The sequence below is a fragment of the Malus sylvestris genome, chromosome 17, assembly GCF_916048215.2.
Source record: "Malus sylvestris chromosome 17, drMalSylv7.2, whole genome shotgun sequence".
NCBI classification, from domain to species: Eukaryota; Viridiplantae; Streptophyta; class Magnoliopsida; order Rosales; family Rosaceae; genus Malus; species Malus sylvestris.
In genome coordinates this window covers 2,160,277-2,367,106 of record NC_062276.1, presented here as the reverse complement: position 1 = coordinate 2,367,106, position 206,830 = coordinate 2,160,277, and the positions used below count along the sequence as shown (strand labels likewise).

Here is a 206,830-nt window from a genome sequence, read left to right as displayed (position 1 = left end):
CATTAGTTTATTTTACTGTCGTTCCTCACACAAATCAATGATTATCTCTCTTTCTCTCTCTTCGAACATGGTGATCAGTTTGGATACAACGATTCGGAGAGGATCTTGGATCCAATTGAAAATTAGAAAAAGATCCAGTAATGTGGGAAAATAAACCAACACTTATTGTCATTGGGAGATCGACTAGGGAAAAAAATTATGATCTCTACGAGAAAAACTTCGATGGGATTGCTTGACTAGTAGAGTCCTTATCCTGGTGAGATTAGCGTGGGGTGGGGTGAAGTAAAATACAAGGGCAACAAACTCTCTTCTTGAGAAACTTCAGTAGGGTTGCTTTATTAATGAAGTTTGAATAGTGAATATTGATGAGAATTTGCGTGGGGTCGAGCGAAGTAAAAACACAAGGGCTCTCATAGTTTTGTTTTTGTTAGAGATGCCTTCAAATAACTTGGTCGGACATCCTTATTCAAGTTTTTTCCCCCTCTTTATGGTGTGACCAGAGTTCTTATATTTCACATTTTGTTTACTTTTTATCTTATATATAAATATTAGCTTCCCCGTCTCTTACAAAGGTAAAGTATTTTCAAGTCCAATCAAATCGTAACTAAAATGTTTGTTAAATTTGAGTGAGGATCCTCGCCGGATCTTCTTTGTGAGGATTCCGAGGATCCTCAAATCACATATGTTCATCGTACATCGTGCGGTCAGAAATTATTGTAAATATTTTTATTTAAAATTAAATATAAATAGTACTTGACGAAAACTAACTGCATTATGTACGATGAACAAATGTGATTAGAGGATTCTTAGAATCCTCTCTCGTTAAATTTCAGGTGGATTGTAAATTGGGTTATCTATTTCAGCGGATAAAGAGACAAAAGGTACTGAATTTAGGGCATGTTTGTCATGACGAACACAGCCAAAAATAAAGCTAATATAATTGACTATTTAAATTTATTTATTAAGCCATTTTATTGAAAGTAAATCACATTAAAACTCAAACTAATTATTGCTAAAACACAGCCCTCATGATAACAAGTGTAATAAGAGACCACTTATTTTTAGAGCTAATAAAATTCCCCAAATTAATTCCTCATAGTCAATGGAAATTTTTTTCAATGTGTCAGAAATACAGTTTGAAAAACCAAGTGTTAAAATACAATTTGTTAGAATTTTTTTTTCAAGCTTCCAATCAATTATATTATTACGCTTGATGTACCGCACCTATCCCTGCACACTGAAAAACGTCTCCTCCCAATGAAGTGTGGAGTGGAAGTTGAAAATAAATTAAGCAAAAAACTAAATAACTAAAATAGTCAAATAGTTTTATGCTAGGGAGTAATGGCTTTTAACAATGTGGCCATTGTTGTGTAACTGTAGAAAATTTTCCAAAGCAAAATTATGTTAATACCTTAATTATTATGAAAATAATTAAATATATATATCCAATAAATTAGATACCAATTTAGGAGGATGCTTTCAAAACTTCAGTTACAAATATATTGTTACAAAACCAGCTGAAAATTACTTCATTGCCCAAATCCTTATCTATAAGTTATTTTCCTTATTATTTTATGTGTCAAATTATTAAAAAATTATTTTAATTACTTTTAAATGGTAAGTTTAGGATATGGATGTTTGTAATTATGAGATTCAAATACTTGAGCCTTGCAAAATCCATGTATGGTCTATATATTAAGCCAAATTTAAGATTATGCCAAAGCAAATGGTTAACATTTTCCATATATTTGTTTTGAACACCTTCCAAATATGTATTTACAATTAATAAGTATGACTTCGATAAAACTAGACGAGGTGGAAAGAAAAGATAAGACTGAAAAGAAAATCATTTTGGTAGCCTTAAATTTCCTCTATGAAATTGAGAGGAGGAGCTAATTCCTAGGCTCCTATTGACTCTTTTTGGTAAGAGTAATGCTAGGTCAACCAAAATTTTAAATTAAAATTTCAATTTATATGATGTGTTAGTAATAAAAAATAAGCACGTTAGTCAATATTTAAGTAATAATTCAATTATCAACAACCATGTTGTATGATTTACAAAATTTAATTTAAAAAGGAGTTGGAAATATTATTTGTAATTAAAATGTAGTTTTTAAACTAGAATGAATTTAAAAGGAGTTGACAATATGTTTTTTCTTAGTTAGAAAATGCAAAGAAACATGTCTTTTATGCAAAAGTAATCTAATATGAAGGGCTCGTCTCTTAGTATACAATTAGATTTTCGTTGTTATTATGAGTATATTTCTAGTTGATATTCACCATCGGATCTGCCATCAACGGTTGTGGTTTTATAAAAAATAAATACACCGTGAAACGCATTGCTTTCATATATGATATGCCACATCATAAAACAGAGCTATGGGCAATACATGTCCGCCATGTGTCACAATCTGTCTTAGAATTTCCCTAAAATACAAGACTAGTATAACAACCTAATAATTATTGGAAACTTTAACGAAAAACTCATAGTACTGTTCATTTTAACGAAAAATCACATTTTTACACTAAAAAGTCAATCATGGTACTATTCATTTTACCCTTTATTTTGTCATTTGTGTTAACACTCAAAGTTTTCCAACAATTTTCATTAATTTTCCCATAATTATTCCCTATGTTTTATGCTTTATGTTTTATTTTATTTTATTTTATTTTTTTCAATTTTTTGTTTCAAAAAATAAGGAAAAAAAACATGGGAAAGGAAGTTCAATGGACACAAACTGGACGAAATATGAGCCCTTGGATTGTAGATATGGCCCTGCCTGCAATGCTAGAGAGGCAGTGGGGTCCACATTTGCCTTGCTCTCCCTCAAACCTCACTTATAAAAAACCCAAATTTACATCAGCTAGCACACATTAAACCAGCCTTCCTTCTTAAGCTTTTGTTTCTCTCTCTAGAGCCCTGAGACTCTCTCTGCTTGCATGGAGTACTTGGAAACCAACTTGAGAGAATTAGATAATTTTCCTTTGATTTCCACCCTTCTCTATGGTTCTTCAAACCCTCTGAAATTGATGAAACCAGAAAACCCTCCTCCCACCACCATCAAAACCACTACCAGCGATGGGAATCTTTATTCTCTCTCTAGATCCTCCCCATCACCACCCAGTTCTCCTAAGGCTTTGTTTCATCACCCCAATTCCATAAATCATGGGTTTAATCGCATTTCTCATTCCCATGAGTACAATCTCACTCCAAAGACTGATCACTTCACCACCACTGAGGCCGGTTCTTCATCCAACCCCTTCAGCAAGATTTCAACCACATGCAACACTCTTAATAACCCCTTTGAATCTTCACCTTATACCCCAAATTATCACCGCCATCATTTCGTGACATCCGATTGTGGCGAAAGAGAATTGGTTGCGATGCATGGATTTCATGGTGGTGTTAGAGGCTGTTTGGGTTATCCTCCCGACCATCAAGAGATTCCTCATGACCAGCAGATGGGGGCAGAAAGCTGTGTGCAGCTCCCACCATTGGTAATTTATGGTGAATTCGGGTCCTCATCAGCTCCAGCGATGCGTCTGCATTCAGATGATATTCCAAGGCTCTCAGCTGATGAAAAGAAGAACAAAAGGTTGTGTGAGGGAGGAGCCATCAAACTCCTGCACAAGAAACCTGATATAATAAAAGGCCAATGGAGTCCTGAGGAAGACAGGTATTTGCTTTTCCTGATTTTAGTCGATTATTTGGTTAATCACAGTGTTGATTTATATTTTCTTCATGTATTTTTCTGAATTTGGAGGATATACGATGCTTAAATCTTTTTTCTAAGAAGTCGAATTAGTTTTTTGATGTTCGGTAAGAATTGGTAATTAACTCAGTTAAATCTCTCTTTGCAGACACTTGGTACAACTGGTTGGCAGGTTTGGAATTAAGAAGTGGTCTCATATTGCTAACCAGCTGACGGGGAGAGTGGGAAAGCAATGTAGAGAAAGATGGCACAACCATCTGCGGCCTGACATTAGGGTTTCATCCTTTGTCCCCTTAATTCTTCACTATTTCACAACCTTCATTAACATATAAATTACATACAAGCATCTATATAGCTCATGTTCATTCACTAAAGTTTACTTATCTTTTAAATAAAAACAAAAGATTTATGCAAATACATACAATTACTCATAATTTTATTAATGTATATACACACAAAGATAAATGGCTACATATATGGCATATGCATATATTTGGTTATATTTTTATTAAAAAACACTGTAATTCTAATTTTTTGACGTCAGTCGTAAAATATATAATTACTTTATTTGTCCGTTTATACGTTTTGTGAAGTTTTTATAGACATTGTATTGTCCAGTATTTGTCAATATCTGCTTGACAGCGCAGAAACATGCGTTTCGACCAGCAGTTAAGGTGGATTGCAGAATTTGGATTAGACTGTAATAATTAACCATGACAAGTCATGAATTTCCGAAACAACCCATGCCAGGGTTAGCTTATGCGTATATATCAGAATTCGAATTTATTTCAATTTGAATTATTAAATTATGGGTAATACTAGAGACACTATCTATTTAGACCATATTTTGTAAGTTATATATGTGGTTATTGATGATTAGGTTGAGCATTTTTTAGATCATATTTATAAACTATGTGATGTTTCATCAATAAGAAAAAAACATGTTAATCATCAATAACTGCGTTATATTGTTTACAAAATATAGTCTAAATAGGGGTCTTCGATATGGACCAAAATTAGGCTAAAGTCCAACCCATTCCGAGACATAAAATTTATTCACTTTTTAATTATAAGTTTGAATTATTGTATGTTATTGATCTAAATTACTCTTCAATCCTTACTCTTTTGTAAATATGTAGTGAATTTTGATTGTATAATTTATAATGAAGTTTTTCACTCAAAAACAATTTATGATGAAATTCAAATTTATTTAATTTGCTTTTTCACATATATAAATTGCATAGGATCAAGTAGGACTTTTTCCTTCTCTGATTTGATGTTATTGGACTAAGGTGACGATGCATGCATCTTCAGTTTTCCTAGTTAAAACCCTAGGACTATAAATTAGCATATACGTAGTACGTACTACATGCATTGTTTTCTACTTGGACATGCTAACAGAAAGTTGACAGTTACAGATCAAATCTAGTTAGCTGGTGCATAACGTTGGTTTTAATTAAACGAGTTGTTGTTTACCAGATCAATCAGCTTTTGAATTTTATATATTATCTCAGAAGCATATGTATTCAGATACGTAAATATGTGCGTGAATATATTTCTCTCTCTGCACTTCATCTTCTTCCTCTGATCTTCATTCTCTGCCTCTGTTCATCTGTGCTTGGTTAACATACTCAGACAGTTAAATACATGGTGCGTTCAAGCAACTAATTAAATCTGTGTTGAAACTTGCAGAAAGAAATGTGGAGCGAGGAAGAGGACAAGATACTGATCGAAGCCCACAAGAAAATGGGGAACAGATGGGCAGAAATGGCAAAGATATTGCCTGGGAGAACAGAAAACACCATCAAGAATCACTGGAACGCAACAAAGAGGAAGCAAAACTCAAAAAGGAAGAGCAACAAGCAGGACTCCTCCAATAACAATTACAATGAGAGCTCTATGTTGCAGGACTACATCAGGAGCGTGGTCAGTAGCACTGCTACTGGTACTCCTAGTACTGCTTCCGCCAACTCTACCGGAACTATGGAGAACAAAGCCGTGCTGTCGTCTGTGGTCTCACCGGATCATCAGTCTGGGATGCACATTAATCAGAACAGCATTGTCGAGAGCCCAGACGCAACCAACTCCGCGAATTGGGATCTCACGGGTTATCGTCCAGAACCTTTTGACAGTGAGGCCTCCAACATGAACAATCACATGGGTGATGGTGTTACAACTCTTTCTGATTTCGACAAGAGTAACATGTTCAATATTTTTGAAAGCTATGGACTTGGTGGGTACCTGCAGCAGAGAATGGCAAGCAGCAGCACTTCTAGGGTTAAGGATCCAAGCTGCAGCATGGAGTATGAACTGCCATTTTTCCCATTGGAGATGAACAACTTTATGCAGGGACATGATGACCATGTCAAGAAAGAGCTGGATATTATGGAGATGCTCCATTTCAAGGGAAATATGTGAGCTTTCGTGCAGCTGCAGGAAGTGCTTTGTCGGCAGCCTGCCCCTAGCTATTTCGTATGTTGTCATTCTGTTGTTGTTTTTGTGCGTCATCAGGGTTTCATGTTTAGAAGCGTTCAGACTTGTATTTCCTTTTAGCATTTTCATTTGGATAGTTTCTAATTGGACCACAGTGTTGATGTTGTTTCAACTTTAGTTTTGTTTTGTTTATGCATGTTTGTCCAAATTTGCTATCTATTTATTTATATAGAGATGTTTTGTAATATGCCATCTATATATGTTGTCGTTATTATTGATATTGTCTATATTGTGAAGTTATAAATATCAAAATGTGGTCGATATGGTCATCAACATTCTGTTATTATTGTGCTCACAAGTACAGTTAACTGCACCATATAACGACTGTACTTTGATGACTATATATAATATATATGAGGTTTTGTATTTAGCTAGAAATTCGAAATCCACATAAAGTGCTTAAAAAGTAAGCAATATGCATAATTGGAAATTGATTAAGCTTGATGCAGATTTGTGATAGCTCTTTGTTTCCAAATTGGCATCAATATTGTTAATAAAGTGTGTAGGTTAACACTAGAGATCTTGTTTATGCCATGTTGGCCGTACCCGCGTCGCTAATAGAGCAATTAAGCCATTGTGGAAACCATAATGTATAACGCTTCTATTTTTTAATTCTGGATAGAGCCAATTATGCAAACTTTGGTAAAAGGATCAAAAATAAATGGGAGAGATTTATGCACTCTTTTTCACCTTCTACTACCTCCTTTTATTTATAGCATTTGATTTGTCTAATTTGATGACTAGAAATAGGGTTGCTTATGTAAAAGTTATCGTGCTTATAAGCGTTTTTGCTAGAAGAGCATCTATTAAGGCGAGTTGAAATTATAATTAATAGAAAATACAGCATTTTGATAAGTAGGCGCAAACACACACATATGTATGTGTGTGTGTGTGTGTGTATTATTGAGCAATTTTTTTTTTTTAACAAATGATAGTATTTATACTGAGGGAATAAGAGAGTAGACTAAGGGCTGGTTTGGTATTGCTGTGCTTTGAAAAAAAGCTGCTGTGAGAATAAGCGGCTGTACTGTGAGAATAAGCGGCTGTGAAATAAAGCCAGTAGAGTGTTTGGTAAACTTTTTTGTGAAAGTGCTTTTGGAAAAAAAAGCAGGATGATAGTGTGTCTTTTCATTGAAGGAGCACTGTAGCTCCGTGTGCTTTGAAAAAACTGGTTTTTTTTCAAAGCAGCAAATAGCAGCTTCAGCTTTTCCTTTGATTTTCAGCTTATTCTCACAGCAGCTTCCAAAATAAGCCATTTTTTTTCAGTTTACCAAACACAAAAATGACCCTCAGCTTTTTTTCACAGTGGCTTTTTTTAAAATCACCTCAATCCCAAACGAGGCCTAAGTTTTACAATGGATTTGCCATAATAATGTGGTTCAACATCGTATTTGGCGAGAATCGAATCTAAGACCTCTCACTTATAAGTGAAGATGAATACCACTAGACCGTAGTACTAAGTGGCATTGAACTAATCTTTACAAATGATGATGATTTTCTTTTTTGCTTTCATATAGGGTTTTTATGGTCGCTTATGTTTTTGTTAACTCATCAATTTGATTATTTGTGTTTCAAACTCATTAATTTCGTTCCTTATCTCCTAATTTAGTCATCAATGGGTCACTGCCGTTTATCTCCCCTAAAAGATCAGTTAGTATGTTGATGTAGCACCTATGTGAGGCCACACAACATTCTCATGATGAACCGTCCATTTTTTCTATGCATATGAATGATTAAAAGATCTCCAAATTGAATAAATTTTTGCATCTATGATCTTTAGGTGATCATAAAGAGAATGAATGGTTCCGTTTATGATGTTCAGATGGTAAAGATTCGTTAATTATACTTCATAAGTAAGTCCCCTAGATACACAAGCATTGTCCTTACACATTTACAATTCATGCATCACTAATTGGGCTTTGGCTTGAGTCTCTTGGCTCTTGAATACAAGAACACTCCTGCGAGAGCAAAAGCTGTCCCTGCAATTTAACCCAGTCATTGTTAAACGAGAAACCTAAACACTACAAGTGTGCCATATGTAAGAATGTGTCATACATGTAAATATAAAGGAACTTACCGAGTGCGTTCATCGGTGAGACGGGGGTTTGGAAGAAGATGACTGAGGAGACTATCACCACCAGACGCTTCACACAGTTTCCGACTGCGTGAGTCACTGGTGATACCATCTGCAGTATCATATAAGAAACCTGCATTACCACGCAAATTTGCAAAAATAACCAAGCCATTACAACCATTACTCATCACTTCTAAGCCAAAACGGTTTGTACACAGTAACTACTGAGATTTCTTACTACAAGAAGTACGTAAATTCATTTTTCGGTTTAATTTAGAGAGAGTAGGAAACTATGGTGTCACCCGCTGGTAAATGTGGAAGCAGAAGCCAGCCAGAAGTGATCTTACGCATAACTCTTTGATATTCAAACCTTCGTTTGCCTGGTATACATGTAATATTATCAATTATACAACAATGTGTACAGAAAAGCTAGCTACTTGATGAAGCACTTCTAACTGCTTTTTCGTGAAGCACTTAACGGTACGTACAGCAGAGTGCAGGTAAGGAGTAAATTTAACGCCTTCCGATAGAATCGCTGAAGGAACCAACAGGATGAAGGAAATGATAGTGATCACTGAGAAGAGATTGATATTGTCCAAAGATTCCTAATCACAAAACAAAATTGTTGAGCCTCATGAAGAAATTCTGAAAATAAGAAAATTGCATCTGCAGGTTAATTAGTTTTACCTCTTTTTTTAACCATGAACTTCTTGCTGAGTACATTACGCGATTGGTTTGTAACATTAGAGGCCATTGCACTACCGAAACCGATCCTGTTGCAGAACATACAATAGTTAAACCGATCCTGTTAGAACTTGTTCCTTTTAGCAGACTCTAATCCAAGAACCTGCCCATGAATTCAACTCGTGCATAAATTTGTGTTCCCGGATGTCTTACCATTTAAAAGAGGCCTCGGTGAAGGATGCCAATGCCACTCCACCTACAATCGGTACAAGAGAAGAAACCACCCAAATACTCGGCCTCTGTGTGGACAGCAATCAGCAGTCAGCCTGATCAGAAAGCTGAAAGCCAAATTGCTTCATCATCAATGACATAGATTACCCAACAATCATACCGCAAGTTTGCAACCGCCTTCATAATGATTGATTCAAGTAGGAAGCAAGAACAAGAAGAAAAGTTGTTACCTCAGCAAGCAAAAGAGCAGAGAATACAACTGTGAAGAAGGGCTCCATGGCCTTGATTGTGTGAGTGAAGGAAACAGCAATTTCCCCAAGACTAATGTTAGTCAATAAGTTTCCGACTGTGTGCCACAGCCAGCGGTAGAATTGCTGCAAGCTGCCACCCAAGTCGAAAGATTTCAAAGCGACAGAGAAATGGCATACTACTAATCAACTAGTACTATCCCAACTTGTATTTAACCACCTACTGTTTTGGGTTTATACAAAAGGTCTCGGTGCTATTAGTAATGAAACTACATATTATATGTTGTATTCTACTCCATTCGACATGGGATCAGTAGCTACCTGTGAGCGAGTGAGATTTGGTCTAGGGTAGAGGTTAAGAGCCCACATCAGGATAATCATCACAGTCCCGCAGCCAAACTGAAACGCTGTGACCGTTGCTGGAAATGGATAGACTTTCAGAACCTATGAACAAGCTCTGGCCTTCAAATTCTAGCTTCTTTTAGACCAAAATCGATGAAAACAAGAAGCGAAAACATGCATTTCAAAACAAGAAAAGACAATGAAAAACCGTAGGGAGAACAGATGGATAAAGACATAGCATGTACCTGTTTGTTGTAGATGTTGAAGTAAATATTCAAAAGGTACATAGAACCAAGCTGCAAGGTCTTAACCAATCCGCTCTGCTTCGAGGCCTAGTCCGCACTCTCGGGCACAGAAGCAGCCCTGGCCTTCAAATGATCGTATCTACGATTTGAGAAAATCAAGGAAGCATTGGAAGAAGAAAAAGTGTAACGAGCTGTTTGCTATGAAAGCCTGTGAACTTTAGTCAGATTGTCAACATGTATCAAGGACGTCGAGGGTAAAAGCTGAAAGGCTTTAGGAATGGAGTTTCGACGTGGAGGTTTGAGAAACGAGGTGGAAGGAGACAGAGCAAGCGCAGTGCTCTGCATCTTGATCTGAAGGTTTGGATTTTGGAAAGCAAAGCAAGTGGAGAAAGAAGCGCAGGTCTTTAACGCTTTCAAGTCTCTGCTGAATACAAAACTGAAGGACAAATGGCGTTCCTTACAATTTTAGCATTAAACTAAGTTCTGCTCTGAAGAGTAGCCTAACTCCTTATAAGCACATGCAAGGCTTCTTAACTTTCTGATGTGGAGCCCACATTCTCGCAAAGCATCAGAAATCCAAAGGGTGGACGAGTGGGATTGGTCATTTCGAGGTTTCGTAAGCTAGCAGTGGAATGAATGGATTGCAATCCTGTGAACTAAATTAGCTGAGGCAAACATGTAGGCTTGAGCGCTTCAATTTTTCGGAATCATAAGAAATTGGTCTAGAAAGGTCCATGATTGGAGTTGAGAAAGGGACTCAATACAAAATGGACATGCATTTTCGCTGTCAAAATTTGCTAACTTTCCGAATCATCGGAAGAATTCACGATACAGAAACAGCAAAAACGAAACCTCATCCCAACTATTTGGGGTATTCACCTTACATAGACCTGAACACAAAATGGACATGCATTTCGGGTTTAATCGGGGTAACGCCATAACACAAGGTGCGAAGTTCACCACATTCAAGAATCAAGCTGTATGTCTATAACTAGATTAAAGTTGCATACTTCACAGGCATTTGAGTCTTGCAAATGTCAAATAGCCAGTGTGGCCTCTGGCCTCGCTGCACGGCCTGGCCATGACAATGGGAGAACCTGTCGTTTCCTGCGCATTGCTTCCTTCATTTGATCGATGTTGCCTTTTACGTGGATGAGATCCAACAGAACCAGCTTCGTCGCCTTGGAAGTCATCCAATTTCCATTCTCGAACTTCATATGTGCGAAGGAGTATCTCAAACGTCCTTATATCTGTACAAATGCAGAAGATCCAGATCTTAGCGTGAGAAATACATTTGTGAGAGGAAACACTTGAAAGAAACAAAGTAAGTCCAAAAAACAACACATCACAAAGCACAAAACGAGATAACTGCATCAAAAAGCCTACCCGTAAAGCTTGATCTCATAGTCTCTGACGCTCGTTGCACCTGCTCAATACACGGGGAGAAGGAGCATAGTACCCCATCTTGTTTCAACATTTTCGCAGCTGAAGGGATAGCCAGCCAAGGTTGGGGTAAGTCCAGGAAGACAGAATCTGCCCTTCCAGAAAACTCATCCGGAAATCCTTCTCCCTGAATATCTCTAACTCCTACAGTGACCAAGTTGCTTAATCCCGTCTTCTCAAAATCCTCCCTACAAAAGTAAAAATCTTGTCAGCCTTTCAGTAACGTTAACCTACTTGAAACACAAGAAATGGCTTAATGTAAGTACAGAAACCGCTGGATTCACGCGAAAATTACACCGCTTAATTTTCTTCAGTTTCTGTTTAAGTCGAACAAAGTTTTTGTGACGAAAAGTAATCATGAACTTATTTCACAATTCATATATGGAACTCAAAGTTCACATCTTCTGAAAGGCGGACCGTACGTAAATCTAGGACACCAAAACAAACAGAAACCAATTTACACCAAAGCCATAACAAAACAACAAAAACAGCAGAGATTTCGATTTCCTACCTAGCAGAGACCGCGCGTTGTTCATGGAAATCAAACGTATAGACATGTCCTGTAGGAGCAACAGCCCTTGCAAGCGAAGTAGTCAAAGATCCACTCCCGGTCCCCGACTCGAGAACCAAACATCCCGGAACCAATTCCAAGAACATGATCACAAAGCTAATGTCTGCAATGTACAGAATCTGAGTCCTGTGGCTTAAAACCAAAGTCCAAAGCTCGGGAGTCGGAGCTAACAAGTAAACAAATCCTCCCTTGCTGCTGAAAACCTTGGAACCAAACTGCTTCCCTATCCAGTCTGAATGCTTAAACACGCCGAACCGGTTTCCGAGCACAGAACCGGCACACACTTCGACAGCTTTCATGGTATCATACTTCTCGTAGACAATGACCAAATCTCCATCACTAATGCAACGAGTAAAAGACAGCTTCTTTGTCGGATCAACAGGCAACATCCTTAAACCTGAATCTTTTTATGTAAATTCACATACATAAGTATAAACAAATTTAATATAAAAATTCAGCATTACAATAAAAAGGGCAATCCTTTATCATACAACAAAAATTTTAGAAACCAAGCTCGAATCCCTCTCCCCACTCCGTTGTAAATTAAAATAGTTTAGAATATCGTAGCTTTACAAAATATTAACAAAAGAAAGATAATAATATAAAAAAGCTGCAGTAAAACTAAAATATGCTTACTTTTTTCAATCAAGCAGGTGATACCGAACCCCTCAAACAGTAGCTGCAGAAGAAGAACCAGAGTAGGATGACTGGGTTCACTGGAAGGACAGAGGAGGAAGAAGAAGAAGAAGAGGATGGAAGGGAAACTGCGTTTCTGCTTCACAGATTCAGTGAAGAGAGAAGGATGGACTCTTAGGTTGAGGATTCGAAGGGCTTTTTTTGTTAAAGAGGAAGAGAGAGACGAGAGGGATGGAAAGGGTGAGAAAGACGAGATGGGGTGCGGGTGCGGCAGTTAGGGGTTTGAATATGAAAAAATTTGCACTATTTTTTACCGCATACTTATTAATTTTTGTTTATTAATTTTTTTTAATTCATTTAATTTAACGTCAAAGGTTATATGGCTAAAGGGAGTCATTTGACACTCATTCGATTGGAGATGGCCTAAGGAGAGGGGTGGGCTTAACCTCATAATGGGCTAGCAATAATGTGGTTCAAATTCGCCTTTAACGATAATCAAACTTATGACCTCTTATTTGCAAGTGAAATGAGTGTGTTATAGCACCATTCAAAATTAAGAAGAGCGTAAAATGAGTGTGTTATAGCACTATCCAAAATTTAAAGGGAAATTTGGTTAAATGCGCCCAAAAAGGTTTTTACCTCCTTTTAAAAACTTTTATTTTTCTAAAAAAGGGGATAGCTTGCTAATATTACGATGTAATAATATTCTTCTTCATTTGTAATTGAGAGGTTTTATATTTTATTCTCACTAAAAGAGAATTTGAACCAACGTTATTGCTAGCCCATTGTAAGACTTACTCCCCTACCATCTTATTGTAGATAATATCATTTGTTCAAAAAAAAGAAAGGAAACTAATGGCGAACCACGGTTATCCACCCATTCCGTGCCGAGATGAAGCTAATTTGAAATTACATCCGACACGTGGCCACGATGAAACAGGTTCACAGCTTACAAACTTTTAGATATCTACCTTTTTTCCCTACTACGGTATGTTTTGCACTAATGGTGAGGTTAAAACATTACCTCCTGTCAAAATTGTTTCCCACTTTATTTTTTTAAAACTAATGTATTCGAGTCTTTAACCAACTAATCATTAGAAACCCCCCGCGCCTGACCCCGTAATATTTGGAAAACGAGAAACTCTTAACAATTGCTAGGTGGGTCGAAACCCAGACCACTTGAGAGCAAACCAAGAGCCTAACCGCTAGAGCAACAACTCTTAGGTTCCACCCCCCGCTCCTCTTATCAATGTCAAGGACGAGATATGGTGTAACCAGCAAGACAGATGAAACTCACATCAAAACTCAACCAATTATATAGAACATTCAGGCACAGTACTGAAACACATCCGAATCGAAACATAAAAATACTGAGATTATACACATACAAGTTGTGCGTTGTGTTCTGAAAAGTTGTAACATATCAACAGAAGCACATTACTGAAATTATTCTACTTTACTACAATTTATCCAACTATCATCTAACTCCTTTAAGCAGAAGTTTTGGCAACAGCTCCGGCTTGAGTCAGCAGAGGGACCAATTTTCCTTCCTTGTGCAACGCCGTTGTTTCTGCACAACGACATCAAATAATATTATTCGATAAGATAACAAACTAATGTCAAAGACATACAATTCCAATAGCCATGGTTAAGGCGGGATTTGGCTCTGTTATTGGGGTATATCCTCGGTTGTATCTAAGAATCTATTGTGGTTAAGGGATTCGAAATCTTACTGTCACATCCACCGATGTGGTTTCCACCAATGAAAACATTGGGCACAGTCCGCAGGCCAGTCCACTCTCCCAAAGCTGATTGTATCTGAGCTCCGTCACCTTCAAAATGCAAGAACAAAGCCGGCATCAATAAAACTCGGATAAAATTTGTACTTCAAAAATAACACATGCTGCATTAGATTGAGAAGGGACATGTCCATCTCATTTCACAAAATATAACGTGAGCAATCGGTACGTAAAAAAAGTCATCTCGCACCCCATAATAAGACTTAAGGTTTAACGACACGAGACCTAACCTCAAAACTAGTTGAAATAATCACAGCATTGCTAGTTTCACCCACTGTTTTAAAAATCCCCGGCTAGCGCTGCCTAAGCCCCGCTTAGACGCTAGGCGGCTGGCCACCTTCCCGATTAATGCCTAGACGTTTAAAAATTAAGAAATGATGCCTAGACCTGCTGAGGCGCCTGCCTAGACCGCCTCCTAGGCACCCGTCTAGCCCGTCCAGACCCGCTTAGACACCTACCTAGATTGCGACTCACTTAGATAGAAAATAGATAATTTTCCTTTTGCATTTTATTATTTCCAATAAATTGTAAGAGACTTATTAAACATTTAAATAAACACACATTATATGTTTGCTCTCCATATTTTCATTATGTTCCAATACTTCATAATATATATGTCATTCTATTTTCTAGTTCATGATGAAATTATACATATTTTAAGTATAAACAGACACTTATTTACACAAAATACAATAGATTTACTTAAATCCGCCAAGTTTGCCTAGGTGCCCACCTAGGCTCCATCTAGCTGTCTAGGCGTTAGGCCCCAACCCGCCGTTCGATTAGCGCTTAGCGCCTTTTAGAACCTTGGTTTCACCATGTCCAAGCATCAAAAGTGACATAATCAAGAGTTAGTCCCAACTTTCTTCAGTTGAGCTATTTTCTAATCTAGTCTAAACTACGTGAGGGGAAATATGAACTTGGGTGCGGAGGGTGCGAAATAGTCCCATTAAACACAAGGAAAATGGAACTCGTAAAACCACCAATTTCCAGTTAACAATTTGACTTCTTCCAACAACACATACATTTGTGAGGTAGCTCAAAAACAAACTTTACATCCAATACAGATTGCGCAACTGCGAGTATCAAGTTTTGACCGGCTATCATATGTAATTAGCAAACAAAAGAAAAATTCACCCCGTAATCCAATACCGAATGATACAAAGGGACAAGTTTATAATTCTTCAAATGACAAATCCAAAACAACCAAACAAGGAGGACTTTTATATGTATGTATGTAAACCAAATATATGATATGCATACAGGGCCGGCACTAAGGGTAGCCGGGGCAGGTGGCTCCCAATGTATAAAGGGTCAGCCCCACTTCGAAGTCTCGCCAAGGGCCCCAAACTCTCAGAGCCGGCCTGTATGCATACATACATACATGCACAGATATGCATATAAACATACGCATACGAACAATATGTTATTACAGCTAAAATTAGTTAGAGAGAAAAAGAAACTGACTTTCTTTGTCCAACTCAATGGCCTTGTAGGTGACTCCCAATTGAGTCAAGAGCTGCTTCACGTTCACGCAGAACGGGCAATTCGTCTTGCTGCAATTACAGATCCATATATATATAACAATTAGCATTTCTTAAATGCGAGATTTACTAATCAATAATCGTGATTAAATTCCAAAGAGAAAAAATAAGAACCTGAAGACGACGACCGAATTGGAGGACACGAGCTCCTGCGCCTTTGTCAATGCCATAACGCTATCTCAAAATCCCAATTCGCGAACCCTAAATTCTGGATTCCTAACAATCTTCTTCTCTCAACTCTCTCTCCGAAAAATGCAGAGAGCGAATGTATATATGCATATGTAGTGGGTGGCGCCACGCGTACTTCGATTTTTCTATTGGTTCTCGTTGGACACCTAATGGGCTTTTGTCTTTTTTCTAAACCACAAGATTCGTTAACAACGGCTGACGTTCTTTGCTGTCCAAGATCGTCAAGTTATACCACCACTCTACCCACGTCATGGGGTCCGTCAATGTCCGTTTTACGTGAGAAAATCGCAATTGAAATTTTAAAGGGGGTATTTTATTTAAACCCATCTAATCTCTTTCTATACTCAATTTACTTTCTACACCTATATTACTTTTAATTAAATTATCTATATCTCTTTAACCTCAAATTTATTACCTAAATTACCCTCACAAATCCAGTTCAATTTATAAATTTATCTTTACACCCATTTAGAAATAAAAACTCAAAAACCAGTGTTCTGCATCTCATTCAAGAATTATTTGATGAGATGAATGAACAGGATGAGGTCACTTATGGCTCATTAGTTTCGGGGTACATGTTTCATAGGTTTGTTAACAAAGCCGTAGTTGTTTTTCGAGATAGTAAGAAGCCAAAGTTAAGTAATTGGAATGCTATGATTTCTGGTTTAGTTTAGAACAATCAGCATGAAGAGGCATTAAATTTAATTCGCGTAATGCAGGCATGCAGTTGCAGACCAAATACCGTGACATTGTCAAGTATGCTTCCCCCAGTATCGTATTTATCAAATCTGAAAGTCAAAGAGGAAGTACATGCTTATGTTGTTAGAAACAATTTAATTTGTCTGTGCACAAAGGGATTTAGATCAAGCAAAAATCAGTGTGCTGCAAGTGCTATTATACATCGACAGTGGCGAAGCCAGGATTTATCGGGGGGAGGGGCGAACTTCCGGCAATTTGTAAACCCAATCTCAGTGAAGACATCACTTCCGGCAGTTCCCTCTTTATCAAAATCACACTTGAATAGATAGCAATAACGGCAAAATGCGGTATCTTTTACTATACTATACTCCAACCACTTAAAATTATCAAACCAACGGGTGACAAAACATCGATTATTGCTAACTTTTCTGGGCATGATGTGATCTTTAGGTTGACAAGGATTGTTTTAGGGATAATGTCGGCGAATTGCTTCACGATAATTAGGTGGATAATCAAGCATTCGACGTCTATGTCCAGGGTCTACATGAAGATTAGCCAGTATTTCATCCAACTCAGTGACCTCACTTTGTTGGGAACTACTCGGAATACTCGAAGAAGAAATATTTAGAATATTCGAAGGAGGACTACTCGGAATATTCGAAGAAGGACTAGCCGGAATATTTGAAGGAGGATTTAAACATTATTTCTTATAGTATCGTTCCATTGTTAACTGTATATGAAAAAGAAAAAAAAGTCTTAGACTCTTAATTCTAGAGTAAGCTATACTATAGTCAATATGAGTACTAACTAATTAAACCAACAATTCAATTAATCAATACCAATATTCATATAAATTATTTAATACACAAAAAATCAATTAATAAATTAATATCAATAATCAAGAATTAAATTTTTACTCTAGACAATAATTTCATTCATCAATAAATATTTATATGCAAAAATCAATAATCAATAACTATATTAGTGTATTACTCTATGATTCTATATTAATTAACTAAAATTTTGTATTTATTAATCAATTAGGGTTAGGGATAATATAAATTAGAAAGTTAAAAAATTTACCTAAAATTGAGAGAGAAGTGGAAAACCAACCCATCAGGTTGGCTGCTGTGCTGGAGGATTTCAAAAATTGGGGTGGTTTTCAAAAAGTGAAGGTCTACTTTGAAAATGGAAGGCACGGGACAGTGGTCCCCTTTAAAAATTCATTTATTTTTTTAACCTATCAAACGAAAAGGTGCGTTTTAGTAAGGAGTTTGTTTTTTTAAAATGAAACGATGTCGTTTCATTTAAAGGATTTGAAAACAAAAACATAAGCTGCTGCATAGCAGCAGAAACTCAAACAGAAACCCAGATAGGAACCGATATGCAGTGTAGGTGTAGCCATTAATTCCGACAAGACCAGAGGGGCGGAACCACCCTCCTGGGCTTAATTTCCGGCGAGGGGAGGGGCGGACGCCCCTCCCAGTCCCTATGTAGCTTCGCCACTGTACATCGATACTCATGCAAAGTCGAGTTTTCTTTACTAGGCACATAGGGATTTTGATCAAGCAAAATGTAAGAGCTTAATCATTTGGACATCAATAATCTCAGCTAATGCATCCCACAAAGATCCTGATACGTCTCTTGGCTTCTTTTATGAGATGCTGAATAGCGTGGTTCAACTAGAACAAGTGACATTTACAGCATTATTAACAACTTGTGCAAATCAGTGTTCTTCAAAATCATCATCCATCAGGTAGGGTTTAAAGCGACATTTAGCTAAAATGAACATAGGATAAAAATTGCATAGTGGTAGGGTTTGATTATTGAATGTGGGTTTATTGATAAATTTTAATTTTATTGTTAGTTTTATCTTGTACTTGATGGTAATTATGCAATAAAGTAAAAAAAACAATTCACATTTAAAATTTAAGTTGGGTGTAGAAAGAAGTTACATGAGTTTAAATAGAATTTCTCATTCCAAAATCCAATAAAAATGGGATAGGAATTGAAATGTATTTAAGATTTTGATTTTGATTTGAAATTCTGAAACTTGCATAACTCGATAAAACACACTTAATTATGTACTTAGTAACTTCCGATTTGTAATACAATGAACTCAAATATGTAACTGCTTTTTCAACTACAACTCCCTTGAATGTGTTGCTTTCAAATATTTGAGAACTATAAACTTTTATATTACGTAGAGAAAGTCATGAAGATGACATATTTTTTTATCTTGGTATACAACTGGTATGACATTAGTACGCTAGCAATCTCTTTCTGTCACGGAAAAATTAAAATAGTGGTCACACAAAATTAATCCTCATCGAGCAATGAAAAGGCACCCATCATTGTAATCCGTCTTGTTGATTAATGAAATATCGCCATCGTTTCTTGAAAGAAAAGGTCAATTAAGTTCAAATAAATGAAATATCTCTATCGTTTCTTTGAAAAAAAATAGTTCAAATAAATGCATCACATATACGAAAAATAAAAAAGAACTGCAAAAAAATTGATATATATATATATTCAGTTTAATTTAAGTATATGTTCTGCTGACTAACCCAAAGATTGAAGGAAGAATTCTTTGTCAAACAGGTTCTCTTATTTCCATGTACCGTGTTCATAACCATAAAACTGCACCAATTCTCGCCAAAGAACTTTTCCGACATGGTCATCTTGTAGATTAGCATCGATCTAGTTAAACTGCTACAGGTTCCAGAAGCTTTTTCTCAACATTCTTTGCGACGGCGTCAATGAATTCTTCGGTGTTCAAGTAATACTCCCTCGATACCCTGCAGGTAACACAAGCATCTTAGTTTAGTCCCCGGAGAACAATCCCGTCTGGCTAATTTCGTCACCACCATCAGATGAACTGATACAGTCCCAAAAAGGAAACTAAGGAAAAACAGTGGTATTTCATTTTCCCTTTTTATTGCACAATCCAACTGAATGTAAGTAACCTTGTCAAACAGAGCGCCAAGAATCGACTTACTTGGGGCCATGGATCAAAAGGGCGAGATCCTTGGTCATCTTTCCACCCTCCACGGTCTCAATGCACGCAGCCTCCAACTTGCGAACAAAATCCAGCAACCTATCATTTTTATCTAATTTTGCCCTGGAAACAGTAAATATAGTCGGGTTATCTGGCGCTAAGAAAAAATGCAGGCCAAAATGATTCATCTGATAGTTAAATAACGAAATGTCATTCTTACAAAAGGCAGATTGCCACTGTAAAGCACGTTGTCACAGTTCATTATTCCGAAACGTAACCATAGTACACTAAGATACAGTGAACTTTGGCTTGCAAAGAGTACCTGTGTTCTAGGCCTCGTGTCCATGCAAATATTGAAGCAATACTATTTGTACTTGTTTCTTGTCCTTTCTGATGTAACCGAAAATGACGAGTTACTGTCCCATGAGCTGCTTCAGCTTCTATTGTCTTGCCATCTGAGGACAACTGCACACACTGTGGTTAGTTTTTGTACCATACAAATGAGGAAAGTTAATGGTGATACGTACCAACACAGAAGTCATGAGGCCCAAAGACCCAAATCCTGCAAAAACCAAAACAAACTATTTAACTTCAGAATAAAAAAAGGGAGAGAGAGAGAGAGAGAGCAATTCAACCGCACCTTGAGCAAGCAAATCACTCATAACATCTCCATCATAATTTTTGCAAGCCCAAACATATCCACCCTCACTTTTGAGTGCATAAGCCACCATGTCATCTATTAGCCGGTGTTCATACCTAAATGGCAATAGAATCTTCAATAAACAATTTCAAAATATGCCACACAACATTGGATGAATCAGTATTTACGATAAACAATACAAACCATATGGAATTTTCTTCAAACTTCTGCTTCCATTTCTCAACATAAACCTCCTCAAATATGTCCTTAAACCTGTGGCAGTCCAAGAACTCAACATTTTGTATAATTTCTACAAAATAATAAATTAATATAGAATTGATAGTTGGATGTTGACAGATTCTTCCAACAAATGTGAATTTACCTGCCATCGTATTTTTTAAGAATAGTGTTTTTAGTGCTCAAGTATAGCGGCCACTTCTTGGAAAGAGCCAACGACATTGAAGAGTCAGCAAAAGCTCGAATAGACTACCAAATAAAACAAGGTTTTGTTAGCAGAGTTTATCAGCCTAAATGCACAAAAAGGTATGTTATGCCCAACGTGGTAACACAAACCTCATCAACATTATACATAGAAAGGGCCACACCAGGCCCTTTGAAATTATAAACATCAAGTTCCATGGGGGCATCTCCTCCTTCTGGGACTGATCATTAGAAACAGATAGATGTCAAGCAAAAACCATATCCAATGGAAAATTACTTCACCAGCACAATCATATGAGCTAGAATGTTGAAATCAACTTACCAAAAACCATTTTAAGTTTTCCTGGCCCTTTAATAACCGTATCAGTGGCTCGATACTGATCGCCAAAGGCATGCCTACCAATACATATGGGTTTCTTCCAACCTGTAAATCAGACACGTATTCAGCACTTCCCGCAACTTTTACTTATAGTCAAGTTTAGAAATGAATTCAAGCCATTACCAGGAACTATTCTAGGGATGTTTTTACATAGGATAGGTTCACGGAAAACAGTACCTACAAATAAAGCATTGCATTTCAATTAGAAACCGTTCAAACAGTAAGGTAGCCTTTCAGATGCTAACTCAAATATTTGCAAGTTGTAACTCATAACAAAATGAATGAATAACAAACTAAGAGCATTATAAATTCCGTTTCGTTTTCAAATGAGACAACTTTATTAATTCGATACAAACCGTCTAGAATGTTTCTAATTGTGCCATTGGGACTCCTCCACATTGATTTCAGCCCAAATTCCTTCACTCTGGTCTCATCTACAAGGTATATGAGAAATTGAAATTAGATGAAATACAACTATTCTTTCCGTAAGACAACAGTTAAACGTCCAGGCAGAGCAGCTAGATGATCCGATCGCTAAGGAAAGTATCCGTGCAGCCAGAATATCTGTTATAAAGGGTTCAAGGTCCTCGTGATTGTACATACAAAACCAGCATTGTATAAAAGTAAAAACAACTAACCAGGAGTAATTGTAGCGCATTTCACGGCAACATTATACCTGCAAGGCATTAAATGTTAAAATTAAACAAATAGAAGAAGCAAATACTAATGATTCAGGGTTCGTTTGGAAGTGCTTTTAAAATAACTGGTGCTTCCTGCAGGAAGAACTTTCAAGTGTTTTTCTAGGATTCACTTGCATTTTTACTAAGGATTGGTTCCAAAAATATGTTTACCAAAAAGCGCTTTCAGTCATTTAAAAGCACTTCCAAACGAGCCCTCTCAAGTGTAAGAAATAAAAATGCACTAAATAAATTCTGAATTAAACTACTTACTTAAGAGCGGCTTCAGCACTCTCTACTGTAACTCTGTCATCGGTAGCATCACGGTTCAAAATCCCCAAATCGTAATACTTTATATCCAAGTCCAGATAGGGAAAAATAAGCTGCAAGAGCATACAACCGAAAAAACTCCGATTAAATCAAATCAAATTCGACATAAAATAGCATCAGTAAACTGAAATTCACACCGAAATGAATCTTCACACTTTGTCTTTAATCGTTTTCCATATGATCCTCGTCATTTCATCACCTGATTGACAAAATAATACCATAATTAATACACTACGCAATCACAACATCAACAATTAAGCTCAAGAATTAGCTTCATCCTACTCCTACAAGTTATGATCCGTTTGGTTGCTGCTAAAATTCATGAAAATATGAAAGAACAATACGGATATTTACACAAGTTTCCATCATCTTATGATTTTAACTCTGTTCATTTTCTCAGTGCTTTCTCACTAGCCAAACAGAGCATCGGTTAGGAAACTGACCGTCCATTTCGACAATCGGATTCTGCACCCGAACTTTATCGAAGCCGGCGGAAGAAGCGAAGCACCGCAGCGAAGTGCGGCTGAAGCGGGCGGCGAAGGAGACGCGGTTCCCGATAGGAACTCCATTGAAGAGCCTCGGGGACGAAGAAGAGGACAATCTGGGGCTTCTCATGGCCGCGGACGACGTAGCCGACGATGACGACATCATTGCAGTGCACGACACGGCGCTCGGTCGCGGCCGCGCTCTTAGCATTCAGGTTTTGTGGGGCGGGCGTAGCGAGTTTATTTTAGTTCGCGTAACGAGCTGCGACTGCGACGAAGATTGTTCGATGCAGTTCTGGAATTTTGATCTTTGGGCTGCGTTTGTGTGAAACGAGCTCACAGCTTTCAGAGCTCGACTTTTTTGTTACCGTTTTCGGTCCACGGGCCGGGGGTTTGAGTGTTTTGAGAACTCTCATCGGACGGATGATATTGGACGCGTTGGATCAATTAGAACGGTAGGATCATCAAGTTAGCCTGGGAGAAGTGATTGCCCAACTTTAAAGCACAAAGTTGTGAGCTCATTTCGTACAAACCTTTGGAGTTTAGACTCTCCAATGTCTTGTAGACTTTTGGTTATCTTATGTTTTTGACATATATATTATAGGGTGATATTATTTATACACTCATTTTTACTTCTTATGTATCCTTCTTAATTTTCAATTATTGTATTGAATGAACGTAGTTGATGAATAACAGGTGAATATTCATGTACTAGCCCTTATTGGTCTTGAGGGACGGAGGAGGCTAGGTTAGCCAAAATATGGTTATCGGTTCAAGGATTCGGGGACCATGGTTTTTAAAGATAAGAATAAATTAATAATGGTGTGTGGGAGGTAAAATGCGATGTATGAATAACATTAGTCTGTTTTATAATGTTCGTACAAGGATTGTCGTTAAATTGTGAGGTGACAGAAAATTCATAAAAGTTTCACTTTTGAAAGCCTCATCTTACCATTCCTCAAGTGAGAATGTTCAAATGCCAAATTAGTGAAGGCTTTTTAACCAAAATGTCTTTGAGATGGCATAACTCTTCAATTTTGGTCATTGGCACTGAAATTTGATATAAGTGGTCCATGATTTTGTCCACCATGAATCATTTTGGTCACTCTGTGAAAAATCTCCGCTAAATGGACAAACAAGTGGAGGGGTTTACCGGACAAAACTACCTAAATTTAATGGAGATTTTTCACGATGACCCAAAATGATGGACGGTGGATAAACTCAAAAAACACTTCTATCGATTTTCATTTTCAAAAACAAAATACAGAATTATACTAATCTTAAAGAACATTTTGACTAAAATGCTAATTAGTGAAAAATTTGTTGGAGCAATATTAGAAAATATGAAAATAATAAAAGAATTTCAATGAAAGTATTCATAAAAATTTTCACAACATCAATTATATATGAGATTAATATAAACAACTAGAGTGAAAGTTAGAATAACTGACAAACTTGGAGATTGAGGCTTGCATAAATGCAATGTCCTAAAGATAGAATTTCGCCCCTACTCTTGTGCTTGTAGTTCAGTAGGCGTCCATCTCCTAGGATTCAACAATCTATAATCCGAAGTCAAAGCACTTCAATCTTCAGACTCTGGCGAACTATATATATTCCGTACTCTCAAGACACGACTCGGAATTTGACACACGAAGCATTTGAGAAACAAAGTGGGGAAACCATATTTCTCAAGAGTAAAATTTAACTCTAATTTTCTATATATTACACCAATGGTTTCATAGGTTTATATAGAATCCAATTTCTACTTATTAAAGAGATGTAACTTTTCATCTATAAGTATACATCACTTATCAAGGGAATACACCTAAACAACATAACCTTTCTAAGAAATTGGTTAACACTATTTTTCATTCAATTATTAAAATTATATATTACAATATTTCATATTATAATATATAATTTCCAACAATCCCCCACATGAATTAAAAATCAGGAAGACTTTGAGAGTACAGGCGGACAAGAGATGCATCGGGAGAGGTGTCTTTTGGACTTGAACCTACCCTAGTGAATACTTATCGGATTTACTTGGTGACGCAGTGAATATAAAATCTTGAACTGTTCACTGCAGTAGTAAACCGAGACAATAAGCAACACACATCACTAATCCTAATATATTATGGTTCATACGGTTGTGTTCATTTTGGTCCTGAACAAATCCCGGATTCATGAGAGCTTTAGAGAATTTAGTCATCTCATACTCATAGAAGCGACCCACTTCTACTCTCATATAGGGGACCACTGATTAAGAATAGTCTGCTCTATTCCTCTTATTTATAAGATATCACTGTCATTAAGTATAAATATACAACCTAAAACGTCTGCAGACAACACACTTCTTCCATTATAGGAATGAGGTATATATAGTGTGTTAACTTCTTTGAATCATGCCCAACCAGTTTGCCTATTGAACTTAGACCATGGGATCTCCAATCAACTAAGTTAGGTTTCCGCTCAATGATGCCCAACCAATTCATTAGTTATGTTGGCTTTAGCCTCATTCCCCTCAATGATCAACTTACTCTCTAGTCTAACCTTTAATAATGGGATCCACTATTAGGTTGACTACCTTTGATGGTGTACACAATCCATCTTATGAAATTATATTTCATACGAGAGTAGTTGTTTGACATTATTTGAAATGTCAAGTCCTCAAAATTAGGACTTAATTACTAAGTAATTTGCTAACACTGAGCACTTGGGTAAACTCCCCCACATTTAAGGTATTTGAAAGAAGATCTCTAACTTTGCCATACCTTAAACAATTACTCATTACAAGAGATGACATATTGAATGTCGTGCAATTAGCAAATTACTTTTAACCAACCCCCACAATTCTTTCATAATTGTAGTTTCTTTTAATGCTATCATTAAATCGATCACATCTTTCACTTTAAGAAATAAGGGACAACTAAGATAGACTCTATCTATCTTTTTAGGCCTTCATGCCTCACTAAATTATGAGAAAAATCACTTCTTGGCTTTGATTCTTTCCTTACTATGATTAACATGCATGACCCAATGGCCATGTCCATTCATATGCTTACTTAATAAGCATCATTATGTCGAATTCAAATATATATTTTTTTTTCTCCAATATCCCACGTTTTAATGTCTAGTCTTTTCCTTTCCAAAGACCAAATGTTTTAACCTTTGGATAGTCATGTCTGTTCATTTGTTTAAAACAAGAAAAGTTGTGTTCTTAAATCACAATAATTTGTAAAGCAACGAAAACCCGAAGGGTCACATCCTCATCGCCACACTATCTTTATACCGGTTCATGAGGAAATGACAACATTCAGTGATTACCCACTGGGTTGGCAGCCAACCTTTCATTGCAATGCAACCGATGTACTAGCACAACCATTCAAACAGCCAAATATAATAACATCATATGTATAAATCTCTAAGCAATATCCGAGATCGAACAACAGACATGAATAAAAGGCCTTTACTATAAATGCAATCATTCCAATGGTAGCACATAACGTTTAACATAATATTCAGTGCCAAAGATAAGTATCTTATGCGAAATGCAAGGTAAATCTACCCAGACTAAAAAACGCATCCTTTCAGAAGATAGGTTTTTCCTACATACCAATCTTAAAACCGTTGCACACTTGAGACTACTAGAACCAACGTTGTGAAACAAAACCTTTATCCTTTTGCATGCATATTTCAGATAATTGAAATTAATAAACTCATTGTCAACAAATACATGAATTTAATTAGTGTAATGTCAGGAAATAAAATGCATATATGCAGATTATATATATTAGTATAACATTTCTGTGCCATCATTACTCGCACAACAGGAGAAAATCACAATCGATTTCAAAGAAGTGCATGACCAATGTTGTCGAGAAAATTAAAACCCACAAGCCAAATCAAGTTCTGTTTGCTTGGAAAAATGATCAGACTAAATTGAGAAAACTGTTTCCCATGAAAATTAAGAAAAAATGCATGCAATTGTAACTACCAAATTCACAAGACTTATTCTAATTCAAGTATTGCAGTATGATATTTATCATCAATAATTCCCAGAACGATCTTTTGTTGTTTTGTATACTATATATACAATCTACAACCCATCATCTAGCCCAATGATCAAATTAAATCTTTCTATTGAAATTGGATTCATGCCTCAATTTCATCATTAGATGTAGCGATCTTCCTTCTCAAAGAGGGCTAGGGTTTGCGTCAAACACAACATATTCTATTTCCAATATCTAGCCACTGCTTTATGAGAATTTTTCATATTTTTCTAATTATTGCAAAGAGATATAAAATTCTATCTTTAGATTGTTGGAGCAATATTAGAAAATATGAAAATAATAAAAGAATTTCAATGAAAGTATTCATAAAAAAATTCACAACATCAATTATATATAAGATTAATATAAACAACTAGAGTGAAAGTTAGAATAACTGACAAACTTGGAGATTGAGGCTTGCATAAATGCAATGTCCTAAAGATAGAATTTCGCCCCTACTCTTGTGCTTGTAGTTCAGTAGGCGTCCATCTCCCAGGATTCAACAATCTATAATCCGAAGTCAAAGCACTTCAATCTTCAGACTCTGGCGAACTTTATATATTCCGTACTCTCAATACACAACTCGGAATTTGACACACGAAGCATTTGAGAAACAAAGTGGGGAAACCATATTTCTCAAGAGTAAAATTTAACTCTAATTTTCTATATATTACACCAATGGTTTCATGGGTTTATATAGAATCCAATTTCTACTTATTAAAGAGATGTAACTTTTCATCTATAAGTATACATCACTTATCAAGGGAATACACCTAAACAACATAACCTTTATAAGAAATTGGTTAACACTATTTTTCATTCAATTATTAAAATTATATATTACAATATTTCATATTATAATATATAATTTCCAACAAAATTTGCTATAGCATTTCTCAATAATCTAGAAGATTGAGCCGATGATACGGTGTGAGCTAGCACATGTAGTGATGGTCCCCAAGTCTAGTAGTGGTCACTGGTCCATAGTCCGGAGTCCAGGCCAACTTTACTGGGCTGAAAGGCCTCCCTGTAAGCCTCGGCATAAACAATTTCACCTATTATTTTTTTGTGGCGGGGCCTACAATTTTTTCAAGTTTTATCTTTATATTTTTATTTTTTAAACAAACGATATTAACTACATTAAAAAATAAAGGGTTAGTTTAGTTTTACAAAGAATTAACAATAATATGGTTCAAATTCGTTTTTTGTGAGAATTGAATTTAAGACCTTTTAATACCACTAAACCGTAGTACAAAGTGACTTTGTCTTTTTATAGATGTTCTTTCAAGAAGAGTTTGATTTCGGATAATTAAATAGAATTGTGGTATTGTTAGTAAGGAAAGTGTTGGAATTGGTCAAGCTATTGGGTTAGGTGGCGAGGGACTGGTGGGATGATAAACGAAGATTATGACAGGTTTAGAGTTCGATTTTCTCTAATATAATTGAACAAAGCAATTGCTTATATACCAATCACGCATAAGTCCATAAGAGCAAACGGCTTGTTGGAGTTAAACTCCTAGCTTGTATTACAATTATTGTAGGGTTGCTTAGAACTCAGTTAATTAAAATTACGATTTTAATTGGAAGGGTTAGAGTATCTAAATTATTAGTTTATCTAAATCTTTGTTGGGTTCAATTGTAATACGAACACATACTTGAGTACGAACATTCACAAATGACTTATCTGATAGTATAGCAGACCAATCTTGTAGTGGTATCGCGCCACACTACTCATTAAGTCAAATACGTCACTCAATGGACCATATTTTTAAGTGTTTGTATTGAGTACGTGTTTGTAGTTCGAGACTAGTTAAATTTATCTCAACTAGATTTGACAATCTTTTAGCCCCACCTATAAATACACTTGAACATGCTTGTATATGCGTGTGTCTAGTGTGTGTGTGTGAGAGAGAGAGAGAGAGAGAGAGAGAGAGAGTTATGAGGTACACTAAATCAAAAATTGCAGTTCTCATTGTGTTTATGCTATTGGAAGGAACTTTGCTGCATTTTAGAACCAACGTGAAGGAGTATTCTGTAAGGTCGTCAGGCTCACCAGAAGGAAGGGTTTCCTTCAAAGTACGGAACTTCAACTACAACAACACTAGTTCTCGGATTAATGGCAGAAACTACGAGTTCTTCAAGCACAGAAGATTTAGCAACCATGGCTTCCGACGACCAGCTGCTCCTAATCATGTTCCCGACGAAGAACAGAAGAGAATCACACCGTATGGTGCAAACCCGCTTCACAACAGGTGATCGAACATTCATTTTTTGACGATTCAAGCAGTTCATGTGCAGGGCTCCAGCTGGGTCCTTCAAGCAGTTCAAGTTCGCAGCAGTGGTGTAGATCACTATATGTGGCACGACTTTATTTACATATTGGTGTGGAGCGCTGTTGGTTTGAAGAACCTCCGGGCTTTATGATGTGCTCTATGCTGATATGCAATGTGGGAGGCTCTCTTTTTCCTCAACTAGGGTTTTTTTCCACCGGGTTTTCTCCGAGAAAGATTTTTTTTCAGATGCCATTTCAACTCCCAACCTTGTAATTCTTTCTATACAGTAATGGAGTTACAACTTATATGTGTTCCTCAAAAAAGTTATACTCTTTTTGTTTAAATTAGATTAGATGTCGATTAAGACATACACTACAAAAATCCCTTTTTTTTGACAAATTAATTTCGTCGCGCAAAACTCGTCGCTCAAATTTTTGTCCACTGAAATTGAATTCATCGATTAAAGTCCATCAACCAATTATCCCGTCGTATAAAACTTGCCCGACAACAACTTTTCGTCCGGCAAATAGTATATTACTGTAGTGATAGCTATTTTACTTCCAAGTTCATTTCTTTTTTCATATCATACGTAATTTTGATTGAGAAAGAAAAATACACTGTGCATGGAGTCTGAAACGGAATATTTGAACCAAGGATGTCCTGTGAACCATCTTTCAAAAGCCCTGTTGACAACCAATCTTCATTCTTCCCGACTTTGACATATGATCAGAAAGGACCAAACCAAAGACAAACTAAATGAAAATTTTATAAAGAAAAGGTAACGGCCTGTTTGGTATCTTATTTGAAAATTTTATCATTTCTCAAAACATTACTTAAGAACATTTCTTGAAAACAATTTTCTTTAAGATTCAAAAAAGCGATTGATTTGCGATTTAAAAATTTTAAACCTTACGACTTAAACTATACAAAGAGATCTAAAAAGAGAAGGTCGTAAGAGAGGGAGAAAGAGGAGAGAGAAAGAGGAGAGAGGAGAAAATAAAGTAAGAGAAGATTGAAAGAAAGAGAAAGAAGGGAGAGGATCGGACGAGATAAAGAGGAAGATGAGTGAGAGAAAGAACCAAGAGAATGAAGATAACGGATTGGAAGAGAGACGAAAAAAGGTAAAAAAAAGGAAAAAGAAAGAAGAAAAGAGAGAGATAGATTTGGAGTGGGGGAGGGGAGAAGGGAGAGAAAAGAAATGAATGAGTGTAAGTTTAAAAACTCTAAAAACTCATTTTTTTTATGTTTTTAGAGAATATACTATATTTTTAAGTTAGTCTTGAGTTTGGTTTTTGAAAATAGTCTTGCCAAACAAGTTTTTAATGCCTAAAACTTGAAAATTGTTTTTGAGTTTAAAAAGTTGGATTTAAGTAGAGTACCAAACATGCCCTAAATTTTCTAGTACGTAAGTTTCCTTCGAGTGAAAACTGAAATATATATCGTGTTCTAGTCTCATAAGGTAAAAATCCGGCACGATAAAAACTTGGGTGTAACATTAATTAATATAACCTCATCATCTAGGTAGGGTTAGTGAGAGGGATATGGTGATATATGACATAAAAAAAAAAGGAACTTTAACGAAAAGCACCCAGTACTGTTCACTTTAACGAAAAACCACATTTTTACACTAAAAAATCAATGCTGGTACTATTCACTTTACCCTTTATTTTGTCCTTATCATTAAAACTTAAAGTTTTCAAGCCATTTTCATTAGTTTTCCTAAAAAAAAACTTCGGATGTAACCGAGAATATATATAACTCCATGGTCTCTATTTCTCTAGCTAGGGTTAGTAAGATAGAAATGCGATATATCTCTGGTTACATGTAAAAATCTCTACGACTCGAACAGAAAAATCTGAAAAGTTGGGAAATAGGCAGCTGCCAAAAAAAGAGTGATCTGTCACACCCAGCTGGAGATTTCAACTTGATTAGAGAAGCCTTATAGGAATCGAAAAAGGACATTAAACAACAAGATGCCAAGAAAAAAAGCTTCCTCTTTTGTCTGTTTCACAAGCAAAACGACAAATCCAAACCTCTCTTTTGTTCATCTGATTGTATGAGATATCACAGCAGAGGAAATCTCCTTTTTTTTATCTGATTTTCCCAACCGTGGCCCGTTGATATAATTTATGCGTACTGCAAGGGGCCGGCTTCTTACGCTTATAAAGCTTGGTTGATGAAAAACAGTATTCTTCTTTGCACCCGAGGTTTCGAGTTTGAATCGTCCTTCCCATAATATCGCTGGTATAAAAAACTATGGATATATCATATATTTACTCTCTGTAACCGCCAGCTGAGAGGACAGCGACTCATTATATATACCCCACGAAATCCCAGCAAATCAGTAAACCCAGCTGAAGAGTCAGTGTTATGGAATGTAATGGGACAAAGTGAATTCAGCAACAAAATGGGCTTTTAGGGTTTTGCTTTTTAGGGTTTTTTGGTGTTTAGCATGGTACGCTGAGAACCTAAGATTCCTTTTTTCATCCCTTTGTTACTTGTTTGAACCTTGAATGTGCATGGTGTGGACCATAGTCTAACTCCCAGTTATAGCTTCTCACATTGTCTGGCTTTCAGCACGTGAAAGAATGATTTATATGAAAGGAATCGTCACAATGTCTCAAATCAATCATATTACGGATCTAAGAACGTAAATATATATGTGACTTGTGTTAATATTGGTGCGGAATGTTACAGTAGCGTTTTGAAGTGCGTAGGGCAAGTCCTTATCCACAATGTGAGCATATCCCTCGTTTGTATTTTTATTTTAGTAATATTATGAAAACTACATATTTATCATATATTAGTGTATTATCTTATGTAGCAAGTGATTCATATGACCAACATCCAATGAGATGAATTCACTACTTGACGTGACATGTACACATCACTTGTCACATCAGATGATACACAAATATGGTACAAATTAAAGTATGGTCTACCTATATATGTTTTATTTGAATTCTGGCTTCTAACATAACCCAATCAAATAGCATTGTTAATGTAGCAAATAGTCTAGTTATATCGATATCTCGAGACTCGAATAGTAAGCAAATGGTCGTTTACAATTTTGATATGACGTAATTTGAATGTATGTGGAATTGTTCCTTGCGTTTAAGTAATATGTAGCTACAAAAGTAACATTTTATTAATTTAACTAACGAATACAATTTAAGCTATGGGATGAGAATTCGAACTTAAATGCAAATAATATTCCGTAACCAACATTAATAATTATTTAAAACAACAAAGTTCTTTTGCCAAAATCAGCGGGCTCATTCAATTGTCTCAGATCCATATTACTTTTGGGCCTTTCTCATAAAATACAGGCCCGTTTTCAGTAGAAATCACTTCCATTTCGACAGCCCGATCCGAAACATATCCAAACACAAAACCCTCTTCCCCTTTTTGGGTAAAGAATTTTCCACTCTCCACTTCTCACTCCCTCCGCCTTCGATCCCGCGCTAAAAACTCTTAAACCCTAAACCCTCGACACCTCCTCTCTCTCTCTCCTCATTTCCTGAACAGCCATGGCGTCCATGGCCAACCGAGCCAATCCGCTGCTCAACAACCTCCCTCACTTCCTCACATGGCGAGCCTTAGGGTTCCGCACCATCTGCAGCGGCCGCATGGGCTTCTCGTCTCAGTCCGAGCGGCAGCCTGATCCCGAAACCCCCGTCGCCGGCACCAAGGTGCTCGAGACTTTCAGAGAAGAATTTGAAGTCGGAGATCGATTAATTACGCTCGAAACGGGAAAGATCGCTCGCTTCGCTAACGGTGCCGTTGTTTTGGGCATGGAGGAGACCAAAGTATTATCCACCGTGGCCGCCGCCAAAGGCGACGCCGTTCGCGATTTTCTGCCCCTAACTGTATGTTTCTAATTCAACTTACATCTGGGTTTTTATTTCTTTCCGTTGATTGCACAAATTATTCGGTTGTTTGAATTTCCACTGATCGTATGAACTGAGCCATGTAAAGCAGTTAGTTGTTTGATAATTTAACCATTTAATGTGATCATAATTTTTAAAATAAGTAATTAATTGATTAATTATAAAATTTGTAGCTGGTTCGAAATGAAATGTCGGAACTCTGGCAGAAAAAGATCTGCTTGCTAATTGTTATGGGACACAAATGATAGCATTGTATGCATGTTTGTTGATCATTTTGTGTGTTCTTATTGGATTTTGGTATTTTAAATGTAAGGTTGATTATCAAGAGAAGCAATTTGCCCAAGGAGTAATTCCGAACACATTCATGCGAAGGGAGGGTGCGCCGAAGGAGCGTGAACTCTTATGTGGTCGTATCATTGATCGACCAATACGTCCGCTATTTCCTGCTGGGTTTTTCCATGAAGTTCAGGTATGATGTTAATCTTTGGGTTGCCTTTTTCAGTTTCTGATGGATACCCATTTGTAGCAATCGTGCGCTTATAGTCTTATGGCCCTGAATATTTATTTCCTGATATTCATATATAGGTAACAGCAAGTGTTCTTTCCTCTGATGGAAAGCAAGATCCAGATGTACTGGTAGCTAATGCTACATCTGCTGCGCTTATGTTATCAGATATTCCTTGGGGTGGCCCCATTGGCATGATTCGTATAGGCAGGATTGCTGGGAAGTTTATTGTTAATCCAACTATGGATGAGGTAATGCTTAATATCAATTCTTATTTGTCTTTCGTTTGCCCTTATTGTTTTTATGTTTCTAAATCCTTTTGTTTCCTCACAGATTGTGGACATCTAATTGTTACTTATTATGTGTAAATGCAGCTTAGCTTGAGTGATCTCAACTTAGTGTATGCCTGTACGAGAGACAAAACGTTAATGATTGATGTGCAGGCTCGTGAGATCTCAGAAAAAGATCTAGAAGCAGGGTTAAGATTAGCTCATCCCGAGGTAAGTTGTGAAACCAGCAACTATTTTGTGAAGTATCTTTATTTGTGGAATTCTACTAAGCAACTGAACTGTGATATCAGGCAGTTAAATATATTGAACCTCAAATCAAACTGGCTGCTAAAGCTGGTAAGCATAAGAAGGAATATAAATTGTCAATGATGCCAGATAGAACATTGGAGAAAGTCAGTCAATTGGCAGAAGCTCCAATAGAAGCCGTTTTCACTGATCCATCATATGGAAAGGTGCGTGCCATTTATATGTGGATATTGATATATTCTTTTTTCTTTTTTCGGATTTCTGTCTCCTCTCTGTGTCTGTACGGTAATTCTGTATGGTGTCTTCTTTCGGGTCTTAAATTGTGGACTACTTCAACATCCAGTTTGAACGTGGAGAGGCCTTAGAGAATATTACACAAGACGTGAGAAAAGTACTTGAAGAAGAGTGTGATGAAGAAAGCTTGAAACTTCTACCAAAGGCAGTAGATACTGTGAGGAAAAAGGTAAGTCATGCCAAAATGAAGCTAGACAGAATCAAGTATTTTAGCAATTTTTTATTTATTTTTATGTTTGATAGGATACTGACTAGGAGATATGTTTTTATTTTTTTTACAATTCTTAGTTTTCATTGGTGGCTGCATCTTGTTTTCTCCTCTTGGTTTACTTTCATAGTTATACATCTGTGTGCATCCATCACCTTAGTCAAAACTTTATCTTCAAGAACCAATATATTTTCCAATGTAGTCGGTTACTACCTATACATGATAAAAGGAATATGGGCACTTGGAAAATTGATTTTGGGGGTCACATTATTCTGAATTGGGTAGTTTGGTTTTCTGTTAGGAGCTGCTGGCTTCCTCTCTTTATTTCTCAGCAGTATACTTCTGGCACAAAACACATTATTTTATTTTGGTTCTCACTTATTTCAAAATGTTTCATAAAAAAATTAGGTTGTTCGTAAAAGAATTATTGCGGAAGGAGTCAGACTTGATGGGAGGCGTCTTGATGAAGTTAGGCCTTTGTATTGTGAAGCTGGTCATTTGCCTATGCTGCATGGATCATCACTTTTTTCTCGTGGAGACACACAGGTCAGTATGAAATATGGATTTAGAACACTGGAGTTGGCAGTATTTAAAACTTTTGCTTCAACTCATGGTACATATCTGGTGTTATAAACAGGTTCTTTGTACTGTAACACTTGGGGCGCCTGGTGATGCTCAACGATTGGATTCTCTGGTTGGGCCTCCAACAAAACGTTTCATGCTTCACTACAGCTTTCCCCCTTTCTGTATTAATGAAGTTGGTAAACGAGGCGGCTTGAATAGGCGTGAAGTTGGTCATGGTAATCATTGCCCACTTTTTAAATAGGACACATTAAAATTAGTGAAATATGATTTTATATGTTCACATAGATAAGTGGCTATGGTTTGTCTGGGATCATGAATGTGAGATCACATTCTCAAAATTTAAACTTGATTTATATTTTATATATCTAGTCACAGTATCTAAAGCTCAAAAGTTTAAGCTTGATATGCTAACACGTTAATAATTATAACGATTTGTAGTGGGTTTTCAATGAATTGTAGGGACTCTGGCGGAAAAAGCTCTTCTTGCTGTATTACCTCCAGAAGATGATTTTCCATATACTGTTCGTATCAATTCTGAAGTAATGGCCTCTGACGGTTCAACATCAATGGCAACTGTCTGTGGAGGTATGCTTTTGAGTTTACTTTTCTATCAGCTATTATCAAACTAGTTTTCAGTTATAGTTATATCCTTGCAAACTAGTTTTTTTGTACATTTTCTGGTGCTAAATAATTGACGTGATAGAAAAAGATACTCTCGTCAAGTTTCAGGTTCATTTTGTGTATATGAACACCATAAGTCTCTTTCTTTAACCTTCAAAATTATGCATGATCCTGAATATAGTATCTGCATAGCTCTTAAGTTATCATTTGTTCTGTAGGCAGTATGGCTCTGATGGATGCTGGCATTCCATTGCGTGAACATGTAGCTGGTGTCTCGGTGGGTCTTGTTAGTGAAGTTGATCAATCAACTGGCTCAATAAAGGAGTACCGTATACTGACTGATATTCTGGTGAGAGTTTTACTTGGCTTTATGTTGAGTTTACCTGTTGCATGGTGATCTTATGAAAATGCTCAATGGTTTCCTTTATTCTCGAAATTAATACATCTTTAAACCCCTAACGCAAACCTTCACTTTGTCATCTTCTTTCTAAATTATGCATGTATTTTTATTTTTTATTTTTTGCTTATTTTCTTCATTGTCCTTTAATTTGAACATTTTATAGCTACTACTTGTGGTTATGTGATTCCAGATTTTAAGAAATGTACCAATATATTTATAATTTATTTATATTATTAGTCGCCTTAGAAAGATAATTTTTTCAGGGCCTGGAAGATCATTTGGGGGACATGGACTTTAAAATTGCTGGCACACTAAATGGAGTTACAGCTATTCAGTTGGATATAAAACCCGCTGGAATTCCTTTAGATATTGTCTGTGAAAGCTTAGAACCTGCACGCAAAGGTCGCATTCAAATTCTTGACCACATGGAGAGAGAGATCAGTACACCACGCACTCAGGATGATAGAAATTCTCCACGATTAGGTTGAGTTTTCAATTTATTTATTTTTGTCTTCTGTTTTTACTGAGTTGACATCACTTGGGCAATAATATATATGTGTATATTGAGCTTCCAATTCTAAAATTGATGGTGCAGTTACCTTGAAGTACAGTAATGATGCACTTCGTCGCTTGCTTGGGCCTCTCGGTGCTCTAAAAAGAAAAATTGAAGATGAAACTGGTCCGTTTCTTTTTTCTTTCCTTTTCAACAAACAACAACAATGATGTTCTGCACTTCTTTTGTACAAAATGTTGTTTATTTAGAACTATATTTATGCTGTGTCTCTGATAGATACTTCTGTCAATCTCACCGCAGGTGCACGGATGTCTGTAAGTGATGGAACACTGACCATAGTTGCTAAGAATCAATCTGTAATGGAGAAAGTACTAGAAAAGGTATTTCTGCCTCTCAATTTGCTATTATATTTCTTGAGCTGATTATAATGTTGTTTTTCTATGCCTGGAGTTCTATGGAAGCCTTATATATCTGATGGATCTTTGTTTATTCTGTTCTTCAGGTTGATTTTATACTTGGGCGTGAGATCGAAATTGGTGGGATCTATAAGGGAAGGGTAACTTCAGTCAAGGAATATGGTGCATTTGTGGAGTTTAATGGTGGTCAGCAAGGCCTTCTGCACATTTCTGAGTTGTCGCAAACACCAGTATGTACAACAAATGCATTTTCCTTTAGAATACCGATTCCTCCCTGCGCCCGCTCTATATAAAATGTTTATGGAACAACTTTATACGTATCACTGGAGATATCTAACCTCTCTTCTGTGATCGATATCTTTCTGACATCTATAGCATTCCCTATATCAGGTATCTCGGGTTTCAGATGTGGTAGCTGTTGGAGAACAGCTTTCCTTGATGTGCATAGGTCAGGATGTTCGCGGTAACATTAAACTATCCCTTAAAGCTACTTTACCTCGATCTGGATCCAAGACAAATAATGCGGTTGAGGAATCCGTTTCATCAACCCAAGAACCTAGTATTTGGGCAGCAGCTGGAGACCTTTTGTCTAATGGACAAGAAAAGCAGAGCTCGTCATCTGAGGAATTGCCAGCAAACAATTGTGAAGTTGGCGGGATAAATTCATCTACTTCCTCTACTCCGATTCTAATTCGAAGTGCTGCAGAGTGTGACGAGGTGGAAAAAGCTGCTGGTTTGGTTCAAAACTCTGATACTACTAAGTCAAAAACTAGTAATGTGAAGACATCAAAGTCGTCCTCACAGAAGGGAGGAGATAAGGAAGCTGAAGTTGGAGGCTCTGTAACCGAAAAAAGTCTGAAGATAGGAACAAAAGTTACTGCCAAGGTTTATCAGATCCGCACAGGAGGGTTGGTGCTTGACCTCGGTGGGGGACTTCGTGGAATGTATCGGTTTGAGGTACTTCTCATCTTGTTTTTTATACATAACCATGAACTCAACCAAAAGAATGGCTCCTTTTAATTTGTAAGCCCTGTGTTCCCTAACACTGTTCTGTCATGCAGACAAATGGTAGGACGGACTTTGAAGTCAATGACGAGCTGCGAGTTGAGTGTGTTAGTTTCTCTGGCAAGGGGATTCCAGTAATGTCTCTGGTGGATGATGAAGAGTAGCATTGTACAGGCCGTTAATTTATGACAATTTTGTCACATAGATGACTGTCGTGGTAGAGGTAGGTAATTCTGGTCTCAGCAGCGGGAGCTCACGCAGGTTTCATATAATCCGGTTGGAAGATTTTGTTACTTTCGAGTAACATTTCGCAACCCCTGTTCGAATCTGGAAACGCCGGTAGCGGTAGCTGGGTTTCCGATCAGTCTTCGCAAAGCTCTTTGAACTTATTGCCACATTTTTTGTTGCTTATACCTTCCTGCTCTAGGTTTATTTTTTCACTTATGGTACCTCTACGGTTAGATGTTGTGGGATGAAATTTGGGCCAGAACATGTAACTGTAGATTTGGGCCAAGCCCTGTATTCCGAAGCTTCAAGCCAAAATGGATGGGCCGGCATGGTCCAACAAGGCTTCTCTCATCTATCAAGACTTTGGATCTGCTCATCGCACCAATTGGGTCCCAATAAAATTAAGGAAAATTAATGAAAATAATTTGAAAACTTTGAGTTTTAACCAAAAGAACAAAAATGTGTTGTAAGTGAATAGTACCAGGAGTTACTTTTTAAAGTAAAAATGTCCTTAACGTTAAAAATGAACAGTACCATGAGTGTTTCTTTAAAACTTCCTAAAATTTAAGTGTAACTTCTCAACTCTAACAATCAACTTCTAGGGTATGTTGCGGTGATGGATTTTCAAGACTTAAGAGACTGATGTTGTTTAACATTATAAGGATGTACGTAAACACTGAGGGATTTTTTAGTGTGCTTGCAAGATGGGGTGGTACGTCATATGTAATACAAGTGGAGGGATTTCTTATAAAGTGTTTTTTCACTAGTATAATGACATAAAATGTATATGTCTGTGTTTTGAGCACACTGAAAAATCTGTCGTAAACACTGGCCTTCGAATTTAATGAAATTTTCTACCGTTTGACGTAACGTGGTAGATGGTATTTTATTGACAGCGACGTGAGAGACGATGTTTTACCAACAACATAAATCTTTGAAAATCGGTGTTTTAGTAACAGCGACGTGAGAGGCGGTGTTTTACTAACGGCATAAAATCTTTGAAGGGCTGTTGGAATCCCACCAAATTAAGAGACGTTTCTTGCCACTGAAATAAACCTGATCCTGATCTGATTTGATTTTTTGAATCAGAAAGCCTGAAAACGATGTGGTAGAGAAAAACAATTTATAAATGTTTTTTTTTTTTGGAGGGTACCAATGTCATTTGACAAAGCTATGGCCTATTGTAAATTTGTAATGATGAAAGGAAGTCTCTTTTTTTTGGGTCCCTTCTTCGGGTGTATTTTATTGTAATTATGCAAAACGAGGGTGCTAAATGTCAAATGGTTCAAGACTTTTGTATGCCAACTTTTTAAGTCATACATATAATTAGTAACAATTCCTTTTCCTAAAAAGGCTGGATAGCACATGATCATACAGTCCAATATCTTAGGCCATCTCCACTTGGGCAGGGCAAAATGTCCAAAAGTTGAAAAATAGCCAAATTTGTCAAGTGTAGCCTCCTGTTTTAACTTTTTTTTAGACTCATCTTCTCGATTGTAATAATTGATTTAAATTCAACGGTTAAAGTTGAAAACAAGTAATTGTAGTTTAACCTATTACCCAATGGATTTAAAATATAAACTTAAAACTAATAAATTGTTAAGAGGGCTATGTTTAGCCCCTTCGGTTATAGATAATATATGAGTCGCCTGACACTATTAATTTAAAAATAATTTTTTGCAAGGCTATAATTTTGGCGGGACTATGTTTAGTCTTTTCGGTTGGATGTGACCTTAGTGGATAGGGTATTGGGTTTCTGCTCATGCATCACGGATTCAAAACTCCATCTCTTCTATATTATTGTAATAATTTCGAACCCTTCCCCACTCCCTTACTAATAAATTTGATGTAATCGTCACTTTATTTTTATTTTGTTCAAAGAGGTATTGAGTTTAAATCTCGTGGATTGTAGTTTCTAACTAAAAACAAAATGATTTCCACATATGGTCGAGGTTTTCTCAAATAAAAACTCACTAATGTTAAAATTTAAATCAGTGGATGACAGGTTCAATACTATTTTTTTCCACTCATATAAATATACTATTTTTAAAACCCACTTTTGACCGTTTATTTTTATTATTATTTTTTTTAAAAACAGGTAATATATAGGTTGGCATCCAAAAAATTGTCTTGTAAAGGAAATAAATATTCAAGCTTTTGATGATTCTGCCGTTATCTGCGGTTATCAATCCACATGCATAGAGTAAACAACATAATTAAATTTCAAAAACAAAATATATAATAATAACACGAGTAAATTGATAACAATGATATCGTTGAAAAACTATATAGTAGTAGCATAATTCCAACAATACCTTTACGTGAAAAGAAAATTCAAATCAAATCTCAAAAAGTTAAAAAGGAGGTAGGTACAATTCCAAAAGCAATCACAGTCTCTATTACCAAATTCCACAATTGGATCATTACATTTTTTTTATACACGTTTCTCTAAAGTTGTGGAATTCTCATGTCCAGACCCTTCTGCGTTCATATATGACTGTATGCTTCAAGGTCCAACTTTGTCCATCTACCAAAAGGATCATGACCATCCTTTCTGATATGGAATGTAAATTACAAGTTAAGGACAACGTGCTCGTCTTTTTACATGTAAATGTTTTTATTTTTAACATTTTTTTTGTTCTTTTTGCGATTTTCTAATTGTTTATTTTCATTTGTTTGTTTAATTCAAACCTGTTACAAAAGAGGGCGTAGGGAGTGAAAATTACTACGCTATTTATATTTGAGCCAAATCTTCATCTGTGTATTGGAATAACTTTCTTTAGGGTGAATTTGTAACACTATTTTTTTATACAACTTTTGACATAAGTTTTTTTGAGGTTCACTTCATAATATATTTCAATGATCTAAACTGTCTATCTTTTAGGTATTCTCTCAAAGATTATGCTTACCAATAAAATCATTCAAATCTGAAATCATTTAACTGTTGGATTAAGGGTTTAGGGTTTTTTTGGAGAATCGTATTCATTTATTTTCTTCATTACAAATGAATGTCTTAATAATTTTGGATTTATCTATTTAAAAAAAATTATCTATGATGATGTTTTAAAAGGTAAAGGATTCAGATCGTTGAAATACATTACTACTGAGAATCAAAAAAACGTGTAAAAAATTATGTAAAAAAAAAAAATTTGTGCCACAAATTCACCCTTATTTTCTTTATGTAACAAACACGTCTGTGTAAATTGAAATATACAATCTAGTACCTAAAATATTAAACATAATTTACGTTTTAAATAAGTAAACAAGCATTTTAAATACAATTTTACCCCATCAAAAAAAACAAGACGTACCTTTTGTACCTTTTGACTTTAACTCAAGAAAGAATTTAAGCACCCAACAAACCGGGAGTACACGTGGCATAATTATGCCGACCTCTAAAATAAGGAAAGAGATCATAATCGAATCTCTTCAATCAAAACCCATTAATCAAGTGATCTGAGCTCTTAAAATTTGATCAAACGATTAAAAGAGAAGTCATTTATAAAAGTTATAATAATTTAATCGTTGTATCAAATTTTAAAAGATCGAATAATTTTATTTGTAAATTTTGATGAAAAGGATCCGGAAAGAAGTAAAATAATACAGGTGCAAGTCCAACAAATGGCCCCACCAAAGACGGTGCCTCCTCCGCAAAAGCTTTCGGTCTTTCAGACGAACACATCAAAATAAATTTGGTTTATTTATTTTATTAATATTTCTGAGCCAAAAGCTGCAGCACACGTGGCACTGGTGGGTGGAAGCGGCAGCCTCCATACCTGCAACCACCGCCCTGGCCCAGCATTGAAAAGGAGAAGAAGAAAAGGATGATCTCATCCGCTCACACTCACTTTCTTCCACTAATTATACCCCTTTATTTATTTATTCTACCCAATAATTTTCTCTTGTGCTCTGCATATTCCGATTCCGCATTGTTCTTCGGAGTTGGTCTTGTGAAATTCGACATATTTATCGTTAAATAAGTTTTGTTGCTGATAATTTGGCTCGTTTGAGTTCGTCTACCAAGCTCCTCCGTCTGGTCGGCGGTGTTTGGTGGCTGATATAGCTGTTGCGTCGTGAGATTTTCGGTTGTGATTTTTGGCAGCAAAGCGAGTCATGTGTACCAAAATCTTGACATGGGTGTTCTTCCTCCTCTCCATTTTCTCCTCCGCCGTCTCCGATCCCAGAACGACCCAAGCTAGCCTCTACTGCGGCAGCCGGAAACCGGGGCAGAACCAGAGCTTTATCCCGACTTTCGTCAAAGAAATGGAGGGCCTTTCTCAGCAGATATCGACCCACCATTGGGGTACCCAGTTTGTTAATTCCACGACACCCATGTACGGCCTAGCCCAATGCTTCAATGACCTCTCCCACACCGACTGCCTCCTCTGCTACGCCGCCAGCCGTACGAAAATACCCAGCTGCCTCCCCTCCCTCGCCGCCACCATTTTTCTCGACGGGTGCTTCCTCCGTTACGATTCCTACAGATTTTACCGCCAATCCACCGACCCTTCTCGCGACACCGTGGTCTGCGGCCAGTCGAAACAGGAAAAAATCGAAAAGGAGGAGTTTGGGAGGAATGTTGGGTTTGCGATCGGGAATGCAACCGCGGCGGCGGCGAGAAATGGCGGGTTTGGAGTGGCGGAGGTGAAGGGGTCGGTGTTTGCTCTGGCGCAGTGCTGGAAGACTGTGGGGAGTGCTGGGTGTCAAAGTTGCTTGGAGAAGGGAAGGAAGGCGGCGATGGGGTGTGCACCCAGCAAGGAAGGGAGGGCTTTGAATGCTGGGTGTTACCTGAGATATTCGACTGAGAAATTTTATAACGATGCCGGAGGAGCAGAGCAGGTTGCAGATCATGGCCATGGTAATTATAGTTAAACTTTTTTTATTTTTTTAATTTATATATATTTTAGTTTAAAGGGGTTTTTTTTTTTTCATGGGTTTATGAATTAATTAAATATGCTTGAGCTTTTGGATTGGAATTTTTTATTTTCATATGTAGGACTAAATAATTCCGCAATCCATAAGAACTTTTAACTTTTTCTGTCAACGTAAATGCTTTTGGTACGGTTGTGTGAAAGCATTTTTTGACCCTCATAAGCAATTTTAAAGGAAGTGTTATTTTCACACTTTTTCAGAATTTGAACCTCACTTTCAATTTTCTCACATTTTCTGGGTGACCAAACAGAAATTAAAAGATTAGACATTTACAACTGAACAGTTATTTTATTATTTTAATTTTATAACCCAATTGTCTTAAATTCCAATTTTCCATTTTTGTATTTGCAGGGCTGTCAGTAAGCAGAGGAATCATCATAGCAGTAATTCTGGCAGCAGCTGCCTTCCTACTGCTCTCTCTCTCTGGTGCTTATGCAGGCTACGCAAAATTGGCAAGGATTAAACAAGGTACAATTTGGCATTCTTTAGCTTTCCCAATACAAACGATATTCTATTCGAACTAATTTTTAAGACGGGAGTTGAAAATTCAAACTCGGGTGCATAAAGGAACCGGATCTGCACTAGTCAATGCGGCTACGGCCACGTCTGCATATATAGATTTAGATTTTAAGTTATAAGAATTACATACCAGATGTCTTAACATATGCCATTATTTGTCCAGAGCGCAGCAATGTAGGCCTGGCTGCAACAAGCATCAACAAGTACTCTAGCTTGAAGTTCAGGTACGAAACGCTCGAAAAGGCCACTGATTATTTCAACTCCTCGAGAAAAATCGGGCAAGGGGGAGGCGGTTCCGTGTTCAAGGGGACGCTTCCGAGTGGTGAAACAGTAGCTGTTAAGAGATTGATCTACAATACGAGGCAATGGGTCGATGAGTTCTTCAACGAGGTGAATTTGATCAGCGGAATCCAGCACAAACACCTCGTGAAGCTTTTGGGTTGCAGCATCGAAGGCCCCGAGAGCCTGCTGGTTTATGAGTACGTGCCTAACAGGAGCCTCGATCACTTCCTTTTCGGTAATTGTCATCTCTCTAGCTACATGATTTTTCTTTAATAGAACAAAGGCAGTCGAAAAATGTAATTTGTGTAGCGTTACTTGCGAGTCAAGTCAGAAAATGTGATTCGTCTAATTTATGCAGATAAGAACAAGGTGCAGATTCTGAACTGGAAGGAGCGGTTTGAGATTATTGTTGGAACAGCTGAAGGGCTTGCCTATCTTCACGAAGGATGCGCAGTAAGAATAATTCACAGGGACATAAAAAGCAGCAATGTTCTTCTGGATGAGAATCTCAGCCCGAAGATTGCAGACTTTGGCCTCGTTCGATGTTTTGCTTCCGAGCAGTCTCATATTAGTACCGGCATTGCTGGAACATTGTAAGTTTTTAGCACTTGATGATAATTTGCAAATTCAGAACATTTTAGTACTCTAGTTACTGCAATTCTTCCTGCCTTAAGGAGTAGAATGTGTTCTCAATTCTTTAAATCGTATCATGTTACAGCGGTTATATGGCACCAGAGTATCTTATTCAAGGGCAACTTACAGAGAAAGCAGACGTTTACAGCTTCGGAGTTCTAGTTCTTGAGATTGTGTCCGGCCAGAGGAACAGCACCTTCAGATCGGAATCCGACCCAGATTCACTTTTACACAGGGTAAGTTTTGAACCATTTGAATTTCGAAACAAAGATCTCACCAGGTCTTCTTTCCGTCAGACAAAGATTGTTTAAAACTTCCATATGATCTCAGGTTTGGAAACTCTACAGATCGAACGACCTAGCCAAAGTCGTTGATCCCTGCTTGGGAGAAGATTTTCCTGCAGGAGATGCTTCCAATGTCCTTCGCATCGGACTTCTTTGCACGCAGGCTTCGGTTGCTCTGAGACCATCCATGGCCGAAGTGGTCGAAATGCTAACCGATAGAGAAATTATGGCAGCAGTTCCGAGTCCAAAGCAGCCTCCTTTCCTAAACTCTACAACCATAGAGCCAGTTAGCACTAGATTTAGATCGTACAGCGCAACCAGCTCCATGTCAAATGCTTTAACAAAACCTGAAGCCTCCTACACCTCCACGGAGTCCTCTGGCACGCGTAGCTCGGATGGGAATTCAAGAACTCAAGAGCTTTCGCAGAAGAAGTAGGTTCGAAATTTCGAACCTGATTACCCATTTTTCGTCACCAGCTTACTCCACAGCAACTTGTTCAGCTGATCTCTCTTGATCTGAATCGTGGAAGTCGTGTCAAATTGATAGACTAGTCACGTGATGAGCGATGTAAAGAGACGAGATTGCCCGGTGACTTATAAGATTACCCGGCAAGCCTGTTACGGCTAACTTTGACAATGCAGATTGCGGCATGGTGTGTTAGGCTGTGCATTCCTTCTTTAATTTCTTTCATTTTTCTGCCGTGTAACTTTGACAACGCCGATTGACATCGCAGATACTCCGAATTTCGGATGCTACATTTTTGTTATGACGAATTGACGATCCTCTTTGACGAGGGAGGACGTCAAGATTTGTCTCGCATCGAAAAGTTAAAGAACTTAACAAGGGCTTACAAGGAAACAGAGACATATACCCTGCAGAAACTAGTATTAACCAAAAATATTACTCGGAACATGCGTTAGTGCGTTAATTAGTTAGTAAGTTAATGTGCCTACTTAGGCAAGGCTACAACAGTTAAAACAAAATAGAGCTTAACAATTAAAACAGTCTTTCCTATCCATTTGAGCGTAATTAGTAATTAACATGGTAATTATCAAACAAATAGAGTAGAGCTTAATTAGTCATCAACATCTGCAACAACGGTGCTGATTTCACCTCGATCAAGCAAGCAGATCATAAAACTCTGGTCCTCCGCTGGTTACTCCCGTGGATCTTTTTCCAAAGACATCCAACGGCCAGCCCAAGTCCTACCCCTACCCCATATACTTTCTCCTTCACTGTACTTTATCCTAAACAAAACAAAAACAAACAAAAAAAATTCACATACAAGTAATTAAATACAAGAGTGCGCATCTGAGCAGAATTGAACTCATTTCACACGTGATGTTAGAATAAAAGTAGAATAAGACTTATATCATTGGAAGTAATCTACTATATCACTTTTTGTCAGAAATCCTCGTCAACACAAGAGCTCTGTCACTAATTCCTGGAAAAGCGAAAAACAAGGGAGAGTGAGCTTAAAACTAAAGTTTTAATAAAATATTTTCAAAAACGCACAATCTCTAGTCGTAAAATAAGTATAGTTTATAAAGCAAAAGGATTCTCGATGGATCCTTTTCCTAGGATCTGGGCCCTTCATCGTACATCGTTCGGTCAAAAATCAATTTAAATTTAAAATTTAAAATTAAATATAAATAGTACCAAACAAAATTGACCGTACGATATAGGATGAATAATCCAAATCATGGAACTTCCCTAATCCCCATAAAAATGGTCCTTTTCGCTTTCCAAATATATATATAGACACCTTAATTTATTAGACGTGGACAGATAGATGAATAATGAGGAGGGAGAAGGAAATTAAAGAGGACATAGATTTGGCCAAGAGAGCATTAGAGGTGCAGGGTAATGGAATCAACGGTCCCGATATGATGAGTCTTAGTATGATGCATTCAGCAGGGGATCCTAACCCTTAGGGACTCCCACGTCAAGCACGTGATTCGGGTTTCAGAATTTCGACACGTCGTTGCCATGTGTGGAACCACGTCGTCAGCCGTGACATAGCAAGTCCACGTTGTCATTTTTGTACTATTAAACTTAACAACTCATATTAACGCTCATGATTGCTTGAGTTTAGTCGTTAGTTGGTGACATAACAAGTTGAAATGAGGTGTATTGCATACGCCACACTTTGTATTCAGTTTTTAACATTTGTGAATCACACGACAATAATTGCGGAAAATTGAAATATCTTTGTAAATCTTTTTAATAAAAAATAAAAGACTAACATGATGAAATTACCAACTAATCCTGTTGTTTATATAAGAAATATTGACCGATGGAGAACCGAACTTGACACTTTGAGCTTAGTCGTCAGTTCGTGACAATTTCTTTTGTTTTTCTATATTAACTTGTTGAGAAGGATAATTGAACTTTATACCTCAGTGAGTGAGAAGTAGGCATGGTAAACCGGTCGCGTTTGTATTGTTTTCATGTCATGCATGTTATCTTAACGGATCGTGTTAAACTTATTATCTTAGCGTTTGTAATGTTTTCGTGTCATGCATAAGTGTATGCATGGTAATCCGATCGCGTTTGTATTGTTTTCATGTCATGCATGTTATCTTAACGGATCGTGTTAAACTTGTTATCTTAGCGTTTGTATTGTTTTCGTGTCATGCATGTTATCTTAACAAATCATGTTAAACATGTTATCTTAATGATACTTAACTGGAGAAGTAGTCTAATAACGACCAGAATCGTTAAAGGATCTTATATTTTCGTGTCCGCTTAATGAGTGCAAGAAATTGTCATGCCAAATGTCTAATTCTCGCAAACGATATCTTATTGGGTTGTTAACAAGTGATCTGATAACAACCCGACTCGTTGATGTATTCTTACTAATAATGCAATAACGACACAGTTTGTTAAGAGGTTTATCCCAATCCTGTTATTTTGTATCATTTTGAGACGGATTCACGAGTAGTTAAAGAAATTACCAGGCTAGTGAGTAGCCAAATCAACACAACAATCAAATAAGCGAAATGAAACCTTGTGAAAACTACAGGGACGAAAAACCTTGTGTCCTACATTGAATTAAGAGCAAACTGATAACTTGCATTTTAAAAAAATTAAGAAAGAAAATGACAATTCCAAAACTAAAGATTAATACATTAGCTAATTAATCAAGGGACTAATCAAGATTAACAAACCACAATCACAAATTCACAATGCCATAACCTAATGCTAATGGTGTTCTTCCTTGGGAACAGGGAACCTGCAAAGCGGGCAGGATGCTCGCCGGCACAGCCACGCTTCGATACAAGGCGAGTGAAACCTGTGCTTACAAGGCATTTCTCTGGCTTCACCGCCGATTTCCAAGTCCCCCATGCAGATAGCGCAGTCGGCGCCGACCACCGTGATCGTCACTCTTGGCATGGCGTCTATGGACGCCTTGGATGCCGCCGCCGCCGCAGCCGACGACGGCTCACGAAAACGATTGCCAATGTTATGGTTGAAATAATTGATATTGGAATGGATGAGATTGTCGTCTCTTGCTTCTAAATAGCGCCGTATGTGCCGTCGTGCTACCTCCATCTGCAAACGACGGAGATGAAGTGGGATCTCGAGGTCGAACGCTGCTTCCTCGTCACCGTCGTTCATCATCTCTGAGACTGATTCCGAATCCCGATGCTTTTAGTAAAACTGCTTTTGCTTAAGTTGCTGGCCGTGCTGGTGGTCCTTGCTTAATGCTTAAGGGAAAAAAAAGACCAATGTTTGGCTACACATCAGGAACTTCTATTTAAAGCTTTTAGTGTTCGAATCACAAAATTTTGTGTTATGATCATAACTATTCATTTGTTTTTATACAATTTAGATGACTATACGATCTTAGTTTTAATTGATATTTTGCAGATATAATTTTTATACAATGATATATAATATGGAATGTTCAGATCATTAATACGAATTGGCTACGAATAATTTTGAGTAGTAATTCCTATTCATTCTTTGAGCAGACATTTTTGCTTACTATCCTCAAATAGTGGTAATGCTGACCATCATATCTATCACTATTAGATAAGTTTGAATATTAAGATTTGTGTTTATCTACTACACGAATTTTGAAATTCAACTCATCTAATGATGATAAAAAAGTTAATGAGCATACACCATAATTTATGGTGATGAACAAAAATACTCCCTTTAAAAATTAAAGAGCAATTAGTTGGTGGTGATTTCCACAACAGGGCCTTGTGTTCTAATGCATGCATCCCAAATGGATATCCACACCATTAGGATTAATTTGCTTTCCTTCTTTCTTTTTTTTTCTTTCATAATTTTGCTTTCCTTCTTCGTAAAAATATTTCTATAAAAAATGAAAAAGATAAAAAATACTCAGAAATTAGTAATAACAACCTATGGTTACATACCTGAACGTAGCTAAATTGGATGGCATATTTCGTGCATTTAAGTCCTGTTTGGTACGCCACACTGATTTTTTTGTCAGATACTACTAATTGTATTTTCAAGTGGTCGGTGCTTGTCAAATTAATATGCGTTTTATTGTTTATTGTGTTTCATAATGCCCGAAATAAAAAATTCAAATTGTATACACTAAAATATGCTATTTGCGCCACATTTATTAATCAGTTATGAGTAATGTAGTGTTACATTTACTATCTTTCTCTGCATGCACTTCTTCAATTTTATCTAACTTTAGAGAAATACAAAAGGATAAAAACAACTAGAAACTAGGAATGTGAAAGTCACTTTTCATGCCAAAACATGTGACACAACTTACTATTGGAGGTTATTAAGAAAACATTTAGAGAATCTTAGCAAGGCAAAAGCTGCTACAACTCTTAAATTGAAGTTGCAATCATCAGGCTCTAAATGCTATCAAAAATCAAGGCTGTGACTCGATGCTCGCGTTTTCATGTACCGGAAGAAGGGAAATGTTAAGGAGATTCTATTAAAAGTGAAACTCGGCATGTATTATCTGATATCTCATATTTTTTAAACAATGTTTTATAATGTTGACACGAGAATTAACGTCAAACTGTGAGGTGACAAAGAGTAGATGGAGAGTCCAACCTTAAGAAAGTCCTTAGCATTTCTCAGCGGAAGAAACATCATAGGAACGAAAAGATACTCTCTCAAATCCAAGAAATGTGTCTACTTCCCTGGTTCACGAATATGAAACGAGTGCAGTGTCCATCGGAACGGTATTTGAATTTGTTCCTACTAGCATGCCAGTAGTATCCATACTCAGCTCAGGGGGATTCCTAGGAGGATGCTCTTCTTTCTTGGTTGAATAACCCTTGTTTTAGGAGCCGAAGGCAATTTAACCCAATTGCCCTATTAATTGGGCTCCTGCTGGACTTGCTCTAAGGTGACGGTTAGAAAATAAGTGATATTTTACATTGCTACATGAAAATTAATCGGAAAATATAAACAAAAACTCAAGTTCACATCTTCTTTTACATTTTTTTGGTGCTGGGTCTCCTGAATCAAAAAGAGAAAATTAAATGAAATTTTATAAATCTATCAGAGTACGATTCTCATACATATTTGGAAATGTAAACTAAGATATAAATTAATTTTTGCATATCAGATTTGCATCTCCTCATTAAAAATGCACACCAATTGTATAGACAGTAACCTTAAAATAAAATTCAACAACTTAATTTCTCAATGGCTCACTAATTCACATGAACTCAACTCGAACGCACATTCATATGAAGTCAAATTATGCTATTGGATTGTGTATGATTTTGCCCGCAATTCATTTCACACTCTTTTTAGTTTCTCACATACACATATTTAATTCGGGCTATAAAATTAAATAAATTAAACAAAAAAATAACAAAATTAAATTAAAATGTGTGAAAAAAACTAAAATAGATGTGCTTTTAACATTTTCCTATGCATTTTTGCTCATCACCATCTCAAGTGGTGATAATCCTCACCATCCTTAAGTGGTGGAGAAATTTTTTAGTAAACATAAAAAACAACTACACCAAGTGTCATGATACAAGTGGTTGACAGTTTTTCTTTTCCGAATATCCAACCGCTTGTATTATGATACTTAGTCTACCGGTCCATGTTCCCATCATGCTAGAATTTGTTTCCAAGCGGTGATAATGTTCACCACTATACTTACCATTAGATGGGTTAGTAATTTAAGGGTATGTTTGTTGCACCGGATTAAATCTGATTAGACTAGTTTCAGGAACTAAGCTGAATTGGCTTATACTAGACTTAATTGTATTGACTTAATGAAATGTTTGGTATAGTGTTAGACTATAAATAAAAAAGTACTATATAATTTTTATTAAATTAAATTTCTTTTCTATCAAAATTAATTTCTTCCTACAATCCTTCTCCCAGCAAACTCTGCTCTACCCCTTCTCGATTTCTCCGACAAGCTCCTCCACTTGCCTTTTTATCTCCACGATCTCACCATATTTCTCACTAATTCTATAGTTATCTTAATTTTTAAAAACTAATTAATTTTCTCCTTCAATCTTATTAACAACCAAATTGCATGAAAAATGAACATATCTCCCCAACCTGTAACCAAATAATCAAATCGCATAAAATTGAACAAATCTCCCCAATCTTCATCGTCAACCTCTCGATCTTCTTCTTGTCAGCAACGCCCACCGACGGTAGCATTGCCAGATCCTCCATCAACTCACAATTTTGACCTACAGCAGCGCAGCTTCAGCTCTCCCAAGCTTGGGCCACGGAAAAACAAGCACCATCGACGAGCTGGCCATAATGACGACGCAATAGAAGAAGAAGGCAAAGTAGATGTCAAGGTGTAGCAAGCGTCGCCCTCATATTCCATTTTAGTCCCACTTAATACCAAGCGAAAGCTCTGGGCCAAATAACGAGCTTTAACGAAGCACATAGGGACTGTTAGTCGGAGCGAGTCCCATTTATTCTAGTCCAGAAACGTTCCAAATGTAGGATTATAATCCTACTTAAGCCAGTCCAAGCCAATCCCTTTTAAGAAGGTGTAACAAACGCATCATAAGATTTATAATTTATATTCTACTACACATAGATTTCAAAATTTAAATTTATTCAACAGTAAATACTCTCAACTAGCATTCTATATTTGGGTTTATGCAGAATTACAGACAAGACTGTCATTTAACAATTGAATTTTGTTTTTGCTCATATTGTCATTTCGACAGCACATCGTATGGGCCGTGTGAAATGCGACAAAAATAAAGTATTCCGCGCTGGCTGGTGGTGGTCATTCCACTTTTGGCAGTACCTGCCATTTTTTTTTAGATTTCCTTTTTTCTTTTACTTTTTTTGGCTTAATTTTAACTTGGACTACATATATGGGAAGTGGATCTCAGGACCTGGCTTATCTGCCCTCTCAGTTCTCATACATTTTCATCTCTTTTTATTTATTCGTTCACGGTTAAAGCATGTCAATATTTTATATAATTATTATTTTTTGTCTTATTATCTCTATAAAAAATCAATATAAAATATTGACGTGGCTTAATCGTGACCGCACAAAATAGAAAAAGATGAGAGTGTATGAGAATTGGGAGGGCAGAGAAGCGGGTCAATGGATCTCATCCGGATCCACTTTATGAAGATTTTAGGGATCTAAGATCCTCACATCTTAATCATTCATTATGTATTGTGCAGTGATAAATTATTTAATTTTTTTTATTTAAAATTAAACACAAATAGTATCTGACGAAAACTAATTTCACAATGTACGATAAATAATTAAAATATAGAAATTCATAAAATCCCCACAAAATGAACCCCAAGATGATTCTCTTCCCATATATGGCCAGTGAAAAATGCAAAAATAGTAGCCTCTGTGAGGTGCTATCAAATTCTCAGAAATATGTTTAACTTCCTTTTCGCAAATTGCTTTATTTACTTTCCTCTGCTAGCTTTTTTTTATCTTTTTCTCCCTGCAGGCCAAAAGTTTACAAACATCAAGAAAGAAAGTAGAAAAAATAGAGTTTTTTAACGAAACACTTTCAATAATGTTTATTTTCAACTAAAAATCATATTTTTATATTTCTTTGGTACTATTCACCACATCTTTATTTGTCATTTTTTATTAAAACTAAAGTTTTTTTAAATTTTTCTTTAGTTTTCTTAAAAAAATATGAACAAAGCTTGATTGCTCACAATTAGCAGCATCTCCTGCTAAAAAGAACTAATGTGATTCCTCCTTAGTTTGACGCTTGTCCAATTGTTTGGTTTGCGGGATCTATAAGGGCTTGTTTGGTTTGCGGTATCTATAGATTCCGGAATGAGAAATTGTTGCTTTTTTTTTTTTTTTTTTGTGGAGAATTTTCATGTTTATAGTTATAGGCCATGATTGAGAAATGATTTCCTTGATTATGAGAAAATAGGGAGCAAAATAAAGTGCTCCGTTGTCCTTGGGAAATCGTTTATTTCTTCATAAAAATCTCAATAAGCATAAATTACTTTCTTTTACGACCAACACATCACATCGATAATTTAAAATGTGTATTATATTTCAAAATTTTGGGTACTTTCTTGTCACCTTCCTATCATTACCAAATATAGGATAAAACTTTTCATTTTCCATCTCCTTGGAGAAGAGATATGAGAATTATTTCCCATGAATTTAATTTCTAGCCTAAAAGCAAATTTAGGATGTGATCAATTATGCTTATGTTGTAATATAATATGTGGATGGTCCATATGAATAGTTTGTTACTATTCATATGAAGAAAAACGGATAAATTACTATTTATACACAGTATTTTCACTATTAAATTTGTAAAATAAATATTGTTGCTACAGTAATCTTTTGCTTATAAAAATGAATGAGAAGGAGAGCTGACACACACAACTCTCGGCAGAGAAGAGAAACAGAAGGAAGAGAGAAAAGAGAGGAAGAAGAGATGAGAGAATAAAGAGAGTTTATCCACTACACGAATTTTGAAATTCAACTCATCTAATGACGATAAATAAGATAATGAGCATACATCATAATTTATGATTGTGAGCAAAAATACTCTCCTTAAAAAATAAAGAGCAATAAGTTGGTGGTGATTTCCACAACAGGGCCTTGTGTTCTAGTGCTTGCATCCCAAATGGCTGTCCACACTCCACACCATCGGGATTAATTTGTTTCCTTCTTTCTTTCTTTTTTTCTTTCAGAATTTTGTTTTCCTTCTTAAAAGAAGGAAAAATATTTCCATAAAAAAAGAAGAAGATAAAAAAATACCCAGAAAATAGTAATAACAACTTACAGTTATAGACTTGAATGTATCTAAATTGGATGGCATATTTTGTGCATTTAAGTCTTTTTTGGTGCGCCCCACACTGACTTTTTTGTCAGATACTACTAATTGTATGGAATTGGATCCTCTCCTAAGCACAAGCTCAGATCCTCCTGACCAGTCCACGTAAGCTGTTGGATTTTGATCCAATAACTGCAATTATTATAACTTTTAGATGGACTCCCTGTTTGTAGCCGTTGGATTTTGATCCAACGGCTCATGTGGGTTGGTCAGGAGAGGATCCAATTCCTGATTGTATTGTCAAGTGGTCGGTGCTTGTCAGATTAATAAGCGTTTTATTGTTTATTGTGTATCATAATGTCTTGAAATAAAATAAAATAAATTGTATACACTAAAATATGCTATTTGCGCCACATTTACTAGTCAATTATGAGTAGTGTAGTGTTACACTTACTATTTTATGTATAGAGAATGATTTTCCCACCGCATTTTCTCTGCATGCACTTCTTCAATTTTATCTAACTTTAGAGAGAAACTAAAGGATAAAAACACTAGAAACTGGGAATGTGAAAGTCACTTCCCATGCCAAAACATGTGACACAACTTACATTTAGAGAATCTTAGCAAGGCAAAAGCTGCTACAACTCTTAAATTGAAGTTTGCAATCATCTGGCTCTAAATGCTAGCAGAAATCAAGGCTGTGACTCGATGCTCACGTTTTCATGTACGGAAGAAGGAAAATGCTAAGGAGACTCTCTGAAAAGTAGAACTCGGCATGTACTATTTGTCACCTCGTATTTTTTAAACAATGTTTTATAATGTTGGCACGAGAATTAACGTTAAACTGTGAAGTGACAAAGAGTAGATGAAGAGTCTCACCTTAAGAGAGTATCCTTAACATTTCTCATCGGAAGAAACATCATAGGAACGAAAAGATACTATCTCAAATCCAAGAAATGTGTCTACTTCCCTGGTTCCCGAATATGAGACGAGTGCAGTGTCTATAGGAACGGTATTTGACTTTGTTCCTACTAGCATGCCAGTAGTATCCATACTCAACTCAGGGGGCTCCTAGGAGGATGTTTTTCTTTCTTGGTTGAATAACCAGAATCCATCACCTTCGATTTATTGGTCACCGGAAAATTCTTAGCTTTTGTTCGAATGTGTAGAATTGTATTCTCTTGATTTCACTGATATCAAAATAATACAAATATTTGCTAGTCAAGCAACTTAGGGCTGGTTTGGTATTGCTGTGTTTTGAAAAAAAGCTACTGTGAGAATAAGCGGCTGTGCTGTGAGAATAAGCGGCTGTGAAATAAATCAGCAGAGTGTTTGGTAAACTTTTTTGTAAAAGTGCTTTTGGAAAAAAAAGCAGTCTGATAGTGGATCTTTTCATTAAAGGAGCACTGTAGTTCTATGTGCTTTGAAAAAAAGCCAGTTTTCCAAAGCTACAAATTGCAGCTTCAGCTATTTCCTTTGATTTCAGCTTATTCTCACAACAGCTTCCAAAATAAGCCCTTTTTTTTAAGTTTATCAAACACCAAAAACACTCTCAGCTTTTTTTCATAGGAGCTTTTTTTAAAATCACCTCAAACCCAAACTGGGGCTTATAGTACCAGTAAACTTAGGTCCACAAGGATTTACAAAGCCTAGCCCAACAGAATCGTAACCAGATTCTCCTACTAACAACCCCCCTCAAACTTGGCCGTCTCAGGGTGACAAATTTGGATCTCAAAAGTTCGAAGCACGGCTTCAGAAGCTCTTTGGTGAGAACATCCGCAGGCTGGTCAACAGAAGGGATAAACTGTACCTTGTGCTCAAATATTGTTTCTTCTCTTGAAGTTTTGAAAGTTCCATCTTCAGGTTCAAGAGGAAGACCAGCTTCTACATCCACATTACATATATAAGGACTAAAGAGTGATTAGTATGTGTTTGAGTGTGTATTCGGGTAACGATCCTACCTCTGTCATCCATCAGGTTCGCAGTCATGGACAGAGCCAATGAAGGCTCACTGGGGGTAGATGCCCCCACTCAAGTAATTCGTTTGTTTAGTTGCAGACTACAATTTTATAATATATACACGGGTTATCTTTGAAGAAAATATTGTATCTAATATCCAACATACATTCATTTTACTTATACTACATATCAAATATTATATGAGCAATAGTGCTCTTGTTCTATCATTCAAACCGAAAAAACTCTTTCCCGCCTATCATGTACTTATATTTTTCTCATCACTTTGCCATTTTCCACTACTATATTGAAATTTTTGTAACATTGAAATTGTGATACATCATCATTTGAAACCATCCTCAATATCATATTGCGTATAACTATACTATAATAAGGTTTTCTTAGTTGTTTTTTGTTTTCTCTACTAGAAGAAATTTCTAACTCCGTCTCTGTTCGCGGTATAGCTGAGCTTCTGGGAATAGGGAGATTGTTCATGTTATGTTGCTTTTGTTCTACCTCTTTGGGTTCTGTATATGGATTCACCGCAGTCCGTCTTGGAATTTTATTGCATTCAACTCTTCCAGAACCTCGAATTTGCTATGGGGTTCGAGCTGCTTCTCACGAGCACGTTTTCTTGTCAAAACCAAGGGCTCTGAGGATGCAGAATGCATACCATTTGATGCCACCAAGACAAGGAAGTTCCCAAGTTCTTTGCCTTCTCACGTACGTGATCAAATACTGTTTTTGGTATGTGATGGTTTTGCGTTCATTCTCTTCAGCTTTGGCACCAACCTCATCTTCTCGAATGTTAGCAGCAACCTCGTCTTCAAATATTTGACGTTTAGCAGTGTTTTTAACCTATATACTAATCATAAGAGATACGATTTTCATACCTTGTTTTAACCTGTCACGCTCATCTCTTTATTTTTTTCCATTAAACTAATAAATCAAACAGAAACGAAATTAATTAAACAATGGTGGGTGAGAAGTTGAAAAATGTAAACAAGAAATCACATTATTGTTAGCCTATTGTGAAGCTAAGTTCATTCCCTGATGTAAATAATATCGTTTGTTAAAAAAGAAAAATATGTGTACAAAAATCTCCCTCATCAATCAAACCAACTTGTTCATACTAGAGTTGTATGTCTCATTGTCGAGTAATGTTATTCATACCATATTTTTACATTATATTTTCATACCACCTTAGGTGACATTTGATGTGGACAGCCATATCATTTAAATTAATCAGATTTTTAAATTTAGTTCATTATTTAATAAACTAATAATTAAAAAAAAAACTAGTTAATTAAATGTTGATTGTAACGTACGAGGAGTTTTTCTCCTTCCTTTTCTTGGATTTTGCAAATTTTTAAAATGATATTTCTGTCCACATCAGATGTCACCTAAGATGATATAGAAATTTAATATAAAAACATGGTATGAATAACATTACTCCTTGTCAGCCCAGGAAAAACGAGCCGTAGGCTCAGTTAGCTGCACGTGGGTGGGACCGGGCTTCTGCTGCACGACGTCATTGATGTCGTCGTCAGCCACTATTGTCAGGCTCAAGGCCCGGCAGCTTATGACTGGGCAGCCCAATGGGCTTCTACCCCACCTTTTTTAGGCGTCGAGGGCAATTTAATCCAATTGCAGTCTTAGCAGACATGCCACAGTCGAATCGGATTCGCATCGTCAAATTGTGGATTTTGTAAACATATAAACTTCAACAAAATATTCATCTTCAACGAAAAATATAAACAAAAACCTAAATTCACATCTTTTTTTTACATTTTCTTAGTGATGATTCTTGTCAATCAACATGAGAAAATTAAATGAGATTTTATACATTTATCGGAGTACGATTCACATACATATGTGGAAAATGTGAAATATGATATAAATTAATTTTTGCATATCAGAGTTGCATCTTCTCATTAGAAGTGCTCACCAATTGTATAGACAGTAACTTTAAAATAAAATTCAACTTAATTTTCTCAACGGCTCACTAATTCACATGAACTCAACTCGAACATACATTCATATGAAGTCAAATTATGCTATTGGATTGTGTATGATTTTGCCCGCAATTCATTTCACACTTTTTTTTTAATTTCTCATGTACATATATTTAATTCAGACTATAAAATTAAATAAATTAAATAAATTAAACAAAAACAAAAAACAAAAATAAATAAAAAAGTGTGAAAAACTAAAATATATGTGCTTTTATCATTTTCCTATGCATTTTTGCTCATCACCCTCATCAAGTGGTGATAATGCTCACCATGTGGAGAAATTTTTTAGTAAGCATAAAAAACAGCTACATCAAGTGTCATAATACAAGTGGTTGAAAATTTTTTTTCTTCCAAATATCCAACCACTCTTATTTTGATACATAGTATACCGGTCCATGTTCTCATCACATTGATATTTTTTTCAAACCACTCATATTCTACTACACAGAGATCTCAAAATTTAAATTTATTCAACAGTAAATACTCCCAACTGGCATTCTATATTTGGGTTCATGCCGAATTGCAGACTAGACTGTCATCTCACAATTGAATTTTGCTTTTGCTTATTTCATCATTTCGACAGCATATGGTCTGGGCCGTGTGAATTGAATGCGACAAAAATAAAGTATTCCGCGTTGGCTGGTGGTAGTCATCCCACTTTTGGCAGTACCTGCCATTTTTTCATTTGATTTCCTTTTTTTCTTTTACTTTTTTTGGCTTAATTTTAACTTGGACTACGTTTATGAGAATTGGATCTCATCCGGATTCACTTTGTGGAAATCCTAAAGATTTAAGATTTTCACATCTTAATCATTCATCATGTATCGTGCGGTCAGAAATTATTTAATTTTTTTATTTAAAATTAAACACAAATAGTATCAGACGAAAACTAATCGCATAATATACAATAAACGATTAGAATGTTGAAATTCCTATAATGCTCACAAACTGAATCCGGAAAGGATCCTCTTCCCATATATGGCCCGTGGAAAATGCAAAAATAGTAGCCTCTGTCAGGTGCTATCAAATTCTCGGAAATATGTTAACTTCCTTTTCGCAACTTGCTTTATTTACTTTCCTCTTCTACCTTTCTTTTATCTTTTTCTCCCTGCAAGCCAAAAGTATACAAACATCAAGTACAAACATCAAGAAAGAAAGTAGAAAAAAACAATTAATGAAACATTTCTGATATTGTTCATTTTTAATGAAAAATCATATTTTTATCTTTTCATGTTACTATTTATTACACCTTTATTTGTCATTTTTCATTAAAATTAAATTTTTTTTTTGAACTTTTCGTTAATTTTCTTTAAAAAAATTTGAACAAAGCTGGACTGCACACAATTAGCAGCATCTCCTGCTAAAGAACTAATGTGACTCCTTTGTTTGACGCTTGTCCAATTGTTTGGTTTGTGGGATCTATAAGGGCCTGTTTGGTTTGCGGGAAAAGTAGATTTCTGAATGAGAAATTGTTGCATTTTTCATGTTTATAGTTATATAGGCCATGATTGAGAAATGATTTCCTTGATTATGAGAAAATATTGAGCAAAATAAAGTGCTCCGTTGTCCTTGGGAAATCGTTTCTTTCCTCATGAAAATCTTATGGCTTAGTTGGATGTACATTTAAAATTGTTTAAAAGCGTTTTTTACATAAAATGTTTTTGGTTTCCAAAAATACTTTAAGTGTTTTCAGTAAGAAGCACTAGTTATGTGTTTATTCCAGGAAGCACTTTAAGTGCTTTTTTAGGATTTATTTGCATTTTTACTAATGATTAGTTCCAAAAACCTTTTCACCTAAAACACTTTCAGTTATTTTAAAAACACATCTAAATGAGCTCTTAATAAGCATTAATTACTTTCTTTTATGGCCAACATATCACATTGATAATTTAAAATGTATATTGTATTTCAAAATTTTGGGTACTTTCTTGTCACCTTGCTATCATTACCAAATATAGGATAAAACTTTTCATTTTCCATCATCTCTTAGGAGAAGACATATGAGAATTATTTCCCATGAATTTAATTTCTAGCCTAAAGGCAAATTTAGGATGTGATCAATTATACTTCTGTTGTTGTTGTTGTTATATACTATGTGGATGATATATATGAATAGTTTATTGCTATTCATCAAAAAAAAATCAGACTATTCATATGAAGAAAAACGATGAGTTACTATTTATGCACAGTATTTTCACTATTCATTTGAAGAAAATTTGTAAAGTGAATAGTATTGCTACAATAATCTTTTGCTTATAAAAATGAATGAGAAGAAGGAAAGCTGACACACACAACTCTCGCCAGAGAAGAGAAATAGAAGGAAGAGAGAGAAGAGATGAGAAAATAGAGAGAGTTATCTTTGCATTTCTATTATTTCATATTATAAATAAAAGCACCACTGCTGTACTCCAGACAGTCACAATGACTGTAGAGAAATATTGTAAATTTTGTGTCTTATTTCATTTATTCCACTACACACCGTCAATTTTGTCTAAAATCTTATTTTCAAAAGTTAGTGAGATCCAGGTTGTATGACAAAAATAAAAATAAAATAAAGTAAAAAAGAGAAACTTTACAATTTATAAATAAAAAAGCAACGTGCACTAAGGCATCACTCTCTCACATGAAATAGGTCTCCAAGTATCATAATTTCAAAGGAAAACTAATGAAAAAGACTTAAAAATTTTGAATTTTAACAATATGGATAAAATAAAGGGTAAAGTAAATAGTAACAAGATTGACTTTTTAGTGTAAAAATGTGATTTTTCGTTAAAGTAAACAGTAACATGAGCTTTTCGTTAAAATTCTCTAATTTCAAGGGCCCCACCAAATGTGAGAGAGTTGAGATAAAAATTGAAAAAAAAAATGTTTGTTGCACTGTTCAATCAGATTAGCACGCGACATTTATGAAATCTATAATAAACCAAGAGTCATTTGTTTAAGTTTTCTCTTCTGGATTGTTATATTTTTCGTTTTTAATTCGAATTGTTTAATCCGTTGTGCCACCAAAAAGAAAAAGAGACGGATTTTAAAAAATTATTAAACAAAAACAGATAGAGTGAGGGTACCCATTTTGTTTCGAATCAGGATCATCTTCTGAGCAATTCCTTAGGGATCCTGCAATCTTGTCCGTTCATTTTATATCGTGCGGTCAGTTTTCGTTAGGTACTGTTCATATTTGAATTTTAAAATTTAAAATTTAAATAATTTCTGACCGTACAATATACGATGAACGGATAAGATTGCGGGATCCCTAGGATCCCTAGGGAATTGCTCAGGAGAGGATCTGGTTCCTTTTGTTTCATCTAAAAACTCAAAAGAGAAAGTACCCAAAAATAAACGAAAAAGCTTGGGTGTCAAGCCCTTTTGCCTTTTCTTTCTGTAATGGCAAATACGAAATAACAAAATAGAAAGGGGTCATGTTTCTCTTGAAAAGAAAAATAAAAGTTGTTTTTATTTATAACTTCCATCACAAGGAAAGCAAAAGGCGGCAACTTTGGTATATACTCTGCTTTTTCCGTACACAGTAGACAGTACACGCCTTTTTTTTCTCCCACTAAACCTTCATGATTGTCGTCAATTGGAGCGATTTTGGAGGAGCTTTTCATTTGGTCTTTCTCTCTCTCTCTCTCTTCCTCTCACTACTTTCTTCCACTCAACCCCTCATTCCATTTGTGAGTTCAGATTTCCTGGTGAGCTATTGGGGGCCTTCGTTTCCTCGGTTTTTAGCTGCTCTGACTTCTGGGTTTTCTTTCAAATCTTGGTATCTTCCTTCTTTCCGGGTTGGGTTTCTTCCTTCTTCATCTTTGAGCTTTCTCTGATGTGGGTTTTCAGTTTTGAGCTTTCTTCGATGTGGGTTTTTTTGTTTCTGCTATTTTTCTGCATTTATTTTTTGTTTTTTTAAGTGCTAAGCTATTATTTATTGCATTTTTAGCAACTCCCGTTTCATCTTCTTATTCATGCGTGCTTATTTTGTGTATCTTGAGCTGGGTTTTGATTATCTTTGGTTCTGCCTCCTAGTCACTGCCATCTCTCTGTGTATCCGTTTCATGGCTTTAGAATTTAGCAATGCAGCTCACAAAATTTTTCTTGCTTGATTCTCTGGATTTTGTTTTTTTTTTTAAAGAAAACTAAAGAAAATAGTTTAAAAAGAGTAAAGTAAATAGGACAATGATCATCGACTTTTTTTTAGTGAAAAAGTATGATTTTTCGTTAAGATAAACAGTATCGAAATTTTTCGACCAATCTCTTGCATGCCAGCTCTCTTTTCTGCATATTTTACTCTCTGACTACGCTACGGTCATTGTTTGGCAACCTTCAATTTCTTTTAGCATCACGTTGAAAGTAGTGCTCCTCTCTTTAGTTGCTTTAATCAATAAGATCCCGGTGAGAATTATTTGGATTTCACTCTATTTGTTTTGGTTTGCAGATCAGAATGAGCACTTCAGAAATCATAGATTTATGCAGTGATGATGAAATGGGCGAGTCGGGTATGGAAAACTGCAGAAGGGAGGCTGAGCCTGGCTTTGAGCCTGCACCCTCAGACTCGGTATGTCCAACACCGATTTGTAAGCAATTTTGGAAAGCGGGAGACTACGAAGTAGGGAAGGGAAAGGGGCACCAAGCTGCAAATCAGTGTAAAATGTTTTACTACTTTTTATTGTATCTTTTCATTTTGTTTGCTCTTCATTACTTTGTTTTGAACTTCTTGCATCACACCACCTTCTTCAATTGTGCCCCTTGCTTCAATGGCATTCCGCCAGGGCAATCATCTTTTCACAATATACCGATTGCTAGTATCCTTGTGGTGTTTGCATTTAACCGTAATTGGGTATTTAAAGCTGTTAACTGGACTTTGAAGAGATTAAAAGTTGTAAAATTCATTGGTGTATTGAATTCCAGTATTGACTCCTCTTGAATGGTTGATATGGAGCTGTTGAATTTTTATTAGGAAGAGTAATTTTATCTGGGCTGAAAAATTAAGGACTAATTGCTGTTTGTGAAATGGGCAAGAAATGATTTAAAAAGAAAAATTGAAGAACCGATATATGAAAAATATAGTTGTTTGCATGCTCCCAAGAATGTTCTTGTCATGATTCCTAGTTTTGTTGCCAAAAAAAAAAAAAAAATCTAAAATCTTCAGACCATTTTATTTACAAGTTTTGGTTTGCAGATGGAATAAACCGTATGCACATACATCCTAAGTTCCTTCACTCAAATGCCACTTCACATAAGTGGGCTTTTGGAGGTATTTTCAGCTTATATGTGTCGTTGGCTTCCCTGTTCTTGTTTCTCCACGTATCCCCTTCTTTGTGCTCTTTCTGATCACTTGTTTGCAGCCATGGCGGAGTTGCTCGACAATGCAGTTGATGAGGTAATTGCCCAAATCCCCCTTACCCTTATTATTCTGATTTCTCTGTTTTTGCCTTTGCAATGTCCATTAGTTCCTTTTCATCTCATGATTCTCTTCTATATTCTGGTTGTGGGAAATAGACAGTAAATTGATTAGGGAATCACCCTTGTGTTCGTTATTTTCTTTACACAATGCATCAATTGCTAGTATTCTTGCATTTTAGTTTCAGTAGAAAGTTGAACGATTTGTCTTGTTCACCTGTATTGTACTTTGATGAAATTTGCTCTATTGCCTAAAACAAAAAAACAAAAAAATAATAATAACAAAAGATTCTTTGAGTGTGCTTATTTATGGTACCTTTGATTTCTGTTTAACTGGGGAATACAATTATTTGGTAACAACCTTTGTCTCTGTGGATTAGATACAAAATGGAGCTACTTTTGTTAGCATAGACAAGATGTCGATCCCACGGCATGGAAATACAGCTTTGGTAATTCAAGGTAGGCATATGAATCCTTTTTACCTTTTTTCCATTAATATATGGACCAGGACAACATCTCATATGCAATATTGGATTCTGATACTTAATGGCCAACAAAAAGATGATGGTGGTGGAATGGACCCTGAAGCTTTAAGGCGCTGCATAAGTTTTGGATTTTCAGATAAGAAATCAGAGTTCACCATTGGACAATGTATGGATTGTACTTCGTTTTGTCCACTGAATCTTTTGCATGATATATTGGCTCTTTTGTATTAATTGGGAACCCTTTCGCCTTTCAGATGGAAATGGCTTCAAGACCAGCTCCATGAGACTTGGAGCAGATGTTATTGTCTTCAGTCGCCACTTGGTATCAAGGTCTGGCCCAAAACATATGTTTTCACTTACTCTGTTTGTAGTACGTTTTCCTTGTTATTAAATAACTATTGCTGGTATGAGTGAGAAAGAGAGAGATCGGTTTACAATTCAATAAGTAAGGTTCTGTTTGATTGGTTTATGACCTTCACAGGAAACTGACTCAAAGTGTTGGACTCCTTTCTTATACATTTTTGACTCGTATGGGCTACAACAAGATAGTTGTACCAGCGGTGAGTTTGATTTCATAGCATCCTCTTATATGTTGATAAAATCTTTTGCAAGTTCACCCAAACTAAGATTGGTGATATTCATGCCAAACTGTGGAGTCTACAATGGGTGAACGTATTTTTAGTTTTTTTGTTGGTTCATCCAAATGGAAGGCATTGATGCAACTTTGATAGCGTTTTCAGTTTCTCTAACAGACCATTATAGGACTCCCAATAACTATTTAACTCAGAACTCAGTGTGGTTCTTCCACTACTGCAGGTGGATTATGAGTTTGATTCATCAGCTGGAACATTTGGCCCCATAATTCTGCATGATGAAGACTATTTTTCTTCTAATCTGACCATGCTGTTGCAGTGGTCTCCTTATTCAACAGCTGAGGAGCTGCTGAAGCAAGTAAGCGTGTGAAAATAATTTGTTGTTAATCTTAGCACGAAACAAAAATCTCATGACAAATACTGCTGCATTCCTATGTGTTGATTCCCTTGTAGATAGTGTTCTTTATTACAGAGGTTATATAGACCCTACATCCTTACATGTGTACATATAATACATGGATTCATGCAGACATGATGTGCACTTAAGTCTATATAGATGGTGTTATTTATTAACCCAATTGTCAGTTTGATGATATAGGGGATCATGGAACCAAAATTGTCGTTTACAATCTTTGGCTAAATGATGATGAGGATATGGAACTAGATTTTAATTCTGATCCTGAGGTTATGTTCATCCCTTTTCTTCCTTTCATTTACTTTGAATCAAATTGGACGCATTACTACCGTAATCTTGTTCTTGTTCTTGCAGGATATTTGTATTAATGGAGACAAAGAACTTGGCACTTTGAAACGTCATGTTCAGCATGTTGCTAACCTGTATCAGCACTCTCTCCGTGTAAGTATGGTGTTCACATTTTGAAGTTTACCACACAAAGTTTGTCTTTATTAATGATGGCCTGGTTTCATGCTCCACAGGCATATGCATCAGTCCTGTATAGGCAGCTACCACAGTACTTTCGGATAATTTTGCGTGGACAAGATGTTGAGCGCCATAATGTTGCTTTTTATCTCAATTTTGTTGAGTTCATCAAGTATAGACCGAAAACTGAAGGAACTATCAAGTATAGGCCAACAACTGATGGAAATCTGGAGGTTTGTGCTGTCTACAATGCCTCCACACCTCCATGCTAATTTTTTGCTGCTACTAATTGCACCCTGTAATTTACCAGACCCATCTGAACTTATGCATCACGTCAGTTTCATTTTTCCGTTAGTTAAAAGTGGTTGACTTGATACTTACCAATAGAGCAAATTATACAGATTACATCTTTTCTTCTTACTACTAGAGACAACATGACCATACATAATACAGTAACATCATGAGGAAGTTGGTTCACTTTTCTTCTTAATAAAACATGTCTGAAGAGTAGTCGTGGACTCGTGTCTTCTACTCTATGTGCGTAATGTGTATCCAACAGCTTCATGGTTCACAATTTTCTTAGGGTTTTAAACATTATACTGGTAGCTTATGGTTTGATAGTTATCACTCAAAAAGTGGATCTGTATTAATAAAAATCTTTTGTGATCAGTAACACCGTCTCAATCCTTTTCATCCCCACATGCTCTTGTGAGCATGCATTTTTTTGGTATCCACTAGCTTTACCATCGGTAATTTCTTAAATTTTCAGCTTGAATATATTACCGCAATAGGATTTTGGAAGGAAGCTGCACGTGCTAATATTCATGGTTTCAATATCTACCATCGGAATCGTCTGATACTGGTACTTTTGATCTCTTAAATTGTTCGTTACACATGTTTTGGTAATAAGACTCACCAACCTATCTCCGATATTTTACACAGTGAAAAGTGTTGCTAATTTATGGTCAGTGAACTGCACTAACTATTTGTGCTACATGTGCTTTGTAACCTCCATAGAACCCTCAATGTTTCGTGTAAGGCTCTACTAGCCTTCAGTACGTAGTATAGAGTTCTAAACTACGTTCATGAAATGCTGTGGGATGGATTGCTGTTTGCAAATTTTCAGGAAAGGAATGATACTATAATTCGATATGGCATCTGTATAAATTTGAGTATTGCACTCCAGGATTTATAACGACGAGGGATGTGTGCATGTAATCTTGTTCCTCACTCCTAGAACAAAGTAAACTTTTAGTTCATCACTTATTATTTTCTTATTTAACATTCATTAACATTTTGCAGCCATTTTGGCGTGTACTTAAACAAATGACAGGCAGTACCGGGAGAGGAGTTGTCGGTGAGAACTCCTGACTGCACTTATCTCGTTCTCAAGATTTTGTTTAAGGGTGTATCTAGTTCAAATCGTTGTATATGTTTGTTGATTTATGTGATAATATTGTAGGTGTCCTGGAACCAAATTTTATTCAGCCTACTCACAATAAGCAAGATTTTGAAAAAACTTCCCTCTTCCACAAGCTTGAAGATCGTTTAAAGCAAATGACGGTGGAGTACTGGTGAGCCTCCTCTTAACTGGTTTTTATGTTAATCTCAATATACTTCTATGGATTTATGGAAGTAGTTTGAAAACTGAATTTTCATTTTTATCTGTGACATTAATCGGATTTTTCTTAGTTCTGTAAATATTGTCTGGCTCAAGTTTGTATTACTTCAACCTTGAAAGAGGAAAAATTTGGTTCATAGAGCAGTTTATGAGCCTATAAATTAACTTTGCGAACCGTCATATATGAACTCCGGTGTCTATACAATGACAAAGAATTGTAATTTCCTGTTTGATGCATTTTCTGTTTACCTTGGCAGGAAGAAATATTCCAAAGTCGCCGGTTATCAGACTGTGAAAAAAGCTCGTTCTAAGAGACTGCGTCGTCCAAAATCACCTTCTTCGAGAACTAGAAATTCTTTGCACCTAGCTTTGTTACTGAATCACGGTTCTCATGAAGCATCTTCTGGTGCAGTGGGATCCTTAGAAGATCCCCAAGTCGCCATATCAGATGCTTCATCCAGTGGACTGCAAATAACAGCAGATATCTCCTCAGAAGGTGAAACTACGCAGTCAATAATTTTTGAATGATTGAAAACTGCATTAATTTCATACTTTGCTTGTCTACTAAATCCGTTTCCTGTGTTAGCAGGACACGTCAAAAAGAGGAAGGATCTTGATACGCCATTGGAACCACAACTTGCGAAAAAACACACGAGACATGATGGAACTGATGTCCAGTACATTACCGAACAGGTTTGCTGAACCAAAAGCTCAGAATCAAACTTATTACTGTTACTAGCAAAACACTTATTACCGGTCCTCGATGTATTTTGTTGGCAGTCTAAGAATAGCATCGAGAACACGAAGCAAATTTCCCAGAAGATAATTTTGATTCGGGAAAACAGAAGGCTTCGGTCAGAGTAAGTAAAAAGCAAATACGGTAGTTCATCATTTACGTAAACATTTCTAAGGATGGATTTGGGTGAGCTACTGGTGACTTTGGTTGCTGCATTTGTAACTTTAATCTGTAAACCACTTATGTTATTCCGACCTGGCTTCGCGGAAGACCAATTGTCATGTCGAAGAACAATTCTGATATCTGTACATTATAATTTGCGATTTCTCACGTCTTTTGTCCCGTCCAGGATGCTCGCAACGGAGAAACGGATTGAAGAACTTAGTTTAAAGGTAGTTCAAGTTATACGTTGCATGTATGTTTTATTAGTCTCTTAATTTACATGAAATTGCAATTGGTGCAGATGCAACAACGTATGCGTGAACTCGAGGATGTACGTACTGCTCTCTCTGTCCCTAGATTTTTACCCGATTTGGGAGTTCATACATTTATGGTCGTTAATCGAGATGAAGTTATAATTGTTGCAGGAGCAGCGACGCGGAGGTGAACTAGAGAATGAACTGACGCAGTTTTTGATTCAATCATACGCATAGAGCAACATTTGTGCCAGACCGAGGTGAAGGAGGGGGAGGACGGTGAAACACTTTGTTCCTGTAGAGGTGACTGGAATTTACATAAACCCTAACCATATACACACAGAATGTAGCAGTTTCTGTTCTTTTAGACTTGTATATTGCAGTAGAATCTCACCCCTAATGAAAGATATTTCCGGCTTGAATTACATAAACCCTAACGATATTTGATGAATGATCTTTGTGCATTGATCTCCAGAATCCCCAGCGAGGGAATCCGGAGAGGATCCAAATCCATATTATTATATGTTGAAATTGATTTCCAACCTTTTTATTAGCATTTAATTAAACTGATCAAAAGATAATCAACGAACAAAAAAAAAGCGATTTTCATCCATTGTTGAGTCCCAACAACGATCCATGAAGACAACGTCGTATGTATTGACCAGATCATGATACATCCAATAAGTTAACGTCAAGCGTATTGTGTCTACATCAGCATGAGCATCAGAAGATTGAAGTCAAGTAGCCCGATCCCAGACAACCTTGCTGACCTCTAACAACATCATTGTCGAAGTCTACCTTCTAGAAACTTGTTCGATGAATTGGTATGTGTAACTTTCTCATTTGTGATGCTTGTAGTTTCATTTGAAAGTTCTGTCAAACTCAGGGGAGTATACAGAAATATACTCATTTGACCTTAACGTACTCTTTTTCCTACGATTGGGAGCATTTTTCCTACTGGATTTTTGCTACCTTACTAGGTTTTGACGAGGCACCAATTTTGAGCTGGTTATACCCTTATGAGCTATTCTTTGAAGTACTTCTTGTTTCTTTTATTTATGTAGATATTTTTTAGTAAACGCATGAAACTCAAGAATCAAAATGGTTCTAGTTCCTATTCTATATAAATAAGCATGTCATATTATATGAAATCATAAAAATATTAGATTGAGAAGTCATTTAGTATTACGGTTTAGTGATATTCTTCTAGATTTGTGAGTAATAGTTCTTGGGTTCGATTCTCATCAACGACAAATTTGAACCGCATTATTGATAGCTTATTGTGAGACTTAATCTACTTTCCTATTGTTTGTTAAAGTAGTAATAATAACAATAATAATAATGGATTGAGGTTTGAAATTTCCTCATTCCAAATGGACTCCAATTTATGACTTTCTTTGGTCTATTAGCATTATATCATCAACATAAATGTACATTATGATATCTCATCATTCCCTTTACTTTTAGTGTATAATATTTGCTTTACTGGTAATCATCTAACGGTTATATAATTTTAGCAGTATTCAAGTTTACATCAAAACAATTTTAACCTTTCATCTTACACCTTATGAGATGAAGACACTTGACAAAATAGTTGCAATATTATTATTTGCTTTTTTTTTCTTTCTCAACCCTTATTTTTTGAAACTAGAAATTGAAGGAGATTTAATTTTCTCAGCTGAAAGAAAGCTGAAAGAAGGCGTCAGAAACGAGCAGCGCTAGATGTATAAATTCGTACTGAAGATACAAATAAAATTGGACTGGTTGCTTCCATTTGGAAGTGCTGGGTGGAGTAATGTTATTCATACTATATTTTTGTTCCACATTTCTATAGCACCTTAGGTAGTATCTGATGTGGATAGCCACATCATTTAAAAAATTTGCAAAACCCAAGGAAATGAATAAGAAAGATTTCTCGTATACCATAATCATCATTTAATTAATTAATTTTTCTTAATTATCAGTTTATTAAATAATGAAATAAATTTAAAAATCTGATTAATTCAAATAATATAGATGTCCACATCAAATGCCACCTAAGATGGTATGAAAATATTGTACAAAAATATGATATAAATAGCATTACTCGTGCGGGGTAGAAACGTCTAGCGGTGGGTGTACAAATAATGGCGGGTTATAACAGCGTGTGGGCCCAGGCAGCGGTGGGGGAGAGAACATGTGCTGGAAATCAAATGAAAGACACGACAAAAAATCAGAGTTCACCATTGGACAATGCATACCAAGAAGAAGACGAAACTCTCCCCTCTATTTTTTTCTCTAGTTTTGAGTATAAGATGGATCCAAGCTTACCTTATTAAGGAAATCGAAAAGACTAGGAGAATAATCTATAAGGTCTGGTTATCTAATGTTGATTATGAATTTGGAGCGGTAATGCAATTTCTTACCAACTAAGTTTTGATGTTTTTTTTTTTCAAACATTGCCTACATATTATTATAGCATTTCTGATTTTAAAAAAAAAATAATAATAAAAACCCCACTTTTCTCTTTTCTATATATTTTTTCTTTTAAATTTTTTATATTTACATGCATATAATGCATGGGATCCATTTAATTCTTTATAAATAAAGCATATCATGTTTTAGTAAGCGCATGAAATTGAATAATCGAAATGATTTTAATTTATATTTTGTATAAATAAGCATGCTATATTATATGAAATCATAAAAATATTGGATTGAGGTTTGAAATTTCCTCTTCCAAATGAACCCCAATTTTTTACTTCCTTTGTCGAACATAATTTGTTTTTGCCTTAACTTGTGGAAAAGGAATAGAATGTGTTAACCATTCAAGTTATTCTTTAATTAAAGTGGAATGGGGTACTTTTGGTCTTTAGTGTTGGAGGCTTGGCTAATGGAAGTAAGTTAATGAACTAATGGAAAATTATGTCCAATGCCCAATGAAATTTGGAATTAACTAATGAAAAATTATGGATTTTCTATAATTTCATCTGCTGCTACTAATATATAATATTCCAATGCCTAATATTTCATCAATTGCTGTTATGTAGTTATATTGGTCGGAAAAATTTTCAAAAGGATAAATTTACAAACCTATTGGGGTCAAGGCATGCCAATGCCGCCCCCCGGGCGGGCATTGGCTCCGCTAGTGACCGTTAGACAAGAGTTTTATCTTATTTTCGCTTTGCTTACTAAGTTTTCGATTGTGAATTTTCCATCATCACCATAATATGTTAGATGGTATGTAAAACGAGTCAATTTGCTTCTTTGAAGTACTTCTTGTTTCTTTTGTTTATGTAGATATTTTTTAGTAAACGCAAGAAACTCAAGAATTAGAATGGTTCTACTTCCTATTTTATATAAATAAGCATGTCATATTATATGAAATCATAAAAATATTACATTGATAAGTTATTTAGTATTACGGTCTAGTGATATTCTTCTAGATTTGTAATTGATAGTTCTTAGGTTCGATTCTCATCAGCGACAAATTTGAACTACATTATTGATAGCCTATTGTAAGACTTAGTCTACCTTCCCATCTCCTTAATGTAAATAATATCGTTTGTTCAAGTAGTAATAATAATAATAATAATAATGGATTGAGGTTTGAAATTTCCTCATTCCAAATGGACTCCAATTTATGACTTTCTTTAGTCTATTAGCATTATATCATCAACATACATCAACATAAATGTACATTATGATATCTCATCGTTCCTTTTTTTTTTTTTTTTGGTAAACTGAGAATAACATTCCCGGGCCAAGAGGCCAAAGCATCTCATCGTTCCTTTTACTTTTAACGTATAATGTTGCTTAACTGGCAATCGTCTAACGGTTACATAATTTTAGCAGGATTCAAGTTTACTTCAAAACAATTTTACACCTTACGAGCTTTTGTAGAGCACTAGCAAAAACTTTCCTAGCTACTAGGGCACAAAACTAGAGGAAAAGAAAATGAAAAAGAAAAAGACAGGCACAAAAGTAGAGGAAAAGAAAATGAAAAAGAAAAAGACAGGCACAAAAGCCAAAACCTTATTTTTTTGAAACTAGAAATTGAAGGAGATTTAATTTTCTCAGCAGAAAGAAAGCTGCAAGAAGGTGTCAGAAACGTGCCGCGTTGGGTGTATAAATTCATACCGAAGATACAAATAAAATTGGACTGGTTGCTTCCATTTGGAAGTGCTGGGTAGAGTAATGCTACTTATACTGTATTTTTGTACCATATTTCTATAGCAACTTAGTTGATATATGATATAAATAGCGACATTATTTGAAAATTTTACAAAATCTAAGGAAATGAATGAGAAATACTTCTTATCGTATAGCACAATCATAATTTAATTAATTAATTTTTCTTAATTACTAGTTTATTAAATGAATTAAATTTAGAAATCTAATTAATTCAAATAATATGAATATTCACATTAAATACCACCTAAAATGATATGAAAATATAATATAAAAATATGATATGAATAACATTAATTGTGGTGAAGGTAGATACGTCCAGCGGTGGGTGTACAAATGATGGCGGGTTATAATAGCGTGTGGGCCCAGGGAGTGGTGGGGGAGAGAACATGCGCTGGAAATCAAATGAAAGACACCACACAAGCTTTAGTAGAGCACAAGCCAAAACTTTACTAGCTACTAGGGCACAAAAGTAGAGGAGGAAAAGAAAAGGACAGGAACCAACGGCTATAATTTGTGAAGGACGCAACTGGCATTAAAAATCAATTTTCATTTATTAAGGCCAGCTGTAACACATGATGTGTGAGTGGCGAGAGATGGGCATATAAAGACTTGCACGAGGAGCCATTTTCCACTCTGCAAAATCATATTCTTAATTACAACCTTCATTCTAATTCACTTCACTTGAGTTTTTGCTTGTCCTGAATACAAGAAATGGCAGAAGGAGTTCTCTTCAACATTACAGAACGGATCATTGCAAGGCTCGGCAACCGTGCTTTCCAAAAGATTGCATCGATTTGGGGTGTCCAAGATGAGCTCAACAAGCTCAAGGAGACGGTTGCCAGTTTCCAAGCTATTCTTCTTGACGCTGAGCAAAAGCGAACCAGCAGCAATGCAATCAAACTGTGGCTCGAAAGCGTAGAAGATGCAGTTTATGAAGCCGATGACGTGCTGGATGAGTTTAATACCGAAGTTCAACGAAGACAGGTGATGAGTGACAATGCTAAGCTGTCGAAGGAGGTACGCATTTTCTTCTTTAGTTCAAATCAACTTGCTTTTTGACGAAAGATGAATCATTAGATAAAAGCTATTAACAAGAAGATTCGAGAGGTTGCATTGCGTAGTACCTTTTCATAGTCACATAAGCCTATTGATATCCATCTATTAGGAATACACTAAGTTTCTCGATAACTCATAATGAACTACAATAAGTCTTCTATATTATTGTTCAGAATGTTTTATATAACTTACCATTACAGAACTTTATTAACTTAATTAATACAATTCTATCGAAATAATGATTATGTTTACTCAAATTCTTACAGGTGCGTATTTTCTTTTCTAGCTCAAATCAATTTGTTTTTGGGCTGAAGATGGGTCGTAAGATAAAAGATATTAACGAGAGACTTCGTGAGATTGCATCTCCTAAAACTTTTTACTTAGAAGTACATCGTGAAGATACACCATTTCAAAGGAGAGAGAGGGTCACTCACTCATTTGTCCCTAAAGAAAATATTATTATAGGGAGAGAGAAAGATAAAAGGGCAATTGTCCAACTCTTGTTGGATCCCATCTCAACTGAGATTGTGTCAACCATTTCCATAGTTGGATTTGGAGGATTGGGAAAAACTGCACTTGCCCAACTCATATTCAACGATGAGGTGGTTCAAAATCATTTTGAGTTGAAAATATGGACATGTGTTTCTAATGCATTTGAGTTGGATATAGTTGTTAAGAAAATCCTTCAATCTGAACATAATGGGATACAGCAGTTGCAAAATGAGCTTAGGAGAAAAGTAGATGGAAAGAAGTACCTACTTGTGCTGGATGATATGTGGAATGAGGATCGAGAGAAATGGCTTAGCTTGAAGTACTTGTTAATGGGTGGTGGAAAAGGTAGTAGAATCCTAATAACCACTCGTAGTGAAATCGTTGCGACGACATCAGATACAGCTAAACCATACACCTTAAGGGGCTTGGATGAAAAGAAAAGTTGGTCTTTATTTAAGGAAATGGCTTTTATAGATGGAAAAGAGCCAGAGAATTCAACAATTAAGGAAGTTGGGATGGAGGTTGCAAGAAAATGTCGGGGAGTTCCACTTGCTATAAGGACGATAGGTGGGATGTTGCGCACCAAACATCACGAAAGAGAATGGTTGAATTTCAAAGAAAAGAAACTTTCAAAAATAAGCCAAAACGAAAATGAAATTTTACCAACACTTAAACTGAGTTATGATGTGCTCCCATCATATTTGAAGCATTGTTTTGCTTATTGTAGCTTGTTCCCACCTGATTATAGGATCTGTGTACATAAATTGATTAAATTTTGGGTGGCGCAAGGGTTCATTAAGTCATCCGGTGAAAACGAGTGTTTGGAGGATGTTGCGTATGAATATTACAATGAATTGCTGTGCAGATCATTTTTTCAAGAAGAAAAAAAAGATATGTTTGGTATAAGTTGTAAAATGCACGATCTCATGAATGAACTTGCAATCTTAGTGTCGGGGGTTAAAAGCGTCGTAGTTGAACCAAACCAAAAGAATTTTCATGAAAAACTTCGTCATGTATCTTTGAATTTTGATATTGAATTGTCAAATTGGGAAGTGCCAACTTCCTTGCTAAAAGCATGCAAGATACGTACTTTTCTTTTTCTTTGCCAAGGGAGTTTTAGTGGTATTAATTGGCGATTACATGATTCATCTTTTGCTACAATTATTTCAAATTTTAAGTCATTGCGTATGTTGAGTCTTAATAGATTAAGAATTAAAAGAGTGCCTAAGTGTCTTAAAAAAATGAAACATTTGAGATATTTTGATCTTAGTGGTAATCCCATCAAGAGAATTCCAGATTGGATAGTTGGACTTTCGAATTTGGAAACACTAGATCTCACTTGGTGTCAGAGTCTCGAGGAATTGCCCAGAAACATTAAAAAAATGATCAACTTAAGGCATCTCATCTTGAAACACTGTTTGGGATTGAGTGGAATGCCACGTGGAATTGGTGAATTGAAAGGTGTTCGTACATTGAATAGATTTGTTTCGAGGGAAAGCAATTGTTTGGGGAGGGGCGGTAGTGCTGGTCTTGCTGAGCTGGGGACCCTTAACGAATTAAGGGGAGAGTTAGAAATTGATAAGTTGAGTCATCATGTGGTGTCAGAATCAAATGTTGGTACACCTCTCAAGGACAAACAGCATCTCCATGAGTTGAATTTATTGTGGAAAGGTGGAGAAGATGCAAACGCAGTTGATGAGGAGGATATTATAAAGTCAATGGAAGTATTGCAACCCCATTCTAATCTAAAGCAGTTAACAGTGTGTTACTATCGTGGTGTGAGGTTTGCGAGTTGGTTTTCTTCTCTCATAAATATTGTTAATCTCATATTGGTTAGCTGTAGATGCCAACATCTTCCACCCTTGGATCATTTGCCCTTCCTTAAGAAACTTGATCTTGAATGGTTGGATAAGTTGGAGTACATATTACTATCAGAGAATGAGAGCAGTAATAGTATGAGTGATGAGATGATGAGGATCTCATTCTTTCCCTCCCTGGAGTCCCTCGTAATCCATCATTGCCCTGTTCTGAAGGGATGGTGGAGGGCGCACACTCATAACAGTGCTTCTTCTTCATCATCAACGGAAAATCTGTCCTTGCCTTCTTTTCCCTCTCTTTCTAACTTGTCCATCATTTGTTGTCCTAATCTAACTTCCATACCTCTGTATCCAAATGTGGAGTATATATATCTCTGTAAGAGCAGCTGGAAGGTTGTTGATTCCTTGTTTGTTAGAGGAGCATCTGATATTACACATGATGTTGGTGTTGATGTTTCTGCCTCTTCTTCTTCCCATCGGCCCTCCAAATTAATACATCTGTCACTCTTTGGAATTGAGGATTTGGCATCACTGCCAGAAGAAATATGCAATCTCACGTCACTTCAAAAGCTTGTAATTAGTGAATGGTCTAATTTGGCACTGCCAGAAGAAATAAGCAATCTCACGTCACTGCAGCATCTTGAAATTTGGAATTGCTCTAATTTGGCATCACTGCCAGAAGGGATTCGTGGACTCCTCTGTTTAAATACATTGATAATTCGGGGTTGCCCCGTGTTAAGAGAAAGATGCAAGAAAGAAACAGGTGAGGACTGGTTTAAGATTGCTCACATCCCACACATCGACAGTTTTTAAGGTGCGTATTCTAACTTATTTCAATGTACACTACCCTAATTCAATATAAACTATGAAATATTCAGATGCCAATCTCATTTCTTAATTTTATTCTTCATTCATCATTACCAACATTTTATTTTTTTCTTTTCAGATGACGTACCATGTGGATCAAAGATTTCGTCGTCCACACATCCAACTTTAATTATTTTTATTAATCTCTTTATTTTCCTTCTTGATTGCTTGGAGTGGTTGTGTATTGATTTTTCTTTTGATCATCAGGGTTTAGGTACCATGTCCTCCATGTTGTAATGTTTTTTCTTCAGTAATATAATATGGGCGTGAGGGCCTAGCCTCCCAGCTTTGACTGGGTTCCAGCCCTCTTTAAATATTACTTTTTAATATATGTTGATGCATTGGAAGCGAAACAATCTGTCACGTTATAACATATAAATTGCATAATTATACACAAACAAATGTAAAAAGAATTACATCTATTAATTGTCAATGCACTGGAGTAAGACACAAATATCTGCTCCAACACCCGAAATTAATCACAATAAAAGCTACATTCTCAGTAAAGCAAATAAACTGATTATGTTTTGTTTAGTCAAAAGGAAATTCATGACAAACATTACATAAACAAAAATATTAGTTGTTTTTTCTAAGTCCTCTCTCTATAAACAACTCAAACAACTCTTAATTAGTTTCCTTATTTTCTTTTCCTCGATTTCCTTAGCAATCAAATGGTCTCAATAAGTAAAAACAAATTCTTGAACGTACCGTATGTTTACAAATATTTTTCTTTTCTTTCCTTTTTTTCATTACCCAATTGAACCGGTCTCTTTTCTTAATATGCAATCAAAATCTATTGATCTCTCAAGTTTTCTTCAAAAACCTGAAGATGCTTGTATTGCCAAGAACTAAAAGGGGAAAAGTACGGACCTTGATATTCACACAGAGATCTTCCATGTAGTTCTCTGGTATCTACAAAAACAAACTTATCAACAGACCAGCCAAAGGAAAATTATTACAACCTCTGCAAAAACAAAAAACGATATGGTTGTCAAGCAGATCCTTAAATTAAAGGCCCTAGTGTTAAAGAAAACTGTTAGCATCTATTGTTGAAAATACCTGCCAAGAAAAGATGAAAATAAAATATTAGGCATGAGTGTAAGCTTACAGAAACTTAGTTTTTGTACACTTTCTTCTCCCTTCAATGACAGTTTGTTTCTTATTTAGAAGGGCAAATTACAGCGACCCAATGTCTACTAAAAACTTGGAGAAGGGACTCAATTAGTCGACAAAGAGGTGCCTCACACTTTCATATTAAAGATCAAAGAGAGAAAACCAAGCCGAACTCTTCGAAATTCGTTGGCACACATGCGTCATTCGCACAATTGAATGTATAATGCATACTTAGATACAACGATTCGAACAAGTGTCATAGATTTGACATAAGCCTCCAAACTTCAAAAATATTGATACCTTAAGAAAGCAGAACCAGTCTTCCTCATATTTGTGCTGTTTCGATTAGCTTATCCTGCGATCACTTGATTCATTAGTTCTAAAGGAAGTTCTAATCACTATGAAAACAGTTTAAGAACAGTTGATTATCTCTAAAACAAAGAGGGCAAACATAGATATACTATCTGTACTCAAATGAATTCATACGCATAGAGCAACATTTGTGCCAGACTGAGGCGAAGGAGGAGGAGGAGGAGGACGGTGAAACGCTTGTTTCTGTAGAGGTGACTGGAATTTACATAAACCCTAACCATATACACAAAGAATGTAGCAGTTTCTGTTCTTTTAGATTTGTATATTGCAGTAGAATCTCACCCCTAATGAAAGATATTTCCGGCTTGAATTAATCGGCGTTCAGTAGACGCTAGTGTACTTATGGTATTTAGTAGATTCTCTTCTTCTTCACTCCTCGATAGCCAGCATTTCGACTCGTAGAAGTTGTAACAGATCGTAAATCGCCGCTAACTGACAGTGAGATGCTTCTTCTGAATAAAAACAGTGGACTTCATTTCTCACCTCAACCCAACTGCATCCACCACTCTTCTTCAACCCCCTATCCCTCATTAATCTCCTAATTTCCATAACATCGGTCCATTTTCCGGCCGAAGCGTAGATATTCGACAACATTACGTAGCCTGAAGAGTTCTTTTCTGCTAATTCTGAAAGCTTTTTGGCTGTCCGTTCCGCTATCTCCTCGTTTTTATGTCTATTACACCCACTCAATAGAGCAGCCCATGCATTACTCTCGGGTTGAAATGGCATGGATTTCAGAAGCTCTTCGGCTTCAACAAGTCGTCCTGAACGGGACAGCATATCCACCACGCAGGTGTAGTGTCTTCCTTTTGGCTTTGTACCGTAAACAGCCTCCATCGAATTAAAGTACTGCAATCCTTCGTCGATTAAGCCGGTGTGAGAACAAGCGAAAAGAACAGATAAAAGCATGAGCTCGTTAGGAGCAACAGTTGAAGTTCTTTTCATTTCCTCAAACAAAAACAGAGATTCCGCAGCAAAACCATTTTCTGCTAGCCCCTGAATCATCACAGTCCAACTGATTTCATTCTTCTCAGGCATTCTATCGAACACGCTCTTAGAACTCTCAATATCCCCAGATCTCGCATACATATCAGCTAGGGCAGTACCTACAAAAACATCATATTGAACTCCATGTTTAACTGCTTTCCCGTGAAGGTTCTTTCCTTTCTCTAACGAGGCTATGCTCGCACAACCAGAGAGCACACTTGAAAAGGTGGATATGTTTGGAGTTTCACCACACAAAAGCATCTCATTAAACACTTCAAATACCTTATCAAATTGTTTGTTCTCTAAGTAACCTCCAACCATAGTATTCCACGATATATTGTTTGGTGTGGGTATGCTATCAAACAACACCTTAGCTTCTTCCATTTCTCCATTCAGACAATACCCGGCAACCATAGAATTCCACGAGACCACATTCTTCTCTGGAATCGAGTCAAATGCCGTGCGTCCATCCTTAGTTTCTCCACACTTGCAGTACAAATCGATGAGAGAGCTACTGATAAAGACATCTTTCTCGAATCCAATTTTCACAACATGTGCATGGATGTTCATTCCCACTCTTAAAGCCTCGAGGGTGGCCAGCGTGCTAAGAATGCTAGCCAAACAAGACCTATTTGGGATGAATCCACTTTGAATCATCTGAAGAAACAGTTTCAAGGCTTTTTCCGGATGTCCACTCTGACTGTACCTTGCAATCATTGCACTCCAAGAAACTTCGTTTCTCTCTGGCATCTCATCAAAGATTCGACGCGCTTCTCTCAAGTCTCCCGCCCCAACATACATATCTAGGATTGCGGTCCAAGATACAACATCTCTCTTTTCCATCTGATCAAATACTCTCCTAGCCAAGGCCTTTTCGCCCATCTTCAAACATAATGTAATTAAGGAATTAGAAACCGATAAATTGTGTTCATATCCAGTCTTAACAATCAACCCTAAAACACTCATCCCCCAACCGATCTCACCAAACCTGGCACAAGCTCTAACAACAGAAGTAAATGTAACATCATTAGGCCTGACCCCAGAACCAAGCATCTTCAGAAAAAGCTTCAATGCTTCAACATTCAACCCGTTCTGCACCAACCCGCTAATCCCAGCCGTCCAAGAAACCACATTATGAAACGGGTTTCTCTCAAAGTACCACATCGACTCGTCCACCCTTCCGCATCTCATTAACCCCGATATCAACGCAGTCCACGAAACCTCGTTTCTTTCAGGCATTTCATCAAACAGGCGGCGTGCTTCATTGAGATTTCCCCATTGAATGCTCGCATTGATCAAGCAATTATGCACCGTTGAATCAAACCCATCGAACCCCTTAACGATCTCACTAACTTCATCAGATTTTCTCGAATCCAAGTACATAATTAGAAGCCTGATGGCTATAAATCTCTCCGATGAAAGACCAATTTTGATCAGATGGCCGTGAAGGGCCATTCCGTCGGCGATGCGCCGGTTTTCGGTTTGGGTTTTGAGAAGGGAACCGCATGTTTGCAGGTAAGTTCTGAGATTTTTGCTTGCGAGAGTGCCGAAGAGGGTTTTGAATTTGATGGCACTTCCCATGCTGCCAGCGCGCGAGCCAACTTCAAATCCGCCGACTTATATACTGAGCAGGCAAGACAGGAGAGAGAAACCTCGGAACATCGTTGACGTGTACTTGTGAAGTTTCGACACGTGTCTCCAAGACATGCTGTTTTGAATTAGCTTGAGGAGAAATTTTTTATTGTGACGAGAATATGAATGGTACACCATATATTATTATATAAGTGAAGTGATGGGAAATTTTATTTTTTAAGTTATTAACTTTTTAACACATATATCTCACCAGTTGTATAATGATGCGTAGTGTATCACCCGTGTACCGGTCACACTGAAAAATCTCTTTAGCTTGAGTTATTAAATAGAAAAGTTGTACAGTGATACGAGCTGAACCCTTAGATGAATTTCGGCAAAACATACCGAAATGGAAGAATAAGTCCGGCGCATACATATTGAATTTATTTGGAGCAGTTCGGCAGCAGAACCAAGTTCGCACGTTGCAGCAACCCAATCTAAAACCAAGCAATATATTCACATCCAACTTCAACCATTACATAATCGATTCACGCAATATATCCATATCCAACCCAATTTCAAACTAACCACTACAGGGTGTCTCATTAATTGGAGACGAATTTCAAACTCGTATTTTACATGGCACGACTAGGGTTCGATTCCTGACGCTAATGAATCATACGATGCGGTCAGAAAAAGACTGAAATGTTTCTGTGAGTCTTTCTCACTTAAAAAATATGAACTATTGTGACGAAGTAACTAACTAGCCTCGAATTTGTTTGCATTACACATGCTCATCTGCTCTTGTCACCTTCGCTAATTCTACTCTACACAACAAAGTTAGGTTGTCGATCCCCACCAAGCTCAATTATTTAAAGGGTGTTTTAGTCTTCTTAGTTAACTTTGTCGCGGTTATATGATGTGAGGAAATTTCCATTTACTGAAAAATCTCAGATCATAATTTGGACGCAGAGGAGGTGTCGCAAGACAGGAAATGCCAAACACTAATCTTTCCCCGTTGTATCATTCTTCGTCACATATTTTATGTCGGCAATGACCACAAATCAATATCACTCGAATGCATCTTTTACTTTGATCAATCATGAGTCCCTAGAAAACCGTGTTCATTTACCGTTTGAGAGAACAGTTATGAATTAATATCAAATGTTGAGTGATTAAAGTTTTCTTAGAACCTATAAAATCGGTATAAATGATCAGCTGTCGTTAAATTATGATTGAACAATGAGTAACTAAGTTTTTCTTAGACCCTAGAGTTTGAGAGAATAGTTATGAATCTGAAGAAGGTCGATGTTCTATTATAAAATCAATTGGTTTTATGGAGAGTGGTCAAATTACTTATAAGCACATGCAAAGTACTTTATTTTCCTAATGTGAGAGTGATACTCTCAACACACTCCTCACGTGTAACGAATTTTCCAGCCTAGCACGTGTGACTATTAAGCTTCACACGCAAGACAACTTGCTATGATACAATGAAACATGGAGTTCTATCATAAAACCAATTGGTAATATTGAAAGTAGCTCAATTACTTATAAGCACATGCAAATTCTCTCTTTTCCTGATGTGGAATGATACTCTCAACAGAATCAATCATTTTATTTTCACTTAAGATATTATTTTGTTTATGCAAAGAATTTTATGATTAAGAATCCTCAATTTACATCTTTTTCATCTTTTACACAATCAACATGAAATTGAACTTAAAATCTCGATTACACAAATAAACTCTCCTTGTGAAAATTACAATGTTGTTGTGTCTTGTTTCTTTTTATGAAAAAACAATAAATCATAAATTGAAAGTGAAATTAAGAAAACAAGAGCAGTTGCAACCTTCCCGAAAGAAAAACAAGACCACAATCATGCCTTTACAAAAATTCCAATTTGTATATAGAACCGTCCTGATTAGAAATCAAGGTCGAGACTGACCAAACAAAGTCAAAATTCTGTCACCAATTGAGAGGATAAAACGCGCTATTCAATACATGTTTGTCTCACAGTAATCAATTCCTCTTGGTTGTGAGCTTAAAACTATCGTCTTGAAAAAATTCTTGTGTGTCCGATAGTCGGATTATGTAAAAGTCTGATCCACTCACAAAGGAATGAAAACTTTGCGTTGGGCTTTGTACTTTTTTTTTTCCTTGAGAAAAGGTAAGGAGTTTTCTTAAAAGTGAAACTCTTCATGAAGTTTCTGTTGACTCATGTTTTTTGCACAATGTTTTATAATATTGACATGAAAATTGAAGTTAAACTGTAAGATATCAGAGAATTCACGAAGAATCCCAATTCAAGTGTCTCCGCAACATTTCTCTTCTACCTTTGCATTGTGTTTTGTACTTTCATGAAGTTTATGTTGCCTCATGTTTTTTGCACAATATTTTATAATATTGGCATGAAAATTGATATTAAACTGTAAAATATCAAAGAATTCACGAAGAATCCCAATTCAAGTGTCTCCGCAACATTTCTCTTCTTCCTTTGCATTGTGTTTTGTACTTGATTAAAATTAAGTGGTACCTAGACATAAATAATTTGTTTCTTTGTGCTTGATTTAATTGTCGGACGCAAGATTTTCTCCCCCTCGTAAATTTGAAAGAAGGGATTCTAACAAGACACACTGAACTTTATACGATGGTTGGACAAACGTAATGAATATTGCTATTGGAAGTGAGTGGCCCCTTATTCTCTTGTCCTTGTCCTCATAATTCCAAGAGAACGAATTGAACACTTTGAAAGCAAAGGGTGGAACTAGTGAAGGCAAATTAATTTGCAAATTCTTACATGAGGGATTGAAACAAGAAAAAATTATATAGAATGAGTTCACTGTTATTCTGGTGTTCAATTTAATGATGTAATGGTACATGTAATTTTCCTTATACATGTCACTGCATTATTAAATTAGACCGTCATAAGACGATAAACTCGTTGCATCTAAAAGCTGCTCTCGATATAAAAACATCTTTAACTTTAACTAAGGACTAATATATAAAATAGTGTTATTCACACTTATTTTGACCTCGCACACTCTTTTTAATCTTTTGCTATCGATCTTCTTCAATTCATTTCATCGAACGACCGAAAATTGAAAGGAGTGTGTGTGAAAGAAAAATAGGTGTGTGGATAACCGAATATATAACTGTGATGAGTACAAGCAAAAGACACATCTTAAAGCACCAAAAAAATATCAGACAGGTTTGCTTGCATTGCTTCTGGCTCTTTTTCCTTCTTTGCCTTAATAATTAACAACCGCTGCTGCAATGGAAGCTAAAGATGCTGACGAAGAACAAGTACTAAAAGATCATCGTAGTATGTTTGCATTACCAGTAGATGCTGATCAAAAGGCCACAGAGTTGAGGTTATTTTCAATAGCGCCACCCCACATGCTGGCCTTCCACCTTGCATGGCTCTCCCTCTTCTCCAACTTCTTCTCCACCTTCTCCATCCCTCCCCTCCTCGCCGTCATCCGCGACGACCTCAACCTCACCGACACAGACACCGGTCACGCAGGCACCGCTGCTTTCCTCGGCTCCATCTTCTCCCGCATTGCCATGGGCCCTATATGCGACCTCCTCGGTCCCCGTATCGCCATCGCCACCCTCTCCCTCCTCACCGCCCCCGTCATCCTCTCCACATCCCTCGTCTCCTCCCCTAACTCCTTCATCGCCATCCGCTTCATCGCCGGCTTCTCCCTCGCCAACTTCGTCGCCAACCAGTTCTGGATGAGCTGCATGTTCTCGGGATGCGTAGTCGGCCTTGCCAACGGCTTCTCCGCCGGCTGGGCCAACATGGGCTCTGGCGTCACCCAGCTGGTCATGCCACTCATTTATTCTCTCATCATGTCATTCAACGTGCAGTCCTTCGCAGCTTGGAGGCTGGCATTTATCGTGCCAGCAGTTTTTCAAGTTGTGACGGCCATATTGGTCCTAATGTTTGGCCAGGACCTACCTTCCGGGAGCTACAAACGCTCTCAGAAGGTCGAAAATAAGTTCAAAGAGAGCTTATTAAGTGTTATTTCTAAAGGGGTCAAGAATTATAGAGCATGGATTTTGGCGTTGACTTATGCCTTCAGTTTTGGAGTGGAGTTGACGACTGATAATATCATAGCTCAATATTTCTACGACAGATTCAACGTGAATCTTGAGGTGGCGGGGATCATAGCGGCCAGCTTCGGAATGGCGAATTTCTTTTCAAGGCCGAGTGGCGGGTTAGTTTCCGATAAGCTGGCGCAGAGGTTCGGGATGAGGGGGAGGTTGTGGGGGTTGTGGGTGGCGCAGACGGTGGCGGGCTGCTTGTGTTTGTTACTCGGGCGAGTCAACTCGCTCTGGGGATCCATACTTGTCATGTGTGCGTTTTCTATCTTTGTACAAGCTGCTGCTGGCCTCACGTTTGGCGTGGTGCCGTTTGTGTCCAAAAGGTACGTAGCGATGGAATGACACTCCACATGTTGTCTAGTAATTAATTAGAATTTATGAGTCATATTCCCCTCTATGTGTTGGTCCCACTTCTACCGTTTGATTCTTGATGACGCAACAAGACGATTAGTTATTCCCGTAAGGGTTTTGCTAAGATCAATCGCCAATGCGTTTGGATGATTATTATTGTTGGTGTTGATGGGATCCATTGGTGACACGCAAGCAACAACAGGCATCTTACCAATGGTCAAAAATCACTCACGCTAAGATCAGTTGATAACGTACTTGAGTGGCCGATGATTGTCGGTGCTGATGGGAACTGCTGGTGACATGCCCCGTCGACACCAACAATCATCTCACACCAATGGGCAAAAAAACAACCATAAACGCACGCATCACGGTTGACCGTAGCACAACTCTATTGGAGTGACTAGCTAGATACTTCCCTAGAGAAACAATAATGACTAATTATAGTGCTTAGCACCATTACCATGTAAACATATCAGTTTAATTACTGAAAATCCAAACTTTAACGATGCAGGTCACTGGGAGTGGTATCGGGGATCACCGGCGGCGGAGGAACAATGGGGGCGGTGGTCACCCAGCTGCTGTTGTTTTCAGGCACGGAATTCTCCAAGCAGACGAGCATTTCTCTGATGGGTGTGATGATGATAGTGTGCACTCTCCCAGTCTCCCTCATCTACTTCCCTCAGTGGGGTGGAATGTTCTGCGGCCCTTCCTATAGCTATGGCGATCATCTAAGCGGACCAGAAACTGAAACAAACCATTATCACTTGCTCGAATAGAATTCTCGAATTGATACGAGCCTCGAGTTCCATGGAGAAAGCAAAAGTTTGTATTCAAGAAGCCCTGTAACATAAATTAGCCTTTCTGCAGAATATGACTGGCCTTCATTTATGGGTAGATTGTTGTTCTAAAAGTACTGAATAAGACTACAATTTGGCAGCTACTATACTATAGTTGGCGTACCACCTCTTTCGTTGCACTGAATTTTTCTATGCACTTGGGGGAGGGGGTGGAAGAAAACCAGAAAAATGTTGAATGAAGCTCGATAAAACGACACTGAACTTACACGGTTTTCTTTCCTTTCAAGTATATGCTTTAGTGACCGCTTTATGAGAACATACAAGATGATCCTTGATTGCGTCCAAAGTTGGCACATGCCACCAACCACCAAGAATTCCAACCAAAGTGAACTTCTGGTCTTGCACTTCAACTTTAGCAAGACATAGAAGCTTAAAGTCTTCAACTTCAACCTTATGCGCGAACAATGGCTGTAGAGGAAAGAAACACAAGCTTTTAGAAGTAGGTTATACTTAAGTATTCTAGTTTTTCGTAATGGTAATGGGACACTTGCCTTGTTATGCAAGCAAGGATCTTTGCGCTTGAGCCGATGACATAACTGCAAAACATCAAGTTTCGAATAAGGTTTTCCTGACAAGAACTACTATTACCATCAACACTAAAGCATTAACCAATATAATGCATTAGTCACCGTAAAAAATGTTGCAGTAATCATAAACCCAAAAACAAAGTTACCACTCTGAGAATTCTAGTCACGGAACAATAGGAGACTCGTTAGTTCCTACCATCTAAACTACAACACACCCCAATCCGATTCTAAAAGAAAGCAGCTCTTGCAATTCCTCGATTGCAAACAACGAGACATGGTTTGTCTTCGAATAGGGTAGCAGGTTGACAAACCCCAATTGATTAGGTGGTAAGAGCTTAGTAAACACATAAAATTACCGTGGGATGGTTCCTTACCTCTTCCACAAAAACATAAACTGACAAAGGATTAGGCTTGGTGCTCAGGAGGAAAAGAGCAAGCTTCAATCCAAGCGGTGTAATATGATGATCCCAGCACGCCAACGCAGTAATACAAAAAAAGAAAGGCAGCCATAATTTCCTCATAAACTTCCTGAATTCCCTTCTATCTTCCTCCACATCCAAAGCACCCGGCGCTCCCAAATTATGATCATTCACCAACATATCCTGGCCTGCATTATCGAAATTCAAATCAGGGAAGTTAGTAAAGAGGTATGCTTCATAGTCTAAAGAATTTACAACATCAAAATCGGGTGCGTGGTTTTTTTCCCCTCACCTTCCATAGCATATGCAGCATTTGGCAAGAAGCTGACTGACCAAAACAAAACCGTCACACCAATAATGCTTCCATATCTCAACTTACTTCCTGAAAGCAAAATTATGGAAATTACCAATTAAACACCATGCAAGCTACAGAGAAAACACTTCGAGAGCTCAATTGGAGAAAAAGAAAAACCCAATCATCTATACACTTGCGACGCTCTAATTTGATTCGTAGTACTGAAATACCGTCCCATTACAAAGTTAGCTTGGTTGTTTTTCCTCCTAAATTTTTCGGTTCGAAGTATTTTTCTCTAAACTGTAATGTTGGTTTCCTTTTGGGTTCGTTACTGAATGCCATCAAACATGTTCAAGTTTCAACAACCAAAACCGAAAATCGGCGCCATAAAAGATGATCAATTATAAAAAAATTACAGCTTCCTAATCGAATTTACGGTATGAACTTTAATTTGAAGCAAAATCGAACCTGAAAACCAGAATTTCTCAAGAGAATTGTTTTGCAAATTGAAGTAACGATGAAACGTTGAGGCGCGATTCCGCAGTACTGGTTCAAACTTGGCATAATCTGAACAATTAATTACACCCAAATAATCAAATATTTGTAATTAAATACAAAATCTGACAAAATTTCATCCAAAAAAATACTTACAGAATTGCCTGGAAGGAGAGATTGAGGAGCGGGAAGAGATTAGTGAACTTAGGGATTTCCGAAACGGAGAAAGGAGTTTTGTCGCGGACGCCATTTTTGCACTGCTATGAAGCTACTACCATCTCTGGGCGCTTTAGTGCATAAGACGACGGCGCTTTCCTTTGAAATTACTTTCCGCGCCGGCGCGGCGTCGTACTTTTAAAAGAAAAACTAGACGACGACATCTTCCGAAATAGAGTGACGACTTTGAGCAGGAAGGAAATGCTAAAAGCCAATAATGCCCTTATAATTGTTCGTGATCTCTAAGGGTGGAATCGACATTATGTATTCTTCGTATTCAAGAATTTACCCCAAGGTCGTTTCTCTTGTCTAAAATTATTTTATAGCAACTTTAACAAAAAAACTTCAGATATTGTTCATTTTAACGAAAAATCATATTTTTACACTAAAAGGTCAATCATTGTATTATTCACTTTACTCTTTATTTTGTTCTTATCGTTGAAACTCAAAGTTTTCAGGTTTTTTTCATTAGTTTTTCTTATTTTCTAGTTTCGAATTAGTCCTTTTGCAGTTTGGAAAGGGATCCCCGGATCCCTTCCATCAAATCCACTCAATTAGGAGAATCCGAATTGGTCCTTTTGCATGAAAAGGGATCCATTCCGCACCTAATCAGGAGATCCAGACTATTGAAATTTGATCAACGACTAAAGTTATTATAATTTTTAAAGGAGTTCTGTTTTTAACCGTTGGATAAAATTTCAAGGATCCGAATCTTTTGATTAGGTGGATTTGGTGGAAGGGATGATCCCTTTCCTTACCGTTCAAGACAATTTTTTTTTGTATAAAAAAATAGACTGGTAGCTTTACCTGCAGTTCACTCTTCCAAGGACAGAGCGACTCACAGATGCAATTTAGACTCTCCCAGCTATTAATTTACCAACAGCAAGAGTCAAACCAAATACGTACCATGTAAAATATGGTCTTAAAATTCGTCTCAATCGCTGAGTCATCCGGTGGGGCTTAGCTCATGACAATATCTGAGAAAGACACTTATCAGTCCTGGGAGGACTCATGGATGGATGGTTAAGAAAATATCTGACAGAAATATCCGTCATAATTTTTACTTATATTTTCATTGAAAATTAGAAATTGGAGACTCAGATTACATCTGGAAAATCCAACATGGCTGTCTCTGTCTGGGCAGTCTCCTCCATTTCCAGATTTCCAGTACCAAAAGCTTTCCAAGTTCATGAGAACAAGAAGCCCATCTGGAGGTAATTAGTTTAATCTCATGCTAATCATAATTAAGCTTACTTTGAAGTTTATTAAATCATATTAAAAAGATTTGAATTTTTTTAACAAGTTCAAAGTTGCATAGTAATTTCTGATATTTTGAGGTTGGAATACTTGAATGTTTAGCAGAATCCGATGTAAGAAAGAGGGCGCAGAGGAAATGGCAACGGGAAAGAATTACTATGAATTGCTCGGTGTTTCTGTTGATTCAAATCCGAAGAAAATCAGACAAGCTTATAGGAAATTGCAGAAGAAATATCACCCAGATGTTGCAGGCCAAGAGGTAATTATCCCAATCCAATCAAGGGTCCGTTTGAGACTGCTTCTGTAGGAAGCACTTTTGCTCATAAGCGTTTCTGTTAGAAACACGTCAAAATTTAAATTAAAAATTGGAAGTGATTCCTATAAAAGTACTTAGAAGTGATTCCTGGATTTATTCAGAAAGTGGTTCTATGATCAAGAAACGCTTTTAAGTCTTTTATGCCAAGCAGGGCCACGAGTATACGCTAATGATTCCTATAAAAGTACTTAGAAGTGATTCCTAAGTTTATTCAGAAAGCGGTTCTATAAACTCAGGAATCACTTCTATGATCAAGAAATGCTTTTAAGTTTTTTATGCCAAGCAGGGCCACGAGTATACGCTAACGAATCCTATAAAAGTACTTAGAAGTGATTCATGGGTTTATTCAGAAAGCGGTTCTATGATCAAGAAAAGCTTTTAAGTCTTTTATGCCAAGCAGGGCCACGAGCATACGCTAAAGTTGAATGAAGCGTATAAAGTTCTGATGAGAGAGAATCTGAGGAAGGAATACGATGCATCCATTGGTAAAGTCAGAGTGGCTGGATTCAGAGCAGGAAACACACCATCGTCAAGCTTGGGTTCTTCATGGAATGGACCTTTCAGACCCCAAGCTCTATTTGTTGACGAAAATGCCTGCATAGGTATTCAACTAGTATGTCTAATTCGCGTAAAACCGTATCTAGATTCGCGTTAGTTTCTAAGTACATTGAATCGCAACTGAATTTCTGGCAGGTTGCAGAGAATGTGTGCACCATGCAAGTAGCACCTTCGTGTTCGATGATGCTCTCGGATGTGCTAGGGTTAAAGTTCAATATGGTGACGACGAACAAAAGATTGAGGTAAACTACTAGGCGCTTGTGCACTAACTAGTAAGTTAATACGATGCTAATTACTATATGATAACCGATAGAGGATAAGTTGAAGTTAAAACTTACTGCAGGTATCAGTTGATTCGTGTCCTGTGAACTGCATTCATTGGGTGGAGAAGGAAGAGCTGCCGGTGCTCGAGTTCCTGATTCAGCCTCAGCCGACGGAAGGGTATGGCATATTCGGAGGAGGGTGGGAAAGACCTGCAAATGTTTTCATGGCTGCTAAATCTTACAATAAACAACAACAAAGATGGCACGAGGAAGCCGAAAATGAAAACAATCGAAGAAAATGTAAGAACTTTCTTGACTCTTGATAAATTACCTGAACTTATGTTCCACCATTTTCTGAAACACAAAACAATGAATTGCAGCGCGTGCGACTGCTGAAGAAGAAACCCCTGCACAAGCCAAGGCTCGGGAGGACGCAAGCAGGAAGATAAACATGGAAGGGTTCTCAAGATTCTGGCAATGGCAAAACAAGCCCTTCTGGGGCAAAAAGGGGGAATAAGAAGCAACCATTTTAAACTTACAATTAGCAGCTAGTGAACGTTTGTGCATATATATTGTATATACATCATAGAATTCATCATATTCACTGGTAATAGCAGCTACTCAGTTTTCTTCTGCGACCTCACGGTCGGATTCAGCGTAACGTCTGGAGACGTTTTCTTTCTGTGATTGGATTGCAAGAAAATTTGAGGAAAACTAATGAAAATAGCTTGAAAACTTTGAGTTTTAACCAAAAGGACAAAAAGATGTTGTAAGTGAATAGTATCAGTAGTGACTTTTTAAAGCAAAAAACAGTACCATGAGTGTTACGTTAAAACTCTCGAAAATTTGCTGTATAGGAGGCTGGCTGGCCTTTTGCAATTTACCTTTCATATTATTGCAACTAAAATCTTTATACAGTTGAAAATTACAAAAACGCAGCCTTCAACACATGCAGATTGGCAAAATATATAGAATGGATTCATAATTGAGGTCCTAAGATAACATCTGGAACATCTCTACATCATTTTATGTTACAAGATCATCGATCTTTCCGTTTGATCCTCGATGAAAAAAATCGACTTGCCATCCATCAAACAATCAATGGTCCAGAAAGCCTTGTTCCAACTATTTGGGAAGTGAGGAGTTTGTTACGTGAATCCAGGTCCTCCAACGCAATGCCACGCCTTCAAAATCCCAACCATAACAACTGCTTCGTAGCTAAGTTATATGATTAGCCCAAGTTGCGGAATCAATCGCCCGGTTTAAGGCTGAAATGGTCCCTTGATTGCGTGTGCCATCATATTTTTCTGTTCGCTTTGCATAAATCAATGGAGCTGACATTTGTTTGTTCCAGCACAAACAGCACACTCCTCTGCTTCTCCAGCAACACGGCTTAAGCAGTGATTAATCCTATCATTCATAACATCCTGCAACCAGAGACCTCATATTATCTAGAGCAAACAAAGTTCTGTGAAATATAAGAAGCACAATCGCCCTTTAGTGGGCATTCTATACCGAAAAATCTATCTGTTTCTAAAACCACTGATTGATAGCCAATGCTTCATAATATTCTGTGACATTTACAAAAAGAAAAAAAATTAAGGGAACTCCATAGTCATACCACAAGTAGTGGATGGAGGCCGAGGGGTGCGGTTACTATATACGAGACACCAGGATGCTCCTTTGCAGCTTCAGCTGTCAGGGATGGAATGTCCTGTGAAATAATACATCCATTTTACCACGATTTCTTAATCATTCATAAAGACATTGCAGGAAAAAAAATTCAACCGCGACCGATAGTCCATTATTATTACCCCCATCAACAGGATATTATGTCGTTAGTTAAGCTACCTGGTTCCAATGTCTTCCCGGTAAGAGGAAGAACGGGCTCACAATTACACGACTAGCACCTTGTTCAACACACGAATTGAATGCATCCCGAATTGATGGTTCCGCCAACTCCTAATCATCAAAAATTTACCAACACAATGAGGACTTCACCAAATAAGAGGATCAAAGAAACGCATTGTGAACAACATTCAACTGAAACTATGAAAATCAATTAATATTAATACAAATTATTTATTTATCGTACCATATGAGCAGGCTCCACAATTGGGTACCCAGTTCTCTCTCTAAACATGCTCACGAACTCATCTGAAAAAGCTCATACGGTTCAAATTCCAATTAACAAGCTTAAAAATCCAAACTTTCTACATTAATCATAAAAAAAAAATAATAATTAAACATTAACAACCCATAATTTTAATTTTTGATTAGCTTACTTAACATGAGATTTGATTCCTTGCGGCGCGAACCGTGGTCGACGATGATGACGCCATCTTTGTCGCCGACCCCATGAGGGTTCTGTCCAAATCCTCCATTGCCGCTACCCATACACAACCTCAAGCTCAAATTTCTACTTCTTGAGGGGCCTCTCTGCAAATTTGAGAAGTTGAGAACTGCGCAGCCAGGGCTTGCTCCGATTTCGCTCGCCGGCGAGCTTCGACTGCAAAACGACATGTAAAAAACCCAAAATGAGATGCGGATTGGAAGAAAAGAACGGAGGGATTTGAGATTTGTACCTTTTGGCGGTAAATTGGGGGCGGATGGATAAAGACCTAACCGACATGTTTTGGGGGCGAAGAGCCGAGAACTTCAACGGTCCAGTGGCAGCAGACAGAGTTTACCAGTGACCGGGACAGCGTCGTTTTAAATTCGTAACTGAGAAGAACATTCCTGGACCCGGAGACTTCTCTCAGCCCATAAAGCCCAAGCCCGATTATTATTGGGCTCGTGGAAATAAGCGTCGAAGGCAACAAAAAGGACCACGTAATCTGTAATTTGAATGGTTTTATTTTTTATTTTAGATGTCAATTTCTCCATAAACTTTAATTTTAGCAGATTACCTCTTAACTTTTATAATTAGCCAATTTTTCTCCTGAACTTTAACTTTAGCCGATTATCCGCCTAAAATTTTATAAATAACCAATTCACCGCCCCTAGCGTTAAGATTTTAAATTTTTCATTCATCCAATTTTTCATTCTTTTTACTCACATACAATTGTCCTCGGATCAAAATAAATAAAAAATAATGAAAATTTTAAAATTTAGACAATTGATTATTTATAAAAAGTAAAAAAGGTAATAAGCTATTTTAAGTTGGTAAAGACCCACCCCTTGTTTCAGTCAGAATGAGTACCTGGGACCCTGAGACATTGGCTTCTGCTAACAATGTACTATTAAGGATTCAAGGGGTAAATTAACAGTTCTATACAAGTTTAGGGAGCAAATCGACAAATATACCTTTATTTTATTATCTTATCAAGAAAAAGAATAAACTATTATTTAGCAGGTTAGTTGCTTACATTTACAAAATCCATTTTTTGACACTCAGTACTATAATCTAGTGGTATTCCTCGTCGCTTAGAAGTGAGAGATTTTAAGTAAACATCACCATTACTTAAGAATGATGGCAAAAATATTCTTCCATTACCAATGTATATGATGAAGTCTCACCATATAAATCATTACTGAAACTAACAACTTTTGGTTGGTAGTGTTATGTTTCTTTCACAGTCTCACTAGTCAATATTCCTTTAACACAGACCCTAATAATATAATTGCATTTCCCCTCACCTTAAATTATTTTATTTTATTTTTTGTATATTTTCATGGATAATGTAAACAAAAGTAATCTCATTTCTTAATCGAAAACGACACTTAATTTGTATCATCGTTTGATGTTGTTAGAAAAAAATAATAATACGAAAGAAATATTAAGTTCAAATCTTCACTACGTAATTAGTCATTCAGTATTACGATCTGGTGATATTCATTTTCGCTTAAAAATAAGAGGTTTTAAGTTCGAATCTCATGAATGACAAATTCGATACTAAATTAGGCTACAAGAAAGTAAGACTTTTTTTTGTAAAGTGGAGCCTAAAAGTGGCTTAAAAATCGTTGTCACCGACTCGCAACCGTTGCCTTGCTATCGCTTGCAGCATATTCATATTTGACTCATGTTTTAACTTATACTATAATTATTTTGGTTCAATAATATGTTGCTTATTATAATGCTTATATCGTATTAACTTAATGGTTTGGTGAAGTAGTATCTGAATTCAGATACAGTTTTTATTTTGTCAAAATCAACCCCTTAACTTGAACTAATTATTTCTTCAATTTAACGAAAATTTTACACGGAAGAACCGAACTAAAAGATCACTTCTATCGATTTTAAATTTTAAAGAGAAGTTATGACAATCTCGACCATTTTGACTAAAAAGCGTTTTTATTTTTGGCAAACAACAAGATTTCTCGAACATGCAACTAAGTAAGGACGAGAATTTCACCAAACCGACTAATCACACAGGAACTCAGACATAATTTTCAATGAAATAGTTCTCGCACATGTAACTAATGAAGTAATTCTCATAACAAGATAATCAAGTAAAGACGAGATATTGCTAAACCAGTAATCCACAATTTAGGCAAAAGAGAAAAAGGAGAAAACACAATCTTTGGCAAATCAAACAAAAGAAAAAGGCACGATAAAGGGTTGCTCTTCTATCCCCACATCACACGCAACTCTGTCAACTAACATTAACACGTCCCAACTTTACGACAACGACCTTCGTACCAAGAAAGAATATCACAAAAATGGAAGTCCCACCTTCCACTTGCGAACGCTGAAATCCCGTTCACTCTCTTAATTCAGCTTAATCTCTACTTCTACGTCTTCTGGGTCTCAAGACTTATCTCCAAAGCTACGAGCTTTAAGCATTAAGCAGCTTGATTTAGCTTAATTAAGTTGATAGTCCTTCACCGCTACGAAATCCCAGAATCCAGAGCTTGAAGGAAGCGGATCTGGATTCTGGGTTTCACGTGGAAGAACGAAAGATGAGAGCTTGAGCTACTTCTGAAGCTTTTTTGGGAGCTGAGAAGGTGCTTGATGCAAAGGCAGCTTATTAGTTAAGTGATTAATGAAGCGGAAGGCGGGTCCGCAGAAAGCGCAGCACAAATGGAAGAGGAAGCTGTTCACTTTGATTTTGGTGGGGATCTGCTTCGGGACGTTGGTGCTGCTGATGCACACTCAGTACAGTCGGATTATGACGCTCGCTTCGTTGCGAAATTCTCAGCAAAATCAACGGCCCAAGATCGCCTTCTTGTTCATCGCTCGCAATCGCATTCCGTTGGACATTCTTTGGGATGTTTTCTTTCAGGTACTTAATTTATTAACTACTTGTTTTTTGAATCTAATTGCGTGATTAGGAGTGTAATTAGTTTGGCATTTTGTATTAAAGATGGAGCTTTTGTTGTTTTTGTTTTTGGTTACAGGGAGGGGAGAGTAGGTTTTCGATTTATGTTCACTCAAGGCCGGGGTTTCTGTTCAACAAGGCCACCACAAGATCGGTTTTTTTCTTGGATCGTCAAGTCAATGATAGTATACAGGTGGGAGTTACTATTCTATTTCCTAACTTGAATTCGTAATTTGGAAATGCAATGTCATATGTACCATAAGCACTTTTTCTAGAAGCGCTTTTGTTAGATACAATGTCGTGTGTATCATAATTGCTTTTCTAAAGGCACTTTTATTAGAAACGCTTGAAATTTTAATTGAAACTCCAAGTGGAAGTGCTTGAAAAAGCACTTGGAAGTGCCTCAGTAGAAGCACCTCTCCTGGAAGGCTGGAAGTGCTTCTATGACCCAAAAGCGCTTATAGTGTCTTTAGTTCTTCCAGAAGCAGAGTCCTAACCATGCTTGTTGTATGCCGGAAACGTGTGAATTTGTTTCTTGGCTTCTTATCGAATAACTGATAAATTACAGGGATTGAGATTAGATAGGTATGAGTTTATGAGCAATGTGAAATGAGGTGATTTCTTTTTTCGTGACGTTTATTGCGATTGTTATATTTATTTCATTCCATACCAGGTAGATTGGGGAGAAGCAAGCATGATTGAGGCAGAGCGCATATTACTAAGACATGCACTCGAGGATCCTCTTAATCAACGCTTTGCCTTTGTTTCTGATAGGTGAAGATTGTCTTGACGTTTTTTCCCCCTAGGTTGCGGTCACATAAATTTTGGTCTGCTAGTTTCTTTTCATAAATATTGTGATTTTTTATCGTCTAACAATATTTCAGTTACTTGATCTCTTTTCAGCTGCATTCCCCTTTACAATTTCAGCTATATATATGACTACATCATGTCAACGAGAACCAGTTTTGTAGACAGGTGAATAAACCAAGTCAAATATGTAGTATGTATGTTTGAAAGAATCGCTTTTCTGTGGTCTGTGGTTCTCAGTCGGTATCTGCATTCTATATAATTGAAACTTGGGTTTCATCTTCAGAGTGTATATATATTATAAGTGAGCTGCATCTCAATGTGAATCTATTTTGTAATGAATCATTTTTTGTTATCACCTAAAGATTTGTACGATTCTGTCTGTTTGTATCTTACTTATGACGGAAAGTTTTGAAAGCGTATTTAACTTTTAACTTTTGGGAGCAGCTTTGCTGATACGAAAGAGGGCCGCTACAATCCAAAAATGCATCCTGTTATTCCTGTTCATAACTGGAGAAAAGGATCACAGGTACAGATCGTATGATGGATTAATTGCCTCTTGAATTTCAGTGCAACACTAAATAGAAAACCTAATAAGTGCTTATTTCTGTTATGCAAGTTTCCTACAGTTCATCTTATTTTTATCGTTTTATTTTTCCCACTGCAGTGGGTTGTCTTGACCAGGAAGCATGCAGAGGTCGTAGTGAAAGACGATAGAGTCTTTCCTATGTTTCAATTGCATTGCAAGGTACTTCGTCTTTTAATTGTTGTATGACCATTTACAGTTACAGCTTTTTTGGTTATTCCCGTAACCATGGTATCATTGTGAGATAATCCATATATATGATTATTGAATATAAATATCATAGAACGATGACTGCTTTTTATCAACTAGAAAAGTCGGTATATATTGTTAAACTTTCCATTCTAAAAGAGAAGTTCAAATAAAGTCACCTACACGAGTGTTCCTAATGGACATGAAAGCTTTACTCCGTGTTGGCTTTCTGCATTACCAATTGACACATTACCCTATTTTTCTTTTCTTTGTAATCTTATCAAGTTGTTCCTTTTAAACATTGATGCTTTTGTTTGTTTTTTTCTTCTCGTCTTTGACATGTTCTATGTGTGGAAATATGCAGACAAAATCGCTACCTGAGTTTTGGCGGAATCGTCCCATTGTAAGTACTCTTATTCATCTTGGAAACAATTAAACTTTTAATTCAACTACCACATCTGCTTCCTGGTCAAAGCAGTACGGCACCAATACTCACTCGAGTCACTTCTTGAAATACCAAAAATTCTAATGTAAATTTGCAGACACTGCTTTCAAGAGATGAAGTTTGATTTTGTATTCTGATAATTTATGCAATTATGCAGCCTGCTGATACATCCAAGCAGCACAATTGTATCCCGGACGAGCATTATGTTCAGACATTACTGGCTGTAAGATAAATTTCTCACTCTTTCTTTTGGAGAGATAAAAAATCGGTGATGGTAGCTCTTTCATCGCCATAATAGTTTGGCTCTCTAAGAAAGCGATATTTTGAATTTCAGCAACAAGGCCTTGAGGGAGAACTCACACATAGATCGCTGACACACACGTCATGGGATTTATCATCCTCTAGAAACCGTGAACGCCGTGGATGGCACCCTTTGACTTACAAATTTTCAGATGCTACTCCCATGCTTATTAAATCTATAAAGGTAATATCTGTTTTTCTTGTTCATTAGCATTTACATAGTAAAGGTTGGATAAACGACACAATGACGGATCTAATTCCTAACCATTATGTTAAACCATCCAAGTCATTAAGAAACGTTTAGCGGTAGTTATCAGGCACAAAGTTATTCTACTACTGGCTTAATGGCAGGAAAATAATACAGTCAAGTTGACGGAAAGGACATGGTTGTCCGACAAAGTTTATAACCTGTGCATTCACTAATTTTTCACTAGAAATTATATGAGACTAACGGAATCCAAATGTTTCTCATTCTTTCACAAGTTTTGGGACCATTAAATTCATGCAATGGTCTAAATGTATGCACATCTTTGATATCCGTTGAGATTTTTCCCGATTGTCATTTGAATTTCATAGTAGCTTTGCAGCTGATTTGACGGATTTATGTTCAGGAGATAGATAATGTCTACTACGAGACTGAATACCGGAGAGAATGGTGTAGCAGCAAGGGAAAACCATCTCAGTGCTTTCTTTTTGCTCGAAAATTTACCCGTCCTGCTGCTCTCAGGCTTCTTAACACGGTACGTTTCAGAATTAAGTGGTAGTGATCATGTTGGTTTTCTTCGACCTTTGCCAATACTCATCCTCATCAACATGATTATGTTTTCGATTTTACAGACTGCACTGGAACTTAACAGGAGCAATGATTAAAGTATAACCGTGCTTAAGTTTATTTTCCGCTCAACGGGTAGTGGATATACTAGGAATATTAACTAGATTTGCAATGAGAGGAATAAAAGGAGAAGGTGGTGTAAATTTTGTGGGGGTGAGGGTGTTTACTGTGGTATGTATTCTTTTTAGAACAAAAAAATGGACGTCCCCATGCCTACAAGACTCTCCGTTTTGCGAGGGTCAAGGAAACGTCTATCGTACACAATAAAAAGGGAAAATAAGAATCACATTGAATAGAATCAACAAAAAGAAACCAGTTCATTCTTTTGTTAAGTAGGAACTACAACTCTCCCTATTTCAGATGTAATGGTTAATATTCAGGGTTTAGTCTTTGTTTCAATTTCCTTGGATATTCTCCAATACAATCCACCATGATGTTCCGCCTCTGCAGCCCTGCAGTTGCGGAGCCACCGTGGAGTCATTGTACTCGGTTAAGCCGAATAACTTTATTTTCATTGAAAGGGCAAGTGTTTGATATGTCTCACTAGTTTTCCTTTGTCCGAGAATGACTTGTACTGTTGTACATGAGACCGAGACAGCTTAAAGTGGCGATGTCTCAAACTAATAGTTCAAACGGCAAACACATGATGTGAAAAAGTTAAAATGACGATGAGTATGGATTTGAGGCACCGCTAAGTCTCATTTGTATAATTCTTAATCCTGTTTACCTGCCCCATTGCCACGAACTTTTGCCTCTGCCCTCCGTTAATTGGATACGTGTTAATTAGTTGTCTGCCAACCAAACCAGCAGACGGATAGAGAGATAATTGGTTTGACTGAGACGGCAAAGATAAGTTTGTTGAACCTGGTCGGTGTCGACTAATCAGTTTTGACCGCCTCTTTTCATATCAAATCTTCAGAATCCACTGCTTTAATTTATTAAACTTTAATCACTACTTTATATATATATATATATATACAGGCCCTTTATGCAAAGGGATCCCCATTTTTTTCAAAAAATGGGGATTAGGTGTGGGGCTCACTTCACATCGAACTTCAACGATCCGAACCGTCTATTTTATAAGTCTCGATTCATAGATCATTCTTGCAAAAATTCAATTTAATCCGAAACCATTTGCCTATTTAATTATCAAGATAAAATTTCATTGTTTCTTATATAACAAAGTATTCGTTCATTTCTTTGAACCCAATTAGATGTCTTAAACATTTCCGATTTGGCTAATATTTTGTAAGGATGATCTATGAGGTGCAACTTGAAAAATAGACGGTTCGGTTCGTTAAAGTTCAATGTAATGTGAACCCCACAACTAATCCTCATTTTTATAAAAAAATGGGGATCCCTTTCCTTAAAGATTTCCTATATATATATGACAACGGATAAGCTGGGGCATTGCTTCCCAGAGGCAGATTGTCTGCCCTCCTGTTTGGATGCCTTTCCTATTTCCTTTTATTTGTGCGGTACGCTTAAATCACATCAATATTTTATATTCTTATTGTTTTTTGTCTTATTATCTCTATAAAAAAATTTAATATAAAATGTTGATGTGGCTTAACCGTGACCGCAAAAAATAGGAGGGGATGGAAATGACACCCAAATAGGAGAGCAAACAATCTGCCTCTTTGCTTCCCCATTTTCGACTAGTAACGACTGACACCTATGCAAAAAGTAGATGAAATTGTTTAATTATATAATTTGTTTGGAAGTACTTTTAAAATAGCGGAAAACACTTTTATTGAAGATGTTTTTTAAACCAACTTTAGTAATACAGGCAAGTAAATCCTAAAGTGTTTCCTGAAATAAGCATATAATTGATGTTTTTTGCCGAAAGCTTTCCAAGTGTTTTTAGAACCCAAAAAGATTTTCTCTAGACGTCATTTTCAATCATTTTAAAAACATTCAAACCAGCCTAAGCTTGTTTATATGGAGAAGTTAGGTGTTGAGAGCCAAAAGAAGGTATTTATCTTATAAGTTGTATGCAGTGTTCAAAATAACGATTTAGATGGGAATATCGATAGATAAATCGATATTGGTATTAGTTGTATACGAATGAAATTATGGAAATATGCAATGAGTAACTCATTCAAATTTAGTCGAAATTAGCGAAAATTTTCTTAAAAAGTTCAAAAGTTTGAAATTTGCAATGAATTATGGCAAAATTGTTGAATATTGTTAATATCTATTGATTTTCCTATATCTCCTTAATATACAAGGAAGTTTGCATTTCACCCCATTTCTATCAATTCTTAATTTTTAAACTTTTTTCATGTATAAAACACTATGTATTGTCGTATGCCTCTTCGCATGGAAAAAATCAAACCAAACACTTAGACATGCGTATCATAAGATTATTAAACTTCACATGTTAACCAATATGTTATAATATCACGAAGAAAGTTAAAATTCGACTCGAAACTAATGGCAAGGATAAGAATAGTCCACAACTCTCTCTAACCTTCCAATGAGAGATGGGAGTAGACGCTATACGTAACTATTGCTTATTGGATAATAGACGGAATGGAATATGGAATAATTATTTCCAAAAGTGCGTTTACCAAACCAGACCATTTACCTGGGAGACTGTCGGTGGTCCTACCAGAAATTCCAGATTCTCCAAAAACGACGTAGCTTCTCCAACATCAAAATACTTGCTCAGGAAGTTCGTCCACGGTGGAAGAGTCTAGACATCCACGTGGCACCAATCAACCATATAGGAGCCTAGGGTCGGTTGAGCTACCGCCTAAGATGTTTACACGTGGCAATATGGGGCGGTTGGCCTCCATCGGAACTGAATAGAAGGGCGGCTCACGCGCTTTCGGTAAGAATATTTTTACTTTTTAATTTTAATTTTGTGAAAACAAAATAAAGAGATGACGAGATAAAGGCAGGCACTATCAAAAGAATCGGAAAAGAAAAATTGAGCGAAGGTTGTACTTTTATTCGGAGAAAAGCTAAAGAGGCCCAAGATTTTTCACCGTTTTATTTTTTTCGAAAAGTCCAAATAATTTAACTGTTTAAAATTCTGGTGCATCGTAAATTTTGAAATGGAAACCTTCTTAGTTATTTTATACTTAATTTTTTTTCGATGTGTCATAGTTAAATTTAGTGTGGAACTCACTTGTCTTTTCATTTACTGCGTGTTTACTAATCCGTAATCAAATTGAGAGGAATTGAATTGAGGGGAATTGGATTGATGAGGAATTGAAATGAGTGAAATCAGAATGAGATTCATGTTGAAGTTGTTTACTAAAACTATCAGGAATCGGAGTAGGAATGATGTTGAGTCCATATAAATTGTTTACTAATTCATTTCAATCGGAATGAAAACTAGGTTGATTACTATATTGCCCTTACATAAATAAATTATTTTCATACTACTTAATTAAATTAAATTCTTAATTAAATTTATATAATAAAATTCATCTATATAAGCATGTATAAATAGGTTTTATTTATTTATTAAAAGATGACAATAATGATGTTGAGTCCATATAAGTTGTTTACTAATTCACTTCAATCGGAATGAAAACTAAGTTGATGACTAAATTGCCCTTACATAAATAAATTATTTTCATACTAATTAATTAAATTCTTAATTAAATTTATATAATAAATTTATTTATTTATTAAAAATGACATAATGGGTGTCAAATGATGGGCAATGTTGGGATAATAAGAAACAAGTGAGGGCATAATTGGAATAAAAGATGCATTCCCAATTCCCTTGCCCTCAAGGAATTCAAATACAAAACTAGGGAATCCGGTTCCTCCAATTTCAGGAATTGGATTCCTTGTTTTGTGTGGGCTCCACCACTTTTTTGATTTCTTAATATTTAGTAAACATCGGAATACTCCATAATAGGAATTCAATTCCCTTTCTTTATTCCGATTACCCTCACGTAAACATGTCATTAGTGGTTTGTGGGTCGAGTACATAATATGATGTGAAAAATAATAATATTTATTTTTTTCAAATTCATTCCTAATAAGTAAACATGCAATTAAAGTAGGTACATAATTGCCGATTTATGTTTGTAACGAGTGCTAAAAAAAAGTTGTGAGTTGTGTGCAATTTAAGTGTAAGAGAAAAAACTATGTAAATATGCTTAAGTTTCAAGAAAAAAAAGTAAAACAGAAAAAAAAATCAATGGAAAATTTAGGAGTGAGCCCAGAAAATTTAGGTTTTAACCCAAAAACAGCTTTTCTGCTCCAATCATTCTGGCTTAAATTTTTTACCCAAGATTATTAAAGAATAAATTTAGGCTAATTTTTTCTTTTAAAGTAAAAAAAAATTATGTACACTCATAATTTAATTTTATGAACATTTTAACCTAAAAATATTTAAATTCCGATAAATATTGAAAAATCACTAAATTTGGATGAATTTTGAGTTAAATAAATTTTTTTAATTATTTTAGCCGTTGGATTTAAATGTGGGTCGTTAGATCTTTTTTTACCGTTAAATTTGATTATATTCGATCTCAGCCGTTGGATTCAATAAATCCAGGGAGACAGGCCAATGTGGGTGGGGTCTCGTTGGTGGTGCTCACACCATTTTCTGGGCTAAGCCCTGGTTTGGTATTGAGGCGATTCTGAAAAAAGCTAGGAGCTTTTTTGTGTTTGGTAAACATTCAGCTTCAGCTTCTTTTTATAGTTTTGGGTGAAAAAAGCCAAAAACAAGAAGCTGCAAAACCTAGCTTTGAAAAACCGGTTTTTTTTCACATCTGTTTTACATAAAAGTTTATCAAACACTATAATACTGCCCTTTTTTTTTCAAAAGCATTTTTACAAAAAAATATACCAAACACTCTGATGTTTTATTTCACAGCTGCTTACTCTCACAGCACAACAGAAGTAGCTTTTTTTCAAAGCATAGCAATACCAAACCAACCCTGGGGGAAATTTGGCTTTTGTTTGGCTTTTAACTTTTAGCTCACACATTTAGCATGGGTTGGGTTTGGGGGAGGAATAAAACCTAAAAAATAGCATTTAGCTCATAATTGGGTTTAGTCTTAGCCTAGTGGTGAGGGTAAATAGAGCAATCGGTGATGCATAGAAAGCTAGGTTTAAAATTCGAAACCTACCTTTCAACGTAAATGGAAAAAAGGAGAAGAAGAAAAACAAAAGGAATCCAAATGTTTAGTATATTGCTAACTCTAGAGCGTAATCACATCTTCTAGTATATGCTGGGTCCATTGGATTGAGATTCACTTCACATCTATGTTTGGATTTGGAAGACTAATAGATCTGAACTACTTAAATTTAAACTTATGCATGATATCTATTAGTTCATCTTATTGCCCACCTCAAAAAACCGAAAAAATTGAACGGCTTGAATCTCTTTCTTTCTCTTGAAGGACCCATATTTGAAGTCCTTAAGCTCCGGACACATAAATCCAGAGATAACCTAAACTCCACGTTTCCAACCATGCATCATGCCAAAAGCACAAAATGTGAATGTATAGACAGTACAACCCAAGACAAATTAAACTCCAAGTTTCCGGATTGAGATTCATTCTGGATATTTGTGTCCGGAACCCCAAGGACCTAAAGATCTAGACCACATAATTTTAATCATAAGGCCTCCATTAGCCCATCGATCTTACTATCCACTTCATAAAACTCAAAAACTTAAACGGCTATGATCTCTTTCTCTCTATCTTAAATGGCCTAAATTTCGATGTCCTCTACACGTATCCGAAAAGAATCTCAACTTCATATTTCCAGCCATACAGCACCGCAAAAGCACAAAATGTAAAAGTATATAAAGTATAACCCAGGACAAAACTAAAAGCAAAAACAATGAAGAATATTTTCCAGTTTCCACAAAAGTTCTACAAGGCACGTATTCTCGTTGTTCCCTTAACACTTTACATGCAAAATTCTCTCAGCATTATCATACCATGATATACTCTTCTCGTTTTTTTCATGGAGATCTTCGTTCGAAATTTGATTACCATTTGTTTGCAAGCGACAGTCAAGCAATAGATCTCGATGCTTAATTAGGGTTTGGAACTTGGAAGTCAAGAATTCTAAATATATAATTACCTAAAAAGGGTGCTTAAGATTTTCTTTTTGTTTCTGCCGGAGGCTTGTGGTTTAAGAGAGATTCGTAAAGATTGAATTTGATATATTCTTGACTAGACTGGTTGCACAATTATGTAGTGTTGTTAGTTTACGTGTTATAATTAATGTGGATGAGAGTTATATAGACAATGGTTAAATCCTAAACCCTAAACTCTATTACACGAGTAAAATAATAATACCGCGCAAAACCCAGCTTTGAAAAAAAAGCCAAAAACACAAAGCTGCAAAACCCAACTTTTTTCACATCTGTTTTACATAAAAGTTTATTAAACACTATAATAATGATTTTTTTTTTCAAAAGCACTTTTACAAAAAAGTTTACCAAACACTCTGCTGCTTTATTTCATAGTTGCTTATTATCACATCACAGCAGAAGTAGTTTTTTTTCAAAGCACAGCAATACAAAACCAGCCCTAAATATCTTCTCGAAAAAAGTTGATTAAATAACAATATAATGGGATCCAATTCATGATACCATTTTTTGTTAACAAGTTTTCACATATGCTTTTGTGGGGCCCACTTCATTTCAACGATCCGAATCGTCTGTCCTTTTGATCTTCCCTCAAAGATCATGTCTACCAAAAATGACTCGTATATGAAACCATATGACAGTTCGATTAAGGGTTTAAAGTTTATTTGTAGAACCGTATTCGTCCATTTTATTCACAATAAGTGAATGTCTTAATGATTTTGGATTTGTCTAATTTTTTTGCAAGGATGATTTATGAATGATGTTCTAAAAGATAGAGAGTCGAATTGTTAAAATTCATTACGGAGTAGGTCTCACAAAAACACGTATCCAAAGTTGTGTAAAAAAAGAATGCCACAGATCCGCCCTCAAAATAATTTATACCAAGAAATTAAAATACACGACACTGTGACAAAATGAAACTCCAGATATTTGATATCTTTCTCTTTGAACGAGATCTCAATTCTAGCGACAATTTCTTTAGATATCTTACAACTTGAAGCTCTTTCTTTTCCGATCTAGTACCCCTCCACCACTGCAAGCTCCAATTAGATTCAGGCATGCTACAATTTTTATATAATCTTCTTATCTAGTTGAGGGTCACAGTTGTTGTCCTCAAAGTGTTCCTCAATCATGGAAAAAAAAAAATAGTGTTCCTCAATCATGGAAAAACAGAAAATAATCAAATATGCATATATATGGAATGAATGCCGAGCGTATTCAATTACATTAAATCATATTATTTATGTTTTCGATCGTTACAGTTACATTGTCGTTATGTTTCTAGAAACTTTGACCCCATTTTGCCACTAGATCGTTACACACAAACGGTTTAAAGACAGTATATTATGTTTTTTTTCCTCTTTGATGGCAATTTAAAGACAAATTAAGGATGAAATATGGACTTATATTAAAATAAAATAAATATTTACGCCAAGAAATTGATGTGAAGCAAATTCTTGGAGGATAAACCGTTAAATCCATAAAAGAAGACACTAATTATGGCATTGATTGATGTTACATTTGTCACTTTTTAATTCAATGCATACCGAGATCGATTATTTTCAATATGTTAGGAACACATTTCGGTACATTAAGTGTCATAACAAAATTCGTTGAATTTTTTTTTTAAAGTTTCTAATCAATTGTATTATGGTTTAGTGTGCCAAACCGTGCTCCTTGTACACTGAATTTTTTTTTTTCCAAAATTAAGAAGAGATTTTTAAGTGTGCAAATACGGAGTGGTACATTACATGTCATTATACAAGTGAAGAAACAATTGAAAAATAAAACTTTCTCCGTTTACGTAATAACATGTAGTATACCAGTAATGTTCACAGAAGTTACAAGTGACAAAAGCAGCAGACAAAGCTCATATCAGTTTCAACTACTCATCATTAGCGTGATAACTCATTAATTCATTACTGCAAACACAACTTGGGAGATCCCAATTCTGTTTGAGGGGGAGTATTAACCAAATAACTTTGGATAAGTTTGAGTTTCTTGCAACTTGCAAGGATACTAAAATTTTCTCAAAATTAGGAGGCTCTTATGGATAATCTAGGAAAATCCCACTAAAAAATATCACATAAAACCTTATTAAAACTTCCATTTATTTAAATTAAACAAAAGTATACCCCACATCAGTCGGTTGATTTAGTTAATTTCTGTTTGAAAACGCGAAGAACTTTAATATATTATATAAAAAATTATTAAATATTCAAACCAAAACTTGGACACTTGCCATTTGAATGGGAGCCACTGAGACCAACCCTAAACTTGGGCACTGCCTATAAATGAACTCTAAATATTAACTCGCCCATGAACCGTCACTAAAGTGGCAAGCAATTGATCACAGATTCTTTCCAATATCTTTCTCTGATTCTCCGCCCTCAAAAACCCTAATCCATTTCTCTATATAAACCCACTCTTCTATTCATCTCACACTAAAACCTAAGCCTAAGATCGATCTCGTCACAAATATTTATCGTTCTTGCCCTCTTTCATAGTTATACGTTCTTCAATGGCTCCAAACTTGAGCAAAGTGATATCGGACGTCAAGGGCTCTATGCCGACGTCTTGTTCGTTTAAGCTTGAAAAGTCCAATTTCATGGCAAATGGCCACGTCATCCTCTCGGACGTCCCCAAAAATATCACTCTGACTCCATCCCTCTCCACCGCCGATGGTTGCTTCGTGGGATTCAATGCCATCGAGGCAAGCAGCCGCCATGTTGTTCCCGTCGGCCAACTGAAGGACATCCGATTCATGAGCATTTTCCGGTTCAAGGTCTGGTGGACCACCCACTGGGTCGGATCCAAAGGCCGAGACCTCGAGAACGAGACTCAGATCGTTGTTCTTGAGAGCTCAGACTCCGGGAGGCCCTTCGTCGTGCTCCTCCCCATCCTAGAAGGATCCTTCCGCGCTTCCGTCCAGCCCGGAAACGAGGACTTTCTCGACATATGCGTCGAGAGCGGGTCCACCAAGGAAACCGCCAGCACCTTCCAGAGCGTTCTTTATCTACACGCCGGCGACGATCCGTTTACTCTTGTCAAAGACGCCGTCAAAGCCGCGAGGGATCATTTGGGAACTTTCAAGCTTCTCGAGGAGAAGACCCCACCTGGCATCGTGGACAAATTCGGCTGGTGCACTTGGGACGCTTTCTATCTTACCGTGCACCCTCACGGCGTCATCGACGGCGTGAGGAAGCTCGTGGAAGGCGGGTGCCCTCCAGGCCTCGTCTTGCTCGACGACGGGTGGCAGTCCATCGCCCACGACTCTGACCCCATCACCCAAGAAGGCATTAATCAGACGGTCGCTGGCGAGCAAATGCCCTGCAGACTCCTGAAGTTTCAAGAAAATTACAAGTTCAGGGACTATGTGAGCCCCACTCGGGGTGAATCTAGTAAAGGCATGGGTGCCTTTATCAAAGACCTCAAGGAGGAGTTCAAGAGCGTTGATTATGTGTACGTGTGGCACGCGCTTTGCGGGTACTGGGGTGGGGTCCGCCCCAATGTCCCCGGCATGCCTGAGGCAGTGGTGGTGGAGCCCATATTGTCTCCAGGTTTACAGAAGACGATGGAAGATCTGGCCGTTGATAAGATCGTGGCCACCGGAATTGGGCTGGTCCCACCAGAAATAGTTGATCAGATGTACGAGGGGCTCCACTCGCACTTGAAGTCTGTTGGGATCGACGGTGTAAAAGTCGACGTTATCCATGTAAGTTGTTTATTTTTTCTAGTTTTGTATTTTTTTTACTTTTTATTGTTATCTAGATTTTGGTCACTGTTGTTTCATTGTCACGTAAAATCTGCTAGGTGTATAATTTCTGGGTCTAATCTTATTTAATTCTCTTTTTTATTTTTCTATATGAAAAAATATTTGTTTGTTTTTTAGTTAATTCGGAACACCGGCATATACGTTTTATGACAAGAAAAAAATTTCACTTGTATAATGTTGTAAAGCGTACCGCTCTGTATTTTGAGCACATTGAAAAACCGTTCGTGTTTATCTTGATTTTGGTTTAATCTTTGACTTTGGGAAATGATGGTGTGAGTATTTTAATTTGGTTAGTTTGACTTGTTGGTGGCACATTCTATCTACTTTCTCATTTTTATTGTCATAAGAAAAATTCCGTATCTGCGTATTAATTTTGTCAATTAATTAATATAGATGACTGGTGTGTTTGTTTTTTAAGTTGATGTCTTCCAAGTTCTCGAAATGAAATGAAATGAAGCTTATTTCTAAAGAATCCTATTACATTTACGAGTTTTCAGTCTTTGATTCTAAATTATTTTTTTATTTAACTCTTGTATAGTGTTTTGATAAGTTTTTAATACGAAAAGAAGCTTATTTCTGAAGAATCTTATTAGTTACACAAGTTTTAGTCTCTAATTGTAATATATTTTGTATTTGTATTTTGTGTTGTAAATAGTTGTTGGAGATGCTTTGTGAGAACTATGGTGGGCGTGTGAAGCTAGCAAAAGCATACTTCGATGCCCTAACATCCTCAGTGAGGAAGCACTTCAATGGCAATGGCGTCATTGCAAGCATGGAGCACTGCAACGACTTCATGTTCCTTGGAACAGAAGCAATCACTCTTGGCCGTGTCGGTACGTCTTCGAGTAATTTAATTAATTTAATTACATGTATTATCTTATAATTTTTGTAATTAACATCAGTTGATCAATTCCTTTGCGTGTCAATTTAGGTGATGACTTCTGGTGCACAGATCCATCAGGAGACCCAAACGGTACGTTTTGGCTCCAAGGGTGCCACATGGTGCACTGTGCCTACAATAGCTTGTGGATGGGGAATTTCATACACCCCGACTGGGACATGTTCCAGTCGACCCACCCTTGCGCCGCCTTCCATGCTGCCTCTAGGGCCATCTCCGGCGGTCCTATTTATGTGAGCGACGCCGTTGGAAAGCACAACTTTGACTTGCTCAAGACCCTGGTGCTGCCCGATGGCTCTATTCTCCGGTGCGAGTACTATGCCCTCCCTACTCGTGATTGTCTCTTTGAGGACCCTCTTCATGATGGTAACACCATGCTCAAAATATGGAACCTCAACAAGGTAACCCTAAGAAACCTATCTTATTAATTTTTTAGAAAACGTTCTTCGTTAAATGTTTACGTTGTTAAACTATGAATTTGAAAAATTAATATTCTCTATATACATACCTCGTCATAGTTTGAAAAGAAACATACGACAAAAGAACGTTACTATTTTCTCTAGTTTATCGATCTTCTAGACTAATCACGTACTGACCTAATAGTCCTTTTGATACATATGTAACAGTACACCGGAGTTCTTGGGGCATTCAACTGCCAAGGAGGAGGGTGGAGCCGGGAGAACCGTCGCAACCAATGTTTTGCTGAATTCTCCCACCGGCTGACCGCCAAGTTCAACCCCAAAGACATCCAGTGGAAGAGCGGCAAGAATCCGATCTCCGTCGACGGAGTCGAGGCCTTTGCCATGTACTACCACCAGTCCAAGAAGCTAGTCCTATCCAAGCCAAACGAGGATGCAGAACTCTCACTTGACCCCTTCAACTTTGAGCTCATTTTTGTGTCCCCGGTGACTGTTTTATCCGCTAGCAAAAATGTCCAGTTTGCCCCCATTGGCTTAGTCAACATGCTCAACACCGGCGGTGCCATCCAATCATTCAACGAGGAGGGCAATTCCGTCCAAATCGGGGTTAGAGGCGCTGGAGAGCTGAGAGTATTTGCTTCTGAGAAGCCAACAAGTTGCAGAATTGGTGGAAACGACGTCGCCTTCGAATATGAGCAACAAATGGTCGTAATCCATGTGCCATGGCCTGCTTCTTCCAACTTGTCTAATGTGAAGTACATATTTTAATTAATCTAGATTAAACCTTGATTATTTATGTTAAGGACCAAGTTTTCTTGGAGTTTGGAACTATAATTAAGACCAAGTGACTTGGTATATTTTGAACAAGTATTTGCTAATTAACGACTGTTTAAAATAATTTCAAATAATACAATACTTTTACCTTTCATTCTTTGGGTAATCTTTGTTGCCGCAAACATTTTTGATTTGATAAAATTCAAGGTATGTCGAAAGTAAAAGTGAATATTTGAAGAGATTAGCGATGAAGAAAATCTATTGCTCCTAAATATTCCGTTATGGTGTTTGAAAGAGAAGTTTTTTAATGCATAATCTTGCGTTAAACAAAACAACTTCATTTGTTCTTTCAACATGCCTAGTTAGTTTCTCAAATATTTCAGACTGTTGCCCAACTTAATAAATCAACTCTAAACATTTATATAGTTTGTCAAACAACGGCCAAAACATCGAGCCTCATATTAGCACACTATCCACACTTTGTACGTATTCTCCTCTTATCAATGAATATCGTACTTTCCTTAAAAAAAAAAAAAAAAGACAACCGCAAAACATCAGTCAAATGTGATTGAAATAGTTCAGTTCAGGCCGCCGAACCATCTTACAGGATCATCCGTCTTTTGTTTTTAAGTTCTTGGCCCAGCATATGCATGCAAGTCTCGTACGAACACCAAAAGGGCTTTCTGGCCCAATAAAAATCCCAAAGGCGAAGTCAAGAGAGTCCAACAAACAAAATAATAAATAAATTAAAAGAAAAATAATAAATAAATACAAACTCTTCTCTTGGTGAGAATCTTGAAATCTTTCAATTACATCTATTTATCATATATTATATGATTAATTTTTATTAGATACTATTTATATTCAACATATATAAAAATAAATTCGATATTATAGAAAAATCCCAAAATTCTTACGAAGAGGATCCGACAAATATCCTGGACTCTTAAGAAGCAAGTTAAATCATAACTTCGTCGAACTTCAATATAATATCAATTTCCCAAAACCCGAAAAGGAGCATCCAAAATCTCGGCCCGCGGTTTGATTTCCTGGATGAGCACGACGTCGTTTATGGACAAGCAGTAATGGATCTGTCGCAGGGATCAGCGCAGCACCAGCACCACCAGAACGACGACTTCATCAACCTGATGAAGATTGACAGCAACACCAGCAACAGCCACCTCGAAGGCGGAGGAGAAGAAGAGTATCAGGTCGGCGGGGGCGGCCATGGAAGTGGGATTTACAACAAGGAGAATCAGGATATGCTTCCCAGCTACGATTTCCAGCCGATTCGCCCCGTCGTCGGTGCTTCTTCTCCGTCGCCGAGTTTCGATGCCGCGCCTAATCTTGGAGGAGGAGGACCGACCAGGGCGTGGAACTCCGGCGAGTCCAAGTCGAACGCTGCATCTCCAATCAGAGTAATAATTTCTTCCTGCTTAATTTCATTTCTTCCTGCTTAATTTCATGTTTGCATTTGCTTGTAAACTCGTCGTGGTGATCGGAAGTGAATCGGAATCCAAGAGAGCTCCTTCGATTTTTAGTTGGACTTGAATCTAACTTTTAAAGCTGGCTGCTCAGTAGATTATATCGTCACTAATCAATGTTTAAGTAAGAATTATTGACCTAATTGAATCTGCAGTTTCTGTAAACCTACATTAGTTTGCTTGGGAAATTGAGTGATCAGTTAGTTGAGGAAGAACAATTTCATAAGTAGGCAGTCGATACATCATAGGGATTCGACGTAAGAACGGAGTGCCGGCTGTTGACTACCTGACGCACTCCCAATCCTCCTTTATCCGGGGCTTGGGACCGGCAGCATAAGTAGGCAGTCAATACATTCATTAGTATTTAAGATTGGGAATTTTGTCAGTTCCTGGCTGTTTTTACCAGCCAAACTAGCAAGGATCAAGAGGTTATTACTTACTTAAAAGCTACAAAATGTTAGGCGATGGAGGCTTTTCAGTTAGTTATGTTTGATTTCTTTCGGAAGTGAGATTCTGTATGGTTGTTTTTGATGTTAGCATATTGAAATTTTGTGTTTGTTGTTAATGGAGGATTGTACCGAATTTTCCTGAGGGCAGAGTATGTCCTAGCATGGCAGCTTTTTGATTGATCTTGAAGCTTTTTTGGTTGATCTTGTTTCCGTTTATGTTATTATTTAGTAGTAGATTGGTCGTAGTTGATGATATTGGAAGTATTAATATATTGTCTACCATGATGGGCTTTTATCCATGTTGTGTACAATCCGAAAGGGATATATGATCGATAGCTGTATGTGGGATTTACCATGTGGTTTATTTTCATTTACATGGTGCTATTCCTTGTTTTCTACAGAATTATGGGTCAATGGATTCCCTTGAACCTGCAAAACTTGTTTTAGAGAAGGACCGCAATGTCGTAATTCTGTCAGAGATTGACCAGACCATGAAGAAGCATGCTGATAATTTGCTACATGTGCTGGAAGGTGTTAGTGCACGACTAACACAACTAGAGAGCAGAAGCCGCAATCTTGAGAATTCTGTCGATGATTTGAAGGGTATACTTAGAGATGTATGTTGCCCTTTTACCCTTCTTTTTGGTGTGAACTTAACATATGGTTGCATTTGGTGTTTAGTCAAATATCTTCTGTTCATCTTTAATTCTTTCAATTAACATTGGCAGTATGATTGATGCATATGCAGGACCACTATTAGTTTTTACCCTGTCTGTGTGCCAGTGCATGTCACTTATAATCTCAGAACTAAATAGAGAGGGTAGAAGCAAAGTTGCGCATCCCCCATGCTTTACTAAACCTGAAATTCTTAAAAACTTTCGATCTTCTAGGCATTTAAATTGATTGGTTTTTGCAAACATTTGGTTTTTTTCAACATCACACACAGGTGCAAACAGATGTTAAGGATTTGAAGGATGCGCAAGAAATGGTAGAACTGAATCTTGCAAGGATACAAGTATCGAATACAAAGATAGACCCTCAACTGGAATCTCAGAATGCTGGACAACGACATACTGAGCAGACAGCCGCCTCTGCTCCTCAACATTCTCATCAACAAATTCATCCCCCCATGAACCTTCCTCCCTCACTTCCTGGTGTTTCTTATCCAAATGCTCCTCCCCAACCTATCCCCCAAAATGCACCACATGCGGTTCAACTTCCAAATCAGTTTTCTCAGAACCAGATCCCTCCTGTCCCTCAGAGAGACCCTTATTTCCCAGCACCTGGTCAAACTCAAGAAGCCCCAAATCATCAATACCAGTTACCTCCAGGTCAGCAGCCTGCCCCCCTTCCTCCAGTGCCACCGCATCAACAATTTCAACCTACCACTCAACCACAGTATTCCCAGCCGCCACCCCAGCTGCCTCAACAGCACCCTTCGCTTGCACCTGTTAATCCCTCTCAAATCCAGCCTAAATTAGGCCACCACACTGAAGAGTCACCTTATATCCCTTCCCAGAACTACCCACCAAGTCTTCGCCAGCCACCTTCTCATACACCCAGCGGTCACCCCCCTTCCCAACAGTATTACAGTCCAGCTTCAAATGCATATGAGCCACCTTCTAGCAGACCCAGTGCAGGGTATCCTTCCGGGTATAACCCTCCATCTGGGCTTGGTGAATCGTACCAATACGGTGGACCACCTTCTCAATATGGCGGTAGCTCCACAATGCAACCACAACATCACTCTTCTTCTGCTACAGCTCAAAGTGGAGGCAGTGGTTACCCACAGCTCCCAACTGCTCGGGTGCTACCACATGCCAACCCTACTCCATCTGGGGCGGGTGGCAGTCCACCTTCATCCGGTAGTGGAAACAGAGTACCCATTGACGATGTGATTGACCAAGTGGCAACTATGGGTTTCTCCAGAGACCAAGTTAGGGCTGCAGTTCGGAAGCTGACAGACAGCGGCCAGTCAGTTGACCTCAATGTGGTGCTAGATAAGATGATGACTGACAGCGATGTTCAGCCACCCCGAGGATGGTATGGCCGATAGTCTGGTGTGGGTTTCGGACTGATGTACATGAAGTATCACTTGTTCCTAGATCATCTATCGCTCGGAACTTAGGAGACTACAACCCTTTATGTGCTTTGCTTTTTGTCTTATATTTTCATCTCTCACTCTATATAACTACCTCTCAATACACAATTTCTCTTTTTGGTGCGGGTGCTAATATTAGTATTGCGGATTTTCCCTTTTCTATTTTTTGTACTTTTTTAGTTGTTTTTATATTCGTAAATATACTAAATGGGGTTGAACTCGATTGGAAGGAAGGCTCGGTGTTCTGGTCAACTGATTTAACTCCAACTGGAAGGACTGAGGCACAATGTTTTGATCAACTGACATAATTATGACGAGAAAACGTATGTATTAAGGTGTCATTAAGAAAACAAGGAAAAGATTCCTTATTTAGCAAAATAAAGGAAGAATCATTGTCCCCAATTTTTGTCCTGGGCGATGAATGATGAGATGGGCCGCCAGTGTTGGTGGGATTGAAAGTTGAAACAGGTTTTTAATTTCCAAGAAAGAAGAACAAGTTACGAAGTAACGATAAAATATGAAAACGAGAGTCTTGAAGCACGTGCATACTTGGTCTAGTAGGAGAATATTTTCAGTGACGGAATCATGATCTGGAATACTAAATGCCATAATATAAGTGATTGAATTTTTTTTAAAGTTTTCAACCAATTGCATAATTACACTTGGCGTATCAATTGTATTTTCGGTGCACGAAAAAATTTCTCATCTAGTAGTATATGATCTTCACCTAATTAGCTTAAGTCTTAGTTTGATTTTCATGGTTATGATAACGGATAACCATATACATTTGTAGTAGGTTCGATTCTTTTTTTTTGTTTTTCTTTTGAAAGGGGTTAAAATTTGAACTCGAGATTTTAAGTGCAAAATTGAATATATCCCCATTGAGGGGCTAGGTACCCTTTGGTATGTGGGATGAGACGGAATAGAGTGGGACGAGGCGTTCTGTTCCACGTTTGGTACGCCTAAAACGGGTGGAACGCGCTGTTCCACGGGACGAATTTTGGATGAATTTTCGTTCCGCCTCACCCCCTGAAACGACTTGTTCAACATCTGTGGAATACAAAATTATAACCTCTTCGTCTCCTTCTTCTTCCTCCTTGTTTCCATCCCAGGGCATCTTTGTTCCCTCTTCGTTCCATCCCGTCTGCATACCAAACGATATATGCTTACTTTTGCTATGGGGGTTTTGTTACGGTTGATTTGTCAAAAAAACGTTTTGGGACACATTCATAATTTTAATAAACATTATGGTAGAAAATTGCAATTTTGCAACTATTTTTAGTCCCCACATTATTTCACGTATTCCAAATTTGGTACAGTGTCGTCTCTCTCAGAAATCCTGTTTGCTCGGCCGAAGCTCTCCAAACCCCCCCCCCCCCCCCCCCCAACAAGTCACAGTCGCAAAACCCCTCTCTCCTCTTGCATATTTCTCCCCGCCAAATCTTTCTCTCACTCCCACTTGGATAAACCCCCCTCGATTACCACTTTTTTACGATCCTTGCCCCTCACCCCTTTCCCTCTGCGGCTATGTATCTTCCTTAAATTTGCATCCATGCCCTCGGCGCATTGCTCCGCGCTGCGTATCGTAGCTGAGCCAATCCCTGTGCGTGAAGCTTCAGGAGGCATTTGTTGCTCGATTCTTCTGCAACAATCTGTAAGATTTTATGCTTAATTGTTTGATTTTGGTTTGATGTTCGTTCTAAACCTAAATTATCATCGCCTAATCCAATTCGTAGGGTTAAATTCTGTTGATTGTGTTGGATTACTTATCGTTTTGTACGTAATTGTGAAAGCCTCTGGGTTTTAGGAGCTTAATTTGGTAACGCTTACCAATATGTATAAAATTGCATTTAGGTGTTGGTTGGTGATTGTTTTTTTGGGTTTTCGGTATCTTGATCGTTGCTTTGGGCATCAAACATTTCGTTAGAATGTCAATTGTTCGACGATCATCGCTCATTTTTTAAATGATTAGTGAAGAGAAGTACTGAAATTGAATGCAATTCTCTTTCTATGAAAGTTCGATTATTTCATGGTGGCAGTTAAGTAGCTTATAAATTTTCGCTGGCACGGGTATGTCTATTGCACAATGTGTATTAAGTTGATATGGTTATGGTGCAAGGATTTCAGTGTGTGGGCACTTCAATTGTTTTCGTGCCACCTAGTGGGAAAAGGCTTTGTTGTGTTGTTGTCGTTGTTGTATTTGTATTTTCTGTTAAACGGGGATGATTGTCCGTTCTGATTACTTTCATTTTCATTTTTGTCTTTCTTGGAAAGTAAATTTAGGTTCTTTTGCTGGAATATTTGTAGGCAAACAAGTGATTTGGTTTCTGCACTGGGAAACTGGAACTATTGGTGGTATGAGCCAACGTTCTAGTGATTTCGAGGGATCAATGGAGTTAAAAGTTTCATCTCCAAAACCAGGGGGTCTTTCTCCTTCTGATTGCAGTAATGATCCTGAGGAGAAGGAAGTAAGTGATGATGATGATGACGATCGAAACCACAAGCATCGTAGACGAGATACTCGCTCTCAGTCTTCGGAGAGAGATACTTTTGATCAAGTCACAACAAGGCCATTCAGAAGGCGAAACAAACCTTTTGTAAATGGGAACTCTTTTAGAGATAATGACTCTCAAGCAAGTACACCATGGAGAAATCACAATTCCACTGACTTTTCTGTAAAATTTGATAAAAGACGCCCGGGGTCAGCATCACTGCCTCGAGCACCTTTTGATTTAAATCAAAGAATCCGGGCAAACCAAGCATTTCCTGGAGATGTTGGTCCTGGTAGGGGAAGAGGACGGGACTCTGGATCATGGAGCCAATGCGGTCCTAGGTTCAACTCAGATCTTGCTTCTCAAATGGTTCATCAGGGCTCCATCCATCCGAGTCTTTTTGCTGGGCGTGGATTGCCAAATGTTTCAGGTGCACAAAGTGGATCCTGGAATGCATTTGGGTTGATTCCAGGAATACCAAATGGTTCCATGGACACACTACATTCCATTGGCTTGCAAGGAACACTCAGACCACCAATCCATTCTTCATTAAATATGGGGATTCCTCGCCAAAGATGTAGAGACTTCGAGGAGCGTGGATTTTGTCTCAGAGGGGATGTGTGCCCAATGGAGCATGGTATGAATCGGATTGTTATTGAAGATGTCCAGGTACATTTACATCTTTCCTGTTACTTGAACATCTGTAGCATATTTGACACTGCACAATGACTTGAAAAGTAGGGGAAAATTATTTTGTCGCTGAGTATCTTTAAACTGAGGATCACTCCACATCTACTGGGGTTCATATTCACCTTAATGTAGCACTTTTTTCTTGGCAAATAATAATGTGTTATTTATCAACTTGGCGGCAACTTGAATGATTCAATTTCATGCAAGTACTTTAGAGAGAGAGATGACATGTTTCTGCATTATATTTATGTTTCAATATGGTGGACAAGCAAACTTTATCTCGTTTTGTCTGCACCATCAACCGGCTTCTTCCAGTCATTATGCCTGACTGTTTAATTATATACTGTAGAAGCATTGGCATGTGCATGCCATATTTTGGCTCTGAAATCTAGTGACTTGATGATCTTTTTTATTTTTTTGTTTTGATGTTGTATTCTTTTCTTTTCATAACACAAATGAATCGCTTGACTTGAACTCATTCATCATTTAGTTATGCTGGGATTTCCCTTGGATGGAAGTTTCATTATTTTTAAACGTTATTTCTTTGTTGGTCTGTGTTTTTATTTATGTCCTATGTTCTCCCTATTACAGAGTCTTTCCCAGTTCAACCTCCCTGTGTCGATTCCAAGTGCACACTTACTGGGAAAACCCACAGGCCCGGGATCTCTACCATCAGTGAGTGCATCCTCAACTGCATTGATGAATAGCAAAGGCTTACATGTAAAAACAAGCAAGACTGCTGTCACTGATGATGGCTTGGGCTTGAATGGTTCATATTCTGGTACTGGTTATGCAGGTGGTGCTGATTTGTATGACCCTGATCAACCCCTGTGGAATAATAACTGTCCTGAAACCTCAAATGCACTTCTAGGCATGCGATCACCCAGGAATGATGAAACTGAAACCTTGTCGAATGATGCTGATAATGAATTCCCAATTAGAAGCGTTGGGGCAGCTGCCAGTTCACAGAGTACAAGCATGTCCGTGTGGGGTAGAATTGGTAGTTCAAAAAGTAGATTAGATGTGAAAGAGAAAATTGATCCTGTAATAAATTCTTCAGATTATATTGAGAGTGATACTAAGGAAGTTAAGGAGGCAGTCAACACTCAAACTCCACCACGTCAAGGAAAGCGTATAATTACAGAGGATTGCCCAAACACCATGGATTCATCACCCAAGACACCTTTTGATTCCACGCGTAACATTCGGAGACCATCTCAAAAAGCACTGCGTACTCTATTTGTCAATGGCATTCCTCAGAAAAACAACAAAAGGGAGGCTCTTCTTTCTCATTTTAAAAAATTTGGAGAGGTCATTGACATCTACATTCCATCAAATAGTGAACGAGCTTTTGTCCAGTTTTCAAGGAGGGAAGAGGCTGAAGCTGCTTTAAAGGCACCTGATGCTGTAATGGGTAACCGATTTATCAGGTTGTGGTGGGCTAATCGTGATAGCATTCCTGATGAGGGGATAGGCACTCCCAGTGTTTTTTCTGGAACTCCCCATGGTGTAACAACTGGTTCAGTACCACCCCATTCATCTGGTGCTAGTATTAGCAAGGATAATCTTCAGTCTGCAGCTCTAAAGGGTAGTATTGCCCATGCATCTGATGCTTCTCTACCTGCCACTGATAACTCCAAGCTTATCACCTCAAATGATCCCAAGGCCCCACCTCTGCAGAAAAAGCTAGAGAGTTTGGAGCAGTTGAAGGAGGAACTTCGCAAGAAGCAGCAAATGTTAGCCCAGAAAAGGAATGACTTTCGTCGCCAGTTGGACAAGCTTGAGAAACAAGTAAACCAATTGCCCTTGCCTTGAATGTTTCATTTTCTTGCTAATGTTTTTTAGTACGAGGCATATAATATTTTGGCTTGCTAACTTTCTTATGTTATAACTTATACTACTATATCAATGTGCATTACAATTCTTCTTTGCCGAGACAATCTGTTTTAATGGTTTCGAAGAGGACCCTGAAAAGGGTTTGAAATTGATGGGTATAAAGATGTTGGCAAAGTTATTAGTGAGGCAGTTATAAAACTATATTCTTTCATTTATCAGTGATTCTCAAGGTTTGACCTTTTGCAGGCTACTGGACCCAAGGGTGAGACAGACACAGAGCAAGCTGCTAAGAGACCCAAAGTGGGAACAACAACCGAAGCTGATAAAGCTGCTACTCCAAGCTCCTCAAATCCTGCTCCTGCGGATGCAATGCATGCTGAGATGACTGATAAGAACAAATCAGGGGAGAACATTTTGTCCGGTAGTCCAAAAACCAGTTCACCTGTGATGCTGCAGCAATCTCCTAGCTTGAAGCTGCAGACTATCCGTCCTTTGGGACCACTGGGGCCACCTTCTCCTTTCAATAGATATAAATTAGACAACCGTCCTACTGGTTTTATAATTCTTCCTCCTTTACCAGTTGGATTTGCAAATGTAAGTCTCTCTCTCTCTCTCTCTCTCTCTGAGAAATTGTCTTTTATGGTTGCACTTTCTATTAAGAGAACGCTATGCTCTTGGATGTCTGGTATTATGTAGATCATAATCATGAGCAATAAAGCAATGCGTGTGTTTTCTAGTTAGTATGGTAAGATTGAAAGATAGTGACATGAAATGAGGCATTAGGAAAGAAATCAGGTTAAAGTAGCAGATGCACAAAATCATTTCTATCAAATGCAAACATGCTAATTTACAACATAAATTCAAGTCATGAGAGACTACCTTACGCATGTACTTTTGGTCTTTGGTTTGTTTAACTTGTCTATTAAAAGGAGTATTTTCGAGAAAAAGATTTATCTTAGTAAAGATTTTTTTACAGAATATGTTAAAAAGACCCCATCGACTAAAAGGGGAACTTGTTACAGTGAGAGCCTGCAGTTTTTCTTTCAATTAGGAACTGAAATGTCTTTCACTCTTTCCTTTCATTTAAGTAGCCGACGCCATGCAAGATAGGCTTCGTTTTATTTCTCTGTTGATACCTTTTTTCCTATATCCTTCATATTTTCACTTTTATCACAATGAAATGGTCTGGAATCAGTTTGTCTTGAGATATTTTATCTATGTACCAATGAAAGGTAAACTGATGTTTTGTTCTTTGCAGGTTGCTATTATGAAGGAACACTTTTCACCCTATGGCGATCTTTCTACTGTGGAATTAGAAGATCTGGAATCCCGTGATTGTGGTAGTGAGTTAGAGAAATCAAAGGATTGCTCAGCTCGTATAACTTTCACTACACGCCGTTCAGCAGAGAGGGCATTTCTCAACGGTAAATGCTGGGAAGGGCATGATCTGAAATTTACGTGGCTGACATTTAGTATTTCCAGCAATGACCATAGTGGCAGAGAAAACTCTCCATCTACCACTCCTAAGGGGCCACTACTAGCTGATGCTGAGCCTGTTGCAGATAAGGAAGCATGCATTGTTTCCCAGGAAGCTGCTGCATCAGGAAATGGAGAACCGGAACATTCTGAAGGAATAAGTGGTGTTGAGCACATGGAATCGGATGAACATGCCGAGCCTAGTCCAAGATCAACATCAGGCGAGAAAGAGTCATCCCAAGTCGACGCATTGTAATCTAAATGCGGGCTAATTTTCGGATTTGTACAGTCAGGTAACTACTAAATCGGAGAAATTCTAATTCTTCCGGGAAAACCCTATGCAAATTAGCAATTGTTTAAATTTTTATTTTTCTAGTGTTTATTATTGTACGCATGGGATCTGTAAAAAAGGGAATTGCCTTATTTTTGACATTCACCGGAGGATAGTTGAGTTGAGTTGAGTGGTGTATCATGTTCGTCGGTTCGTCAGTTTGTCGGTCGTCTTTCTTCTTAGATATGTGTAGGAACAAGCAGCAGCAGCAGCATTAAAGTTGAGAATTTCTGTTGAAACGTTTAAATTGTTACATAGAAAAATTACTTGGGATTTTTATTCCCTTTCAGTTTTATTTTACGTAAGTTGATAGATCCACTTCTTTTACTAAATTCTCGCTGGATTCCGATGCTATTGCTTCTGTTTTCGTATATGGAAAGGGATCCTCTCCGGATCCCTTCCTCCCAATCCACCAAATCAGGGAATCCGTATCATTAAAATTTGATTCAACGGTTACAAACAGATGCTTAATTTAAAAGTTATAATAACTTCAGACGATGGATCAATTTTGGTAGATTAGGAGGAAGGGATCCGGCGAGGATCTCTTTCCTTCGTATATCTGCTCTGTGAAAAAATCACTCATTTGGAAGTGCTTTTAAAATGACTGAAAATACTTTTAGTGAAAATCTACATGTGGCTCATGTAGTTGACAACTTTTAATTTTATATCTAAATTTTAACAAATTTCACTATAGAGGTTTAATTCTAATATTTTTACCAATCTTTCGACCTTTTATCACCACGTAGACTAATAATCTAACTAGGCCAATCGTTTTTTTGTTGGAAATATTGAGTTTTCGGATTACAAGCATTTGACGAACTCCCTCCACGTGTGATTACTGAGGGGGTAAATTGGCTGAAAAAATAGTTTAAAGAAAAATTGACACTATCTAACGTCATCGTTTGAGGGGATAAATCATAAATGGCAGTTTACTCTTAACAATTTACACTGCGTCAAAAAGAAGATTCGAACTCAGGTGAAAGAGACGAGAAGACTAACCATTACGCACTTTTATCGTTTGGCAATAATTTGGAGAAAGAGAAAAATATTATTTAGCATTGAAAAGCAACCACCAACATCCATGCTGCGCGCACAGAGCTTTCATATATTAAGACCAATTCCACGGCATTAGTCTTTCGGTCGCCACACATCACCGTTGGTCGATTTCAGGGAGTTTTTTTCGGGTGTTCAGCAGCCTCTCCTACTTATACCCAATCCCGTGTGAACACGTGTCCAAGTTTTGACGTGTCCACCCGGGATTGGGTGTAAGCAGGAGTGGCTGCTGAAAATTCAGTAGCAAGTCTTGTTCTTTTCGGGTACCGCGGGATCTGATAAATAGGCAAACGGCAGTTTTCCATGCCACCCCTTTTGATACACAGAAAATGAGCGGCACGCCGACGTGATTCCAGAAAGAGAAACATCAGATTGCTGACAACTCTCATTTTGGCTTGCACAGCCGCAACGGTTAACAGACAATGTCGGTCTCATATGTCAAGCAACCGCCATATTGGCAAGCTGAAGCTGCTTCTCGAGAGGCAGGTAATGCTTCAGAGATACACAGGTGCTATGCATTACTCTCAGTAGGAAAACTGCCGTGGAACTCTCACTTTTGTCGATGGGTTGCATGTCAGGCGGGACATCCTCACCCCGCTTGATATGTGTGGTCCAATTGTAAATGCGTTCTGTCGATGCTAAAAGAGAAGGAACGATGAATTCCACAACTCCTCCCCAACTAGAGTCTGAGAGAAGAGAGGATAGGGTGACTGGTAAATCGCTCAGCACGGCATGTTGGTCCAGAATCAGAAGAGGCATATATTTGCTCCAGCTACCAGATAGCAATCCAAGAAACTGTAGCGCCTGTCGGAGAATTAAGGTCAAAATTATTCACCATTTAGATGGAGCAAATGCTTAAATTTCATATCGCTATCATATCAATACCAGATGCTAAGGAACAAAAGGTTATGCACAAGCAAGCCCATCTTGCAGTGCACAAAACTCGAGAGTGAACAAAAAGAACTTCAATGAAGGAAATGAATGCAATTCTCAGTATCAACAAAGTGAATTAACGCGTAGTACATACCGTGGAAGGGTAAGTCGATACACAGCTGATTTCAACTGCATCAACAAGCCACTGTCTTTTGACACTTCCATCTGCATGTTGCAAAGCTGCTACAACTTCAATGAGCACATCCCAAATACCTGCAAATATGTAAAGTTCAAAGCAATGTCAGGTTATCAAAATTGCTCTAGTACACCTTTCACAGTATATCCGTTTTCTTAACGTTGATTAACCATTACGTAGAGAAACTAACCATATTACAGTTTAAAAAATGAACAGATGATTAAAAAAATCCTAACCATTTGATTGAGTGTTCAATATCAAAGACTTTAACCTTCCCAGCTCAGTCAATGGGATGGAGCCAACGCTAACTAGCTTAGCTTTGGTTTGAAGCTTTTTCAGAACTTGAATAAGTTGTCCATCTTTTTGCTGCAAGTCCTCCTGGGTAACCTGTAAGATCCATGTAATTAAATGACTTGAACATGTGAGCGGCAGCAGGTTCAACTAAAACATTTGTATCTTAATGGCTTTTAATATAAATGAAGCCGTACTGACATATTGATAGCGCGTTGTAACTTTCTAGATTAAACTTCTACTGAGCTTGAAAAGAAACAGAAAAAATATCATAGGATTTTCTGAAGGTTGCAAGTTGCAACTCATTTTTGTTTGCATATTCTCCAAGCAGCAAGACATAATAAGAGTTGCTGTAGGAATGCATATCAATAGAAGCGTGTATTAGTAAGTATATGGTTATAGTATACCTGCAGGAAGTTCAACAACCAACTTTTACGAGCCTTCCCAAAGCACCTAACTGCTTCAGACCACTCCTCTACGAAATGCTCTCCTGCTGTGGCAGCTAACTGCGTCACATGCATCAAGGAAAAGAGCACCTCCAAGCAATTTTCTATGTGAGATATGTACTCTAGAGAGTCAAGGGAAGCTTCATCTAAACACTGATAGATACCCTTCCAGCATGAAATCCGTAATAAGCTTGTCTCATTGGTGTCATATGATTGATATGAAGTAAATGAAGAGAAGTAGCTACAGACATCATCAAACATTTTCTCAAGCCTTGAACCTGAGAATACTTTGACGAGATCTACAAGATGACCAAGAATACAAGATTGCAGCTTTAACTCAAGTGTTCTGAATCTGGACAAGTCAGACAGCTCATCAAGGAAACTTAGAAGTGGATCAAACTTATTTGCATGAACCAATGAGAACTTTACACATTCCTCCCTAAGGGATCCCTTTTCAAGAGATACGTCTGTTGGAAACAACTTAGCAACCTGAGCTTCGTATCTCATGCAGCGTCTGATGATAGCACCCCAATCCAAGGTTGGCAGCCTAGGAGCTTGTGAAAGGCACCTTATCACAGTCACTACTGTGCAAACATGAGGGGCATTGCCTGTCTGAATACAATAATTCAATATATCAGAAAAGACCCATAGTTATATCAGCAATCAAATACCTGATGTCGGTTTGTTTCACATATTCATCAGCCGAAAGGGAAAGAAAAAAGGACACCTGTGCACCATAACAAAACAAGTAGCATACCCCGCTAGAAGTGAGATGCATCAGCCATGAAGAAAGCTTCAAAACTGAACTGTCATCTGCAAAACTTTGGGAAATAGATTTTGAACCACCTGCATCAGTATTGCTACTATTGTCAACATTGACAACTTCCTTGGTAAACAAATGATTTCGAAGAAACGAAACTGCCCATGCAGCATAATGTTGCAATTGACGATCATCAGAATTCTGTGCAACAAGAAACAAATCCTGCATCAACGATGTCAAATACTGCTCACAAGTAGGACTTGAAAGTAGAGGACCCATGAGATAGCAAGATTCCTGTCCAGCACAACCAAAAAAATATTTATACACGTGAATCAGAAAACCAAACAACAAAATAGGTATACATTTACTTAGAATAGAAAATTTAATACCTTGTGGTCATAAGCTGTCTGCACTGAGGTTGGAGGCTGCATGTCAAACAGGATCCCAGCACCTGCTCCTAGAGCATTAACAAGTCCAAGCATCCCACCCAAATGGACTAAAGGAGGATAAGGATTTGAATAGCATTTTCTGAACAATTCCAGTAGACCTTTTACATGTTCAACCTCAATAAAGTGCAACCCTCCGTTCAGTGTACAGGCTAGAAGGTTTCCGGCTCCTACGCAAGATGACATCAGTAAACTTTGATAGAAGGTCCCATATTTTTTGACAGAGACCAATTCAGAAATGAGCTCCTTATAGCCATTCACTAAAAGATGTACTTCATTATCATCCATCAGTTCTACTCTTTGACAGAACTCCACTATAATTGGAAGTGCAAGACAGGACCCTACTGATAAGACTATCTCAGAACCCCGAGAGCAAGATCCAGACCCTTGAACCAGAGTAGTCATATGTGGAATCCATGAAACAATTAAGCCCTTTATCTTAAGAACAGCATCATGTGCCCCAGTCCTGTACATTGTACCAACAGTACTCGCCAAACCAAGAACAAGTCCAGCAACACCCCAGATATCTTCGAGGAAGTCATCAGAGTTCTCATGTGACAGTTCAGAAGTTGTATTCACATCTATACCAAAAGTGCTAGGTGGGAAATATGCAGACAGACTTTCCAAAACATCAGATGGAAACTGAGTGAGCTGACCTATCACCAGGGATAATGCCTTAACTATCATACCAAGCAAGTCTGTTTCCGACATCTTGCCTGTTTCCTTTTCCATGTCAGATTTACCAGCAGCATCAACCCTGGTCAGAAGATCTTGGCAAGAAAACCCCAAGGCAACCCCACAAGCTCCTCTAACAAGGGTGCTACTGCTTCTACACATAACCTAAAATCATGCACTAACAGTAAAAAAAACATGCAGACAATAGCACAAAACTATTCCAGTGCCTATTTATCAAGGTAACTATAAAAATTATTTTTCTGATCTCGGATGATTCATAGGCAGGAGGTCAACACCAAATTAAAAAAAAACAGATACAGAAGAAAGAAACAAGAATAGCATCAAACAGAACTTACAAACCTCGACAAGTCCAGTGATATTCTCAAACTTTTGCTTATGATCAGTTACATGTAGGCAACTTGAGATCAATCCAAGAGAAATCGCAGCAGTCCATCTGCGGTGTTCATGTTCAGGCTGGACCAACCACTTCAACAGAAATTTTGAGGCAGCTGATTTAATAGTATGAGCAGATGGAGGCAAGACCTAACAAACAGCAAACATAGGTAAAACTTAAGGCCGAACAAAGCATGTGAGACATAGTAAAGAGGCATAGTAACCATAAAATTCAAGCATGAGAGACCTTACCGCACAAAGTGCACCAACAGCCAGTGCAATATTTTCAGCAGATCTAGGAATAGCCTCTTCTGCCGCTTTTATCATACTCTGGACATTAGATAAAGCAAAAAAGAAGGAAATTCAGCACAGGCTCAAATAACCAGAGGGTAAATTCTGTACACATAAAGCAAAACAAGACAGTGAACCTTCAGAATGTCACTAGCAGCTTTAGCAGTTTTATCCAAGACAACAGAGGAGATTTGATTATCAAAGGATAAGATATCCGCCCCCAGCCAACGTCGCACAAAGGACTTCCAAGATTGGAGTGAAATAAGGGCAACAAAAATATTTCTTGAAAGCTGAATGGATGAAGCTAGTTCCACCAATGCCTTCTCATATCCAGCATGTGTATCTCGGAATCCCTATATACACAATAATAATGGAGATTTAAAGCACAGCAAAGAGAAGAATAAGGGTGATAGTCGTATACGGGTGATATTATCTTACCCTTGATGTCCTTACGGTGTTTACATCTTTAGGAGTAAAGGAAAGACATAGCAGGGCTGCACCAGGTAGCTCTCTAGCGTTACTTTTTTTCCCTGAAAATGCAATGTCATATGCTCAGACTCAAGAGAAAGATGGAAATATGCTATTCAATAACAAGAGCACATCAAGATAATTAAGTTTGATAAATCACCATCAAACAATAAGGTAATAACTCTGCTCAGGACACGGATTTAATGAACACAAGGAATCATGTTGTATTTTCTTAAAGTACAACCTTCCATCCAAAACTTATCCAAAAAGACAATGGATTAAAGTAAGTTTGACCTTCTCTTTACTGAACAATCCAAAAAAGTAACTAGGATTCGTGTGTGCCAATTGTCTGTATGTGTCCACCAACTTCTCTTTACAAAAACTCATATAAGACACCAATCTCTTTATACCTGAAGAAAAGATCACCTGTGGAAACACATCCAGTAGCTTCTCAATCTTACTTCCTAAAACTCTTTTCTCCTTGACTAATCTTCGCCTTGTACTAAAGCATAAAAGAAAATATGCTCAGCACTTAAACGGAAGTGACAGATTAGAGAAAAAACTTGGACAAGTGTAGGATTAGAGAAAATGTATTGCTTACAGATGCTCGTAAGTTATGACCTTGACTTGAAGTTCTTCCAAAGCCCTGAGTACAGTAATATTTGCTTCAGAGAAAAGTAACTCTGTGCTCCTGTTCTTGAAATCTTGAATGTTTTGTTCAATATATGATATCTGGGAAGACATTGCATAACATAAAGAGAAAACTGTAAGGATTATATACCAAAGATAAAATATATAAAAAAGATGCTGGTATTAGATAAGTTGCCAACGAAGTAAAGATATCACAAGATTTATGATAACCTGGTTATCAGAACTGGGACAAGGTTAATATATAGGTTGCATCCATTCAGAAAACTTACCTCATATTGTGCTAAGGCCTCTAAGGAAGAGACCCTTGCCTTTTCCCATTGTGACTCCAGACCAGGGTGAGCAGACAAGCTAACACTCCACAGGATTTGCAAGACATTCTTTGAGACTTCAGGATGTGCTTCAGCATCCATTGAACCCCACCTCAGAAGAAGGCCAACGCTGCCATCAAGCAGATATTAAAGAGCTATAAGTATATTTACATTTCAAGAGATCATTGAAAGACTCTTGAAGACTATCAAAACTTTAACCCTGTATCCGCAAAAATAAAAAACCAGAACTGAAAGAAAAATAACCAATTTTAACGGTTGGATAAAAAATGGATAGTTGTTAATATTGGTGATATTACCACTCCCAACACTTTAAGTATATACAAGTCCATTTCATCTAGATTGGAAAACACTAGGGACTCCTTCTAGGAGTTGAACTCAACATCTAGCCTTAAACTTTCCAGGGAAAAAAAAGGTAGTTCTAGCAACAAGGAGGTGCTTTATGCTATTGTCAAGCAGACGCACAATGTAAATTGTAAAGTAGGACTCTGTACATGTGCGCTTACCTATGAGCAAGAACTGAATCTGCACGGTAATCCAGAACATGCTTTGTGATGACGTCCCAGGCTGTATAAAAATCTGAACAAGAGATTTGTCTAGAGTTTACAGTAATTCATTTGAAAGAGAAAAATAGTTTAAAATTAGGTAAATTGCACTAATGCCCTAGAATATCTCTTGCTAGTCCCTGAACTTTAAAATGTGAATCTCATTGCCACGAGAACTTTTAAATCAGTCTTGCCCAAGAAAATAAATTTTGCAGGGATCAGTCATTTTTGTTAGTTCAAGAACAGATATAAACTAGTTAACAGACAATATAACTACCAATTACATCAGCTTCACAAAGGTGGGCAAGAGGATCAGTCATTTTTGTTAGTTCAAAAATTGAAATAAACATGTTAACAGACAACAGAATTACCAATTACGTCAGCTTCACAAAGGTGGGCAAGACTTTGAAAACCAAGAGCTTGAATTATAGGATCTTTGTTCTCAATGCAAGCCTGTTGATTCAGGGACAACGAGAAGACACCTTAGAACTGAATGCATAGAGAAAATAAAAAGAAACAGCATCCGGAGAACCATACCGAAACAGACAGGATGAGATCCACGCCCCTATCAGGATTTTTTCTGCAAACATCCCGAATTGATGCGGCCATACTGATGCATATCTCTCTCTCGGACTTTAATTCAGTGAGCAACTTTGGAAGCAACACTCCCTAATATTGAGAAGAAGAAATGCAAAACCATAAGAACAAATCAGCAATAGAAAATGAGAAATAAAATAGAAAAATCTTACCTGCAAACTCCCAAAGGCACGGTCATTGGTCTCCCAAGTCTGGCAAAGTAAACGTATGGCTGTCGCATACAAAGTTCTGAACATCAAATCAAGGATTTCAAACAAAATTAAAATTATTAATAAAAAAGAAAAATCCTCCAGAATGGTACATAGTACGTACGGTTTAGCATCTTTCTGAAGCATTGGCAAGATAGTCTGAACAACAAGAGGAATCATCATAGAATGTGAAGCAGGTGCTGGAAGCGTTGTCAAAAGTTTGGGCTGCAGCAACAGTTCAATAAAGTAATTATGAAAAAATTGAGAAAAAGAGAGCCACATAGAAAAGTAAGTGTGCCTATTTTAATAAGACACAAGGAATCCAGGATACGAAATGAAAACTCACCAACATACCACAGCGACTTATATCTTTTCTAGTGAATATGTTATTGTAAAATAGGATAGCCAGCAATAGTTGAGCTCCTACTTTAGGATCCATAGTAGCAATGGCAGCAAATGAATCTAAAGCCGTACTCCCAAGTACCTCATGCATCACTAAAACCCCAGCAATTGCACAGAGTAACAAGGGCATTCCTACAATAATGAATAGTGGGAATAAGTGAATATGATGCAAATGTTAAGTAATGATCAAGACAAATGCACCAAAGTTGGAAGAGGTCCCAAAGTATTTACCAGTAATGAATCTCTCTTGAGACTGGGAGAGAGGTAGAGAAGACTTTCGTCTGTCAACAATCCATAAAGTGTACTCTCGTAATTGAGATGGCCAAGATCTTGACACATCATGAATCTCTTTGCCATCAGTTCTACCACTAGAAGCAAAATTTAAGAAGAAACTCGACAATGAAGGATCCTGAAAAGCAAAAAGTAGAAATTTATAAAACCCATCATCATTTGCTAGAAAAGAGTTGCAGTTTTCTGTAACTTTTATAATAATTTCAATCTACATATGATACAACAACAACAACAACAAAGCCTTTTCCCACTAAGTGGGGTCGGCTTCAATCTACATATGATGTGGACAAAAAATATTTTCTTTCGTATTTTAAGAAGGGGCTACGAAGACTACAAGATAAAAATCAAAGGATATTTTGATTTGCAAGAAAATTACAACACCCTTACTTCAACTAAGAAAATAACTCCAACAATGAGAGAGAAAATGAAAATACACCTGGAACCATAGACGCTGTAAGATTCTAAAAACAATAGATCCAGGTGTGCTTAGAGATGGATATCCTGCTTCAATTGCTGGTTTATGCTTTGGTGCTATCAAAACTGTTACTAAGAGCTTTTGTAACAGGACAAGCACATCTGTTGCTGCTCCTTTGACATATTTAGAAGTAGATGACAGTAGGCTAATGACAGGGAATATGAATAAAAGCTCCTCACTCAGAGGACATGCAGTTCTGTGAACATATTCTACAAGAGGAAAAAAAATTCATATAAGCAAAAAGTTCAAACATTGAATGTGGGAAATGGAATCCAATTGAGAACACAACCACCAAAATGAACATTTCTTTCTTATTACAAAACAAATAAATACATAAATAAAAGTTAGATCCTAGTCAATATGAAGTCATTCAAGAAGAAAAGCATAAGCTCTTGCTCAATGAGTAACACATGACAGTGATAGTAAAATAAGCTGGCTAACAATTCCTAATAGATTCTTACATACACCAAGACTTATAAAAAAACTGCAAAACGTAGATATTATCAAAGTTTCAAGAGTAAACTAAAGCATACCATCTCCATACTTCCACTTCAAAAGAAGGTGGAGAAGTTTCAATGTAGATAGTTGGTCATGCTCAAGCTCTGACTGAACGAGGATAATAAATAACGTAAGCATAGCTGATGATACTTTAGGCACATAAGGCAACCCAATATCTTTCTGGGTAATCACTAAGTGCTTGGACATTTCAACTACGGGCTCAATCAAACCAGAGTGCATGTGGCCAGCTGAAGAAATTAAAAGAATTTTATCAAACAGTTCCAAACCACAATCATGAGCCTCAGCGATCAGCTGCCAACAAGGACAGGAACAAATGTGTTAATCTTTAGTTATATAGGAGAAGAGAAAGGAAAAAAATCAACCAAGACACAAAAAAGAATGATGAAACCACATGATTAGAAGGGCTAAGAATATACCAATCCAGTTCCAGCCAAATTCCTCAGAACCACTGTATATGCATCGACCATACATTCCGCAAAATATATGAAATTCCTAAAATCCTGCAAATTTTCAATAATTAACCTAATTAGCATCAAGCCAAGAGGAAACCAATATATACCATAACATGCCTAACAAGTAAACTTACTTCTGAATTACTGAGTGGAACATATACGAGACAGTCCGTCAACATTTTCAAGAAAGGCAGTGTATCAAGAGGAATTGAGCAACAAAGAGAGGCCATCGACGATATTAGATGCCTTGCAAACAAGGCCGAAGTCTCTGAGAAAGGTATCCTTAAAATCGAATAATTCAAAAACGGTCTTAAGAAGTCACAAATTCCCACCATTCCCAACTGCTTATTCTTTGCCATAAACAGCAAAACCTGCTGCACAAGTTCCGGCTCAGCATCCGATCGGCATGACAGAATCTGTCAACCATTAAAACACACCATCAAGATTCCAACTCCATCACTCACTTACCAGCATTCTTATAAAATTCAAAAAATGGGCAAAATCAAAACATTCAAACAGTAAGACTCTGTTTGGTTGCCTCAACTTTCCCAATAAACCAGAACTGAATTCAAATTACACTAAACCGTTAAATTCCAAAATTCATTCCGCAAAGTAGAAAGCTAAGAAAGATTATATCTTTTCAACCAAACACGGTCTTAAACCATTGAATCCAATGCACCTTAACAAACGGATGAGTCTCCGCCACGGAACTAAACGACCACTTGCCATTGCTCCTCTGAAACCCAAACCGAACCAAAAAGCCCAAACCTTTGACGAAAAGGTCGACGAATTTCTGGGCGGACCCTTCGAGTGCGGACTGGAGCTCCAGAAACCCGCGGGAGATATCAATTTTGGAGTCCGCTACGAGGCTGCATAGCTCGCGAACCGATTGGTCGACGACGGCGGGGGAGGTGGAGTGGAGGCACTGAGAAATGGCTTCTCTTCCGGGTTCGGAGTCGGAGTCTAAGTACTTCGGGGCGGATCGGAGCTTCGAGAAGATTGAGATCACGGCGTATTTCTGGAGCGACGGTTGGGGAACCCGCGTTTTCTCCAACAGTGGAGTGTACGAGTCCATCGAGAGAGATGCAGAGAGAGACGGAGAAGCAGCGCAAGTTACCGTTTCAGGGAGGGAAGCGCTAAGTTGAAACGACGTCGCGTTCATCTGCATGCCCATAAGGCCCATATAGTTGGGCCCTTATGTTGCTAAAATAGGGCCTAATTCCTTTTTTCTTTTTTCTTTTTGATTTTTTAATGCATTTTTTTTCTTTTTGTCAAAACTTTTCATTTACTTCCACGGTTCTAAAATGAAGTATCACAAGACTAAAAACTGGTTGATAAACTATTTATTTAGTTTAGCTTTACATGACACGAGCCATTTTAGAGTTTTGTCAACAACAAAAAAATTAAACATACTAGAGTCTTTTATTGTACTCTGTTTTTCACAATAGTTTATGTTGATTTGATTTTCATATATAGAATTCAAATTGCCTGAGTTCGATTTTTAAAACACAATTCTATGAAAATCTAACTCACGAGAATCATATACTACACTCAACTCTCTTCTATTGAACTCAAATTTCCCGACTCACATAGTGAGTTTGGCTTCAGCTTATACGAACTAAAGTCAAAATTTATGGTCTGGTGTAGGGCTGGGCACGGGCCGGGCCGGGCCCATTTTTGAAGGAACCGGACCGTACCCGGAATTAAAGGAGACGGGGCGGGGCGGGCCGGGTATTAAAATTCTGAAAATAGGAACCGGACCTTACCCGGCCCGGTTGAAACGGGCCGATTCGGTCCGGGTACACGGGTCCATTTTTTTTTTCTGTTTAAAAATGTTTGCTGCACACAAATTGCAGTTTGAAAAAACTGCACAGATTGCAGTTTGAAAAAACTGCACAGATTGCAGTTTTTACACAGAACAAATTTCACATATTGCAGTTTGAAAAAACTGCACAAATCCCACAAATTTCACAGATTCCATAAATTTCACATATTCCATAAATTGCAGTTTGAAAAAACTGCACAGATTGCAGTTTCTCAAACTGCACAGATTGCAATTAAAAACTGCACATATTGCAGTTTTTCAAACTGCACAGATTGCAATTAAAAACTGCACAGATTGCAGTTTCTCAAACTGCACAGATTGCAGTTTGAAAAAACTGCACAGATTGCAGTTTTTGAAAAAAACTGCACAGATTGAAAAAAACTGCACAAATTCCACAAATTTCACAGATTCCACAAATTTCACAAATTTCCACAGATTCCACATTCCAGAAATTGCAGTTTGAAAAAACTGCACAGATTCCACAAATTGCAGTTTGAAAAAACTGCACAGATTGCAGTTTGCATTTTGCAGTGCACAGATTGCATAGACTGAAAAAAAAAATAGCACATATTGCAGTTTGAAAAAAATTGCATAGAATACAGATTGCAGTTTGCACATACACAGATTTCACAAATTGCACAGATTACACACATCCGCAATAAATTTCAAATTCCAACGCCCAAGTTCCGACAACAATCCTCATTGAATCTGTAAGCAAAAATACAATATAAACATGACATTTTTAAAGTCCAACATCATATTATCCTCATTGAAATTTAAAGTTCATTCATTTGAGTTTAAAATATTACCACAATTCCTTTTCCTTTATTCGTTTGAGGAGCTTCAGGAACACTTGGTGAGATGGTTGAACTTGTAGAGATAGTATTTGCTCTTTTTCTTTTATATTCTACAATAAAGAACAAACGTTAATTGTAAACCAATTAATATAAAGTTATAAACCAAACTATTAAAAACAAAATAGTTACCTTCTTCACACTCTTGATAAAATTCAAGCTCCGCAGGACTTGCTTCATACTCAATGCTGCCAATTGGTTCACTTCTTATCCAGTTTCGAAGGCACATCAATGACTCCACTGTTTGAGGAAGGAGACATGATCTACAAGGGTGAATGACTCTTTTTCCTGCACTAAATGCACTCTCACTAGCAACTGTTGACACTTGAATTGGCAAGACATCTTTCGCTATCAAAGCAAGTGTGGGATATGTGCTCCTCCCCTTCAACTTCCACCATTTCAAAACGTCAAATTGTGAACCTTGTGGTACTTTCTCTACAGTGTCAAGGAGATACCTATCCACCTCATGTGCAAGCACAATATCCTCGGTGTCTTCTAGTTCCTTCTCCCAATCATCCATGATTTGACTAAATATCATTGGATTTTCCGTTGGCACACTAGAAGATGATTGTTTTACCCTTGAAGAAGAAGTGTCAATAACTAAATCTTCTCTACCCTTTTGTTGTGTTTGTGAACCGAAAGCTTGGAAAACATATTCATCACACATTGCCTTCAACAATGTCTTCACTTCATTACTTTTCTGTTCAATCTCTTCTTCAGGAAGTTGTAACTGCTTTCGGCACAAGTGCATGTAGTGCCTCAATTTGAACCTTGGGTCTAAGACAAGGGCAACTACAAATATTTGATTAAGGGACTCAATTGAACCAAAATACTTTCGATATTTGGCTCTCATGTTGAATGCCATATCACGTAGCACCAACTCTACAGGTTTTCCAGTTTGCATATATTCAGGCAAAAAAAGCTTTTCAATCTCGTTTTCCACAACAATGACATCATGAACAGCTGTATTAGATGTGGGATACTTACTTGCACTAACTTTCAAAGTTATAAGATAGAAGGCCTTCAAAAATTTCACAAACACTTCTGCACTATCCCAATCTTCCTCCTTAGGTGGTCCAACCCTCCCTTTACCCGCCACTTCTTCTCCTTCATCATTAAGCACCTTTTCACTGAAATAGGTGGTGTATATATTGGCTTCATCATCTTCGATCATCCTTTCAAATGCTTTTTGAAACTTCAAGCAAGATTCTAGCATCATGTATGTGCTATTCCACCTAGTAGGCACATCCATAACAACTAGACCCCTACTATCCAACTTCTCACTCTCCACACATTTCTTGAAATAACTTAACCTTCGGGGACTTGACCTCACAAACCGCACGGCATTTCTAAAAGCATCCACACTTGTATCTAACCTTTTCAACCCATGTTTCACTACTAAATTGATAATATGAGCTAAGCACCTCACATGCATAAACTTGCCATTCATAATCATTTTACTATTAGGCCATTTCTGCATTTTACGAACAACATACTCAACTGCCACCTTATTAGCCGATGCATTGTCAACTGAGATACACATTACCTTTTCAATCCCCCACTCAACCAAACATTGCTCAATCATCTTCCCTATTTCTTTGCCTTGATGACTTGAAATCAAACAAAAGTTTAGAATCCTTTTGTGCATATTCCAATCATCATCCACAAAATGAGCAGTTAGCACCATGTAGTTCAAGTTTTGCACACTTGTCCATGTATCAGTAGTCAAGCTCACTCTATGATTGTGTATCTCCTTTTTTAACTGATCTTTCATGCTATCATACATATTGAATAACTCCCTCATCATAGTTCTCCGAGATGGAACATGCAATCTAGGCTGGACTTTGCACATCATCCGCCTAAACCCTTCACTCTCCACAATACTAAAAGGTATCTCCTCGAGCACAATAAATTCAATAATACCTTCCACACTTTCTTCTTGGCTCCACCCTTTAGCAACAAGCATGTTTTTGACATTGCCATCCCCAGAAGGTCCAGAACTGCCTAGAACCTTTTGCAACTCATCAGTTGGTTTATATGACTTGCAATGTTTATTGAGATGTTTAATGTAAGTACTAGTTCCACCCCCACTAGTATCACATGCAAAAAAAGAGCTACAATGGTTACACGTAGCCTTCAAAACTTGTACCTCCCCCTTCTCTTTCTTTCCATCCTTTTCTACTTCTTGCATTTCCGAGACCGTACACTTAGTGAAATGATCCCAAACCCAAGATCTCTCAGAAGAAGATCTCTCTAGTGAAGCTATTATAGTTGGTTGTTTTGTCTTTGGAATAGGTGGTGCTTTTCTTTTTCTAGAGGATGAGGGGTTTGGGGGAGGCATTGATGGTTTTGACTGTATGGGTGCTTGTGTTGGTTGTGGAGGACATGGTGATGTAGCCGTAGATGATGCTACATTAGTACTACTAGGGGTACTTTGACTTTGAGATTGAGACATTATGTAAAAATCTGTAAAAATCAAATAATGGAACTATATTCATTAATCAAATAAAGATATTTCGAAATAATTACTCTCTGGGATGGGAAACAAAAGCAGGCAGCACAATTAAACAGAGTGAACACACAACACACAAATTGTTGACCGACAAAAGACCAAAAAGGCTGAGAAGTATCATCATGTTATTAATTTATGCAGTGTGTGACTGTGCAGTTACAATCTGTGCAAATCTGTGCAGTGCAGTTTGCAATCTGTGCAGTGCAGTTTGTGCAGATTGCAATCTGTGCAGTGCAGTTTGTGCAGATTATGCAGATTGTGCAGATTGCAATTTGTGCAGTGCAGTTTGTGCAGATTGTGCAGATTGCAATCTGTGCAGTGCAGATTGTGCAGTGCAGTTTGTGCAGATTGTGCAGATTGCAGTGCAGAATGTGCAGATTGCAGTGCAGTTTGTGCAGATTGTGCAGATTGCAATCTGTGCAGTGCAGTTTGCAATCTGTGCAGATTGCAATCTGTTTTTACTAACAAAAAGGACTTGAGTCCTCATATGTGCAAACTCCAGCAAATAAACACTTAAGAAATGCCCTGCACTCAGGTAAAAACATGTCATTCCCAAGTCAATCCAAGCAAATACCAACAAAAAGTACAATGAAATTATGAACTAACCAAGGTCCCTGCTGGAAAAGCCGTTGGATTTCTCACTCCAAGCGAAAATCGTTCAACTGAAATCCAAAATGCACTGAAACGTCACTATCTAATACCAGAATTCAAGCTTAATGGATGTGCTATAATCTTGTTATACAACACTACCTCAATATTTATGGGACTACGTCAACTCATTACTAAAAATTTGAATCATTCATAACTTTGCACATTTTAAACATAATAAAAAGGATCTAAATCAATGAAACGAATTTGAAGGGGTTTGTTTGTACAAGAGAAGAAACTGAATTGACAAATATCAAACAAAAAGTTTCTCTTAACATTTTCCATACTCCATCCTGCACTGACTTGATAAATATCAAACAAAAAGTTTCAAAGTGTCTCCATCCCTTCAAGCAAATGTGTAACCTACAAAGGATTTTCAAATCTCATTCACTGAAGCAATTTTAAATTGCCAATAACATTTGAAATTTCCACCGAAAATACTCAAATTTTCAAATGCTAGTACATACAAGAATGACAATAGGCATCCAAGAGCAGTTACTCTTAACATTTCATATTCACATTTTATCCTAGAAGATGACTAAGTTACAAAACAGACTTCTAAAAAATTGATATTTTTTATAACAATCCAAATGAATGAAAAAGGATTTTATTATAGAGGAAAGCCATTCGTTTGAAGCAACTTACGAAACTTTGCATCAGAGTAGGAACACATGAAAGTTTCATCAGCCAAGACAAGCAGCCATTCCACAATAACCAAATCAGTAAAACTTTGCATCAGACTAACTTTTTGTTTGATATTTGACCTTTGACCTAATCTAATCCTAATCCTAATCCTCTTTCCCACTTATCCTCACAGGTCTCACTGCTAACCCCAGGGGTTTGGATACGGCTGAATTTTCACAACAGGTAAGCAAAATTGAGCTAGTTTCTCTATAACTGGTAACGTCGAAGCAGTAACACCTTTTAGTTCAAACTTTAAACACAATGTTCTGATTTATACTGATCAAAACATAAAAAATGCTTACCCTACCAGTCAAACAAATCAGACAAAATATTCAAACAAGAATATTTAAGCACAAAATAAAAGAAAATCATTAAGAAACGCCATTCACCATAATTATCAACACGGATCCAAGGTTAGAAAATGGCAACATAGCAGGTTATAGATTCTATGTTGCATGTTGCAATCAATAGTTAGGGAGAAAAAGAAACCCAGTATCAAAGACAGCATACAAACCTGAACCTTAACAAACAACTGTCCTAATCGAGACATTTAATTCAAATTTCAAACCAAGGTAACTAAATGTTTGCCAAACACAAAGTAAATATCTGAACTCATCTAAGCACCTGACTAGGATCTGGATTGTTTACTATTCTACTACTAACATTAAAGGCATCCATCAGAGTCCTACTGAAAATGACAGCGTGTTGAACATGTTTTATTTCTTTTCGGGGAAGAAAAAAAAGAACAAACCGGATTTACCTAAAATTGACAGCGTGGTGAGGTGAGCACTGTGAGAGTGGTGAGGTGAGCACTGTGAGTGGGAGTCGGAGTCGAGGGAAGGGATAGGGAGAGGGATTCGAGGGAGAGGGATCAGGGATAGGGAGAGGGACTCAGGGAGATGGAGTCTGAGAATCCGAGAGACTGGTCTGAGGCTGCTGAGTCTGAGGATGGATGCTTCTGGAACTCAGGAGTCGGGACTCGGGGAAGGTTGGCTAGGGTTGAATTGAAAGTTGAAAACTTGAACTGATGGTTGAGATTGGATGGAGAGATGATATTAAATCTCGTCCGTCCAATCTAACACAAACGGGCCGGTCCGGGTACCCGCGGATCCTATAATTTTGGAACCGGCCCGCCCCTAAAACTTCAATTACCCGCCCCGCCCCGCCCCGTTCTATTTTTACAAAACTAAGAACCGGCCCGTACCCGCCCCGTACCCGTATTACCCGCCCCTACCCGCGGGTCCAGGACCCGTTTGCCCAGCCCTAGTCTGGTGCGGAAATTCTTACTACTTTGTAAGTTATACAATTTATTTAAAAGAGAAAGAACGTACACTCTTACACTTGGATTCAATGTTTGAATTCCACATCATGGCCCTCATGCATCAAACCAAGAATCTAGTTGACATCGGAGAAAAGGGAGATCTGGTCAGAATTTTGGCTTGTATCTCTTGGCATATGGGGAAGAAATCAATAAGAATCCCACATGATCTTTCTTTTATGGTAATGGAATATCCCTAAACATGTGACACATAAGAAATTTCAACAAAATATCCCACTTAGTTCCTTTTTTTCAAAATTTGATGCGTGACACAATATAGAAAGTCACCCAAAAATGTCCAAAAAAAGATATACCTTGTTCCACAAGAATCCTTTTTAGGAATTGTAGTATTTTTTTAGTTGTTCATGCCTTGTGTCAAAGGATATTTTGGTCATTTAAGGCCAAGTATCCCCGTGCAAAAGAAGTTTATATGCATTACTTGCAAAAACAAAACACTACAATAAATAAACTTCAATATTGTATGGGGATCGATCATACATAATTAAACTTTATTTTCAACAGTTTCTTCAATATTCTGGCAGTCGATCAAGGTATGCTCTTTGTTTCAAGGTATGCTCTTTGTTTCAACGTATGCTCTTTGTTTGTTTGCCCATGTCTTAGATATCTCTCTGCAAAGTTTGCCTTATGTGTCTCGCTTTAGTTCTCCATACATGTATGCATGTTGGCGCCGTCGTGTACGTTTTTTAGTTCAATCTGAAATAGGCCACAAGTTGGAAAGGAGTTTGTGTTGAGACTAGTATGCATGTATATATCAAGACTCGTATGTTTGGATTGATCGTTTCAAAACCTGATATATAATCAGCTGCTTAATCTATATTTTGTATGCTATTTGTGTGTTCATCCTGTTAATTTTCTTCTGGTTTGTGTTTTGTGGGAAACAGATACAATTTGTCGGTGAAAGAGAATCTGAGAGGAAAAGAAATTAAAGATCATATACATCTATGACTGCTGGAATCCTTAGTTAACTACATCCGTGCAGAATCCTCTTTTCTTTTCCATTGAAAACAAATCATAAGTAAATGTTGGAGCTTTTTCAGCTTCATGGTATATGCTCAGTAATTAGTATGCATGCGTAACATGTCGCATAGTTAATTTTTTGAGGTGAGGGACCAAAGCATGCAAGGGCTTATAAGAAGTTGAGCTACTTCTCAAATTGACAATTGGTTTTATAGTGGAACCTAAACTTTCTTCATGGTATTAGAGCAGGTTGGCCCACGTGTGAAGCCACATGTGCTCCACGTGATCCCGTTTGTTTTGTCTACCTGTTTGGCTCGAAAATTCGCCACACGTGGAGAAGGCGTGTGAGGTGACGGACCAAACCATGCAAGGGCTTATAAGAAGTTGAGCTACTCCCTATATTACCAATTGGTTTTATGGTGGAATCTCAACTTTCTTCAAATTTATGCTTTAATATTGCAAAAAATAAAAATAAAAATTTGCTTCAATACCAAATTTTATGAATTTGTTAAGAGGTCGCACTTGGTGCGATGGCAAGTGCCTTCGCCCATGAGCGGTAGGTCTCGGGTTCGAGACTTGGGAGCAGCCTCTCCATAAATGGGGGTAAGGCTAGCCGACATTCACCTCTCCTAGACCCTGCGTAAAGCGGGAATTTTGTGCACTGGGTACGACCAAATTTTATGAATTTGTGATTCTGAGATCTATTTGGATTTTCGAGTGAACATATGGCTTAAAGGTAATTATGGAAAAATCATTAGACAGATTGAATACTAAATGTCGAATTAATTAAGCGTGACGTTGGTATTTAAGTGCCTATATAGGTTTGACAAATGACAGCATCAACGGGTTAAATATAATTACATATCACTAAGTTTTGTATTGTTTTTGGTAGTCTTTGTGTATAGCTAGGTGTCTACTAGTTGGCCGCAATGGGATACGTAGAGGAAATGGAATCCTTGTCCCAAGCAATTAGATACGACGATCATGGTGGAGAACCAACTGTGGATTTTTATACTTCATGGCTGGTAACTTCATACTACTAATTCTGTCTTAAGTTTAATTAAACTATATACGATCTGTGTTTAATATTACACGGGCTCAATGCTGCAGACAGAGCATCCATCTGCTTTGGATGCTTTTGGACAGATGATGAGCGCAGCGAAGGGAAAATATATCGTTGTGTTTCTGGATTATGACGGCACCCTCTCCCGTATCGTGCAAGAACCTGATAAAGCTTTTATGACGGGCAAGGTAATCTATCATATAATCAAAATTTCCCCTATAAAACGAAGAACCGAAAATGAATTTCGGAGTTGGAATAACAGTTACTAATTAGTTGTATGTACATTTGCGGAGTTAAATACTGTTCATATTCAAGTTTATTTAGTTTCTTGTATTACAAGTTACATGTTATTTGGAAATTGATACAACTGCAGATGCGTTCAGCAGTAGATGAAGTTGCCCGTTGTTTCCCGACTGCAATAATCTCTGGAAGAAGTCGAGATAAAGTAAACTTTTCGTACCTATATTTCGTGTCAAAAATTCATTTCTTTAATTTTTTTTTTCTTACATATACCTTGTATGTGTATATAAATATTATTCCGCATGATTTTAGGTTTATGATTTCGTGAAATTAGACAATATCTACTATGCTGGAAGCCACGGGATGGATATATCGACCCCTTCAGGCTCTTCAAAATACAGCTATCACAAGCACCAAACTAGAACTACTGATGCAAAAGTAGGTTAAATTAATATTTCAGCAAATTTTTCCACTTAATTCTTTATTATATCTAATTTTCTGTTAATATTTTAGGGAATTGAATATGTTAACTTTCGTCCAGCATTCGAGTTTCTGCCTACCATTGCAAAGGTAAGTCCGTAGAAATAGTAAAATTAAGAAATAAGCTTGTTTTGAAGTGCTTTTAAAATTGATGAAATCACTTTTGGTGAAAATATTTTTTGAACCAACCATTTATAAAACACTTAAAGTCAGTCATTCCTAGAAGAAGCTCATATAACTGGTGTTTCTTGCAAAAAGCACTTGAAATGCTTTTAAAACCCATAAATATTTTTTTAAAAGCGTTTTTAGTCATTTTAAAAACATTTTTAAGCGAGCCCTTAATTATTTGGTTCACATGAATCACATCCTAAAGAAGCTAATTTCTAATTCGATACATGCAGATAGTAAAGCTGTTAAAAGAAGAAACAAAAGGTATAAAAGGTGCGGTGGTTGAAGATAATACATTCTGCATTTCTGTTCACTACCGATCCGTCAAAGAAGAGGTTAATTAACACAGTATATTTCTTGATACAGATGATTATATATTTAATTATCAAACAGCTTCCACAGAGTTGGATAGCTAATTGTATTTGCATTGTTAATAAAAAATGCAGGAAGTAGACACACTTAAAGGGATGGTGGAAACTCTGATGAAAAATTACAAAAACTTTCGCATATCAGGAGGAAAAAAGGTATATCGATATTGTAATTTTTATTTTCTTTGATTAATTTGACGATGTTTTCTTTCCCAATTAAAGCCTTTTAAATTTTGATAGTTTTTTGAATAGGTTATGGAAATACGCCCAAAAATTGACTGGAACAAAGGTCGAGCCTTGCAATATTTGCTTGACACACCAGGGTTCGGCAGCTCCACTGATGTCCTCCCAATCTATATTGGAGATGACAAAACTGATGAAGATGCTTTTGAGGTGCATATATATATAGAGACCTTGTGGGAACAGCCGGTCGTCCGGCTATCCTTACTGGCCAACCGGCCTTCCCTGTCCGACAAGGCCTTCCAGATTGAATACATTATTTAAGCTGTGATTATTGACAACAACTATATGCTAATTAACATGATTAACTTGATGTGGATTTTTTTACAGGCTATTAGGAGAATTGGAAGAGGATTCCCTATTGTTGTTTCATCCACTCCAAAGGAGACCAAGGCTTTGTACTCGTTGCGTGACCCATCGGAAGTCAAGAGTTTCTTGTCATGCCTTGCTGCATGGAGAAAAGACACCTGAATGTATAAAGTTGCAGGGATTTAGTGGGGACTAATTTGGATTAGGTACTAATTAATGGTTGGCTAGCGATTCAAAGTTGGGATGATTTGAAAGAAGGTGTAAATAGCATTCTTTGAAAATATCAGAATAATAGCAGAAGAAAAAAAAAAAAATAGAGGTTTCCTTTTTTTTTTCTTTCTAGAAGGGCTAGTGTTGTATTTTTACGCTTGTTCATATTGGTTCTATGACAATTTTCATTCTTATACTAACATAAAAACCTTCATTAGTTTTGTTTCTACCGCGTCTAGCGTGTAACGTCTCATCTAGTGAGTGATGATTGGATGTGGTCTTGCTTCTTGGTGATGATATTACGTGTGCCTAGTTTAGGTTCGTTGCATCTATCGTATTTGTGACATATCTAAACTTGTGAATTTGTGCTAGTACCAGTAGTGCACGCTTGGATGTGGTCTTGCTTCTTGGTGGTGATATTACGTGTGCCTAGTTTAAGTTCGTTGCATCTATCGTATTTGCGACAGATCTAAACTTGTGGATTTGTGCTAGTACCAGTAGTGCGTGCTTGTGGTAGCCAATTAGAAGATTATCTTTATACTTATTTGTGTGAATTATCTCCAGATCATTGGATTGATCACTGAAGAGTAGAGTGTGTGCCAGCCTTGTATTCTTGCCAATTGCGCGAATGTTACTATTAACCCATGTAACTAATATTCAACTTTCTAATGTAACTAATATTCAACTTCCTAAATTCTGGGGTTATTTTATTTTTATTTGTTTGGTTGTATATAATATATGTTTTAGGGTAAAGTTCTAACATTATCCATATCGGTTACCAAAGTAGTGAAACCATCACCATGACAACCAACCAAACTATCCACGGCACCAGCAGCAGCGTTGGAGCTCCACAATCACCTGCCTCTTGTAGCCACAATCACCTGTCTCTTGTAGCTACATTTGTAGTAACCTGAAGCACTTCAGCAATAATGTCACCGCATAAATTGAAAAGATTTGTCACCATCAAGTTGATTGCGGCAACAATGGAAATCTCGACTCCAATCACTCTCATCTATAATCTCGATAATCAAAGAATCGGGTAATCAAAGAATGGGGTGCCAATTTGTCTCCAACAACAAATGGCTTGAAATAGAAAATCGATAATCTTCCTCATTGTCGCATATGTTACACAACTGCAAATTAGTTTTATTGTGGAACCATTTTCCATATTACCCTTGTTAATTTCAAGGCTTTTGTAGTAAATGTTGTAAATGGCACAGGCATCTTAACTGAGTCGATAATAACCCTCATCACCAACTTAATAAATGTGACAATATGTTGTATGTTACTATGTCACTTCCAACTTCAAGTCTCTAATGCGACCAAATCTAACTTTAATAAGGAGTACACTTCTTTTTGCCCTATATTGGTGTTGGTTGTTGTTTAAATAGAAAAAGAGAGAGCCTTTTAAGATTATAACTCATTATTTTTACGACGAACTCAAAGTTTAACGGGACAACAATAGCAAATAGTTTTTGTACATCCTTGATAATGTTTCCCTCACTCAAGGAGTGAAAACAATAAATTTCTCACTTAGCAGGTGGTATTATGATGGAATTCATCCCACCATGCCATAAGAAAACATTATTTCCCATAAATTATGATCACCATGAGTTTCTTGGTACAAGCTTGTAGAACAAAAATATAGGTTGAACGACAATAATGGTGGATAATAACAATTTTTGGGACAAGGACAATCATGGAGTTTTTGCAATGAAGAAAGTGCATTGGAGGTAAGAATGTGCAAGGCATATCGAAGATTTTGCGACAAAGAAGCTACTACGGAATTCCACGACTGGGACGATGTGGACATTCATGGTGTAATAAAGGGTTAGGGGAGGGAGGAAGGTGCAAGAGCAATTGGGCGTTAGGGATTGTGAGTGAATTGGCTGATTGTCTTGAACCCCAACTTTCATTCTCTTAATTCTTTTTTCAGTTTCCTCAAATATCTTAACATAAAGGAGGCAAAAGTGATAATTAATCATAAACGTTTAGATATAACACAATTTTCATCTCACTTTATATGCATTCAATGATAAACCCTCAATGATAAAAAAAGAAATAGTTGAAGTACAACTCAATATTTATTTTCGATTTTGTAAAATAAATCTGTGTTTGTTTTGTTAAATAACTTCATATAATTTTCATTTTCAAAGTACTTCATGAAATATTTGTCTACAATGGTACCATATACCATGCATGATCGTCATTTAGGCACAGAAACGTGTTGCCGTGTTAAATTACAACTTAGGGCCGCAGAGCTTGGGCCCAATGCACCCTCGCTATACCCAAATAATTCGGCCCATTTTTAGAACGTCCACGTCCACATAAAGATTTGGGTTTGAAATATCGTGACCCGTTTATAAACCCGACAAAGTACGAACTCGAGTGAGACTCCATGGCCTGCCGTCACAAGGATGAAGACGTCGATGACAGAGTTCGACGACGAAACGGCGCGCAGCATGGCCATTAGCGCCATATTCTCGGACTTCGTTAGCTCCACTTCCGGCCCTTTTTTCATGCCTAATTCGTTCGTCGATCAGTTATCATAATCTTGAATTTTTTGCATAACCGGAAGAATAGTATACAGTGTGCCTTGATTCGAGCGGTTGATGATTTTTTTTTTTTACATTGGAATATTTGCTCAAGACGGTTTTATGTTGTTAAATTAGATCCTGTTGTTGTTAAGGAGCAACCCCAAGTCAACAAGGTTTCCCGGTTTTCCATTCTCGAGGGTTTGGGTACGTCTATCCACGCAGCCTAACCCTTACTTTGTAAAGAGACTGTTTTAACTACTCGAACCCGTGACCTTTATATCACAAAGAAGCAACCCTTCTGTTGCACCAAGGCTCGCCCTCGCCCTGTTGCACCAAGGCTCGCCCTCGCCCTGTTGTAGTTAATTGAAGAAATATGTATTCGTTTGTTTGGAGTTGAATGTTGGACTGCACGACCGTAGTAATATTTGTGTACTGGTTTGATTGCATTGCTTTGATGTACCGCTGTTATCAGCGATGTATGGTATCTAAGCGTGTTCCATGCCATGGTTTATTGTAGCGGGATTTCATTGATATTAAACGATGAGCATGTCTTTGTGCACGGAACTGACTATACTTAGTGCTTGTCCACTTTCAAGTTGTTTCCTTTAATCTGAAATTTATGTTTTATTCATGAACTTCAGGTTGATAAAGACCACAATTCATAAGAAACATGGAGCAGATCGTATATGCTGTACCCATCAGGCCATCACCCAAGTTCTGTTACATGCTCTTCAAATTACCATCTGGATACCACCGGAGGTGACTTTTTTTGTTTTTTTAAACTTTTCATTCGTTATTTAACTTCTAATTTCTGTGGCATTGTTTTCTTAATGATTCCGTCTGTTTCTCTACCAGAATCACTGCGTTTATCTGTCAATGTATGATAATCGATGCCTTCGCTACTTCAAAGGACATAAAGAGAGGTTTGGATCCTTTGAACTTCTAGTACCTTAACAGTAAACATAAGGATTTGGAACATTTGTCATATGTTTATTGTTGGTACCATATATTTGGGCCTTGTATTTGGGCCTTGGGCCTCGTATTTGGGCCTCACACATTAAGCCCACGACAAATGTAAAAGAGGAGGGGCCCCTTATTCTATAAAAGGGGACTCCCCCTCATTCTAAACCAGGTCTTAAGTCCTCATTTCTAAGGGCTAGAGCTGAAAACAAAGGCTAGAAGCCTTGAGAGAGAGTCCTCACACCGCCGAGGCTGTCCTCTCCCTTCTCTTCTCTCTCTGGGGGACTTCCCCTCAAACACTTGTATCTGTACAATTACAGAGAAACAGAATTAACTACAGTGTGGACGTAGCCCAAACATTGGGGTGAACCACGATAAAATCCTTGTGTTCTTTGTGTTCTTCGTGTTCTTGAGCGTTTGTGTAGATTCACGGTCGGATTTACGTTGTACCAAGACCATCCGGTTTTGTGCATCAACATTTGGCGCCGTCTGTGGGAAGCAACACAAAAAGCTATGTCGGTTATCTTTCATTTTTTCATCTCACCACCGAGAAACCTCACCACAATCCCCACCTTGAATCTGCAAAAACTCAACAACCCAAAGCTTTCCCAGAAAAAAAAACCCAGGAAACCCAGAAAAGCCCATCTCTCTGGGTTGAAAAAATAAAAATAAAAAACGACAGAGACAAAAGCAGCTTGATTTGTATCAAACTATAGAAGGCTGTTGAGATGGCATCATCAAACAACTTCCATAGGATAGTACAGAGGGAGAGTGAAGTTTGTGCCTTCAAAGGACTCATTGATCGTCATGCCCCTCACAGCCAACAATGGATGCCCCACCGACACTCCCGATCTCCAACTCTCAAACGACCGTCGGCGCCCAGTCGCAGCCTCCCATCGCCACGTCGGTCCACGCGTCCATCTCTCGTCATGGTTTCTCGCAGTGCCGCCTCTGGTACGAACTCGTGGACCGGAGCACCTTGGCCCGACCCGACTCCCGCATCACCGCCTACTCCAGGAGCACCTTGGCTCGACCCGACTCCCGCATCGTCCTTCCCTCTCTTCCCTCTAGAAGCCCACCCCACCAGATCAGGCTACCCCCCGATCAACTCCACTAACAGCTCTGCCATTTTCTACTTTTTCTACGAAGCTCATAACCTCCACCGTGAGAAAGATGAGAGAGAGGGATGACCTACTGCTACAGAACCCAATTGTTGAAAGTCTAAAAAACCCACTTCCTGCTGGGTTGAGAGCTTCTTCAACCTTTGTGGGCATTAATGATCTTGGCCGCACAGAGCCATTACATGAAGATTCTCTCTTTGGGTTTTTTACAAATGGCAGCTGTAGACAAAGCCCATGTGGTTGTTGATGTAGTGGAGAGAGAAGCGGGACGCCGTAGCGCCTCTTGTGGAGAGGGAAGCATCTGCGTAGGAGAGTTCGGCGGAGGTAGATCTGGAGGAGGTGAAGATTAACGTGGCGAAAGTGGTGAGGGACTGCAAGATTTATCACCTGAGCTTGGATGCAACGAATCATGAATCTGGGATTCCTATTGAGCTAGGATGTTCTTGTAAGGCTGATTTGGCTGCTGCCCACAAGCAGTGTGCTGCTGAGGCTTGGTTTAAAATCAAGGGTAACAATGCGTCTGCTTTCTAATTCACGACTTTGGTCAACACTCTCGGTAAAGACACTTGCCGGTCCAAGCTCTGGTCAACACTCCGGTCTTTGAGCATAAGCAGTCATGGTGGACAAACGGCTGCTGATCACCGACATACCAACGTGGCAAAGTCCTTGTTCCGTCTGATTTCAGAAAACAATCTTCCTGCAATACGCAGTGGAGGTACCAAGAAAAGCAAGTGGGTAGGGTCGAAGAGGCTGTCCAAAGAGTTGTGCCCTTAATCATGTCGTCAACATTCATATCAAAAGCAGAAATGAAAAGGGAAAAGAGAAAAGCAGTGGGAAACAAAAACAAAAGCAAAAGGAAAAACTGAAAAGGAAAAGAGAAAAGCAAAAGATCTTTCTAGTATTATAATTCCTTATGTCTGCCAGATGAAGAGACACTGCAGCAGAAAAACATTGCAAAAGCAAGGAATAAACACCCCACCAGAATGATGCGTTTTACTTTCCTCATTTTTTTTAATGATGTAATTTTCCTTATCTTTCGGATAATATGTATAAACCTCATCAGAGGATAATATGTATAAACCCATCAGAGGGTAATAATAGTAAAAAAAAAAAAACGGCAAAGCCCAAAATAAATGGGATGGAATGTTGTGGAGGGTGAAGGCCCATAAGCCCAAAATAACACCAACCAGACCATCAAAAGTACGCCCAGTACTCCACAATTATTCGGCAACCCGCCGCTATTACCACCAACCAGGTGATGAAATGTACAACCCGTACTCTAATATCATTTGGCAACTAGCCATTCATGCCACCAACCAGGTGATGAAATGTACAACCCGTACTCTAATTTGACAACTAGTCATTCATGCCACCAACCAGGTGATGAGATGTACAACACGTATTCTAATTTTGGCAACTAGCCATTCATGCCACCAACCAGGTGATGAGATATACAACACGTACTCTAATTTTGGCAACTAGCCATTCATGCCACCAACCAGGTGATGAGTTGTACAACCCGTACTCTAATTTGGTAACTAGTCATTCATGCCACCAACCAGGTGATGAAATGTACAACCCGTACTCTCATTCATGCCACCAACCAGGTGATCAAAAGTACGCCTAGTACTTCAAATTATACATGAGCATTACTCATGTCATTCATACATAAACATTCATGAGCATCACTCATGACAATCATACATAAACATTCATGAGCATCACTCATGTCAATCAACATAAACATTCATGAGCATCACTTATGTTAATCAACTTCCAAAGCTTCATTTACAAAAGCTCCAACTTCGAAAGCTTCATTTACAGAACTCTAGCTTCAAAGCTTCACTTCCAAAGCTTCACCTACAAAGCTTCAGTGCAGGGTATACAAATACCGTCTCCGAACAACCGCCACTTCGGCTCATACATGGATTCAATTTGAAGTCTCCAGCCAACAGACTCTATTGACCGAAGACTTGGGGGACTACACTATACACCATATATTGGGCCTCAACTGGGCCTCATGAAAAATACTTGGGGGACTTAGCCCATTACTTATGTATGAAGGGGCGAGCCCTTATTCTATAAAAGGGATTCCCTCACCATCATTAGAGAGCATCGCCGCCAGCTGAGTAACCGCCTCGCCGCGAGCATCAACTCTAGCACATTATTCATGTATTGAGGAGCGAGCCCTTATTCTATAAAAGGGACTCCCTCACCATCATTAGAGAGCATCGCCGCTAGCTGAGTAACCGCCTCGCCGCGAGCATCAACTCTAGCACATTATTCATGTATTGAGGAGCGAACCCTTATTCTATAAAAACGACTCTCTCACATTCGTTAGAGAGCATCGCCGTCAGCTGAGCAACCGCCTCGCCACGAGCATCACTCATAACCCATTAGTCATGTACTGAGGAGCGATCCCTTATTTTATAAAAGGGACTCCCTCACCTTCAAACGCCACAAGCCGAGCCAACCAAGGCAACATAAGCCACAAGCCGAGCAGTCTCGCAGCATGTGCTACTTTTGGTTGAGCATCATTTCAGATTGAGCACCGCCTTACATCGAACATCAGTTCAAGACAACATCTAGTTACTTCGGCCCACACATGGACTGAATTTCAAGTCTCCAGCCAAAAGACTCTCTTGACTGAAGACTTGGGGGACTACTGTTTATACCATATTTAGGGCCTCGTATTTAGACCTCGTATAAATACTCGAGGGACTTAAATGTAATTATGTAATAAAGGAAGGGGCAAATATGTAATTAGGGGAGGAGCCCTTATTCTATAAAAGGGCCTCCTCACCCTCACAAACCCGAAGCTTCCTCACACCCCCTAAGCTCTAAGCTCTCTCTCTCCCTCTTCAACAGAGAAATATAATACAATCAGTGTGGACGTAGCCCAAACCTTGGGGTGAACCACGATAAGCCTCTAGCCAAGCAACCTTGCAATGAGCATCGACTCCAGCCGAGCAACATCTCGATGCGAGCATAAGCCTCTAACCAAGCAGCCTCGCAACGGGCATCACCTCCGGCCAGGCAACCTCGTAACGTGTGCTACCTCTAGCTGAGTATTACTTTATGTTAAGCGTTGACTCATGTTGAGTATTGTTTCAAGACAGCATCCAGTCACTTCGGCCCACACATGGACTGGATTTGAAGTCTCCAGCCAAAAGACTCTCTTGACTGAAGACTTGGGGGACTCCTGTTGGTACCATATATTTGGGCCTCGTATTTGGGCCTTGGGCCTCGTATTTGGGCCTCACACATTAAGCCCACGACAAATGTAAAAGAGGAGGAGCCCCTTATTCTATAAAAGGGGACTCCCCCTCATTCTAAACCAGGTCTTAAGTCCTCATTTCTAAGGGCTAGAGCTGAAAACAAAGGCTAGAAGCCTTGAGAGAGAGTCCTCACACCACCGAGGCTGTCCTCTCCCTTCTCTTCTCTCTCTGGGGGACTTCCCCTCAAACACTTGTATCTATACAATTACAGAGAAACAGAATTAACTACAGTGTGGACGTAGCCCAAACATTGGGGTGAACCACGATAAAATCCTTGTGTTCTTTGTGTTCTTCATGTTCTTGAGCGTTTGTGCAGATTCACGGTCGGATTTACGTTGTTCCAAGACCGCCCCGGTTTTGTGCATCAACATTTATCATATAGAAATGCTTCTTGTTATTTGTCTATTTAAGGCAGTAGGATCCATACGTTTTACTGAATATCACTTTAGATGCTAGTATTTCGCGGTTTATCTCCGAAAAACTGCCAGTATTTTAGTTGCTTGAATTTCTCAGAAACCCTTACGTGATGAAACCATGTGAGAGGAGTCGGTTTAAATCGAATAATGGTGAGATAAACTTATCGAATGACTCTTATCAATTGGTATTCTCTGTAGGTGGCATGCTGGGACAGTCACATCGGAGTTCCATCTTGCTTGAAGTGGGCTCCTCGCAGAGCCAGTTCGCGGCTGCATCAAGCGTTCTCAGTTTTGGATGCCTAACGAAGCAAACGAGCCTACTCACATGGAGACCGAAGCTGGTGGTGCCGAATCCGAGCATCCTCCTCAATGAAAACCCTTTGGTCTGCCGTACCACCGGAAAACCGATTTCATCGGGTTCCGATAACTTCTCGAATTTTGTATTCATTTGTAGCATAAGAGTATAGTCTAGCATACTGTAATGAGTTCAAATTTAAATGTAACATGACATATAAAACTTCTTAATTGTGGTTTCAGAGGAGTTATTGGTTCTCTTTATTTATCTAGCTCGGAAATCGGACGGGTTCATCCATTGTCGCGATAGATTCAATCGATCGATCGATCGAGAGAGAGAGAGAGAGTGCACAAACGGATATTTGCAATACAATAGATTGGAGAGCATACGATAAACACAACAATGCAAACACACACAAGAACTGCCAGTCTACAGGTTGCCAGCGACGTACATCAAATTACAGAAAAAACCACAGAGGTTTTACAACATTATTTCCCTTCCATTTTCATATACAAGCAACCTCGTTCGTAAAAGTCGAAAACCTCTTCAAATATCTTCCCTTCCATTCCCTTCAACGACTTTCAGTATGTCCGGTTTGCCTCTTTGTTTCGTGGGACTTACTCTGGATGTCCTGGCCAACCTCCTTTGTCTTCTGCCCCACGTACTCTCCCATTTCCGCCGCGCGCCTCTTCGCCTCGTCCAGGGTCTCCGGCACTACGGGTGTCCTCCTGAGGTAGTTGGTGATCCAAGACAGCGCCGACAGCCCAGTCAGCCCAAAAGCCCCGGAGGTCAGAAATCCGGTGACAGCAAGCCCGATGACGAAAAGAGCAGGGACAAGAACCGGGCTGAAGATGATGAAGAGCGGGGTCGCAACGAGAGCACCAATGACTGTCCCCAGGAGAGTGAGACCAGCAAGCGCTAGTAGGGTTCCACCTAATGGAAGGCCGGTTATCACTGCAAGAACTTGGCCGGCTGAGGGGCCACCGTCACCAAATCCTCCATGTTCACCGTACTCGTGCTCGCCATAGCGCGGCTGGGCGGGGCGAACTTGGATATGGTGTGGCTGAGGACGGTCTGCCATTGTTGACGAGAGGTGGGTGGAGAGCGAGAGTTTAAGAGAAAGAGAGCTTGGAGAACTGTAGTGGAAGGATAGAGATGCAGAAAGAGGAGGTGGCGAGGTGGTGGTTTTATATGAGAGGAGGCGGTGACACGTAAGGTTTGAGAGGGTGAGTTGGGGCTTTGCATGAGGAACAAGTTTCACTGTTTCAGTGCAGCTTTTGGGAAATTAGAAAAACCAAAAATTATATATTACCGAACGGGCGTTGTGGAGGAATCTTTGTTGCCATATTTGAAGAAATTTTTAGTTGTAACGGATGATACAATACGTGTTTTTATGTAAGTGATGAGAAATTTTATTTTTTAGACTAATAACTTTTCAACACATATATTTCACCATTTATATAACGACACGTGGTATATCATTTTGTGTGACGGTCATACTAAAAAATCTCTCCCATATTTGGTGTTGGTTCTGCCACTTTGTTTTGTTGCCTGCTGTTTTATGAACGGGCGTTGCTCTCTCGAGTTTGTCTGTGCGTGCTATATAAGTGCACCGAATTGCTTTTTTTATTTGAGTAATGTTATTTATACTATATTTTTATGCCACATTTTCATATCATATTTTTGTGCTATATTTTCATACTATCGTATATCATAATTAAATGATGATTATGATATACGATGAGTTTTTTTTCCTTCATTTCCTTGGGTTTTGCAAGTTTTTCAAATGATGTGGCTGTCTACATCAGATGCCACATAAGGGGAGTAGGATTATCTCCCCTCTTTTTTTCGCTCCCTTTCCCTTCCCTCCTAATTGAATGGTCATGGTTAAGCCACGTTAATATCTTCTATTAGTTTTTTATAGCAAGAGAAAGACAAAATAAGAGAATGTGAGAGGAGAGGATGGAAGAGGATGGAAAGAGGAGGGGAGAGAATCCTAGTTCCATCTAAGATGGTATAAAAATGTGGTATACAAATATACCATGAATATCATTACTTTTTTTTATTTTTTATTTATTTTTTTAGTGGAGAAATGCAATTTCAGTTTCAAGTCTTCAACTCATAAATTTCGAACAAAAAATAATTATACTCATAAATTTCGAACAAAAAATAATTAAACTCATAAAAAATGCGAATCCAATGTTCACATGCAAAAAAAATACAGAAAATCCACATACTTGCTCTACATAGAGCATATAGCATTAGCATACACGTGAATCAATTCATCTATTTATTCGTTATGCTCTAATTAATTTTATTTGTAAAATCATTTTGTGTTATTGTTCACTTTAAAAATTATAAGGCTTACGTGACATGCAAGCGAATAATTATTGAGTTAACTACGTTCTTATAGTGAATGCGACCAAGCTCGGTCGAGTGAGTAGAATAGATGCCGTGGCAGTGTCGAATGCACTGCAGACTTCTGCACCTGAGCAACTACGCCCAAGGAAGGAATGCCTCTCAACCTAGGGTTCTAGAACCTAAAGACAAAGTGACTAATTCATTGTGAAGTTCATGATCTTGTACGTTGGGTTCAGTTGCTTCAGTTATATTGGTGAGAATATAAGTGTGTGGAATCAATATCATGTTGAAAGGGCAAAGATGCTCAAAGGAGATGAGTGTTTATATGATGAACGTGGTTCAATCGTCTGAATGTTGAACTATGAAATGCACCTGGTAGTAAACGATCATAGAACGCTTCACTTTGATGAGAAGGTAATAAAGTCACCTCTTTGAGCGAAATAATAGATAACTCTTCACCGGACGAGATTTGGATAGATAACCAATCAGCCAAAAGCAGTATTGTATACTTGTCCAGATAGAAGGTGCTGCTAAATCGTCTGGTTCTGGCTCCAGTGCTGTTTACTTATTCAAATTGAAGATGTCGCCGATTGTCAATACAATGTTGTTTACTTATTCAAACTGATGACGTGTTGACTAGAAGTTTAGGATAATTAGTGTTTTTGCGTAGCCGTGTTTTGAGTTGTTTGTTGAGTTGAAAGGGCTTCTCACGTTACACAACCTCTTCTATGTATAGGGATGACTCATCATAAATAGGCATGTTGAGGTAGAGTCTTGATAGGATTGTGCCTACTCAGCATTTACCTAGATATTCCGTAATTATCCCTTCCTTAGTGGAGATTCAATATTTATTCAGTCTTGGCTTCTTTGATTTGAACAAGGATTCTGAGCCTAGTACCATTATGCACATGATTCATCTTATCTGATCAAGCATGAATTATGATTCTTTGGATAATTCGCATTTTATTAGAACCCATCCTGATCCTTTCCTTGGTAATTCTTATTCATCTAGGACCCGACCGAACCACGCTTGAGCTTTATCCTTTCATAGTCATACTTCTATAGGGACTCGAACGACAAGTACTTTCTTGCGTTGAAAGCTTACTGACCTGAGAAATCATTATTGGACTGAGAATTATGGCTTTTCAAATCAGATTACTTATTCTTAGCCCAAAGCTGTATTTCAGGCCAAACAATTACACTCGCTTAGTAGTGAAAGTGAGTAAAATGACGGTTGGGACTACGATAAGTTTACTGTTGAAAATTCTTCAAGGTCTGAGAACTGTCATGTTATCAAAAGCTTTCAAAATTTTACAGGCGAAAAGCTGATGAAAAAACACATCATCTTTCAATTTGAGTGAGTTTGAGCTGAAACGAGACTTGAAAGTCAATACTGCCCTCGCTGTCTGCGTAATCAATAAGGGTAGAAACGACATTGTATATTTTTCATATTCGCGAACGAACCCCACAGTGGTTTGTCATATTTGGCACTCCAAGCGTGCCACGACTCACGTGCGTCGGAGGACACACTTCACCCTACGCCGCCTTCCCCCCCTCACCTGCCATGGCGAATCCAACTGAAAACCCAGCAATGGAAACTCCATCCCCAGCAACTCCTTCTTCTTCTTATTCCTCTCCTTATACTCCAAAGCCAGAGAACCCAGCACCCCAAAGCCCCTCACCGTCACCGGCACTAGCATCAACGGCGAGGCTGTGGAGACCCACCGCGCAGAGAAACCTGAGAAATCAATGGCCCAAGTTAGCTTCTTACAGACAGCAATGGGCTTCTTCTTCTTCCACTGCAAGATCACACGCCACCTCTCTCGTAAACTCGTATCTTTCTCTCAAGTAGGTGTTTTACTGCGTCTGTAAACGTTTGATTTTCTGGGGCATGTTTGGAATTCAATTTCACGCTTAAATTACCATGCTTTTTTTTGTTAAAGTTTCAAATTTTCATGCTTTTTGCTTAGAGCTTCAATTGTTCAGGGTGAGAGTGCGACTGACTGACTCACTGTGTGTGTGCGCGTGTTTTGCTTCAGATACATGCCTTCAATGGAGTTGGGAGTTCTGAGTGATATGCCTAATATACGAAAGAAAGCTTGCCAGAAATTATTTAAGCAGCAGGTAATGTTAACAAGCAAGCAGCTTTTAGCCTTTTACATTCCGCTTTTACAACTCTTGCAACATTGATCATGATAAGCATCGCTCTTGTGTTGTAATACCTTCTTAATTTCGTTTCAGGAGCTTCATCGAAGCGGACTTTTATCCTCGTACAAGGACATGGTATGCATCTTCATCATTTTACTAGTATTTTTCGTAAATTGTGTTATCTGAAATAGACAGCATGTGGTTTGTATTGACTCAAAACGTCGACGACATTAATTTTAGATGAATGTCAATACAACATATGAGTTTTCAGGATCATGTCAGACTGATTCATATAAGCAATTTGGACTTATAAGTTACTTAATAACATGTATGGTTTGATTTCTCGGGCGGTTATCAAATTTTATGATGTATAGTTGCATATTGAATGAAGCAAGGATTTTCATTTTTTAAGAGATCGTTTGGTGCCTTCGTTTTTTTATTTTGTTTGTTTTATCACTATTATCTCCAGGTTTCAGTTGTAACTCACATGGTCCAAACTGGTAGATCCATGAGATGCTTTGTCAAGGGGGCAACCAATAATCCACTCGTACAATCTTCTGGCTGTTCTGAAGATAAGAATGATCCCGGAGATGGTGGCGGAATTCCAGTCTTTGCATTTTGGTCCATCTCTTGCTTTGGTTCGTTAAATTAAAGACCCTCTTACATCTTTTCATGTGATATTGATTGATAATGTGCGTATGCTTGGTTTTAGTTCGAGTCTATACATTTTTTTTCTGTCACAATGGGGAGTGCTTTTTCACTGCTCCATCTTGCAAATGTACATGAACATGTTCGTGGTTCAGAGATTCCACTTTTGTGATGAGTTTCTCTGGTCATCCAACATTTTTTAACTAGTTTGAAATGTAAATGGAACTATGCAAAATCTCAAGTGACAAAAGACAATAGAGGTTAAGACAGCTAGAGAAATAGAGTATATCAGAGGTCCTTTGACCAAACCTGCCTTTACTAGCAACAATGTCATTTGGTATTGTACGGTTGGTAAAACACTAAACAGCCAGCTAAATCAGTAAAAAAAATGCGTAAAGCTAAGATCCTATAAGTTTCATATGATTCTAAACTCTGATTGTGGAAACAATCTCAGAAAAACTGGCGGAGGAGCTTGTCCAGATGTTTACATTGGAGCTAAATTTGAAGGTATGTTGTCACTCCTGGGCTGCTATGGTATCTGGTCAAATTTCTGTATGTTCTATTACATGTTATGTCTTTGTGTTGTTTTGTCTGTGCAGCGTTTGGTTGTAGTGGAATTACTTTCAATTAGTTGTGACATTCCAACAGTAAACAGTTTGGATTGGTCGGATGAGCTTTATCCGGGAGAATTTGGTGAGTTGAGTATATGCAACTTATATGGTGAGGAGACTTGTAAGCCAATCTATCCAAGATTGGATGATCAGAAATTCGAAATGCCAGCTGCACGATGTAATCAGCAGCCAGATCATGATGTTTTGCAGGTATGGGTGCTATTGATTAATGCAATTGGTAATCCCGAAAATATGTTTGTGCTCAAATTGTTTCTCATTATCTTATATTCGCCAATACATGTGGAAGTTCCTAGTCAGGATATATAGCATGAGGGATACGGGTCGCTCTGAAAAGATTTCTTTTATTGATTTTAAGGACTGAGACTAACACAGATAATTCATAACATGTTTGAAATAGTTATTCTCTTATTCATCAAAGTGAAATAGAATGGAGTCACACATTATAGTCGAATAATAAATTATCAAAGCTTGGTATTTCCCTTCATGGATTTCAGTACCTCTAAATCAATTTGATTTTTCAGGTTTATCTAACGACGTGGATTGCAGAGGTGAATATAGATGCTCACAGGTAAGAATGATCTCGGTGTCTAAGTTCAGTTCAGACTTTTTACTTTTGTTTTGAAAGTTCATATATGAGAGGTTTGAATAGATTCTTCTTTTTAAAAGGGTGGACGAAATATTTGCGGAAGTTGGGGAGGAAATGCATGTTAGGATTTCATGAACTGGCGGTCTGGCTAGAAACGGAACGCCGGAAAATTTGTTAAGGAGGTACTTATGCTGATAGACTGAAGATTCAATACTCATTTTAAGCGTCCCTCACGACTTATAAAGAAGGGGAAGTCCTAAAAGACCCGGACTACGGGCAAAGAAAGAATCTTCAAAGGATGGAGGCATCTACAGATAAGGAATCAGTGCAAGAGAAATGCTGAATTATATTTCTCTAGTTGTTTATGTGCATGTTGGTGGGTGGAGCACGACTTGCCAAACACCAGAGTAGCACTTGTAATTTTGGTGGTATTGACTTGATTAATCTTTGTATTGGTTTTAATCATTGCTTAAACGTTCTTTGAGTTGATCATGAAGGTATATTACCGGTGTTATAAGCACCGGGATGATCTCTAGAGGCCTCTCCTACTGTTCATTGGGCATGCTTAAGGTCACTGTATTACTTGGAATATCGCTAAGTGGGGACCCCAAACTTGGGTAAAGCAATAGCCCCTTCTCCTGCCGCACTTTCTCTCACAGCATCACACACACCCTTTGTTTTTTATTAATCAGACTCCATTCGTGTTAACATGATAACTTCATGACAACTTCTTATCCGATAGTCTAACAAGTCTGATTTTGTGTCACTCATATGGTGGCAGAGCTAGAAATTTTTAACCAGGTGAGCTAGCTTAACGATTAAATCTTTATCAAGAAAGAAACTTGTTACTATGTTTTTTATAGTATTAGCTAGTTTAAGAAAATTTTCACAAGGTGAGCTAAGAATTTTAGTTATTAAATAAATATGTGTTAAAATTCAAACAAATCCAAACTTGTATATGTACAAGAAATGATATAAGAAAAAGAGATAGCTTGTAATCTGTATTATATAATTAAAACAAGAAAATTAGGATTAATAACTAAATATATGATGGGTCACATTTCAAGATCAATAAAAAATTTATTTTTCATCAAAAGCTACTTCGGATATAACCTAGGGTAGCCTTTAAAGTCGCTCCGCCAGTGCATACAATCATACCCAAGATTCTCTGCTCTTAGCCGACTTTAATGCTTGAGGCTTTGCCATGGTGACTTATTGACATCCTAGAACGTCTTGGTGGTGAATGTGGGATTGAGATCCTCTTTGGATCTCACACTTTAGAGTCAATGGATCTAGTAATTTGGACCGTTCAAGAGAGAGAGAAGGGCGTTGGAGAGAGAGATGAGAATGTGATTCTGAGTGTGAAATGAGCTAATAAGATGAGACTAATAGAAACTGCAAGATTTAAATTAAATGATCCGGATGATTGAGTCTGTCTCTTTAGAGTGTGAGATCAGGTGATCTCAATCCATGAATGTGTTCCATGTAAGCTTTGATGCAAATGTCTAATCAGTCTGTCAAAGAGACTGCGATTTGATTCGGCCGAACGAAGGCTGGCTTGTCAATTCTTGATGTTGGGCCTTTAGGATCACTTTTTGGGCGGTTTGTGGTGGCCCAAACATCTGGAGAGCGATGGACAGGACCTGGGATAAGAGCTATCTCAATACCCCAAAATAGAACGATTACGACGTTTTTTTGACACTTTCTTCTGTTACGCGTGCTACTTTTTGCATTGCTAAATGAGAGACATATCACATATGAAGTCTTCTTTTCATGTCATTTTTCTCATTAACCTATGGCTTTTGTTGTGTCATCGTCTACAATATTTCCTGTCACGAGAATGATACTCTCCTTCTCTAAGTCTCTCATCAACTTTCACTACGAGAGAACGAGAGGTGCATACATGGAGGTTTATCCGTGACAGAGAAGTTTAATCGCACTCTCACATGTCAAAGAGTGCAATTGTCACAGTACGTATGCAGATATTGCACACAGTCGTCCTGTAAATATATACTATACTAAGGAAATCTTATCCCAATAATGTAGGTAAAATGAAAAGATTAGACAATCTTTGGTGTAAAAGCAAAAACCCGACATCAAAATCTTAGTGCCTACTGCTAGTGCTATTCAAATATAAACGTACTACTGTCGAACCATGAGCAGCTACTAGTGCTCTAATGAAACCTCCCCCAGCTGCAAGCATCAACATCAGTTAAAAATATGCATGTGCACGGGACAATGTTACTATTGCTTAAAGAATCAAAATTCCAAGGGTATAATCAAGGAAAAACTAATGAAAATGGTTTGAAAACTTTGAGTTTTAACGATAAGAACAAAATAAAGAGTAAAGTAAATAGTACCATGATTGATTTTTTAGTGTAAAAATATGATTTTTCGTTAAAGTGAACAATACCAAGGACTTTTCGTTAAAGTTTTCTAGAATCAATTCAAATGAACAATACCTTAGGATAGTCGGACAATACATGTGGCCTAGCTGCCCTAAGGTATTGTCCGGCTGCTCTCACAAAAACAAAGACACGGTATTTTGATGGTCATATCAGATCTCACTATTTTTACTCTCTTTATGAGTGTTGCCCTACCGAAGATTTGCTCTATTCAAAACAAGACCAAGAATAGTAACCCTGAAGCATGCATATAGAAACTTTGGGGGGTAGCCACTTGATTCGGATGTCGAAAGGGACTTGATGATTAGTAAAAGGATATGGTAAATACAACAACAAAATTTTATCCCAATAAATGGGATCGGTGTATAAATCCTAAACGACACAGCGCTTAATTTTACAAAATCTTTCGTTAACTTCAAATACCTTATGTATTTTCTTAGAGTATCTTTCAAGTCTTCATTTACTTTTTTTGTCATAAATTTCAGTCTCATAATCGTTTTTTTTTAACGAGAACATCGGTAGATTTTTGTAAAAATCCAAATAATGGTTAAGAAAAATGGGTCCGACAGTTAAAATGATGATCTGTGAAGGGTGCAGGGTACCCTTCAATAATCTTCTATCATCACATGGGCAAGGCAAACAATCCCTTTTGTTTTGTGGATCCTAATTCATAGAGAGTAGGCATCATCTGTGCGACTTACTGTAGCTTTTCTGCAGAATTCAGACAGTGACTGTGACAGTAGTACTGTATAGACTTGCAATGTTATAAGGACAAGGATTGTCTGCCCTTCATTTCTGGTATCCTCTTATTTTGTGTGATCACGGTTAAGACATGTCAATATTTTATATTATTTTTTTATAAATATAATAAAATAAAAATAAATAGTAATATAAAATGTTGACGTGACTTAATCGTAACTACATAAACAAAATGATACTAACCATATAAACAAAATGATACGAGAAGTACATCGAAAATGAAGAGCAGACAATCTTTGTCCACGTTATAATGGGCAAGGACCTGAAATTCGCAAGCAGTAGATATATATAATTAATTAAGGTTAAAATATCTTTGTTTTTGGGGTGAAGAAGTCAAAATTTTTACAGTGCTGCCATGTGTGTCTGTCTGTCCCTTGGAAAATTTGCAGACTCTGATTACTGACAGTAGATATGAAAGTTGTGAGAAATATTTAATAGAGTAAGGCTATAATACTTTGGATAATTGACAGCCAATTTTAAACATCTGTTGAATTGGAGCTAAAGGCTATAAGCCTATAAGTGGCAGAGTATTGTTAATTTTTTGCAATTGATGAGGCAAAAAAAGTTGGGAATAAGAATATACCACACAACCACCGGTGGTCCATTTGTTTTGTTCACACTTGTAATAGACCTGATACAATGCATGGATAGGGAAAAGGGAAAGGGAGCCCATATGGTGAGAGACGAGATGTTTCTTTTCTCGCTTTCACTGTGTTCATTGTTCGATCAACGTCAATTAAATCAAGTTTATTGAAAAGAGTTTATAGTTTAAGTAGTTTAACACCATTTTGTGCATTCAATAGTTGGTTTCTGACTTTTTTTTATCTTTTTAATATTGCTTGTATAAAAAACTGCAGGCACCAACTATGCCAAAATTAGACTCACAAATTAACATCGGAAGCATTGTGTTTGTTTACCACATTCGATCTTAACCTAGCTCGCGTGGATCCAGTCTTTAACTAGAAGTAGATCAATAATAGTGTTTGTTTTTCACTTAATATTAAGGTTCTTTCTAACACACCAACATGTATTCCAAAGAAATTGGTCTAGAATTCCATGTTAAGTAATAAACAACACAATAAGCTTAGTGATTAGCATCGCTCTTCATCTTCAACACATATACTTAATGCATATATAATCGGGCCAGCAATATTTATAAAATGCTTTCAATATTATATATCACAAGAGAGATATACAGATAGATACACAAGGCTTTCCACAGAGTATAGGATACATATTACTAAAACCTGTTTACATGGATACCCAGGAGAAACCCTAAAAAACCAGGTCTACTCCTAATAATTATTGACACATACAACATATATGAAGCTACTTTATTTCCTCTCTTTGGCACATTTAACACAATAGACTAGAGCACTGTAATCTACTTAAATTTATATATCTCCTTCTCCTCCTCCTCTCTCATAATTTCTATCTCCATAAGCATTTCTATTCCATGGTGGATCAAAATACGAACCAGAATTTTGACCTAGAGACCCTCCTCCACGAACCCTACTACTACTAGACCTCTCGGACTGAGATGTTGGCAGCAATATTTCATGGTTGTAGCTGCTGGCATACCGGACGAGATCAGCATTAGTCTCGTCCAACTCCTTCTGAAGGCGAATGACTTGCCTTTGGAGTACTGAGATGGCTCCAACACATCCGTAGACAGGATCTTTCATCCGAGCCTCAGCTTCGTAGGCCAAAGAGTTCACCGCATCTTCTCTCTGGTGGGGGTGGACTTCATTGAGAAGCTTACTCACATTACTTGCACCAAATATCTTGTGAACATTGGCAAACTTTTGGGGCTCCTCCGGTGGGAAATAGGGTGCAAATATGCAATCCGGCATGCATTTTCTCCTCAAGAACTTGCACGCAGCACAAGGAGAATTTGTATAACTACTCGTACTCGATGAAGCCATCCGATCCTGCAGTACTGCACCAAACTAAGACTTAAATTCCATTAAAATTAAAGACCACCAACTATGTTTTCTTTGGTACGCATTACTGGACAATGAAGTCACCGAAATTAAATCTTAGTTGCATGAACATGGAGAGATACGAGCGAGTAACTCTTATAAAACTCTTATCATAATTCTCTATCTTGACATGAATCTCCTAATTGTGTCTACATCTCGTCTTTTGTATAGGAAAAACAAAAAAGGTAGAAGTTTTCTTGTTAAACTGAGATCAAAGGTGATCCTGCTGAATTAATTAGCTAGTAATTAAGTAGGAAACCGTTTTATAGTCAGTTTGGAGATACTAGCCGACATTTAGTACTTGCCGAATCAAAAACCTAAAACATAGCTGCTATAGCTGCATGATTTTTATTTTTTTTGTTCAATTTCAAACTTCTTTACTTTTTTGCCAGACAATCAGCTGTCATTCTTGAATTTGAATGCTACTGCATGTTTTGAATATTGTTACTTAAAAGCTGTTCAAAAACCCTACAAATGTTTTAAATTTCGAAAATTCCAAATGAGGGAAAACGATAGAAAAGGCATGAAAATCAAAGTTATACAGAATTGAATTAGTTAAGTACTCCATAGATTCCAGACTTAAGTTAGACTAATATAGTTCCTCCCTTTCTTCTACTCTCTCCCTCTCTCTCTCTCTCAGAATTCACACAAAATGATCAGATACCTACTTATATATATATATATATATATATACATACATACATACATACATACATATATATTATATAACAAATACAAATTAACAACTCCTTAATTTCTTATGTAAATCAAATGCAGAAACTACAGATTCCAATTTTATTTCTGTATACAAGTGTGCAGTTCATCATCTTCTAATTGTTATCCTACACCAAATCCACAAGCCAGTGTCCTGGATCAAACCCTTCAAACTTAACTATCAGGAGGCATATTTTCACCAGATTAATGAGACAACATTCAAATACAATATTTATAAGAAGAAGAAGATTCTGTTTGTATGTACTTTGATCCTTACCCTTCTCTGATAGATTTTTGATTATCAGGTATCATTAGATGCAAAAGAATGTAATATTATTATTGATTACCTTCGCTCCCTTGTGTAAAAGCCTCTTAATTTCAAGATCTCTTCTTTGATTGCTGGAGATGTGAAAGTTGAAAGAAGATCTCTAAACCCTCGCTAGCTAGTTGCGGGAGAGAAAGAGAGAGTTCACTGCAACCACAGTGACCAAAAAGGTAAGGGCAAGGAACTGATGAGAGAGAAGTGAGAGGAGGCAAAGAGCATTTTCAGTGGGGGGGGGGGGGGGAGAGGAATGGAAAGCAAAAAGACGAGTGTTATAAATCATGGGCTACCAAGGAACAAAAGGATGAGTGTGACTCCGGCTTTATAACATTAACAAGCACTGTTCAACAACAATTGGCATTGCAGACCCTCAAACTTTCCCCAGTCAATAGTTAGTCTGTTCCCATGTCCTATCAAACGCTACAGATTGCTTAATATACCATATTCTCTCGTTTATACTAATTAAACTGATCTAATATTATTATATTAGAGGAAAATTTATGGTATTTTAAAAACAAAATGGTATTGGTATTGTTTTAATAAAATTATTAGTGGACATCATGTAATTACTCAATTCGGAGCATTTTATTAAAACATTTAACAGTTATACAATATGATTTTAACATTTAATATTTGAATTGTAAAAAAGGTAAAGTTACACTGTAATAATCAGAGTTTACGGACCAAGGTTATAAAATAATTATAAGGTATAGCTAGTTAACAACACAAATGACATTGTTACTGTTACACACAGTTAGCATTTACGTTGTGAATGTCCTATTACATTGTCAAGGTGGTTGTTATACGTGAATGTAATTGCATTACAAAAATATCATTCAAACTAAAAGATTCCAATACAATTTTATATTTATTTTATATTGTATTGAACATAACTTTTAAAACTATGGAAACTACATATAAACCCAAAAGCGTTAGGGTTTATTAGTAATGAATTTATACAGAGATGCCCCTTAAACTAATAATATACCACTTCAAGTACTCTAAGTTAACCAATGATTTTTTCTACAGTACACTGTTATCTTGTATTATTGAATTCTTCTGTTTATAAATATACATATATATATATATATATATATATATATATATATATATATATATATATATATAAAAGCTGATATGCGTCGAGAGCTTCAGTACTACGTACTACTGTTCTTGTATTATTGATCAATTGATCAGTCTGTAATCAGAACCCGAGTTGCACGCACAAAGTCTTTGAGTAGATTACTGGCAAATCGGCTGACATAAGTAAGGACCAAAACAAAAGGATTAAATGTCGTCGGGTCTACTATATATTATGACAAAGGTGATAACTTTCACGTATTGAATGTATGGCAGCAATGATGTATAGAGACATCTGACTCTAGCTAACATGATATCCTGCACATATTTGAAAATCAATATCAACAATGGCATTTTCTATTATCTTCATGTATTTTAACTGCTAGATATTTAGTTAAAAACAAAAAAAATTAAGATTTCGTTAAAAACACAAAAATTAAGACTGTTAAAAGTTTTGAATTATCGTATACTCCGAAACACAATAAACTTTTTTATCAACAGTAAAAAAATGAAGTGGGAAAACAAAATGTGAATAACTGATAATAACAGGTGAATTTAGTTGAACATATATGAGGTGGTTAAAGGACCTATCAGTTGGTAATAAATTCTTAAGAGTTTGGAGAGTTTCGGGTGAGGTAGCCATATGGAATGGAGCAACACACTAAAAAGAGGTGAGACTCGAATGCAAGGGTCTCGCTCTCACATTCAAGTGCGTTGTTGCATAAGCCAATCACTGGAATTAGTGATTAAAATAATAAAGAGTGTCTAGTTAAGTAGTTTTCTATAATTTGCACGCTTCACTAACACACATACTACACATAATTGTAGGCAGATTTTGATATCAAGATTGAAGGTTCATGCCTAAAAGGTGAACACGAAAGAGAAAGCAGTAGTACGAATACTACTATCTTTGCTTTCTTGAAACTATACTTATAAAAAGCTCCCCTAGCCTATAAATAATCTACTTGAAAATCTTGCCGAAAGGCCAGAAAGGTATAAGATAACCCTTATATTGAATCAATGATAATTTTGGCCCCACCTCTTCTAAGTTTTGGTGGTGGGACCATGAATTGAGTCACCACCACTCACCACAACTAGTACTTTCTTTTTTGGTTGAATTTTGAACTAGTGTATGTGTATACGACTTTGCTGAATATCAAAATACTGCACTACAAATTATTTGAATATATTTATCAGAGCCTTTATTCAAAAGGATTCTATTTTTTAAAAATTGGGACTAGTTGTGGGATTCACTTTACATCGAATTTCAACGATTTAAATCGTTTATTTTTTAGTCTCCATTTATAGATCATCTTTATAAAAAATTAATTCAATATGAAACCATTTACCCATTTGATTGTCATGATGAAATTTCAAATTTTCTTATAACACAGTGTTTGTCAATTTATTTGAACTTAATTAGATGTTTTAACATTTTCAGTTTTGCTAACATTTTGTAAGAATGATCTATGAAGTGCAACTTAAAAAATAAATGGTTTGAGTTAAAGTTCAATGAGAAGTGAGCCTACAACTTATCTCCATTTAAAATATAATTAGAATCCAATTAAATAAAAGGCCTATATATATTTATCTTATGTTGTATTAGAGCCCTCATCCTACTTCCCGCACAAGTCATCATGAACTGATCATACCAAAACCTCTTTAGATCTCTCTTTATCAAGATACATGAATTTTTCTCTCAATCATATGCCATATTTGTATACATTGCATGATTAAAATTGTTGCCTTTGATTCTTTGAATGAAAGCCTTGTGCCCACTACATTTTGCAATCGTCTCACCAATAATTTGCTGGTAAAAAAATGTAACAATATATTAGCCAATGACATAACGAACTTTTTCTTATTTTATTTCTTTTAATTTGATGCCGTTCAATAATATATTTGGGAATCAAGAAAAACTATAAATTTTTATGAGTAATGGAAACACAAGCTACATGGTGCACTATATTACGTGTTATAATAAATGTAGATGACATGATTGAGATGCTCATCTTTTAGGTTATATTAATAGAAAAAGCAAATTCACGTATTGTAATTTTAGTGAAATAGGAACGTCACGTGGCTATATTCTAGATCTAATACTAAAAAATTGCTCAAGAAAAAGGATTGCATTTTTACACATCAAAAGCCATATTTAATAAAGTGCTATTCACACACTCATTTTTACCTCTCACACACTCTTGTTAGTTTTTAGCTATTGATATTCTTCAATTCATTTGATCCAACGATCGAAAATTGAGAATGGTATGTGATAAGTAAAAATGAATGTGTGGATAGCACTACCCTTAATAAAACCAATTAGGTCATTCTTATTGAGTCCATAAGATGATCACAAACTTCACCAAGAGGAACTTTCTCTTGTGCATGCTTGAGACTGAAATTTAAACATTAGCTTTAGGATTGTGGGTTGGTTGGATATATGAATAGTTGGTGTATCTTTTGGAACATGAATATAGATTAAGCCCAACCGAGTGTGGTCCTAATGATTAGAGAGGGAATTATTGGTTCTTGAAAGATATGTTATATATAGTTTCCAAAAAAAAAGAAAGATATGTTATATATATCTTTTAGAAACTTAATCAATTACCTGTAAACATGCATGCTCATACTAGAATACATAATTAATTCGAACATAATGTCACTATATGTATAATTCCTAGCTTGCGCTTTTTATTCTTGATTAATTATAAGATTGATTAGTCATAAACATGGTGAGTTAGGCTAACTGGTTAAGGTTCGTGTTCGGACCTTTACACTGAGTTCGAATCACCATCAGATAGATTATTAGACATGCATTCTAACAGTACCATTTCTTAGTACTAACATCTCGAACATGTGCTTTTGCACTTAACTCCCTTCACGTAACAATGAAAATTTTGTTCAATTTTTTTGTCTTCTTCTTTTGTGATAATATTTTAGTCGTCTTCGTTACCGCTTCACAAAAAATAAATTCGATTTGTGTTTTAGTCAACTGTTTGTCACACTTTTGTATTGTAATCAAGCTTGCAGAGGATCCAAAATCCGTTCTTAAAACATGAAAATAAGTCGAGGAAAAATGTAATATATTGCAGAGGATCCAAATGGCTGGATTACAAAAGCTAAGAAAAACGCTCTTTCCTTTTGGTTGGATTTTGAATTTCCACGAATTGTTGGAAATAGAATTTTGGTTTGGGCGGAGCAGCAAGCGGATAGAGGAACAGTGAAGTTGCTGAGCAGATTGTACGCCGTGTACAACATCAACGAACTTGGGTGAAAGTTGCGAGCATGGCAACCAGGGCCGGCCCTGAGAATTTGGGGGCCCTAGGCGAGTTTTCAAAGTGGGGCTCTAAAGTTCTCTGACCTCCGACTCTTTGTATATTGGTATGTAGTAAAAAGAATTCGCTAATTACATAAAAAATATATTTCTTCATTGAATTTCATTAAAAATTAATATCAAAAGAAAAAATATATATTAACATTACTTAATATTACATGTCACATGTCTTTAGACGCAAATGCACTAAGATTGAGAGTGAAGAGCAATAAAACTTGATGACTAAGAGAGTAAAAAACAATAAAACTTGATTGACGAATATAATAATTCAACAACGCCAAGTGATTCTCTTGTGTTCTTTCTAAAATCAACAAACACTAGCGAATCAAATTTTAGAATAACCTAGTTGAACAATAAATTATTGAAAAAGAAAATTTAAATTCAAAGTTATGGTTACCTCAAATTACAATCTTCAGGACTAAGTGATAGTTACTTAAACATTCAATAGAAATAGAAAGATTGGGAAGTTGAAAGAAAAAGGATTACAAAGTTATGATTATTTTGGTTTTTGTTAGTTATTTAGGTTATTTTCAAAAGCAAAAGAAAAAAAAATTGCATTTGGAGAGATTGAGGCCATTAATTTCACTAGCTTCTTGTTACACGCGTGGGTGTGTGACAATTGACCTTTGTATGTTTTTTATTTAAGAAACTCAAGTTTTTTGTATTTATACAATTTTTATTTAAAATATTTTTAAAAATAAATAAGAATTTAAACATAAACCACCCACTAACATGATGTCAAAGCCCGTCCCAGGAAATTTGTTTTGAAAGTGTGAAAAGACGAAAATACCCTTGGACGTAGAATGGTGTGTGTATGATATATGTTGGTTCAATTATATGGGATTGGTGACCCAATTAGAACTAAAGTTTTCATTAGTTTGGATTGGTGGCTTTAGGACCACACAAACACTCATACCTTCTCTCTCCTCTCCCGTACTCTCTCTCTCAGTTCACTCTCTCTCCTCCCTCGCAGTCTCTCACTCTCTGTCTCTCTCTTTCCTTTGAAACGTACGGACGAACACAAATCCTCCCATTTCTTCACAAATCAAAGGTAAAAAGGTATGATTCTTGTTCCATTTAAGCTTCTGAGTTCATTGGTACAAGTTTTAGAGCATAAGACCTTCGAAAACCCTAAGAACCCTAACCCCAGTTTTCATGCACTATTCATGAACTTTTTAATGGTTATGTTTTAGGACAATCCAAGCACACAACGAGCTCTAGGAGGTTCTCACGAAGCTCGGAGTGCTTCGTTTGAACGAATTGGACCATAACCTGCACCCCCGGTGTTAGTGCTTATGTTATTCACCCGCATCACACGCTCATCTTGGATCCAAGTAGATGCTAGTCGTACAGACCACTAGAGGTGGTTCCGACATGGCAGTCGTACAGACCATTAGAGGGGTTCCGACTGGTAGGTGACCTTAGATTATGTGCACAAATGATTGACGAGAGAAGCACTAGAGCGTATTATTACACCATTAAGTCGTACAGACTACATTAGGTAGTTCCGACTTATGTGCAGTGTAGTGCTGTACAGGTCACGGTTGGTGACTCCGGCAGGGGTCGTACAGGTCACAATTGGTGACTCCGGCTAGATGAGATTTGGAGCTTTAGATTTAGCCGTACAGGACCATTGTAGGGTCTCCGGTTGATTTATTTTCACCTGATTTATATCGATGCTTTCATATTATATTTTGGCATGGCATGGCATATTTCTTCCTGGAAAGTGTTGATAGAATGTGAATTGAGGTTTTGGATGATATATATATATATATATATACATTTATATATTTTATTTTCTGGGAAAGTATACAGGTTTTTCAGAGAGGGGTTATAAACTTTTTAGAAATGCTTGTCTTGAAAAGATTTGTTTTACTGACCCACTCAATTTTGTTTTTCGCCCCTCCAGGTTCAAGTTAGAAGATCTTTGGTGGCCACGAGGAATTCAACGGTATTCTGACAGAATTCACAAATGTACCTTCTTTTATTTAAACTTTCGAAATGTGTAAATGGTTACGTCACTCTCACGTGACGGCCAGCATGCCCTCATTCGGGACGGGGTGTGTCAGTTGGTATCAGAGCCTAGTTGCAATCCTGGACATCTTGAGAATTTTCTAGTGTATTCTGTCAGAACTATACCGCCTCGTAGCAAGCCACGTAGTTCAGATGAACCTAGTCTCCCTGATATAGCAGTTTAGGGGGAAATTATTATTATGGTGATTCAGTCTATTATCTAAAATACCCATTGGAGACTTATTATGAGTGAATTTGAATCACTTTATAAAAATGATGAACCTGAGGGAGCAAAGTGACGACTTAACCATTTGGAAAAGATGTTTCAGATTATGCAAGTCAAAGGAAATCTCCTTCTGACAGGCGGGTCAAGATGACTACCTGGTTTTGGGTTATGAACTTGTACCCTGGTGGAAACAGGAGTATTATTCGTTGTCACCGGAGGAAACAGCCGATTTAGAATTGTTTAAGGAATTGTTAAAGAAAAGACTTATTCCTCCGGCATATTATGATGGTAGTAAGCAAGAGTTTGCAAATGTGAATCAAGGAAGATGACGACAAATGAGTATTATAGAAAGTTTTCAGACTTGCCTCGTTTCCATTCGGATATTGCTGCTAATTTGGTTGAGGTGTTATGTTGTTTTAGGCTGGGTGACAAGAGGAAGTGGTATTCTTGGGTGACCACTATCAGTGTACTTTTTACCAGGAGTTTATGAAGTGTTATTGAGCATGGAGGACTCTGAGAACTTGATCAGCGAGAGTGAAGAGGAATAAGAAAAGAATGGGAATTAGAAGAAAGATGATAAAGTTAATGATCCGTCATATCAAGAACCTCGAAGACCCAGAGTTTTAAAAGAAGTAAAGCTAGGGCTAACTCTTCCAGCTGAGGTTTTAACGCCACTGGTCAGAGGCGAAGTGATAGATTTATTGGTGATTTCAGATCTCAGAGACAAGGTGATTTGAATAAAGGAAAGGTACCTTTGTGCAGTAGGTACAATATTAGACACTTGGAGAGTGGGAATTAACGAATGGGTTCATGTGGACATATGGAACATAGATTTATGAATTGTCCCTAGAATTAGTTATTACCCAGCTGTCTTCCCTGATACCACCAGTATCAATCCAGCAGGTGTTTGGATTATTAGTTTGGGTCATATGGGCTGCTGTGGGTACAGGGATATTTGGTGAGTTATAGGCTCAGCCGTACAGGCCACAAGATGTGGATCCGGCCGACGTATTACTGGGATAGTTGTTGAGTAAGTCGTATAGGTCACTATAGCTGACTCCGACTTATGTGTTAACATGGATGGATGAGCTTAGACTCAGCCGTACAGGTCATACTAGCTGACTCCGGCTGATATAATCCTTATTATTGACGATGTTGCCAAAGGAAGGAGTGGATGAGCATGATCGAGGCGTATATATGTATTTATCCCTGTGAGGAGTAAGATGGTAATGTTGCACCCTTTGGAATTGTTGCTTACTTATCGAGACAACGATGATTTATTAGTATTGCTGGCTGCAGACCGTAATATTAATAACTTATTCGTTGGATCTGTTAAGCAAGTAAATAGGTAGGTTACCTACATGAGTTTGGTGTTATTCAAGGTGTTCAGTAATGGTGAAAGATATAGTTATGCTAGTGAATCTTATTTCGTGGGACATCGTGGATTTGGAAGTGATTTTAGGCATAGTTTAGTTGCGTTTTAATCATGACAAGATAGATTGCTACGGGAAATCAGTTACCTTCCACCAATTTGGATTGACTAGAGGTTATTTTGGTGGGTATGCAAAGTGGATTGAGTCAGGCCGTTAATATTGCTGTGAGAGCAAAGAGATTGTTATCAAAAGGTTACCAAGGGTACTTAGCTCATGTGGTACTACATAATGTTGCTCCTAGTAGTTTGGAAAATGTAAAAGTGATTGGACACTTTCTTAATATTTCCTCTGAGGAATTACCTAGATTACCGCCAGGCAAAGATGTGGGGTTCACTATTGATTTGTTGCCAGGTATAAATTTTATGTTAGAGATTAGTTCATGATGAGTTAAGGGAATTGGAAATTCAGTTGAAAGAATTGGTTGATAAAAGTTTCATTCAACCTAGTACAACACTTTGGAGGAGCCCCAGTTCATTGGTGAGGAAGAAAATGGACTTTAAGACTATTCATTGATTATAGGCAATTGAATCAGGTAACGATTGAGAACCGTTATCCATTGTTGTGTACCAATGTTTATTTAATCAGCTCAGAGGTGCTTGTGTATTTTCAAAGATTGACTTGAGGTCTGGTTATTACCAATTGAAGATTATGAGTGACGTTGTTCCTAAGAGTGTTTTCTGGACTCGTTATGGTCTTTATGAATTTTTGGTGATGCTATGCGGATACTTCTGCTGTTTTATGAGTTGATGGATGAAGATTTCCAAGAATGTCTCGACAGATTTGTTATTATCTTCTTTGACGATCTTCTGGTATACTCTAAGCCTAGAACAGAGCATGTTAGATATTTTAAGCTAGGGTTGCTGAGATGGAAAGAACGTTGATTGTATGCTAAGTTTAGCAAAAACCAATAAAAACAAATGTTGGAGGAATCAAGTAGCATTTCTGGGATATGTTATATATTCTTAAGGTACTCAAGTGAATCCTTAAAAGGTAGCAGCGATTGAGAATTTAGAAAACCGCGAACCGTGGCTGAAGTTCATAAATTTTTGGCTTAGCAGGGTGTTTTAGACGGTTTGTTGAGGGTTTTCAGTCATTAACTTGCCGTCGATGGAATTGATAAGGAAAGAGGTTATGTATGAGTGGGAAGGAAATTGTGAGTAAAGTTTTCAACAGTGGCAGTATTCCCTCGCTCATGCGTATGTTTTAGCACTTCCCGATGATAGCGGTAATTATGAAATTTTTAGTGATGTTTCTTTGAATGGTCTTGGATGCGTGTTGATGCAACATGGTAGGGTGATTACCTATATTCCGCTGCAATTGAAACTTCATGAGATGAATTACCCTACTTGTGATTTAGGATTGGCGGCTATCATCCTTGCTGGGAAGATTGGGAGACATTATCTTTAGAAAGAAAAGTGTAAGATTTCTAGGAATCATAAGAGTCTCCAATATCTGTTTACTCGGAAGGATCTTAATCTTAGACAACAGAGATGGATTGAGTTATTTAGTAATTATGATTGTACGACCAGGGTGATCGTGGAATTGTTATAGCTGATGCACTTGGTGAGAAGACTGCAGTAAGAATTAATGTCTGGCACGCTTGCCATGATTATCTTCTTGTGGATTGGAAACCGACTGGAGTAAAGTTGAGAATGGAAGATCGAGAAGAAGTTGTACTTGCTAATTTTCAAGTTAGGCCTTTTTGGTAGATCGTACTCAAGACTCAAATGTTTAACAAAGAAATTCAAGAAAACAGAACGTATGTGCCTAATGATGTGGGATTAAAGCAAGCAATTTTGGACGAAGTACACTGTTCAGCTCCTGCAATATATTCCAAAAGTACTAAGATTTATCATACCATTTGACATTTTTATTGGTCAGCAGATTGAAGCAGAAAGAAATACACCTTTAGATTGAGACATCTATTTTCTGTTTCGCAGCGGAAATGGAAAAATATTACTTTGGATTATGTGTACAAGCTTCCTTGTACACAAGATGGTTATGATCGAATTTGAAGTGATAGTTGGTCAACTCACCAAGTTAGTACATTTACTCCAGTGTTGAGCAACAACCTTTCCCAGACAGTGCAACAGTACTTATTTGTTTTATAGAAAAGAGAATTGGGTTACGGATCTGCTGAGTTTCTTAAGTATGTTGGTTACGCCAGTTTCCGAAGTAACGCCATAAGGTCCATGAAGCGTGTCATGTGTGTCGATTTTTGTTGACTTGTGGATGGAATGCTTCTGGGTAGAGAAAGATTCGATCACGAAAGAGTTTTAGTAGACCCTGAGATTATGGATGAGTCTTCTCAAAATATTCAGGTGATTAAGTTTAACCTGAAAGTAGCCAGGAAGGGCAAAAGAGATTAACAGATGGATATGCCACTAATCGAGTGTATAACGTAGATGATTTTATATTTTTGAAGTTTTCACCGTAGAAAAGTAGGATTCGGTCTGGAAAGGAAGGCAAGTTAAATCCTAAGTGCATGATGTGTTTCATGATTCGATATTTTTGGAAATTTCACCATGAAAAGAAATAGTAAGATTTGGAAAGGAAGACAAGATAAGTCTTAGACACATCAGACTGTTTTTGATCACTAAAGGAATCGATGAAGTTGCATACAAGTTTGTGATGCCTTTAGAATTGGCTAAGGTGCATAACGTATTTTATATTTCGATGCACCGTCCCTATGTTGCAGATTCGTCGCATATGATTCCAGTTCAACCTTTAGAGATTAATCCGGATTCGACTTGATGAGCAACCAATGACGACTTTGGATTGGAAAAAGAAAGTACTGAGAATTAAGACAGTGTAATTGGTAAAAGTTTTGTGAAGAAACCATTCAGTAGAAAAATTATGTGGGAGAAGGAGAATCGGATGAGAGAGATATATTTCAGTTTGCCTTATATTTATTGGTGGATTATGATCGTATGAAATTTCAGGGACGAAATTTTATAAGGTGGGTAGATTGTCACAACCCATCCCGGGAAATTTGTTTTGAAAGTGTGAAAAGACGAAAATACCCTTGGACGTAGAATGGTGTGTGTATGATATATGTTGGTTCAATTATATGGGATTGGTGACCCAATTAGAACTAAAGTTTTCATTAGTTTGGATTGGTGGCTTTAGGACCACACAAACACTCATACCTTCTCTCTCCTCTCCCGTACTCTATCTCTCAGTTTGTTGATGCACAAAATCAGCTAGGACTTTGGTACAACAGAAAGTGTCAGGTTTTGCGACCTTCGCTTGGTTGCTTCGGTCACTAGTGAGGATAAGTACGTAAATGAATAGAGACAGAGAAGCAAACACAGGATGTACGTGGTTCACCCAGATTGGCTACGTCCACGGAGTAGAGGAGTTCTCATTAATTGTGAAGGGTTTACACAAATACATAGGTTCAAGCTCTGGTTTAATGAGTTCTAGTGAATAGTTTAGTACAAAATGACATTAGAGATTATTGTGGGAGAATGATCCCTATTTATAGAAGAGAGTTTCTAGTTTTGTTCTAATATTGACACGTGTCGTGTTGTGATTGGCTTTTGATGTTGACACGTGTCGCGCTGTGATTGGCTTCTGATGTCGACACGTGTCGCTTTGTGATTGGCCTTCTGGTTGAAGGGAAACTCTTCTGGGTCCTTGATGGTATAACGTTGACCGGTGCTCAGTAGTTTCGGGATTAGTCAAGTATGGTATAAACAGTGCTCCCCTAAGTTCCCGAGTGAGGGAAGCTCCTCGGTTGGGGACTTGCAAGATCCAAGCCGCTGAGTAATCACGAAACTTCTAAGTACCGAGGTGTGGTATCGTCTTCACTTGCCTTATCTTTCTCATAGGTAGATGTGGCATCTTTTCTGGAAGTACGCTTCCTCCATCCAGGGGTGGTATCTTTAACCGATGAAGATGCACAAGGTAATGTATCAATTTCACTTGAAGCTTACTTGTAGTTTCGGGCTTGGTCAAGTGCGATACAAACCCTACAGTAGGAGTCCCCCAAGTCGCCGAGCTAGGAGATCTGCCGAAAGAAGTGACAGACAAGGTAAGCAGTCAAACTTCCAAGCAAGCAACCCAGGATCAGAGGTTTGACTTCGGCTTCCGGTTGATTGTTCTCCTTCTCCTTGTCTCTCATTCAACTGCCAGGATAAGGAGAAGCAAATGGTTAAGAGATGATATGAGATACTTTTGCTTTTGAAGAAGTAACTTTCCACAGGCTTATTCTTGAACTGTGCTGGAGGGTTTTCTGGTTCCCTCCAGAGTATAAGGCCGACTCAAGAATTTGAGGGTCAAAACAAGTCCATCAAATCTAGAGTACGTTCGACCTTGATGATATGGGATACTTTTGCTGTTGACGGAATAGTGAATGTGGTATGGAAAGGTGTCGTGATGTAGTGATCTGTTTCAGCTCATCGTTGACCCTTCTGCTTCAATCTTTTGCATGGCAGAAGTGGTGTGCAACCTTTGCATGTAAATGGTCCTTCAGAACATTCCTTCATAGTGACTCATCCACGCTTGGCAGCTTCAGTGTAAAGAGCCAATATCTGATCAACTGTCATGAGGTATTGGCCGGTGGAATTCGTGACCTTGACAGCAGTTGGGGATGAGTACTCGAGAGCAATGCTAAGTAAGCAACCAGGCAAAGGTTCCAGGCAGTCAGTTCCTGATTGGAGGTTTGATTTCAGGTTCCGACTGACTGCTCTCTTTCTCCTTGTCCTGCAGGTGTGGACAAGGACAAAGACAAAGACAGGGAGAAAGCATGATATGGGATACTCTTGCTTTCGACCCTGATGATATGAGATACTCTTGTTCTTGGTGTGGCTTATTTGCTGAGGTATTATCGGGGGGAAATAAAGCTGAGTATTTCGAGAGGTTATGTTGAGGGTGCCTTCTCAAACACGAGAAATGGTTGAGCATTTTTGCAGGTTTTTCTGTCCGTGGAGGAGGGAGGTCGACATATATAGGAATTTCTCAATAGCAAGTAGTAATGCTATTCCTTTACCATTCTCGGTCACAGCAATGTAGTGGGAGCTGTCAGCTTCACGTGTTTTAACTTTGTCAGAGCACTTTGAAAAAGATGTATGTGGTATCTGGAAAGCTGATGTTGCGTGTGAAGATTACAGACAAGCTTTATCTAAGGAAATCTGGCTCTCGAAGTTCTGAGAGCTGTGCCTCTTCGATTTTCGAACAAGCAATCCTGTCGGGGATCTGGCTCTCGAGATTCGGAAAGCGGTGCCGCTTCGTCTTTTAAGAGAGTAATTATGTTGGGAGTCTTTTCTCGAACGTGAGTAAAGGTTGGACGTTCTTGCCAGTCTGTCTTACCACAGAACACGGAGGTCGACACACATAGGGACTTTCCAGTTGTCAAGCAGTGGTGCTGTTCCTTTACCCTTGTGGGTAATAGTAGGGTAGCTGGAACTTCGAAATTCTCGTGCCTAAACTTTGTCAGAGATCTTTGGCAAAGTTATATGTGGTACCCGAGGAGTTGATAGTGCATGTGGAGAGTGGTGATTGAACAGTAAGATTCACGTGCTTTCTATTTCACCAGAAATCTTCGACAGATTGCCCGTAATTTCCGCAAAGCTGAGTGTGCATATGATAGGTGCTGACGAGGCTGAAAAAGCAGGTGCTTCTTCGATTTCTGAGATCGGCCCTCGTGGTTTCTGAGTAGCCCAGCTTTTGAGAAAGGAAACGCCTCTTCGATTTCTAAAGCTTCGTCGAGTGCGGATTTTTATAGAGGCTGGTATTAAGTTCCACAGCACATTTGAATCTCCACTAGTAGAAGCTCCCTTCTTGCACTTCTAAGATCTTGATTTGTCTGACCTCTTCCCTCTTCAACACCTTTGAAAATGTCTGGCCCCTCCGACCGTCGTTTTGACTTGAACCTTGGAGAAGAGACAGCCACGCCTTCTCCAGACAACATATGGCGCCCATCCTTCACATCCCCTACTGGTCCTCTTACCGTTGGGGATTCTGTGATGAAGAATGATATGACCGCTGCAGTGGTTGCCAGGAACCTTCTCACTCCCAAAGATAACAGACTACTTTCCAAACGGTCTGATGAGTTGGCTGTTAAGGATTCTCTGGCTCTTAGTGTTCAGTGTGCAGGTTCTGTGTCTAATATGGCCCAACGCCTATTTGCTAGAACCCGCCAAGTTGAATCATTGGCTGCTGAAGTGATGAGTCTCAAACAGGAGATTAGAGGGCTCAAGCATGAGAATAAACAGTTGCACCGGCTCGCCCATGACTATGCTACAAACATGAAGAGGAAGCTTGACCAGATGAAGGAATTTGATGGTAAGGTTTTACTTGATCATCAGCGGTTTGTGGGTTTGTTCCAAAGGCATTTATTGCCTTCGTCTTCTGGGGCTGTACCTGGTAACGAAGCTTCAAATGATGAACCTCCAATGCCTCATCCTTCTGGGGTTTTGTCAAGTACTGAGGCTCCGGATAACCACCCTCCGGTGCTTTCTCTTTCTGGGGCTCTATCGACTGCTGACACTTCCCCTAAGCAATTTTTATGAAGGCTCCCTCTTGTTTGTTTATTTTGACTCATGTACATGTACATATTTGTAGCTTATCGGAAGTATTAATAAATAAGCTTTGCTTCATTTCAACATATTGTGTTAAATACACCAAAGCCTTCTTCAGAAAGTTCTTTGAATTTCTTCTTTTGTTGAAACTTGTATTGTTAGAGCTTTGTGAGTGAAGCATGTAGTTTGAGGTAGTGTTCCCTTAATTTCCTGAGTGAGGAAAACTTCTCGGTTGGAGACTTGAAAAATCCAAGTCACTGGTGGTTGTGAGACTTCCGAGTATCAAGGTGCAGTAGCATATGGTGGGAGTCCCCCAAGTCTTCAGGCGAGGAGAGTTGCCGAATGAGGTGTCTTGCTTGCTACTAATTTGTCAAAGTAACGAAGCCTTGTTTTGATGTCACACCTTCATATATGCCTTATCCAAAAATATTTCAAGCTAGGTTTAGCTTTGCGAGGGCCCAAAATTATTTGTGTAGCCCAAAATGGCAAGCCCAAAGGGAGTCAGAGTAGAGGGAGCGGTAGCTCTTCAATATAACACCATCCTCTGTAGCTCAAATCGAAAAATTGTCTTCATGAAAATTGTTCCTTAACGTGGGAACTACAACATACCCAAATTTGAGATCCATCGGAGTAGTACAACTCCAGACATTCAGGTATGATGAGTAACTGTTCATGATTTTGCTGTTAACCCGTCAGACTTGTTGTGAGCTTTGAAACTCCATTTTCTCTTGTTCAGATCAACATACTTTCTTCATCGAAGTTGTTCCTCATCATCTCTTCCATAACATATAAACAATTCAGAACAAACTAACGGTTGAATACTTCCAGATCTTCGAAACACCGCAGCAGCTTTGAAGCTTGCAGAAATCTGACCGTCATGTTTGGAGCTTCAACACTCTAACTTCCGTCGCTCAAACAGAAAAATTTCCTTCGTGAAAGTTGTTCATCTGCTCAAGAACTATAAGATGTCCAAAATTCAGCTCCACTGGAATTAGCTTCGCACTATCTTGATGAAGAGTGTGTGAAGCTTTTATATGTTTTGGTGTTGAAATTTGGTATTGTAGGTGAAGTTTTGGGGTTGAAGCTTGATAGGTGAAGCTTTGGTGTTGAAGCTTTATAGGTGAAGCTTTGGTGTTGAAGCTTTATAAGTGAAGCTTTATAGGTGAAGCTTTGGTTGGCACCATAAATTGATTGTGCTTCGCACTATCTTGATGAACATAGTGCGAAGCTTTTGAGATTGATACTTGTCCTCCATTGATGAAGCTTGTGTTGACATCATAAATTGATTGTGCTTCGCACTATCTTGATGAACATAGTGCGAAGCTTTTGACATTGATATTTGTCCTCCATTGATAAAGCTTTGTTGAATTTCCCAATTTCCAATTTCCTCTTTTTTTTCTTCTTTTTTTTTTTTTTTTTTTTTTTTTTTGGGAAAACTAGAAATTTGAAAATGTGGGAGAGACAACGTATACAAATTTTGCTTCCATACTGTTAAGCGAGAGATTGTGATGCAAGCCACATCTTGTAGTAGTCGAAGGTTTGGATGAACCATATAAATTGAATTTGCTTCGAACAGTCTTGATCAAGAGCGTTTGAAGCTTTCTATGAGTTGTAGTGTTTGCATTGTTACAGATGAGAAATGTCTGAAGCAGATGCAAGAGGGCTGAAGAGCTTGATCTTCGTATACCATGCACTGAAGCCATTGTTGGCTTGCAATAAGACTTTGTTGGTGACTATAGCTCTTGTTAGGCATAAGTGCTCCCCTAGTTGAGTTGTAAAGCTTGATGGTTTTTGATTATTTGTGAATGCTAGGAGTTCACATGTACAAGTTGTACCACTCGTCTTCTGGTTAATGGAATGAATGGTAGGTTGCTTTCATCACTTGGTTGGTGGTACGAATGTGAATTCCTTAATCACCTTTCATCACATTTCATCACCTGGTTGGTGACATGAAGGAGAGTACGCGTTGTACATTTCATCACCTGGTTGGTGGCATGAAGGAAAGTACGCGTTGTACATTTCATCACCTGGTTGGTGGCATGAAGATGAGTTCCTTCTTCACCTGATTGGTGATAAGGGTGGCAAGTTTCCAAATAATATTAGAGTACGGGTTGTACATTTCATCACCTAGTTGGTGGTACGAAGGTGAGTTCCTTCATCACCTAGTTGGTGAGAATAAGGGCAAGGTGTTGAGGCACATTGTGGCAAATGTCGAATGACACAAAGTGTGTTGAACCCTTTTTTAAGCACAGTTGGCTTATGTATGGATGTGTTGGAATGTATGATGTTTATGCATGAATGTGTTGGAATGTATGATGTTTATGTATGAATGTATTGGAATGTATGATGTTTATGTATGAATGTGTTGGAATGTATGATGTTTATGTATGAATGTGTTGGAATGTATGATGTTTATGTATGAATGTGTTGGAATGTATGATGTAGATCTTTTGTATAGCCTTGTTGGCACATACTTAGATTTTGTTTTGTATTGGAAACATTTGCATTGAAGCTTCAACACTTGAGTGTTTCATTGCTCAGAATGGAAAAGAGTTTATGGCCGAATTGGCTAAATCACCTCTTTATTGAATTCATACCAAATGGTCTTTGTTACATAGGATGCCGAACGGCTGTAGCTTAACACTTGTACAATGTGAGTCTATTTGTAATAGTACTTCAAGTGGTCAGCATTCCATGGATGGCCAAGGGTCTTGCCGTCGGAGTTTCTGAGCTTATAGGAGCCAGGGCGGCTGATGCCGACGACCTCGAACGGTCCGTCCCAGTTAGGACTGAGTGTTCCTTCACTCGGGACCCTATCACAGAGTAATCTTTTCTTCATTACCCAGTCTCCCACTTTGAAAGAGCGAGGTTTGACCCTTGAGTCATAGTAGTTGGAAATGCGCTGCTTGTAGGCGACATTCCTCAGGTGAGCCTGATTTCTATGTTCCTCGACTAGATCCAGGTTGAGGGTGAGTTGTTTGTCGTTCTCACTCTGCATGTAATTCTGGATTCGGTATGTTGCTTGCTCAAGCTCAACCGGGACAACTGCTTCTGTACCAAAAGCAAGTGAGAATGGAGTTTCTCCTGTGGAAGTCCGATATGAAGTGCGGTATGACCAAAGAACTTGGGGTACGAATTCTGGCCAACAACCTTTAGCTTTGTCCAAGCTAGTTTTCAGAGTGCGCTTGATTATTTTGTTAACGGCCTCGACTTGTCCATTAGACTGGGGATGGGCTGGAGAGGCAAAACATAAGTTGATGTTGAACGTAGAGCAGAACATCTTGAACTTCTTGTTGTCGAACTGCCGCCCATTGTCCGTGACTATCGCATTGGGAATGCCGAATCTACAGAGGATGTTCTTCCATACGAAGTCTTCTATTTTTCCCTCAGTAATGGTTGCCAAGGGTTCTACTTCAGCCCACTTTGTGAAGTAGTCAACTGAAACGATTGCATAGCGGACCTTGCTTTTCCCTGCAGGCATTGGGCCGATCAAATCAAGTGCCCATTGGGCGAAGGGCCAAGGGCTGATCATAGGAGTGAACGGCTCGGGAGAGGAGTGAGGGATAGTTGCGTAGCGTTGACACTTATCACATGAGCGAGATATTCTGATGGCATCTTGGTGGAGTGTTGGCCAATAGTATCCTTGGCGAAAAGTCTTGTGTGCTAGGGATCGAGACCCAGCATGATCTTCGCATACTCCTTCATGTATTTCCCGAAGGACAATTTCTGCCTCCGCAGGTGTAAGGCATCTTAGGTAGGGCAGGGTAAAACCGCGCTTGTAGAGTTGGTCATTAATGATCAGGTAGCGAGCAGACTTGTATCGAATCTGCTTAGCTTGGACTTTGTCATTTGGGAGGGTGCCATGGGCAAGGAATTTATAAATTGGGGTGATCCAACTATCTCCTTGTTGTAAATTACACACTTCCGCGACCATGGTGCTTGGTGTTGCCAACAATTCGACATGAATTTTTCTCCCAATCTTGTCTTCCACTGCCGAGGCGAGGCGGGCTAAAGCGTCTGCATGACTGTTTGCCGCTCGAGGAACTTGGGTGATCTGGTAGTGGAAGTGCTTGAGCAAAAGTCGTGTTTGCGCAAGATATGCTGCCATGGAGCTATCCTTAGCATCAAAGTTGTTCATGACTTGGTTGACCACTAATTGGGAGTCACTGAAGATATCAATCCGTTTAACTCCAAGATGCTTGGCCAAACGTAAGCCTGCTAGAAGGGCTTCGTATTCGGCCTCGTTGTTCGATGCCTTGAATTTGAAACGAATAGCGTATTCTATTGCCACTTTGTCAGGGGTAGTGATGACTAATCCTGCTCCGCAGCCCTGTTGGTTGGATGAGCCATCAACATACAGACTCCATGCTGGGGTTGTTGATTCTATCTTCTGAGCTTCCGATGGTAATGAAGCTATGGCTTCAGGTGTAGAAGTAATGTCAACAGGATATGTGAAGTCGGCGATGAAATCTGCTACTGCTTGACCCTTTTCGGCTGGTTTTGGTTGGTAGGAGATGTCAAACTCACCCAATGCTATCGCCCATTTGATCATTCGCCCAGACGTGTCAGGACTCTGGAGTATCTGTCGAAGAGGGTGATTGGTAAGCACGATGATGGCGTGTGCTTGGAAATAAGGGCGAAGTTTTCGAGCAGACATGACCAATGCTAGAGCTAATTTCTCAATGTTGGAGTATCGTGTCTCCGTATCTTGTAGGGCCTTACTAGTGTAGTAGATGGGCCGTTCGACACCACTATCATTTCGGATAAGAACAGAACTGACTGCTGAAGCAGAGACCGATAGATAGATAATGAGAGTGTCACCAACTTCTGGTTTGGAGAGCAGAGGGGCTTTACTCATGTACTCTTTGAGGTTCCTGAATGCCTTGGCACATTCCTCCGTCCATGTAATGTATTTCTTATTTCCCTTGAGTGCTTTGAAGAAAGGAGCACATCTGTCTGTGGCCTTAGAGATGAATCTGGTTAAGGCTGCCACCTTGCCAGTAAGGCTTTGGATGTCTTTTGAAGTTACTGGCTCTTTCATGTCGAGGATTTCTTTGATCTTTTCGGGGTTAGCTTCAATGCCTCGTTGGCTAATCATGAAGCCTAAGAATTTGCCAGAGCCCACGCCGAAGGCACATTTGTTGGGGTTCAACCTCATTCGATACCTCTTTAGAATGGTAAAAGTTTCAGATAGGTTGGTGATGTGTTGGTCAGCATGTTTGCTCTTGACTAACATATCATCAACGTAAACTTCCATGCTCTTCCCAATCTGTTCGGCGAACATTGAATTGACCAGTCTCTGATAAGTTGCTCCTGCATTCTTTAGACCGAAGGGCATGACTTTGTAGCAATATAGTCCCCTGTCAGTAGTGAAGGCTGTGTGTTCTTGGTCTGAGGGGTTCATGAGGATTTGGTTGTATCCTGAATAAGCGTCCATGAAGCTCAAGAGCTCGCACCCTGCCGTAGAGTCTATAAGTCTATCAATGAGATGAAGGGGGAAACTATCCTTCGGGCATCCTTTGTTTAGGTCGGTGTAGTCGACACACATTCTCCACAAGACCTTTTGAAGCAGGAGACTTTCCTTGGTCGGATTTTTCTTAACAAGGACAACATTTGCTACCCATGTTGGGTAATTGACTTCACGGACGAAGCCTATGTCCTTGAGTTTTTCAACTTCTGCTTTCATCGCCTCGTATCGTTCAACATCATAAGATCTTCGCTTCTGTTTTACCGGTTTGGTCTTGGGATCAATACTTAAGTGGTGACAGATGATATCGGGAGAGATGCCCGGCATATCTTTATATGACCAAGCGAAGACCTTGGCGTTCTCTTGCAAAAAAGAGATCAGCGACAACCGAATGGGTGGTGACAAAGTGGTGCCAATCTTCACCATGCGATTTGGATGGTCTTTGGAGATAAAGACATTCTCTAACTCTTCAGCGGGTTGTGCTTGCTGGGTGAATGAGTCATCTCGAGGGTCGTTGGGTTGACTGTTGCCATCATGAAGATCCGAGTTGGCTTCATCTGGACTGGTTTTTACTACCTGGTTATGTATAGAGAGGGTCTCCTTGGGGACAGGTAGACGTTGTTGCTTAACTGAAGTGTTGTAACATGATCGAGCACTAAGTTGATCTCCCCTGATGTATCCATTGCCGAAAGGGGTTGGAAACTTCATCAACAACATATGTGTGGATACCATGGCCTTGAGATCATTGATGCCTGTGCGCCCAAAGATGACATTGTATGCCGTCGGGCAATTGACCACTAGGAAGTTAGTGGTAATAGTAGCTGTGTAGGGGCCTGTACCAATGGTGAAGGGTAAGTGTATACTCCCTAAAGGTTGCACGATATCACCAGAGAAGCTTATCAGAGGAGAAATCGAGCTATCGAGCAAGTGTTCAACTACATTAAGTGCCTTGAAAGCTTCAGCAAACATGATATTGACTGAAGCACCTGTGTCTATCAGGATTCGTTTCACATCAAAATTTGCTATGTGAGCCTCCACGATCAGCAGGTCGTTGTGAGGGTAGATGATACCTCTTTCTTCCTCAGGATAGAAACATATTGGATCCCAGTTAGGCTTTTGATACTTGCCTCCCCTGATGTCTTCCATGTGAAACACTTGATGGCCAGGTCTCAAAGTTCGTTCACTGTTCTTCATGGCCCTATTGGAAGATTCAGACATAGGTGTGCCGCCGCTTATAGAATATATCACATTCACCTGGCGTTGGTTACGGTTATCCCTTGGAGGGTGAAGGAGGAACTGATCAATTTTTCCTTCACGTGCCAAAGCTTCGATATGATCACGGAGGATGACGCACTCCTCGCCATCATGGCCATTATACTCGTGGTAGCAGCAAAACATGCCCGTGTTTTTCGTGGACTTGTAATCTGGCTGTCTTGGCTTTGGCTTTGGTATCAGATGAGCTATACTGGGGTATATGGCCGCGCATGTAGCGTTCAAAGGTGTCTATGTCTCATACCTCGGGGTAGGGCCTGTCTTGACACGTGATTGGCCCACTGCATTGACTGCCTGGGGACGGGCGTTATTGTGACGATATCCTGAGTTATCGCGATAGTGCCCCTTATTCTTTTTATTAAAATGAGATTGGTGAGGATGGAAATCTTTCCTTTTGCCCTGGGATTGATATGTCTGCTGACTTGGTGAAGCATTAAATGAGGCAGGGGGTGTGCTGCTACCGTTTGGAAGGTTGAGGTCTTTTCATTCGGTTGGATCTGGCCTCCACTCCCTACTTGCTGATAAGGGATGACTGTAGGGGGTTTCCCTTGATATGTCCTTGCCTCGGCGGAGGCATGGTTGTAAGCTTGTGTCATCACCTCAGAGTAAGTCTTCCAAGTGTTAGCATTGATCATGTACTTGAAAAAACAGTCACGTAAGCCTGCCGTGAAAGCCTTGAGGGCGGTCTTGTCATCTGCCTCAGCGCAGCGAGAATACTCATGGCTGAAGCGGCCAGCGTACTTTCGTAATGACTCGTCCGGCTTCTGGCGAATAGTGTACAAGTCATCTGCGGAATGCAAGCGATCGGTCTGGAAGATGTGTTGAGAGACAAACAGCTTCCTCAACTCTTCAAATGAGTCTACTGTCTCAGGTGGAAGACGGCAATACCAGTTTAAAGCTCCGCCAGAGAGGGTGAAGGGGAAGAGAAGGCACCGTTCTTCGTCGGTGTGTCCCCGGTATACCATGGTGGACTCAAAGAGGTTAAGGTGTTCAATCGGGTCTTCCCTTCCAGTATAGAGCTGTAAGTCAAGCTTCTGCTTTGTCTTCGCTTGGAGGGGAGTGTTGAGGATCCTTCTTGTGAGAGGGCCAGGCCTGGGTTGGTTCCAATCAGGTATCTCGGCTTGACGTTCAGCCTTCAGCTTGTTTACTTCCTCAAGGAGCTGCAGAACAAGGGGGTCCTGAGTGGAGTCGTGCACCACCGAAGTTTTCTTCTTTAAGTCCCCATCGCCTCTTGGAAGTAGGAAAGTTTGATCAAGATAGCGTGATCTTTCTCTGGATTCGCCACACTGACTTCTAGAGTGAGTATGTCGGAATGTTTCCGAGTCCCCAGTACCTTCATATTCTTTTGGGACTTGTTGCCCATTCTCTAGATTGGCGGCTGGCCTGGGTCGTGGAAGAGGACCGAGTCTTTCAGAAACCCTTGGGTCATTGATCTTCGAGCTTATGTGGATGGGATTCTCTCGACGTTGCTTTAGGAAGTCTCGACAATCACGATAGACAGCTTTTGATCCTTCCACTCCCTCAATGAGGAGGTGTTTTCCTCTACTTCTCCTGCTTCGGGTTGAAGCAGCTGGGTTGAGAGAAGTCTCATGTTGATTATCACATTGATGTGTAGCTCGATCCCTATCAGGGATGTCCGTGTCGGATATCGGTGACCCTCCGTGTTGGGGGGCATTCAGTTGATTGTTGACCTCAACAGGGGCGACGAGCTTATGTGTTTGAGCCTGCCTAGCCTCGTGAAGCATCTTGAAAAGTTTTTCATATTGTTCCTGGAGGACTTCATTCTTCATCGCTATCTTGTTGTTCTGAACCTCTAGCTCATCGACTTTAGCTTGAAGAGTAACTCTATTTCCTTCTTGCTTTCGTTGCTTCACACTAGGTCCAGCGGGGGTGTCATTCTGTGTGCTGTGGCTTCTTTCGCTCCCCATGTCGGAGAGAGATGCTTGGCCAAAAGAGAGTGTACGAGTGGTGGAAACCAGCTTGACAAAGCTGAAGAGAGTGGGAATAAGTGTCGTTTCCCACAGATGGCGCCAAATGTTGATGCACAAAATCAGCTAGGACTTTGGTACAACAGAAAGTGTTAGGTTTTGCGACCTTCGCTTGGTTGCTTCGGTCACTAGTGAGGATAAGTACATAAATGAATAGAGACAGAGAAGCAAACACAGGATGTACGTGGTTCACCCAGATTGGCTACGTCCACGGAGTAGAGGAGTTCTCATTAATTGTGAAGGGTTTACACAAATACATAGGTTCAAGCTCTGGTTTAATGAGTTCTAGTGAATAGTTTAGTACAAAATGACATTAGAGATTATTGTGGGAGAATGATCCCTATTTATAGAAGAGAGTTTCTAGTTTTGTTCTAATATTGACACGTGTCGTGTTGTGATTGGCTTTTTATGTTGACACGTGTCGCGCTGTGATTGGCTTCTGATGTCGACACGTGTCGCTTTGTGATTGGCCTTCTGGTTGAAGGGAAACTCTTCTGGGTCCTTGATGGTATAACGTTGACCGGTGCTCAGTAGTTTCGGGATTAGTCAAGTATGGTACAAACACAGTTCACTCTCTCTCCTCCCTCGCAGTCTCTCACTCTCTGTCTCTCTCTTTCCTTTGAAACGTACGGACGAACACAAATCCTCCCATTTCTTCACAAATCAAAGGTAAAAAGGTATGATTCTTGTTCCATTTAAGCTTCTGAGTTCATTGGTACAAGTTTTAGAGCATAAGACCTTCGAAAACCCTAAGAACCCTAACCCCAGTTTTCATGCACTATTCATGAACTTTTTAATGGTTATGTTTTAGGACAATCCAAGCACATAACGAGCTCTAGGAGGTTCTCACGAAGCTCGGAGTGCTTCGTTTGAACGAATTGGACGTCGGGATCGAGAGGTTGACGTTTAGCCGGTTTTTCTCAAAATTCTCCGGTGAGATCCCGTGATTTTTAGAACTTTAAATTAGTATGAATGTGTTCTACAAGTTAAGAGCTTCATTTTGACATAAATTTCGTGAAAATTGGATGAAAAACGAGTGAGAAACCATGTTTGGAAAATTACCCAGAAACCGGCGAACAGTCGCCGGAGAAGACAGGGAATATTCCGTCAGTTTTGACGGAATATGCTAACGGCGTTGACTGACGCCGTTAATTATCTAACGGAATATACTAGGATTTAACGGAATATTCCCTAACTGCCGTTACTGTGCCGTCAGTGTGCATCGCACGTGGCAGCGCGTGGGGGCGCGTAGACCCGTGCCTATCCCAGCGCGTGGGGGCGCGTGAACAGTCCAAAAATTATTTTAAAAATATGGTGATGATCCTGAGGTTGTGTAGGTCATCGTGGTATATTCATATACCCAATTTGAGCAATATATGAGAAGTTATTAGCTAGAGTTGGTTTATGCGTTAAATAACGTTATTTCGGTTACTTCTCATATAGGCGAGGCTTATGCAGACGTTGGGCATGGCTAAGGGAGGCTCAGGGACCTACGACACGTCGACATATCTGTGAGTGGGCAGTTTTGTTTTCCGTATATATATATATATATATATATATATATATATACTTGACGTTTTCCCAGAAATCGAAATTGAATGAAAGTATGCTTTAAATGCGATGTATAGAGTTATATGAAAAGTATGAATTGATATATGATGCATACATGTTGCATGGTGCTGTGGACGCACAGGTGAGTATCAGGTGAGTTTTATTGTTTGATGTGATTTATGTTGATAGCTCATAACCTGCACCCCCGGTGTTAGTGCTTATGTTATTCACCCGCATCACACGCTCATCTTGGATCCAAGTAGATGCTAGTCGTACAGACCACTAGAGGTGGTTCCGACATGCCAGTCGTACAGACCATTAGAGGGGTTCCGACTGGTAGGTGACCTTAGATTATGTGCACAAATGATTGACGAGAGAAGCACTAGAGCGTATTATTACACCATTAAGTCGTACAGACTACATTAGGTAGTTCCGACTTATGTGCAGTGTAGTGCCGTACAGGTCACGGTTGGTGACTCTGGCAGGGGCCGTACAGGTCACAGTTGGTGACTCCGGCTAGATGAGATTTGGAGCTTTAGATTCAGCCGTACAAGACCATTGTAGGGTCTCCGGTTGATTTATTTTCACCTGATTTATATCGATGCTTTCATATTATATTTTGGCATGGCATGGCATATTTCTTCCTGGAAAGTGTTGATAGAATGTGAATTGAGGTTTTGGATGATATATATATATATATATATATATATATATATATACACACACATTTATATATTTTATTTTCTGGGAAAGTATACAGGTTTTTCAGATAGGGGTTATAAACTTTTTAGAAATGCTTGTCTTGAAAAGATTTGTTTTACTGACCCACTCAATTTTGTTTTTCGCCCCTCCAGGTTCAAGTTAGAAGATCTTTGGTGGCCACGAGGAATTCAACGGTATTCTGACAGAATTCACAAATGTACCTTCTTTTATTTAAACTTCCGAACTGTGTAAATGGTTACGTCACTCTCACGTGACGGCCAACATGCCCTCCTTCGGGGCGGGGTGTGTCACATGAGGTTTTGTTATTTTTTTTCTAAAGTTGAAAATTTTAAATTCATTCAAAATTAATATTTATGGAATTATTTTAACTCCTTTTGATTCTTGTAATTTTAAAAATTTTAAAGAGCAATTTATCTTTAATTTCATAGATTTGAAAAAAGCAAAAACTAATGCCTACAAGGTGTTTCAAACTGCCCACCCCAATGAAAATAGAGTGGAACCGTTTCCACTGCACCAACAAAATAATTGTGATGTTTCTTACGTTTTCTTTGTTTATATTTTATATACAGGATGTATAAAAAAATTTTGGGAACCCCCCGAACATGGGGGCCCTAGGCGACCGCCTACCTCGACTACCCTCAAAGCCGGCCCTGATGGCAATGAGATCTTGGGTAACCTCCACCCCTAACACTAAGTGTTTTTTTATTGCAGAATATAACACATTTGGGGAAAGTGTCCGTTGATGTCAGAAATTGAGGGCATAATATATGCACAGAAAACAATTGCGAATGTTAGAAAAAAAAAAAAAAAGAGCCAAAAGGGTTCAATGACTACCAGTGGCGAAGCCAGGAATTGTCGGGGGAAGGGGCAAATTATTTTTTTTTCCGAACAAACGATATTATCTACACTAAGGGGGTAGGGGAATGAGCTAAGCCTGACAATGAACTAGCAATAATGTGGTTCAAATTTGACTTTGGCGAGAATCGAACTTAAGTCCTCTCACTTACAAGTGAAGAGAAATACCACTAAACCATAGCACTAGTGGCGGGTTGGGACGAACTTAAAAGAGTGCAAGGTTAAAAAAGATTAGTCAATATTTCATCAAACTCAGTGTCCTCACTTTGTTGGGAACCACCCGGAATAGTCGAAGAGGACTACCTGAAATATTTAAAGGATGACCACTTAGAATATTTGGAGGAGGGTTTAAGCATTGTTTCTTATAGTATCATTTCATTATGTAATTGTATACTATGGAAAAAAAAGTCTTAGATTCTTAATCAATACCAATATCGTATAAATTATTCATTAAACAAAATTCAATTCAATTAATCAATATCAATGAGAATAATCAAGAATTCAATTTTTACTTAAATAACAAGTTTATTCATCAATAATTATAAGATTTCATATTCATATTCAATAATTAATAACCATATTGATTAATTACTCTATGATTCTACGTCAAATAAACAAAATTTCAAATTAAATAAGCAATTAGGGTTAAGGCTAACATAAATTTGGAAATTAAAAACTTCATCTAAGAAAAAGGGGGCCAAGAATGGCGGCTGGAGGCTGGCTGCTTGCGGCTTGGATGGCTTAAAAGCTTGAAGTTGAAGCCTTAATGTCTGGTAGCAGGGGAATAAGGCTGCTTGCTGGGATCTATTCTGCTGCCATCTGATTAATTTTATTTTTCAATTCTATAACTAAATGATGTCGTTGCATTAAAGGAATTTTTTTTAACTAGGACTAAACGGTGTCGTTTGGTCTGGCTTTTAAGAAAAATATAAAACCAAACGCAGCAGAGCTGCGTACCAGCAACAAACCCAGATCCAGATGAACACAGACGGAACCACCGCACCAACAAGCATTTTCGACGGGACCAGAGGGGCGAAACCACCGCTCCTGGAATTGTTTTCCAGCGAGGGGAGTGGCGGCCGTCACTCCTCGCCCTCACGTGGCTTCGCCACTGATGACTACTATAATTTTCCATCTTTCAGTCCACTCCAAGATTCAGTGACAAGCTAAAGAGACTATTTGTCAACAAGTCTGAAAACAGCAGAATTTAGCCTATCTCTATGACTATGAGAAGCTTTCCAGAAAGATGACTGTTTTGTTTCTATATATACTATTCAGTTCCCCTGTATTTGGAAGAATAAGCACCCATGACCAATTCAATGACACACTAAAACGCCTTGCTTTAATTATCTCCTGTTAACGTCTCTTTCGATTCCTAGAAGACACAGTCTCACTCACAATTGCACCGCCATCTCTACGAGTCTCAAAAACATCAAAATTAAACCTATCTATATATAAATGAGGATCCAGTCATTTCCCCGGCTAGCCAAACCCCTGAATTAATCAGCAGAAGTAGACACGAAAATAGAAAATAAAAAAATTGAACAATGGGGTTTTTATTATAGGAACCAAACACTTACATAGTGTGTACAATGCGTACAAGTTTTCTTAGAAGTGACAAACATTACTACAACTTACACAATTAATATATCACATACATCATCAAGAATTTATATCCAGTGTTTGACTTTCCTATCGAATATTCCTTTGCCAAAAGTAGACACGAAAATCTCAACAAGAAGGGGAGATTGCATCCAAATAAATAAAATGACGGGAACACCAGCAAGGAAAATGATTGGATAAGTAATCCATGGTTTGTCCTAAAGCATGATGAATAAGGCAGAAGAAAAGGCAACCATCATGGTCGCGATGGAGATGAAGAGTGTGGAAAGGCCTATTATCATCTTTGTGGGTAAAGATGTGAGGAAATCATCTTTAACATAACGCGACGTAAGAATGCCGAGAAACATCAAGGCTGAAGTTGCGGAAGAAAAGAGCGAAATAGCATCTGAAACTACAAAAACTACAAATAGCTTTTCGTTTAAGAATATTTGAAATCCTGTTTCTTGGTTGTTTCCACCAAGAACTGTGAATGCTGCAGCAAACATGATTGTAATAATGAGGGTATTGACAACTGTATAAGAAGTTGTTGTGCCTTTCATCCACTTTTCTCCTTCCTTGTGCAATTTCTCGTGGTTCTTGGTAAATAATTCAGGGGGTGTCAAACCATCTTTATTTTTAGTTGAGATTGCTGAAAGTTGAACCACACTACTCTCTACCTCGTGCATTTCATCGAACGAAAACTTATACATCGTAGTGATATGAGGTGATCATGTTGATCTTTATTAGAAGGGGAAAAAAAAGCTGCTTCATTTGATACATGGATATATGTGCATCTTACTGAAACACCAAACTATTCCTTTTATGTTTAGTTCCTCATGTTGGAATAAATTAAACTGGACACAATTTGAGCTTAAGCATATAATGAGGTAGAATTTATATTATTCTTGGACGGCGTCGGCATGGGTCAAAGTGAGAAAAAGTTAAATTTCAGGATATTATGTGACACAATTTGAATTTCATGGGTCATAGATGTAATTAAGTTTACAACAATAACATAAAATAATATTCTAACCTTGTACCATTGCCTTTCTCTCTGCATTTGCAAGGCTGCACCTGAAATACGATCAAGATTTTCCTTTGCCAATGGAGATAACATCCCCGCACAATGTAGCATGCCGTTGTCGGATTCATCTAAGAAAGTCGTAATGAGATTTCTTTTACCAACACCGTATATAAGGCTATAAACTTTTTCTTGACGGCATTCAACAGCATAATGAAATATGTTCCTTCCGGAGCTCCTTCTGAACAATAAATCTGGTTTGGTTTTAATTAGAGAAACAACGAGTTCAACAATCCCATTTTCAGCAGCTTCGTATACTGCTGCATATACATAGCCATCTCTCATATCTTCACAATTTAAATGTTTTATCGCGTCACACATGCAGTCCAAAATTTGACGTGACTGAAAATGAATCAATTTCAGTTCACGAATACAGTTGATTCCTACGTTGACATTCAAAACAATGTTGTAAATAAATAAATAAATGATTTTTTTAGCCAAAATGGTCATTGAGATTTGCATAACACATCAATTTGGTCACTGAGATTGAAAATCAATAGAAATGGTCCCTGAGATTGTCCACCCTCTATTATTTTGGTCCTTTAGTTAAAAACTCCGTTAAGTGTCTCAGAGCTCCTAGCCAGAAGTTTGGGCAATTTTCAAAGTTTCGTAACTCAATCATTTCTTAACCAAATTCGACCTATAATATATCAAAATGAAGATAGGAAAGTGTAGAACAAGATTATACCTATTTGGAAGTCCAATGGTTGCCGGTTATGGCCGGAAAATAGCCTGAAAGGTGACTGGTCCGCGGGAAAACTGGAAAACTTACTCGAAACTGGGTAAACTTTAAACGTTCATAACTTCTTCAATACTCAACGAAATCGAGTAATTCAAAAACAAAAATCATACTTCTCAACGAGACAAAGAGAATGGTATATTTTTTGATGGATAACTAGCCGTTTTTTGGCCGAAAAACGACTCAAAAGTGGCTGTCTTGGTCTCGAGTTAGCCACTTTCGAGCTGTTTTCTGGCCAAACCACTACGAATTAGCCATTTAGAAAGGTACGATTCTCTTCATCTCATCTAGAAGTATGATTTTTGTTTTTGAATCACTTGAGTTCGTTGAGTATTGAAGAAGTTATGAACGTTTAAATTTTACCCAGTTTCCGACGAGTTTTTTAGTTTTCCCGTGGACCAGTCACCTTTCAGGCTATTTTCCGACCATCTTCGGCAACCATTGGGCTTTCAAATAGTTATAATCTTGTTCTACACGTTCCTATCTTTATTTTGATATATTATAGGTCGAATTTGGCTAAGAAACGATTGAGTTATGAAGCTTTGAAAATTGCTCAAATGAGTCTCCGGGACACTTAACGGAGTTTTTCACGGAATGACCAAAATAATGGATGGTGGACAATCTCAAGGACCATTTCTATTGATTTTCATCTCAAAGACCAAAGTGATGTGTTATGTAAATCTCAGAGACCATTTTAGCTAAAAAACCTAAATAAATTGATAGTTTAAACAAATGGAAAATGCGACATTGTCACACAAAATTTTTTGTTTCTCAAACTCCTCTTAATTTATAGCCATCGAGAATAAATCAACATAGGTGTGTGAGAAGTTAATTGTGTGTGTATCGTTTTCCATAAAAAGTAAATAAATTAACGTCCACATACCCAAAAACTCTAAAAGCCTCGATGGAAGTTCTTGTAATAAACCCAAGATTGCAACACAAATTTAAAATCAAATTTTGCTGCCAAAATTTCTTTATATGCTAATTAGATGATATATGGCATAAGCAATGAAAAATAAAATGCAATTCTTATTTATTCTGGGGAAATTTTTTATTTGAAGCCGCTTAATACTCAGGCACCATTGATGAACTATAGATCTGGAAGCTTGCAGCAACCTGCCTATGCCCATTGGAACTGCAATTTCCAAATCCAATTGGGTTCTGCAATTTCCAAATCCACTCAATACAAATCCTCGAAAGATTTCACCCAATCAAAAATTTGGTCCCAAATTCTAAAGAATTAATCTTCATATAAATTTGAATCCAATAAATCCAATAAATCAAAAAAATAAAAAAAAATAAAAAGAAAGAAAAAGTGAGTTTCACACACTCCTTTTAATTTATGGTCATCAGATTGAATAAATAAAAAGAAATCAACGGTCATGATTAAATAAATGTATGTAAGAGGCTTAAAAGTGTGTGAAAATCAATTTCCAAAAAAATGGTACAAGTGGACTTGATCTTGCTGACAAGTCCTCCAAGGTTGATGGAGAGAGAGTATACAACGACTGAATTTGAATGACAACCGAAATCGGACCCCGTTGTTGCCACGGTGGCCCATGGTCACCCGTCGCATGAGTGTTGTTTGAAAGTAGCTTTATTTTTAGTTACGCCCCTTGAAACTCAATTGAATCTCATTTTACTTTTTATAACTCAAAAGTCGTCATTTTACTCTCTGAAACTCATAATTCGCTTCACTTTACCCTATAGAACTCAATTTGATCCCATTTTCTCCCTGAAACTTGAAAGTCTCTATAAAACTTAAAACTTGTTCCATATTGTCTTAGATTTGTTAGTTTCTTATGTGAGTTTGATTTGGGTGCGCAAAACTAATTTTTTTATTTTTTTAATCTCTTCATTTTTTTTAAAACTTAATATTCTCTTATTGTTGAATGTTAACGCATAATGTAGATTTATAATCAAATTTATTGCATATGTGGTATAGTCTTATTGGGTGTTGGGATCCCACGTATGTTTCAGGAAACGACTTATAGGTTTTAAGGAGAAGAGAGAGTACATATGTCAAAGTGGAATGAATTTTGAATTTCAAGGAGTAAAATAATGACTTTTGAGATTTATGGGACAAAATGAGATCAAAATAGAGCTTTAGGGGGCATAGCTAAAGATAAGCCTTTAGGACAGATGTAATGGTTAATTACAGGCTAATTTGGGATTGTGGTGCTTTTATAAAAATAGCTTATTAAAAATTTGGAATATCAAATGTGTTTGGTAAAACAAAAAAAAAAGTGATTTTAAAAAAATTGTTGTCAATGATAGTAAAAAAGCATAATCAAGGTCTACCATGCTTCTTAAAAAAAGTTTTTTTTCAAAGCATAATAATTAGTACCCAGTTAATGAAAATTTTCAAATGACAAGTATACCTCCACATATTTTACAAAATTACAATCATTGCACCTACATTATTCTCTTTGACAATTATTATAATCCCATTATATATCATATCTTTTTTAGTCATTAATTAGGGTTGGAAAAAATTCTCGAAAATTCCAAACCAAATCGAAAAAATCCTGAACCCAAACCAAAAATCCCAAAACCCAAACTATCCCAAAGTTTAGTAATCCCGTACGGAAAAATACCAAAATATTCGGTATAGGATTGGTTTTCAGATCTCATTTATTCGGCAATCCCGAAATTCCGAAATCCTTGTCTTCCTTTTGCTTTTGGTTCCCACTTCCCAGCTCTACAAAGAACAAAGAAAAAACAAAAGTAAAAAGCAGGAGCCTTTCGGTCCCACTACCAAAGGCACAAAAATAAAATAAAAAGGAAAAGGTATGTGATGGTACATTCCTTGTCTGTTGGGAGACAAGCACAAAGCTTTTGTTTTGGTTTTGATTCTTGAGGAAGAGAGAAGCAGTCTTCGTGTTGGGAAGCAGAGAGAGGAATGAGCTACTGCTTAGAGCCCCATTTTGTAAGAAGCTCTCTCTCAAACCTTCGAAGCTCTCTCATTTGTAGGCTCGACCCATCTCCCTCTTTATCCTCTCTGAAGCTCTCTCTGAATTAGAGTTCGACTCGAATGAGGATTTACAATTTAGGGATTAATTTTCTATTTAGGATGCATGTTGAATTAGGGATTTACGATATAGGGCTTTGATTATTTCTGGATTTGGATTTTTGGATTAATTTTATGTGGATTTGGTTGATTGGATTTCTGGATTTGCATGGTCAATTTCTCTTATTCGATTTCTGGATTTGCATGTTTGATTTCTGCAGGTTTGAATTGAATTAATCAGGGGCTTCTATTAACAAGAAGTCAAATTCCTATTGAATCGAAATCCCGAAAATATTTCGAGAATTTAGAACATATTCCCGTCCCAAAAATGTTCGATTCAAGATTTGGGATCCCTTTTCGAACCAGCCCTACATTTAACATATTCACAGCAATTTGTATAAAAGTTACCAAACACTTAGACACTATTTTTTTTGTTGAAAGCACTTTTACAAAAAAAAAAAAAAAAGTTTGCCAAACACTTAACAACTTTATTTTACACTGTTTATTCTCACAGCACAACAGAAGCAGTTTTTTTATTTTATTTTATTTTATTTTAAATAACACAACAATACCAAACTGCAGTGTAATTCGTGTTTTGTTTTAGTTAATTTCATTTATTTTGGGTTTATTTGTTGCTATGATTTTTGTTTTTAGTTTTATAATTGTAATTCTTTTTATTTTAGGGCAAAATAGAAAGTTTGTGCGACAAAATTTTAAAGTTAAGCGTAAAAAACTAATTACTGGGTTTAAATGAATATTTTTTTAATTTTAAATTTTGTTGTCGAACTCTCATTTCTTTTAGTGTAAAAAAATATCAATGTATTTAAAAAAAAAATTGTTTCTTCATTTTAGTTTTGTTGGATTTTTTTTAGTTGTTTCATTAATCATTATTAGTATTTGGCATCTACATAATAAGAGTTCCCAACTTGAATAAGTCAATGGGAATGCTCATGACTATTAGAATGTAAACATTCATTTGTATATGGACTATATAATTACATTTCCTTAATCAATCCGTACATATTTGTTTTAACAATAAGAATTCCTCAAACATTCTGTTTAGAGTACAAGGATAACTTAAGCTGAACTGTCTTATGAGTCATAAAGAGGACCAAGTGTCGGGTGTGTTTTTCAGATACATATACAGTCACATGTTGCATTATTTTTCATGTCTTGTTGGAGTTTTATGTAATTGTTGGTTTCATGAATGTGATTATGGGATAGTGTATGTCTAGATGAATATATATAATTCCTTTTCGTTCTTCATAAATACTGACTAATGACAAAAACTTGTTACCATGGACCTTGTTGATCCTGATCTCATGGCCATTCAAGTATGACTCGATATTATGTTGTACCGGATAGACCGTGGCCATTCTAAGTAGGGGTGGGTTCGGTACGGTTACCGTACCAAAACCCTTGTACCAATTACCGTACTAAACTTTCGGTTTGGTAAAATCTATTACTATTACCGTACCAAACTTTTGGTATACCGAAGTTCGATATTGCCAAAAGTTTGGTTGGCATGGTATGGCAATGGTAATTGCCATTTTGTTTTGGGACAAAATATGTTTTTGTTTTTTTAACCCAATTCAAGGGCAAAACTTTTTTTTTTTTGTACCTTTATCTCATACATTATAGATTAAATTCATTTATTATTCATCATTCACAATTCACACACATAATAATTCAAATGAAGCATCAAGATTCATCATGAAAATTAAGCTTACAATCCAAATAGAAGTTACGAACCAAAACAAATAGAAGTTAACAATCCCAATAGAAATTAAAGTTTCAAACCAAATGAAAATTGGAAGTAAACTTCAAGAAGGAGAATTCATTGATCAGTTATTCAAGCTTGAGATGTCGAAGCTTTTGAAGGAGGCATTGTACTTGTAGAAGATTGAGTTTGTATCAAGCTTACATTACAAACAAAGAAAACATATTAATTAGTAGCAAGAAGAATTAAAGTTGAAAACCATTTAATAACAAATTTACTAAAAAAATTAAAGCATATTTTTCTTGTTTTCTCTTCTTCTATTTCCTTGTAAAATTGAAGCATATCTTCCGTTGGTCATTGTAGAAGTTTACTTCACCTGCCCTCAGCCAACCACTAGTACACACTAGTGCCTCAATTATTTTAGGAGTCAAGAATACCCTAAAAGGGTTCACAACCCTCTTCCCTAGACTAAATGCATTTTCACTAGCAACAGTAGAAGTGGAGGTTACAAAGATATTTTGGCTATTTGTGAAAGAATTAGGAACTCTTTTGTGTTTGATTTCCACAATTTTAAGAGATCAAAGTCACCAACAACAATGCTAATATAAGTAGGGTTTTATTTTCAAATTATTGGAATATTATAAATATATGTTATATAATTATGTATTATATAAATTATAAATTATAAATTATATTGTATTTTCGGTATGGTACGGTAATACCGTGGTAATGATATCCATTACCAATACCGTACCATGAAATTTCGGTACAGTACAATACCGTACCATTACCGATTGGTACAAAAAATTTGGCACAAAATCGGTATGGCACGGTTGGCAATTCGGTTGGCATGACAATTTGGCAAAAAAATCCACCCCTAATTCTAAGCTCCCTTTATATATAGAGATTATATTTTTGTTTCTTGATTTTCACGTTTGAATTCGGATAGACCGTTGTCTATTGTACAATCTTATTATGTTCAGATAGGGCGACCGGATTTCATGGTCTATTCCATTCCATCAAACCACATATCACCTAACTAATTATTAAAAATAAGGACATGTATAATTGAAAAGAGCCAACAAAAAAATAAAAAAGAGAGCAGAACATATGAAAAGGACTTGCAACATATCAAATCATAGTTTTAACATACCTGTGCTATTCCTCTGATTACCTTGTTCATTTTTTTGATTTTGAACATTAATACGAAAATCACTGACGGAACGAGCAGGCTCTTTGTTTATACCTACCAAGAAATAGGACTTCCTCATTCAAAATACTTCTTGTAGATAATGTCTTTGACATAAGACCAATTTTTTTTTACAACACTGATCATGTGATATAACAGAATTTTTTGATAAAAACATACCATTACAGTAGTGCCCATTTGTAATATGATTAAAAAAAATTAGGAAGACCACCTTATTTGAATCACCTAATGAAACTCTTTATGTGGAAGGTGACATTTGTACATGCCACACGTAATGTTGACAAATTTGATGTTAATAAGAGAAAAGGGAAGATATTACTAACATTTATAAATCAACCATTGCCAAAATTTGAACCACGTTCCACTTGGAAATGCAGAGGGCACATGAGCAAATGTAGATATAGGAGAGCTTCCTAAGGCTTGAGTACATGCCAAGCGGGGGCAAAGTTGAACTAACTCCCATGCAAGATTTGTATGTACGCATTTAGACCAATCATTATTACTAAAAATATGACTTTACAGTTTACCCCTTGAAATTTCATCTTCTTTAATTAAAACTCACCATAGTAGATTAAGGAAATTGCTGAGTTCTTTAGAAATAAGCCCTTACAACTCTTATTTCCTAGAAAAATAATTGACTTATTATTACATACTATTTAAAACTTCTACCACAAATTCAAAATAAATCAATAAATGTAATTACTCACCCTAATTATAGTGAACAAATAATTATTTCACATATTATTACACCTGACATATACGTTTAAAAATATATATATTACTACATATACGTTCAAAAATATATATTACTAGATATACATTCAAATATATTACACACGTGCGCGCGCGCGCGCGCACACACACACATATATATATGCACACACACATAATATGTTCAATTTTTTATAAAAATTAATTACCTATATGCAAATTTATAATGAGCAAATAACATTGTTCTATTTTGTAACTAAATTAATTTTGAATCAAATAACATTCCTTTATTATGTAGGTAATTTATTTTGTATGTGTCATCATATATATTGGGCATATTTTTATTATTATATGAAAAAATAACAAGTAAATTAGTTTGGATAAAATAATATTGTTTATTATGTAGGTCAATTTATTTTTGTAGGTGAATTATTTCACATATATTATTATTTTATCTTCAAATAATTCACCTATATTTTTATGTAAAATATAAGTAAATTAATTTTGAATCAAATAAGATTTCTATATTTTGTAGGTTGCATGAATCTAAACTACATATTAACAAAATCCTCTTTGTCAACTAAAAGAGTGAAAAACTATTTAGTCTTCTATCACAAAAAAGAATTATGGGCAATAATGTAATTTCACAAAACTAATTTTGCTATTTTTTATTTAAACTTCACCTACATGTGATTTTAGCATATATCTAATATTAAAAAATAAAAAATAAAAAACAAAAACTCTCTTCCCACTCCACTCCCATGTTCTCTCTCCTTCTCCTTCCCATTTTAAAAACAAAAATAAAAAATGTTTTTTTATGCTAGTTTATATATATATTAGGCATGTTATTATATGTGTGTGTGTAAAATAATTTACCTACATTTATATGTAAAATAAAATTTTTGTGACTTAATTAAGCATGTGTTATTATATATATTAGGCATGTTTAATTGTTAGTATATATTAGCCAACGAATTTTATAACATTAATGTAACATCCCACATCGCCCAGGAGAGTGGATCATCTAAGCATTATATGTATATTCCCATCTCTACCTAGCATAAGGCATTTTGGGAGCTCATTGGCTTCGGATTCCTTAGGAACTCCGAAGTGAAGCGAGTTCGTGTGAGAACAATCTCATGATGGGGGTGACCTACTGGGAAGTTCTCGTGTGAGTTCCCAGAAACAAAACCGTGAGGGCATGGTTGGGGCCCAAAACAGACAATATCGTGCTACGACGGAGTCGAGCCCGGGATGTGGTCGGGGCCCGGGCCGGGATGTGACAATTTGGTATCAGAGTCAATTCCTGGTCAGAAGTGTGCCGATGAGGACGTCGGGCCCCTAAGAGGGGTGGATTGTAACATCCCACATCGCCCATGGGAGTGGATCCTCTAAGCCTTATATGTATATTCCCATTTATACCTAGCATAAGGCTTTTTGGGAGCTCACTGGATTCGGATTCCTTAGGAACTCCGAAGTTAAGCGAGTTTGCGCGAAAACAATCCCAGGATGGGTGACCCACTGGGAAGTTCTTGTGTGAGTTCCCAGAAACAAAACCGTGAGGGCTTGGTCAAAGTCCAAAGCGGACAATATCGTGCTACGGTGGACTCGAGCCCGGGATGTGGTGGGGGCCCAGGCCAGGATATGACAATTAATGTTTGTTTTCCTTTTTTGTTTTTTTGTAAAATCATTAATTTTCCCTTACGAAATTAATTGTGTACACAAACATTCAAATAGAATATTTTTAGGATCCTACAATTTTCAATGTGTAAAGTTAAACATAATAAATGAAAATTTTATGTCGGATTTTATATGGAGAAAAATTAAATTTCAGGAGTTAAAGTCATTTTTCAAGCTTCATTTATATATATATATATATATATATATATATATATATATATATATATAGTGCAGAAAATTTGATTCAGTTAAGAGTAGTTTTGTTGCCACTTAGTACTACAGTCTAGTGATATTCATTTTCACTTGTAAGTGAGAGGTCTTAGGTTTGATTCTCGCTAAAGACGAATTTGATCCACATTATCATGGCTAACTCAGTGTGAGGTTTAGCCCACTCCCCCCTCTTAATGTAAATTAATGAGCTCATTTGCTAAAAAAAAGGGAAAAAAAGAGTAGTTTTGTTACCAAATTGTTTTTTTTTTTTTTTTTTTTTTTGAAAACTAGGACAACACAACCCAGGGCTAAGAAGCCGAAAAGGAGTTAGAAAGCCTACACAGAGGCAAACACCACAAAAACTAAACCAGAGCAAAGCAGTGAGCGGGGATACAAGCCACACACACTTGAACTAAGTTAAAGTGTCACCCCAAACCCACCACACTAAGCTAATGAGGACAAGGGAGACCATCATTACATAAAACATGAACTAAAGAAGATGAGGGTCTATTAACCAACACTAAATCACACATCTCCGTAAAACCAGCCGACGCAAGGACATCCGCTGCTATATTGGCTGATCTTGGCACCCAAGACCAGCTAACAGTTCTGGAAAGCCCCACCTAACCTTTGAGCCCTAGCCAAAATGGGGAAAGCTTCCCAATTGCCATTTTCAAGAGAACCGTTTAAACTAGAAATCGCTTGAAGAGAATCTGATTCAATAATAACATAGCTGAAACCCAACGTGGCACCCAACTCACAACCTCAAAGAATCGCAAGAGACTCAGCCACTAAAAAAGAAGGAGCCATAAGAGAGAACCTCACTGCAGCCATAAAACATCCTTCTGTATTCCTTGCAACCACCCCCGCAAAACCTATCCGCAAACACTTAGACCAGTTAGAGTCCACATTAATTTTTACAAATGGAGGAGGAGGACACCACCTGATACTAACTGCATCCCGAGGACCCACCACAGATCGCAGAGCTCCAAAATCCTTCACAGCATGCAAAAAATTCCCGCACGCATTCGAAAGAGCAAAAACAACCTTAGAAAGATTGATAGAGACATGATTAAACACAAAATCACATTGAGTTTTCCAAATAAACTAGCAAGTAAAAGCAACATAAGACTGGAACCAATTCCTATCTACCGAATATCCCATATTCGAAAACAACACTGCCTGCAACCACAAAGCCCACGAATCGATACCGGCTCTATCAACTTTATAATGAAGAGCACCACCAAACCATATAGCCTCCACCCAAGGACAACGAAGAAAAACATGCTCAACAGATTCATCATCACAACGACAAAGCGGACATGTAGGAGTAGGGGATAATCGCCTTTTAAAAAGAGCCGCACAAGTTGGCAAGCCATGATGCAACGATAACCATAAGAAGTGACGAATTTTTTGGGGCACCTCTAACTGCCAAATAATTTTCCACAAATTTTTCGAAATCGAATGAACTACAGGCAGGCGATGATCCAAGAAATCTAAAGATCGAACCTGAAGCCACCGATAACTCGATTTAACAGAGTATTGACCATTCTCGCTAGTAGTCCAAACAAGACGGTCCTTCCTCCTCGGGTCCACAATAAACGTTTCCTGAATAGCCATTTGATCCGCCATAGAAAGGAGCGGTCGTAGAAATCAATATCCCACTGTCAGGAAGATGAGCCAATAAGAGAGCTAACCCGTAAATTTTTTGAGACTTCAACCTCGCCAAGCGGTATTGGATACCCCGAAGGTAATGAGGGCATCCACATATCCACCCAAACATGCACATCTTCACCCCCCATTATCTGCCAATGGGAACCATCAGCAAGAAGCTCCCTGCCCGTGAGAAGACTGGACCAAGCCCACGACGCCCTGGCCCATTTTTTTGCCTCCCAAAACGAACAATGTGGGAAGTAACGGGCCTTAATAACCCGAGCCCACAATGAATTCGGCTCCGAAATTAACCTCCAACACTGCATAGCTAGTAATGCATCATTGAATTCTTGAAAATTCCTGAAGCCCATTCCATCCTTATCCTTAGAAAGGCCTAAGACCTCATTTGACACCCAGTGTATCTTTCGTTTTTTCTCCGTTGCTTCCCCACTAAAACCTCGCAACCATGGCATCCAATTCCTGACAAACAACTGCAGGAAATTTAAAAATACTCATAGGATAAGCAGGAATAGTGTGTACCACAGCCTTAATCAAAACTTCTCTTCCCGCCCGCGACAAAGCGCTCTGTTTCCACCCTTGGAGCTTCCCCAAGATTATCCCATTCACATAAGCAAGGCCACGTTTCTTTGAACGACCCCAAATAACAGGAATACCCAAATAACTACCTGGATGATCCACCACGGGCATACCAAGAATGCCACCCATTTTGGCAGCCACCCCCTTTGGAACATTTGCCCCAAAATAAATACTTGATTTCTACATATTAACTTTCTGCCCCGATGCCTCACAATACCTCTCGAGAATATCAAGTAAGTTTCGGCAATATTTAACATCTGCTCTGAGAAAAAGTAGAGTATCGTCCGCAAAAAAAATGTGAGAAATGATAGGCCCTAAGAAACCTAGCCGCAACCCCTCCAACCTTTTAGCATCTACCTCCATTTGAATCATGCTCGAGAGAACCTCCCCAATTAAAATAAACAGATACGGAGATAACAGGTCTCCCTGCCTGAGACCCCCTAGAAGGATCACCGGGCTGCCCATTGAAAAGAACCGCAAACTTAACAGAAGAAACACATCCCATAACAAGTTTTCTCCACATACTACATAAGCTCATTCTTTCCATAACCGCATCAAGAAAATCCCATTCCACCCTATCATAGGCTTTCTGCATATCCAATTTAATACCCATTTTAGACTTACTTTTCGCTGTCTTCCCTTTCAAAAAGTGAAACATTTCATGAGCAATCCTAATATTATCTTGAATTTGTCGACCCGCTACAAAAGCATTCTATGAAAGAGAGATGATCTTTGGTAGAATAACCTTCAAACGATTCGCCAAAACTTTTGACAGCACTTTGTAAGAGTAATTACAAAGATTAATAGGCCTGAACTGCGAAACCGACTCCGGGTGTGGAACCTTGGGGATCAAGACAATATGAGTAGCATTAAAAATAGACGGACTACTTGTGCCCTGCATCAACTCACTCACCAAAGCATTAACATTCGCATAAACATGCTCCCAAAAAGACTGATAAAATATACCTTGAAAACCATCCGGTCTAGGAGCTTTTAGACCGCCCATTTTAAAAGCAATAGCCTTAATTTCATCCTCAGAAACCGGCATCAAGAGCG

At 37.7% G+C, this 206,830-nt stretch overlaps 22 protein-coding genes, 1 long non-coding RNA gene and 1 pseudogene across 41 annotated transcripts; 12 read left to right on the top strand and 12 right to left on the bottom strand.

Annotated features, from left to right (window-relative positions):
• Window positions 1-7,955: 7,955 nt before the first annotated feature.
• LOC126610547 (phosphoenolpyruvate/phosphate translocator 2, chloroplastic-like) lies at window positions 7,956-10,656 on the bottom strand (annotated as a pseudogene).
• Window positions 10,657-10,787: 131 nt separating this feature from the next.
• Window positions 10,788-12,956, bottom strand: LOC126610546 (uncharacterized). Of its 2 annotated transcripts, none has more exons than XM_050278642.1 (4): window positions 12,681-12,956; window positions 11,985-12,447; window positions 11,417-11,661; window positions 10,788-11,280 (listed from the first exon to the last, which is right to left on the bottom strand). In XM_050278642.1, exons 2-4 carry the CDS (start codon window positions 12,431-12,433, stop codon window positions 11,042-11,044), a joined length of 933 nt encoding a protein of 310 aa, XP_050134599.1. In that variant the 5' UTR covers window positions 12,434-12,447; window positions 12,681-12,956; the 3' UTR covers window positions 10,788-11,041. The 2 variants fall into 2 exon arrangements, with proteins under 2 accessions (XP_050134599.1, XP_050134600.1); XM_050278643.1 differs by having other exon boundaries at window positions 11,985-12,441.
• Window positions 12,957-13,973: 1,017 nt separating this feature from the next.
• Window positions 13,974-16,380, bottom strand: LOC126610545 (glutaredoxin-like). The gene is made up of 4 exons (XM_050278641.1): window positions 16,138-16,380; window positions 15,947-16,035; window positions 14,414-14,512; window positions 13,974-14,250 (listed from the first exon to the last, which is right to left on the bottom strand). The coding sequence occupies exons 1-4, from the start codon at window positions 16,191-16,193 to the stop codon at window positions 14,171-14,173; spliced, it is 324 nt and encodes a 107-aa protein (XP_050134598.1). The 5' UTR covers window positions 16,194-16,380; the 3' UTR covers window positions 13,974-14,170.
• A 2,257-nt stretch (window positions 16,381-18,637) lies between these two features.
• LOC126610540 (protein MICRORCHIDIA 6-like) lies at window positions 18,638-78,562 on the top strand. Of its 10 annotated transcripts, none has more exons than XR_007618567.1 (22): window positions 61,789-62,019; window positions 62,667-62,874; window positions 63,411-63,485; window positions 63,577-63,611; window positions 64,012-64,090; window positions 64,193-64,282; window positions 64,371-64,446; window positions 64,598-64,676; window positions 64,933-65,067; window positions 65,295-65,393; window positions 65,479-65,565; window positions 65,646-65,822; window positions 66,359-66,451; window positions 66,892-66,946; window positions 67,052-67,163; window positions 67,468-67,706; window positions 67,800-67,903; window positions 67,991-68,070; window positions 68,296-68,338; window positions 68,410-68,439; window positions 68,534-68,665; window positions 78,444-78,562. XR_007618567.1 is itself a non-coding variant. In XM_050278631.1 (22 exons), exons 1-21 carry the CDS (start codon window positions 61,804-61,806, stop codon window positions 68,597-68,599), a joined length of 2,178 nt encoding a protein of 725 aa, XP_050134588.1. In that variant the 5' UTR covers window positions 61,789-61,803; the 3' UTR covers window positions 68,600-68,622; window positions 78,405-78,562. The 10 variants fall into 10 exon arrangements, 9 of the variants coding, with proteins under 9 accessions (XP_050134594.1, XP_050134588.1, XP_050134589.1 ...); XM_050278631.1 differs by having other exon boundaries at window positions 68,534-68,622; window positions 78,405-78,562; XM_050278632.1 differs by having other exon boundaries at window positions 68,534-68,622; window positions 78,402-78,562.
• Window positions 19,417-23,248, bottom strand: LOC126610542 (isocitrate dehydrogenase [NADP]). The gene is made up of 15 exons (XM_050278639.1): window positions 22,820-23,248; window positions 22,532-22,575; window positions 22,320-22,429; window positions 22,008-22,045; window positions 21,726-21,803; window positions 21,493-21,546; window positions 21,313-21,414; window positions 21,123-21,211; window positions 20,932-21,035; window positions 20,754-20,822; window positions 20,550-20,665; window positions 20,437-20,471; window positions 20,232-20,374; window positions 19,910-20,032; window positions 19,417-19,709 (listed from the first exon to the last, which is right to left on the bottom strand). The coding sequence occupies exons 1-15, from the start codon at window positions 23,070-23,072 to the stop codon at window positions 19,616-19,618; spliced, it is 1,452 nt and encodes a 483-aa protein (XP_050134596.1). The 5' UTR covers window positions 23,073-23,248; the 3' UTR covers window positions 19,417-19,615.
• LOC126610538 (polyribonucleotide nucleotidyltransferase 2, mitochondrial) lies at window positions 32,605-38,769 on the top strand. Its single transcript, XM_050278627.1, has 16 exons — window positions 32,605-33,055; window positions 33,390-33,545; window positions 33,662-33,832; window positions 33,956-34,081; window positions 34,162-34,323; window positions 34,461-34,580; window positions 35,028-35,165; window positions 35,257-35,419; window positions 35,664-35,789; window positions 36,044-36,174; window positions 36,489-36,708; window positions 36,821-36,904; window positions 37,040-37,119; window positions 37,242-37,385; window positions 37,546-38,112; window positions 38,217-38,769. The coding sequence occupies exons 1-16, from the start codon at window positions 32,717-32,719 to the stop codon at window positions 38,322-38,324; spliced, it is 2,835 nt and encodes a 944-aa protein (XP_050134584.1). The 5' UTR covers window positions 32,605-32,716; the 3' UTR covers window positions 38,325-38,769.
• Window positions 42,224-45,794, top strand: LOC126610541 (cysteine-rich receptor-like protein kinase 42). Its single transcript, XM_050278638.1, has 6 exons — window positions 42,224-43,246; window positions 43,672-43,788; window positions 44,003-44,356; window positions 44,480-44,714; window positions 44,840-44,990; window positions 45,085-45,794. Exons 1-6 carry the CDS (start codon window positions 42,502-42,504, stop codon window positions 45,472-45,474), a joined length of 1,992 nt encoding a protein of 663 aa, XP_050134595.1. The 5' UTR covers window positions 42,224-42,501; the 3' UTR covers window positions 45,475-45,794.
• On the bottom strand, window positions 48,066-48,784 carry LOC126610543 (E3 ubiquitin-protein ligase SIRP1-like). Its single transcript, XM_050278640.1, has one exon. The coding sequence runs from the start codon at window positions 48,661-48,663 to the stop codon at window positions 48,244-48,246; it is 420 nt and encodes a 139-aa protein (XP_050134597.1). The 5' UTR covers window positions 48,664-48,784; the 3' UTR covers window positions 48,066-48,243.
• On the top strand, window positions 73,162-77,081 carry LOC126610537 (putative disease resistance protein RGA3). The gene is made up of 3 exons (XM_050278626.1): window positions 73,162-73,552; window positions 73,858-76,714; window positions 76,847-77,081. Exons 1-2 carry the CDS (start codon window positions 73,247-73,249, stop codon window positions 76,711-76,713), a joined length of 3,162 nt encoding a protein of 1,053 aa, XP_050134583.1. The 5' UTR covers window positions 73,162-73,246; the 3' UTR covers window position 76,714; window positions 76,847-77,081.
• LOC126610539 (pentatricopeptide repeat-containing protein At2g13600-like) lies at window positions 78,417-80,825 on the bottom strand. Its single transcript, XM_050278628.1, has one exon. It carries the CDS (start codon window positions 80,818-80,820, stop codon window positions 78,622-78,624), a length of 2,199 nt encoding a protein of 732 aa, XP_050134585.1. The 5' UTR covers window positions 80,821-80,825; the 3' UTR covers window positions 78,417-78,621.
• Window positions 80,826-83,965: 3,140 nt separating this feature from the next.
• On the top strand, window positions 83,966-86,212 carry LOC126610535 (high affinity nitrate transporter 2.7-like). Its single transcript, XM_050278623.1, has 2 exons — window positions 83,966-85,244; window positions 85,784-86,212. Exons 1-2 carry the CDS (start codon window positions 84,088-84,090, stop codon window positions 86,046-86,048), a joined length of 1,422 nt encoding a protein of 473 aa, XP_050134580.1. The 5' UTR covers window positions 83,966-84,087; the 3' UTR covers window positions 86,049-86,212.
• Window positions 86,131-88,269, bottom strand: LOC126610536 (uncharacterized). The gene is made up of 6 exons (XM_050278625.1): window positions 88,022-88,269; window positions 87,839-87,937; window positions 87,368-87,457; window positions 87,031-87,263; window positions 86,621-86,665; window positions 86,131-86,537 (listed from the first exon to the last, which is right to left on the bottom strand). Exons 1-6 carry the CDS (start codon window positions 88,113-88,115, stop codon window positions 86,352-86,354), a joined length of 747 nt encoding a protein of 248 aa, XP_050134582.1. The 5' UTR covers window positions 88,116-88,269; the 3' UTR covers window positions 86,131-86,351.
• Window positions 88,270-89,065: 796 nt separating this feature from the next.
• On the top strand, window positions 89,066-91,108 carry LOC126610533 (chaperone protein dnaJ C76, chloroplastic-like). Of its 2 annotated transcripts, none has more exons than XM_050278619.1 (6): window positions 89,066-89,295; window positions 89,441-89,597; window positions 90,055-90,256; window positions 90,348-90,454; window positions 90,556-90,775; window positions 90,856-91,108. In XM_050278619.1, exons 1-6 carry the CDS (start codon window positions 89,204-89,206, stop codon window positions 90,990-90,992), a joined length of 915 nt encoding a protein of 304 aa, XP_050134576.1. In that variant the 5' UTR covers window positions 89,066-89,203; the 3' UTR covers window positions 90,993-91,108. The 2 variants fall into 2 exon arrangements, with proteins under 2 accessions (XP_050134576.1, XP_050134577.1); XM_050278620.1 differs by having other exon boundaries at window positions 89,071-89,295; window positions 89,444-89,597.
• Window positions 91,109-91,346: 238 nt separating this feature from the next.
• Window positions 91,347-93,207, bottom strand: LOC126610534 (sirohydrochlorin ferrochelatase, chloroplastic-like). 2 transcript variants are annotated; one of them, XM_050278621.1, is made up of 6 exons: window positions 93,061-93,207; window positions 92,761-92,984; window positions 92,571-92,632; window positions 92,327-92,437; window positions 92,097-92,189; window positions 91,347-91,902 (listed from the first exon to the last, which is right to left on the bottom strand). In XM_050278621.1, the coding sequence occupies exons 1-6, from the start codon at window positions 93,105-93,107 to the stop codon at window positions 91,801-91,803; spliced, it is 639 nt and encodes a 212-aa protein (XP_050134578.1). In that variant the 5' UTR covers window positions 93,108-93,207; the 3' UTR covers window positions 91,347-91,800. The 2 variants fall into 2 exon arrangements, with proteins under 2 accessions (XP_050134578.1, XP_050134579.1); XM_050278622.1 differs by having other exon boundaries at window positions 92,766-92,984.
• A 1,867-nt stretch (window positions 93,208-95,074) lies between these two features.
• LOC126610532 (glycosyltransferase BC10-like) lies at window positions 95,075-99,294 on the top strand. 2 transcript variants are annotated; one of them, XM_050278617.1, is made up of 11 exons: window positions 95,076-95,700; window positions 95,816-95,929; window positions 96,410-96,510; window positions 96,640-96,711; window positions 96,991-97,072; window positions 97,211-97,291; window positions 97,683-97,721; window positions 97,921-97,986; window positions 98,098-98,247; window positions 98,675-98,803; window positions 98,901-99,294. In XM_050278617.1, the coding sequence occupies exons 1-11, from the start codon at window positions 95,461-95,463 to the stop codon at window positions 98,931-98,933; spliced, it is 1,107 nt and encodes a 368-aa protein (XP_050134574.1). In that variant the 5' UTR covers window positions 95,076-95,460; the 3' UTR covers window positions 98,934-99,294. The 2 variants fall into 2 exon arrangements, with proteins under 2 accessions (XP_050134575.1, XP_050134574.1); XM_050278618.1 differs by lacking the exon at window positions 96,640-96,711 and having other exon boundaries at window positions 95,075-95,700.
• A 7,963-nt stretch (window positions 99,295-107,257) lies between these two features.
• LOC126610530 (probable galactinol--sucrose galactosyltransferase 5) lies at window positions 107,258-110,991 on the top strand. Its single transcript, XM_050278615.1, has 4 exons — window positions 107,258-108,686; window positions 109,402-109,579; window positions 109,678-110,045; window positions 110,271-110,991. The coding sequence occupies exons 1-4, from the start codon at window positions 107,493-107,495 to the stop codon at window positions 110,829-110,831; spliced, it is 2,301 nt and encodes a 766-aa protein (XP_050134572.1). The 5' UTR covers window positions 107,258-107,492; the 3' UTR covers window positions 110,832-110,991.
• Window positions 110,992-111,793: 802 nt separating this feature from the next.
• Window positions 111,794-115,031, top strand: LOC126610531 (uncharacterized). Its single transcript, XM_050278616.1, has 3 exons — window positions 111,794-112,255; window positions 113,172-113,387; window positions 113,717-115,031. The coding sequence occupies exons 1-3, from the start codon at window positions 111,923-111,925 to the stop codon at window positions 114,824-114,826; spliced, it is 1,659 nt and encodes a 552-aa protein (XP_050134573.1). The 5' UTR covers window positions 111,794-111,922; the 3' UTR covers window positions 114,827-115,031.
• A 1,162-nt stretch (window positions 115,032-116,193) lies between these two features.
• Window positions 116,194-121,991, top strand: LOC126610529 (zinc finger CCCH domain-containing protein 41-like). Of its 3 annotated transcripts, none has more exons than XM_050278611.1 (5): window positions 116,194-116,525; window positions 117,179-118,032; window positions 118,645-119,844; window positions 120,136-120,483; window positions 121,148-121,991. In XM_050278611.1, the coding sequence occupies exons 2-5, from the start codon at window positions 117,229-117,231 to the stop codon at window positions 121,619-121,621; spliced, it is 2,826 nt and encodes a 941-aa protein (XP_050134568.1). In that variant the 5' UTR covers window positions 116,194-116,525; window positions 117,179-117,228; the 3' UTR covers window positions 121,622-121,991. The 3 variants fall into 3 exon arrangements, with proteins under 3 accessions (XP_050134568.1, XP_050134570.1, XP_050134571.1); XM_050278613.1 differs by having other exon boundaries at window positions 117,155-118,032; XM_050278614.1 differs by having other exon boundaries at window positions 117,146-118,032.
• Window positions 121,992-122,668: 677 nt separating this feature from the next.
• Window positions 122,669-133,217, bottom strand: LOC126610528 (protein RST1-like). Its single transcript, XM_050278610.1, has 25 exons — window positions 132,714-133,217; window positions 132,169-132,450; window positions 131,999-132,082; window positions 131,597-131,873; window positions 131,025-131,272; window positions 130,529-130,706; window positions 130,242-130,429; window positions 130,020-130,120; window positions 129,860-129,935; window positions 129,648-129,779; window positions 129,482-129,563; window positions 129,072-129,144; window positions 128,509-128,677; window positions 128,190-128,320; window positions 127,999-128,090; window positions 127,559-127,650; window positions 127,258-127,473; window positions 127,082-127,159; window positions 126,797-126,979; window positions 125,705-126,601; window positions 125,313-125,609; window positions 124,517-125,167; window positions 124,055-124,205; window positions 123,777-123,895; window positions 122,669-123,553 (listed from the first exon to the last, which is right to left on the bottom strand). Exons 1-25 carry the CDS (start codon window positions 133,215-133,217, stop codon window positions 123,188-123,190), a joined length of 5,667 nt encoding a protein of 1,888 aa, XP_050134567.1. The 3' UTR covers window positions 122,669-123,187.
• A 3,865-nt stretch (window positions 133,218-137,082) lies between these two features.
• Window positions 137,083-139,407, bottom strand: LOC126610527 (uncharacterized). The gene is made up of 3 exons (XR_007618565.1): window positions 139,318-139,407; window positions 137,832-137,887; window positions 137,083-137,179 (listed from the first exon to the last, which is right to left on the bottom strand). It is a non-coding gene; the product is annotated as an uncharacterized LOC126610527 (long non-coding RNA).
• Window positions 139,408-141,751: 2,344 nt separating this feature from the next.
• Window positions 141,752-144,004, top strand: LOC126610526 (probable trehalose-phosphate phosphatase 2). Of its 2 annotated transcripts, none has more exons than XM_050278608.1 (9): window positions 141,752-141,878; window positions 141,964-142,104; window positions 142,290-142,361; window positions 142,469-142,594; window positions 142,670-142,726; window positions 143,038-143,139; window positions 143,251-143,328; window positions 143,425-143,565; window positions 143,743-144,004. In XM_050278608.1, the coding sequence occupies exons 1-9, from the start codon at window positions 141,783-141,785 to the stop codon at window positions 143,881-143,883; spliced, it is 954 nt and encodes a 317-aa protein (XP_050134565.1). In that variant the 5' UTR covers window positions 141,752-141,782; the 3' UTR covers window positions 143,884-144,004. The 2 variants fall into 2 exon arrangements, with proteins under 2 accessions (XP_050134565.1, XP_050134566.1); XM_050278609.1 differs by having other exon boundaries at window positions 142,670-142,730; window positions 143,042-143,139.
• An 8,892-nt stretch (window positions 144,005-152,896) lies between these two features.
• On the bottom strand, window positions 152,897-153,715 carry LOC126610525 (oleosin Ara h 10.0102-like). Its single transcript, XM_050278607.1, has one exon. It carries the CDS (start codon window positions 153,617-153,619, stop codon window positions 153,110-153,112), a length of 510 nt encoding a protein of 169 aa, XP_050134564.1. The 5' UTR covers window positions 153,620-153,715; the 3' UTR covers window positions 152,897-153,109.
• A 2,674-nt stretch (window positions 153,716-156,389) lies between these two features.
• On the top strand, window positions 156,390-159,442 carry LOC126610524 (uncharacterized). The gene is made up of 8 exons (XM_050278605.1): window positions 156,390-156,747; window positions 156,939-157,023; window positions 157,141-157,182; window positions 157,517-157,685; window positions 158,150-158,202; window positions 158,295-158,516; window positions 158,849-158,895; window positions 158,994-159,442. The coding sequence occupies exons 1-8, from the start codon at window positions 156,464-156,466 to the stop codon at window positions 159,046-159,048; spliced, it is 957 nt and encodes a 318-aa protein (XP_050134562.1). The 5' UTR covers window positions 156,390-156,463; the 3' UTR covers window positions 159,049-159,442.
• A 3,787-nt stretch (window positions 159,443-163,229) lies between these two features.
• Window positions 163,230-165,408, bottom strand: LOC126610523 (LOB domain-containing protein 25-like). 3 transcript variants are annotated; one of them, XM_050278604.1, is made up of 2 exons: window positions 165,121-165,408; window positions 163,230-164,026 (listed from the first exon to the last, which is right to left on the bottom strand). In XM_050278604.1, exon 2 carries the CDS (start codon window positions 164,000-164,002, stop codon window positions 163,472-163,474), a length of 531 nt encoding a protein of 176 aa, XP_050134561.1. In that variant the 5' UTR covers window positions 164,003-164,026; window positions 165,121-165,408; the 3' UTR covers window positions 163,230-163,471. The 3 variants fall into 3 exon arrangements, with proteins under 3 accessions (XP_050134561.1, XP_050134560.1, XP_050134559.1); XM_050278603.1 differs by having other exon boundaries at window positions 163,230-164,008; window positions 165,121-165,407; XM_050278602.1 differs by having other exon boundaries at window positions 163,230-164,016; window positions 165,121-165,403.
• Between the last annotated feature and the right edge of the window lie 41,422 nt (window positions 165,409-206,830).

Bases quoted from the DNA above. Each gene is read 5' to 3' on its own strand.
- LOC126610543 (XM_050278640.1), bottom strand. From the start codon at position 48,663: ATGATGAACGACGGTGACGAGGAAGCAGCGTTCGACCTCGAGATCCCA.
- LOC126610542 (XM_050278639.1), bottom strand. From the start codon at position 23,072: ATGCTAAGAGCGCGGCCGCGACCGAGCGCCGTGTCGTGCACTGCAATG. The intron at 22,430-22,531 runs GTGTGAAGATTC...ATGCTCTTGCAG, and splicing joins GGAAAACGATTAAAGACAAA to CTTATTTTTCCCTATCTGGA. The intron at 20,472-20,549 runs GTGCGGTTGAAT...TGGTTTTTGCAG, and splicing joins GAGTGATTTGCTTGCTCAAG to GATTTGGGTCTTTGGGCCTC.
- LOC126610534 (XM_050278621.1), bottom strand. From the start codon at position 93,107: ATGTCGGTTAGGTCTTTATCCATCCGCCCCCAATTTACCGCCAAAAG. The intron at 92,190-92,326 runs GTAGCTTAACTA...ATTATTTCACAG, and splicing joins CGGGAAGACATTGGAACCAG to GACATTCCATCCCTGACAGC. The intron at 91,903-92,096 runs GTATGACTATGG...CTCTGGTTGCAG, and splicing joins GCCTCCATCCACTACTTGTG to GATGTTATGAATGATAGGAT.
- LOC126610526 (XM_050278608.1), top strand. From the start codon at position 141,783: ATGGGATACGTAGAGGAAATGGAATCCTTGTCCCAAGCAATTAGATAC. The intron at 142,362-142,468 runs GTAAACTTTTCG...GCATGATTTTAG, and splicing joins CTGGAAGAAGTCGAGATAAA to GTTTATGATTTCGTGAAATT. The intron at 143,329-143,424 runs GTATATCGATAT...TTTTTTGAATAG, and splicing joins GCATATCAGGAGGAAAAAAG to GTTATGGAAATACGCCCAAA.
- LOC126610528 (XM_050278610.1), bottom strand. From the start codon at position 133,217: ATGGGCCTTATGGGCATGCAGATGAACGCGACGTCGTTTCAACTTAGC. The intron at 128,678-129,071 runs GTAAGCGCACAT...GCTTGATGGCAG, and splicing joins GATTCAGTTCTTGCTCATAG to CGTTGGCCTTCTTCTGAGGT. The intron at 125,610-125,704 runs GTATTAAATTTT...TGTGCTGGACAG, and splicing joins AGACAGCTTATGACCACAAG to GAATCTTGCTATCTCATGGG.
- LOC126610529 (XM_050278611.1), top strand. From the start codon at position 117,229: ATGAGCCAACGTTCTAGTGATTTCGAGGGATCAATGGAGTTAAAAGTT. The intron at 119,845-120,135 runs GTAAACCAATTG...GACCTTTTGCAG, and splicing joins TGGACAAGCTTGAGAAACAA to GCTACTGGACCCAAGGGTGA. The intron at 120,484-121,147 runs GTAAGTCTCTCT...TGTTCTTTGCAG, and splicing joins TACCAGTTGGATTTGCAAAT to GTTGCTATTATGAAGGAACA.
- LOC126610539 (XM_050278628.1), bottom strand. From the start codon at position 80,820: ATGGGAAGTGCCATCAAATTCAAAACCCTCTTCGGCACTCTCGCAAGC.
- LOC126610536 (XM_050278625.1), bottom strand. From the start codon at position 88,115: ATGGCGTCCGCGACAAAACTCCTTTCTCCGTTTCGGAAATCCCTAAGT. The intron at 87,458-87,838 runs GTTCGATTTTGC...TTTTGCTTTCAG, and splicing joins TGAGAAATTCTGGTTTTCAG to GAAGTAAGTTGAGATATGGA. The intron at 86,538-86,620 runs GCAAGTGTCCCA...TTTCCTCTACAG, and splicing joins ATCCTTGCTTGCATAACAAG to CCATTGTTCGCGCATAAGGT.
- LOC126610535 (XM_050278623.1), top strand. From the start codon at position 84,088: ATGGAAGCTAAAGATGCTGACGAAGAACAAGTACTAAAAGATCATCGT. The intron at 85,245-85,783 runs GTACGTAGCGAT...TTAACGATGCAG, and splicing joins GTGCCGTTTGTGTCCAAAAG to GTCACTGGGAGTGGTATCGG.
- LOC126610545 (XM_050278641.1), bottom strand. From the start codon at position 16,193: ATGGCATTGACAAAGGCGCAGGAGCTCGTGTCCTCCAATTCGGTCGTC. The intron at 14,513-15,946 runs GTCAGTTTCTTT...TGCATTTTGAAG, and splicing joins CATTGAGTTGGACAAAGAAA to GTGACGGAGCTCAGATACAA. The intron at 14,251-14,413 runs GTAAGATTTCGA...GTCGTTGTGCAG, and splicing joins CCACATCGGTGGATGTGACA to AAACAACGGCGTTGCACAAG.
- LOC126610533 (XM_050278619.1), top strand. From the start codon at position 89,204: ATGGCTGTCTCTGTCTGGGCAGTCTCCTCCATTTCCAGATTTCCAGTA. The intron at 90,455-90,555 runs GTAAACTACTAG...AACTTACTGCAG, and splicing joins ACGACGAACAAAAGATTGAG to GTATCAGTTGATTCGTGTCC. The intron at 90,776-90,855 runs GTAAGAACTTTC...AATGAATTGCAG, and splicing joins TGAAAACAATCGAAGAAAAT to CGCGTGCGACTGCTGAAGAA.
- LOC126610531 (XM_050278616.1), top strand. From the start codon at position 111,923: ATGGATCTGTCGCAGGGATCAGCGCAGCACCAGCACCACCAGAACGAC. The intron at 112,256-113,171 runs GTAATAATTTCT...TGTTTTCTACAG, and splicing joins ACGCTGCATCTCCAATCAGA to AATTATGGGTCAATGGATTC. The intron at 113,388-113,716 runs GTATGTTGCCCT...CATCACACACAG, and splicing joins TGAAGGGTATACTTAGAGAT to GTGCAAACAGATGTTAAGGA.
- LOC126610537 (XM_050278626.1), top strand. From the start codon at position 73,247: ATGGCAGAAGGAGTTCTCTTCAACATTACAGAACGGATCATTGCAAGG. The intron at 73,553-73,857 runs GTACGCATTTTC...AAATTCTTACAG, and splicing joins ATGCTAAGCTGTCGAAGGAG to GTGCGTATTTTCTTTTCTAG.
- LOC126610530 (XM_050278615.1), top strand. From the start codon at position 107,493: ATGGCTCCAAACTTGAGCAAAGTGATATCGGACGTCAAGGGCTCTATG. The intron at 109,580-109,677 runs GTACGTCTTCGA...GTGTCAATTTAG, and splicing joins AATCACTCTTGGCCGTGTCG to GTGATGACTTCTGGTGCACA. The intron at 110,046-110,270 runs GTAACCCTAAGA...CATATGTAACAG, and splicing joins AAATATGGAACCTCAACAAG to TACACCGGAGTTCTTGGGGC.
- LOC126610538 (XM_050278627.1), top strand. From the start codon at position 32,717: ATGGCGTCCATGGCCAACCGAGCCAATCCGCTGCTCAACAACCTCCCT. The intron at 33,546-33,661 runs GTATGATGTTAA...ATTCATATATAG, and splicing joins GGTTTTTCCATGAAGTTCAG to GTAACAGCAAGTGTTCTTTC. The intron at 36,175-36,488 runs GTGAGAGTTTTA...TAATTTTTTCAG, and splicing joins GTATACTGACTGATATTCTG to GGCCTGGAAGATCATTTGGG.
- LOC126610540 (XM_050278631.1), top strand. From the start codon at position 61,804: ATGATTGTCGTCAATTGGAGCGATTTTGGAGGAGCTTTTCATTTGGTC. The intron at 62,875-63,410 runs GTAAAATGTTTT...TTTGGTTTGCAG, and splicing joins GCACCAAGCTGCAAATCAGT to ATGGAATAAACCGTATGCAC. The intron at 64,447-64,597 runs GTCTGGCCCAAA...TGACCTTCACAG, and splicing joins AGTCGCCACTTGGTATCAAG to GAAACTGACTCAAAGTGTTG.
- LOC126610525 (XM_050278607.1), bottom strand. From the start codon at position 153,619: ATGGCAGACCGTCCTCAGCCACACCATATCCAAGTTCGCCCCGCCCAG.
- LOC126610524 (XM_050278605.1), top strand. From the start codon at position 156,464: ATGGCGAATCCAACTGAAAACCCAGCAATGGAAACTCCATCCCCAGCA. The intron at 158,203-158,294 runs GTATGTTGTCAC...TTGTCTGTGCAG, and splicing joins CATTGGAGCTAAATTTGAAG to CGTTTGGTTGTAGTGGAATT. The intron at 158,517-158,848 runs GTATGGGTGCTA...TTGATTTTTCAG, and splicing joins CAGATCATGATGTTTTGCAG to GTTTATCTAACGACGTGGAT.
- LOC126610546 (XM_050278642.1), bottom strand. From the start codon at position 12,433: ATGTTGCCTGTTGATCCGACAAAGAAGCTGTCTTTTACTCGTTGCATT. The intron at 11,662-11,984 runs GTAGGAAATCGA...TTACTTTTGTAG, and splicing joins CAACGCGCGGTCTCTGCTAG to GGAGGATTTTGAGAAGACGG. The intron at 11,281-11,416 runs GTAGGCTTTTTG...GCATTTGTACAG, and splicing joins TATGAGATCAAGCTTTACGG to ATATAAGGACGTTTGAGATA.
- LOC126610532 (XM_050278617.1), top strand. From the start codon at position 95,461: ATGAAGCGGAAGGCGGGTCCGCAGAAAGCGCAGCACAAATGGAAGAGG. The intron at 95,701-95,815 runs GTACTTAATTTA...TTTTGGTTACAG, and splicing joins TTTGGGATGTTTTCTTTCAG to GGAGGGGAGAGTAGGTTTTC. The intron at 96,712-96,990 runs GTGAATAAACCA...TTTTGGGAGCAG, and splicing joins AGAACCAGTTTTGTAGACAG to CTTTGCTGATACGAAAGAGG.
- LOC126610523 (XM_050278604.1), bottom strand. From the start codon at position 164,002: ATGGCTTCATCGAGTACGAGTAGTTATACAAATTCTCCTTGTGCTGCG.
- LOC126610541 (XM_050278638.1), top strand. From the start codon at position 42,502: ATGTGTACCAAAATCTTGACATGGGTGTTCTTCCTCCTCTCCATTTTC. The intron at 44,357-44,479 runs GTAATTGTCATC...TAATTTATGCAG, and splicing joins CCTCGATCACTTCCTTTTCG to ATAAGAACAAGGTGCAGATT. The intron at 44,715-44,839 runs GTAAGTTTTTAG...ATCATGTTACAG, and splicing joins ACCGGCATTGCTGGAACATT to CGGTTATATGGCACCAGAGT.